This window comes from Anguilla anguilla, chromosome 17, assembly GCF_013347855.1.
Source record: "Anguilla anguilla isolate fAngAng1 chromosome 17, fAngAng1.pri, whole genome shotgun sequence".
NCBI lineage: Eukaryota > Metazoa > Chordata > Actinopteri > Anguilliformes > Anguillidae > Anguilla > Anguilla anguilla.
The window spans coordinates 10381148-10666973 of NC_049217.1; the positions used below are offsets into that span (position 1 = coordinate 10381148).

Consider the following 285826-nt stretch of genomic DNA (forward strand, 5'->3'; position numbering starts at 1 on the left):
AAATTGAGTTTGAGTGAAGGGGTCGTTGACTTTGGCTCAATGGAATGAATCATTAATGGAATTACGCCGTGTTATTGAGATATTTAATGTGCATGGGCTGTTGATCTGAAGTGCATTAGTGTGACTTTTGTGTGGCTCATCCTGTTAAACTGTTGTAATATGTGGATGGACCCCAAGGGCTCATGCTACAGTATATGTAGACCAGGATAGCACCCACCCCCCCACCCCCGTGTTTGCAGTGTTTGTTCAGCTGCTGGACTTCAGCATGAAAAGGAGTGGAAGCAGATAGGAAATGGACTGATTTTTGTTAGCTCCCAGTTTTTATCATAGAGAGATCATTGCCCTTAATCACTATCTCCAGCCAAGCCAAGTAATGCTCTTCCTCACCAACCTTTGAGGGTCCTTTGACCACTTCAGAGTAATCTCTTCCACTTCCAGCTGCCCTGCATTGGCCAGTCGGGTCCCAGAAACTCAGTCCCAAATCAGCGATTTGGTGTGCTGGATTCTTTTGATTTTTGATTGGTTTAGGCTTCTGAAATGCATCTCAATCTGCCGTCTTTGTGGGGTGTCTTCAACAACAAAACGGGACGTTATTCTAAGAGCATAGCACACTGACCAGCTTGTGTTAAGAAATGGATCAGTTTAGCCTCTTGCGTGAAGCCAAGGAGAGCCATGAGCATAGTGAATGGCTCTGCCCTGGGGTTGTGTTACTCTCTGTTTAACGACCAAACCTCCACCACCCGCTAATGACTGTTTTAGGTTTTATCGTGCTTGGTAAGTGATCTCTGGCTGTGTCATATGACCAGAGGAGAGCATAAACAATGATGAGTCATCATTAATATTAATGTTTTACTTCTTGTGTTTGCCTTCTGGTACAGCTTTGCAAGCTGTTACTTACTGGCAGCCTTGTACATTTTCCAAAAACGAAAAATAATAAACTATGCATGTAAACATATCAATCAGTAAGCCAAATAGCGTTTTATATTGTCAAGTTAACAAAGGAATGGCCGCAGAGCACAGTTTCACTTTAATGAATGTAGTGAACTAAAATCTTTATGAAGCATATACAACACCTTTATTAACGTGTCATAACATATTAATAATCATTCATAAACAAATGCATGTTTCATGAAGGCCCATGTAACGTGTTATGTGAAAATATGTAGTGGCCATTTAATTATACTTTATTTTGTTTTCCTGAATATAGGGCCTACGTTTTTTGTAAAATATAATTGTGAACCTCTAAAAGTGTACTACATTCCGGAGGCAGTATTCATAAAGCATTTCATAGCAGAAATTGTGATTTTGAACCGGGTTTCATCTGTGACACAAACATCCGAGCAAAACTGATCCTATTTCAGCACCCCGAGTTTGATTTATCAATATGGCACTGTAGGTTTATTTGGTAAACAACTCAAAATACACAGTAGGAGATGCATACCCCAAAGAGAAGATATTTCACAGTTTTGATAGAAACAGAATCATTGAGATGTGGTGAATCAACTTTTTTTGATCTTTGATTCAGAACAAATTACAGTCATGTGAAATAAGATTTCATCATGTTAATGATTTTGTCTCGGGAGTACGCAGAAACACACACCCACACGCACATAACACACGCAAAACAATCTCTCTAACTTTCTTTAAGGTAAAAAAGTTTTTGAATAAATCCCCTCCCCCCCCAGCCCCTTGTGACCCCTAAAGGTAAAACTTTAAAAGTAAGTCTACTTTGTCTATTTTGGTGGATAATATAATTGAACTAACTTGACAGGAAAACTAAGATGCAACTGACACGGCTAATTCCCAGCTTTACCTGGAGCCAGTGTTGAACAGGGCCTGTGTGCTGATCAGAAGCAGTTTTCCTTACGGAGTACTGGGTAGCTGTTGAAGTAGACGCTGAATGAAATATGAAATGGAACAGTTGGCAGCCTTTAACTGACTATAGTTTATTTAGATTTTTAATTTTTGTTGTTAGTCAAAATATGTCATTGACCGTGCGACAAACAAATATCTATTTATTGGGCATTGTGTGCGAGTACTCAATGATTTTTCAGAAGGAATACAATTATATACATATACAGTATATATATATATATATATATATATATATATATATATATATGTGTGTGTGTGTGTGTGTGTGTGTGTGTGTGTGTGTGTGTGTGCATATAGCTTGTATACAAATGGTTTGGAATCAACTCAAGTTATCTAAGAAAATATAAATCGAATCCAGATGTGGTCGGAAACCTGACAAATAAAATTCAATATAATTCAATATATCCTAATGTAAAGTCCTGCATGTGAGAACTAAAAACATTAGGCAGGATTACTTTATGGGAGGAACAAAATTGGAATGTGCTGTATTTTAAAAAGGCCTTTCAGGTTTGTTAGCCAAACGTTATATATAGCCATTGTGTTGTGTGCTATGTTATGTAACATCTCATATACCGCACATGCACAACAGGCTTCTATTTGTGCATTCTCTGACCTCGGTTGTATTCACGAATGCGTGCATTCAAAAGAATCGTAGCTTTGTTTGTTTGTCTGTCTTTTGCTTGGTGTCATTTCTCGTTTGGCAGAATTATATTGTCCTGTGAAAATCCTCTTGAGTTCTGGGTGTCACAAGGTTGCGTTAAGGGCAGGCTGCAGCAACCCCCCCCACCCCCCCAGGCCCCGTGGGCGGAAGCTCGAAAACACTGTAATCTGGGGAGGCGAAAGGCCATCTTGTGGTGGAATTGACACGTTGTCAGGGGGTGAGGGGGGTCAGTAGATGTGTTTACCACTCCTTCCTCTTCTGACACAGAGAGTCTCCTCTTTGAGGGATTTGAGGGTTCTGCCTCTTGTATCCAAGAGGGATTGCTTGAGTGTGGGCCATCATCGCTGTCACGGAAACGGGGAGATCTTATTCAGCCAGAACTTAAATGCACTCTTCCGTTTCGTATTTTTCTTGTGTTTATACCACGGCTAATGCCCTGGGCTCAATTAAATGGTGAATTAAAATAGATTTTTTAATATTATTCATGGAAAAGTCACTCACTAGAATACTTCTAAGTTTCTGCTCTTGTTAGTGCATGGGCACGGTGCGCGCATTTTGGCGATTGCCTTCATCGGTGCGCTCAGCCGTGTCCGAGAAGACGCAGATAAATGGATAAATGACAAATGGAAACGGTCTTTCACACTGCCTCGGACATTCCACTGAGTGCGGTCCCATTTTTCCATTTGTCATTTATCCATTTATCTATTTTTTTTCGGGGGGGGGGGGGTTTGTCACCCTATTTTTCTTGTTTCAGATGTTGAGCACATCGCTACATTATTTTTATTATTGTTAATAACATTCTTGAAATCAACAGGGAAAAGTTGGCAAAAATTAGCTTTCCCATCTTCCCAAATTGGTGCAGCCAGCACTTCTGACTCACTTCTGTGCTGTGTTTCTGTGCTTCTGACTCTGCTGTGCAGTCAATGCATCAGAGGACTGCAGAGCAGACGCAGCCGGTGCAGGCGGACCGGTGGCTCCTGACCAATCAGAGCAGTCGCAGCAGCACAGTCCCCCTGCTGACTGCAAACCATCCCTGCTGGATGGCATTATGGACAAAAAGAGATTGAAGGTCAATGAATTTAGTTGAACTTCAGTTTAATAGCGAATAAAGTAAATGCTAAAACACAGTTAGTCGAGTAAAAGTAAAGCTGAGCCTTATTTGAATTTCTGTGATATGTACTGCTCTGTTGGCAATTGGTCAAGTTTGACATGTTCGATACATTGAAAACGTAACTCTGTTCTCTGAAAATGTAACTCAATCTCAAACAAGAGTGGCCTCTGTGGGGCAAAATTCCCATGTTCCTCTCCTCTCCCCATCGCACGTCCGCTGTAAATAAGGGGCCGGACACTTTCACCCTTCCACTGTGCTGAATCTCGGTCTGTACTGATGGGCGTGGGGAGACGGGGGCAGGCTCCAAACAGTCCGGTGTGTTACAGGAGGGAGTGGCCAGTGGGGTGCCGTGTGTGTGGCACATGCAGCGGGGTACCGGGTTCAGGTCACGCTTTAGCGGGTTCGGCTGCAGAGGCGCCGCGGTTCCCTTCCTTGAGTGCGCCGAAAGCCCAGGGAGGTGGCGGTTTAGCGGCACCAGCACCAGCGGCCTGAAACGCGCCACAGGAGGTTCATTTGGAAAAGCTCTCATTTCACCCCCTCATGCAAGTGTGTGATAACAGCCACACAGAGTCTGGCTGTTCAGTTCCCACGGTTTGGGATCTCACATCTTCTACATTTTACGAACTAGCGTAGGGCCTATGTACAGCTGAAAAGCTTTCACTGGGTGTGTATGCCCAAATATGCATCAAACTGTACCAGGAAATTCAGTTTTCATTTACAGTAAGATACAATAAATGTAATGTAATTCATGTTGAATGGCATGCAGCTGTAAGGTAGGCTGCCGGTTTGCATATCTTCCCAGTCAATCCTTTCTTTACCAAACCCATACGAGTGTGGACCCAGAGCAGGTTCTGATGATACTCGATCTAAGGTAGAAGGTGTATCCTAGCCTACTTTCCAAATTTCTCTACAGCCTCTGGCATTCCAATCCAAATATTTCTGTTTATGATTCCATTTCCCGGGCAATTTTTACAACATATGCTCCCGTTTATAAGTTGTACTACTGGTCAACACAAGTTCCGAACCACTGTGTCTTATGGGAAAATAATAATAATTTTGTAAGGATGTTTATAATCTAAACCGCTGGCGACGTTCAGTGGGAAAAGAGTTCAATTCGTGCGCGGGGTCGAATATTGTGATTCCCTTTCTGGAACGAACGAGTTGTACCTTAACCCTTAGGCGACGGAAAGGAAGCCGTGGATAATGAATCGAAGTGTTGTCCGTTCAAAAATAAATAAGTAAGGGAAATATAAAAGATGGGGTTATTTCCGTGGAATAAACAGAAAAGTGGCTGACGGCAAAATATTTCCTGACCCTCAATGCGAACTGTAACACCACTGTCCATTTAGCGCTCTTCTGCAAAGTTCTGCACGCCGAGGCCAGTGTCTGAATAGGGACGTGGGGCGCAGGTACATTTTTATTATGACAGTTGTTTGAAATAAGTGTGCAGTCTTCCCCCGCTATTTTGTATTCAAACCCAATTACCCAGGCGATTAAACTGCACGGAAGTTCGCGTTTGGAGCCCACTTAATAAGCATAACATCATTAAAAGAGACAAGCGTCCGATGGAACCCTAGCGTGGAGAATTATACCGAGGCATACAATAAGTACAAAGAAAAAAACATCAAATAATGCCTGCAGGGCCATATTAGGTCGGTATCCACTGATGGTAAATAGGCTGACGATTTGCACGCGCATTTCCAGTTTGGTGTCATTCTTTTACATCTAATGCGGTTCCAACTGTGTTACATTTTGTCACTCAGTGTGGAACTGTTCCTGAAAAAAGCAATTATTTTGTCGGCACGTAAGAATAATAATGCTACTTCGTATGTTCAATTTACGACCTTGATTAAACAATGTCCTTTTTAAAAAATTACCACTGCAGACATTTTTCTTAATATAGTCTGAATTCAATATTTTGCCATGGTGACTGGGTTAACAATTATTTCTCAGCTAAAGAAAAAAAAAAAACTGTTCCAAGGCAGTCTGCTCTCAGAATAATTTGTGTAAGAAGCCAAAAAATAAATGTCACAGAAATGGCTTTGTATATTTTATGGTTGGAAACACTTGCATACTTGTCAGGTGTTTTCAGTCAAGCACCTTTTGGTAATTAATGACTGAAACTATGAAAACTGCAATTCTGCTATTGAAAAAAATAGAATTAAAATGATCATGCATTATGTCATTAGAACATGAAATTTAAAATATATATTTTGAGGATACTGTATGCTCTCACTCGGCCACTCTCTCTGTCTCTCTCTTTCTCATGTCAAGTCAGCTTGAACAGATTAATTAGCTGCTTTACACACAAAAAAGAGTACTGGAGACCTCTGTCTGTGCTTGTTTTCTGTCTATTACCCCTTTCACACAGAAGAAAAAAAGGAGTTTTCGAGACGGCTCAAATACCGCATTACAAATTCTGTGGGAAATGCAGTATTAGATGCAGTATTAGCTGTGTGAAAGGGGCATAACTATAACAACTTCTGAATTGTAACACGCTGTAATTGTACTTATAAAGTATATACAGTACCTTTATTGTCTGTTTCAGGATTTACCTTTTTACTGCCACATTGTGCACAAAATAGTTATAAATGCATGAGGAATAAATATCACATCATGCCCAAAGACTTCTGATCAGTCAGTTCAACTAATACTTCTGTTTTCTGTAATGTACCATGAGGTAAATAAGGTTTAAAAAAAAAAGTAATTAATTCAATTCTAGACTGACAAGTCAGTGGGGTCCTAATTGTTGAAAGTGTTTATACTTGGTCCCTGAGAGTGAACCACTTTTGGAACATAAAGTTAAAATAAGTTTAAGGGGAAATAAATGATGAAATTGCTTCTGATGTGTTGGCAACAGGCCATTGACTTTTACAGTCACACGTAGGAACAGCTAGTGGGTGTATATTTTTGCTTTCAATAAAATATTTTTGATTGCACTTTGGAAAGGTTTGCTTGGATACGAAAGACACAAATGTAACTCCATACCGGTTGTGCCAGTTGTGTGATGATTCAGTGGTTTTCAGTGCAATGTTGCCTATTTTCACAGTGCCTCTTGGCGAACATAGAGTAGTTAACAGACAAATAGCACCCCCTTGTGGTTAAAAATATTGCGCATGGAAATTATCTTGTGGATGGTATGGTATTTGTGCATGTGACTTCGATCATCTCAGAATCCTTAGTTCTGCTAGAGAGGGAGACATGACTGTGCTTCTCAAGAGAGAAAAACAGTAATTATGAGAGCACATTGGATATGTGAACAGAAAATAGGAGGAAATGAATGCTATTGTGTAAGCTGGTACACACAAACATACACCAAAAGGCGCTGGTCTGTTTGAGCTCGTCCTGCCCCTCTGTATTTGTGTTTCAGACTGAAGGAAGTTATGGCCGCAGGCCAGAGGAAAGATCAGGGAGGAACACAAACGGAGCAGAACACAAACAGGGACCTCCTGCAGAGTAACAAGTGGCAGCACTGGAACATCTGCCTGGGGCCTGTGGTGTGTGTGTGTCTGCATGTGTGTGTGCGTGTGTGTGTGCGCGCGTGTGTGTGTTCAGAGGGAGAGCCAGTAATGGCAGTAGTGCTGGCCTCCATATGTTGCCTTGGCTCCTGGTCCAGTCTCGTCTTTGGTGACCTCATTATTGCCACAATGACCGCGGCCCTCCGGTAATGTGCCTGCTGAGGCACGTCTATGGATGTCTATAGCCTCCCAGCACTGCCACGGTAACAGCTTCCTATCAGCCATAACCAGGCAGTGAGATCAATTAGTTTCAATTTATTCTGAATTCCACTCCTCAAACCAGTACAGGTCACCAGGGCCAGCAGTGTGCCCAGTGTTAGCCTTGACTGTCATTTTATATTTGTCCCATTCCTTTCCATAACCAAATTATTGCATTTACATATCATTGTTGCTGTATTTCACAGATAGGACCACCTACTTGTTTCTACCATGTGACCTGCAGGGATTTAAACTTGTATTTCAATGGTTATCCTCAAGGGGTCCCCATAGACACTCCAACGGCACAGTTAAGTGACTATTCATACAATTCAGTTTCTAATTGAGACATTCATAAACAATTAGTTGAGCTAATAGGGGAGAGTCAGGAACTGTCAGGTGACTGCAACATGTAACATGGTTTCCAGCATCGGCTAGAGTCACGATGTGTAATCATAGAAAGGGTCAATTTTTCCCGGTAAGATCTCGCTTTCAGGAGATTTACTCAGCCCTGGAAGATCTGATTGAGATCATTTTTCCGTTTTTGTAAGGTAAGAAGTTGCTTATTTAAGAAGATGCAACTTTTCACATTTGAAGTTGTATTTACATTTGCAGAAATGCTCATTTTCAGGTGCTCCTGAAAAGGCATTCAGCTCAAAGGAAAATAATGCATAGAATTTTCTTAGCCTACGTACAAACTGTGAATTCATTTGTTTTGGCTCGGGGTAGTTTGTTTACGTAAATCCCAGCAGAGAAGGATTAGCAGCCGTTTGTCTTGTTGGACATTTTTTGGATTATAAATTATCATAATCATCAACCGGAGGAGTCTATTTCAGCCCTCCTTTGGGAGGGAAGACTGCTTTGTAATGTCTAGTGTTTTTTACAAATCAAGACAGGGTTTTTTGCATCAAAGTGCAAAGTCTTACTGTATAGCGCTGCACCTTGATTCAATGACTGATCAATGCAATAATTTAAGACCAAGTTATTGTTAGACACTGCTGTCTAATTGTGCTGTTTCATGGTCAATGGGATTTAAGGATTTGGCTAATAACTAGATTTATCAGTCATTGGGTTAATGCAGGATTTTCTATGCTGAAAAAGCCAAAATGTGGAAAAAAAATACTGTGTTCTATGAGCATATATATTATAAGATCCTTTTTTAAGATTACAATGAGCAATGACCCAGACTTGAACCACAACAAAATTATCCTCCTTTTTCTCCGAGCCAGTCATCTTTTGGTGTCTGACGTGTGTTGTTTATTGATGATAATATTTATACAGCCATTGTAGCATTGCTAGATTCAAAGAGAAAATAATTCATTTGAATGAAAAGGCAAAAACTAGATGTCACGCCCGCGAGACAGTGTAGGTGGGGGAAAAAAAATCTCAATGTGGACATCCATACTTTTGGGTTTGAGTGAGATCGTTTGGGTTTGCAAAGTTAAATCCATTTGTAAATAAAGCGTTCAGTGCAGGAAAGTCAGACACTGAAGCATCATAGCTACAATTCACTTATTCACTTCCAAACTTTATTTGTAGCTTATTTCATCTTGCTAATCCCACTTCTGTTTCAAGTGTCAATAAAATTATGAACAACATTTATTGTGTTATTATTGTGAGTTGGCATATTGTGACAAAAATAGTCATGTTTATCAGAATACATGTGAATTAATGTAAAAAGCTGTTTTTGAAATGTCCTGCGTTCGAATTAAGCAACAGTTCATGTGCTGGCACGACCACTGTTTATGGATAAACTACTGATAGATCATCAGGGTCACAACTCCTATCTTCAGCTCTCATTGTCTAAAGTTATATGTTTGCATATATGCAAGTTACTCTGTATATGAGCCTCTGTGAAGTACCTAAACAAAAAAGTTATGCACTGCTAATGATTGCTACTGTGAATTTCACTGTGTTAATACTTATATATTTTTTTATCTATTTGGTTTATTTCAGCTATGTGTAGCTTCTACATCACACTAGTGTCAGTTATAGAGCTCATTTCCATCTAAACAAGAAACACACCACAGGCATACAGTATATGCACATAGCAGCTAGAAGAATAATTATGAATTCAGAGTTCAAACAACAATTACTCAGATAATTAAAGATGTTTAATAATGGCAAACACTCTGCGGTACCTGCTGCCTGATGGCATGGATAGAAAAAGCCTATGTGCTGGTTGGGAATAATGACTGAATGGGTCGTGCTCTGTTTAGACAATCTCAATTCATCTGCAAATGGGTGGTGAAATCTTGTGAGCTCTTGAGCAGACAGTCTTTTGTATGGCTTTACGCTCTTGTACAGTGGCCATAACAGACTTAACAGTCTGTTAAAATGCTCTCAATAACACAGTGATAAAACAAGAGTGTTGGTGCTTACTCTAAATTTCCTCAGAATTTTCCTCAGAAAATAGACGCAGTTGTATTTCATTTGTAATAATGCTGTTGTCAGAGGCCCACATTAGATAGCTGGAGATTTGCAAGCCAGGGAATTTTCAGATATTTACAATCTCAACAGCTTCCCCATTTACAGTTATGGGAGTGTGTCTCATGGTAATTCACCTGAAATTCACAACAAGTCCTTTAGTTTTGTGGCCATCTAACTCCATAGTCAAATTGTTAGTCTCATACACATTGTGTCCCAACCTTATTTTTGGTTCAGAACTTGCATTGTGGGCTGTTTGAGGCATTGTGATAACGTCAGTGGCTGGGTGAGGGATATCCCCTTGAGTGGACGGAAAAACTGTGTTGTAATTTTTGAGGACAACAGCACCCTCTAGTAGCTGTTCTGGAGAAGAGTCCTTTCTTGTAGATGGTTGCAATTATGTGAGGCAACATTAGATGGCAGTACAACAGAATTAATACAGTGTAATCATAGACGTAGTTAAAGACTGAATTTATTTTTATTTGTTTGTTTGTTTGTGATGCATACAGAATGACATGTACAGCTTTCTTATTTCCTGTAGCTTTGCTGACATAGAGGGGGAAAGGCCCTTAAAAGGTGAAGTGATTGTAAAGGCGATATTTCCCCGTTAAAGGGAAATTAATTCCTCTCTAATGAGCTCTGATTGGCAGCTTCTGTCCAATGAACTTGTATACTGGAGGTGAACTCATTTTTTCTAGTTGCTATTTAACACATTTCATTATGGCACTGAGGGATCTGTCTCTCTCCGTCTCTCTCTCTCTCGGACAGCATTGTGCAGCAAGTTTCTTTGAATTTTTAACTTTAACTGTTTACTGTCTGGCAGAGTTCTGTATCTTGCACTGTTTCTCACTAACACACTCACACAGACTTTGACTTTTTGGAGCCAAAATGAAGGATCTTAAGTAAGAAATTGTCTACAGCTACCTTTTGGGGACTCTTCATTACCCAAATTTAAAGTTCCCTTCAACCGCTTTAAAAATACATTAACCATCAGCCTAAATTATTTTTTAGTGAGAGCTGAAATTCACATAATGACCACACAGTGGCGGTCTTGTCCTTTAGAGGAAATCCAGTTTTGTGTATTTTCTCATTCTCAAGTAAGAATGTTTTTGCACCTGTTTCTGTGTAAACGGGTTCTAACCCAGTATTTGTAACTAGTGAATGGCAAGATCTGTTTTAAGTAGGTCCAATTTTTACATTTTTTTTTTTTTTTTTTTTTTTTTTTACATCTTTTTACATCTACATTTATACATTTTCCCTACTTTTTTTCTTTGTCTTCTGGGAAATGTTATACACAGTGATTATGTGTTTTTGACCATTTGTTCATTTAAACATTTTTGAACAAAGAAGTGGAGTTATATCCATGTCATATTATGGTGATTATGCATTTTACTTTTTATCAACCTGCATCAAATGAGTGTCTTTCCTTTATATCTTTCAAATGGTAAATTTGAACATTTTTCAGCCATGGGTGACTGTCAGTCACTCTACCCTCGATTGGAATGTGATCTCCCCTACCCTCTGTAAATGGAATGCATTTCTAAGAAGAAAAACAATTTGGATTGCATGTCAGAGAGAGTGATGGACTTTATTTTTCTCATTGCGTACAGATCTGGCAGCTGTGCTGCTCTGGCAACTGCGCTGTTCCTCTTTGAGGACACAAAGGTCGCATTAGGTCCCTCCTCTAAGGGTTGTGCTGAATGAACAATGCAGCCATACAAATCCAGCAGCTATTCACACAGTGTGGTGTTCAGTGAATAAAAATAAAAATAATAATAATAATAATGAATTGCATTTATAAACCTCCTCAACCTCAACCATCATCAGTGTTTTGTTTCATTTCGAGACCTTGAGGTACTCCCTGTTCAAAAGGCACGATATTTAATTTCTTGCGGTTTTATCAAGAGCAATTTTATATGAGAGCTGGATTATGCACTGTGATCACTACATGATAGCACTGATGTAAAAATAAAAAAAACTTACAAAAGATTTATATGCTGAGCTGTGTATATATTCTGATAGGAATCAACGTTGGATTTTGGTCCGATGCATGGTAGGGTTAGGGTTAGGGTTAGGGTTGGATTTTGGTCCGATGCATGGTAGGGTTAGGGTTAGGGTTAAGGTTAGGGTTGGATTTTGGTCCGATGCATGGTAGGGTTAGGGTTAGGGTTGGATTTTGGTCCGATGCATGATCTTCCCTTGCGAAATCGTGACACGAGGAAATCGTATAAAAGTAGAAAAAACGGCCTCGTGCGCGGCCACGTTTCCTCGGCGCAGAAGTGCTGGTCGCGGCAAGAGTGTAATCAAAAAAGAATCCGCTGATCTTGTCCGGCACTTGAATAAAATATGTAAATGGCTCAGTGTGAGCAGACCAGACACTCAATGCGATCACACCCATGCCCTTACATTACATTGCATTACAAGCATTTAGCAGACGCTCTTATCCAGAGCGACTTACACAACTCTTTACATACGCTGCATCCGTTTATACTGCTGGATATATATACTGAAGCAATGCAGGTTAAGTACCTTGCTCAAGGGTACAACGGCAGTGTAATACCCAGGAATCGAACCTGTGACCTTTAGGTTACAAGACCAGTTCCTTATCATTCCTTATCACATGACCTGCTGATGCAAGAATGATTTGACATATGCCCCCATCGCCACCCCCCCACCAAGTGTTGAAAACAATGACAATTGTTGGTGGAGTTTACATATGCTGCCTCCTATTAAAATATGGAATATCCCTGATGCATCTGGCCGATTCTCAGACTGGACCCCGTAGCTCCTGCCCTTCAGTAGAGGGACATCATGGCTACGCTGATCGATCGGCTTGTAATCTCTCTCTCTCTCTGGAGCGCACAGTCCTGCGTGGCTCAGATACAGAAGACTGACCGTGCCTGTCAGTATGTGTCAGTGATCAATCGGGTATCCGGGCAGCAAACGGGGTGAGACCTTTGCGGATTAACGTGTCTGTCAAAAATAAATAAGAGTTCCCTTCGAACCCCGAGCAAGTGTAAGAAATTGCCCTTTGTACGTCATGGCTGGCGAGAGAGCTTACGGTCAGGGTGGAGAGAAGGTCACGGGTCTTGACAAAGCGCTTGTTCTCCGTGTGGCGGCACGCCCCCGTGGGCAGGCAGGCATCGAACCCTGAGCCGTGTCTATCGCGTTATCCGGGGAGGGGAGAGAGAACCGGCGCTGGGGGCCGTCCTCGCCCCCTCATTGGGGTCCAGTGGGCGAGCGAGCGCTCTCGTGTGCTGTGGGCCACGTGTGAAGTGTGTGCTCGTCTGAAGCGGTGGCTGAGCAGCTCGGCCGGCGGACCGCCACGGCTGGAAACGCGCGCCGCGAAAAGTACGCGCTGGAAGGACCACTCTGTAAGAGGCTCTGAATTAGAGCGGCTGGTCTGCACTGCGTTTGTGAATCTTCCATATGAAAGAGAGGGACTGGATGTTTGATACAGGTTATATCAAACCTGTATGATACAATAGGTTAATTATTGTCATTGTCTTACGATGTTACTGTATTACAAACTGGAACGCTCTGTTTGGCCAGATCATAAACTTATGCCTGGTTTTTTCTCTTACCTCCCCCCCCCCCCCCCCCCCCCCCCCCCCCCGCCCCCTAAAAGCATCCAGGGGACTTCTTTAACCCTCCTGTTATGTTGCGGGTCAAATTGACCCTTTTTAAAGTTTGAAAATCTAGGAAAAATACTTAAAATTATTTTTTCAGTATGAAACTTCTTCTACTGGCCTTAATTAGTGTAATCAACATTCTAAATGAAAAAGGTTAATTTCATGTATTTGCAAACCCCCCCTGTATGTTTATATCACCCGGGAACATTTTTGCTGTACCTAAACAATGAACAGAACAGGAGGGTTAAGCCGTTGAAAGCCTCAAAGGCCCTTATCTGCAGCATTCACCCAAACCTGGGGCTTCATTGTGACCGCTCTCCTGGAAAGGTTTATTATCTCTTTGAAGAAACAACAGAAAGCTGTTTAGAGCGCCAGGGCCCAGCATGGCAGCACCATGCCACACGGTCAGCATTGCCATTTGGATTTCAGGTTGGAATGCCCCGAGCTCTTTATAAAAATAGGAAGCTGTGGTGTTCAATTTAAAATAGTACGTCGCAAGTCCTCATTCTGTTCAGGCGAGGCAGCCTCCCAGTTTGAAATTTTCATTTCCAGGCTACAGAAAATTACAGCAGGAATTCAGCTTTTGAGTTCGCTTATGATTGTCTTTGACGCATCGTACTTTAATAATGTAATTAATGTAATGTTGACTTCATTTTTTAAAAGAAAAAAATATATGTATATTTGTTCTTTTGTTGGAGGTATTCAGTACCAAAGCAGAATTGCCTCTTAAATGATTTCAAGTTTGGTCTCCTTTAAAAAAGGCCAATACAACATATCCTTTAATTATATTATTGTGGTGATTAGCTCTGCTTTCTGAGAGCATTTTTTCAGTTCTTAGATAAGCCAGTTCTTGCCATAAAGACATCCTACCCCCTGTTAGTGCTTCTTTATATTGCCCAATCAGGATCAGCGCCCTTTAATACCTGCAATGTGGAGCATTTATGAATGCTGAGGGGGAGGTCAGTTTCGCTAATTATTGCTTTCTACCGCTTTTCTTCTGCTCCTGTGAGTGGGCGGGGAATACTCCAGCAAAGGTCTCTCTCTCTCTCTGGTAACACCAGCTGGAGGTCTCTTTTCCTTGACTTATTTTTAGTTAATTATACGTTGTGATCCTGCATTTGTAAGTGAGTGTATGACTTCTTTTTTGTTTTAATTGTATTACGTCATTTTATATATTCAATAAACACATATAATCCTCCATCTGAAAATGGGCAACGCCTGTGATTGGCTTCTCATTTACACCAGTGAAGACCAGAAACAGCTCTGATTGGCTTCTCATTTACACCAGTGAAGACCAGAAACAGCTCTGATTGGCTTCTCATTTACACCAGTGAAGACCAGAAACAGCTCTGATTGGCTTCTCATTTACACCAGTGAAGACCAGAAACAGCTCTGATTGGCTTCTCATTTACACCAGTGAAGACCAGAAACAATGGCAATGCCTCTGGGCTAGCAGGCTGTACCGATGCCCTCGCTATTGTTTCCGCGGCAGCCAATGATAGTGCGTCCTGCCTTAAGCATGACTCTCCCCCAGTGTAAAACCATGATGGGTGACATGGCTAATAAAGAAACAGATGCCTCAAATGAAGACTCGAAATGAAAACCATCAATCTCCTCCTGCTCCTCGGCCGCTGGCTGTGTCTGTGCGAGACTGCGCTGCGGTGGGGGACGGTGGGGGATGATGTAATGTCATCTGTTCGCCCGGAACCTCGTATACCGTGCACTCCCTTTCATAACAGACCAATCATGGCTCAGACGGTCAATCATAAACCCCTGGTCCGAGTGATTAGTAAAGAATGAAAGATAAGTGGTCCAATCTGGTATGTGTGCAGAACTGTGAGATCAATAAGGCCTCTGGGAGAATTCACACAAATCGCGGTTTTTGATTCTATAAAGAAGCTCCAAAACTGCAGTGCACAAAAAATTTTTTAAAAAGAAAGAAGTACTGCACAGGGGGCAGATGAATTCCAGAAATGCTGACTTAGTTCAGAAAAGGGGCTGGTGGGAGGTTCCTTTTTTGTAAACCCTGGTGCACTGTGCGCTCAGTGTTCTGGTTTGTAATCCTGATCCCGCGAGTGCCCTGGCTGGGGGTGGGGCTGAGGGGCTCAGATTTAGCGAGAACACCTCCCTCTGATCAGCGGGGTTTCCGCGGCCTGCCTGCAGGGGCTCTGTGGGTGGAGTCGGTGTGAACGCGGCGCGGCTCGGCTGGTGGATCCGTGAATGAAAAGCGGCGTGATGAATTCCTGGGGTGCGTTTAGGAGGAGGGGCGTGTCCTCGCCTCTGCTCTCATGCCCATAGAACGGCAGCCCGGCTCATTCTGCATTGAGAGCTGGTTGGCCTTTAGTTATGACTTTGCTATTAAGAAGTGTTCAGAGCCGCCTCAGCCCTTCTGGGGGGGGCAGACGCTTTTATCCAAAGCGACGTACAAGAAGTGCATTTCATGGTCATGGACAACTGCTAAACACAGGTTCAGTAAGGTACAATACTTATTTTGTACAGCTATTTCTAGCCAAGAACACAGTTTAGTTCACACAGTGAACACTATTCAGACCTAACCTCTGCAAAGTCAACTAGGCAGAAGAATAAGCTACAGTATTAGGACAAATACAAATTACCAAAAAGTGCTGGGATGGGGCAACATGTAACAAGTGTCATGAAAAAAAAGGGGGGGGGGGAGATTTAGAGTGAAATATACAGCGTGGTGGTGGTTAGTCTAGGTATAGTCTGAAGAGATGAGTCTTCAGGCTACGGCGGAAGATGGGTAGTGAGGGGGAGGTTCGGAGAGGGACGGGGAGTTTGTTCCACCACTGGGGAGCTAGGGTGGAGAAGCTCTGTGATCCCTTAGGGCGGGTGGCAACCCGACCAACGCAAGCTTAAGCCCACTGTCTTTTTAAGATTTCTATGCACACATACATTATAAACATGCAAAAAGGTGCCTGTCAACAGCAAAGGTACCTTTTAGTAAGACGGTGAAAACAAAGTCTGTTTTCCAGAACAAAATATGTAGGCCTATATTGGCTGTGCAAAATGATGAAAAGAGCAACATTAAAAGTAAACTCTAATATTTCAAGAATAACACTGAAACAGCCCTTTAATCATGAAAAGTTTAGTAAGACAGACTTTCCCGTCGAAGGCTTGGTAGCTGAAACATTGGCATGTTTACTGCCGAGAAAATAAATGTGCTATTTCTGAAGCATTTATGTAAATGTGCGAATTCCATTCTTCACAGCCGATTTATGCCTTTCAGTTGTAACAGTTTTTTTTTTTTTTGTTGATAAGCGTGCCTTTCTGGACTTGATTCACTTAACTCTGCGCCACTTCGCTAAGCTTCCCACGCCTCCGCCGCGCCATAACAGAAGCTGTGATTTATCGTAAATATCTCAACACCATCCCAAAGTGCACTGCACGCCAAATGCTTCTTTTAATGCGCCAATGACACAATGTTTATCTGTATCGCAAATTAATTCATTCTGCATATCATAATGTTTATGAGACATTTCCAAAGTTGACGTGGTTGTAATTAAGAAGCCAAACCAAGGCATCACTCTGAATGATATGTCTAATGCCAATGAATGCAGTGCTAATGAATAGTTTTGGAGTGGACTCATAATTAATAAACATAAATGCGCACATATTTCAACCACACTTTATTCAGGAATGATGAAGAAGCTTGCAATTAATTGGTTTAGGACATTTTTGAGTTACATGCATTCAAGACTTTAGTTTTCATATGTATCCATGGAGATTTAAAAAAAAACTTTCTGTGATGGTCTTGTTGTACTGTATATCACCAGTTTTTTTTCTAAACGTACTGCCATTTCTCCTGACTTGTTTCTTGCATAACCTTCATATCTTCAGAATATCACAAGCATCATCAATGTGAATCAAAATGATCAGCCAAGCCACAAGCTTTGGCAGCTATATTGTGTATGGCCAGCGCACATCAAGTTGAAAATATATCTCCTGGTTTTCAGACTATTTTCATCATTTTCAAACTCTACGTACTTACAATTTAGCACATTTTTTTGAGAGCATTCCAGCTCCAATATATTACTTCAAATGTGACATGGCATTTCATGCAGTGGCTGCTAGGCTATAATGCACAATATTGCACATACAGAACGCATGTAACAGGGTTTGGAAACAGTTTCCTCTGTAAATTTACTCACATGTCCTCTGAATTTTATATGACTTAATGTCTTCTGGGGAAGTAGGACAGGAGGTTGGATTCCAGGGAGTTTTTTTTTTTTTTCCTGGCCTCTGTTCTTCATGGTTATTGTGTAGTGTTCTTTCAAATGACCCATCACACTGCCTCACCAGTCACCCGTGAGTCATATTTAGCTGCACCAGGTAACCAAATCCTCGCTCACTGCACGACATGGTCCATTCTTCAGTGGTTTGACACTAGGAATGGCGAAAGGCTTTCTCGCTAATACTGCGGTAGCCAGAACACAATCAGGTTTTGGACATGTACAGCGTGAGCGTCGTGTGTGTGCACCCGTTCGGCCTGATCTCTTTAGTCCCCGTAAAGAGGCCCAGGGGAACTCTGATTAGCCTGATTAATTCTGGAAGTCTTTGCGTTTCCTGTTGAAGCAGATTTTTTGCGGAGCGGCTCCTCCTGCCGTTTTTGAGCGCGGCTGTGGCACGCGCTACGGAACTGTGCTGGAGCCGGCAGACCCTCGCTGTGGGGCGGGGGGGGGGGGGGGGGGCAGGATTGTCGCAGGATTGTCGCTGGCTCATAGCGTACCTCCATAGGTCTATTTCCCAAACTGACAGAGGAGGTTGCGAGGATGAGGCGAGCAGTGTCAAATCTGCTCTCAGCGCATCAACTGGACTGAAAGGTGGTGCTGTAAGTGGTCTGACTATATTATGGTCCAAATGTTTTGGTGATTTGTCATTTAGTTTGCTGGCATTGGAGTCAGAGACACACAGCATCCAAATCCAAGACCAGGGGTGGAGTCATAATCATGACTGAATCATAATGAAAACAATGGTTTGTTGAATGAACCAGAGAACACCAGAAAAACAACAGGAACAATACCAAATTTTTTTCTTTTTTGGTGTAACACACCTGTCAATCAAAACCTATATTTTACTATTTTACTAGTTTTTAAAACCAGCTAAAAATGATCCAAATCAATTGGTTCCCCTGGGCGACTGTTTTTATCCTGCCCTCCCTGTGTGTTGTTTACACATTTGCGGCTACACGAATACTGCACAGGAATGAGGCAAAGGGCAAGACCAAAAACGAAGCTTTAAAGACATGTAGTCACTAGCCACAAATTACCGGAATGGGAACGGGCTGCCAGGGTCCATAGCCTGGTTTCGAGGGCCCTGCTACCGCGGCAACATACACACTCCTTCCTGTGGGCCGTCTGCATCCCACAACGCCCTGAAGGGGGGCGGAGCCCGTGGCCTGCCGGAGTCCGGTCCCCGCCCTCATATCCCCTCATCCTGCCTCCTCAGGAGCACCACCAACCGGGAGGCCAGGAGGAAGGCCACGCCCGTCAGGACCTCGGCGATGAAGGACATCCAGGCCAGGGCCAGGGACCACCCGAAGCGGATGTCCACGTCCTCCAGCGTGTTCCCGCCCGAGATGCACAGGGCCTCCCTGAAGGCGGCGGCCGAGTAGGAGAGGTACACACTGATCCCAGCCAGGGTGATCAGAGCTGCGCGGGAGGAGAGCGATACGGACGGGTCAATTACACACACACATACACTGCGTATTTTACTTGCACTACAGGCTAAAGGTATTAGCTAACTGTGGTTTTAAAAAAATTAAGGCAGGTAAGATTTCGCTTAATTTTGTAACCTCTCCACCTCCCATTTGATTGGATAGACTTCCAAAATTGTGTCTAATTATAATTAAAGCCAAAGGAGGCTATTTCAAGCAAAGTCATGTACGATTAATTTTATGTTTAAAACTCAATTTAAAACTAATCTTTCTGTTTTAATGTAGGTAGAAAAAGTTTCTTTGGTTTCTTATTCAATAAATGTGCATATATATTAGCTGAATTATGCTCTACCTAAAGTTTTTTTTAAAACCACAGGTGGCTTGATACCTCTGATCTGTACTGTAAATACACACACACACACACACACAGTTATACACACATACATACATACATATACACAAACACACACACTGTATATGTTTATATACTGTTTATGTATCCATGAAAGGCTTTCCACATCTGACCACCTAATCACCCCTTACCTCTGATTGGCTGCACGTTGCACGGGCTACATTTTGCATTGCCAACTTGCAACTCTGATTCTACAGAATCATCACTGCAGCTGGCCTACCTGGTCCGCTAAAGAAAACCTATTTTAAAGTAGATCACTGCTGTTACTAGCACTGATTCTTCACTTAGTAAACTGGGGTGCTGGTCGGAGCGTAAATTCATATGAAGGTTCTGAGTTGGTCCGCAACGCCCAAAGAAGGTTATTTTTTGTATGGTTTATTCATTTTAAGGTTTATTTATAGTTATTCGTTGAGCAGAGCAATGTTTACGCACTTCAGCAAAGTGTCTTCCCCAGAGCACCGTGACTGAGCCAGAGTTCTCCCAGCCTGCTTAATATCCAAAGAACTCCGAGGCACAGAACAGGGCACTTTTGTGCCCTGTGAGTAAATTTATCTTGATTGCTTTTCTGACGGATGAGCCCGAAGGTAAGTCGGCAAATGTCTGACATCTGAAAAAATTTCACAATTTGCGGGCACCCACTGGTAAGGGTGTACAGATTAGACCCCTGGAGCTCAAAAATAATTTTCCAGGCGCTTTCACAAGCTCTGAGGCACTCCCTGTCTTTGAATTATTATCCATACTGGACAACCTGTGTCCAATTATCAACCACGGCGTTGGCTGGTTTGGAATATGCCCTTATGCAGAGCAATAAGACCTGGCATGTGGTTATCCACTTATCCAGCTGCTACACATGTATTGAATTCTGACATAAGGTTGATCACCTAGCTCGAAGGCACAATACCAGTCCAACTCAATTTCATGAATCTATTATAATCAGTTGAAGACCTTTAAGTGCTCATAGAAAAAACTAAAAGGAAAAGAAAAGGATACATAACATTAACATTCAGATAAAAGGGGATAGTAGCTTTGGGTTGTAGCCAGTTACCAGGCAGGTATTTTATATGTATCCTTGACAACAGGTGTAGGAATACATTCATAAGCACTGGTGCTATGGGTTTTTCCAAGCGTCTGTGGATTTTATTTTTTTGTGCAGTTAAATGCTAAAAGTGGAGGCAATGGGTTTCAATCTCTCTCAGCTGGCTCAGCTAACATTGCTACACTGATATATATAAATAGAGCTCTGTAAATCAACGTAAGCACTGGTAACGGTGGAGATTTGGCAGACCTCCGAGCAGGAAGAGGGCGCCGGTGAACAGCAGCAGCAGGTAGGCTCTGGCCAGGAGGCTGAAGAAGCCGGACACTCCCCCGATGACCATCACGATGATGCTGAGGGGCAGCAGGATGACGAATGTCCCGTGCATATCTGGGTGGGGGGGGTACACAACAGTTACAGGCCTAGCATCACAACCTGATAGAACAGCCGTCTCAGGATTTCTGGTACTACTGGTAGTACTAAAATACTGACTTCATCCTTCTGTTCATCCTTCTATAAAAGCATTCAATTAAGTAAAAGCAGTGCTTTATATATACGTAGCGCTCTCCCTATCTTCTGAAATACCTTATCGTCCACTTCTGGCGATTTCGTGAAACGCCAGACTTCCAAAGGTTACAAAGTAGAGCACAGTTTACAGACACAGTTCAGTTCACCGAAGCATACTATTATTGTAGTGCTATCATTCAGCTGGCAAGTTTAACATGACTGAATGTGAAACTGCTCTGTCCTTGTCCCTAGGTATTCAAATGATAAAACTCATGCAAATGATGTTCCACATGGGAATGGAAGGGGGCTTGCGTAGCATTCCCTGCTCTGCATGTCCTTTAGCTGAGCGGCAAAGTGTTTATTGCAATAGCGAAGCAATTAGCAGTCTGAGCTTTCTGAGGCTGTTGCGCTCTGTCACCATCATTACATTTCATTTGTCAAAATCAGCCATTAATTCATCCAACTGACAGATGAAGCGCTGTGCCGCACAACCGGGGAAACAGGAATATTAAAATAGACAAAGGTAAAGCTTGTGAATGAAGCTGTGTAGAATGTGCTTGTGTGATGGAGAGTGTGTGTGTGTGAGAGAGAGATATGAGTATATAATGAGTTTGTTAGGCTCATTTTTAGACGTTCAATAAAATTGAATGCCCTTTTGAATGAGAATTGTAAATCTGCCTAATTCAGCCCTGCATGCATTGTTATGGGCATTTCTATGTACTTGTATATTCCTTATGGAATTCTGCATGCAGGTTTTCAGCTGGATGCTTCTCCCATTTAGTGTAGTCTTGCTGACTAAGTGGACTCCATATAGCCTAATGGGCTGAATGACACAGTCAAAGATTTTTGTCCAGATTTTAATGGGAATGTTTGTCTTCTGGAATCTGCTTTTGATTGCATAGAAAGCCCTGCGGGCCATTTTTTTAATGCATTCCCTGTTAGACCAAAGCTCCCTGACACACTGATTTTTAGTCCTAGGTAATTGTAGTTTGTAGGTTGGTGTTTCCTAGAGAAAATAAGCAGTGCTGCCTCACCCCATGCCACTGTGTGAAGAAATCCATTCTTTTTTTTTGCCAAGTTTTTATTCTGAAAACCTTCCCCAGATTACATAGATGCTCACATAGATGCCTCGGTAGTTATTGGGGTCAAATTGATCTCCACTCTTGTAGATTGGGGACATATAAGCCCTTGGCTCCAGACCTCAGGGAAGCAGCCTGGCTGTAGTACCAGGTTGAACAACGTAGGCCTTCTGCAGCTTAGGGGTGCTGAATATAAACATTTCTGTTCTGATACTGTCAGGGCCACAAGCTTTTCTGGGTTTGAGTTTTTGGATTTTTTCAGTTAATTCTTTTAGAGTAATTTGGTTGTCCAGTCAATTCTGGTTGTCCTTGATTGTTGATTCAAGTATCTTTACTTGGAAGTAGTTTTTATTCCAAATTGAGATCATCCTGAGAGTTCTGTAAATAGGTTTTTTAAATGAGTCCTACAAATTTCTCCATTTTGGATGTCTAATTCTTTGGGTGTTTTGTCCCTTAACTTATTCAAGGGACAAAACAGAGTTTAATGTTCCAGGGAGCCTACCTGAACAACACGACTTGGCAAGCTTGTAAAAATGCCTTCCTGAAATTTACCTTTAACTAATTTCCACCTGTGGCCATTTGTCTCACTTAGTAAGTCTTGTAGTTCACTTTTTCACTGCTCTTAAGCCTCCAATCTCCTGTCGTAGATTTTTTTTTGGGCCTTGAGCCTGAAAAGACTGTTTTCCTTAGACTTTCATTGTATAATACATTTAATTACTGGAACCATATGTTTAAAAATTATAATGCATTTTTCAGACCACATTGAGAAAATTCCATGGTGAGCATAATTGCGGACTGCAAAGTGAAAAGAAGCCGTGGCTTGGTATGACATGTTTTGGGGGAGAGCTTGCGCTTGCTTGCCCTCTCCCAAAATTGACAGCATTGAGCTTGCAGGGATTAAGCTGCAGCAGTGAGCATGAACACACACAAATTGGATATTCCAAATTGGGAGAAAAGAGGTTTTAAAAATAAAAAACAATACATGGGTGAATACTCTGAGAAATAGTCCTCAGCTTCCCAAGCACCGAAGAGCACTTCAGTCACATCTAATTTCAAAGCGAAGGTAGGGTACTTTGATCAATAAAACCATGGCATTGATCAAATCAGGTTGGCTAGACAAACAAATTCATTGGTCAGTTGAAGTGAGAAAAGGCATTCCCTCGTTTTTCATGTTCAGCAAGCACGTCAACTTTGAGAGGTGTCGCTTCTAGCTAGCTAATTACTTTCAATGTGTGATCAGCTCATTTACCTCACGTGTTGCTTTACTGACTGTGTTCATCCAATTCATCCGATTCAAATATGACCAAAACCAATAGTGCTTGGACCCCTAGTAATAGATTAAAGAAAATGCCTCAGTGTAGTGATGGGGACTATAATTTAGGAGATATCATCTTTCAGATAAGATGTTAAGAACATGTAGCCTACTGACTGATTATTGTCATCAAAGATCCAGTGGAGCTTATCCAAGTACCAAAACAGGCTCTTTCAACCAGGCCACCTAATCATCAGCCAGTGTAGCTGAGTAAAGAACTCCCTTCCTCTCAAGCTCAGCTGATGTGTGGTGTGGGGTCTGGCACCAAATGCCTGCTATGTGTCACCCGGTCGTTCAGGCTGATGTAAATTTCTTTGAGCTTGACTGAACATTTTAATGAGAAATGAAATCCATTTTCATTACCATTGCAAAGTACAAAACTTCAGATGGTCAGAACAGTCAGATGGTGTACAGAGACACACCATTTTAGGCCAGTTCTGCTTGCCAGCAGAGAGAGAGCGACTGACTCAAAAGATGTTCATCGCACAAACAGCAAGCAACATTGACAGTTTGTCTAAATGTTTCCCAGCCACATGGTGACATCACGGTTGGGGTTGGTCATGCTTATCGCCATTTGGAAAGGGCTGCAGAGAAAGAGAGCAGCTGCTCCTGGCACCGAAAGGGTCGCTCAGCTCCAACGGGGGGGCACACAATGTGTCTTCCGCAGGGAAATGGTAGGCGAGTAGAGGCTGGTAAACTGCTGCCAACAAAGAAAAGAACCATTTGTCAGACCTGACCTCTATTTCGCTGAGGAAACAGCAGAAGGAAATTTGACCCCAGATTTGGAGATCATGGAAAGGCTGGAACTGCAGCGATAGGAGCAGGAGGATGGCCGCAGTTCAGCTGAGCCTCTATTTCTAAGAATGTTTCGAATGACTCACGATTCTGGTCGTCCTGCCTGGTAATTGGCCGATAAACAGTCCAGCCAATGGCTACGATAACTGCGCTGGTTGGGACTAAATCCGCTGTAATCAAACTCAGAAGATTTGCACACCTGCTCAAGTCGAAGCAATGCCTATTAAGGCCTCACACACCTGCTTATCTATAATATTCGGAGATATTGGGAGGCGCTTCCTTGCACGCATTTATAAAATGATCATTTCCCATGTTAAGCGCACGAGCACAGGTGGACAGCAATAATGGTGCAGGAATTCCACTTACACTGCATTCCTGGTATCGCAGGCTCAGATTAGATTCACTGAAAATCAATTAAAACACTTGTGAAATCAGGAGGTTACTGTGTATTCGTGGAAAGACAATGGCAGTACGTCATCACTGCAGCGGCCCCTTCATGCATTGAGTTACAGCCCTTGTTTTGTTTCTATCTGACCAATGTGATGAGTGCGTTCTTCTGGCTCTCCACATCAAAGGCTTCAAACCGTGTTCAAACAGAGGGTAACGCTGATCATTTAAATGACGACACTGCAAGCCAAATCAGGAAATGTGTTCATCTCCCTCCATTTTTTAATACACAAATGGATGAAATAGCAGTTACATTTTTACCAGGTGAGCTTTATTTATTATTATTATTATTATTATTATTATTATTATTATTATTATTATTAATAATAATAATAATAATAAAATTGCTCAGGGAGTATTGGAGTTTTCTGGTAAACCTGCAGGAAATGCTACAAATTTAATTTGAAAATATACAAACTGAAAGAGACTATTTATTAAAGTTTGCATTATGCCCTTCTGTTGAAATGTTCCCCAACCACCTCCCCCTCTCCCCTCTCCCCTCCTCGCGTACTTTGAGAAATGTAATTATTTACTCACTCTGGCTTCTGTGGGTGTAATCTGGGGCAAATCTCTGACTCACACCAATCTGTTTTGCAGCGCTGGAGCCAATCGTCCTGTTTCCCCCCTAGCAATCAGCCGGCCGAGGCCGTGACCGTGCACCGAGCAGGGGAAAGAGTACCGACCTACACACGGAGGCCGCTTGGCCGTCCTGTAATTATGAACAAGTTGAAGACGCCAGTGGTGATGAAGACAAAGAATGGTAATGACGATAACAACCACAGAAGCAAATTAAAACGCTGCTTAATGAGAAGTCGGCTTTGCTCAGAAAGGTCACTGTATTCCCTTGCAGTCGGCAGACGTGAACCTGCCATTGCTCTGTTGCTACAGCGATGTGCAGGCCCACGTCCTGCCTGTCCGTAACCTCAGCATGCTGGAGCATTTTCCTACTGAAATCGGACACCGTGTGCTTCATGGTCACTTATGAGCGCAGGCCTTGTATATCAGATTGGTGTGTTGCTGCTACCTGCTTCAACAACAGGGAGGCAGAATGAGTTGAGTATGTGGGAAGGTTGCATGTTCTGTGACTTCCAGAACGTTTCATCATGCAGAAGAAACAGCTGAAGAGTTTATGCACAATGGAAGCTTCAGTTTCCAGAACAAACTGGATTGGTTATCGCCAGATGTCTCACCCGCTTGAAACGGTGTAGGGACTGTGTGCGGATGCAGCCTACTGTCTCGTATGAAATTCTGACAGAGCCAGTGTTGACTGTAGCCAGCAGTACCACAGGATGGGGCATTATTGGGCAATCTGAGAGAGGGATCCTGTAGGCTGGATTGTCCTTGTGCCATCGGACAGCACAAACACCGCAGCAGAGGTGGAAAATCCAGGTTCAGAAAGTAAAAATCCTCCCCAGTATTTTGTTCAAGTCACTTGGAATTGCTAATTAGCACAATTCTTCAGCCAACTAATTAGTGAAATCAGCTGGCTGAGTTAATGGGTGGTAGAAACACATGGCAGGACTTTTTCATTCTGGCGCCTGGACTTTCCACCTCTGCACTGCAGACTGATGAGGAAACAGAGTCCAAATCCCACAGCCTCCTCAGCATCAGGCACATGGCAATGGCACATCAGGGGTGCGTTTGCAGGAACCTGACCGGTATGCTGATGTTTTTCAGAGTCCCAAATCTTTGTGTTTGTCTGCACTTTTAATAAAAAAGTACCACTTCATTATCAACACTTGGATTCTCAGCGGGGCAGTGGAAATGAGTAGAAACTGGCAGGCTTGCCGCGTGAGGCTGAAAAATTTTCTTTAAACCCCTTTTAATTACAGCAGTCTTTATGAAATTAATTATACCATCTCGCATGTGTCACCACAGCCATCTTTATGAAATTATTTATAATGTCTCACGTGTCACCACAGCCATTTTTATGAAATGAATTACAACGTCTCGCATGTGTCACCACAGAGTGATCTGTATCCCCCCACTGTTTGTCTAAATGGCGGGGTAACTATTAAAAATAAAAGAAAATTCATAACAGTTATGGGAAACATTGTAATTAACGTCAAATGGAAGTAATGTGTTTTTGTTACTGCCAGCATTTGCAAAGAATCCGTTCTCACTTTTTGCAGGAAAGAAGAGGCAAAAAGATTTTAAAGGTGCTTTCGACAGGATGAGAAATAAGTTATTATGAGAGAGACAGAGAGAGAGAGAGAGAGGCATGCGTTTTTTAAATGAGATAACTGTTGATCTTATTTACTCTGTCTGTAGTTTATACAAGCACAGCTGCTGTTCTGTAGCCTCGGGTTTATTTATCATCATAGAAAACATTAATTACCTGTAAATACAACAGCCACAAATGATCTTTTTACTTTACTTTCTAATGAATCCATTTTAAAAAGTAACTTTTTCTAAAGCAGGGCTGCCCAACCCTGCTACTGGAGATCTACTGTCCTGTAGGTTTTCCCTCCAACCTTAATTTGGCACAACCTGATTCTACTAATGAGCAGCCCAACCAGATCTCAGCTGTTGAATGAGATGTGCTTTGCTAGGGTTGGAATGAAAACCTACAGGACAGTAGATCTCCAGGAGCAGGATTGGGCAGCCCTGTTCTAAGGGGACTGTTTGCTATATGCGAGTGGGAGAGGAACGGATTAAAAAGGCGAGAGTTAAGGCTGTGTAACATCAGATATTTTGTCAGGGGGAAGGAACCGCCATCTCCCTGCACACCAGACCGCACTCCTGAATAGTGCATCAGCCCATTTGGTTTGGCTTATTTCCTCCTTATGGCACAGTGACCGCTTTTCAAGCCTCAGAGAAAGACATCGCTCACAATAGCCGGTACCGGTGGTACCAGTGGTACCAGTGGTACCGGTGAACTAACTGTGCTGTATCCCCATTGCACTGAATATTTGCATGTGTTTAACTGTAAAGCCTAGTGTTTCGCATTATTTCCCCTGGTCTGATCTGTCCTCCAGAGTGAATGCACAGTCTGAAGTGTGACTAGCACATGCACCAAATAATGATAATAACATGAACGGCCAACTGCTTTGTCCTATTTTTGAGTGAGGGGGATGAAATGAGGCATTAACCATCGGGAAAAAAATGGGCTACGCTGAGACAAGCTGATATTTTTCATTCTGCACGATGATGTTTTCTCCAGATACAGTGGTCAGACATCTCTCCTCGGAAACAGGAGCACACTTTGTTTCTCCTACGTCTGGTTAGATAATCTGTTTTGCCTCTGATAAGGAGTGCATGCAGCCTGGTATCCCAGTCACAGCACAATGAAATTTATCTGTCGAAAAAACTGAGCCAATTATAAAACAGAAAGCTCTGTTATTTTATCCTGAGAAGGGTGTAATTATATTGTAATTATAATCCCTCACTGCCTGTCATTTAAAAAAATAAAACTCTTCGTTCTCACTGCTCTCAAGTGGCTCATTCGGTAAAGGCACACACTCACCAATCTGCGTTTGTGAAATATGTAATACTCCTGTTAATTTACTTGCATATCACGGGTTGGTGCTTCAAAAGTGGCAACCTCAGTGAGGTCAGTATCGAGGGCCATTTCCTAGGAGTAAGCTGAGACCAGCAACAGGAAACACCGGCAGCCTGATTCATCAAACGTTAGCTAGGGCTGGTTTGGAGACTGATGTCTCAAAGAGGTTTTATTCTTGTCTCTGCAGGGCATTTGTGTTGCAGGCAGCCGTGCGGTCTGTTCGCTAGCGTAGCAGTGGCCCGCGCGTGTTTCTGAGACTGGGTCAGTAATGACTTTGTGCGCCCCAACTGTGTGAGTGGACCATCATGGACGGTCCCGCAAAGTGGGACGGGGGAAGAAACACCTGCATACATGGTGAGAGTGCGCAGTATTTTCGCGGCCTAGCCGCGTCAGTGAGGACATCGCGATCACAAGACGGTCGAATTGAACTCGGTTGAACTCTTGTAATATCTCTCAGCTAGGGAGTCCTGAAATGGTTGTGTTTTGATTGGAGCCTGTCCCTCGGGTTTGATGTATGAGATCTGGCTGGATTATATTCGGAGGGGGGAGTTACAGCCAAGAAAAAACCCTGTCCGTTTTGGTCCTCCTCCTGCATCTAAGTTCCACGTCTGTCTTTTATCTCCGTCTCTCCTGCTCTCCCGTTCTCTCGCTCGCCCGCTCGCTGGAGAGAGGGGAGCCGCTGAGACAGATATTAGTCATCAGATGAAGTGGAGAAACTGCTCCCGTCTCCTCTGGGGACGGCGACACCGAGAGCATGCCTCGCTCAGCTCAGCTCCAGCTGTTCGGCACAAAGTGCAGACCGCTTCGCCATGGAGACCTCATCTGCGGCCAGTATGAATGAGGTATTCAGAGAATACCTCTGATCTGTAATCCTCAAATGATAATGAAACTCACAAATTAAATCTGGTTTGCCCCGTCTGTTTGAGTGTATGTGTGTGTGTGGGGGGGGGGGGGGGGGGGGTGGGGGGTGTGATGATTGTTCCCTAGCCTTGAATTATGTCTCATGGGTTAGTTCACTTTCATATTTCACTGACATTTCTGGAGGGCTCCACCTGCTATTTTTTTTTTCTGTTGAGAGGGTCGTGTGTTAAAGAGAAAAGGAAGGATGAGTCTGTCTGCAGGCTTTGCTGTTCCCATTCTATTTGCAACAGAAACGTATTGTACTTAAATGATCATTTTTAAAGGTGTGGAATATATTATGTTATTATCATAATGTATATTGATGAGTGCATTATTTCATAATAAGCCTCCACAGGCTATGCTATACATTATCCCACTTCTACCATAGCTATTAGCCAAAGAAATGAATTATCTACCAAAAAAATCATTTAAAATAAATTTTGTTATGCATATTTATACATTTAAAAATAAGGGAAGATGGTCCAGGCTACCAAAAAGCTTCTGTTCTACACATAATTTGGCTGGAAAATGGTCCTTCAAACAAGTTCAAAATAATGTTTTGTAACACATGACAACGGAAATGTTGCAATACTGCATAGCCTATCTGTCATTTACCATAAACAAATAATAGTGCCAGACCACACTAAATACTGCAAGAGTCTACAAAGTGCTCTATGGTGTTTACATAGTGAAATGCAATTTATATTTTGTGTAACATTTCTTTTTTTTATCTTGAAGTCTGGATAGATAAAGTTAGAAGAAACCCACTGCAAATGTTTTTCGCCTTGTTTAATGTGTGAGACACTTTTCAGTATACTCTTTGATACCATGCAGGGATTGACTTTGTTTATATACTTTGTTTCCTCCTGTTGTTCTGATTAAATCTTGTACCTCGTGTTTTGACTCTTGTAAATATTCCCAGGGCTGGGCTCTGTGGAAGGCTCCCTGTGCAGTGCACACATCGCAATGAGGCGCCTGCTGTGCGAGGGAGGCTCTGGATGGGGCTGAACCTCCGATTGGCACAGCTTGCTTTCGTCTGACACCCGGCCACGAAATGGCTTCTGCCTGACCACGCATTTCAATTTCCTCTTTTCAGGCATCGTATTCGTCAGAAACTGCACGTTTGCTCGCAGCCGATGAGGGACTTAGCCGTACAACTGACTCTCACCTGCGTTGAAGAACTAAAGAGGTATTGTAACCAGCTCAAACCTTACGGTCCTAATCACATTGCCCAGGCCAATGCAAATGGCTGTTTCCCTAAGCTAACCACTAACTGTTTCCCTAAGCTGCTGAACATAATTCTAAATTTGCCTCAACCCTAACACTTAGCGTTTTCCAAACCCTGACCCCAATTCTTACCCTAACCCTAATTACATGCCTGGGAGTCATATCAAATGTGGGATGTTTATATTAACTTGTATGAAATACATGCATTGCTATGTTGTCACCCCTGCTGGTCAAATGGGCACCAGTAGATTTCAGTCAAAGCTGCATATGAAAGATCTTCCTCCAACTACACACTATGCAAGCTTAGTCTGCAGTGTGAAAAGAAGCAGCTGGTGACACCAAATGTTTCGGAGGAGAACCACGGAAGTCTCAACTCTCCTGAATCGGCATTGGGGTTCGTACAAATATGTAGCTGCAGTTTTAAACGTTTGGCCATTCCAAATTAGGATGGTAACTGGATATGCTCAGTCCTGTGCTGGGCATCAAATTTATGAAAAAAAAAAATTTAATGGATGAGAAACAACCTAAATAGTGTGTGATCGATACAAGGAAATAATCCATCATCACTTGAAGTCATTTATTTTAAAAATACTGAACAACTTGTAGTCATTCAATCAAGGATTAAGCCTTGTCCTAACTTTCCCCCTCATTCCAGAAAATAACCCCAAACTTACAGTACCTCAACCCTAATGCTTACCATTTTCCTAACCCTAATGCTTATTTCCACCCTAACCCTACCCTAATTCTAGCCCTAAAGCCTATGTCTAGCCCTTGGAGTAATCTTCAAAATGTAATTTTTCAATTAATATAAATGAAAAAGACTTTAAATAGCATTCATCATATTAAAAACAAACAAGGCAATGTGTTTGACGTCTTTTATTATGAGAAATTTGTTTCACTGGAAATAATATTAAAATAGATAAGGCTATAGTCTTTTGACCAAAAAGTGAAAAAATGGATCAGTCAAAATATGGATGAAAAAGACTTTAAATGCCATTAATTTTATAAAAGCAAGGCATGCCAAATTAAAAGGCAACTGAACCTTTGTGTTCAAACTAAAGGGGACTGATTAATAATAGTGTGAAGAACAGTTTTTTTTTCTCTTTCTTTGCTGTAGATGTGACGTTCAGGGTCGACTGATCACAATGACTGCTTCTTGTGAGTGACAGCCATCTTGTCATTGATTGAAATGTTCAGCTTTCAACTTCATGTCTGAATGATCGGTTGTAGCAAAAGGAAGACCGTTTAGTGTCACCTTTTTAATGTAATGGATTTTTTTAAATCAGGCATTAGTCCCCATTGTTAATATTTATATTGAGATGCATCAATGACTTGAGATTTCTGATTGTGTTTGCAATGGGCAACTTGCCAATAAAACTGTCTCCATGACTGTTCATGTTTATGTTATGTTGCCAAGGTGCTGATGTGCTTACTTTCCCTGCGTGTGCGCAATGACTAAAGAAGTACATAAGAGTGCCTAAGAATACAGCTCTACGTCAGCACCCACATGACATTTAATCACAACTGAACCAGACAACATTCTCCGCACCGGCTTCTCAAAATTCAGTCATAATGGAGTAATAATTAGACAATAGTGGACAGAACAGTCGGCCCCCAACAGCACTTTCACTGCTTGAATTTACCTTCAAATGCGTGCTTGAAAAATATGAGCTTGACTTTTTCCAGGAATATGCGAATATATCTTAGACATCATATTCCTAGCTGCATGTTTTAATTGAGACAATGCTAACTTTTTTATCAACTGTATACATTTTTGGTAGGGTGCAATAACCGTTCTTTTTCTGAAAAAAATTTTGAGGGAGTATATTTTTGTTTAATAATATCTGGTTTGAGTCATATTTTTTGTGTCTGTTACATTACACTCACAGCACCACGAGTTAAGATTGGTTGGGTTTATTTTCTGTTTCAAGTCACAGTTTTTCAGATATTAAACAGTTGGCTTAACCAGTAGGTGAAAAATATCTAGACAATATCATTTCCATCAGTGGCTTTTGGCTATACAGAATATTTAATTGTGTTGTTAAAACTGATTAGCATATATTTTGCATATATTTTTGGAAAGTGCTGTCATCTATTGCCAAATAATCAACTGTAATCAAGACAAAAATCAAGAAAATTGAGAATAGTTGGAATATGCACAGGTATTATCAAGATTGGAGCTCAATATCTGTACCATTTTGCAAGAACTAGCTGGCTACCTAAAATGGATTCCTTAAACCTATCCAGGACTGCAAGCAAAAAAACTGACTGTTGAAAATTGCACATACAGAAATGTGGTAATGTGGCATAATGGACTTGCAATAACTCAGAAAGAAGTACTGCATTGTTCAAGGATAAAATAGGATTGTGTCATAAAGGAGGCTATAACAATAATAACAGTATTTATAATAAATACTGCTTATGTTTCTTAATATTTATTTCCCTGACACATTCTTGATAGCTCTCCGTCTACCCATCTGCACTAACAACTCTGATTCCAGAAGTCTATTTCAGAAAGGCACAGGATAGAGTAACTATGGATAGAGTTATATCCAAATGCATTTGTGTATTTGGACCAGAGAGGCTATTTCCAATGACTTTTATGTAGAAAAAAAGATAAAGGAAATCCCCAGTTTTATTGCTGCTTCCTCATTAAGAAAAAATATATTAAATGCATGAATCAAATCTTTCCGTCCTCTTCCAATTCTAAATGGATTAATCACAGCAGCACCCCTGTCAGTCTGGGCTCCAAGGTAGCCCAACTCAGTCATAAAAAAACTTTCCAAAGCCTTAGCCTCTGATTTATATCTGAAAAATGATTCTTAAAATATATACAGTAACGTACATACATATACATACACACATACACATGTACATACATACATACATTCTGTGAGAAAGTATTTGCCCCCTTCCTGATTTCCTCTATCATTGCATTTGTCACACTAAATGGTTTTCCTTAAAATGTAATATTAGACAAAGTTGATGATGTGATAATGATGATAAGATGTTGATGAGGTAACATTGGCGATGTAATAACGATGTTATCACGATGACGCTTCTGACAGGATGAACGCAGTGATGTAGAAGCTGTGATTTAAAATCTATAACTGACAAGCTAACAACATACATAGATATGACTCTGTATAGCAGATTGGGCTCAGTAGCTACAACAATAGCAATACAAACTACAAACTGTAATGGGAAAATAGCCTACGCTGCAGGATTAGCTACTATGGTACCGTACCTCACAATCCAGAAGTATTGAGATATCCAGGTAACTTCCAGAAGTATGCATTTCTGACCACAGTTACCCTTGATAACATATTCCCCTCAAAGTTCCACACTCACATGCCCTTAAACACTGGTCCTCAGCATTGGTACTGTAAGGTGAACTGTCCATCACTGAACAAGCCCCCATAATCATCCCTCTTTAAAAGTCACTGAGGTCTTGCTCTTTAGCGACTTTAGGCGTACTTATAGGCAGCCAAGCCTGTCCAGTACTCTTATACTGTACATGACTCTCAGCATGCCAGGTAGTTAATTGTATAATTAATTCAAGAATCACGCCTGGGTGGAAGCACATGCTTTCAATACACGTTACATCCCTCATTTAACCGAATATTTCCACCTTTTTGGCCACTGCCTGTACATGCATATACGTACTTACAGACAGTAGTGGAGCACTGGATGATAAATTAGAGGCAGAGAGGAACGAGATGCGCATCACATCACGGCATTCTGGTACACATTTAGTTTCATCTTTAGTTTTCGATTCCCTGCGGATTTAAAATCCAGAGAGTTGTTGAGTTGTTGAGTGAGGTCTTGACAACATATAATTGGGTTCCATCTTTCCTGCCATTCTGTGGTACTTTCCCAGAGAAAGAACGGACTGTAATTTTCCAAACCCAAAACCCATTGAGTTTTTACCTGCAAGACAAAATGACTGTCAAAAGAAAGCATTTTGCCTGTGTACAATTCTACTGCAACTGCCCCAGAAATGGCCATTAAGACAGGCAAAGGAGCAGAGTAAGTACAGTTGCAGAAGACATGCGCGCCACTCTTTTTGGTCTCCACGACAAGACTATTCTGTTCCAAAAAATGAAAAGTATACATTTTTTTACTTACTGCCTGCCAAGTGATATTTCTGTCACTTTCAAATCAATGTTTAATCATTGCAGATTATACACTGGGCCACTTACTGTAACAACTGTGGGTGGTTACTTGTTTGCGGATCTTGTTTAAGCAATGATCAGATTGTGAGCACATGTTGAACAGAAGGAAGATTAAGTTTTATTTCTGTACTGGTGGTGTAAGGAAAACCCACTGAAAAACAAATGTTACAAATGTTGTTAGAGCAGCTAATAGGATCTGTAGGATGTATTTTCCATGAGCACCTGAAAATGTTATATGAAACATAATGTAATTAATTCATTAAACCGCGTAATTAAACCTAATTAAATCCTCCGTGAGAAACGGGCCAAATGAGCTGCTCTCCCCTGAGGAGGATGAGGGTGATTTGCTGCAAAGCAGCACAATGATTTTCCAGGCCCCAGCACTGCTGCCTGATGAGGTTCAATCCATTAAAGCTAGACCTATATTCCGCTCCTGATTCCCCGCAGAAATCTGTGTGGATTGACTACTTTTTTAAACTTTCCTAGGTTGAACTTGCAACTGATTTTTGCAACGATTTCCTTGGCTACCATTTCAGTTTGAAAGGCAATTATATTTGATGTTCTGGTATCAAATATGTTTTGACTAACTAGTAAAAATCTGATTTCCTCCCTGAAATGTCAGTATTGCTTTACTTGAGTTAGATTTTTCTATTGTATGTGGCTAGTATGCTTCTTAATGTGGATAATAGCCTTCTATGTGGTTTCCTCTTTTTGTTATTGTTAAAATGTCATTCTGCAGGCTTAGAAGTAGAAGTTTATTTCTTTGGCACCTTTCAAGAACAAATTCACAAAGGGCCTCACAGAGGTATAAAATAATACAGACATAAAAATAGAAATGGAAATAAAAAGACCAAGCAGAGACTTTAATGGTAAAAGTTAGTTTTTAGGTGCCACTTAAAGGTGTCCATGGTGACCAAAGATCTTAAGTCTAAAGGCAAACTGTTCCAAATATCGGGAGCCACTGTGGCTACAGACCTGATCACCCTGTTTTTTTTAAATCTAGACCTCAGGATGCCCAGCAGCCCTTGGTCTGAGGACCTGAGGGACCCACTGGCGGTGTAAGCACAAAGTAGCTCACTAATGTGGGCAGGCACCTGACCATGCAATGCCCAATATGTGATAAGGGTTTTAAAAGCGATCCTGATTTGACGAGGCTAATGTAGCGAGGCTAATGTCGCCATCTATTCTTAGCCACTTGTAGATTGTCCATAAAGGATTTACTGAGGCATGTCCAAAGGGCACTGCAGTGGCCCAGGTGCAAGGGGTGTACACATAAAAGGCCTAAGTCAAGCAATGTTCCTCAGCTGGAAAAAATAAGAACGAGGCAGAATCCTAATCTAAGCCTAATCCCAATCGGCAGGTGCATCTACTGGATGTGCTTTTCTTCTTTTGGAAACATATTTGGAAATGAAAAAAGGGACAAAATGAGTTTACTTGGAATGTCAAGTGAGTCAACAGTTCTGTGAAGTTAGGGAGTGTGCTGCTGCATCTTCAAACCCTGGCAGTGAAAATAAACACTCTTGCTTCAAAAAAAAAAAAAAAAAAACCACTTTAAGCAATGCGACCATTTCATGATTCAGAGATTTGATTCTCTAGCTGTCATTTTAATTTCCATAGAACTATATATTCATTTCTCCTGATATATGTCCCATCTCAGTCCTTCTGGAGGGATTATGAGTATACAATTCCACAGTCCCTTCACTGATAATCACAAAGAGCTCTTGGCCCTTCTAATGCATTACATATGTTGTCATTCATTTTTTTAAATATGTGTTATGGGGCGTATGCCAATTTGTAAACCCATAGGGTAATACTCATTTTTCTCATATATACACAAACATAGAAATGTATTATTTATTTCTGGACAGAAACCTTCTTCCCTATGGCCATGGTTATACATAACCTGTAAAGGAAGGTTATTTCAGGTTACTCTCTGTTACTTCTGCAACAACCAGTGCCAACTTTTGAATGGCCAGATGTGTTTCAACACGTTTTTTTCTTTTTTTTTTTTTGCTTCACCCCCTCTTTATCCTCCTTAATTTGGAATATCCAATTATATTCTGCACTCATTGCAACAACCTCCGCTCTTGATGTTGGAGAGTGCAGACGGGCATCTCTCCACCAAAGCACGTGATGTCACCGCCACTTCTTACCACAGCACAGTCTGGCTTGCTCAGACATGAGTCGCCCCCTACAGGGGGACTTGCGGGTGCCCGGCTGACCATCAGAGGTCACTAGACCTGAGCGATGAGATGTGAACTGGCTGAAACAAAACCAGTGCCAACTGTGTGCTGTCCAGTGGGACCGCCAAGCACAATCAGCACTGGCACGGTGCGAATTTGATACCAGATCATGGATGAGTACCTGTTTAAACAGGATGTACCACCTAGGTGTAATTCGATTGTCACTTCAGAACCATTTGTCATTTTTTTTTTTGCTATTTTCAAGTTGTTTTTATATTTTTACACTCAGCGAGGGAGACACTCAGTGCCTGAAACTCCGCCTCCCTCTCTGAGCGATGCTTCAGCCTATTGTCTGCAGCCCTGCAGTGCACCTGGCAACCACTGGCACGCGCACAGGCAGGATTCACTTCCAAAGCTGTATCACTGCACTAACCAATTGTGTTTTTGTATAGCGTACCACCCAGAAGGCCCACTGCCCTTTTTAACAGATGCGCTAAAATGATTGCGAGGAATGCTCCCAGAATTGATCCTGTTCCTTCTGACATTTACGCCCAGTTGGCCTACGGGGTGTTATGATTTGTTTCGTACATCTCTGAATTATGGCATCTGTGGTATTTGGACCCGCACAAATGAGCAGAGTACACGAGAGCAAAGGATTTATGTCTTATGTTTATCCTAGCTCTCCTGCTCTACAACCCAGCAGAGACAGCATGCCCCCTGGGTACTGCCAATTAATACTGGACAGGGGAAAACACGCCCTCTAGAGGCAATGCTCGAGAGGTGCAGGCAGGCAAAGCCGAGTGTGAAAGAGGCTCTTCTGTCACAGAGGTAGTACATCACAAGTAGTGAGAGGACTCTAAACATGCAGCACGTCCAGCTGATTCTCTGTCATATCCATGGTCAGACTGGCCGCCTGGCGATTATGGCACTTTTGGGCCGTGATTGCAACCAGTCTGCTACCAGGGGGCGGTCAAGGTGAAAAATGCCAGAATTTAATTTTGCTCCCAGTCCGACCCTGGTAATATACTAACTCTTCTTGATTGGGCTGTAGGAGTAACTAAATTACAGCATAAAGTTTATCTTGAATTTTTATGAATACGCAGTTTGTGAACAAAGACAATTCACTTGTTCATTTAGAGAGGATCGATCTCTGTATATAAAAACAGCCATAAGAACGGCATTTGGTGACCCCTAAGAGTTGCATGCCACTGAGACATTTATGCCTGGTGCGGTAAAGTTCCCAACAACCCGTATCAAAGAGACTAATTGATCAGTCACCTGCATTCTGACTGCACCAGCTACATCAGCTGCGCAGTCCTCCAGTGCAGTTACTCCAACCGTGTAGCTACTAGCTAGCAGAATTAAGAGTGGCAAATAGGCAAATAATAAAATATAAATAAAAATAAAATAAAAATCTAATGAACAGCTTGATTTACGAATTGTAATTTCCATCAGCTCCTTGGCAGTTACTGTACCATAAGAATTGGCACTGGCTTTACAGTATGTTAACATAATGAAATGCTGCAGTTATTGGTCACGGTCAGGTATTTCAGCTCAGAAAAAAAGTTATTTTATTTATTTATTTTAGCACCAAGAATGTCCCTACATTGGTGAAATGTACCTATTTATAACAGACCAACTATAGACTTGTTTTTGTTGCTTTTTTCGATACTGGCAGAAAAGCTAAGCTCATCTATACTATTTATATTGTAATTATACAGGCTATCCACATCCATTAAACTGAGAAGCCTTCATTCCTAGGTGTCTTTTGTTGAATTCATTGGAGGTTCTAACTTCAGCACAAAACAACACCCAAAATGAAGGTCAGTGGTCCACTGTAAACTTTTTGTTAATGAATACCACAGCATACGTTCCATCACAAGTTCCAACTCACCCCTACAACCACTAATAGAGTGACTATATATATATATATATATATATATATATATATATAGTATAATAACCCACTTGTTAGTTCAGCTGTTGTGATTAAGGTCATTGATGCACACAATCTTCAACCCAGCATACAACCAAGATGTAATTTTCTCAGTTGATGTTCTCATTTAATGTCAGTTAAATGCCCGCCCACCATCTCCATCCTAAATACAGCTCAAATGACTTACACCACGTCTTTTGTACAGCAGGGAAAATGTTTTAGCCTTGAATTTTCCACAGAAAGTTGGCAATTGATTGTCACTTAATTTCAAAGTAATCCTTTAAAATAAATAAGTCAGTTATATGAATGTGTGCGCTTGTATGTTATAATACTCCGAAAACTACTTATATTGTTATTTTCTTCATAATAATCACAATCATAATTCCCAACATCATTGTTATCATAACAGAAACGTCCGGATCTTACTTAAAAGTTGTCTCTGAGAATCTGTGAAGTTCCTCCCACCCCCAAATGGGTTTACGAATGGCCAGCACTGGTTTTGGACTGCAAAAGAATAACATTTGGAAGTAACTCACTAATACCCTTGACAATTGAAGACATATTTATCTATCTATATATATATATATATATATATATATATATATATATATATATATATATCAGAAACTTATTAAAATACAAATAAAGTAACTCACAGTTGCAGGTCCTCCACAGTCCTGAATGAGAGCTTAGGTGGATAGAAGAGTTGTGCTCCCATTTGGACGCGTCAATAATGTACCAGAAATCGGTCCCGATAGCCATAACAAGAAATGCAAAGCTCAAGACCCCGACGACTGACACAAAAACAGCTAAAGCACTCAGAGTAGGTTTCATATTTGTAGCGAAGACAGAAATGAATTCTGTTATTATTGTTGCAATATAAAATGCTCCTCTGGTCACTGAGAGAATTAGATTGATGCGTTCATTCGAATTCTACTGCAAACACTGTGGAGCGCGCAAATGATAAACCGGGAGGTGGTAGATACAGCCTACAGTACAACTGATTTGCCTCCGCCCCCCGTCTCGCTCCAAAGGGTGCGCAAAAGTAGGGGCATGCGTAAACCGTCGCGACAGACCGTTCTTTAAACAGTTGAGAGCTGAACGATTTACGCGAAATTTCACTTCTTGAAATTGGCAAGTCTGTAAAACAGGGAACTATACCGCGGTCCGGGTCGACTACTTGAATTCAGTGTGAAATGATAATATCTTTATTTGTATAGGTTGTAAAAGATTGACGATCAAAACACCAAAATGAAACAGTAACCTGTTATGGATTTTTTCATTATTATCATGATCATCCTCATTGCGCATAAAAAAACTGTTACTCATATGGGTGAACACATAACATACAGTAAATTGAAGATACATTCAACTCCAAATAACATATTAAATGATTATTCATGTGGCAATTTCACAGACGTAGCCTCCAAAGTAACGTTTGAAAACCAATCAAAACGACAACTTTTAATGCAGAATAACGATTTAAAGAAGAAACATAACGCTATGCTTAGTTAAAATTAAAGATTTGTTGACTTTAAACTATCACCTATGAATTCATTTAATCAAGTAATACGTATGTTGTTTACTGGAATAATTGGATTTGAAGATTCATTTAAGTCAATGCTATGGCCTCCAAGCTACGTGATTAAACAGGTAAAATATAACTTAATTCCTCTCAGGCCACATCCCGCCTTCAAATGGGCTACATTGTCTGTTATAGCTGTACATCCTTGTTTTAACATAGCTGTAACACAATTCCGCGACAGTTCCATGAATTAGTATTTCATTTAATTGATTTATAGTTGTACTGTTGTGGTTGTGGTGGTGGTAGTAGTATTCCCATGGCATTAGTGGTCTGGTCTAAGTAGCCAACCTGTGTTCAAAACCCAAATCAGTTGGAAACGTTTTACCTGCGCTAAAAGAGTTAGCAATGTAAATGTGACCGTTTGATTGACAGGTAAAACCAGCACAGTTGTTCATTTGCAGCTGTTAATGTTTCAGATGAACCCCTGCTCATCTCTGAAGGACATAATGCTTCCTTGATTGTAATTACCGGTGAGACTGATTTGTGTGGTCTTGATGGCTGTAGGCTGTTCCGTGTGGTCTCAAGTTAACAGGCGATCCTTGAAGATACTGCAGGGGCCCTGGCCAGCTGGCATGGGCGCAGAGAGAATCAGCCCCCCTGCCCCCCTGTCACCAATTCCAATGTAGCCCACTCCCTGGTCTGCGATCACACTTTAACTTTTTTTCAATATAACCACGGAAAGTAACAATGCTTTTGTTGATCCTGGACCTGCTGTAAATATCTTGGCACAATTAAGTGAGGATACTTTTGAAAAATTTGACAATCGCCCCCAATATTAAGTAAACTAAACTATATAGAATTTTAACAGCTGTTAGCTAACTAACTAGCCTCTGGATCTTGTGCGTAGTCAAATGGTGAACTTCCTGGTTTTGGGGTAGCTGGTCCAGGATTGAACTGGGAAATAGCCAGTTTGGCTCTGTATTCTTTTGTATGGCAAATTTGCATAAGGGCTGCAATTTCTGCATAAAAAGAGCATGCAGCCAGTTGTACAGTTCTGTGCTTGTGTTTGAGGCTGCATTTAATTTGCCTGTTCATACATGAGCAAAAAGGCTCAAAGCAGTGATCTGCCATGTATGTCCGTTGCTGAAATGGCAACATTGGTGTCAGAGTGGGTCTTAAGATTGAAGAAGAACTTTCACACGTGTTCCCGAGAGACAACCAGAGGGGACGAATGATCAGAAGAAGACAGCAGCAAAGATAGCCACCCCCGGCGAGGAACAGGGCGAGCGGGGGCTGGGAATGATGGGTTTTGCAGCCGGAGAATATAAAGCAACATCTCCATGAGCAAAAAATTCAATTTCCGTCGGCTGTAGGTGCAACCCACCACCCACTGGAGATGGCGGGTTTGCTGTCTCATGTGGTGCTAGTGTAGCCTGTTGGGAACCCTCCACTTAGATCGGGCACCGTCAGTCTGTGGGCAGGAGCGCCCCAAGAAGAAAAGGGTGAGCCACTAGGGCTACAACGAAAATAGCATTCATGTATGTTGTCAGGTAGCCGGCATGCCAGTAACTGCACTGATTGACACAGGCTCTACTGTCATTGTAATACAACAGGGACTGTTAGCACGTAGCACACCATGGGTAGCGATAGAAATTAAGTTAAGTTAAGGACAGTAACTGGTCAAAGAGTGAACATGCTGAGCCGCGGTAAGCTAGCCTGGCGACTGGGCTTAATCGCTATTGAGCTAGAGTTCTTTCAAGCTGAAATTACTGGCTCGTGTATTTTAGGTTTGGACACCCTGGCCAGCGGTTTGCCCTTCTCAATGGCCAGTCTCTGCCCCAACCCTCAGCTCAAATGCTCTGCATATGAAGGCAGAAGACCTGTAGCAGAGCAGTAGGGAGGGGCTTAGCCCGGGGGAGCACAGCTCTCCTAACTGAATTCCAGCATTTGTTTTGCAGCCAAGGACAGCGAGTGCACACAGGCTAATGTCAGGTACGACGTGCACACAGGTGCAGCCCCGCCTATCTACCAGCGGTCGCGGTGCAGACAGTGGAAGTAGAGGCATAAATCATGGAAATGGCCGCCGACAGTGTAATTCGCCCCTCTGAGAGCCTGTGGGCTTCCCCGAGGAGTTCTGGTATTAAAAAAGGCAGCTCTCTCCGGTTCTGTGTAGACTTACACCACCCCGATACGAGCTATGGTGAACCCTGATAAAATGTTCAATTTAGACACTGATACTAGCGATGTAGGTATCGGGGTGGGTGCTGTCAGAGCTCATGGAGGACGAGGAGAAAGTGGTGGCAGGCTTCAGTCGTGTGCTCAGGAAAGAGAAGCGTAATTATTGTGTCACCAGGCAGGAGATGTTAGCAGTGGTTGCAGCAGTGCAGCATTGTATGTACAGGGCCACACGTTCAAAGTCTGCACGGAACATACTGCACTGCAATGGCTGTTGAAGTTCAAGGAGCCGAAGGGGCAGATAGCTTACTGGATTGCAAAGCTACCACCTTACCCTTGAGCACCGCCCAGGTAAGAAACACAGCAATGCTGATAGCCTGTTGTGCTACCCCTGTGTCAGTAACCTGTGCCAGCACTGCAAGTGTGCTGAGCGGAGGGAGGACCGGAGCAGAGAACAGGAGACTGCCCCTGAGCCTGAGACCGCCTCCAAACCTGAACCAGCCCCAAATGAGTAACTGCGGGCAGCGCCATCTTCACCCTGGAAGAGATGCAGCCTGCTTAGCCCTTGCAGTCTCAGAGAGAGAACTCTGAAGTGGGTCTGGTACTGCAGTGGGTGTGGGAGGGGAGGGCAGGGGAGGGGAGGCGGCCATTTGTGTCGTCTGTCTGTTTTCCAACAGTAGTAAAGACATTGATGTCAGTGTGACCAGTTGAACAGTTCTGTGCTTGTGTTAGAAGCTGCATTTAATTTATTAGTTTGGTACATTCAGTAATATACGTTCAAATAAATCAAGAAACCTAACACATTTTAAGTTTATGGTTTTGGAATATCGTTCTATACCATGCCATAGAAATCTTATAGTCTGGGAACATGATCCACAAAATTCAGCACATGCATAGTTCAGCGTTTAATTGCGGAACGGACTGTGAGCGGGGGCTTGTTTCCCTACGTGCGGTGGGTACGGTTTGGCTGTTGCACTCATTCGTGCGATGTGGAAGTGGAGGTTAGTAGAATGTTAGCGGCAGCTGTTGGTTTTGTATGCGTGGAAGCTTAACACAAAGTCACAGTTTTCTTACGAACTACGCAGATTTATACCGATCACGAATGCCTCATGTTTCAAAACGTAGCACATAGCTTGCTTTTTATACAGTATTGCTAGCGTAAAATAGCCAGCCAGCGTTAGCTACTAAAGTCATGTCTTGTGTCAGCGTGGTTCACAAACTGGGGAGTAGGGGCTGAAAAAAAACAATGATTTACACGTACCTTCAGTCAGATTAAACTGGAGTCGTGCATCGCATTCTACTCATTGTTGGTGGTTCAACACTGCAAACATGAATCAAACTGTACAAGAAAACCGACGCATTTTTTGACTGTTTTAATTCGATGCCTAATGAGATTGCTCATGTTCATATACTGTGTCGGCTATTAGTCTGCCAGACAGTCGTTTAGGTAGGATAGGGATAAGGAACTCCACACGAACCGATTCACCTTATTTTAGCTGGTCCTTAATGCCGTTTAATCTTTCATTGTAGAAGTACTGTGGATGAGCGGCCGTAAAGGTTTTATTTTATGACTTGACTTTATTGAACACATTCCTCAAGATGTCATTGGATCTTTTATTTATTTATTTTTTCTACATTGCAGTCCGTATGTCTTTGGACAGTGACAATTTTTTATTGTTTTGTCTCTACTCTGAATATGATGGGTTTATTTAAGATTATTTTTATTTTTCTGAAATTAGCAAATCGCTATGCACTGGGCTGTGACTTGCACCATAGACCTGGAGCTCTTTTTGATTTTACCTCCTTCCATCCTTTCCTTGTGTCTTTTTCTGGCTTCCTTGGCTTCACCCAACAGAAGATGCAAGGAAAGGATGCAAGGATGGAGGAATCGAGAAAATGTATTAGGCAAATGGAACGTCTTTATGCATTGTAGAATCAGTCTGAAGCCATGTCGATTACAGACATGGCAAGTGGGAAGAGGTGGATTCACAGATAGATCATTTATACATTGTGCTTTCCTGAAACAATGCTTCCACGAAAGATGCACTCCTGTTTCCTTGCTCATGCATCCTTCGGGAGCCTTCTAGGTCCTCGCTCCTAGCTCCTTCAAGGAGCATTTAATAGTTTGGAATGTCCTTAAAGATCAATTTATCGAGGTTGGTTGAGTATCGAGGTCGGATAAAATAAGCAATTGAAATGACCCCTTGACCCCTTGAGCAGGCAGGCAGCGCAGGCGCGAATCGCAGACTACGCTGACACTAACTTTGCAGTGCGCTTCGCCAAAATTTCTGTGCGCTGCTCCATCTTCACTGCCGCACCCTCAACATCACCTCTCCTCCCACTGTGGCACACGGGAAGTCACCAAATTACCAAACGGGTTCAGGCGCGTCAAAATCCATGACAGAAATGCCAGGTTGCCAGTCGACCACTTCTCCAATGCCAAGCAGCGGCTTTGTGTGTTTAGCAGCTATTGAGGCATTTATCAAGAGCAGGATGCATTCTTATTTTCTCAACTTTAGGCTTTTGTTTTATTTCTTTTATTTTGTTGTTTTATCTTTAGTTTTTGAATAATACACAATTTAGATGGCTTGTCTTGTTTTCTGCATGATTTTCCCTAGAAAGGGAAAAAAAACATTTTGTTCCACATGTTTACATATTAGGTTTTTTCCATGGCTGGTTTTCCGTATGGTCGGTATGCAGATTAGCTTTAAGAATCTGATGTACTTTGAGCAGTTTTGCATTTTATAGATTATATTACAGTTGATGGGCAAACCCAGAAATCAAACCGCTTTGAAGACGTTATATTGTAATTTCAAAGTTAGGTTTGAATACCAGAGAATAAAAGCTGCCTTGGTGGGAGGATCAAATCTCACCCCATAATTATAGTTATGTAACATTTTTAAAATCTCTTCTTTTTTTTTTTTTTAAATGTCTCTTGGTTTCGGCAGGCATCCCCCCGCTGCTTGACATGTGAGGCTGGACATGGACCAGGTGACCTTCTGCAGTGACACGGTGCTCTCGGACGTCCACCTGCTGCACCCGAACGCCCGTCACCTCATGACCCGCCTCAATGCCGTGGGCCAGCCAGGTATGGGCTGCGACAGTCTCTCTCTTTCCTTCCCCGTGTCCCACTGTCTGAAAATGATCAGTGGACACGAGGTATTGTTCTCTTCTATGGATTTGTATTAATTCTCCCTGGGGGATGAGATGGCCATCATTGGATAATTGGTTTTGGATGTTCTCTCTCTCTCTAATACACAAAAGCATAGTATGCACATTCTCAGACCAAATGTAATGTTCTCTCATGCTGACGAAAAATGTTATTTTTGCACATCTTTCCAGTAGTTCCCCTTCGTCAGGTTATGAGGTACTTGGTAGTCCTTCGGGCGGAGAGCTGCTTCACTTCTGTTTCAGAAAGTAACGTTCTGTTGGTGGAAAATTACAAGCTGTGGCTCAATTCAAAGGCTCTCTGTTTGTGTAATTTCTGTCTCTACTGATTGCCCATTGAGGCTGCGCTGTTTAGCGGTCGACCCCTCTGTTGTTTTATTGTTTGTGCAGAGCAGATACAGTGAATAGGAAATCCAGGGAACGCATCTAGTTGGACGTGCTAATTACGGCTATAAGAAATACACGCTTGGTTAGCAGTGGGCGATATGACAATTTTATGTCTCCACTGGTACAGTATCTGCCATTATATGTCTTTTCATGGAAATTTTTCTGGAACGCTACTCTGGGAATGACTGCCAACCAGAAAACATACTGACCAATGTTACTTGCTTTGAAAAGCTTTGATTGATTGTAATGATATTCAAATAAGTGGTGATGGATTTTGTCACTATATTGCTTTTTGTCACCTATGGTTGTTTGCTGCTCCAGGCATGGCGTGCCATGGGTTTGTGATCCTGTGATAGCTGTTCTGAAAAATGAACCATGGTAGTGCAGAACTGTATCAGTGAGGAACGTAAATTCACTGCTGGAAATGTAATCCATCCTTATTTGTTCCTTTTCATATTTTCAAATTATTAAAAAAAATACTTTGTCAGTTATTTAAGCTACAGCATTTGCTTAAAATAGTTTTTATCATGTTGTTATAATTATTTTGTTTATTAACCATTTTAAACACAAAATATTGTGACATGGATTGTGCATCCCCAAAACATCAGAAATAAATCTTTTTTTCTTTTCTTTTTTTTTAATCACCCCTCTGCTTTGGGATTGACGGACACATCCAAAAAACTAGACGCCTGACCACCTTGTGCTGTTATAAAATTATTATTTTAAGGTGCAGTATTGTGCAATTGTGGCCTTGTATGTCAATATATTAGTCAGAACCATATTGTCCCAGAGGGGAAGTTTGGTCTGCAAACAGGATTGCACACAAAATTGCTAAAACACAGTAACCCCGAATCATGAATCCCATTATTTAAACTTGTAAGCAGTGGTCATTCATTAAAGCATCACTTGTTGATATTTTTTATAATTAGGTCTGCATGCAGAACATGTAGAGTACATCTGAGAGCAAGAAACACATTTTTTTATTTTATTTTTTATCGCTGAATGTGCTCGGTTGGAAATGCCTTGGTTCTCTGTCTTCCAGAGCTGTCTTGATTTGTGATGACCTTTCATTTCTGGACCCGGAGCGGCTGGCACTAATCAAGCCGCTCTGCGTGAGACCCCCCCCCACCCCCCACCCCCCCACCCCCCCATCAGAACCGTCACAAAACTTCTTAAAGAAAGATTGCGTCTTTCACAGAACGGAAAACGGGGAAAACGAAATTTAAAAGTAGTACTGACCGTGCTTTCCACAACCCAAAGACAGAATGTTAAAGAAAAGAAAATCGGGAATGAAGAAATATAGAAATATTGATTTGAGTGACCCTGTGGCAGGATTCAGCTGATAATGGTTCCAAATATTGATATTGGTGCAAACATGGCCATGCATTTATATCCTAAGGGTGAATTAAAGCTAAGAATAGCCAGATGCCTTGAATTTGCAATGATACACATCTCTGGGGTGCTGACAGGCGTGGCATCACCCCAAAGCAATATTATTAACAGCTCTGTGTGAGTTCCTGGTTAAAATCCTTCCCAAAATGTTTTTGTCTTTTGTTCAGTCAGCCAGCAGGCAGTATCAGACAACCTGATTTTCGTAAATCATTGAAAAGGGGGATATCAAATATGGACTGTGAGGGGAACATACCGTTAAACCTACCATTTGCTGATTTGTTGGGCCAAACGCAGCAAAGCGTCTCCCACGACAACGTCATCTTGTGGTTGATCAGCCTATCCTGCATACATGGCCTCACCATAGAAATATTACCAGCACCGCTTTCCGCCATGATGACTCGCTACGCTGGCTGCAGAGACGTGCACTGCGCAGTGCGTGTGTGTCTGTGTATCGGTGTTGTCTTTGGCTCATTTGCATGTCAATGGAATGCACTCACCACCCTGAATACAGGCTCAGAATAAAACAGTCCTTTCTTGTTGAGGCCCTTTTAACATTAACGAGTACTTTCTTCCTTTAATATTGAAGTGGGTTGGAATTGTTTTTATCCTGGAAGAAATAAGCCGTAGGTGATCAGTAGGCACGCATCATTCAGTTATATTTCAATATAACTGAATAATCCATATGTAAGGGTTAAGGGAAAATAATGAGACCGGTTATTTATTTATTTTTTCTTAATCATCTTTTCAGTCATTTCTTAGACAGAAATGGTTCACTGCTTTATTTGTTGGACCATAAATGAAGTTCTATTGCAATCTGAGACAAGGTGTGAAAATTATGCCTTATTGGGATGGAAGGTCCTGTTATAGATCACATTCAATGGAGTGACTCAGTTGACGTAAGCACCATGTTATGCTGCAAGCTGTCACTGGACACTGGCAGAACCTGGTGATTTAGTGAAGTTACTTACTGAAGTGGTATTGCTTTTTCTTCCAGACCTCTTTCTGTAGTTTTCCCATCAAACCTGGCATCATATATCTCTTTAACTTGAATCAACTGACACATCACTTTGGTTTCTTGATTTTTAACTTATCCTACCTGGGTTTTCTCGTTTATTCAAGTCTTGTACTGAATGGGAAATAGTATATGGCATAGTGTGTGTTTTTTCATCAGAATGAACATGGTCTTGGTAAGGGCTACTGAACTCCAGGTCCTGCAGGCTGCAGTTTCTGCAGGTATTTGCTCCAACCATGCAATCATCCTTTATTTATGGCACTCTGCCATCTAATTTCACTAATGAGCTTGCTTGCTGGACCAACGGGGTAAAGCAATTAGTGAAATCAGGTGGTGTAGTGCATGTTGAGTAGCCCTGAAATAGGTAGTCGCAATAAATATGTATCAGTAGTAAATGCTGGAATATGATTGATTTGATGAAAGAATTTCAGCCCTGGATTTCACTAGATGTTCTTCTGGGATCTTTTCTGACTTCCTGGACAGGTTGTCGCTGAGCCCTTGGAGACATTTTGGCAGGTTGACCTGTCCCAAGTGTTCTCCATTTGTAGATAATGGCTCTCACTGTTGTTCTGTGGAGTCCCTAAGCCTTAGAAATGGCTTTTAACACTTTCCAGACTGATATATTTCAACAGCTTTCCTCTCATCTCTTCTGGAATTTCCTTTGATTGTAGCATAGTGTTCTTGTAGAAGCTTGGTGGTAACTACTGCACTTCTACAGCAAGGTTGAACATGAGTGAGGTATAGATTCAGTAGGGCTGGCTACAATCAAGCCTGGCTGTGTTCATTGGGCTGAATCTAATTATCAATTCAATTTGGTTAATTGGTTGATTGAGTTACTACAAGGGCAATTACTTTTTCACAAGTGACATGGTTGTTTAACTTTTCGTTAAATAATTGAAATAATCATTTTCAAAAATGTGTTTTCTGTTTATTCAGGTTCCCTAATATCTCATTTTGTCTAAAAATCTGAAACAGTTCAGTGTGAGAGATATGCAGTAATAGAAGAAATCTGTAAAGGGTGCAAATACTTTTTCATAACCAACACAGATATGCCATATTGCCCTTTACCAAATGTAAATGTGTGATCAGTGTTTGTCCTTTCCAACCATTGTGAGCCTATGGAACAGCTTGCCACTTGAAATTAAGACATTTTATCATAAAAACACTTTTTAAAATGAGAATGGTGTGTCAAATGTGATCTGCTATTTTTTTATGTATATGTTGATTTTTAATCAATTAGCCATCCACACAATCAACTAATTAACCTCTCAAAAAATCCTGTGTATAAATGAAACCAATAATAATGTGAGAATATTTTGTATTCCATTAAGTGGGAAGTAAGCAATTGATTGAGTATTTATGATTCAATTTATAGCAAGTGTTCACAGGATCTTTGCAACAGAATTGTAATGTTTTTTTTTTTTTTTGTTTGTTGTAATTTTGTCGTAGTTTTCATTTCACGGTTTAAGATCCTGTGGGACTGTGAGAAAGAAGACGACGCCGGTGACGGTGGCTCTGTGGTGGACGCCTCTGAGGACACTGGTGGTGTGAGAGGAGGAGGAGAGGATGAGGAGCGAGTGATGAGGGAGGAGTGCGGGGGTGGGGCCAGCGCTTTCTTGGATGAGGACGGAGATCTGGACGTGGCGCGGAGACCCCAAGACCCCGCCTCCGTGGAACAGGGCGTGGCCAGGCGCGATGCCATCTGTCCCATCATCCTGACCCAGGGAGGGGGGGCACCCGCTGACGCCAAGGAGGAGGAGGAGAGGCCCGGGGAGGAAGAGGAGCTCAGCAGAGATGTGCTTACGATTGGTGAGACGATCATCCTTGTTTGGGAAGGGATTGTTTGTATTGGGAAGCACCAACCAGAAAGGAAAACCAGTCCAGGAAAGACGGTCTCATAAAAAAGCTCTCTGTTCCCCATGAAACATTCTGACCCCCCAGCTTCCCAAAACCCCACCCCAACCGTGACCCCTGAACCCAAAGTCATACACTGTGAGAAAAATACCTTCATACATCCAGTGATGTGAAAAGGAATTCTTTCAGTTCTATGGTTTTACATATTGGTACATAACTAACCCTCATCTACTCCTCACCAATCCTAACACTACAGTTTTTCCACAGAAAGCATCTGCATTTTGGCTTATTTTTGGTTGAATAAATAGTATCAATGTAATATCTGTTTCTTTACCTCAGGAGGTTGGATTTATTTACTTTTAGGACTTGGTGAGGACCTGTCCTTCACTAACTTTAATGTGCAAATGTTAGTCCCCCCTCTCCCCCCAGGCTTGAATAAATGTGGTAAATTCAGTCACCAGGATTGATGGGGGAAATGGGATTGTTTTTCCTGGGGGGGTGGGGCTAGCAATGATCAAACTGAATTTAGGAGGTTACCACAAATCCTGTGTCGAACTGAGCCACCTCACCCAGCCTCAGAAACATACCCATTTGGCTTCTGCTCAGTTGGAATTGACTGATCTTGCGGCTGATTGTTTGCGAACGGCCTGGAAAGACATGCTTTGAAGGCAGACGAATGAAAATAACTTGACCAGTATGTTTCACAGGCTCACGGCAAATTGATCAAATGATCGAACTGTGAAAATGAAAATTGGGTCCAAGTTTCTGTATTTTACCATCAGTGGAATAATGTGGGTGAGGGAAAAGCTTGAACCTGCGATAGTTTGTGGTGCATGCAGACGTTGTGGTGCATGCTACCGGCTTGTCCTTGTGTTTTCGGTTGTATGAGATGTTCTAACCTCACAATCCTGTTTTCTACAGAACATACAATGGCTACACCCTTAGAAGATGTTGGGAAACAGGTATGTGTTATGTATTTTACTATTTGTGTGTTTGGTGTGTTGTGTGTGCTTGTACATCTTGGTGTCTATATTTTCCTGTGCCATAAAACCACACAGACAAGATCAGCTGAAAATGTCATCTTGTCTAGGTCTGGCGTGGTGCTTTCCTGCTGGCTGATTTCATTCTCTCTCAGCCAATGCTGTTCCAGGGAGCCACTGTGCTCGAACTTGGGGCTGGGACCGGAATTACCAGCATCGTTGCTGCAACACTGGCCAAAAGGGTTTATTGCACAGGTATGCTACACCTTTGCACACACTAGTTCCTTGGAGGAATTAGAAAGAGAGTCAACACACAGGCTGTGTAGAGGCTTATTAGCAGAGAGTAGTGTTTTTTCCATACTTGATTACATTGGTTCATGCTAATGCTTTGTCATACTTTATCAGCTGTTGATGTATTTATTATGCTATGAACAACACGCATGCACGTGCACATACACGCATTTTAAAATCCAACATTTCACAGAGCATGTATTGCTTAAGCAAAAAAAAAAAACGTACCTGCTTCCAATTTAGCAGATGGCATCCCTGCCAGGCCAATTTTCACTTCCCTGTGGCGCCATCTTTTGTTCCTGGTATAAACGCAGCGGCTCTATTGCTAAAGCCGAGTTCGCTGTCCAGGGTAGCACATCGCGCACAGTGGTTTCCCACACGTTGTGAGGAAATTGGTAACAATATGTAGACAGCATCACGGGCTAGATTACTTTCGGTTTGGCTGTGTATACAGGAAAGCCCAAAGAGGGAAACATAATATTTGAAAAGCTGGCAGATTTATGAAGATCATTTTGTCCATCCCGATGATCTCAAGAATTTGCATCTGAATTTCGTGTGCTTCGGGGCAATGTTTATGAGGACCTAAAAGTGTTCATTGTGTGGCCAGAATGCACTCGCACTGCCAGCCCAATATCATGTGTAATCCTGAGAATTTGTTGGGAAGTCTTACAACTACGCCAGCAGTCACCTTGAGCGCAGCGTAACGCAGTGGGTGGTACATCTGAACCTTTCCTAAACTAAACTAAACTAAAACTTCCCCCTCATATGTGTTACGTGTGTGGCATGTGCACTCCAGTGGCACTGCTGGTGCTTGTAGGTGCCAGACGGAGCTCAAACTTGTAATTGATTTGTCAGGGCTGTGTGGGGGTTGGGTGGGTTGGTGGCGGGGGGGGGGGGGGGGGGGGGGGGGGGCGAGTAATCGAGTCTAACCTTTGACCCGTTCTCTGTTGTTTAAAACGTGAGACTGGGTTCATTTTCCACCGGTCATGAAAGAAACAATGGTCCGATTAATTTTATTTTTTTACAGTTTACAGTAAGACAGCAAGAGCTCACCTGTGTGATTAAATATTCACTAGTATCCAATCAGTTAAGAAGCCTTTAATCAGTATGGCAGGTAATGTGTGTGCAATGCAGTGAACGTAAAAGTCACTTCAGTCAGTTTGTTGATTGTATATTTTGTCACATATGCTTATTGTGGTAATAGATACATTAATATGCCTTGATTAATTGAATCATTGATTCTAATGTTTTGCTGGGCAATATTGGCCTTCTGAGCTGGAATTGTATTGCAATTCCCAAAAGTTATTTCAGCAACATTTATTTGACACGATAGACAAAATCTTTGCCGTGAACCATGGGAGCTTGAAGCGACGAAACATGGAAATTGGTGTGTTCAAGGGAAAGTTTGAGAAGCCTTGTATTAGCATACTGATGTGTGCAACTGCGGACCTGTGCATGTACAGATGATTGATCCTGAAACTGTAAAGATAATGGCTTGCTAAGCGAGGGGAGGTCTTCCCACCTACATAATCGGGAGCGATTTCATCTGACATTCAGGAGTGCTATCTTGGACTACATTCAGAAATTTCCAAATCCTACGAACACCGCACATTCGCGCGTCAGCCGAACGGGCCCCGTAGTTCAAGCTGTGGTTTTTTAGTCAGAGCGGCACGCCCGATGTGGTTCTGCAGGAGAAATGAAAATCCCGTTGCAAGATGTCCCCTTTGTTGATTGGTGGAAATGGCGGCCATGCGTCAGCTTCCAAGGCAAATGTACTTCATGTTCTTCTGAATGTTCTTGCTGCTTGTTGTTTGGATGCGTTTCTATTTCTGGACTTACGGGGTGGCGGACGTTGGTGTAAAACACGCTTTTACTGACTAGCGTGTCATTAGCTCATTTAAGGATGCCTGCAGGGTTGTCACTCAGGCACGACAGGCGCAGGGACGAAATGAAGGAGGCAAACCCCCCGCTGTGATAATGTTGCAGAGGAAAACGCAGTGTCTTTAAAACGGGGTGGGGGGTGGGGCGGGGGTGGGGGGGAGGGGGAAGGATATTCAAATGCCTGAGGCAGCCCCTGCAGGGTAAGCACAATGTCATGCAACTTGAAAAATGCAAGGAAAAATGGCATCGCCAAGCAGCCCACAATCTCAAAAACATCAGCGCTAGTGGAACACAGTAGCTACTTTCCCTGATAATATTTCAGCCCTGCATTTGTTACCACGGCAAAGGTCTGTGAGAGGGCACCGTGGTAGTCCTTCACCAGAAATTCTGGTGTCTCTGGAAAGTTCTTCCACACGGCAATGCAATATTTTTGCCAGCCACCAATTAGTGCGGATGGCAGTTGCTGCTAGACCGCCAACCTTTTCATAGATGTTCACACCCTCTGTGCTCAGTACAGGCTATTCACTCTGAGTTCATTTAGTCGCAACAAGCAAAATAACATGTTGCTGATCAGTTTTAAATTGGTCTCCAAACCACCAAGTTGCTTATGCAATACCAAATCATCCGCTGTTGCATAAGAGTACTTAATTGTACTCTTTACAAATGTAAAATTTGCAGTGAATACCTTTGGAATCATTTCATAGCGTATCTTTTCTTCGGTTCTTTATGTATTGTATAACCGTTAAAAATGGTCAGGGATTCTGACATTTAGCGCTTGCAGCTAACAGAGTGGACAAGCAGGCGTGGGCTCCTCTGCTGTTCCCCCAGGGAAAGCAAAAGCCAACCTTAGGATGTTCCAGAAACCATCAGGATGTGTCCTGTGTATGCCCTAAAAGACCAGTTGCCCACAAAACCTTCACACAAAAAGCTCAAACTCCCTCATATATGGTTTACATATTTAGCACTCCAGGAAACATGATGTCAGTGTTAGTCGCCCATTGAATTCCCTAACCCCCACCCCTGGTGAGGGGCGGTGGGGGGGGGGGGGGCAGGTTAGGCCAGTAGTGCCCTGTTATTGCTGTCAGTCTTAAGCTAATGACATAACCCAGGCTCAAATCTGTGTCCTCTCAGCTACAAGCCCTAACCTGAACTCACTGGTTTTCTTTGACCCACCAACTAAAAACTGAAATTTATTTGAGCCATATTTGTGAAAGTTCTTTCAGTGACTTTTGTTTATTTGATTCACTCTTAAAAGTACTGGTGGGTATTTCAATTGACTTGAGGAATTATTTAATCATTAAGATCCGTAGGGAACGATAGACAGAACCATTAATTACCTTAATTGCGACTGTGCTCAATATTTCTGGCGGCTAGTTACAAAAATAGTGCGCATAAAGACGTGAATCATCTGTATTTATTATAAAAAGTCTCCCAAGTGCACATTTTTTCCCACAAAGAATTTCTAGCAGATTGTGGACACATCAAATATCAGATGTAATAGCTCAGTCAAACCAAAATAACACGACCGTTGTTGTTAAAATGATGTTCACCAAGTTAAAGTGTGTGTGTGGGTGTATGTGCATATGTGCAGGTGTGTGCGCGAGTGTGTGTTTGTGTCGTGTTTTAGAATTTAATATTGGAAAATTTTATTTTAGGTTTTGAGTTTAACTTTAGTGAATAGAATGAGAAGAATGATGTTAGGACCGAAGCCATCTGCGTTAGATGAGTCATAGACCACCCTGCTGAGTGACAGCTGACTAACTGGTTCTGAGGACACCTTTGCCGCCAATCTTTCGCCGAGCGTTTCGTGACAGTTTCAGTACAGAGTAGCTGAGATTTAAGTGGTGACGTGGACCAGAGAGAATTAATCTGGGAAGCCCTCGGCCCTGATTGGCTGCCCCAGCAGGGGGCGGGAATGACGTGCGTTCCCACGCTCCCATCTGCCTGCACCCAGGACATAAACCTGGAATTTCCAACGGTGGAAATTCAATCAAAGAGCGCTGGAGTACCTCCTTCGCTTTGATTAGCAAGCAGCAGCCCGGTGTCATTCGCTCTCTTTCTGATGACGTAAAATACAGTGCATGTGATTGAAGAGCTATTTGGAATTTACCACAATTTACTTTAATAATGATGATTTTCATTCTTATTTAAAAAAAATATATATATATATTTTCATCAGATCCTTCTGCCAGGGTATTGTCTCGCTGAAACTCTGCTCAGTTGTGCCGTCGGTTTGGGAGAGTGCTGGCCGTCCGGAGCTCACGCAGTCAGTCTCTCTTCGGGCCACTTCGCGTAGTTACGCGGTCCAGTATTGGAGCCTTGCACTTATCGCCTGGGAGGCGCACGCGTCGCGCACAGCTGGCTCAGACCGACTGTAAGGCGCGTGAGCAACCTGGGTGTCCGCTAGCCTGAAAACGAGCACGGTTCTGCCGACCGTGACCTCCCTTCCAGCCGGGAGGGGCAACAGCCTCGCGCAGTCCGAGTTCTGTGCTAAAAGCTTTACCCAACGCCTTCTAACCCGGACGAATCCCGTCAGGTCGTCTTCTAGAACAGCTGCCGGCCGCTCTCCAGGTGCCTGAGAACTGCCCCGCAGATGTTTCTGATGCTTAATTGCGCAGCCGGGGCGATTATTGAGCGGAGGTATTGAGTGCGACTGTGCGCGGGTTTTTGTTAGCTGCCGGGTTGCAGTGATGTGTAATTATGAGAAGGGCACAGAACAGGCCTCGCGGCGCTCCCCGTCTCCAGGCAGTGATTGCGCTAGCCGGTAAAATGCTGCGTCCTTGGAATGCAGGACATTTCTAAATCTGTGTTTTTCAGGAATTCCCTTGCGTTCTGATAAAATAACTATTAATATTTTGGGCATATTATTCCAAGTCACAATAACACGATACATGCGTGTCGTTCATAATTTTATGACACTTGCAACAGAAGCAGGATGAAACGGCGGGATAAGCTAGAAACATGTTTCGGTGTTCTGATCAAAACCAGTTTTACCACACAGTCTAATCATTTTTGTTAAAGAAACTACATCTCGTTTTTGACTTCGCATTCTAATAAATCACTTTCTTTTTGAATCTCGTAATGCATCTGACGGCTCTGCAAATATCATGATCAATAAACTACATAAATGTCAGGCACCGACAGATGATTAGTTCAAAAGGAACAGGAGAAATTATTTTGGTGTGGTTCAAGTCTGGGTCATCGACCATTGCAACCTTTATTTAAAAAAAATAAAATAAAGAATATATTCCAGATATTCCAGATGTTTTTTTCCTGCTTTGACTGCCTGGTGGCCCTGTTGCATAGCAGGGGTCCCCAAAATAGCCACTCTGCCTGAGGACCTCCACCAATATACAATGATTATTAACCACGTTTATATGAGTCCCACTGCAGGCTGCAGTACAGTGGCTGTTTAACACACTAGTGCAGTATGAAGGTAACCAATTCCAAAAACCATAATACTGCCAAGAAAATGTAAAAAGAAGGTTCATTTTGTCTGAAGGTCTAAAATATGTCATTTATGAAACATGGAACTATGAATGAAATTTTACTGAAAGGAGAAAATACTTGCTGCCATTTTGCGGAGAACATTGTGGGCCTGCTTAACCGAATCCAGGGCATACCCAGGCCCCAGTTTGGTTTGGGAACCCCTCTAGAGTGCGATGTCCCTGCAGTGAACTCCACTGTTTGTTCTTTATGAAGGAGTGCACAGTAGATAAAAATGGCCAGACTTCTTCCAAGCTTATTTTGAAATCTGTGCTCACTGTTATTGTTAATCATTTCTCAGTATTGTTTTCAAGATTTTGGGGGAAAACGAATTAATGCTGAAGGTTGTGTGTCACAAGCTTTACCAGGTATGAATATAACCTGAACTTATAACCAGAATGTTATAAATTTTTACTCTTTTTCCTTTCTTTCCGTATGTGTTTCAGATGTGGGGCAGGATCTCCTGAGCATGTGTCAACACAATGTGACATTGAACAGACACCTGCTGGGTCCTGCAGGTAAGCAGTGCATTTGCGTCCATTCAGTCTAACTGCAGAGATCTCTGTCCTTAACTGTAAAGCAGCAGCCTTAAAGTGCTAGTGCACTTATATTTGTATGTTATTAACTGACCCAGGCAGTTTTTATTTGCCTCAAATGATATTTAGTTATTTAAAGTTTTTGATGACCTTCTGGCTTTTACAATGCCTTGTATCACGATATTTGGGGTTTGGGGTCTAAACCAAGAAAATATGTTTCAAGTAAATGTAAGAAAAGAAAAAAAATCCAAACTCTCCTCTCTGGTGTTTTGACAGATTGTATGTTTCAAAACGTAAGACTGCTAAACAATTAGCACCACTCTGGATGACTGACATGCTCAGCCAATGGTGTTATGTCCTCATCTCGTTCTCCTCATTACACAGGGAACCAACGGCACCTTTAATTGGCCACAGAGTCCATTCTAAAGTCTCACCTTTACCAAATCTGTGCTTGCTTTGTACTGAGGTTTGACAGAACTCGCCGTCATGGTGTTACATTATATTTGGTGCGTTTAGCTCTCTGTCATGCAGCGATGAATACTGCGGTTAATTTTGTGTATTTTATGAGTGGAAAGCCATCTGCATGGTTGATCTGTCCACCTCTGCTATAAAGGTCATATAGGTCTGTTCCCTGAAAATAAGTGCCTACCTGCCTGATAAGTGTGTGCAGTATCTACACATATCTGCCTGGCCAGAACATATTTATATAATTGGAATGGATTTTTACTTTCCTAGAGAAAAGCTGTAATTCCAGCTTCTTTCCAGGCGGATATGTGAATATTCAACAGACAACCAATTGGCATGTACTGCCAGTGTGGTAGGGGCTGGATTCTTCTAGGTGGGAGGGGTTACCCCCTCCTGTGTGGGGTGGTGAAAGTCTTCCCAGTGAGAGCGGCTGGTGGATCTAAGGTGGAACAGTTTTGCTGTGGCATTTCATGGCATTTCAGTGACCAAATGACCAACAGAGAATTTTCAGTTTGTGAGTGCTTTCAGACATCTCAGTGGATTTTCAGGGTGCTATTACTTAAAAGCGTTCTGCGATGCACTTTTCTATTTCAATTTCAAAAATTCTAATGAAAGCTTTATTCTCTGTGTTAGGTCGGTTGGTATGTCATTTGAGTTATAAGCAATTAAAGCTGTCTTTCATTCTGTTGTGTGCTTTAGCAGTGTCAAAGGAAGCTGTATATTTTTAAAGGTGCGTTATGTACTCCTTTGCATTCTGTTCTTACCTGAATGTTGATAAGGGGTTCTGCAGTGGGAAATAGGCTGTGATCTTTTTAATGCTCAATCCTCAAGCTTTTTAATGCTCAGACTCCTCATCCCAACATTCTTTTCATTCATCAAGTTTAAGTTAATCCCACCTGAGTAAATGGGTATGATATGTAAAGAACACAAGGACCATTTGATGTTTAAAATCTTCTGCTTATTCTGCTTATCTCTGTTTGTTCTGCATTTCATTTCTTGTTTATCAGTGAAACCTTGCAGAGCTAAAATGATCATTGCCATTATACTGGTGCCAGAAGTAGATATTGATGAATTTTTAAGTGGAAGAGCAATCAATCAAATGAAAGTGAGATGTTATTTCCTGTTTTAAATAATTGAATGCCATTGTTGAAAATGCTCAATTTTATCTGATGTCCTTGATGAACTCGGTGTATTATTTATTAAATATACGTTAAGACACTACTGGTTCCACTTATGCAGAACAAATTATTTCACAGACTAAAAAACACATTCAATACTATTTCACCAGGTTTACATCACTTGCTGAATCACTTGTGGCTGCTTCATATTCAAGTCTTCATTATATAAACGGCCTGTATCAAAATTGCTAAAGGAAAACTGCCTTTCAGCATGTGGGTAATCGAATGTCCATTGCCCTCTGGTGGTTGATGTGGGAAGTGGTCATCAGAGGAAAAGATGTATACTTCATTAGTTTCCTGTGAACTTGTAAACAGTCTTTTCATCGGCGGTGCTCTCTGCTATGAGCCCTGATATTTGTGGGTGAGTTCTGGAAATTGCTTTGGCACTTCCTGTCAGTAACAGATGGGTAAATTGGAGGACATCTTTCAAAGATAGTTGATATTTGATCTTTGACAATAGCACAGGTGTCGTTTATCATAGTAATAAAGGGATGGGGCTCTGAGGCACCAAAGACAGATTGTGCTGAAGGTTTGGCGAGCGGGACGGCAGATTACGGCGCCTGAACATAAACTCGGACTGTAATGACCCCACAGCGTCGCCCCCGAGGCCCGGTTCTTCCTCCCAGTTGCTTACCGCTTGCGTTTTGATACATTTGATCCATTAAAAAGAAAGAAAGAAATAAAGAGTTTCCTGCTACATCCTTTATCCGCCCTCTTCTCTCTGGCTTTCGCAGGTGATGGAGTACGAGTGCGTGAACTTGACTGGCTGGGAGACGAGCTCGGCACAGGTGGGAGTGAACGATCGTCTCCGAAACGCGTACACAGCTGGTAATTATTACTAATTGCGACTGCTCTTATTGTAATTTCCTGATGGAGCCAGAGAGAGCAGTTCAGCTTTCCTAATTCAAATGCAGGCGAGATTAGATTTTGGCCTCCGATGAAGACACAAAAATGAACTTTGATAACCTGCTTTTTGGTCTTTTTGTCAACGTTTTTCACTTCCTTTGTATTATTTGTGTAAATTATGTATCCAGGGGGCAAACGTACACAGCTTATGACATTTATTCACCAGATTAATTACTAACGCATAAAGAAATAAGAAAGAAATGCATTTTTTCTAGATTGTGACTCATTTTGGTTCAAATAAAGAAAAGTGGAGAGCTGCCACAGAATATTTTAAGTAGATAAACTCCAGGTAGCGTGGGCCGAGGTGCTCATGAAGGTAGGGTACGTACAGAGTCGCAGGAGGAATAGCCAAAAAGACATAAAGAATCTGACTTAGTAAAAACTTCAGCCACACATATTTTAAAAGCCTTTATTGTAGCGGCATATCTGCTGATATTAAGTTAAAAAACCAACCGTTTTCGAACCTTGCAGGGTCTACATCAGGGAGTAAACAAAGAATGACTCATGAGGAAGTATTTGTTGGTTCAGGATAGGGATGAGCAAACCATCAATCACATGTGACAGGTAGACATGGATTGTCTATCAATACCATGTGACATTCATTTTTCTCAAAGTTTGGCACTGGTTTTAGTTAAATATCTTACTGAAGACCACAGAGTTACCCCACATCATTATACATTATGAGCCTGATTCACTAAGAACTTTAGCACATGCAAAGCTAATAAAACAACCTATGATTGGTGCAAAACAAATACCACAACCAGTCATAGGTCAAGTTAACTGTTTTGCCTGTGATAAAAAGTTTTGCGCACAAATCGGACACATCAGCTCATCGAATCGTAAATCAGCCAATACGTACCTGTTTTATTTAAATAAATTATTTAAAATAAAGTAATGGTGTGATTTGCATGCATTCTGCCTTCAGAGGCTGAAACGGAGTTCAGTTGGACAGAGGAAGATGTGGCTGACCTGCATGACCATGCAACCCTGGTGATGGCAGCAGATGGTGAGTACACTTAGGGGGGGGATAGGGTACACAGAGAGAGTATTAGTCTGGCATTTTATAACCGAACAGTGAATTATTTTATCGCGTTGTTTGCGCGATAAAAAGTTACATTCTGAGAACATGTGTTTTCAGATTTTAAAAAAGACAATTAGAACGTTTCATTCATTCATATGAATTTGGGAACTATATCTTATTTTTATGTTTTTTTAATTTTGTTGATCTAATAACATCTAATTAAGAGGTTATTAAATTTTATTGGACTTTCCTCAGTTGGAAGGCTTAAAATTATATTTTTAAAATTAATGTTGTCTAGATAACTTGTAACGAAGCACACCTGTCTGGAAAAGCTGTCACTTGGGCTGATTTGCTATGGACATGAGATGTTTAGAAGATTGGTATATTGTAGTTGTTTTAAAAAATAATAATAATAAGCCCCTTTCACACATGGAACCTAGTCAGTTAGCTACTTTGGTTAAAGAAGCAACTTAAAACAGCAGGCTTAATTTCATGCAATCTTTACACATTGCTCATTTTAAATCCATTTTGGATGACATTTGAAGCTGCATTGTGTGATTTGATAAGCAAAAATGGCTCTGAACAATCATTTGAAAATTGGTAGTGTCTTATGTCATCACATAGCCATGTTCAGCAAGGACAGCGACACAGTTTATTCCATTCCTAAAATAAATGTTCACACACTGCTCCAATATCTTCAGTGTGCAAAGTTTCGGATTTGTGCAAGAATTTGAGAGATTCATTAAAATATTTATTAAAGAAATTGTCCCAAAATGAAAGGTCTAGGTAAGAACATTGTAGCCTTCTGCGCGCTTGACCAGGGAATGCTGCAGCCTTTGTTCACACTAGAGCCATGACTGAAGATTTCTGTAAACCTTACAAGGTCCTGACTTGGCAAATTGGAGGAACGTCTTTCACGTAAAATCAAATTGTGTTCCTCTACGCACGTGACACTGTCACAGACAATTCGCCGGAAGATTTACGGGTTAAGATTCATGTGTGAACGAGGCTGTATTATGGATGGGCCGAAAAATCTACCATCAAAAATTAATTCACGGAGGAAGTTTCCCATCTATCTTTGGAGGAAGTACTTGAATGGGCTGTTTGTACTACATATATATACATACTGCAGGGATGTACTGAAGATATGTGGGTATAGTGAGGTTTAAAATAAGAAATGTGATTGACCTTGATGTACATCTTTGTTATATATATTGTGTGCAATTTTTCCTTCTTTAATTTTAAGTGTTTTTCTGCTGTGCATAAGCTGAAAATTAACAAATGAAAACTAAATGACAGATGAAGTCTCTGAGGGTCCAGGAAATCTCAGAACTGTTTTGTTTCTCTCCTCCATCGCTATCAAACAGTGTGCTATGATGATGAGCTTACCAACGCCCTCTTCCGAACGATATACAGGCTCACCAGCCACTTCCGCAACCCGAGCACCGTTTACCTGTCCGTTGAAAAAAGGTATGAACAGAACAGACTTTCTCTTATCTCTGTTATACAAACCTTAACCTTCCACTGTAAAACAGAGAGCTAGCACATTTAGCAGTTTACGATTTGTCTGTCCCTTCACTAAAATAACTGCTGTTTTCCTTTCTTAATTACAATGTTATGTTTTATTTCTGAACACCATGGCAGAAGGAATTTTGACTTTTGTCAGCAATTGCACACTTCGGACACTTTTGAAAGTAGGCTGGTTGATTTTGGAGGGCGCAGGTCCTCTTTGGAGCCAGGCGAAAGCGGCATTGCTTTTCTATCTGAAGTGGTTGCAAGAGCCAAAAACAAGGTGGAACGGTGTGCTTACATTTCTTTGTATTCTTTGTTGGTAAATCCAGTCAAGGGTGAAGTAAAGTCATCTATGTATTGATTATGAACCAGGAGGTGGGTTTATGCAAATCAATCCAAGGGTGGGATACAGTTTCCCCTGCTCTGATTGGCTGAGAATGGCTGCAGTGCTGTTGTTACTGTGCTCCTCCATGCTCAGTCATTGAAGTCCTGCCCCCATAAGCAGTACCACTCTCATTGCAGAATACACACACACACACACACACACTCACACACTCACAGACACACACACACACACACAGGAAATTCCATACTCACAGGAATTACACACTCGCAGGCCTGTTCTTATGTATCGATCACAAGTGGCTCTATCTTTTGCAGCTCCTTCCTTTTTTAATTTGTTTTTGTAACCAGAGTATCATATACAGCCTACGTTGTACAGCTGGATATTTACTGAGGCAATTCAGGTTAAGCACTTTGCTTGGCAGTGCCCCTCCAGGGAATCAAGCCTGCAAACCTACAACCCCATTTTCATAACATTTGCATTACACTGTAATCCAGTCAAGTACGGTACTCAGTGTATACTGTCATTTGTTTAAACAGTCCTTCAAGCCCCCTATCCTTCCCCCCACCCCCCACCACCATCATTCCCAGGCTGAATTTCACACTTCGGCGCTTGGACGTGTCCTGCGAGGCGTATGACCACTTCCGCCGTTGCCTGGACGACCTGCAGGACATCGCCGATGGCAAAACCAGGTTCACGGTGGAGCGGGTTGCCCCTCAGTTCCCCCAGTTCTTCTACTATGAGCGCATAGAGCAGCTGGTGAGCATCACCCCTCTGATGACACAAAAGTGCTGCTCATTTACTGTACTAATGTCTTTACTGTGCAGTGTTTCAGTAGTTATTATCGACATTTTGGTGGCAGTGTGCGGCCCACTTTGTGAAAGCCATTTTCAACTTTCCCTTCCCAAATTCGACCCAAAAAGATTTATTCGCATGGCAGATGTTGACAGTTTCTTCCAAAACTCATTACATTACAGGCATTTGGCAGACGCTCTTATCCAGAGCGACGTACAACAAAGTGTATAACCATAACCAGGAACAAGTATGACGAAACCCCTAGAGAGAAGTACCGGTCCAAGTACAGGGAACAACCGCATAGTTCAACTTGGACCCTGATGGTTAAACTGATTAACACTAACAACGAGAACGGCAACAACGCAATCTATGGAAAAATAAAAATAAATAAAAATACAATTAGTCGTTAAGACAGGCGCATCAACTAAGTCACCTATGAAACAGCTGCCTAGTTACAACCCTAAGTTTAGTCATTTACAGGGGGGAAGGGAGGGATGGGGAGAGGTGCAGCCTGAAGAGGTGGGTCTTCAGTCGTCGTTTGATACCCAATTTCAAACCTAACTGCTCAAACCATACCCATTTGTCCCGCACATACCTAATACGTATATCGGTCTAATGAGAGAGTAACCCCCCTCCCCCCCCAGTTTCAGGGAAACATGAAATCAAGAGTGCATACCCCTGATAATCCAGTTGTGGCTCATGCTTTATGACATTTGTAACCTTTATTACATTTGTGGCTCAACTGATTTCATACTTGTTATTTTTGCCAGTGGACCCTTACGGTGTATGAACTTACCACTCACTACAGTTGTGACTCATTCTTTATTACATTGGTGAACTCCGTGTCACATATGTGCACTTTGTTACAACTGTGGTCAACTGTGTATTGTGTTTTTCGTTTTGCGACTCTTTAGCGCATGGGCATTTATTACATTCGTGACCTCTACATCACTCTCCCGCATGTCCATTACACTTCAGGTCATATAAAGTAACAAACTAAAATCATTTTTATTCATTGATTCTCAGGAGCTGTGGAAGGTCATGGCATCTCCCCTTTAAGGCAGTACCTTTGGGACGGCTGCAGATAGATGCTTGTATTGCCCATACAAGCTCGGAGATGGAAAGTTCTGGAACTTTTCTACACTAGTGAATACCAATTCTAAACCACCAGGAAGGTCAATGCTTTATAAGTTGTGTGTGTTTTGTTTACAGGGGGTTTCTTTTAAAATATGTTTTTTTCTATTACAAGATGTTTTCTAAGCAAATATATACAGTAACTTCATTCATAAAAGCAGAGGTAAAAAGTCCAGGGGTCAGAAAGTAAACGGCCTGTCATGAGTTTCTTCCACCCATGAACTCAGCCACCTGATTTCACTAATTAGTTCTACCTATTGGCTGAAGAATTATTCTAATTAGCAAATCCAGGTGACTTGAACTAAATACTGGGGAGGACTTTCCAAACCTGGATTTTCCACCTCTGCATAAAAGACCCACGCTCATTGTCCAGTTAAGATGACACTATCATTTAAAATGAAGATTTCAGCCAGTGTGCCGCCTTCATATGCCGTTAGCTGCCTGCAGTCCTGTGGCAGTATTCTAACAGCGAGTGTGTATACGGTCATCAGCATACAAGCACCGTTTTTCTGTCGAAGAAATTGAATCGGCATTGAAGCTTTAGCCTCAAAATATCTGAAATGGGCTGAGTGTGGATTTTTTTATTATTATTTTATTACAGTCGCAGAATGTCCTCACACCCTCCCCTCTGGTATAATGTGATTAAGGGATGCTTTCTTCAGCAGGATTCACAATAGATGCTGAAACCAGACAATTCAGGAAACAAATATATAGTTTTAGCAGGCACCTGAAGTTTTCCTTTCTCCTGTAAAAGAAGTGTGAATTTGTCTAACAGAGTGTGGCTTTATTTTATTTGTATAAAATTTTTTCCAAAAAAAAAAAATATATATATAGGAATTGCAACAAGGTTTGGTATTACAGTGAATGTGACATTTTAAATATTTTTAAATTTACATGGTTAAGCCATATATTAATAAATAAAGAGTTAATACATTAACTTTGTTTATGCATTTGTCACAACTGGGTTTTTAAGAGGGTTACTAGTAGGACGCACACATTTGGAGACACACACATACTCACACTTATGCAGGCATTCGCTTGCGCACCTCAACTCAGGGTTTAAGATGGACCCCTGGTCAGATTACATGTCTCCTAATTAACTGACAATCTACATAGTTTTTCAAATCCCCATTTCCTCTCCATTTCTTATGTGTATTATTAGGGGGTTGTGCTATAGATGGGGTTATTTAACACAGAAATTTATACTGCATTTCAGAATGTCAAAGGGGTAGTTAAAATGAGGCAATATTAAAAGTTTTCTGCTGTAGCCATAACATAAAGGATAGTTTAGACCAGCGCTGTCCAATTTTTTCTGAAAAGGACCGATGTGGCTGAAGTTTCTTGTTTTAGCCCTGAAGTACGGCCCTGTAGTACGGCGCTGTAGTACGGCGCCTGACTCTGCTTGCTGAAGTGTAACTGAAGGCCATGATTGACCATGATGAGTCAGGTGTCGTAGTGCTGAGGTAAAACAAACCTGCACCCACCTCATCGCGTCAGCCGCTTTCCGGATAGGCAGCTGTGTAGTATAACGGTTAAGGAACTGTGCTTGTCGCTGAAGGGTTGTAGTTTCGATCTTGAGCGTACTTAACTGCATACTCCTCCTGAATCAATTCAGTATATATCCAGCTGGATATACAGGTACTGTGTAAGCGATGTTTAAGTTTCCTAAAAGTCGCTCTAGAACGACTGCTAAATGCCTGCAACGCAAATAAGGATTGGAGACCCCTGGTCTGACTGACTTTAGGAACAGGCCGTTCGGACGAACTGCTACATTCTACTTCGACAGAAGATGGCAGTATTTTACCTCTAATGGATGGCCCATCTCTAACCATATGCGGTGTTGGATGTGTTCATTCTTGGAAACTACAAGAATGGTTTCTTGATTTTCCTATTATTTGCTGTATTTCGCCGCTTAAAAATGGCTACAATTACGTGACGCTTTACCAAAAATAAATAAAAATAAACACACACAAAAGAGCAGGCAATTGGTAAAATTAAAGAAATACGGTTGATTTGGCCTCAGCTGGAATGCCCTCCTGGCGGACTGCCTGGCCCTGCAACAGCCGATATAATGCCCATCTTTGTTTTCCCTCTTTTTTTCCCCGCAACATCTTCTGTACATTTTAATGGCGAAATAACAAACGCTTTATAATGCCGTGTGTTCACAAATAGGCTGTTGTTGTCAACCCTTAATTACAAATGTCATAATGGAATGTTGCATGTGTGGGGAAACCATGAACAAAGAGTGGCGATGGTTCAGTTTGCATGTGTCCTTTACACAAAATTTTCATGCTGAATTTGTTTTGAGCCCTTTGGTGGTAAAATGTTCTTGCATATCTGGCAACAGTTGTAACCACTTGCCCAACCAGATCATTGCTTAATATCAACTGGTACCTCCAGAGAGCTGTAGTTTATCTTAATGGGATTTAATTGAAATGCAATTCATGCCACTCGCTAGTTAAGCCCTCTATGCCATTGCAAGGGATCACCATACACTGTGGAGTCCAAGTCCACGGCTGTTAACTTTTCTAACTGACTGAGCAATGGTGCTTAAAAAATAAAATAAAATATGTACCCTTTGATGCCTCTCATTCACCTGTTCACACACACTCACACACCAACGGTGAAAGGCTGCCATGCAAGGTTCCAATCAGCCAGTTGGGAGCAATTAGGGGTTAGGTGTCTTGCTCAGGGACACTTCGACACGCCCAGGGCAGGGGATCGAACCGGCAACCCTCCGACTGCCAGACAACCGCTCTTACCTCCTGAGCTCTGTCGCCCCATGATGCACTCACTACCCACACACAAAGCTGGTGGTGACCTACTGGACCTAGTCATGAGGAACTGACCCTCTGGTGATCTTGGTGACCCATCCCCATCAATCTGGCCTCCACTTTGTATGTTTCTACTCTACTGTCATCCAAACTATCCCCACCCAGCTGTTCCTACTGCCTCAGCCCACTGTAACCTCTAAAACATCTCACCCTTCACCCTTTCCTCCAAAGTCACTGCCTACCGCTCACCTCTTGCTTCTTTCTCTCATCTCTCTTCCGATGCTGCAACACACTTGTGTTCTTCTCCCTGTTCAGCCCTTGACTCTACAGGTGTCCCCCGGAGCTCTATTTCATGCTCCTTCCTCTTTTCCCTCAACACCAAATCTCTTTCCTGTCATCACTGTTCACAGCTTATATCATTGCTATGCTGATGACACTGAATTCTCAACACCCAGGCAGATGCCCTACATGTCTCTGCACACAACCCAGCTTGTACCCAATGGCATCTTGAGCTGGATGTAAAATAATAAGTTGACTTATTGACTTCTTTTTTAATTTTACATGAATGTAACAGGGTGAGACATGACCGGGAAGTGCAGGCTTGGAGAGAGGGAGAAGACGGATGTCTCTGCCTTGCAAGATGAGGCGTCTGGCTGGTGTGTATGGACTAATGATCTGATGGTACACTTACATGGCCAAAAGTGTGTGAACACCTGACACCCACTATCTCATACAAAATGACGGGCATTAATATGGAGTTGGTCCACCCTTTGCAGCTATAACAACCTCCAACCTTCTGGGAAGGCTGTATACTAGATGTTGGACCATTGCTGCAAGGATTTGCTTCCATTCTGCTGGAAGAGCATTAGTGAGGTCAGTCACTGATTGGATGATTAGGCCTGGCTTGCAGTTGGCTTTCCAATGTATCCCAAAGGTGTTGGATGGGGTTGAGGTCAGGGCTCTGTGCAGGTCAGTCAAGTTCTTCCACAACATTCACGTCAAAACTGTTTCTATATGGACCTCACTGTGAGCCCGGGGCATTGTCGTGCTGAAACGGAAAAGGGCCTTCCCCAAACTGGTGGGGAAGCAAAGAATCGTCTAGAATGTGATTGTATGCTGTAGAATTAAGGTTTGCCTTCACCAGAACTAAGGGGCCTTGCCCAAAACATGGAAAACAGCCCCAGACTAAGGGGTGATCTGACACTTTTGGTCATGTAGTTCATGATGGTGTAGTCCCCTTGGTTGCCCATTTTGATGTGAGAGATAATAGCATTTTATATGAGCTATTACGGAACTGAAAGGGGGCAAAAAGGCAGGTGATCTGTGCCTAGCCTAAGAGCCTAAGTTACACAACTGACTTGCACGTCCCAAGAATTATTTTTGCGTCTCAAATAGCCTCAATAAATAAATAGAATTACAAAGCGGCTATTCATAATTATTACCTAAATGTCCGGTAGCTTAAAATGCGTAATTAGATAGTTTACAAATCGTTTATTATCTGCATAAATCTTTTGAACCTTGTCCTTTATGTTTAATGTATATTCTTTTAAATTTTCACGTGGAACATGTAGGAATCGTGCGCATTTTGGGGTCAATTCAGGACAAACAGCCAAATTGACTTAGTGGTGTTACAAAAATCTGTCCTATTTTTTAAGAAGCTGGCATCTGTAGTCTACATCGCGATGTTATTCGTTAACCTAAATGAGCTGCAATTACTATTTCGCTAGGATCTTTGGAAATGTTATATCATTCCGACCGACCGCTGTCTTCATTGTGGGAGTGAGCTTTCCCGATCAATTTTTTATGTCGCCTCCTTATTGGTCGGAAAGCCAGAGCTCATCCTTAGACCCCTCCTTTTCAGGAAAGAGCATATTCTGATCGATGCCTTAAAGTCTGTCTTGCGCTCTAGCAAATGTGCCGGATTGAGTGAGTTTGAACATTTCCCATCTCGTGAACAAGCCAACCAAGAGAGCGGTTCCTTACCCGTGGTACTAAAGAAGCTTCGGCTCAAAGTGGTGAGTATTTATTTTGTGTATAGCTCACTTCCGAGGCTGGCGGCTTGCAGGTGCTAACGCCTGACAGACGTCGCTTAACCTACTTGTGGCCAGTGTATGGATGCTTTGCAGCTGGCGCTGACAGCTGTATTCATTAGGTTCAGTCTAAGCGATGTTTATCTGTTTCAGTTAAATAGCCTGCTGTAGTATTTTGTGCTGCGTACAGCATTAGCTAATTTGTATCGCGGCAAAATGCAACCTGGCTACATTTTGCATACGAAGCATACGTCAGTTGCCAAGCTAAGAGTATTACATAGCTGCACAACCTGTATAATGTAACGTGTAATATCTGGTCAACAGCAACTTCCAAAAGCAATGTCTGCTAACTGGCAAGCTTCAGATGTCTAGACGTTCCAGGAGATACGTCCAAGCGTTGCTGTAGGCTCCACATAGACTAGCTAGATCCAGTCGGAACCGGTTCCTTTTTGCTGCTATATGTCGCAACAGTAGTTTACAGTGTAACGCATTTAGACGACCAGCTTGGTAGCGGAGACCCTTGACGTAAGGGGAGTTGTAGATTTCACTCCCGTAGTGACTTAAAGGTAACGTAATATAACGGCAAGCAATGCGCATATTTATTCGGTGTCAGTGTAACGTATCGTCTAAGATGATTCTTAATTCCACGTTGGTTTCATTCCGTGTAACGTTACACTAGATTGATTACGGAATTGTAATGTTTCTTTCTCAGATGAAATGAATTTATTTGCGATTTGTCCCCATCACAAACTGCAAATATTTTTGAAAGGCAGAATGCGACTAATTTTGTGTTGCTTAGTTACATCGGTTGTAGCTTGACTGGATGGCTGCGTCAGACTGGGGAAGCTCATACTTGATCTTGAAAGTCTGCTGCACCGGTGTGGACCATTGCTAAACTTTCTTGGTCGTATTATAAGAGCACACAGCGATTAGCTTCCGACTTGCTCGCTTTTATGTCGAAATTAAAGTTTAAATTCGTGATGGGTTGACAGATTTTAAATATCCCCGCGACTAGACACATATGACTATAACATAACGGGATTGTGCAGCCTCTTTAGCGAAAGCTGCAAGTTCAGCGAGCTTGTGACATTAGGCGTAGGCGTACACTCCACTTCCGTTTGTAATGTGTGTGTGATTGACTTGAGATGACGGAGTTTTAATCATTTCGCCATTTAGGTCTATGAGGGGAGCATTACACACCTTTAAGGACATCTATCCATATACCCGCTTATCCTGGGCAGGGTCGCGGGGGGTGCTGGAGCCTATCCCAGCGTACATTGGGCGAGAGGTGGGAATACACCCTGCCCACGCTGCCAATCTATCCACCAATCTACAGCACATACACCATTATGTCACCATTCACTCACACACTCCTATGTACCCATGGCCAATTTAGAGTCTCCAATTAGCCTAGCCTAGGAGGAAACCCACGCAGTCACAGGTTGAACATGCAAGCTCCACACAGAAAGGCCCAGGCTGGACTTGAACACATTTGTGGAGCAGACTACCAGTAGTTTAAATTTTTTTTAGCATGTTTGAGCACCTTACATCAGCATACATTGTTTAAGTTGTGTACTTTAACTCAGTTGTGAACTCATCTCTGGGTTGAACTAATCTCAACTGCTGATATAAGGGCATTTTTCTTGCTAGGCATTTCTGGACATGGCTGAGGCTCTGTTGTCAGTAGCCAGACACAGGCAGGTGGGAATCGGTTCTTAAGCCTTCCAGATTCACAAACTCAGTGATATATAGACAGAATATTTCTGTCATACTTATTTTTCCCTTGAGGGTGCTTGTGAACAGGCCAGTAGCATGACAGAGTAAAGATTTTGCAGGAAGCGTAATTCACTGTAGTCACAGTGAATCACTTTCACGGCCCAGCATTGTGTCACACCAATTATCTCCATAGCGACTGCATCTGTTATTGCCATTAAAGCCTCGAAGGCAGGAGAGATGGAATGCCACAGCCAGGGGGGATGTTTGATCTTGTGTTTTTGGAAGGTGAACGGACTCAGAGACTGCTTACATAATTCTGATTTCCATTTACCGTTCAACAAATGCTTGCATCTTTCTTCTGTAAGGTGTCTTAACACAAATGCGGACTGGTTACTGTAGTTTTTGTCATTGGCTAATATTCACATTTCTCAGTATCGTTTTTTTTTTTTCCTTTGGCTATTCCAGATGTAGGGCATGTTGTGTGAAAGTTTACTGACGATGTATGTAGTGGGTATGTAGGGCATTTCTGTACACTGATTTAAATGGGAGGACCCTCCTTTTGCCATTTAATCTTCTGCATCGGCTTGTGTTAGTCATGGCTGTTCCATTTATGACATATGAATGACACCGTACAGCTTACAGGAGTCTGGGTTCATTGACTCAGGGTTCTACAATGTTTTTGTTTAGCTGTTATAGGTTCCAACAGAGGGACCTGTTTCTTTCTAAAGGTATGGGCTAACAGTTTGTAAAACACTGTAAAACAGTGTAACACACACAGACAATAAACGTCTTTCCTGATGGAGCCAGGTCTGCTAATTGGGTATACTTGTTCTTCTGTCTGCCATGTTGTAATTCCAAGCTTGGCCAAATACATTTGCAGTTGACTGAATACATTTTCAGCTCTCTGCCTGCACTGATAATGTGCTGATGTGCAATGACCTTTTACTGGTCTTGGGGTGAGCTTGCTGTGATTTGCACCTGCCAATTAACTTTGTTTTTTTAGTTTTTTTTTTTAACATGATCACCTTTAAAAACGGTACTCGATCATCAGACTCCAAGAGCCTTTTTGCAAGGTGGACACAAACACCTTTATGTGATCGTCTCCCGTGCAGAGAGCAGTCGTTTCAGTTACTGTGTGAAATTACCTTTTATGGGTGTCTTGACGAAAAAAATAATAAATGTAAAAGCTGGACTAAAAGTGATGTTGCATTACTACTTGACTGATCCTCTTATCTAGGGAGTGTTGACATTAAAGTTAATAAATTAATATTATGCAACGATAAATCTAGCAAAAAATAGACCAATTCATTGAACTCTAACAGTGAATATTTCAGAACTATTCTTCTTGAAACGGAGGTTGTAGGTTGTCCGTCAGTGCAGCTAACATAACGGTCCATTTTGCTGTCCCATTGGTTAGCACCAAGTACGATGTGAGCCGATATCGGTATCCAGTGGACGGAGAAATTAAGCTGATTTACGATGAACATGTTATGTACTTCACTGGAATATGCAGATAACAGGAGTGGGTAGATCCGATTTAAACTTTGACTACTAAACTACTGAGATGTAGATTATTTGTTAATACAGAAGCTCAGTTTCTCAGAATATGTCAATGATCCCTTTAAGTAAATGTTTTCACTTAAATATCAAGTGAAACATTTACCAAATGTTTTGTTGAAAATGAATTGTGTTGGCATGTTAAGTACCTTGTATCGATGCCTTAGTTTGGCCCTTACCTGTTAAATCTTACACTTTAGGTTAGTGTGTCACAGACGTCACTTCGAGCATATTTGTTGTTAAATGTTCAAAGAAATGTGCAGCCTTACTGCGTCGATGTGTTCGACATAGTTTGATGCGTTTGTTTTAGAGCAGTCACAGTAATGGTTGTATCCGGACAGTGAGCATGTCGGAATTCTGGTCTGGTAACTGGTCCCACTAGTTCGTGGAAAGTATGAAATACCTCGGTTAATATAAATCATTTTCCAAAGCGTCTAATTTGTTGATTCGTTCCGGTAAATGTATGTGGCGAGTTTTGTGAACCAGTCCTTCAAAATGGACCTTTGATTGCGATTGCTGCCGAAGCACGTTGCATAACGCGGAAGTGATTAGCATTTTAATAGCCTTCAAAAAAGGTTGTGTGTGTGTGAGAGAGAGAGAGAGAGATTATTTTATCTGCATAAAAAACTAAACCAGTAACATTTAAACCTGTAAATATGACCTCTAGAACCATTAATGTCATCCTTAACGAGGCAACAACCGAACTGTCTGCCTCTTGTTCTTTGATCTTCAAAAACGCGATCAGAGTAATGTTTCCTGGCTCCTTGGAGATGTACTCCCATCGAATACTGAGCAGCTTTATTTTGTAACTGCCAGAGGAGCCGTTTTGTAACAGAAAAAGGCAGCTAGGAAACGGATATGTGATGAATGGTGCAGCCCAGTTGCTATTGTGTTGTATTGGCTACTTGTTTATCAAACGGATGCAGTATATAAAATAAAATAAAAATCAGTGTTATTGTTCGTCAGTTTTAATACCAACAACAAGTCCTTTTGACATTTTACAACCTTCTCCAGGGAAATCTGCTGTCCGTAGGCTAGAACTAATAGGCAACCGAAAGGTTGTAAAAGACATCTTTGCTAATTTAGAACTCATATATATACTACATTACATTGTGGAATTAGCGCGCTGACTGTAAACGTTTTTAGCTTGCAAGTACATAAACTCTTTTAGCCTAGGCTACTTAATCAACATTATCAGTCCAGGTGGGTAAACATGGGGCTACGTAGCATCAGTAAAAAGTCGCTTTTAGCAGCACATAAATAGGGCTATATTTTTGATACACCGTGTCGATTGTGCCTGGATACATCCCTAAAGTGTGTTTAAAGTGGAGCAGCCGTAGTAGCTAATGCTAAAATCTATATCAAGCGATTCATTTTCCATACGTAGATTTCCATAATATAAGTCATTTGTAAATATCATTAGAAGTTATTAGAAATCATTTGTAAAAATTATTTAATAACACACGTTAATAATAAAAACACACGTAAAATTAGGTCATGGTATGTTCTTAAAAAAATCGGTTGCTTTTCTGCTTGATTATCCTACAGTAGTGTTTCATTGTTTTAATCCATTGATGAATGTGCAGCTATTTTTGCGCTCATTGAAAATCAGACCCATCGATGTACGTGGGGTTCTATAGTAATTTACCCCCCTCGACGGATTGGCCAATTTACCCTACTTTGTTGGTGTATTCCCAGAGGCATATGCGAGTCAGGCTTGCGTAACGCTCTTTCGGAGAGAACCAGTTTTAGCCAGTCGGGTTGATGTCTGCATGGGGGTTCAGAGTTTTCTGAAGACGTCGTCTGGAATATTCCTGCTGCAGCCGCCTGGATTATGTAAGAGGCCCTTAGAAGCGGAGCAGAAGGGCAGCGGCAGTGACATTTCCGCTTCGCGCACACGGAAAGCGGTCGCGACCGTCGTATGTCTTCGGACAGCCAGATCTAGCGCATTCAAACGAAGCCTGCCGTGCAGCAATGACACGACTCTCCCTTCCCCCCTGCGTTGTAGTGCCGGTCCTCGGGACAATTAAGTGCTTTCTTAGTCCTGCCTTGTAGCATTGTCCAAAGACTGCGCAAAAATACAGTATATATAGTTCATGTCAACTATATAGCCTTTTGTGCAAACTGAGGCTTTGATGTAATACTGTTGTTAAATGTGAACGTAATATTGCTGTTATTGGGGGTGGAGGCTTAGCGATTGCTTTTGGTTCAATGGAGTTTGATAGATTGTTTTGTTGTTTAATGTTTTATAAATCATTACTACTACTCACCCTCCCCCCCCCCCCCCCCCCCCCAATCGGTTTCTGATAACTGTCTCTCAGGAAGAAAAGGGGTGGCACATGCGCACAAATCCACAGAGGGGTCTACAGGTGATTTGCACATTGCCAGTAAACCCCCCCCCCGTTCCAAACCAACAGGTTTTCCCGGGTGCTCTCTTGAAGTTTATCGGCCCGCTCCGCCAGCTCTGGGGGCTGTCCATGGTGCTGGCCTGTCCCTCCGGAGGCACCTGCCTTTTACACACCCCCCAGCTGATTGGCTGAAACGGCACTCGCATTCCTTACGGCACGTCACTCGCCCGGGTCTCTCGCCCTGGATTGACCTTTTGGTCGATGTATTGCCCTGAGCAAATGCCAACGTACTGCGCCTGCGCGCACAAGCTTCTCAATAACACCTCTCTCTCTCTCTCTCTCTCTCTCTCTCTCTCTCTCTCTCTCTCTCTCTCTCTCTCTCTCTCTCTCTCTCTCTCTCTCTCTCTCTCTCTCTCTCTCTCTCTCTCTCTCTCTCTCTCTCTCTCTCTCTCTCTCTCTCTCTCTCTCTCTCTCTCTCTCTCTCTCTCTCTCTCTCTCTCTCTCTCTCTCTCTCTCTCTCTCTCTCTCTCTCTCTCTCTTCCAGTGTCTTGGAAAACTGTTTTGTGATCAGTGTTAGCCTTGTGAAGAGTATGTTGGTTTTTATTTTAAATGTTTGTCAATTTTAAGCCAGTGTTCTAGAACTTAAAGCTACCACTTACCAGTAGTAATTGTTGCATCAGCATTGGAATGTTCAGTTAAGAACAGGCTAATCACGCATTTTTGACCTTACACCTTTGCGTGTTTGTTAATCTGACCCCGTCAGACGTTGCTGGGGCTTTGGGTGTGGCTCATCCCTAAATCAGATTCCCACAAGTTCCCACAACAAGATTTTCAAGCTTCACAACTGCAACACACGCAACCAGAATTATGAAAACTCCCCATTCGAAATTTTGGATCTTCTAGGAAGTAGGCAAGGCATGGGTTTGAGCTCAGGTGGTACCATGGCATGTGTTTAGAGGAACAAGTTGTAACCCCCTTTAAAAAAAACTTTATTTGTCCCCTAAATCTGCCATTTAGTGTCTTTGCTGCAGCTTATCTGTTGATTTTAGAGAGTGAAGGTGAGCAGACTCTTTTTTTCCCTCTGCAGCTGCGCTGTACAGGCGGTGTGTTGGAGAACTAGCTTAGTGTACATGTGGTGCACCACCAAGCAGAGGAGTCAGTCTTGTGTGAAAGGAAGCAGGAATCTGCCAACTGAGCTCTCCCTCAGCGACCAGCTTTTGGCTAGCTTCCTTTAACAGTTTTTTTTATATTCTTTTTGGAAAAAATGTAAAATTTGCCTGTTTAAAATATGTGCCGTTTATTATTGACGGTTGACTTGTCAAGCACACGTGCGTGGGTTAATTAGATTCCTCTGGGCGAGTGCTGTGCCAGGGTCAGTTGTGATCCTGGCAGTAAATGATGGCTTATTTTCGCATTATTTTGTTTGAAATCTTTTTTTCTAATGATTTGTATTGTTGATGGTTGTTTTTCAGCACTTTCTGCTTTAGTCTTTCGCATACAGATCCAGTCATTTCAAGCATGGGGGGCTGGGATGGGGTTCATGCTGTCTTTGCCTGTACTGTCATTTTTACAAACAAGCAGAGAAACATCTGGGTGCTTACTGCAGTCCCCCCCCCCCCCCCCCCAGTAAGCGACCACTCTCTCCGTTCCCTAACCCGTCTGCTACACTGCAGCCCTTCAACAGACTGCTTTAATCTTGCTTTGAATTCTGTAGTATGGGGCCCATGTTCTCATTGTGTGTCTGGCATTCATTATCATTACGATCTGTAGTGGTCATGAGCTCAGAGCCCCCCCCTCCTTTCCTGAGGCCCTGGATTACTCAATCTTTCTTTAAATCAGTCACAACAGTGCAGGTCCCAAAGGAAGGTCTTTCAGTAGTTTTGTCAGTGCTAACTTTCAGAGAAAGACCCGGAAACACGTTTAGACCCTAACTTCGGCCAGAGGTCGACTCTGGTCTAGAGGTCGTATCTTCGGGTTAATGTTTGACCGGGTTGTTTTTCGTCTCCGCTCCAAAGGGTGGAGAGGAGTCTTTAAGATCGTCCTTCTCTCGCTCTCTGTCCTCACAGGTGAAGCGCGGACAGGTGGTGAGGACCGTCTCTCTCCCTCGCTGTCTCTCTCTGTGGCTCTCTCTCTCTGAAGCGCGAGCATGGCCTCCACGTTGCTGAGCCGGCAGCTGTCTCTCTCCCTGCAGCAGAGCCTGCGCATCGCAGCCCCAGGTGAGTTCAGCGCAGTTTTAATGCAGAAATGAAACCTCTGAGTGAGGATAGTAGATGTGCCCCGTTCTCTGGTTGCAGCTAGTTTTGAAATTGTAGCTGATTGATTGGCTGGCTGGCTGGCTGCCTGACCATTTATTTATACTACAGCTGTGCACATGTGCAGATAGCTACTTGAGATTTACCCTCTGGACTCTCTGGAGTAATAGTATTACGATTCATATTTCCAAAGCCTTGTACAAAGAGCTATAGAGTTAACATGGACTATATATATATTTATATATATATATATACTATGCTTTGCACAGTCTCTGGACAATGCTACAAGGCAGGCCTAAAAACTAAGCACTTAATTGTCCTGAAGACTAAAACGCAGGAGGGAAGAGAGAGTCGTGTCATTGCTGCACGCCGGGCTTCGTTTGAATGCGTTAGATCTGGCTGTCCGAACACATCACGCAAAACCCGGGAGCGCCTCACGCGGTGCATGCTGGGATACGACGGCCGCGTGCGTCCGCTTTCCGTGCGCGCGAAGCGGAAACGCCACTGCCGCTGCCCTTCTGCTCCGCTTCTGAGGAGCCCTTGCATAACGCGCTCCAGGCCCGGCCTCGTTCGTGTGTGGAGTGGTGGACGTATCCCTCCAGCTAGGAGGCAGAGAAAGTTGCATTCTTTCCCTCCTTTCGATCATTAACCCGGAGATCTTGCCTCACACAGCAGGTTTCATTTACAACATGCGGCACTCTGGAGCATTTATGTAAGATTGCGTATGGAGATTAGATGTACGATCCAAACTCAAAGTTCCAGGCTTTGAGTCAGAGAGTATGAATGGACAGTAGCTTATCCATACTGCCCAAGAAAATAAAGTCCCCCCCCCCCCTTTTGATTTAATTTGTTGTGTTCTTACTTTATTGTCAGCGTACTTTAAGTAGGTCCATTAAGCCAAAAAGAGTACTATGCTGCCAATAGGAGAAAATGCAGTGTGAGGGCTGTGCCTCACTCTGTATGACCTCTCTCCCTCGCTGTGATTGACAGACGGGGACAGGCGCTGTCTCTTCGCCACAGGGCGTGGTGTGATTTCGACACAGTCGCTCTCATGCCGGCTCCCGGTAATTGGGTTTGAAAGCGCCCCAAATTTGGGTTTATAGAATTTATGAGACTGCAGCGCAGTTTAATGTGCAATCCATGCGTTTGGGGTGCACACAGTTCCGTCTCCATCTTCTCAAAAGCCCTCTTCAGGACAGTGCCGTCTATATTGTGCCTCTCCTACAAGCAGCTTCATGTACATGTGGAAGTGTATGTTGTAAGTAGACCTAGTTGACACAATAGCTGATACTGTGAATTCATATGATAAACGGACCTTTACGATGTGAAGCATGTATGACACATTGTAGGTTTACATGACCCTGGTTAACATTTAGCATCTCATATCTGCCTATATAGTGACTTGTCACGCCTTGCAAAATGGGTAGTGTATGGGTATGGGTATGGGTGACTGTTGCAAAAAGGTCATTTCTACATTTTTTTCTGTAAATATATTTTTTTCAATCACTTGGAGAATCAACACGTGCCTCGAGACCGTTGTGTAGTTATGCCACTTTCATTATTGTACATTCCGAATCCAAATCGATTTAACCATCTTTGAGTGTGCCTTGCTATCAATATCGCTGTTACCGATAGCTGAATAGTCGCAATACAGCTTTCAGTTTTATTTTGCCGGAGAGAATTTCAGCATGGTGCTGCCTTTGCTCTTTCACAGGGTACCGATATGTCAGCAAAACCGCCACCAAGACGCTGGAGGAGTTTGAGTACGACGGCCCGTCGATGAAGACCGAGGTCCCGGGCCCCCGCTCCAGGGTAAGGGACAGAGGCCGGGCGGCGCGCGTCATCTCACAATGAGGCCGTTTAGTGATGATAAACCCGAAAGGATTAGCCACGCCCATCGCTCGCTCAGCACTGCTAAGGCAGGATAAGTGCGCAGGAATGAGGGCATGTCAACTTACATTTTTTACACATGAGACAGTGTATTTGTTTTCATTTTGTGTGTGATAGTGAAAACATGTTGACTGCTCTGAGGGAAACTCGTTCCTGGTGTGAAAAGGTTTATTGAACGACCTCCCGTTTTTGCGAAGAGTTTGTCACCTCCATATAAAACGGTAAACTGCTGGCAGCTTGGCCTTGGCCTGGGGCCCTCTTCGTAAATGAGGAAGAGAGGAGTCCTTGAGTTTCAGTAGATGCATGAGCAGCATAACTGGCTGCAAAATGCGTGTAATTACCAAGCATGTGAGACGTGGCGTGATTGGATGGTATAATTACCTCCTCTCTTTCTCTCCCCCCCCTCGCTATAGGAGCTGACGAAGCAGCTGGGTGAAATCCAGGTGAGGGAAGGCGCCGGCGGCCATTTTGGGGAAGGGGATTCTGTGTGAATGCGTTTCTCTCTTCGTGTCACAATAACGCACTGCACTGCAGACGTACATCTGATTGTGCGACTTGTCCTTTCTTTGTATATTTCTGTGGGTAGGTGGGTGAAGGAACAGGGACAATTTTCACCTGTGAAAGTATTAGAATAATTATTATTATGCATCTCAAAATCTGAGAAATGTACTAATAGTTGCAACTTCATCGGCCAGTCAAAAGACCAATTTAAAAAAAATATATATTTTTATATGAGTGATGAAGACGCACTGGCGTCGAAATGCGTCAGTTTTATTTTGCACCATTAAAGGGCTTATTTTGCCTCCGTGTGCTCCAGACTTTCTCCTTTTGCAGTCTTATAGTTGCAACTGTTACTACTTCTGTAAGATCCGCCAGGCGACTGCTGTCTGCCTCTCCTGATCCCGGGCGGTGGTCTCATAATTACTTTCTTATCACCAGCGGCACCGTGTTTATCTGAAGGCTGTTCACGTCAATGACTCCGGGGGAAAAGGGGGGGTGGGGGATTGGACGCACTTACCCGTGCACACTGCTACGCTGTCCACCTCGCATCACTGAAGGCCCCCCCCCCACATGCATACAAACACGCTCACGCTCACATACAAGCTCATTTATACACACACATGCACTCATGCACAGGCACGCTCATACACACAGATGCACACATGCACTGATACACGCACACTCATACACAGACACGCACATACACACATACACTGATACACGCACACTCATACACAGACACGCACATACATACATGCACTGATACACGCACACTCATACACAGACACGCACATACATACATGCACTGATACACGCACACTCATACATACATGCACTGATACACGCACACTCATACATACATGCACTGATACACGCACACTCATACATACATGCACTGATACACGCACACTCATCTGCGGTGCTTTCCTCAGCTGGCCTCCGCAGGCCTCTCACTTGTACAGGAGCCGCGAGGCGGACATAAACACTCACCGGTCGCGATGACTCGCGCTCATCTGAAAAGCCGGCTTGGAGGACAGCCCGTGATGTCTCACACTCGTCTGAAAAGCCGGCTTGGAGGACAGCCCGTGATGTCTCACACTCGTCTGAAAAGCCGGCTTGGAGGACAGCCCGTGATGTCTCGCACTCGTCTGAAAAACCAGCTGTGAGGACAGGCCGCGATGACACGCACTCGTCTTAAAAACCGGCTGTGAGGACAGCCCGCAATGTCCTTCCTGTTTGAGAGGGGACATCGCAGGCTGCACGTAGCCGACGGCCTGGTCTTGTCAGACGGCACATTTGTCACTGCGTTCCGGACGAGGACACTGATTGGATGAGACGGCCACAGCAGCAGAACCCTGCTGTGGAGAGACGGGGGACATTAATTCTCCAAATGATTTTGCAGCCGCTCCTCTTCGCTCACTGACGCGGTTGCGTAAGCTTCTCTGCCGGACTTACTCTGTGCCTCGGTTACCATCAGTAATAAGACTGTCTAAATAAACTGCATACCCTCCTGCTCCTCAGTCTGCCTTTCATTAAAATACATGAGGGGAAAATTTACAGTATATTGATTTATGCAATGTACACTGGCGGTGTTTTGCTTTTTAATGTTACGTTTTAGAAGAGGTATGACGTTGACCTGAGGAAAGTTCAGTTAGATCGGGGTCACTCCACTGAAGCAAATGCACAGCCGTTGTGCTGCGTAGCTTCACTGTGGAGTACCGCCATCAGGAATGTCACATTTGATTAGTGTATTTTTAAAGGACACTTCTTGGCTGTTCCCTGAGTCATGAAGGCAGCAGTTTACTGTTACCGGCTGACATGACTGAGCTGCATTTCTTTCTCAGGCCCTCTGTTAGCGCAAGGCTTGCAAAAACGATTTGAGCAGAGGTCCAGGGTCATCTGAATGATCCAGGGAGCCTTTTGAAGGCTAAATTCGGTCTCTCCAACCACATTCGTTAGCATTCAAGTGTGTTATGTCAGCCGCAAATTCTTATCACGCCACAGCTTGCTAGTCAAGCTCACGCACACACGCACGCGGAGGAAGATGCTTTGAGTGCAGCTCGACAGGCTGGTCGAGGACACCCTGGCACGGCAGCTGATCTGCTGGCCTACTGAAGCCTCTCCCTCCCTGGGTGACGCTGGCACCGCTTACGCGCTGGTTGGGGCTGGCGCCGTCCAGGTTGGGTACGAGACCGGGGCCCACTCACGCCACGCTAGAGCAGCGCCTGAACGCTGTCCACTGCTTTCCCCTCAGAACGTCGGTGCCGTGCACTTCTTCTGCAACTACGAGGAGAGCCGCGGGAACTACCTGGTGGACGTGGACGGCAACCGCATGCTGGACCTGTACACCCAGATCTCGTCCATCCCCATCGGTGAGACTCCTCAGGCCTCCAGACCCGAAACAGGGCAGGACTACTTCAGCAGAGAGAGAGCGGAGGGGCTTTGGGCTGTTCGCTGAACACTAATGACAGAGAGACGGAGAGAGAGAGACAGAGACAGAGAGATGGACGGACAGAATGAGAGGGAGAGACAGAGAGACAGACAGACAGACTGAGACAGAGACAGACAGATGGACAGAATTAATCAGTGAACAGTTTTCCGTGTGAGAATTTAACAAGCTGACATGCTAGAAGCTCTCCCGCGAGAGCAAAACTGATCTGTCCAACCGGTATCACCGGAGTAATTGTCAAATTCCATTTTGTAGCATTTGCCCGGTCATGTTGGTTGAATTGTTGTTTTTCTAAGGCTGTACTGTGCACATAATGTTCGTTAGAATTTGATTATGGGACAAAGGAAGCATAAACTGTGCATATTATTTAAATAGTTGCCTTGAAAGAGGGTTTCGTGGATTGGAAAGTGGAAATGTGGGTTGAATTTTTAGCTTTAACTGGCATGAACGAGAAGTGCCTCTATTTTGTCTTTGGCACACTGAGCTTGATTGCAAATCTCATCAATGAATGTAAAAAGCTTGGCTTCCGGGCAACGGACCTTCGTCAGAGCATTAAGGTGAGTCCACAGGTATGCTCTGATCGTTTCGTGCGCTTCCCCAGAGCGTAGCTCAGTCTGCCGCCCTAGGGCGGAGCCGGGCTCAGCCTGAGGCTGTTTAACGGGTCCAGCTCGTCCAGGCGTTTCGCGGTAATGTGGCGGTGGGGAGTCTCAGACGGGTTGTTAAAGGTTTAATTACGCCGGCGGGCTCCAGCAGACTGCCCTTTTCTCTTCGTCTGACTCCTCGGCGAACGCGCCGGCCGAGACGCCGCAGCAGCCGCGCCTCATCGCCAGAACTCACGCGAGCGGGCCCGTTTGGTTTTGGCGGTTCTGAAACTGCTGGCCGGGGGGCCGTTTGCGGGTCCCGGAGGGGCTGAAGCAGGCCGTGAGATGACGTGAACAAAAAGGGGGGTTAAAAAAAAACAGTACTATTTTTCATACACTGAATATTTACACCAGTGACGTCAGACTGCAGAAGAGCCTAATGTGTGCTGTTTTATGGCAGTGAGTCCAAGCTGTGGGCCAGGTTTTAGGTTTGTCACGGGATGACTGATTCACTGCAGGCCAATGGGTAAACACAGCACTTTGTGCACTGCAGCGGAGCACTGAGGTCTTCCCTCTCTGTGACACCCTACAGGCCCGCCTGTAAGAGCACAGTGTGTGCAGGCTGGTTTAAGTACCAGGCCCGGGGGCCCATCCCTAACCCTAATCCAAACCATAACCCTAACCCAGCAGCCCTCATTTAAAACCCCTCTACTCGCTCGGGCTATTTCATGTGGGCAAGACTGGGATGTATGGGAGATGCGGTGTAGATTTCTCCACAGCCATTCACGTTTGTTTGGTTTCCAAAGCGCCCGAGTTAGCGTTAGCATTGCCATTACTGCTTCAAAACACGATTGAGTTGCAGTGTCTGGTTTCAAGGGTTATTTTGAAACCGTCACTGTACAGCCTGTGATTCACTTTCCACCATGAAGAAATCGTGTCTAAATGCAGCTTTTGGGTGGCTGTTTATTTCACTCAAGGAAAAATACCAGAAACCCACAATCGCTGTTGAAATTCTATCCTGTTTTTAAGCACTGTTTTGTTTAACGGCGGTTTCCACAGCTTTATTCTCGCCATGGTTATCGCTGTGCCTCTATGGCCGATAAGCCCAGCTAATCTCGAGCTTGATCCCTGTGCTGAAGCTAGCGCAGTCTTTAAAAGCATTATTGAATTACAGTTCTCCATTTGAGGTGATTACATGTAGCTGGTAATTCCAGGCAGCATCTCTTAATGAAAATATAGTGGTATTGCAAACATCATCAGCAAAAAAGAAGATACATTTCATTAAATGTTAAATATCTACTGTGTATTTTGCAATATATATTTTTCATGAGCACTGTGATATATTTGTGGTTTGTTTACCTGAAATAAGAGGTACAGTATATATTTTGAATGATTTGTTAGTTCGGTGTGGGGAAGGCGGGGGGAGGGTAGATCTGAAGCTTTCCCATGCCCTGTAGCCTTGGTTACGTAACACTTGGAGATGAGGGGAGACAGGGCCTCAAAAAAAAAAAAAACCTTTTTCAGGACCAATGAGAAAATCACAGATTAACTCCAGATGGGACAGCCCAGGAGCCAGAGAGAAGCTGAAAACCCTTCAGTACGACAGGGAGCCTGGAAGCAAGCGGTCACTCATCTGAAAGTAGCGACTGCCCGATTTTAACACGTGTCCCTGACATGACAGGAGCCCAGCGGCCCTGCGTACTGGCAGGCTGTTTCGGGTTGCTTTCAGGCCACGTTTCCGGAACAGCGCGACTCCTGGCGGTTTTGCGTTCCTTGGGAACAGGTGTTGAACGAGGGGCTCAAAAACTTGAGTCGACTCGAGGACCAAAACAGTTTGTGTTACCGAGTGACCTTTGGTGGAGAGGGGGGTGAACGTGAGGTTGCAGTGATGGGAGAGTGAGTTAGCTTGCCAAAAACAGGTAGTGCTACAATCGGCCATCTTCAAAGCAAAGCGCAATGATTGGCTCAAATCCCTGAGCTGCTGGTAGCGCGTTGTACAACCTGAGGATGAAAATTAGCGGAGGTGCTGCCCAGATAATAGATCTTTTACAATGCTTCTTCAAAGCTCTGTTAGTTATACTGCAGAATATAATTCCTGTTAAGCCACCCAAGACATTTTATGTTTTGTAAATAGAAGACGCTAGTCTCTAAGCTGCATCACAGGAGGAAGCCATATTTTATCTTTATGTAGTGAATGGCGTGGGCCTGCTGCCGCTTAGTGATGTAAATAAATGTGTATCTGAACGGGATTGAAACAGACAGGGGTTAAATGGTTGCTTGTGTGTGCCGGTGGTGTGCGGGCTGTCAGGCCTGTGGCAGTAATGGAGCATGAGCGTCACGTTTGTTCTCCGGGTGTCTCACTCAAACACACGCGCGCACACACAAACGCACACACACACACCACTGACTTTCTTTCTGTGGAGTGGTGGGGGAGGGGTGTGTGCATTTCCAGTAAAATCCACCTCGTTCCGGTTCAGAGTCAAAATGTAAAAGCGCCCAAAGGCCGCGGGCAAAGCCACTGAACTGCATCTGGCCTCGTGAAGGAACAGGGCCCGTGGCAACCCCCACTGAGTCACTCACTAAAAATATGACAGGCGCACCTAGCAGCAGCTTCCTGACTCTTCCTGTTGGAGTATCACACCTTGTTGTTACTAAACCAGAGAAACCTGCGTGTGTGTGTGTGAGCGTGCGTGCGTGCGTGCGTCCGTGCGTGCGTGTGTGTGTGTGTGCGCGTGGTCAGTAGTGATGCGAACCGCAGGACGTCTGCAGCTACACGGCACGTGTTACATCACTCCCCCATTGCACAGAATGTTGTCTCGTATTTCTGAAGTGCTATCTGCACCAGACAGCTTAGCGCTTGTGTTAGCGCACCAACTGCAAAGGGTGGCAATGAGGCAGGCTGCTGCAGCGTCCAGACCCGTCACCGGCAGAATCAGGGTTCGAATCCGGGGTGTGGCACAGCTGTAGCACCCTTATTCACCAGTCCATTTATTTAAAGCATCGGCTGTTTCTGTTTATCTACGTTTTATTGAAGCAGGTCTACAGAGTTGACCCAGGGTATGAAGGTTTCCCAGGAAAGGCAGGGGGTTGCTTAGCCAATCAGCTCTCAGGGGAGGGGCGACCGCACAAGGGGGCCAGATTGGGACACGATGACCTTATCGTCTCCTTTTGGTCAGCAGCCCAGGGTGTTTTATAATGACCGTGAGCCAGGACTTTGGCCTGCGGACTCTCCCTCCGGAGCTGCTTCAGTCCAGCTGAATAGGTGGGCTCTTCTGAGCAAATGAATCAGTGATTGAAAACCCCAGCCCTGGTACGGTATTGTATGTTTGTTTATTTCAGTGTAGCCACTGAATGAAACGTAGTTCAACGCGACCGCACTGCGGATGATAGTGACCGCTGGTGGTCGCGTGTGACGTCCCGGTTGGCGGAGGCCTTCGGAGCACCGCGCGTCGCTGATTGCCGGGTTTTAGTCGATCTGCTCGTAACCACTACTTGAATGAGTTAGTGGAATTGCATTTAACATGACAATGCCTGGCTTGTGTCGGGAACTGTTATGTAAGACAGAGATTTTATTTCCTTCTTAAATCCCATGTTGAAGCAGACATGGACAATTCTCTGACCTCTGTGTGTGTGTGTGTGTGTGTGTGAGAATGTTTGTGTGTATGCATGCGTATATATGTGTGTGTGAATGCATGTATGCTTGCATGGTTGTCTATTTGTGTTTTTGCCTGCATATATATATATATATATATATGTATGTGTGTATATGCGTGCACGCGTAGGAGAGGGGAGTGGTGACCCACAGCTGTGTGTATGCGTGCGTACATATTTGTGTGTGTGTGTGTGTGTCTGTGAGAAGGTCAACAGCTGTATTCAGTATTGTTTTTCAGTGTTTTGCCAATATGTAGGGAACTTGGAATACACTACATTAACGTCAATTGCCAGGCATTCTTATCCAGGAGAACATCGGTGTTACTCTCAGGAATACAAAAATGAGCCCCACATCTCACACAATTGATTTCCATTTTTAGTGCATTCCTTCTTAAGTTTGCTCTGTATGATGTGGACACAAGACACAAGTTGAAAGATTTACTGATTAACTGTCTGTGTGTCTGTGACTGTGTGTGATATTTATTATTTCTAACTGAATATAAAATGCATACACAATTTCTAAACTTGAAGTCTTCAAATCTTTTCTTGGTATTGTTGGTATTGTTCAAACCTGTTCTTGGTATCTGGTGTTGTTGGTCAGTATTCAGCTATGACAGTGCAGTAATGTGACCTTGTGCATGTAGTAACCCAATCTGGCATACGATGTCAACAAGTACTAATGTACTTTGTAAGCATTCATGGGAAATTAACTTATTAAAATGGCTAACAGAAATGGAACCTTTGGAACCGCGGATGGTCATGATGACAGATTTTTTGTTGTTATTTTTGGTATAAAATTACGAAACCCAAAATAGTGCCAGCTAACCTTTTTCAACAGCAAACAGTTTAATTTCATTTAAAAGTTCCGTAATATATAATTTAGGTTCTGCTTTGTCTTTAAAAAGACTCATTTGCCCTCTGCTGGCTGGGATAAGGATTGCTAGTGCTTATATATGAGGGATTTTTCCTGGTCCTGGTGGAAGAATCCATTCAGAGCAGTCCATATCTAGTCTCTGGTGCCATGTTACGAGCCTTGAGCATATAGACAGTTTTTTCCTCTTTGTGCAAGATGCATGTGTGTCTTATCTGTTCTTGTGAAAGCCGTCGTGTATCTGAGCTGTGCTGAACTGAACAAGGTTCATGGCGGAAGATAAAGATCTGTCACAGCTGCACTCGCGCTCCCTTGTCAAAAGTCCTCTTGTTCATCATTGCGGTTATTGTTCCTGGCGTAAATGTAAAGGTGCCGATACCTACTGCAGTCTCGCGGTGGGATCCAGGTCAAGTAGGAACTACTCGCCGATTCATTTGAACCAATCAGAAGGTTTTGATCTCTACAGCAGAACACGATGATTGGTTAAAATCAGTGTGTCACTCCTAGCATATGGTAGCTCCACCATCTTGGTACGATGACTATCCCATGACTACTGCAGTCATTACAAAGCACTAAATGTTATTGGATAAAATATTCAGCATCAGAACTGGAACTGGCAGACATCAACTGCCTCATTGCCATGACTGTTCATCCTCTTCCTGTGATGGGTGGACAGTTTTTGTTTAAACTATTTTTTAATGGTCAGAAGAGTATGCATAAATGGGTTGATTTTTTTCATGTACTTTTTTGTAAGGAAGCCTATTTTTCCCAGCATCAATTTAGGCTATATGTTTCATATCTGTATTTATTAATTTATTTTTCCTTTTTAGGTTACAACCACCCAGCCCTCATGAAAGTAATGTCAAACCCAAACAACATGGTGAGTCCTTGGACAGGCCAATTGATTGATAAGGGATTTGTCCTGGGGGGAAAAGCATGTAATTGTGTCTAGTGTGTCCTCAGCCAACCTGGTCACAAAAAGTTTTTGATTATTTCTTCTTCTTCTTCTTTTTTTTTTTTAAAGCAAAAAGTATATTAATATTATTAGGCTAGTATTGATCTGCAATTATTTGTATCCCCTCTTTATCACTCATATATACGCATGCCAAATCAAGTGTATATATGGACACTCATTGCCGCATTCCCCGCTGTTTATTCAGGATAGTGCAGGCAAGGGTGTACCTTCTCCAGATCCTGTGGCGTCAGCTGTTGCTTATCACAAAGCCCGTCTGTAAATCTGGCTCATACAGTCGTGTATCAGAGGGGGGAACTTAATGTGCCGCTCAAAGTGTGTACCCAGGCGACAGTTGGCACGGACACTGGCACTCGCGCTGGCGCAGACCGGATTTGATTCCAGACCGCGGGGCCTGTCCATGCGCTGGAACAGTGCCTTAACAAGATGAGCCACTCAGCAGCCCTTCTGAGTCATTTATTGACCAGGAGTTAGATTTGCCCTAATTAAAGGGTGCTGAAGGTTGTTGTCTGGTGAAAGGAAAAACTAAAAAATCAGTATTTTCCCGTGCTTAATTAACAGTTCTAACTGGATTTTTTTTCTCCGTCTCTCTCTCTAAAAAGCTGTTTATAATGTGTTGAAAACTAGACTCGTCTTCATTATGAAGCAGAATTCACAAAAAAAAAAAAAAATCTGCGTTTTCAACCCAACCTCTTCTTGGCTTTTTGTGGTCTTTCAAACTCGAGGCTCCTGTTCAAGTGCAGTGGTGTATAGGGGGTCTCTGGTGTAATCATTTTGGCTAATCGCTGCATGTCTTTGTTTCCGTCCCTCCAGAGTGCGTTTGTTAACCGGCCCGCCCTTGGGATCCTGCCCCCAGAGAACTTTCCGGACAAGCTGGGAGAGAGCCTCCTTTCAGTGGGTTTCCTGTTCACATTCTCACTTAACCCTCTAGTGCATACTAGCTAGTATCTACATATCAACATTCTTTTTGGGGATGAAGCTCGAGGCCATGGCCCGGAGCTGTTTTATTAGGTTAGAACATGTCCCCTGTCAAACAAGCACATCAGCTTGCGAAATGTAAATGGCATTCCTGCGATGTAATGCGCTTGATAATGGGAATGTTCATTGTGACATTGTGCACAGTCAGCAAGCGTGCTCCAACACTGAAGGCGTTTGGCTTTTTTGACGTCCTGGGTTTCAGCCTTGCCCCTGTGTGCTTGTTACCGGGGGAAACGCTCTCCCTCCACCCAGTTATCTCATCACACCCTCACATCCCCCGCATCCAGACGTTAGCCACCTCCGCTCTTCTCCGGGAAGGCCTCCAGGCCGTTGAGAAATCTGGTGTAGCGTGTGTTGCGCAATGTGGAAGTGCAGGTGCTTAATCGGCGCGAGTGCTGAGCCGTGCTCTCTGGCTGCCGGCGTGCGGGGCTGTATTTCGGAGCTTTGCACAGCGGGGGCGGGGTGGGCGGGGTCACGTCGCCCTGCCACTCCGGTCCCAGCCGGTCAAACCGGCGGAGACGAGCGAGCGCTTCAGCCTCTCGACCCCGCGCTGCTTTCTCAGCCAAAGCTCGAAGGTCAATGAATGACAAAGTGGGATATAAACTTACGCAATTTATGATAGGAAACACGCACACACACACACACACACACACACACACACAGAGTCTGCTTGAGACGGGAACAGGCCTATCATGCTGTGATGGTAAATATTTGCATGCCTTCATGTTTATGGCAGAGGACTTATGCAAACCATTTCCGCCCCCCCCCCCCCCCCCCCCCCACACACTCACCTTTGCAGGTGGCCCCGAGCGGAATGAGTCGAGTCCAGACCATGGCCTGCGGATCCTGCTCCAACGAGAACGCCTACAAAGCCATGTTCATCTGGTACAGGGTGAGTGCACCGGAGGAGCACATCTGCTCCCATCACTCCTCCTGCTTACCCGTTAGCATGTCAGCTCTTCCTGGGACTGCAACATGACTACTGGTCCTTCAAAAATACTTGGATATAGTCCTCTGGGGCCATTTTGAAAATGACCCTAGAGAAGGAATATAGCTGGCTGCATGCGAAGGCTCCACAGTGGGCAGATCCATAAACGTGTGGCGTGACCTGCTAAAGAAACGCTTTCCCCGTTAGTTTTTATTTATTCTGTTTATTTATTTATTTATTTATTTTCCTGATGGGGAAAGCCCTAGATGGCTGCCTATTTTGTGAACTTCAGCAGGTTCTAGAATGGCTCCTGCTTGTTCCACCATGATGTTTTACACGTGTTATCAGGACAGGCGCAGCACACAACCGCATCGACCGTGTTCTTCATTTTCCCCCCACAGAACAAGGAGAGGGGTCACAACGTACCCAGCCAGGAGGAGGTCAGCTCCTGTATGATCAACCAGGTACGTGGGTGCGTACAACCGACCAAAATTTGAAGGAAAGGACATATGGATTTCAGCAGTTGTGATGCTGGAGAAAGACAAGGGCCTTGTCATATTCAGGCCTAAGGAGGGGGATTTTGGGTAATCGTAGTACATGTGTAATTGTACTCCATGTGTAGGGTGCTTTTAAGCTGGTTATACTCTTCTGTTGTACATCAGCTTCTCTGTGTAATGGCTTGTCTCATTATTTTTCTCTGGAGCGGATGTATAGTTTTCTACCATCATTGAAATTTGGTGTGCATGATGTGGAGTGTTTCTCAGTAAAAATGTTAAGAGATGTTTTTTTGGGGGGTAGGGGGCTAACAAAGCCAGATCCAGTACGTGTGCATTGATTGTAATGAAGGTGAGAGTTTGGGGGACTTCTGACAGGGCCACTGTTCCTCCCACAGTTACCTGGCTGCCCTGACCTCAGCATCCTGTCCTTCATGGGAGGGTTCCATGGGAGAACTATGGGTGAGTAACCACAGTCTCTGTTTCCTGTGTGTAAATACCCAGTCTCTGTGTTTGATCATCTGTGTAAATACCCAGTCTCTGTGTTTGATCATCTGTGTAAATACCCAGTCTCTGTGTTTGCTCCTCTGTGTAATACCCAGTCTCTGTGTTTGCTCCTCTGTGTAATACCCAGTCTCTGTGTTTGCTCTGTGTAAATACCCAGTCTCTGTGTTTGCTCTGTGTAATACCCAGTCTCTGTGTTTGATCATCTGTGTAAATACCCAGTCTCTGTGTTTGCTCTGTGTAAATACCCAGTCTCTGTGTTTGCTCCTCTGTGTAATACCCAGTCTCTGTGTTTGCTCTGTGTAAATACTCAGCCTCTGTGTTTGCTCTGTGTAAATACCCAGTCTCTGTGTTTGCTCTGTGTAAATACCCAGTCTCTGTGTTTGCTCCTCTGTGTAATACCCAGTCTCTGTGTTTGCTCTGTGTAAATACTCAGTCTCTGTGTTTGCTCTGTGTAAATACCCAGTCTCTGTTTGCTCTGTGTAATACCCAGTCTCTGTGTTTGCTCTGTGTAATACCCAGTCTCTGTGTTTGCTCTGTGTAAATACCCAGTCTCTGTGTTTGCTCCTCTGTGTAATACCCAGTCTCTGTGTTTGCTCTGTGTAAATACCCAGTCTCTGTGTTTGCTCCTCTGTGTAATACCCAGTCTCTGTGTTTGCTCCTCTGTGTAATACCCAGTCTCTGTGTTTGCTCCTCTGTGTAATACCCAGTCTCTGTGTTTGCTCTGTGTAAATACCCAGTCTCTGTGTTTGCTCTGTGTAAATACCCAGTCTCTGTGTTTGCTGTGTGTAAATACCCAGTCTCTGTGTTTGCTCCTCTGTGTAATACTCAGTCTCTGTGTTTGCTCCTCTGTGTAAATACTCAGCCTCAGTTTCCTCCTCTGTTTAAATACTTTTTTAGGCTGCCTGGCAACCACACACTCCAAGGCCATTCACAAGCTGGATGTGCCGTCCTTCGACTGGCCCATCGCCCCCTTCCCCAAACTGCGCTACCCACTTGAGGAGTTCACCCGGGAGAACGCCCAGGAGGAGTCTCGCTGCCTGGAGGAGGTGAATGACACACTGCCTCAAACCACACTCCCTGCATGAACACTGCGAAATCTGGGCACTTTGATCTTATACAATGGCAAAAGCTGAACTGCCAGTGTTACGAATATTGAGCTAATGATCTTGTCAGTGTATAGATGATGTGTGGTTGTAATACAAAACAGTACATTGGCACAGTGTCCAAAGCAGTACATTGGCACAGTGCCCAAAACAGTACATTGGTACAGTGCCCAAAGCAGTACATTGGTACAGTGCCCAAAGCAGTACATTGGTGCAGTGCCCAAGACTGTACGTTGGTCCCATGCCCAAAGTAGTACATTGGCACAGTGCTCAAAGCAGTACATTGGTCCTGTGCCAAAAAACAGGTGCAAAAACAGCTTCCTGTCTGTAGTTTTGGGTGGCGTTAGATTACATTACAGGCATTTAGCAGACGCTCTTATCCAGAGCGACTTACACAACTTTTTTACATAGCACTTTACATTGTATCCATTTATACAGCTGGATATATACTGAAGCAATGCAGGTTAAGTACCTTGCTCAAGGGTACAACGGCAGTGTCCTTACCCGGGAATCGAACCTGCGACCTTTCGGTTACAAGCGCAGTTCCTTACCCGCTGTGCCACACTCCGTAGATGGGGAAGACCGTCCTCTGCTGGCGGCAGGCCATGCTCAATGGGCTGTGTGTTGCAGGTGGAGGACCTCATCGTCAAGTGGAGGCAGAAGGGCAAACCCGTGGCTGGCGTCGTGATCGAGCCCATCCAGGCCGAGGGAGGGGACAACCACGCCTCGGCGGATTTCTTCCACAGGCTGAGGAACATCGCCAGGAAGGTGCGGACTCTCCTCGGCGCAGCGATGGCGTTTCTCCCGATGCGTCCTGACTAATGAAGGACTGTGGTTTTTCAGACCTGTTTGCGCTCCGTTTAGGGCCCCAAGGCAGGGGGCTTGGGTGCGTCTTAAATACACTAACATTAAGAGCCTTTCGCTCTTTGACACCTGTTAGCGAGAATATTTAGAAATACAACCAAACCCTAGAGATCCCAGAATTTGTGAGGTGTAAGAAAAAGATCTGTATTTCCTGATTAATCAGTAGCAGGGCACATCCCTGATTTAACCCTATTGGTTGTTTGGGATACCAGCAGAGATGGTCTCACAAGGTCAGGAGCCAGATATTGGTGCCTGTAAGATGGTGGCTGCCACACAGGTGTACACATTTGGTAATGTTGCTAAGCATCTTTCCACATGCACATGTAACTGCAGAGCAGTAATTATCACGCATTCCAGAGCTGGTACTTGCGTGTCATTCACAATTTTCCATTTGAACATCTGCTTTGTGAGTAAGCACCTGTCACTCACAAAAAACTTGCAATTGTTTTTTATATAAGTGCACCTACATACTGAAATCTGATACAGTTCACTGTGGGTGGAATAAAAGTGTCAACAAAGTTTTTGAAAATGAACGGAAACAACTTAGTTTAAGGTGTAAAGCACACTATTGGTTAGCCACCCAGATAAATGTTTGCTATATCCAACCACACACTCCCTGGTTTTTTTTTTCTTTTGTTTTTGGTCTTACCCCAAATGCATTTGAAGATAACTAGTTTTGTGTGAAGCTGTAAGTTACTGAAAGGCAGCGACACGATCTTACCTTTAAAGATAACACAAATGTTTCTGTTCAGCCTCACCATTGATCTCTCTGAAGTTAAAATGCTAAGGGGGAAAAAGCCATTAAACTGATTTGACAACTTTAGAGACTGTAAAATAATAACAGGCTCTACCCAGCCCTTCAGGATTTTTTAGAATGTCAGGCTGCCCTTGAAATATGTTTGAATTTCATGTAAAAGACACAATTTTAATGTAAAATGACTGACAAGTTTTGTGCAAATTTAATGGGTCTTGGGTTTGTTCCAGAACAGTGCAGGTATGGGCACATCCTCACACAGTAACCAGGGGCCTTTACGTTTTCTGTCCTAACCTCACATTTAATGCACAGAATGTTGAAACTCCATTGTCTGTTTTATCCTTTAAACCAGGCCAGGTTTGCTGTAGGTATTTAAAGAAGAGTACTAACTGTTGCCCTGTATTGTTCCTGGTCCCACTGTAATCCGACCAAAATGACATGTGGTATAACATGCTTAAGTGCAGTAACACTGGAGGAAGCCCGGGGGTGTGCGGTTATCAGCAGCGGACTGTATCTCAGGCTTGCTCATGCCCCGCCTCTCTCTCCCATCAGCACGGCTGCGCGTTCCACGTGGACGAGGTCCAGACGGGGGGCGGGTCCACGGGGAAGTTCTGGGCGCACGAGCACTGGGGATTGGACGACCCGGCCGACATCGTCTCCTTCAGCAAGAAGCTCCTGACCGGCGGCTACTTCCACAAAGACGAGTTGACGGCTGACAAGGTGGGTCCCCCCCCCCCCCCCCCAAACATCTGGGCGCGCATTTTACCGATAAACGAAAGTCGCTAGTAGCTATTTCCGATTAATTATGAGCTTGTGTCGGTGGGGCTTGGATCGGAGATGGCGATTCTAGCCAACTGAACTGACCTACTGCTCATAGGTAGCTCAAACTAAATAAAACCTGTCAAACTGCAGGATTTTTACTGGAAACCGCTCTAAAGAGAATCAAGGATATTTCATTCAGCAGGTGCGACAGAGTGGAAGATAAACAGCAAAAACAAATGACGTCATATTTGTAATCTGTGTCTGTGTACATAGTCCTGCTCATCACTGGGCTTTTCCCTCCATGTGTAATGCAGGAATTCCCAAACTCAGTCTTGTGGTCCACTGTGTATGTAGGGTTAGGTCAGGTTTTTGTTAGGTTATAAATGAAGGTTGCTGAAGATGTTAAGTTTGGCTTTTTTGCCATTTGCTCAGTTGCTGACAGTTCCAGCAGTTAGGTCCCTACTGCGTTCACCTACCAGTCTATGACTGAATAAATATTAAAAACCGCAGCCTCTTGTAGCACATTACTCAGTATGGATCCATGCATATGTTTGAGTGCTACAAAGCCCTGTGGTGTTAATATGACACATTCATTCTTCACGGCATGCAGAGCTGTTTCTGACATAATGCGGCCTTAAAGGAGTTAATCATCCTTCATTAGAGATTGTCTAATTAAGAACAATTAACAGGTCATTACAGTTGATATACAGAGGGCCCCCCAGGTCTGGGAACCCCTGCAGTGATAAACGCATTGACTTTGGTGGGAGAGATTGGGCCAGTTCCTAACCTTAGACTGGCCTCTGATCTCGGGTAGAGCTGTGTGAATGGAAGGAAGGAACTGCGGTGCTTCTGACTCGTAAGCTGAGCTTATAAAGGGCTTACATTTACAGCCGAGACACTATTACCCAGAATTGATGCCTTCATGATGGTAAACACTGCCCCCTGCTGAATAACCACAGACAACACATTTTATATCTTCCTTTATTTTTAGACCTAAATCCTAAGTTCTTGTGTTCCTTTATCCACCTTTTATTAAAAAATTAAAGCTAAAAATGTTTCCTCTGTATTTATTGTAGTGAAAGATCAAACCCCAGCATCTGAAGCAATAGTGTGCTGTGTTTGGTGGGAAAGAATAATAATACTGTATCCAGGAAGGAAAGCCTAAAAATACTCCTGTTTAAATGGGGTTCTTGAAATCTACGAATGCAATCGTGTGATCTGTCCAGGTTCACTGAAGTATAGTTACAGACAAAAATTTACATCCAAACAGACATGCACATAGCGTGTGTGGTTGTACTGTCAATATAGCGCAGGACAATAGCCGTGTCTGCTGATCACCAAAAACCTGCAGACTTCAGTACCCGGGTACAGCTGTCAAACTTTTATAGATGGATAGTGATGCATATGTGAGGACAAGCGCTGTGTTCAGGTTGCTGGAAGTGTGCCTGTGTGTATAGGCCAGTATTTTACACTCTGTTTTGTCCTGAACAGCCGTACAGGATCTTTAACACGTGGATGGGAGACCCCTCTAAGAACCTCTTCCTGGCCGAGGTGCTGAACGTGATTAAGAGGGAGAGGCTGCTGGAGGAGGTGACTCGCTCTGGGAAAGCTCTGCTGCAAGGCCTGCATGAGCTCCAGGTACAGTACCGCCCTTAACCTGTAGGGGGCGCCACAGGTCTGTCACAGGTGTGTGTGTAATGTCATGTAATGTATTTGAAGTGTGTCTGTAAGGGGACGTGACTGTTTGAGGTGCTTGTGTAATGTCATGTAATGTATTTGGAGCATGTCTGTAAGGGGACGTGACTATGGGAGATGACCAGTCCCTCTCTCCTCCAGGCTCAGTACCCTCACCTCCTGAGTGCCGCCAGAGGCACGGGCACCTTCTGCGCCGTCGACATCTGTGACGACCCCACACGCAACGACCTCATCTCCAAGGCCCGAAACAAGGGTAAGGACACAGTGTGTGTGTGTGTGTGTGTGTGTGTGTGTGTGTGTGTGCGCGCGCACACGTTTGCATGTACGTGTACTTGTATGTGTGCTGCTCACTCCTGTACTTGAGCAGAGTGAAATCTTTAGGACGCACTTGCAGTCTGTGGCTGTAGCTGGTGCTTATACAAATGTCAGATCAAGATATGATTGAGCTAATAAAATTATTAGGGGCTAAAGGTTGTGAAACGGATTGGCCCTTGTCTGAACTTAACCAGTACTGTGGAGCAGGAGTTACACTGTGGACCCAGAGGGCTGCAGTATCTGCAGGATTCTGTGGCTTCCTTTCAATCACCTGCCAATCTAGCCCTTGGAAACAAAGTGTGTGGACTCCAACCAATCAGTGACTGGAACACTAAAAAGCAGCAGCCACTGTAGCCATCAAGGGCGAGGGACTGATACCCCTGGATTTGCGAGAATCCCACACTGCTAGATCATGAGGTCAGCTTCACCCTAGAGTGCCCTTGGCCACCAGGGCTAGCAGGAGATGTCAGAGGTCAATGGTCTTCCAGGAACGGGGGGTCAGTCCTACTTAATTTAAATTTGTCAGTTGAGAAATCCTCTGATGACATCACGGCAAATGTTCTATTCATTTCCTGATTGGATCAATTTGAAATGGAGTCTGCTCCAAACCCTGGTGTCTTCCCCAAACCAACCCAGGCTGTGTTTCCACGCAGGGATGATCCTGGGGGGATGCGGGGATCGCTCGATCCGGTTCCGACCCGCGCTGGTCTTCAAGGAGTACCACGTCCACCTCTTCCTCAACATGTTCAACGACATCCTGGCCGAGTACAAGTAGGGGAAGAGGAGCGAAGCCACACCCTCTGAAGCACAAGGGTCCAATCCAAGGAGAGATTCACAAACGGCGCATCGCAAAATAATAGAGTAATACCAGAGCCAGTCAGATCCCCTTTTTCCTCCCTCACAACAGGTGAGGGGGGGTCAGACACACCTGGTTTTAGAAATTCTGCGTAATGCATCTCCATGGCAACCAGGGTCGTGACAGTACCTTGCTAACCCCTCCCCCCTTTCTGCCAGAAGCACAATAATGCCTTTTTTTTTCTTTTTCTTTTTTAGGATTTTTTTGTTTTCATTTATCTTTTTGTGTGCACAATTTTAAATGAAACATAACGCATTTCATAAATGAATCAATCCGAATCTGATGCATGAAGACACTGGAAAAGCAGTTGTATGTGTGTTACAGGTGCTAAGATGAAGTAATACATTCTGAGGACAAGCATGTGGAGCGGGAGAATGTTATGTTTTGGAGGTGTGAGATACAGAGGGGAGTGCAGGTTTCCAAAAAAATCCCCACGTAACGGTCCGGTATCATGTTTGAGTATGGCAGGGTCTGCGAGGAAGCTTGCCCTCGCTGCTGAAGGTCACGGATGAAGAGAGGCGGTCTTTGTTTCAGTCGAATTCTGTGCTCCCCCCGCCCTTAGGGTGACCGCATTTCGGCTGAAATGGAGCACAAGGTCATTTTCGTTGGCATAGGGTCAACCCGATCAGCTGTAACCCCCTGACCGCAAGCCTAGATGGCAGCAGGGAGCTTTGCGTGTGCAGTCCGTCCATTTTGAGCCACAAAAATACTCAATGAGCAAAAAAAAACAGAATGACTAATGCGTTAGTGAGATTCCCACCGCTGTCTGTTTTCTGACCTCTCTTTTCTGGGCCAGGCCAGAGTGGTGGACAAACCCTCCTGTTTTTATCAATTACAGGAGCTGTAAGGGTTCACCCAGGACATTGGTTTTTCATTAGACGGAGAGATACTATGATGTCTATTGGCAAACGCTAGAGTATAATGCTGTTAGTCAAACAAATTTTATCCACTAATGAAGATGAAAAAATTGATTTTCACCTGCCCTGCTTATTTAGCAAAGTTGGCTTCAAGAAGTTTTGTGTATAAAATTAAATTATTGTAAATAGTCACTTTCAGGATAATTATAATTTTTTTAGTGTATCTACTATTATGACTGTCCCCTCCAGTCAGAGAGATGAGGGAGAAAAATTAATTTTATTTCATTTTTTTCCAATAAGAGCTGTGGACTTTCACACATCCTAACAGAAGCTGCTATCCATTTTCCCCAAGAAGAGATTTTATTTTATTTTTTAACGAGCTATTTTTGTCACAGAGCCAACATCTAGGCAATACAAAGTCGCTGTATCGCACCGATTTTCAGAGCGAGGGCTTTTATTGTGCTGGCCCATTTTATTGTAATATGACCTGGCTCCCAGAAAAGAAAAAAAATGTTTTGCTAATTTTTTGTTTTGCATTGGGTTGTTTTTGTCCCTTCCTGGAACATGTCACCATTTTCTCTGTGCTCAGGGGAATGCCCCATTTTACATCTTTAAGGTGTGTGTATGCGTGTGTGTGTGTGTGTGTGTGTGTGCGTGTGTAAAATCCAGTAAAGTGTTGCTTGCTTAGAAAACTTGGTATGAATGGTATTGGGCAAATATTTTCTTAAATCTTAAATCTAAAGCACCAATCATGACTTGTTTTGCTTCTTACCATGGTAGTTTTGGATCATTTAAACAAAGCTTTGACTGAAGTGCGTTAGCCTAGTTACAGAAAATGTCTTGATTTTATGGCAATAAACGCAACAGAGCAGATATCGACACCCCTGTTGTCGGGTCTTAACCCTAGCAACATTACAGTACAGCCAAAAAAACCAACCTTACACATGCTCTGTACATACGTAAAAAAATATACATTTGCTTCTATATAGCTGTGTTAATTTAGCTTGCAGTAAAAGGTGCCAGGTGTATTCATTAACCTGTCGATCCCATGTAATGCACACGTGCTGTTGTATAACGGTACTTTTTCCATGAAGCTGCCAGATACATTGTAAACATTGCTTGTTTTTCAATGCCTCTCTAAATGTTTTAAATGTTGTGGACAGGAAGTACACGCCACAGAATTTTTGTTAGCCTATCTCAGATCTAGGGTGATAGAGTCTGACAATGTCTCAGACATAATGAAGTTAAAATTAAAATGTATGTTAAGAACGTGCAAGTCATTGCTGTATAGAGACATGTCTTATCTGCAGCCTTGTTAATGAGTTTAAATAGGGAAGGAAAAACATTGCTGTTTGTTGTTCTGTGAAGGATTGCCAGTTATTGATGTAATTAATTCAGCTTGGTCTAACTTTGTTGTAATTTTAAAACTCCGTATTGAAAATAAACCTTAAAAAACATTTTGATTAATCCAATTGGGCTTTGTGTGGTGTAGTTTGCATCTGGTTCCAGGGGGGGGGAAACAGATTTTTAATGAAATTGGTACATTTTTCTGTTTTCAAGAGCACACTTCTTGGTATTCCACCCATTTTTCCAATAGAATTTTTTTTTATGCGAAAACATTATTATGTGAACGTTATCAAACCATTTGACTTTTCCCCAAACAACCAGAATGAAAAGTTTCATTTGAATGCAGATGTTTCTATTTGTCCGAACCCGTTGTGTGTATCGCAGATTCAGAACTAACAACTTTCGCTTGTCCCCTGGGCCAGGACAGAATCGTGACTGTGTGACAGCCAATGCAGTGTACCACACCCTTGGTGACAAAACCGATAGAACACTGAAGGTTGCTGCATCTCACAAAACTTTTATTTTATTCAGTAATTCAACATCAAATTATAACTCCAGGTAGAGAATGAACTGAAGGCAGGCAGACAGGCACATAAGTGTGTAAAATTAGTTTTTGAAAGATCACTGAGAACCACTGAAAAAGAAATGAGTCGCTCTGCCCAGATGCATCCAGTGTGGAATAGAGAAACTAGACACAAGTCTGGACTCCGCTTATTTTTGCTGAATTTGAATTCTGTCTGACAGCAGAAAATCAGATGGAAACAAAGAATTTCTGATATTCTTTATAGTATAGTACATCCAGAATAATTTGAAATTGATCAATATGAATAGTTGCTGTTTTCAGAATGCTTTAAATCGTGTATTGAATATGTATTCAAACTGACATATGAGAACTGCAATAATAATGGACAATAATGTGTGAATAATATGTGCAGCATATTTTGACAAATTACATTTTTCAAGTTTCCGTCTCAGCACATTATAAAGAATGGCAAATCAGAGGTCTACCATTGAAAGGAATAATGATGAATGGTCAAAATGAACCAAAAACTTGTGCGCTCTTAAATTGTACAAGCATTAAACAAATGTCCATTATGTGGAGTTTAAATATAAAGGGGGTGAGGATGGTTGTTACTTACTTATTTCAGAAGCTAAGAAACAACTCTAATTTTTTCCCAGTCCCAGATATGGAGAAAAAAATGTAGTTTACTTTAACCGCCTGTCATGGGTAAAATCAGGCTTTGTCAAAGCTAAAATAGGCAGAGCTATTGGTCATACTCTGGTTTGAACCAATCGTCGCGTTGGGGATTGAACCTTATGATTGGTCGTGAAAAATGACTGACAGCCTCCTTTCCCCCACGTAACCTCACTCTCCCGTTACTAACCGTCACCAACCCCACCCCGCCACGACCCCAAAAAAATGGAAGAAAAAATCTGTGTGGTTGCCTGTGTGCTCTAACATCTGTTTCTGTGCAGGGTCTCCCCTCTCCCTCTCCTTCTCCCTCACCCTCTCCCTCTCTTTCTCTCTCTCCCTCCCTCCCCCCAGCATGATCCATAAGTTCAGTGTGCCTTGCTGTAGCCCTGTGTTTTACAGCCTTTTGCAGCCCCCCCCCCCTCCGTCTCCCCGGTTACGAGCTGATCACGCTCCCTGACCAGGTCTCGTGCTTGCTCCCGGGGGCCAGGTGGGTGATGGCCACGTCCACGGCCTGCACCTTCTCGTGTTTGGGTGGGATGGAGCAGATCTTGTAGCTGACCTCGTCGCCTTCCACCGGCACGTACTCCCCCTCGATGCTGCGGGGGGAAGGATCGCCAGGTTAACGGCGGCCATCTGCAGTAATCGTCCACGCCGGTCAGTTAATAAGCCTTTATACTACCCTTGGCCTTAGGAATAGAACTACAAACGCAAACAACTGGGGTCAGCGCCCCCCAACACTCAAATGCTCGCACACGCTCACGTTTGAGTACTCTCACACACTCTGCATCACGTGTTCACTCAAGGTCTCTCACACACACACACACACACTCTATTTTATACCCTCTCTATCCTCTATTTCTGCACCCCCCCCCCCTCTCTACAGCAGATAAAATGAAGCACACCAGTGAGCTCGTCAGCCTCTTAGTGCTCCTGGCAGCTGAAGCGTGAGCCAGGTGGGCAAGCCAGCAGCCGCTGCACTGTTATCACAAAGGGGGACAGAGGGCAAACCCTAAGAGGAAAATGGAAAGTAACGCTTCGACAGAATGAGAGGGGGATTCTAAATGCAGGACACCAGCAGGTCAGTGTTGTTTTCTTTTTTTTATTCAGACGGGGAGAAAACAGAGAGGGTGGCGAGGCAATCACAGCTCAGAAGGTGCCATGGAGGGGGATCGAACCCCCACCCGCGTGGGTGGGACTCGTACGGCCCACGGACCCTGCCGCACCTCTCCCCCAGGTCAATTATTTGGTGCAGTTATGCAACTGAGCAGCACAAAATGGCTGTTTTTAACATGGGGTTCCCCGGGTGGACGAGATGTTTGCGGGTCTGTCTACATCGTGGAACACACAGGCTGAGCCCCGCAATGGCTGCATGGGGGAGGATTTTCTCACCAAAAACACAAACGTACGAACAGACAGTATGTAGATAAGCCACAGTAGTTACAAAAAGACTGCACTTACAGGAACACATGGGTGACTCATATCTTTAGCACCTTTTTTTAAAAACCACAAATGAACTAAGAAAGAGGTCATCGGTTGGAAGAATCTAAGCTGAATTGACTGATACTTGACTGAAATGGCTTTGGCTGTCACCTGAAAAATGTTTCCATATATTGCTCTAGTAAGTGACTGGAGGTGAGAAATTGGGCCTGTAAAGGGCATGTGCTTTATGAGTGACGGGGCGCGGCTAAAGCAGAAGTTCCTGATGTTTAAGCAGATGTTGAGCTGATATTTGTGTGTACACAGAAAGGTTAAATCTTCAATAGGCCAAACTCTGTATGCCTCTCCTGGCTGATAACTCCATACTGATAAAACGGCAACAGAAGGAAACCTGGCTTTGCTTTTTAAAAAACAGCATAAACCAACAGTTAATAATCGTGACAAATGCTTTCCACAAATGGAATTTCATTAAATTAAATGTTAATCTGATTCTAATTCGCAATCAAATACTCTTTTGATGTAAATCATTTTAATGGAAAATTGTGGGTGTTGTGTATTGTCGGTAGCACTCCAATTGAATGAAGGGGTGTATTTGTGAAGGGGTGTGACCAAATTTCAATACAGAGGCATAAACTCCAGTTATTAAGTAGCAAGTGCAAGGAAGTCAGGAGGTAGCCATCTGTCTTCGTGATAAAACGTTAAGAAGGAAAACCCCCCCCCCCCAGAGGATTGTGGGAAATGAAGTCCACACTCCATCATGGCCCCTCTCACTCACTCTGAGATGTGCACGAAGATGTCGTTGCCGCCGTCAGCAGGTGTGATGAAGCCGTGTCCTTTGGAGCGTGAGAAGCACTTGCAGACGCCGGTGAAGCTGGGCCCCTCTGACGCACGGGCAGATCTGGAAAGGGAAGAAGAAAGGCCGTTTTTACCAGCTCCACATTTCACTCCAGGCTTCCATGGCACCTTCAGTGGTAAGCTGTGAAAATGCAGCACCTCGACTGGCGTTTGGTTGAACGCAGACTTGCAGGAGGCCTTGGTGTGCGTGCTCAGTGTGATCTAATCAACACAATTAGTGTTGGGGTTAATGAAGCTTTAGGGTTATGTTTAACATTTTTCATTCAGGGTTTGGGTTAAGGCTCAGGTTAGGTTCAGGGGTTAGGATTAGTATTTTGACTATTTTCAGTGAAATATATTTTCAATAAAATTAATAATGAAAAATTAAGTCAAACACTTCATATTTTGTCACCATGACCTGGCCAGACCTGACAAAATGTAAATGATTTATTACAAGAATAAACATATTCTGCCTCAAATAGCTAATTAACTATGCACACTAACAAGCTGTGCAGACAAATGCCAATTAACTCACAGCCACTCACTACAAATCACAGTAATGTTTAGGGGACAAAAGATCAGTCTTCAGCTGCCATTCTTTGGTTTATCAAAAGATGGAGTCAAAATTATAGATCTGAAAATTGGAAGATGTTTGCGCTAATTAAATCATTAAGATCTCTGCCTCTGTTACTGGACCTGACAGGCTGTCCCATGCATGAGTAACTCTGTGTAAAGAAACTACTTCCTGATATGAGAGTGAAAATGACTCAGTGTTCCCGGTGGCTTAAATGCGTGAAACGCAGAAACACTGGCTCGGCTCTAGATCGAGTCTGCTCCCTGTGCGTTGACCTGGTTTGTCTCTTATGGCTTTGAATTTGCATGCCTGTTTGTTTCAGTTAATGTTTCTCACAGAGAGAATGGGGCAAGACCAGCTTCATTCCTAGTGCATTCTGGAACCCAGCCAGACAGGAAGTGAGACTGAGAGCAAGAAGTAACAGTGCACTTATGGGAACCGCCAACAATAAAATTAAAAGGCTTTTTGCTTCCGCGTTCATATAATTTGAATGCAAATAAAATTTGAAGGAAATTAAAAACTGTGGCCTGTTGCAATTAAAAATTAAATAACTTTCCACAAATTAGTTTAGGTATATGAGCTATGGAAATTGATAAAAGGAAATGTAAATGTATCTGCACTGAAACCAGCAGTTAAATAAAAGAACTCAAATGCATACTTACAGATCTGCAAAACTAATTTATTAGGCCACTAGCCTGAAAAAACTATAATGATCCTGAGCATGTGCTCAGTGATTAACTGGCAATGCTCTGTAGTTTCTGGAATAATCGCATGAGAAACCAATCCATTTTTCTTAATTTTGTCTAAAATAATAATTTTGTTCACTTGAAATTAAAAAATCCGAACCATTTTGAGCATAACGTCAATTCAGGTCAGATCCCAAAGTTAATTACATAAAATGTTGGACATTTTATGTTTGCTTTTACAAAACATTAGAGGTTTTTCAGTGATAGTATTCAAAAATCGTGCGTGGGGCCCTGCAATGGATTGGCCATGGATTGGCTCTAGCACCCGTGACCATGATCAGGAATAAGCAGCTTAGATGATGGATGGATGAAGTTTGCTGACTTGAAAGAACTGCCAATGAGTGTGGGTAGGGATGGGCAGTATTTCAATTACAAGCTTACTTTTTGGAATTTGCATATATGTAAGCTATTTTATATATAATGCAGGATACTTTTTTTTGCTTTGTTTACAACTCTGTGCCAGCTGAAAAGCATACCACACCTCCAGCATTGATCGTAGCGTACAGATACATCTGAGAGTTAACTGTTATGTAATGAGTATTGTACCTTTACAGCGGACCTGTATTTTGTCCAGTGACCTTTGCTATGCACTTGTAACGAGCGGTGTTTTAATACATTTCCAGCAGAAGAGAAAGACGCCACTCACGCAGAGCAGGTTCGGGTTCGGCGAGTAGGCAGGGGGCTGGGGATCAGGTAGCCCCTCATGGGGGACGGGGAGCGGTCCCGGGCGCGGTACTTGGGCAGACTGAGGGAGCTGGGTGAGACGGGGGAGCCTGGGGACACCAGGGTCTGGGGCGCCCCCTGCTGGATGGGAGGAGTGGCTTCTGAGGACATGATGGGGGGGGGAAAGACTCTTGTCTCTTACGCTCTGATAAACTCCTCCTCTGACCAGCTACCTGGAGCTGGAGAGAGAGAGAGAGAGGGGGGGGGGGGGGGGAGACAGAGGGGAGATGGAGAGGGGGGGGAAGACAGAGGGAGAGAGAGGGGGAAAAAAGGAGAGAGGGGAGATGGAGAGGGAGCAGAGGAGAGGGTTAGAACACACACGGACTGCCTGGTCATGGGTTAACAGTCTTATATGGATGTCTGTCCGTCTTATATGGATGCGCTCATCCAGATTACGTGAGAATCGGTCTATCTGCAGCTGATGTGCAGTACAAAAATCTATGAACATCATCTTCATGTTCAGTTTCTGATTAGAACAACGTTTTGTGTTTTTCAAAGCAGGTAAACCACAGAGAAGTGAGAGGTGAGATGGGAGCATAAAACAGGTGGCAATGAAGCACAGTGGTTAGGGAACTGGGCTTTTAATCAATATCATCTCACCAGTCAGAGAGAATTGGGTGAGGCATATACACCTATATACACACATACATGCACGAGTGCATGATACATTTTCATGAATACACCAATACATAAGGTTACATATGGACATTTTTTACATTTTACAATAAAAATAAATAAAAATGAGAAAATACAAGCATTAGGATCCTGACAAATTTGCATGACTGGCTCCTGTCATGTTAGGTGTGCTTTCACACAGATGGCTCCACCCATTGCCCAGCCTCAGCAGCCAGCCAGCCCAGAAGAGGGCCAGGATGTTTTTTGTTCGACCAAACAGCCACTCCCAGCTCTCACTGAGAACATTCCAGTCTCCAAAACAGGCCTACCCAAAAACCGAGTGGAATGCCAATGAGTTTCCTGTTCCCATCCATGATGCGAAGTAGGAAATCTTTCAAAAGGTACACTTCCTCCTAGGCAAATGTCCAGCACCTGACTTGGGGGCTATGAGGACATTTTTATAATAAAAATCTTTTAGAGAGAAAATGAAGGCAAACGTTTTTCAGTCTGAGGAGTTGGCAGCACTAACTGCAACTTGTACTGCTGTCGCTGTAGCCCTCACAAAGTTTGCCATCCAAAGGCCAAGGTAAAGCATTTATTCAGCGAGACACGTGATTTTCTGTACCTCGCACTCAATGATAAACAAGGGCTCGTCGTCATTGATACGAAGCACCGCTCTTACGCAGCACCCCCAAAATTCTGCCCCTTGAGTGCTAATGGCTCCCCTTGTGGAGAATCCTCAGCCTGCTAAATGTGAGTGAGTGAGTGAGTGAGTGATCCAGGTCCAAGCCAAGTCCATGAGGTGCTTCTCATCTAATAGAAAGGGCACTTGCTCACAGGGGTGGAGTTCAACGAGAAAGAAAGGCACACAATGCCTAAAATGGTACAGCCATTTTTTTGTTCAATGATAGCAGGCCAATGGTCCCTAGTGTGCATCGCAGCATCAGACTGGGACTTCATTTTACAGTCAAGCTGAAGAGCAAGACTTACTATCCATCAATGAGTGTGCCTCAGAAATGGAAGGTTGAACATTCCGTGATCCCGAATGATGCAATAATCTGGGAATTTAAAACTAAATAAATATTTTGCTGCCAATGACCACAGTTGGCATTTCTTAGATGCTTTCTTTTTCACTTATAAATTATTAAGGTAGATGTTGAGATACGTTCAGTAGAGCATAGAAGGCAGCTGAACTATTGTACAAAACATGTTTTGGAATCAATCTCACATTTACACTGCTTCCTCTTTTGACAGACGGTGGCACTGTTGGCCCTTATTTTCATACGCAGTCAAGCAGTGTGCAAAAACAGCCTCAACCACTGGTCTAAACACCAAACAGAGGGGACTAGCGCTGGAGGTACGAGCAAAAAAATACGGCCCACTAGTTTATTATTAACCCTTTAAGGTGAAAAATTACAAATAGGTTATTAGAATGTTCTTAACTGAACATTCTAATGCTGATGTAACATTTGCTACTGGTAATTGAAAGCAACTGAGTTCTAGAACACTGGAATAAAATAATTTCAATTTTCAAAAAAAATCTATCAGATGCATAAAAACTTGTGACTATGTTCCCTGTCATCTCCTAAGACACAGTTTTATAAACAGTTTCATAAACATTCACAGCAAATGCAATATTTAAAAAAACCTCTTCCCAAGGAAGTAGTGTTTAAAAAGTGGCATGGCATATGCGTTGTAGGAAACATTTCCTGTAATAAATCTAATTGAAAGTGACAGAATTAAATTAAATGGTCCTCCCTTATTGTAAGAATGTAAAATTGCAATGTCAAAATATAATTGATTGATATATATATATAAATATGCTAAATTCAGAGTAGGCCTGCAAAATGTCACAATAAAAGACTGTGGGACAAGCAAGGATTCATTAAAAATGTTTATTTGTGGTAGATCCTTCTGGGTTGGACTTTCTACTGCCTAATTAAAGGAAAGGGGGATGGTTGTCACTGTGTTGTCTCAGCTGTGCGTTTGCAGTGGCAAAGTGTGTCCTTTTTCTTTATTTTCTTTTCTTTATTTTTTATTGTTATTATTACTATTATTATTATTTATTTATGTATTCATTTTTTGGGGGGGATGCATTTGTCTTCGTTTTTGTCAATTGTGCTTATAAGTTTGTAAATTGAGTCCTGCTGTTGTTAATTTTATGTTGAGAATGGAAAAAATGTGGTTCTATATTATGTACTTCAGAACTTGAAATAACCTTTGTGAATTGAACCTCAAATAAAAAGATTTATTGAAAAAAAATTTTTAGTTTAGTTTATTTATATTGTGTGCTAGAACCCCTCACTTAACCAACAAGTAAAATATATTTTATGTGATTTATGTGATAGTTGAGAACTATCAATTAAATCCCCAAATTATTGATAGGTCAGTCTACAGTAATCTGGTGGAATCAACAAACAAGTCAAAACAATTTCTATCAGGTTTTAAGATTAAATAATTGGATTCAATACAAAGCAGTCAATTAGATGAATGCATTGAAATCATACATTCTTTATTGAATGCAGGCCCACTACTTTTAGAAATTCCAGAAGAGAGAGAGAGAGATGGATAAGCCGGACTTCTGGTTTAAGCGCCACAGGATGAAAGGAAACCCGCTAAAAACACACAACCAAGAAACCACCACCAAAATAAAAACTCTTCTTCTCCCAGGCTCCGAAACCAACTGCAACACAACACAACTTTTTCCTGGTGCCATCTTAAATACCTTCACCCAGCATGGCTTAAGGAGGTTTGCCCTGATTGGGTGATGGGTGTCAGACTCATTCATGACAAGGTCTGGCCTACCTAAAGATTGCATTCAAACTTAAAGAGGAAATGGGAAAGGGAAATGTTATGCTATGCAGGGTCTCCGACCCCCTGTGTCTTCTGGTTTGTCTCTTCTGACCCATATGTGCCTAGGTTAGGGTATCAGTGGATTTTAAATTGCACCAATCACATTAGCTTTGATGCTTGTGCTGGGGAGGCCAGGCCACATTCATATAAACAATATAATATTGTATCAAATTCACTGTTTCTCTCTCTAAGGCCACAATCTAAGCTCTACATATCTGACAAGACCAATAAATGAAAGCTACAAGAATTAATAATACTCATCTTGATCAATATGAGGTGATGCATTTGTATATTTTAAAATATATCACTGACCATTAGGTAACATATTAGGCTACCCAAGGGTTCCTTTACGCAATACATTTGACACCCAATGCTTCAAAATATATCTCCTGATCAAAGTACTTCTGGAATGCAAAGAAGAGATTACAGGACTCCACAAAAATGTGAACTTTAACCTCTGTTGCATGTGTAAGCATGCCCTCAATTGCTCAGAAACACTTGAACATAAACATAGTGTAGGTGTGTGCAAGGTCCTATAGTCACAGCATACACTACAGTCATGTGACTCTCACAGTAGCGCTGGGCTAAGGTTTGTCTCAGGAACACACACTCTGGGGCTGGTGGGCGGCTCAACCAGTTCCAGTGTAGGGTTGCAACCCTCCAGTCCAGTATCGAAACCCTGACTGCGCTGGTCAGGCATGCCACAGGGGATTTTGGACCCTATGGAATTATCTCACATTGGGCCCCACCAACCCAGAATATCCTATGTTGTCATATTTTTTAGGTCCCCTTGTTCTAACACCACCCTCACTCCCCTGCCCCCATACTGCACCCCTGGCACCAGCGCCAAGTTGGGCCGACTGCATCATTGGAGCTCAACTGACCATAGTGCGGCTGCAGCAGTTTGAGAACCCTGCTGAGGTCACCTGTCTAAAAGGGCTGAGCTGCAGGGAGTGGCCCAGTCACACAGGAAAGCAGAGCGAAGCAGACAATAACTGAATAACACAACTGTAATGCTGTACAGTTAAGGCAATCGGCTAACTTACCAAGAGAGGGGTTTGCAGAAAATAGAAATAAATCAAAATCAACTTGAAAGCCTGATTCGTTTTTTTAAAATGGTGCTCCATTCCAAACATATCAGGATGCTGCCAATGTTCTCCAGGGCAACTAGGTTAAAATGACTTGTCAGGTTGTATCCCTGGAGACACTTAGAAAAATGGTCCATTTTTATGGTTCTGTGCCAAGAACCTTTACCTTTATCCTTGGGCTTGTGCCATCCTTTGTCTTGTCTAATCTAGGCCGTCTCCAAAAGGTGCCATGAAAGGCAAGGCTGACCCAGTTAAACATTTCCTGAGGACCAAATAAGGCATTTTCTGTAGGATGCTACATAAGCCATTTCCTGTTGATCAAACAAGGCCTTTACTGTGGACCAAATAAGGCATTTCCTTTTGTTACAGCTGTCATTTAGAAATATTTTGCCATCTATCAAACACACTTCTTGTCATGTACAAATCTAAGTTGGGCCATGAAAACTAAGCATCCCACTGAATATATTTTTAAAAAAATGATATTACTATATTTCCTTGGGATACCATTCTTCTGGCTTTAATGGCTTTTTATGAAAATGATTTAATCCCTCATTTGACATGAATCCCAGACTTATTAACTTAAGGATTAAAATTATGGTCAGGGTTAGTGTAAACTGTAAACATTTGGGTAGAGAGTCTTCATCATAAATCATAAATTAATCAAAAAATGCCATGTAAATTTTTTTTTTTTTGCCTTGGTTTCACTTTTTGGACATAAGATTATAGTCGGATGTGTATCAGGGGAACAAAAACAAAACACATTTTTCATCATAAATTTCTAAAGACATTTATTTATTTCACCACAGTTGTTAAGTTCACATTATTTGCTGTCCATCTGAATCAAAAAAATATTTATTTTTTTAAATTTTCATTTGCATTTGGCAATTTATTTCATTGCAGTCCATCTTATCCATCTTAATCAATAAGTGACATTTGTAAAAAATTGCCAAACACAATTTTTTCCATTTATTTCACTGCAGTTGTTATATGTACACATTTTCTTATCCATCTGAATAAAAAAAATTTTTAAAGACATTTTTTGGACATAAGACTATAGTCTTATGTATTTGGATGTTTTTCCACAAAAACACAAGTTTCATCAAAAATTGTGCTCAATCATAGATTTTGTGAAGCACATGTCTATTCATTTACTTCACCATGGCTGTTAAACATTATTTGTTGTGCATATCCATCAAACAATTGAATTTATTTTTTTGCATTTTCAATTGACAAATGCACGCATCTCCATGTGGCAAAATATAACAAAATGGTGAAGATGAATAGGGAAGCTCTTATTAATGCAAACTCCTTGCTGAAGGAAAACAAAATGGCTTTTCAAGGGCACAACAAAAGAAAAGATTCTGACATTAATGGCCAATTATAATAGATTAATTATACATTTTTACTAAACCACTAGCTATACCCCTTCTGAGTAGAGGCTGACCATCTGAACTCTCCAGGCTTGCAGTTCTTCCCCTCATGGATGGTAATTAAATAAGCTTCTCTTCTTTTCTTTTTTTTAAAAAAAGGTACAAAGATCGATTCAATCAGAACTCCATTTTGAATGCATGCACTGAGGGACCCAGAGACAGAAAATAAGAAATAAAGCTTTCATTCCCTACCAGCTACTTAGACCTGGGCCAAATACATACCAGAAACACATCAACTCTAGTAAAATATCTTATACTTCCCCCAACAACAAGTTCTTTGCAAATTTTTCACATAGCAGGTAAAAAGCCTGAATGAGCCATTCAGGTGGTGAACGCAAAAGAAGATTGTGGAAGGCTCACTAAAATATGCTGCTGCAGTACATTCTGGGAAATGTTGGCTTACATCCAGCATACAATTTCACTATTTGAGGATAAAACAATATGTGAAACAAAATGTGGAGAGGAAGTCACAGCTCCATCCCTGCCTTTGCTGGAAGTTATTTTTTTTTATGACATTAACCCAATGGCTATATAGTAAATGCACAGGTATAAGATCAACAATAGATAATGAGAACCTGCGCTCCACAATACACAGAAGGAAGAAAAACAGTTCTACTGTATATTGTATAGGTTTTATTGTTCAACAGTTCATAGATGGCACTGAAAACACAATAAATGCTCTGAAATCTTGAATAACTGAATGAACCCATTTTAAGCCACATGGTTGTCCTGTGAACCGACTGAGGAAATGACATCACAATTGTCCCCAGGAGAATTATGTTTCCCAAGTACCAAGAAGGCAGTTTCACTTCCTTAACTTCCTGTATGAAGCAAGCACTCAAACAACACAGAGGGAATTCAAACATTCAAACGGCTCTACTGGACAAATTCAAACTAACAAATAAACAAATAAATAAAATGACCTCATTTCCTCCTCTGCCAATGTGTTTACTCATTCAACCAGAGTAAGGAACATGCTCAAAATGCAGAAGACTTTGCATAAGCAGCCCGAAAAACAACAGGAAGCCAGGCCCAAATAAAAGTCATGAGATGCAAATAATATAAATGTGGGCCAAAGTTCCAAGGTAAGGTGCTGTGGAGGACCGCTTTCAAACGAAGTACGGCAATGTCACCGGAACACAGTGCCCAGGAACAAGTGCGCAACGCACACAGCCATACTCATACAGAGAGCAGAGCAGCAGATTATGAAAGTTTCATAATCAATGTTCTCTACGGAATACGCTGCATAGAGAGAAAGGTTAATGTGAAAAACGGAAAGTGAGACCACCCAGCTGAAACACTTCAATGAACGGTTATCATCACCCTGACAGGCACCAACATTGGGGTAGGATACAGGCAGCAAACGGTAACATCCTGATGCCAAACTCAAAGACAAATACAAAACTGCTGAAGCTCACCCAGTGGTTAAAACAAGGACTCACATTTTTTACTTTTCTATACAAATATAATGAATCTCTATACAAATATTATGAATCGACACACATGCATATCAAACAATTTATAAATCACGCATGCTCACTGTCTCTCGCACACCTACACATACACACACACACACACACCTTTAGAGCCCACTTATAATAAAAGGGTCATTTACAACCTTTTCTCCAAAAAGTCAGGTATGTAAAAATGACTCACATGGAGATAACCCTGGCTTGGAACTGGGACATTATGCAATGACATAAATGTCAGCAGAAGAGAGCCTGCTGACCCGATCACCCTCATTCCACCCCCCTGTCCCACCAATGAAAAACAAGGGCGGCGATGGGCAGAGGTCCAGGGACAGGCACATTCCTGAGGGGGAGGGGGGCGGTGGTTTTGGGCAGCCCATTGTTCCATTTAGGACCAGGGGCACCACACTCAACAGCGAGGTCACTCGCATTTGCATCCAGGCCTTCAGCAGATGCTCTTATTACACACACAAACCGACAAACAAGATGAATGAAAACAATGAAGAAAAAAAGCAATGAAGAAGTGTCTTACAATCCGCTACTGCAAGCAACATTAACCACCATAAAAGCAGGCTGTCAAGAAAGCAGAAGTGCAGACCTGCTGGGGTGACCTTCAGCCATGTCCGACCTTGAGCTCCAGAGCAAATAAGGGGACCACATAACTAAATAAAAAGATTTATGCAAAGTTACCCTTTTCCAAGGGTGACATCTTTCATTAACGCCAATCATTCTCCAGCTATAAACTCTGCAAGAAATGAGATGCAGAGTACAGTCTTACAGTAGATTTTTTATGGAAGGTAAAATGGCTGCATGGTTAAAATCCAGACCTCCCCTTCCACTGGAAGGGGAAACCATGATTGAAAACTGCGAGGCTCTGACCACTGCTCTCTGACCTCTGACCACTGTTCACTGCTCTTTCACTACAGCTCTCCATTGAAAACAAGCCAACGTGGGCAAAATTATTTCCCGGATGACTGAGCCCTGCTTCTGCACAATGGAGGAGCCATCGTACACTGTTCTGACAAAAAGGGGGTTGACACCCTGCAAAAACCTCCATCGCAATAGAGAAAAGGCACATGACTCAACGTGGGGGGATGTGTGGCTCAAACATTCCATCTGCTGACATTCAGGCGCTGCACTTCTGCCTGAAAGCCGCTGCATGGAGAAAAATGAGAACAACCCCAGATGTTCACACTTGGCTACGGCTGTACACGCCAGAGACGGAAACGGCACTCCCGGGCCACAGCAGTCTCAGCCGTTCCAGGTCTTACCGGAAGCAGAAGGAGATCCTGAGTGGAAGCCAATTGCTGGTGGATTCAGGTTACTACAGCAACTAGCTGTACTAAACACATAGGACAGCTCAAAGTGCACCACTCAATTCACTACGACAAATGAAAACACCCGAGTAAATTAGGAAACACTAGTAGGCCTATATGCAAAGCAGAGGCTATACATATAAAACTGTACTACATATAAAACTGGCGAACAGGACAGGGTGCCTATAATTATGGCTCGCCTGACTTCAAGAGGAGACAAAGGTGACTTTTTGCTGACAGGTGTGGTTGCTGCGACATGTTTGGCAGCAGCTTCGGTGAACAAGGCATGTTTCCTAAGCAACAGTGTCCAAGGCATCGTCATCACGGAGCTGAGGGAAAGATGTCATACCCCAGGATGGTAACATCTTAATTTAAAGCGCAAGGAGAAACGGGGGGGGCACGCTCCGGGGGAGGAGCAACAACTTTCATCCAAAATGGCGCAGACATATAAAGAAATAAGTTGCTATAAATCCACTTTTCTTCACTCCTGTTACATCTAGTTGAAAACTTAAGAGCGACCAGCAAATAAGTATATTCATTTGGGAGGAGCTCAACAGGAAACACACTCCGTTCCATCAACCCCGCCATTCAATGGTACCACAGACTGCACAGACCAGCCAGATAGGCAGCTCCTGCATTCCTTCTGCACGCCCTACCACCTAATGACAGGAGGTTTCAGTGCCATTGTTTCAGTACAGAACATCTATTCTTTCATAATTATACTTGACCACACCCCTTCATGAACATTTCATTCAAATTAATCAAATTGGAATGTTCCGACTTCAGTGGACAGGAGACAGAATGCTCAGTTTTAAGAATATGGAGCGGAGTATATGGTGGGTACATAGAATTTGTGATCGTACTCAACAAACACATCCCCTGAAGAAAAAAGGAACTGAAATTTTCCCCAACTGCAAGCCACAAAAGGTCCCTCCCCCACCAGCTGTCACTGATGCGTCGCTCCTGGAAAGGGAGGGGCTTTGCTGGAGCTGGATTACTGCTGTAATTAAAAGGTTGCGCAATGTTACCGTGGGCGATGTGCAGCAGGTACTTAATCACCTCTTCAGCAAAGCGCTTTGTCTCTGTTCAAAAGGATCGAAGTCCCGCTGCTTCTCCCACACAAGGCCATCCATCCCCGCCCCCCATACATCCCTCTGTTCCACAGTCACTCTGTAAAAAAACGCACGCGAGCAGCCAACCTCTCGAACAGCCACGTAAAATACAAGCACCCCTATTCAGAAAGAAATACCGCATAAAAATTCCCTGACGCAACTTTTAGTGGGCGGTCTTTGGCTTGGAAAGGTAGAAAACCTCTTGACCCTATGAGTTTGTTTTCTAGCACACTTTTTCAAAAGGGAAATGCTACTGGATTTACGAGAGAGTTACAGAAAGTGAGTATGAGAGAGAGTGAGGGGGGGTGGAGTTAAAAAAATAGAGCCTCTAAACTGTAGAGACAAGCACAAGCCAAGCATACACAGCGACATAAGGCTTCACTCACTAAGAACAGACACAATTCACTTCCACACCCACACAAATTCACTTTGGGGAGGGGATAAACATTTTACTATGAACACAAAGGCCTCTGAGCCCTGGCTTCAGCGACGCCCCGAGCCTTCTCCGAGGCCCTTTTACTGGAGGAGCAGCCCATCTCCAGGGGATCTACTGCTGTCTCACCTCCCCACTTTCTGTGTGTGTGAGGCCCACCATTTTCCCTCCACCACAACCTGTCTCCTGTAGCCCCACACCCACCAGCTCTGTTACAAGGTATGCTAGGCAGTACGGTCAGAAAAAAAACCCAGGTACAGTCTAGTCAGACATACCTCCCATTTTAATTATATTTCAAAAAGAGCAAAAGTCATTGCCAAAGGGCAAAAAGCCAACAAGAGCCATTGATTCCTACATGCTGGTTAACTGAACACATTCCCTGGCTTACATTTCCACATAACCGCTGACCTTTCTTCTCCAGCTTTAATTTGATCCAGCTTTAATTTGATAAATGTGCTAAATGGTAATTGAATGAGAAAGTTTTTCCAGCATCAGGAAGGCAGTGCTTGTGTTTTCCAGGGTAGTTACGCACATTTTTTTATACAGGCCATGGGAACCGTTGGCTTTGCTTGACTGTTTCCTCAAGGTGGGCCTGCTTTCCTTTGCCAGCGATGACTTATGAGTTTTTCTCCTCCTCCCTTTCCATTTACGTTCTCTGTTTATCGGAAGCCGTTCGACAATCCTGACCTACCCGTTATAGTTTTAAGACTTAAAAAGCGCAACCTGGCTTGACCCATATGGCCCGTCTAAGCTTTTTCACCCAAAACACACTCGTCCTTAACCGAACCTGGCACCAGCTCGAAAGATCATTTATCTGATGATAGCACTCTGGACTCTATGGTGGTTTCACAAGCGAGTTATTAACCTACTGAAAGCCTTTCTGGCTCCATGCCCCAAAGTCTCTGGTGACCACAGAGCGCAATTAGTATGTCCAACTAAGTGCTTTCACTTACATTTTAAATTGTAAAAACAAAAATCATTTTCAAGCTTTAATTACAAACAGTATATGAAACATTAACTACAAATCATTTTAATGCAACCACAACAAAATGTAGCCAAACCCGCTGGGTTGTTTCCAGGCCTGCTCCCATGTAACTCATGACTGCTGAGCACACTCCCCACTGTACACTGGACCGCAGGTAGCCAAACGGTTAGCCTTCTATTCAAATCTACGGATCGCGCATTCCGTAAACCGCGAACGTGTTGCAAGCGGAACTTCCTTTTCCTCACACACAGGGTTGGGCGATCCCGTTTCCCCCAAAATGAAGGGGTTTTGAAGGATTCCTGGGGTAAATTTCAGTGTAAATATGTATGGCAGTCGATGGTAGCAGAGTATTAATGAAGAGAGGGTGGCATAGTAACTGAAAATCTGCATGGTAGTCAGATGAAGCAGGGGGGTTTTTCAACAATCTTTTCTGGGATGAATACTACAGACATCTAGCAGCACCGTTCACAAATGTCCCACCCCCGCATTCAGGAAGCACGTCAACACTCGTACTGAAATGAGTGTTTGTTTTTGCGCGGGGTTAAGCTGCATGCTGCCATTTTCATATAAGCAGAGTAAAAAGTAGTTTTTGTAGTTAATTTCAATACGAGTGAAACTACAATTTTTTTGTGAATGCTAACTTTTGAGTGCTCACTGCTGCCTCTGAAAACCTTTAAATAAAGCCACAAACGTGAAGCGGGACATCTTCTGAGCAGCTCAGGCCTGTTGCTAAACTTCGTTGAGGCAAACGTGATGCACACACGCACACCGCTATTGAGAAGCAAATGTCAAAAATGTGTACTGTAATCTTTTAATCTGCACGGTCATGTGATCGGAGCTCATGATGTAGTTTACTGTACACAGAACTCCAGACTAACAGTTTGTACATGATACGCAAAGCAAATGCCCACAAAGAGAAAAACCTTCTGTCACGGGCAGGCAAACGCAAAGGCTGTAGCAAATAGTTGTTTCTCATCACATCAAGGGATCCTTCGGCAGGCAAAAACACACAAACGATGGTTCACCACAGGAGGAAATTGGCTGTCTATGAGAGATATCTTAATCTCTGAGACTTTGCGAGGAACAGATTTACAGTGCAAATCACACTTGTGGGTTCCAGCACTAATGGACGGCCTCCAGCTTTCAAGCAACAGTTCATTTTCTGGTGATTTAAAAAAAATGTTATTTCAGTTTTAGCGTTATTTACATCGATTCTGTCCTGGCTACACAAAGCAAAGATCACAGCCATTATTGTACTTAAACTGGTTTTTAGGCTAAAAATTGATCCCCACCTATTGATAAAAATGAACAAATAATGTCACAATATAAGGCAACCAAGAGATCGCTCCAACCTGAGGATCAAAATCAGGTCAAAATTTACTCAAACCCAAGAAAAAGCAGGTTCCTGATATCAGTCATTATTTTACTTAAATAAATAAATAAATAAATATAAAATCCTAACTATGTTAACTGCTCCGGGAAATAAGGTTTACGATAGCAATCATAATTTTACACAAAAAACCAAATAAAGAAATATAAAATCCAAACAATGTCAACCGCTCTTGGAAATAAGATTCATGACATCAATCATTATTTTACTCAAAAAAACAAATTACAAATATATAAAATCCAAACCACATCAGCTGCTCTTGGTAATAAGGCCTATGACATCAGCCATTATGTTACCAGCCACATCACCTGAGCCCTGAGACCTGAGAGCGAGGGCGGGCACAGGAGCACAGCTGCTCCACTGAGGAGACAGGTCTCCCTGGAGGAGAGCTACACAAAGGCTGCTTAACAAACCGCCAAAAAAAGGCAGAGCTGCACTGTGCTGTCAATCACCACATCATCTGAACAGAAAAAAGATTATGCTCTTCTCACCACTCAACAACCCTGATTGTGATTGGTCCAGGTCATGGAGCGATTGTTCATCCAGTGATAGCTCCATACATTAAGTGGATAATGAAGCATCACAAGGGTCACCACAGCAACCTGTAACAAGTGCACAGGAGGTGGGAGAACTGAATCCTAGTTGGGGTCTGCTGTTCTACACTTAAGCAAAACAACCTGAAATTTTTTCAGGAAACGTCCAATTATTTAGACAAAAAGATATACAACAAACATATTACACAATGAACAATGTACATGATTATGTAATGGTCTCTGCCTAGAACTTGAAGCACACATTTAACTCATGCAGGATGTACTGTATAGGAAATTAATACCCATCACTTCAGCAAGCAGCATTTAGCCTAACTGGGTTTTTGCAGTAGCCTAGGCCAGCCAAAGTAGTCATTACAAATAATGCGTGTGCGAGTACTCCCTGCTTTACGGTAACCGCGGTGTTATTTATCGCCCGCTGGGCTCGGAAAGACACCGGGGTGATAAAACGAGGTAATGGAAGCGATCCATCAACCTGCACTGTGTGGCTGTCTCATCCTGAGGATTCCTGACACCCGCGCAATAAATACCCCCACCGCCCCCCACCCCTCGCCCCCGCCCCATGTGCCTCCCAAAACCCACAGTGCAGTGTCACCCGCTCGTCACACGCGTGAGCCGCGTTCGTTTCCTCGGAGACGCAACACGCCCCAGATGAGCAGCGCGCGCTGAAGGTCTGCTCAGGTTTCGGGCCCGCCTCCCGCCGCCTCGGGCCTTCATTACGTTAGCCGGAGACGGTGGAAAGATGTTCCTCTTTGAATAGGCTGCTGCTCCTCAGCTGACTGAGCTCTGTCTGAAGCCTGAAGAACCTCGGCTCTCCAACTCCGCTGCCTACAGGTCATGGCAAAAGATGAAGTGCTCCACAACTCAGGAAACGTGCTTTGAAAACAATTGAGTTTAGGAGTGGATGTATACTCACATCAACGAATCGCCACATTCCCCCAGTACATCAGCAATACTCACACAGCTGAAAATGTTTTGAAGTAAGTAACAAGTCACACCGCCATTGATTTTAGGATTTAGGTGGACATCTCTGAGGGCTTCAAGCCCTTTGAAAAAAAAAAATAGTCAATACAATTTGACACTTCATATTACATTATCTATTTTCTTTGAGGACACCAATACCTCAGGGAGATTTTCACAACTTCTATTATTCCACCTGATGGATGATCATTCATTGTTCATACAGCCGGATATTTCATGGTGTGATTCAGAGCAAAGCGTCCTGATCACAGTGTCTCAGGACGTAAGCCTGCAACCTTCTGCTTTAAAGCATTGTTCTGGGTCACCGTGGTTGCAGACGCCAGCATAAATGGAAGCCAGTTGCTGTTTTTGAAGAAGCAATCTGCCCTTGTTCAATGGGTGCATCTAATTGCACCTTGAAATCAACCAGGATTTTGAGGAAATCTAGGATACCAATTTGACAGTCTTTAGTAGGAGTCTACAGTATAGTGCTATAGCATGTAAACATTGAATCTATTAAGCTAGAAGGCTGGCTAATTTATGAGTGCCTAACATAAGACTTTTCCCGGGTTTTAGTGTCTCTCAGGAATAACTCTAGGAATAGGAGACAGACAAATGGAGGGCGGGATATGGTGGAGGCGGTACGCATCACCCATTATTTGGTAAATAAACAAAGAAGATGCCACGCCACCTTCAGTGCAAACTAATACAATTCACAATGTAGCACATGGTGTAGCACGATAGTTTTGTAAGATATCCCACAGGTTTGGAAAACCTGGCACAGCTGGCAGAGCTGAGTCATCTTAAACACTCATGTTTTTCAAAGGCTACAGTCCCTCCAGCTTATTTTAATGAGTGCCTCGACTCTCCAGGTTACGACTGCCTTTAGATTGTCTTTAATCTTCCACTACAGGCAGGCTAGCGCTATCTACTACAGGCCCTCTGATGTTTGCAAAAGTGCATTTCAAACACTGGCAAGCCTCGCTGTTATTTGTCTTTGTATAGCAAGCAATCAACCGCATTCAAATGAACTAGCGACAGAAGAGCTCAGAGCCCAAGGGCAGGCACCCGTATATGAGCAGTAACCAGGCTGCAAGAACACTGCCACGGCTGCTACACACTTTCGTTTAGAGTACACACACTTCTAAGACTTGTCACTGACCCACATTCACCGTACCAGTCTTTTTCGGGTGGGGGGTGGGGGCACCATTATAATTCTGTTTCATTAGAGTCCTACTGGATAGACTGGGGTGTCAAACTAAATTCTCAGGGGGGCGCAGTGTCTATGGGTTTTCGTGGTTTCCTTTCGAACACCTACCAACTACGGCCTTGAAAACAAGCCGTGTGGATTATTTTGTCAATCTATGAGTGCTGAGGACACCCAAAAAAGCAGCAGCCACCGCAGGCCTCCAGGACTGGAGTTTGACACCTGGCTGACAGAGAGCGCCTAACACGAGAGATTGCCTTGGCTGGGTGGGGTTTGCTGAAACTCAACACCTTATGCTTGAAGGACCAGGGACCACGGATTTCCTGCAATTTTTCAGCAGACCTTATATTTAATGAATGAGCTATGGGGGAGGAATCGATATCCAACAACCCTGCCCCAGCACAGGAACTACCAGGTCAAATTCAGGAACACAGCCACAGAACACTCCAAATTAACCCACAGTCCACATAAAAACGAATACAAAACTGAAGGAGTACTGTAAGTACGCTGCATACATTATTAATACTTCACTTGTCGGTTTCATATGCTGATCAGTTAAATTATAGCACAATATAGCACAATACAATACTGCACAATAAGCACAATGTGAACAAGGGACTTTAATTCTCCATGGCATGCACAGCTATTTCTGACATGATGTGACATAAGAGGATAAATAAACATATCCCTCTGAACATAAAAAAGCACCAAATAAGGAGAGATTAAGCTTGTTAAAATTCTGGGATTGCAATTATGGTCAGAAAACGAAAACAAGCATGCACAGAGTACCCCCAGAATAGAGTAAGAGAACCACTGGGAAATACACCACTGCACAACACAAGCACAGAACTGAACACCTGTTCCTATCTGTTCTTGATATTTTATATTTTACATTCATATTAAGATATACACTACATGGCCAAAAGCATGTGGACATCCAAACACCTCATTCTAAAACCATGGGCATTAATATGGAGTTGGACCCCAGTTTTGATGCTGGAACAGCCTTCACTCTTCTGAGGGGGTTTTCCCAGTAGATTTTGGAACATGGCTGCAGAGACTCGCTGTTTAGTGAGGTCGGGCACTGATGTTGGACGTAAGGCCTGGTTCGCAGTCGAAATTCCAATTAATCCCAAAGGGATCAACAAAGCATTTCTTTATGGACCTTGCTTTGTGCATGGGGGCATTTTCATGCTGAAACAAGAGACAGCCCAAACTGATGCCACAATGTTGGAAGCGCACAATTCTCTAGAATGTCACTGTATGCAGTAGAATTTAACTGGGGCTGAAATAGCCAAACCAACTAATTAGAAGGGGTGTCCACATACTTTTTGCCATGCAGTGTATTCTTTTTTCCATAGTAGGACAATAGTGCATTACTTATCTTGACTTAAAGCCATATGAAATTATAAGGTTTAGAGGAACAGAAAAGTGCATTAACATATAGACAACATTTTCATCAAGCTCCACTGCCCATTACTGTGCCTGCCTCTCTGTAGGCAGTGATGCACAATAAACCACAGCTGTGTTTCCATTAAGGGAACACATCAGAACTCTGCTTTAAAGCACAACTACCATTAACACTGCTGTATTAGTGAAAGGTGCTGCATGACTTGTCCTGTTGAGGTACAATTCTAGTTTGAATGGGCTCCCTCATCCTATATTACTAATCCCATTGGGGAGCCCACCTGCACAAGTTGCACATCGACGTCCTATAGGTCAATGTACAGAGTTAGGTCTATGGAGGGCTATTTTGTCGTGGACATTCACTCTGAACTCTGTTACATTAAAGCATTTCAAGCTCGGGGCAGGTTAATTTATGAAGAGAACATTTTCCTTAATTTGTGGGAGATGTCCACCATATTGAAAGATTAATTAAAGAGACTGCCCTGTTCTCCCTGATTGCATACACAATCACTTCTCTTCACACACACAAAAATGTGTCAGTGATAGGTGTGAGCCCACCAAGTGATTGGCACATCTACACCAATCACAGAAAACTAGAGAAAAAAAAAAAACTGTCCTCTGTTAGTGAACTACACTCCCCAGTGTGCACGGCAAAATCCCTTTCAGCATTCATAACAGAATTTGACTAAGGGGGTTGACTGGAATCAGTCCATAACATCAGGGAACATACAGCCTTTATGAGTAATAATTTACATGAATCACCACAGGTTGTATTTGGCAGAATGTTCCTTTTAGAGGGAGCCCCCTTTAATGCCCAATGCCTTCTCCGACCTGAGAGCATTCAGTCGAACACACCTGAGTGAAACTTCTAGCCCACATCCCAGTGATTTTCCCCCATCTACTAATGTTCATGCTGACAGCACTCAGAGGGACCGGCCCGGGACACCTGCAGATTACCTGTCCTGCTCTCACCCTCTTGAAAAACAAATGTAAATTACAGGTCTCTCAAAGTACCACTCAAAACTGGGGCTTGAACATATTTTACCCTCTACTCGCCCAATGAAATCACATGCACACCCTGTGGAAGTAACTCTCAGCTATTCTGAGGCTCCTGCCACGCAGTAGGGTAATGTGGGTGATTTTTTGGTTTTTCCCTTCATTGAAAATGTCCATGCAACCATTTTAAATGGTTTTGGTCATGTTTCCTTGGAGATCTGACTGGATCTTATGATCCGAAAACTCAATTTCAGACATGGACCACAGAAGGAGAAATAACCCAAGCACACACAAACAACATTACAGCCAGCACACAAACAAGCATCCTGATGACGTCTTAGCAGGGTTTTCCTGGCATGATCACAGGCAGGCCATCTCCCATAATAGACAGGTAATTACATTTGATTGCTTTTCTTGTGGTGAGCAGAGCACAGAAAGCCCCATGTGACAGACCAGGGCCGGATGCTCCAGAGACAGCAGGGAAGGAAGGATGCATCAGCTCCCATTTGAAATCTGAACCTGATTATTGCTTCCCCAGACCTGACAGAAGCATTATGGTGAAGTGGCTGAGGAACGGTGTGGGGAGCTGGTGCATTGATGCAGAGACACAGGAGTCAACTGACTCCTGAGGTTCTCCACCAAACCACATAAGGCAGCAAACACGATCTGAACTGGAAGCACAGCTTAGTGTTTTGAACCTATGTGGCCTGTACAGTCTAAGGATGACTGTGCAGTGTTGCAGTGTAGTTTGTGGGGACACTGCTGTGATTTCTACAGAATCATACTTGGTTTAATAATGCTTTTAAGCAAAAAATAGCAGACTGAAGGCCGATTTTTACCCCCAAATTGAGTGTATGGATATGACGTTACTCGTTTATTCACATGTTGCGCAAAAAAGTAAATCACGTATCAAATGGTCATCACAAGGCATGCGGCTTGAAATTTGAGACTGCCTGTTTAAAACATTTTTATATATTAAATTTCACACAATGCCCTCAATTATTTTCACACTGTTTTTGTCAGTTGAGGTGGAGTACTTCAATTCAAGAGGGCGTGAGTTGTACGTCCTGTCCATTCGTTTACACGTTTTACAGTTATCCTTTCATAAACAAACACATTTTCCTTTCATTTACGCAAACATGCATTTATACCGTGTGTCAGTACAAATAATGCTTGAAATATATCTTCCCTCCCTGTTCACGAGCCTACTCTGCAAGAATGACTTCTGCTTATCGATATGACGCAAACTAGTCTGGGACTGGGAGGCAACTTCACAGACCTCATAAATTATTAGGCTCATTAATTACAGCTTTTAAACACCTCGCATTTTAAAAGTTGATAACTTCTATTGTAGCCAACTGAAAGCTTTTAAAATCACAAACAAGTAAGAATACTCCAATTACAATCAACTCTCAGAGAGAAAATGCTTGCTTCCTCGCTAGCCATACAGCAGGCTACCGAAAGCTCCAATAAACTCCAATGGTAGACTATAGAAGCTTAGCAAGTAACCTAATAGGCTACTAAAATCTAAAACTCCAATAGTAGGCTATAGCAAGTTATCACATCACTTCCTTTTCGTTGGCTATTTTCGTGCACATACCCAATTAGGTTCCATATGCCTTTGTAAACTTTCTTACTATTGTCTAACCTGCGAAACATTTTAAGGGGCGTTTGAAAATACTTTTCAATTACTAGAATAAAACATATCAAGTAGTAGGCAAGTTCTTTTCTTAAAAAAAAAAAAAAAAAGAATCGACTATTTCGACCGAACATGAAACGCGCAATTACAACCAACAAATTTCAACGTAAAGACCTTTAAAAATCATGTGAAATGTTATTTAAAATGTACGCGTTTGAAAAATAAACAAAACACTGCTTGTTCCATTTAAGAAGCAGAGTCAGAAACAACTCGATCACTATTGTGCCTGAGAGCATCGAAAGCAACAAGGTGTTGGAGCTCACTTACCTTTTTATAACTTTGAAGGCGAGCTGACGAAGAGTAGCCTAGTGGCAGCCTATTCTCTGGTTTAATACAGGTTAATTTACGGTAACGTAGTCTAATATCCACGCATTAATATTTCATCCCCCAAGTAGGCTCATTAGAATGTCCGTTTTCACAACAAATGGTAACAAAGCTTTACCAATGTGACAATAACAGTTAAATTGCACCGAAGACCCTGACATAGACGGTTTCAGCTAGCAATGACATCATGAGGAGTACGTTACCGTAATCTCTCTAGTTGTTAAATGCAAGTAAAAAATGCGAATCCGGAGAACAAGGTGTCAGAACTAAAACACTACCATTATTTTTGCATACGTTATAGTGAAGATACCGCCTACAAATACAGGACAGGCATAAACTAATGAATCTCTAAACCTACATAGAGGCAATTTTTTTAATTACTGATGAATGTGCCCAGCCCACCACCCGCAAACTACCACTGTGTGAAACATCTTGAACAGCCAACAATCCTAGGAAATCCATCATTGTAGTACGGAACAATACCAGTCCACGTGGCATTCATTTTTAGGAGATAAGCTGTTAAACAGTAGACGTTGTGGTTTGTGCACACTCATTCGTATAGGTACAGGTCACGTCCATGTACAGATTGTGCACGCTTGCTATAGGCACCATTATAAAGATACAGATGAAGTTTTTAATAAAAAGGTGTTTTTAGCACTTTCTGGACGCGGACAACCAACACCACACAAATAAATCCAGCAATGATGTGTGCATTGGCAGTGGTTATATCAAATCATACACCCAGGGCTATAGTTTGCTGCATTTCACCTTCAGGTTGAACCAACCAAGGTAAATACATTGCTGTGTCGGTCACAATGTGACCAACCATGCTTCAAACTTACCACACTGAGACTCAGTGACCCGGGGGTTTCCAGCAAAATGAAAAGAAAAAAAACAATTACATTTTTCCTTTGAAGAATAGTTAGCTTATTGTTATGTATTTTCATAAATTACACTTCAGACCTTCAAACAAAAGGCAAACCATTACAAAAAACCTGTTTTATACCAATATTTTGATTTTTATAAGGTATTTATAGATTACTAAATATGTCTGATAGAGATCTGTCGTACATTACGTCTTATTTCAGATGCTCTCATTTACAGTGCTAGTGTGTTAAAGATTCTGCACTGCTGCCTTACAGAGGGTCCTGAATGAAGATTACAACGTAACAATTTCATTGAGGAGGGGGGAATTAGCCAGAGGGAAGTCAGTTGAGGGGAGTGGTGAGGTGGAAAAAAAATAGTCAAGCTTCCAAAACTGATGGAAGGTGCAGCCTTGCAGAAATAAACATTTTGAGAAAGCATACATACTTCTGCAGCTGGGGCAGTTAAAACAAAACACCCACACGTTCACCACAATATAACAAATCCGTGCCAACGTGCATTTAATATGCAAACTAATCTTATTCACCAACCAGTCGACCAGCTTGGAAGGTTGATACTCACCATGAGCGTGCCAAGAATGCAGACCAGATGAGTCACTGTGGCATAAGAACAACCTGTTGACCACATTTTAGGTAACTGCTGGCCTACAGGAACAGATAATGCAATACAAAATCCATCCCATTCATCAAAGCATAACATCCCCAATACACTTAAGGAAAACATGACTTTTACTAGAACTTTGGAAGATCCAATGATATTTCTAAGCCTGCACCACTGCTGCTACACCCTCTGTGAGGGCTGGGGAATCCTGTTTATTTTGGCCTATATTTTGTGTAGGTTTTTGTTCCCCCAATAACCACTAGCGAATTAGCAACTAGCTAATTCGCGATACAAACCAGTGCCTGGTTCTGACCACGGTGAAACATTTCAAACAGGGACACAATAACATGGTTCAATGGTCACTCATGAGCGTATTAACCAATGAAGATCCACGATGCCTCATAACATTAAAATAAAGGACAATAAAGGTAAGAAGCAGAGCCAAATATTTATGAGAGCTTATTTGCACTGTAGATTTTAATTTATTTTCATTATGTTGTAGGACCGGATTTGCAGCGGGGACACCGATGAGTCATTTTTTTGACTGCACCACCCCCTCACAAACGAACAAACTAAAAAAAACAATAGCTGCATGATGACAATAGAGATGGGACAGCAAGGCGTCAACCTCAAAGTGAACCCACAAAATGGGTGACGTCATCACGCGTCATCGGTTAGTCACTGACCTGAACCAATCACAGCGGTCTGCTACGGAGCGCAGCGTCAGTGCTCTGCAGACGCACTATGGAGCTCCGTTCAGCGCACACCAGCTAGGCCGCTGCTTCGCCTGGGGGGGGGGGCAAGCGTTTCTGCCCCAAAGCTCCTAGGAGACCACTGCATGCTGGTTCTCCTGTCAGCCACTCCATTCATTTCATTAACTGGGTTTGTTGCTACTGGCGACTGAAAACTGACCGAGTCTGATGAGTTTGACATCAACTGATGGCCAACCATTTTAATCCTGGAGCAGAGACACACACTTACAGTGCTTGTGCTAACGGAACAACACAATTAAAGGTTCTTATTCCATACAATGATAAATCACAATAATAATACTTTATTATTATCATTATTGTTACTTCAACCAAGCAATCATAATTATATTAACATTTGGCCCTGAAAGTCAGGGATATTGCTTCAATCAATCTTGGTACAGTTAACTGTCCTAGGTCCCAAAACAGCTCATTTACCAACTGAATACTAATTGAGCATAAATAATTTAATTAAGATGCAAATATACTGAAAGGCTATGTTACTTCATAAGTGTTCATAAACACAAACACCTCAACACAATGTGCATTTTTAGCAAAAGAACAGTACCAAGTACAGTATATACCAGTCAAGTGATGTGGAATCAAGTGAAGTCAGATTAATGTTAATTAACAGGTCAATAAAATTTAATTAAGAACACAGCAGATAAAAGAAAAAAAACTGCTGATAGAGTGCGTTTCCAGGACAGGGATTGGGATACAGTGGTAAGAGACCAATCAACTGATAATGAACACGCATCATCGGGTTTTAATACTTCTCAGAAGCAGTGGTTTAACAAGAAACTTCCACTGGTGAACAGAAGAGGGCACCACATATCAACATCTCAAAATCCTCCATTCTAGATGCACTTCCAAAAGCATTCCATTTTCCTCTCCAAATCCACTAAGAAAAAGATAAAGAAACATCTCAGTAGTTTAGTTTTATCTCTTCAATAGGGCTATTAATTAATGTGAGGTGATGCTTTAGCCATTTTTAGGGGGAAAAATAATAAATTAGCTAACTGTCATTGAGTTCTGTCCTTTCCTTTTTTTGAGAATTACAGGCAGCTCCCAAACTCAAAAACAAAATGGAACAAATGAATGATTTTAGAATAAAATTCTCTGAGGATCTTTACTCCTGTCCTGAACATTGCTTCCCCCCCTCCTTCCACCCTTCCCCCAGAGGCATGGCAGGTTCTTCAAAAAAAAAAAAAAAAAAAAAAAAAGTTCAACATATAAAGTGTATTTTAAAGAACATTCCTCACGCAAATAAATGGCATCATGTCTCTGGGTTACAATCATAAATATCAGATAAAAATAAGCCTAAATTATTTCTTAAGCTATTGGAAAAAAAACTGTTATATTTGTATTTACATTTACTACATTGAAATATCAGGTAGTCAAAAAGTTCCTTGATACACAAACATTTAAAAAAACTGGCCCCTTATTTCATCTCTTTAGATGTTGTCTAACACAGCAATCCAAAAATGCAGCCACAAATTTCCCTGAAATCCAAGTCCCTGGTCTCCAAGTGGTATCACTTTTTAGATTCCCAAAACAGTAGTTTTGTGGTCTCCTTAAACATGTGTATTTTAATATCTGGATACTACTTATAATACAAGAGGGTGTACAGTAATGTGGATATTTAAACTGATATAATGAAAGTGTTGACCAGTGCATTTTCATGTACCTGGGATCTTGCTGAAATTGTTGATGGGTGATTTTTGGATTGCCACTATTCCTCTATTGACACAAGTACATTCAGACTTCCTAAATAAGTTGTTTTTGAACATTTCGACAACATACAAGCGTGTTAAAATGCGAACAAAAACAAAAGAATTTTAGGGGTGCAAAAGGAAGGGGAAAAAAAGAATAAATAGGAAAAACACATGCTTAATCTTAAAAAGTTCTGGCTAAAAATAGCCCAACAGGATCATCTGAAAGCTTCCGGCGATGCACTGAAATGCATTGTAAGTGATTCCATTCTAGCTGGTCACTCGAATTGTGTTCACATAGAACTGTAGAATGTATTAAGGTTATGTATCTTGAGGAAGGAAATGGTGAGACCACTTAAATGTCAAAACTAATATAAACAGGCACATGTAAAAATCTACTGTTAAAGAGTTTTAAAAAATTTGTATGAGACTGTAGGTGGTACAACTTTTCTAAACGGCAGCAGACTACAGGCATGGGGTCGACAGGATAGGCTGCGTTAATCTAGCACCCCACATACTGACAATGACGCTGCTCATATATATTAGTATATATACTGTACACATATAATACACTATCGGACACTGTATCGCAGAGGAGAGAGAGAGTGCCTTTGTTCATAGCCTCTGTCACTGTAAGGTTCCTTGCACTGGGTCCCGGTAACAGGAAATGACATAGGAGACAAACAGTACTCCGTTCCTGAAATCAGACAGAAGAGAAGAATAAGTGGAGAAAAGAAAAGAGAAGTTTTAAAAAGGGGGGCAAATAAAGGACACTGGCTTCCATTGTACATTGTGGTGTTTGCGCGTGTCAGAGGGTTCTTTGTTTCTCTTTTTTCCCCCAGGAGAGAGAAAGCCTTCGTTCATACTCATTCTTATACGAGTTTAGATCACTGTGCCAAAGCAATTGCAGATTCCTGCAAACCACTACTACTGCCAAATATTTGCAGGCCAGACCTCATTAGAATGAATTTAACTGGGTGCCAACAAGCGGCACATTACACTATGATGTCACCCAACACCAGAGACATAGTGATGTAATTATGTGTCTGCCGGTGACTTGCTGGCGCACCTGTCAATCTTCTGTATATTGTAGTTTGTGACAGTGAGCAGTGAACAGGGACCAGAAAAGCAAATGAGATAATAACTGGTTTTGTAGGGATGGAAATATCACCCCCCCCCAAAAAAGAAACAGCTGAGCCAGTCCAGGTTTTTTACCTGAAGCAGATTAGTGCTCTGAATTGACATTGGCCATTGTAGTGGGAGTTAAACATACCTACAGTAAGACCTGAGCTGGTTCAAACTGCAACACCCAGTCATTTGCGTCTCTGGTTTTGCAAAGCAAAGCAGATCGTAGTGCGTGTGTGAGCGGGGAGATATCGACCCGAGCGTGTGAAAATCCCTAATTTAACTTGAAAAATGAACACTAGGGTTCAGTACGCTAGCTGCATATCCAGGGCAAAAATAAATAAATAAATAAATAAAATAAAACACGAACCGGGTGATAAAATCTCATCCCTGACAGAGGCGCGAGTTCCGAGCGGAATTTTCCGCTGCGCTCACCAGGTGCCGCGCGCCTCCCTTCCCCCGTTTTCCCTCCGCTTCCGGTCACATGGTCCGGCTGTACTCGATGCCGCTCTTGGACGAGATGCCCGACCAGGGCAGCAGGCTGCGCAGGAGGCTCTGGGCCTGGCGGTAGATGCGCTGGGGGATGGAGCACGGGCTCAGGCTGGCCAGGGTGGAGCCGATGTGCTGGATGTAGTCAGTGGGGAAACGGAGTCAAGGGCCGTGCGCAGGGTAACTCAGAAGCTACGGGTTCAAATCCCAAAGGGGGTAGTGCCGTTGTATTTAACCTGAACTGCTTCTGTAAATATACAGTTATATTAATGGATAGAATGTAAAAAAATAAGTCGCCCCAGATAAGAGTATCTGGCTTAATGCTTAACAAGAACCTGTTAGGAACAAAACAGGCCTGCTGTAAGAACATAAATCCCATTTTCTAAATAAATCACAAAGTAGGAAGACATACACCCTCACACCCACCCAGAGGTGCTTGAAGAGGATGATATCTCAACGACAACACATTAAACTCACACGCACATTATCTACAAACTTCTACTTCTTCATTGCCGCATTGAAAACTAATGTTTTTGGATGACAGACCTTCGTCAGAGCCTTGAATGAACTGACAAACTCCCATTAGCAAAGAGATTTTTCACTCAATCACTGTAAATTCCCACTCATTTAAACGAGAATGGCCCGTTACAGCAAAGGAGCGCCACGGCGGGAATGGAAAGGCCAAAGGATATAAGATGGTCCAGGGCGGGTGGCCGCCATTGATGTAGAGGACGTAGGTGAAGCCGTCCTTGAGCACGCCCCGGATGGAGTAGTAGTAGGGCAGGTAATGGTGCTGCTTAAAGTCTCTGTTCTCGTAAAAGTGGATGGCCGTGTTGTTGGTGGTCAGCACGTGCAGGTAGATGGCCTTGCAGTGGTCCTGCGCGGTGGTGGATATGTGCTCCTTCAGGCTGTCCAGCAAAAGGGAACCTACAAACAGGGGGGGTGGGGGGGCGGGGGGAAAGAGGTGGGGGGTCACCAGTTTGTCCAGCCCCCTCTGTCTCTACGGTGTGTGCACTCTTTAGCCCAGGGATACTCAAATGTGGCCGTCCAGGCCAGTAGTAGCACTGGTTTTCTTTTCCACACGACAGTTAATTGATCGATTGATGCCGCTGACTGGCCAGAGATTTAACTCATCTGGTGTCCTCGGTTCGAGGAACTCTTGCCTTGAGGGGCATGATGTGGCAGGCTGGCCTGGATCAAGTACACATTTGAAACACTTGAACTCTTCAGATGCTGGCAAAATTTTCAAACTTCCTGTAGATCCCTGAGAATTGTCAACAATCCCTGACTTAATAGCACTAGTACAATCGCATGACAGAACAATTTTGTTCTGTTGATATTTTTGAACGCAGCAATGTCTTTTAAAAACAATCTGGCGTCTAAAGGGTTACAGTATCTCCAATGCAGAGGTTCCCCAACACTGTTCCTGGAGATCTACCATCCTATAGGCTTTCATTTCAACCCTAAATTGGCACACCTGATTTTACTAATCAGCAGTTCAATGAAATCTCTAGCTGTTGAATGAGGTGTGCTTTGTTAGGGTTGGAGTGAAAACCTACAGGACGGTACATCTCCAGGATCAGGGTTGGGTACCGCAGTTCTAATGCTTATCTGACCCAGGCCCGCCGGGGGGTGAGCATGTGCGGAGCGGGATCCGGCCCCCGAGCGCACGGTACCTATTCCATGTTTTCGGAACTCCTTCACCACTCCCAGGCTTAGGATGTATGCGACCTGCGTGTCAACAGGAAAGCTGGAGGCCAGGATGTCCCCATCCTGCAGGGAGAAGAACGGCAAACAGCGGCAACTTTACCGCACTGGAGCAGTGCCACCCCACACAGAAACAAGGATAATTAACGCACCGCATCACCAAGCCCACCACCAATCAGAGCCCATCATTAATCAGAGCCCGTCACCAATCAGAGCCCATCGTTAACCAGAGCCAATCACCAATCAGAGCCCTTGCATTTACATTTGACAAATTCTTTTTACATTTGTTCATTTCAGGCATTTGGCATGCACTCTTATCCTAAGAGACTTACAAAGCTTATACTTATTTTTACATTCCATCCATTGATACACATGAATATTCACTTCAGCCTTTCAGGTTAAGTACCTTTCTCAAGGATACAACAGCAGTGCCACACCTGGGATTTAAGCCTGCAACCTCTATTTCGAGTTACAAGCCCAGCTCGCTGAACATTATGCTGCCCGCGCACGTAACCAAAGCACACAGAAAGCTCATGTGTTTGAGCACAAAATTATGAATCCCCCCCGATATCGATTTGCAAATTAATTTTGCAGCAAACACATTCTGGTCTGGTAGTAGGGAATTCCACGTTTCCCCTTACAACTGGAGAGTCGCATCTGTGAATCCACAGAATGAAAAAGCAGCTGATTCTGGAGCACAGCCCCATGGCTCCACTTGGTCTCCCGGTTTCCCCCCGACCCCCGCACGCTGCCGTTAAACTCCGCACCGCTGCGCAGTAATTAAACAGGCCGTGGCCAGACTGTTAAATGCTCTGTTACAGGTGGGGATTAACAGGGCGAAATTCACAAAATGCTATTTTCTCTGTCACAAAACCTACTCTCCGTTTCTGTCAGGAACAGCCGTGCGTAAAATGGACAGAGGAAGCGGGTGTCAGGGGACCGAGTCCTTTCCAGAATGCACCTGGAACGGAATCTGTGCGCAGGTCCAACTCTACGGTAGAGCGCCCCGGCTTCAAATCGGCCCCCCGATGTACCCGCGCTATTCGAGCTAACGGACGAGCGCTCCGCTGCCGCAGCCGCGCGCGCGCACGCGCTCCGAACCGCGGCAGAACCCCAGGGCTCCGCCCCCGGCAGCCGGCTCGGCTCCGAACCGCGCGGTAACGAGCACAGCGGCTCCCCCAGCTGGGGGGGTAATAAATAAATAAATAAATCCATCAAGTCGGGGCTGCGCGGTCCCCAATTAGCCTCCTTCCGAAAGCAGAGCCGAGCGGGGCATCCCTCACCCGCCCCCCCGGGCCCTCCACTTAAGACCTTTCAAGCGGCGGGAAATATTCCCCGACCCACACGCCTCGCTCGCGGGCGCGATTTAACGCTCGCGCGCCTCCCAGAAGAAGGGGAATTTAAAACGGGAAAGGATGCTGTTCCAAGCGCAGTTTCCCCTTTGAGGTCTCTGGGCTGGGAGACAGTCTACACGATATAAACCCCGGGGAAAGTGTTCGGTTGGACAGCTCAAATCGGCTCAGCGCGCCTCGCCAGGCCGTACTACATCCAAACCTTTCCTGGACGTTATCTTTTTTTTTTTTTTATGGTCGCGTTATTATCGCGTTTTTATCTCCGAAACTTCGAGCACTGAATCACGGGCGAGGGCCGGTGCCGTCGCTGCAACGTTCTCCGTTGTTTTGAGAGGTCGCGCGCGCGAGCGGAAACGGGCCGCGATCGGTCGCTGCTGCTTCCCGTTCCGCGACCGGCCAGCCGAGCGCAGAGGACAGCGATGCAGGGAGATCGCCCGCGCCCGTTCGACCACAGGGGTCGCTGTTGAGCAACGAAGCAGCGTCTAAAGCCCGGTTTTACAGCAGCAGACCCGCGTAAAGACGCCACAGAGCCTCCCAGCTGCTGCAGCCTATTACTCAACCACAGCCTGTACATCTAGGCCACAGGCCATAGCTACACATGCTTTGAGAAACTGCAGAGTCATGGTGACTTCAGGCATAGATCGTGGTTTCAAACGTTAGCCTGACTGCAGTGGGGGGCTCCGATTCCGTCACCAACTGAAGCAGAAAATGGCTGGACATATACTTTGCTAAATTCACAGCAAGCAATGTCCTTTGCTTCTCACGGCTGAGAAATCACACAGAAAATCTGCCGGTGAACCTGGGTGGGAAGTAATATTGCTCAGTTTGTTTGTGTACATGAAATTAACATAAGGATCAAGCCAATTTAGCCAGCCCGCTTCAACCCTAACAGGCACCATTACAACTGCACAAATGAGCAGTGCCAACATTGCAGTCACACCTCGAAAGGTCCAATCAAATCAGACGGAACCCAAGCAAGGGTCCAATAAAAACAGCTGCTGGTTCATGAACTGGCACGACTCCACTCGGGGTGGGACACGTTACGATTTTTCTCAAAACAATAATGAGCTGATCTGTCCTGGCACTTACTCAAGTACTCCTTAAAATTTTTGTGCCTCAAGCCCAATTTACCACAGTAGACCCGCTTAAAGACGCCAGAGAGCATTTTATCTGACGCAGGCTAGCCGACGTAAGCTTTCTCCAGCGTACGCTAGCCCACATGACAGCGCTCTTTGAAGAGATAAAAGCTTTCTTTGACCCGTTTACAGGCACGGCTCTACCGGCCTTGCCGATTTTCCGATCGCTTTCTTTCCGAACGTTTAAGAATTCAGCCGACAAGTGCTTGTTTACTCAAGCAAACTGTCCCACCCCAAGTCCCTACCATTCGTTATCAGTTACAGCTTGTGTGCATGATACTGAAATGAAAAACCATAAGCTAACTGTTCCAGAGGGCAGTAAAAGCACAGCTGCTCCGGTTAACCCACTGTGCGCCGGCTCTTCAGCATGGACCTGTAACAGAGCGTGGGACAGGCGCAGGAGGTGGCAGTGTAGCACAGTGGGTAAGCAACTGGGCTTGTAACCGAAAGGTCACAGGTTCGATTCCAGGGTAGGACACTGCCGTTGTGCCCTTGAGCAAGGTACTTAACCTGCGTTGTTTCAGTACATATCCTGCTGCATAAATGGATGTAAATGCCATGTAAAAGTTGTGCAAGCCGCTCTGGATAAGCGCGGCTGCTAAATGCCTGTATTGTAATGTAAAGGAAGTGCAGCCGGCTCACCCACCTCTTTGTGTACTTTGGTTCGGCTCTTTATTTCAGCCACTATCATTCCCACGATGCCCTCTTTGAAGGTGGCCGCGAGGGAGAAGAACTTCCTGTTTGAGGTGATGTCGTGATACCATGAGTCTGGGTACCTGCGAGAGGGAAAGAGCACATTATTAAAGTTTTTTTTTTTTATACATCTTTTAATACAACCTTTTCATTTTTTTATCACAGATTTGGAATGGCCAATTGAGCCATCTGGGCAAGGAGGACTGCAGCTGCACTCCTCTGGTGTCTGTAAGCCAGTGACTGTTTTCCACACCACAGGCCACACAGTGCTACAGGAGAGGTGCATAACTCACCAAATACGATCGGTTGCTATTGGGTGCCTATCACAAGCGTGGGTAGAGCCAATGGAAACTTGATTAAGTAAAACCAAAAAGCCAATTCAGTCCCAGCACTGTGGACAACCAGTCAGAGTTGGAGAATAACAGAGCTGTCTGTTCTTATTTAGAGCGGAGCCATCCAGAAACATAGTACATATTTGTTTGTTTGCTTGTGATTTGCATTCTATTTATCCAAAAAAAGTCTAAAAAGTCCAGTATGGCACAATGTGTTTAACAGCCTACATGACACAGGTGTAAAAACAAATTAATAATAAGCACAGAATGGCCATAAGTACAAAGGACTGAAACAGCACTCCAACTTACAGCAGTTCGAGCAGCACTAGGTTTTACTAGAAGCAGAAGAGCAAGCTGAGCAGATGCCCCCTGCTGGTGGATTCAGCTCACTGCGCTATTCTGCCTGCTGTAAGATCTGGAATGGCTCAAACTCATATCTGCTCTTTCCTATCCCTGTGCAAATGAAATGCACTGAGCTGGAAAAAGCACAAACAATAAAATGGGCAAAAAGCAAAACCCTGCAGTGATGCAGAGGAACTGCCACACCATCAAAAGGACCCCTGATCTTTTCATAACAGTCCAAGAGTGCGGTTTGATTGGTCAGCACAACTGCTATTAAAATGTCAATTTAAAATGACATCACTGTTATTGAAAACCACAATGACTGAGCACTTACAAGTCACACAGTGCAGCATCCACTGATCCAATTAAGATAATACACACACATAAAGGAGCTCTTCTGGATGCGAGAGTTAAAAAGACTGACTGCAATGACAAAGGAGTCTCAAAATTTGCCGCAGTGAGGACTAACGATCCTTATTTTAAGCAGGGCTACCGTATCTCTGGGAGAGCAGCAGTACTCACTCGATGGGGAACCAGTCACCGCAGAGCAACTTGACGCGATCTATGTCATCGTGACAGAGTAGGCGGAGCTTAATCTCGCTGAGCGCAGTGGGGGGCACCACGTCGGTCATTCACACCTGTTCAAGGGGTGGGACAGGAGAATTCAGGTGGAAGGTTCACATGCGACACAAAATATAGAGTATATATAGTACTGCTTAACAGCAGTGTACATTTTTGCAGTACATCACTGTAAAATGACTTTACAGTAAGAGCCGTGTACATTTTCAGGCCTGTAATTAATAGAAAATGTATCTGCTGTGCCAGAACAACACATTAATGGTCCAAGTTTCCTGTTTTTCTTTTTTTTTTATTCAATGTACTACGACACACTTTAGAGTCACTGCATTCTTGATGGTGCCAAAACCACCATTCCTGCCTCAGTCCTGCATACAACATTACTGCTGTTTTCAGGTGAAGAAAAATGGGAAAGGGCAAGTGTGTTGGTTTGGTGGGACACAAATATAATATATAAAACTGAAATAAACTAGTGTCACACACAGGTAGATCTAACATAATGGCATCACCAGTAAAGCTTTTACTTGATACCCTCTCCAACCAGATATAATAGTAAGATTCATGTTGAACGATAACTGTAGGTTATCGGATCATGTTTGACTAAACAACATGGGATGCCATTTAAAACAGAGTAACGTTAACATAGCAACTATTGGATAATGGGAGGTGACATTTGAAGGAGATGGATAATTAACTTGTGTTCAGTCGTAGCTTTTCATAACTAAGCCGTAAACACGTTATCGTAGTCGTTTGCTGATGCATACACAGATGTGTGTTCATTCGCACACAGTAGGCTAACGCTAGAGGACTGGCTAGCCAGCCTGAGGAATAATGTTAGGATGGCAGTCAAAGTAGTCTAACAACAAAGCCAGAAGTTATATATATATATATATATATATTAAAAAGGCGCTATTGACAGTTAACGATGACTATTTAAGATCATAGCTAGCTAATATAATAATGGTAACTATCTAACTACAAGACTTCACATCTCAACATACAGAACTAAGTTAACTTCTATCGGTAGCTAGGTATCAAGAAATTTAAATAGCTTAGCGTAAGTCAGATCGAACACCAAAATAAGCATCCTTAGGAAGACATTTAGTTTACAAGAGACAACATATAGTATGCAATTAAATGAAGGACAGGCGTGACAGTTAAAACAATCCATTCATAACCCTTCAGGTCCAACTAACTAGGCAGTGCAGGGTACATTAGCTGAGAATTTAGCTGACTTAGCTGAATAGGTTTGAAAGCATCCCCATTTGCATGACGAGCTAGCTAGATAGCTGGGTTAGCCATCTCTACACCAACGTTAGCTAGCTAGCTAGCTACCAGGTTAACAAATAACACATTTCCAACGACTTAAATGTTTTAGGTAGGGGTTAACAATGACGGCTTATCGACACAGTACAACATATAAACATTATCCACTTATATTATCAACAAATCTTCTGCTATCTAATTATTAAAAAAACGTTACAATGACTGCAGCCAGATAGCTAGCTTGCCAGCAAAACGATGAGTAGCTAGCGAACTGGCTGGCTCCTTGTTGGCTAGTTTTGTAACCTGCCTTGTTTCTGCGCTTAAAGCGAGAGGAATGTTGACGACTGATTTCCTTGGGTGTTCCGAATGGTGTTCAATGTAGCGGCAGTACCATGATAAATTGGTTTCAGAAGCAAAATAAGCATTCAGCCACGAACGCCGCCAGCTAGCCACGGTAACATTAGCTTCGCTAACTAGTTACTGATACTTGGCTCGTTTTCTTCCGGTGTCCTTACAGTTCGGAATCCAGCCTCGTTCTGAGGTGTTGTGCGCTCATGTTCAGTGCGCATAGCATAGCGTACCCAAATATTGTACCGAGACTACACTTGCCCGTACATTATTTACATTCACATACACTGATATATTCATAATTGTGATCCTGCTGTACCTCGTCTGCATCACAACTGATGACTGTAATAATTTACTCATTTAAAAGAATTACCTGGGAAATTCAGACGTTCTACAGCTAACCTTGCCAAAAATATACAATGCATACAATTATACACCATGCTAATAGATCTGGTATGTAATTTTATTATAACTTGTAAGAAAAACAGGCGTTATCTTCACTATTAAAAAGACACATTAACATTAATTTTCAACATACCAAACGATGTTTATTGTCTGGTTTCCAAGCTGAACATATTTTGAACCAGTGTGTTTCCCAGTAGCCCAAGAAGTGAGACATTATCCAAATAATTACTAAGGTAGAATATATCAGTAAAAAAAAAAAAAAGTCACATTCACTTAAAATTATGTCCTTGGCTTCAAAGGAGTGCTAAAACCTTGCTCATGAAAACAATAAACTAATGAAACTATGTACGTACATAAACATTTTTCCCTTCAAAATGTCACACGGCTCTCCTTAATTTAAACATGGTGTAATAATGCTTGACTGTCTTCTCCTGAATTATCAAATGCTTTTTCCCTGCCAAAAACCATACATGGAAAGCACCATTTAAAAGGTAAAACAAGGCAAATAAAAAAATTGTGTGTACTGTACATTCAGAGATCAGTGGCTGTTTTGACCCATATATATATTTAAATTATTCAAACTGATGCCTGTTAAATACAATTTAACACACTGAAGAGACAGAACTGGGCGAATCACAAACTTTAAACTCTTGGTATCATGTATATTCAAGATGAAGAAGTTGTGCTTTCATTCAATTTCTGATATTTAATTTCCGTTCATACAAACCAGTACAACATTCTGCTTTTTAAAAAAGGTTAAAATGAAATAAATAAAAACATTAAAACAAAAATATTGTCAGGTAATTTCAACAGTCCTAAAAAATTTTTTGTTTTACTACTCTTTCAAACAGGTGAGGACTTTGAACTAAGATTTCCAAATAATACCACTGCAATAGGAATGCTGTGGTTTTCACTACAAGTACAGTAGCATGTGTCTGTCAACCAGTTTTCCTTCAAAGTGCTGTAAGTACTTTACAGCACAGACTTTGGGATACAGGTCCATGTTTGCATACTAGGCAGTAAGGATAGGCAAGGCCACCACTGGCACTAAAGAAGACAGAGATGCAGGTTGTGAGCAAAATGTGGTGTGTAATGTGTGGCAGGAGTGTGTGCTATGAGCAGAACATACTGTGAGGGGGCGGGAAGAGGAGTGTGTATTATGAGCAGAACTCTCTATGGGGGGGCGGGGGATGGGCGAGGGGACAGTTAGGTGTGTGTTATGAGCAGAGCACTGTGAACGAGGCAGAACAGGAGTGTGTGTTATGAGCAGAACATACTGTGAGGGGGGGGTATGTGTGTGTTATGAGCAGAGCACAGTGAACGAGGCAGGACAGGAGTGTGTGTTATGAGCGTGCAGTCGATACGTGGATAGGGGGGTACGACTCCTGCTGGAATTCAGGGTGTGGCGGCTGCAAGAAGGGGCCCGATTTCACCAGCTGAAGCAGGCTGTTGGGGAAAAAGGGAAACATAAACCTGAGACAGTGACACAGTATTTCGTCTGTTTACACTGTATTGTCCCCATTGGCTCTGACCATGCATGCTTCATGCACACATGATTCATGTAGCTACAAAAAAAAAAAACTATATCTATGCCCAGATTAGTCCGATTGCCACAGGTTATCTTTTTGTCCACATTGAAAATATAACAATAAAAACTGTAACACTTTTCAGTTCTTAACCATTTCATTTTTTTTTTTTTTACAAGAAAGTGTCCCTTACCTATTATATGGCAGTCTGGAGCAAAGGCACCTCAGGTCCTCTGTTTGAACAAAAGAGAACATTGGACCAAAAAACACTGGAGCATCGGGTAAGAAGGATTTCATTGGACAGGACGTGGTCACATGATAAAGAGCTGCTCCACCCACCTCTGGAGCAGAGTAGCGCCCCCGCTGCCATGGCGACCTGCAGGGCTTGTGCCAGCCGGTTCAAGGAGAGCTCGGATTCAGCAGCAGCGTCGCCAGGGTTGAGCTGGTCCACCAGGACGGCCAGCTCCCCGACGAGCTTGGCCACGTGCTCCAGCGGCAGCACCCCCACGCGCCCGTACAGGTGGTGCTCTGTGAGGTCAGCCCGCAGGGACACCAGGATCTGCAGGACGCTGAGGTGGAGCATGGAGTACAGGGACCCCGGGGCCCGGCCTCCCTCTGCAGGACCCAAGGCAAGAGCGGCCCCTGGGCAGGGGGCCAGCAAGGGCTTCCTGTGTCTCTTGTAGGCCAGGGGGGACTTGACGCACCAGCGTACGAGCCCCAGCAGAGGGGTGGATTCCAGGGCGCCAGGGGGTCGGCTGGACGGCATTGGTGCGCTCAGGAAAGTCAGCAGGGTCAGGCGGGGGTTATCGTGGACCCATGTGACCACCATCTCCAGCAGGTCAGAGGAAGGGATCAGATCATCTGCATACAGGAAGGGGCATAAGACCATTTGATTATTCCAACAACTACACTCAAAAACTGATTTAATATTGAGTTAGTGCAACAAAAATGAAATGGTACATAAAAGGTCAGGTGAAAGTGAACTAAAACTGAAACTGCGGGTTGGCTGACCACAAACCTTTTTGTTTTATTCATTTGTGCACTTGGTTGCTTTTCCTATGGATTCATCTTGACTTACACACCTGAGTTCACAAAGTAGGCCTCAGTGTAGCTCCCACCTCTTGCTCTTTGGCAAATTGCAATACTCAGTCAGCAGACTGCTAGATCCCAGTGCACAGTGGTCTGAGCCATTCTATGTTTTCACTAACAGATGGTGCAGTGAGCCAAACCCTTCAGCAGGTGGCTTTCCTCTGCTTTATTATCCCCTGCTTTTGAATTTCAGGCTGGAAATGTTCTGTTTCCACCCCTGGATTTGAATTGTTTATATCCTGTCTCGTCTATTTTTATGAAAATGAAACACGGAATCCCCAAGTTAAAATATATCGCAAAAGATAGTACTTTCTGGAATACAGTCATATCCTTACGTGAAGTCAAGCAGAGGATTTCAGGCTCAATACTGGAGACCCACTATGTGTGCTGGTTTTAATTAAACTATAATTGCAACCCTTGAACTGTTGAGCTGTTAGTTGTCCTTAATTTAACAGTTTTAATATTACCAATATACCAAGAAAAGCACAAAATATCATTGATATTTGCTGTCCCAAGCTACTTTCTTTATTATTTTTATGAGTTTTAAGCTGCAGGTAGATATACACATTATGTACAATTAACTTCTAAGCAAACTGTAAGTCGATTTGGTCGATCAATTTGCTAATGACTTACCAATAAATTCTACATGACTCTTCTACATAAAAAAATTGAAATGAAATGAACAAGAAACAAGTTCTAGATACCTGAGGAGAGGTCATACACGGCAGTAACCGCAGTGATAAACTGACAACAGAACCGGGGGCTGACAGTAACAATGTCCCTGAGTGCACAGGCTGGACTGGGTGCCGAGTTGCAGTAGTCATCCACCAGGACCTTGGCAAGCCGCATGCAGTGGGAGGCGGGGCTTCTCTGTGACGGAAAGGAGATTGTAACATACAAGGAGCACACAGCAGAGAGAGAGAAGGCCATAAAAAGCAAACCTTCAGAAAAGCACCTGCTTTCTCGGCGTCACATAAATACCTGACCTTAACCTATCTGAGGTATATCACCTGTTACACTCTCACAGCCCACGGTACACATGACACACACCTGAGAAAACACCTGTGTTCTGGGCTCTCTACTGCTACTCTACTGCTGTAGAGTTAAACCAAGTGAACCTACAGGAGCTAATAAGAAGTGAACAGATAGAGGGAATGTTGGAACGGTGCAACAGGGCTTTCCAAACTGGGGTCCATAAATCTTTGGAGCCATCCTAAGGGTTCCTCAGAAAAATGGGGGAAAAAATGCATCCTTTTCAGAGTACATCCTTTAACTATCCATAATTCATAACTGACATGATTTACACATTCAGATAAAAAAAAAACATTGTTTGGGCTCAACACCTCTAGTTAAAATGAGATCTGAGGAATTATTAAATATTTGAATTCATGAATATTTAATAATACTTATAATAATAACTTTCGGGATAGAGCAGTGATATGACAACACCATGCTTCAGACCTGTTACATGCGTTAGCAAGTTAAATAGACGCTGCATTGCGATAAAGGGCACAAAAGTTAACAATGTTCCTGAGGCGAGTGTGTTCAGGGCCCTCGCTTATAATGGCAGGGTGTGACATCCTCAGAATCACTGTGATGTCCGAATAATTTTCCCGCCAACCTGTAGCCAGGACGCGGCGCACTCCAGCACAGGCACTCTGCACACGGCAACGGCCATGGACACCAGTTTGCCCAGCATGGCCATCCTGCGATCGTCGGCCATGTTGCTCTGGGGGCTGAAGAGGGCAGCAAAGATGATCTGGCGGAGCGAGTCTTTGCCCTGCTCCTGGAAGTAGCTGCATGTGATCTCCAGCAACTGAAGCTCCTGCAGTGATGTCATCTTCTGTAGTGTGCAGGGCAAAAGGCAACACAACACAGACGCAACTGAAGCCAAATACAGAGTACGTTAGCTCACGTAGGTTAAGGGTGTCTGAATGCCCTCAGAATCTCATTGATTTTGGATCACCTATGAGTGAATAAGAATTTTAAAATGAACTATTTAATTCTGCAATCTATTTAGTAATAGAATTTTTAAATATTAGTATTGTTTACCAATAAAGGACATTATTATTATTAATAATAATAATAATAATGATAATAATGTTATCACAATTATTAGTAATACTATCTCTGTTGTTATTTTTTCTATTATAGCATTTAACTAAATATTTAATTGCTATGAATAAATGAAGACTTCTGCCTACTGTTTTGGTACAGCCTTATTATCAAGGTCTTCAGTCTGCCAAAATGTAGACATATTACTGTATGCCAACAGGCAGTTAATTCTGCACATTATTTGTTTTAGTTTGGTCTCTGTTTACTGTGTTTCTAATTTTGCTCTCTTCTGATGTACTGCCAAAGCCGCAGAACATTAATATTTAGCAATTTACTTAAACTTTGACTGTTTCTCAACCTTGTTTTAGAAACCACTTTAAAATACAGAGGCGGGTCAAAATAGTCCAAATTCCAAATACCGTACAACTTAACTGCCCACACAATTTAGCTGTCTATCCAGAAGTTCATCTGCAGGCACAATCAGTCAATGCCCGTACACATTAACCTAACTTACTTTTCGCTGCATGCTCCGGTCTTTAGGAAGGTTGAACACAAACTCCTCCACCAACTCGACGCTTCCATTGTCTACCACTGGGGCGGCAGTGTTCTGGAGCTGGTTACTGAAATGGATGTCCAGGTGGTAGAGCACTTCTTTGGCAGCGCTCAGGGCATCCCGACGCAGCAGTGACCGGCGAATGTCAGTCATGGTTGTCTGGAGCAGAATCACAATTGCCCACATGGGCACCGTAAGGAGGGGTGGATTTAGGACGATTCCAATGGCCCTGATTGTCAGGGACCCTGAAAAAATATTAGAACATAAAATTTTCTGGGTGGTGGGGCCCAACGTGAGATCTTTTCATGGTTCCCAGGTTCCCTGGTGGTGCCCATCATTGCCAATAACAACAAAAAATCAATAAAAATGCACTTTCGTTACTCACAGCTACGTGTATCGAGGTTGCACTGAATAAATTGTCTTATAAACTGTTCGATTCGCTAAAGCTAAATCTTATATGTGTATTTATAAACATTGCATTATGGGAATTTTTGTCAGGAGCAAATAGGCAATGTCAATAGTAGTGCTTTACATGAAATTGTATAGCTTCAGTGTTTCTCAATTATGAGTTCTGCATAGTTTCCTAATTTATAGGCTATTTAGTCGATTGCAGCGTTGTGATCACTGTCGTTATCACTGCAGAAAATCTGGCAACGTTATCTAAATGTTCGATATTGTAGCAACGCTGTAACGTAATCCTGCACAGAACTCCACCCGTTTAACGGTATAGTCTAACGTTAATTTGCCAGATTACTACCATTTAACCAATTAAAACGTCCTATATTTCTCTTTTATATCGTTGACGCAAGCAAAAAGAACGAATTGATTATTAACGTTATAAGCAATAACGTTAAATAAAAATCATCTATTATTCATCACATGCATCGCTTACTGGCTCAATTCCCACATCGATGTGACAGCCTAGATGTGCAAGGAATCTATGATGTTACCTAACTAGACTAGCCGGCAACGCTGGTTAGGTTAACTTGCCAAAATCCAATAAATTAGCGCTAACAAGCTAACGTTAGCTAGTTAGTTAGCCTAGCTGCACACTCCTGGCAAAGTCTCGAATGAAATTCAAACTCATCCAGAGTCGACCATGACAAGCGGCCCAAATTGTCTTCACTAACGTAACGTTTCCTCAATTTATTGTGGCTAGCTACATTCGTTGCACCCATAACTACATTACCTTTGCTTTTTATACCTCGTTGATAACCGACATTTTTCTGCAGTGCACTACAAATATTAACATTATTTTTTAGTGAAAGAAGTAGTTAACGAAGTGTATACAGTCCCTCTAGCAACAACTTCGCTTAAATTTAAAGTATGGTGGCCCTTTTGGGACAAGCAATTCGTTGTTGTCGTTGAGAACACTAATGCATATTTAACATCACATACGTATATTATAGGAAATAGGAGGCAACTGCAAATAAAATCACTTGCTAATTTTGAATCCACAAGGTCAGTTAAATTGCCTGTAATCTAAGGCATTAAACTGGGTATACACGTGTCCAAGAAAACACAGTTTATTAAATGTATATATTCATTATGAATATGCAGTCTGATTCCAAAGATTCATACATTATCCCAAACACTGTTTAATATATAAACCTGTCATTTTGAAAATTCCTTCATTCTGAAGCTTATGTTGAATTAGGAGAGTAGCCTACTGAAAAACTTTGATGAATGATGCATTTTTACTGGAAAACAGTCATATTATGTATTTCTTTTTCTGCATGTTGTGTTTGAACAGGCTTATCGTCAAGGTCCTCAGTTTTATTCTAAATGAGTGCTTCATGCACATAGACGTATTCAGCTATCACCCTCACTGTCCAGTGAAACCCCCCTCCCTCCACTAGTCTTCAGCCACCAACAATAAAATCTGTTTCACATGAAAGGGTTTCACACGTTTTCTTTTTTTTTTTTTTCAACCTGTCCTGGAACAGGTTACACATTATATGGCAAGCCATATAAAAGACAGCCACAAGGATCCTTCTCATCTCTTCACACAGCCAGGAACCAGACACAGCTTCAGGTAAAGAGTCCTTTATTTGCCATATGGTTTACGCTTGTAACACCTTGCCAAGTATAAAACTGTAAAAAGAACATAAGGCAATTATGAGGGCAGTATGCTCCAGGTGGCGGTCTCCCGTGCTTTTAAAATGACATTCATGAAATTGCATTTTGGCTTTAATACCTGAAAACTTCATCCTTAAAGGAGCAATGAGGGTGCATTCTAAAGCTTTGTCGCAACATAAATGTATATCATGAGGACTGTTATTGCAATCTAAGAATTAGTTGGTTATTGAAGCTGCATTGTTTGAATATACATCACATTTCTGTCCTTGACAGAGTGTGGAGAAACACCTTATTGCCGTTTCCTCAGTAGATTTGGTCGGGTGTAGTGAATTCCATATATGTTGAATTAAAACACACTCAACACTGAAAGCAAGGATCAATTTAAATCACAGGTGCTTTAATACAGAGACTGTAGGAGCACAATGACAGTATGTGCGGATGGACAGGGGATCCCCGGCATACCGCAATGAACTCAACCTAACAAAGAAACTGCACACTTTTTATCGGGAATATATCTTTTAGGTTCTGTGCTTGGATGCCTCAAGTACACTTACCCTGCAAAAAAACATTTCCCAACAATTACGTCTTCGTCATAATTAACACACGCACTTTTCTCTCAGCAACGTTGACGTTTCAGTTTGCTAGCAAAACTAAGATAAGACACAGGGCCCAATTATTTTTTAACATGAGAGAGAGAAAGTAGGAGAAAGGGGGCACCTCCTGTACATGGAACCGGTCTGAATGGTAACAGAAATGCATGGAGTATCTCAAAGCACATGTAATTATCTCACGCTTGAGATTTAAGCATTTTAATAAAGAGCATGTTCTCTTCTCACACAAAGGTAAGAATTTGGGAGTTAGTCATTACACATGAAAACTGTTAAAAGAATACATATTAATCAGATTAACCTACAGGGTCCAAGTTAAACTACGCGGTCGTTCCCTGCACTTGGAACGGTACTTCCCTCTAGGGTTTTCAACACACTTGTTCCTTGTTATGGTTATACATTTTGTTGTACGTCGCTCTGGATAAGAGCGTCTGCCAGATGCCTGTAATGTAATGTAATGTAATGTAACATATCTAATCACTTATATGTTATATGAATATATAATGTAGAACTATAATTAAACAGCATATTCTTCCACAAGAGTCAACGACTTTCCTGAAACTTTGAGGATGGATGTTTTGACTATAATTTTATGTATTTGGATTCTACTTGTTTTCTGTTACCTGCTTCTGTTTCTTTCTTTGCTCCCAAATTAAGAATGAAGATAATCGGTGCTTTCCTGCTGATCCTGGCATTTGTGGAGCTGTCCACAGGATCCCTGTTTATTGGCGCCTTCAACATCAGATCATTTGGTGATAAAAAAGCATCAAATGCCACCTTGGTTGATATTATAGTCAAAGTGAGCGAGCCAAATCTTGAGTGCTAAAATCACATTTTAAAGGACTTTAAAGGCCAAATCCAGGGCTTTTGCAGTTCAGGAAATGATGGACACTTGTGCATGGACAATATATTTCATTTGCACTCTCCTTAAACTTCACATTTTAAGCATTTACCATTACCAATATTTCAGCATTACATACCTTCAACAGGTTAACTGTAATTATTTAATAGACTGTACAGTTTAACTTGAGTGCCCAACATCCTTTTCTTTTTCAATTTGGGTAAGCAGCATTAGACAGCTTTAAACTTGGGCATGCATTCCTTCCCACACTGCCCACACTCCTTTACATAAAATGTTAAGGTTTTCTGGGTCCTACATCTACTACACTGCCTGGCCAAAAAAAAAGTCGCCATTTGGATTTTTTTGGACAGTGCCCACTGTACAAGCCTCTGGAGGCAGTGTTATGATCTGGGGTTGCTTCAATTGGTCAGGTCCAGGCTCAGCAACGTTATGCGGCAATAAAATGAAGTCAGCTGAGTACCTGAATGTACTGAATGACCAGGTTATCCCATCAATTGATTTTTTCTTCCCTGACGGCACGGGCATATTACAGGACGACAATGCCAAGATTCATCGGGCTCAAATTGTGAAAGAGTGGTTCTGGGAGCATGAGGAATAATTTTCACACATGTATTGGCCACCACAGAGTCCTGACCTTAACCCCATTGAAAGTCTTTGGGATGTGCTGGAGAAGACTTTACGGAGTGGTTCGACTCTCCTGTCGTCAATACAAGATAATGCAATTCTGGACGGAAATAAATGTTGTAATGTTGCATAAGGTTGTCGTAACAATGCCATGGCGAATGCGCCCTGTAATCGAAGCTAAAGGCGGTCCAACAAAATAATAGAGTGCGCGACTTTTTTTTTGGCCAGGCAGCGTATTTTTCCAATGGTGTATCTGCAACAGAATGGCACACAAAACCTGCTCTTTTTAATCTTACTGTGCAGCATGGCTGTACGTACCCGTCCCAGAGGGTAGCTGTTTTAGAAGAGAAATGTTATACCAAAACTGAAATGCAACCTTAATTTTATTTATCATTATTTTTATTTTATTCTTATGACCACTTCTGTTACCACTGCACCACCAGTTCAGTCAAATGTCTGCACTATGCCACTCTTGTTTTTGATCCACGTTTTTCTATACTGTAGGTTTCTATAGTCTAATATCAATAGGAAAGCAATAAGTACATTGTGAGGGTCACTGAAGCTCTACTGAATTTGAGTGCAGTTTTTTTCCTCCAACAGATAGTCCACATGTATGATATTTTATTGATTCAGGAGGTCAGAGACAGTGATCTGTCTGCCACTAAGAAACTGATGCAGAACGTCAATGGGTAAGAACCAATTTCACCATGGAAACAAATCACAGCAATTATCTGTCACTTTATATACGGTCTATCAACAAATTATTCAATTACATGATTTACTAGACAAGAGACAAATGAGAGAAGAGGCAAGTGAACATGTAAGAGACAACTCATGACAACTAATGGCATTGTGAGGCACGCAGCTCAGCTTGAATTGCAATTTATTTTAATGTCCATGTTCTATCCATGTGGCTTTAGATTTTAAAAATAAAATAAATGTAAACCCTTTTTTATCCAGGGGATCATCACCTCACAAATACAAGTATATAGTCAGTGAACCACTTGGGAGAAATACCTACCAGGAGAGGTACCTTTATCTCTACAGGTAAAATTATATGTAAATTCCTTCTCCAAATATATGAAAAGCTACTTTCAATGTTTTATGTGTACACTCTCAAAAGAGAGTTTCAAAAGGCTCCTCTTTGAGGAACCCTATTCAAGATTATTGGTTGCAAAATGGTTCAATCTAGGGGCTTTCACACTTTCCATACTTGTAACAATTCCCATGATTCCCCAAAATAGAGAGGATTCGGTGTCTGTGGTCAAGAACTTCACATATGATGATGGAGCCGAGGCCTCTGGGACCGATACCTTCAACAGGGAGCCCTTTGTGGTGATGTTTTCATCTCCCCATACACGTGCGTGAAGTTTCTCGGTAGTGACATCATCTCCTGCTACTAGTCGACGTGAAAGTAGCAACATTTATGCCTTTATGCGTCAGTAGAAATGACCATTTCCGTTACGCTCATAACAATTATAATTGCAAATTGGTCTGTGAAATCAGTTTTTTTAAAATAAACTTGCATTTTTGTGTGATCACCTTTTCAGGTGTCCCCGAATTCGCCCTGGTCCCTCAGCACACTTCTCCAGATGATGCGGTGAAGGAAATCGATGCCCTATACGATGTCATTGTTGACATCAGAGCTCGATGGAATACCGACGTGAGTACACAAGATACAAAAAACAAAATGCGAGAAACAAGTATAGCTATTCAACCCACCGCTGTTCACCGTTTGGAAGACAGCCCAATAAACACTGTAAGAAAGGGCCTTTCAGGGCGCTATTGGGTGACTCTTACAGCTGTTGGCCTGAATTCGGACAGTGCCAGTGCCCATCTCCGGAAGCCTAACAGGACACAAGGGATTTATGAAAATGGGACGAACATGTCTCTTCCACAAAACTTTAGGCTACAAATTCTTATTTAGTTCTGTTGTCTCGTCCATCACAGCAACCCCTACTGGTCAACTGGGTGCCCCGGGGCCTCAAATTGTGGACAGCGGTGTGAAAAGACCATAGGCCGTATGGAAAAGACGCAGGCGCTTATCTTGACATCAGTTGGAAAGAGAGCCCGTGCTTGTGTGCACTCTACTGAGCAGGACTGGTGAACATGACTGGGCCTTAAAAGAAACCTTTAAGACAACATGAAATATGCTATAACTACAGAAATATCAGAGTGCTTTCTGAGCACAGCAAGTAGCACCTCTCATTTAACAAAGCGCAATGGCAGTTGTATGCGCATCCCATCACTGCTTAGCCTTGTAGAGGAACAGGGTGCAGTGTGGAGAAGCAGGGGCTATAGTTCGACGTAAACTGAATTCATGTTGTCACATTCTTTCAGTTGATACAAATATTCATAAATTCATGGGACTAGAAAAAATTTCATTTAAAAATTGTTTCTCAAAGTAAAGGGCAATGAGCTATATTTAATGTTTCTACATATTACAGTTCCCAGCCTGTCATCATGGGTGATTCATACCTACTTTACGCCAGAGATAAATGTTATTCAAAGCTCAGAATCTCTTCCATGTCCTTTTCACAGAGCACTTATGAAATATACCGATTAAAATGTTTCTCCTCCATTTTCCCTTTCCCAGAACATCATTCTTTTGGGAGATTTTAATGCCGGATGCAACTACGTGGCTGGCTCTGACTGGCAGCAGATCCGGTTGTACACGGATAAGAGCTTTCACTGGCTGATCCCAGACAGTGCGGACACCACCGTTTCACACACAAACTGCCCTTACGATCGGTGAGAAAAACAACGATAGATCCATTATTCCCACCAATGCCTTCCCGGCGTTTGTTGCTCTCGTGCTCACCCGTCTGGCGTTTTCTCCAAAACAGGATCGTGGCCACCCCGACCATGATGGAAGCGGTGGTTCCTCATTCTGCCTCGGTCTACGACTACATGACCTCGCTAAAGCTTAAACTCGACATGGTGAGTCCACATACCATGCAGCCATTTCATTAGAGTATCAATATGGGATCAGTAATCACAATGACCACAACACCAAGGACATGTAAATCAGTCATGTATGCACAGGCTATTTATGTAAATCTGTGTTGGGTCACATCACCTGTACCAGCTGAGGAAGTAATGTAGAACTGTAGTCCTTTAAGGACTATGTTAAAATCCTGCTCGCAGGCCGCTGGTACAAAAGTATTGGCAGGGCTGGACTTCCACTTGCTTTACCCTTACTGGTCTCTTCTCCACCCAGGCTCTAGCAGTCAGTGATCATTTCGCTGTTGAGGTCCAGCTCTTCGGCCCTTAGGTGCGCCCTGCTTCCCGAGACAACCTCCTGCCATTTATCTGCACAGGCAATGACCAGATCAACGGAAAAGAGCACATCCAATTACATTCAGAAACATGTGGTTTTTGCAGATATCAAATAAAGTTTGAAAAAGACCATGCCAATCATTTTTGTGTAATACTAGAAAAGTGGTTTCTCTAAAAGAAAAGCCAAAACACTTTTTCCAAGTTCCCATTTCATTGTTTACACTATTTCAGCAGTGTTTTCCCACTGCTTTCCCCTTTTGAAAGCGTGCTAGTTTCCCGGATACCACATAAGAGGCTACATACATTATCTGAGTAATAACCCAGGAGGTAGTGTGTCAGTGGGAGAAAATAATTCACTGTCCATGTCAAAATGTTTTTGTTTTTTTTACTTGCAAACAGTGAGAATCCAAACAAAACATCTCTATAATGTGACCTTCAGAGAGAACGAAGGCGTTTCGGTTCATTAGTACAAAAGTGAGTGAGAGCTTTTCCTTCCTAAAAGGAAACGGCCATTTTCACAGTAAAAGCAGATACCAGAATGAAAGTTTAACAGACAGGCCAGGAGCCGCTCGCACTGCACCGGTGGCAGCAGCAACCATATCATCATCATCACCACAATCTCCATTGCCTCTTCACACCCTAGTCTCACGCCTTCCTCTTCCTCAGACTCTCCATGTACATTCGGAGAGACTTCTGGATGGAGTCCCTGGTGATGAAGCTGACAAAGTTGTTGATATCAGACTCCCTGTTGGAGACCATCTTGTCGATGGTCGGCTTCCTCATCATGGACTTGGTGATCTGACGGGCATGGTCTAGGGGGAAAAAAAAAAATACAGACCGGGAGACTACGTTGAGAAAAGTCAAAATCGGAGTCTCACAATGGCTTTTATTTATTTGAGTACATAATTTATCTGGAAAAGCCTTTTATAGATTAAAGACAAGTTAGTCCATTCACAAATATGCTCTTCTATTTGATATGCAAATGTACAGTCAAACTGCAGTCCTGACAATTTTCTGCAAAAAATGAAATGGTGCTTTCCCAATTTTTCCACCACTTTCGCTTTATCCCAACAAATTTACCCCATTCTTCTTTTCTCCCTTAATTTAGAACTTCCAACCATAACTGAGGCCCATCCCATCCCATGACTTCTCTAAACAGTAGTATGCATGTCCTCCCTATAGGTCCCAAACCACACTTTAAGAGCCACTGAACCATGTCATAAAAATTGAGAGTCTCAACCTGGGATAGCAAACCACTTGGCCATGGTCTCCATGGCAGTGCTCACGACCTGGTCCTCCGGCACCAGCTGGTCCACCAGGCCGATTCGCAAAGCATCCGGGGCGCTATACAGGAGTCCCAGCTGCAGTGCCAGCTCCGTGGTCCGGTGTCCCACTGTGTTCGCCATTGTGTCCTTAAACCTGCAAAGACACGCAGAAAAAGGTCCAAAAGTCCTCATATTTGTGTGTGCTGCAGTTTATTCCATTTTGGTAAGGTGAGAAACCGATTGCTTTTCGTTACACACTGACAAGCCATGGTTTTCCAACAGAGGTTCCCAAACCTTTTCTTCTTGAGGCCTCCTAAAATAGAGGGGTCAGACCCCAGGCCTGGGCTGCAGGGTTTACTTTTTGGTGCGTTTCAGCACTTCAGTGAGCAATTTAAGTCAATGATTGGTTCAAAAGTCAATTGGATCAAAAGTCCACATACCTGGTTTCCAAGGCATAAGATGACTGCCAGTTTGACAGGAAACCACAAAAACCTGCAGACACTGTAGCCCTCCAGGACTGGAATTTGACACCTTTATCCAATCACCCACATCAAGCTGCAATGCAGTGGCAACTTAACACACGAGTACATTGATGTTTATCTAAAAAGAAACATATCTATGGATCTGACACATAAATTAAGAAAAACATACTGTATGTAAGAAATTCCAATGAGTTAGCAAGAACATGTTCACTAGTAAAATTTCATGTGACGATAATATACAATTTATGAATTTGGAATGTCTGTGTCCATTTTCTCCACCCCTATCATGCCGCATTTACACAGGTGTTTGTATCGGTGTGTGCGTCAAAAGGAATTAAGATGCTTGAGGCTGGCGGTGCTTCATCAGAACACTGCAGCCTTCTCACCAGAAGGGCGCCACAATTCCCAGCTGGGTTTCGTTGAGGCCGATGCCGTAGCGGGGGTTTTCAGCCATTATCCTGTAGTCACATGCTAAAGCCATCAGGCAGCCCCCCGCCGGACTGGAGCCCTGAATGGATGGAGGGATTAAAGAAAAAACATTTTTAATCAAGAGAGTAGGCAAACTCATTCATTGCCTTTGCATATGTTTTTTTGAAAGCCTGATCATAATTATTCGGTGCTCAATGGCACAGTGTCATCTACTCAGGAGAGCACAGACAAGCATGCGCTCTCCTTGAAGGCACGTGATGCCAGCAGCTGTTTGTTATCGCAAAGTTTGTGAGCCGGGCTTATGCAGATGTGAGTCCGAGGAAGACCTTTGGGTGCAGCTGAACAGTTGCACTCGTTAGAACCGGAGTTGGGTGAGGGGGGGGGGGGTGGGTTCTGGTGCACAACGCAACACTGTAATCCTGGCTGACTGAAACCCGCCCGTGTTTGGTTTACTTGACACTTAAGCAAACTGCACTACTGGCCACAGTCATCACGAGCACGGTTTGTATTTGACACCAGACAATGAGGCCTAGAACAGTTTAACAGGATCATAAGGACTCGGACTCGCACTTACGTTTACAGCAGCTATTGTCACCATGTTGGAGCCGTACAGCTTCAGCCACATCTCCTGAACAGCCTTCCAGAACTCTCCGCAGTGTTCCGGACTCTTGCCGTACATCTCCAGGATGTCCAGGCCCGCGGAGAAGATCTTTGGCAGGGCCTGCAGCACATCACATGAAAGTGACAGAACTTCAACGTAAAAAGGAGGACATTTCCACATGCAAAATGCAACATTTGAGGAGGGAAGAGGATGGAACATGCTCAGGTGAGCCCAGGTGAACCCAGGTGACTCACAGAGGTGATGACCAAGCCCCTGCAGCTCTTGTCCAGCTCCAGTTTCTCCATGTTGATGGCAAACTCAGTCAAGAAGTCTAGACTGAGACTGTTCACCGGGGGACTCTGTAACCTCATCACTGCGATCCCTGCATCACAAAAACGCTCCGGTCACAACACACATTAGTGAACTCCAACAACTAATTAAAATTTATAGCAAGTAGTGTTCTATTGTTGTATGATGTGCTGTCCTGGAGTCAACATACATTTCAGAATACCTTAGACTAGCTTTAGATAGTAGCCATGACCTTTAACTTAGTTACTATTATCAGATATGGCCCATTGCCTGCATGTTAGATTCCCACTGACATGACTGTCCCAAGGTCATGTCACACTACAGACGGGCGGTGACTTTTACCAGTGCTGCCGTCTAGGTCCACTTTAATTTTTGTGCCAGACGACGAATGCCTCTGATTTGACATGAGGTAGGGCAAGGCGGTGCGACTGATCCCATTTCGACCGTGGACAGACGTCGGGACAACAAACGGCGCCAGTCTCCCTGTGAAAGCATTAAGGTGGCATTAACATCAGCGGTTTCCCCTGGGTAGTTATGTGCTATAGCTGCCTAGCCAATGCTGCAGAACAATTTGTTTGCTAGCTGTATCATCCACGTCCTTGTGTACTGTTTTAGTACAAACTATTAATTACAGCTTGTTTGATAGCAATCTAAAAGTTAGCTAGTATCACAAGCCGCTGATGTGTTCATGTGGTTAGAGCGAAACTTTCCCCAATTGTTAGCCAGCTCGCAACCTTGAATTTGCACGACGTTTTAACACGTATTAGCAGAATTGCAAGGTCTAGCTAGTACAGGCTAACGTTATTATTCCTGCCACGCTATTAAGATGGCCAAATGGATAAAGTTAGCTGGAGTTACCGTAGTTATACAACTTAGCTAGCCAGCTACTTTACCTACCAACACGATTTTAATGCACTTTCTCCGCTAACTTGTCCGGTTTTCCGGAAATAGCATTTTGCTAGAAACAAGCAAGTTAGCTCATCTCTAGCTCGATACCAACTTATTTCTATCGTCCTACACCTAGGCCCACGTTTTTAGATTATAACTAGCTAGCTCAACAGCAAGCCTACAAGCCAAGTGTGACTCTACAGTATGGAGCTACAGTCTATTAGTCAAACATTACATAGCGTTGGATAGCAAGCTAGCAGTTCGAACTAATGCAAATGTTAACTAATGTAATGAACGGTCAGATAGCCACCGATTTCAACTAGCTATGACCTTTGTCCCAGTTTCCATTCAGGTAAAGCAATTCGCGAATAAAGATCGAAATTCAATAGCAAGACAATATATAGGCAGCGCATACTATAGCTAAGTGCCCACAGCGTATTTATTGTCTTACTGTTAGGACAGTGGTAATTGCAATAATGCATTTTACGAACCCAAGAGACCGTACTTTGCAGACTGTCTTAGTGCAGTTGCCATTTCCCTCGGACGAAGCTGACCCTGTCAACTGGGCGTGCGCTTACGTGCTCCTACCACAAGCAAAGAGGCGTGATGTTTATCATGATGTTTTCACACCTGATTGGTTCGCTTAACCTTATTCTTGCTGTGGGATGAATGGGAAACAAAACCTACAAAGTTATGGGACAGAGTTTTGAAGTGCGAGTGTCCTACATATGATAAATATCCCATTCGTCTCAAGATTTGGAAAAATATTGCCCCATGGGGTAGTTCAGAAAGTAGTGTTACTGGATTTAAAACAAAACACAACTAATGGCTTGATTTCTTGAATTTCTGTTTTACACGACCTTATAGAGTATAACCACGTATGTTTTTACAGCTATTGGCCATAGCTGATGCCATAGCTTCTTCATTCACCATGCAAAAGCATAAAATCATATTTTGTCCCCACTGAAAAAAGTGTAGGCCAGAATAGGTTCCAAGCTGGTTAATGATGATAGATTACTGGTCCAAGCTGGGAAATGCTGGTTTTATGCTGGTCAAGCTGGTAGATGAGCTTGATCATGCTGGTAATGAGAATAGATATGCAGGTAAACTGATGGTCATGCTGGTTGAACAGCTGGTTCCAGCATAACTGGCCTATTCTTTTTTTCAGCAGGGATGTGTATGTTAGGAGCAACTGTTCTGTGCTGGGGAATAAAATACTGACAACTCCAAAAACATACCCCAACTCGCTCTTGCATTGTATCATAAGAGGAAGGTGGGTTAAAGTCAGCCAGGGTTAATCAACTTACTGCTGTTTAGGCACCCCCTGACTCCAAACCAGCAGCTCACAGATTACATCATCCTATGAGAGAAATACACCGATCCTCTATATAACCCTAGCTTTCCCAAGTAGCACGAGTGGACTGTAGTGGTGAAAACAGTTACTGGCTGATGGGTGAGTGTATGAGAGAGCATTGCTTGCTTCAGCTGCAAGTTCTCTCTGCACTGCAAGTTGCCCAGCATTGGAGTAAAACCGTAGTGCAGTGGTCTCCAACCCTCGTCCCGGAGAGCTACAGAGTCTGCTGGTTTTTGTTTTCACCTGAAAATCAGCACCCGTTTGTGTGTAATCAACTGCTCTAATTGATTCATGAAGTGTAGAGTCACTACGAAAACCAGCAGACCCTGTAGCTCTCCAGGACCACTGCCGGAGACCACTGCCATAGTGCAATCACCAAATCCAGATGGAAAGAAAAAGGGCGAACCATCCCCAATCCAAAATAAAATTGGTGGAGCAAATTATGGCCTCCAGACCAAAAATAAAACAAAAATGAACCCAAAATAAACTATGCCATTGTTTCCAGTCATTGCTTCCATCACTTTGAATGTTAACTGGTTCTGCAGGCAATTGGTGAGGTTTCCAGTCTTCCCTCAATGCATAAAGCTGCATTAATGACAATCTTTTGCCAATGGTTTTTGGTATCACTCAATAAGAAAGTATCTTGGTTTTTAAAAAAAGTTATTAAAAATTGGCTCAGATAGCTGAACCTAACAACACACAGAAACTACTCCAAATAAATGGGACTTGAAACTGAGAAGTTGGTTTTGTGTGGCTCATGTCAAAGGCGAAGTTCAAGTGGATTCTGCTTCAGAGCTCTAATCTGCAACGGTTGCCAGGTATGCTGATGGTGAAGTGAGACACCGGAGGGGGGAGGGGGGTTTGGCAGTAAGACTTCAAAGAAACAGAGACTGATCAAATCCCGACTTTATTAAAAGATACACATAAATGTCAATAATAATATTGAAAGGAGCGATAATCATTCAATGGTTTTTGTGCAAATCCAAGTCTAACACAGAATATTGACCACTTTATCATACTTTCGACTTTAAAAACAGAGGGGAAAAAACACTTGAAGTGATTCATCTTCAGACAAACGTTTAATTTGCGCAGTTTATCAGGGTTTTTGAAAAAACATTACATTTATAGTAAACTTCTTAAAAAAAGGAATTCCTCATATTCATGCAGGACACAAGACAATATCACCAACATTCTAATTTTCTGACTTATTCTGAATGACATTTAGATGTATATCAACACTGACAATATTTATCCTTTTAAAAAATAAAAATGTAGTTTGAACATCAGAACAGACTGAATGCAAACTTCTATTTTTCTATTTTTTGTACATCTAATTCTACGGTAATCAAAATGAAAATTGCAACAAAAAGGAATCAACATTTTATTTGCACAACACTGCAAAAATCTTCACCTGCTGTTTTGTTTAAATCATTTCAGCTTTTCCACATCCATTGTTAAAATGAAGATGCCACAGGAATTTACTATTGAGCATACTAAAGAGACTCCCATACACTTCCTTTAGTAGCCTCAAATATCTGCAAAATATATTGCTTATGCATGCATATCTTACATTTCTCAAAGGCATTCTTCCATATTTTGTAAGCGTCAACAAAACAAATATCATAGAGCATTCTGACTATTATTTGGTATATTACACATTCAGTGTTAAACAAAAAATGCATTTCAGTGCAGATTATACCTGGAATATGATGTGTCTGTTAATCAAAATAGTGAGATTTAAAATACTTTCTTGAGTAAATGACTACCATAGCATAGCCTTGGCAAATGAAAACAAAACCCTGGATAATGTGTCAAGTGGATAAATCACCACGAATAAGTACAACGACCATTTAAACTGTTTGTGGTGCATCTCTATTCTGTACAATTCCTCTTTATTTCAAGACTTGTTTTTATTTATTTTTTTCTTGCTTCTTTCCCTTTTTCTTCATCTATAAATGTTTTTATTTTTGGGGAACTTAAAAAAAAAAAAGGTAACTTGAGCGCAGGACATTGGAATCTGGAGATGCAGAAAACCAGAGGAGGATGAGGATGGTAACACCATGAAGCAAGCCATCAGCAAAGCTTTTTTCCTCACTGGGGGGAGCATCTACACTGAGAGAGCTTTACAATATTAAATTATTTTCACAATTCTACACTAAGGACCTGGGAGCGACTCCTGCACTAACCTAGTTTCATCCGTTTTTATTACGATTTCTCATCCGGTGCCCGGTAGGCTGGGCTTATCTTCGCTTCCTTTGACGTGGGCTTCATTAGATTATGTTCATACTGTAGGTCACATGCCAGAAGGCTTTCTAACTCATTTCTTCTCTGTATTCAAAGCATGCAGTAAGCGGGACACAGACAGTGCTTCAAGTAAAGGAGTCTAAATCAGTGCTGGGAACATGTACGGTATGGAATGTTTTGGTCACAGATTATGGGTTTGAAAGGGCCACCTTGATTTTTCTCTTTGTGCAACTCCCACAATCGTCTCTGATTGGCCTAGACACGTCAAAAAGGGTCTACTACATACAAGTGCAAGGATTTCAACTATTTAAGAAAACATTTTACACAATTTCACTGGCTTTTGAACTGATTCTCCTCTCTGTCACTACTCTGCATGTCCATCCAAACTACACTCACTGTCCCAACCCCACCCGCTGCCCCACCCACTTCCCCAACTTAGGCCCAGATTAATACACTTATCACCTGCGTGTGCTTTTTTTTTTTTTTTCTTTTTTCTGCACGGCTCTAGACACAACCCAACCTCCTCCTTGAACATTTGTTTTTATTTTTTGGATATGCGTGTCACATTCACGCACGGTGGTGGGGGCTGGGGGGTGGGTGTGCCTGCCTGAAGGGGGCGGAGCCTGCCCTACTCATCCCAGTCCTTCTTGATCTGCAGGTTCCACTCCCAGGACAGGTGGTCGGTCTTGTCATCATCGGTGAAGTGGGACTTGATGTGGTACCCGCCCCGCACCAGCATGCCCTTAGGGGCCTCCTCCAAGGGGGTCATGAACTCGTGCTCTTCCACCCGTGGCCCGTAGCTGCCCACCATGTACACTGCCTTATCCACTGTGGGGGAACCAATGGGGGGGTGGTCAGTGTCTGTGCACACTTAGCATGGCCAAAATGTTTGCTCAGTACAAAAACTGGAAATGGCTTTATAAAAAAATTAAAAAAAAAATTTTCTCCCTTATATTCCAAAACATACCATCATTTCATATATTAATCATTTACAACCAATTTTACCCACAATATTTTAATCTTTCACTCCTAGTTTGGAATGCCCAATGATATGTTAAAGCCAAGCCTAATGACTGAATCCTGCATACTCAGAACTCAGACAATCAGGGTGTCCTCAGATTACAGCTGTGAACAATCTAGGATAAAACCCTCAGTTTGGGGCCGAATACAAAGCGAATATTGACAAGACAACAGCAGCATCAATAAGAGAAAATGAAAAAGGAGAAAGGTAGAAAAATCTAACTGTTCAATACTGACAGGTAATAACTATCTGCCATAACCCTGTACCTATCAAGGAGTGAGTCAATTAATTACTTGACTTGCAACAAAATAAAACACATAAATGATACATGAGTGTTTAGGTTGAAACAACGTTAATTCTGCGGTTTGGTACAATGGCTGAATTATCGCAGTAATATTACATGTCATTAATATAGTATCAACTGACCACCAATTCTTGACATTGGGGACTTTTTATTTACAAATGTCCTATATTTCCTGTATTTTCTCATCTATATTTAATAAGCTAGGCTCCCTAGTGATAAAGTAGTGGCCATGTAACATCACATGCATTGCCCATGCATGCATAAATATGCACTGTGTAGCAGTGCAGCAAATTGGTTAGGGAACTGGGCTTGCAAATTCAAGGTTGTGGGTTCAATTCCCAGGCGTACCCCTGAGCAAGGTGCTCAACCTGAATTGCTTCCGTACAAATGTGCAGCAGTATAAATGGATCGCATGTGTAAGGAACATAAGCTATGAAAGCCACTGTGAATGAGATCTGCTATGTCTGAAATGTAGATTGCGCACACAACACAAGGTGAACTCACCTCTCAAGCCTTTCCTATAGGTCAGGTGCACATACTTCAGTCCAGACACAATGTCCCTGTTGACCTGTTGGAAGCAGATGGGACAGAGAAACAAGCCAAGGTTAATTTCCAATCACTGCGACCATCGTGAGGCTTCCGGTGCCTGGACACTCACCGTTACCATGGCAAGACACGCCTGCGGGGAAAAACTGCCTTAGCAACAAGCCACCGCTAGGTGGTGCCTTGTCAGTCTGGATCACACAGGCCACGTCTGAAACTGCTTGCTTGCCTACTATTGAGTATAAAAATTGTTTACTCAATAGTAAGCAAGTAAGCCGTTTTGGGCACAGCCAGAGTGTTGTTATTTTGGTCTAGAATGAGAAACGAAACTGCTTCTCCTAAACCATATAAAGCGCACTGAAATGTAAGCTTCCAGATAGCATGCCCTTTTATGATGATTTTTCAGGCTCCATTTCAGCTTCCACAGCCAGACAGTTAACCGAGAGAAGCATTTGTTTTTATTTGTATTTTTGCCCACTTACATGTTTGGAAACTTCTAGAGCAGAATGTTCTTGGTGTTATATGACCTTCTGGGCGTACGTGAGATGTGAGAAAATCTGCCGTGACATCAGTCAAGAGACTCTGTCAGCATCAATTGTTTTCTCACCTCCCACCCTCTCCTTCCACCCCTTCAGTGCTAATTAAATTACAGTTCTCGTTCAGTACATCCAAAAATACGTATCTCCAAAAAAACACACTGTGACCCGCGCTTTTTGGTTTGTTTATTTTTTCCCTCAGAAAACTATTTTTTAAATCTAACTTGTTTTTGGTTATTTTTAGGGACAGTTGGCCGGTGGCTTGGGAAACTGCGCTTTGTGCATACACAGGCCATTAATGTGCCCCGGGGATACGACACTTTGGGACAGGAAGTACGGTACGATGGGCGGGGCTCGTTTCGACCACCCGGGTCCCTCCACCGTGGGGTGCTCCCAGTTTGGAGAGGCGAGAGGCTACCCCTCTGGTGACCGCTGGACAGGGGCTAGAGCTGACTGGCGGATGGAGGGGGCGTTGAAAACAACAGTGGAAGGGGCTGCAGGGCAGGGTCATGGGAGGACTTTGGAAGGTGGGATTTCCTGCATCAGAAAAGTTAATGCAGTTCCATCTTATTAGTTTTTACTTCGGTACCATTTCAGAATTTAATTTTGTCAAATGAATAACATTTTTGAAATGAACAGAATGTTTCCCAGATTAAACTGAACGACAGCCTCAACCTAAGACATGTGATCAGGTAAGGTAGACCTTTCAGTCACAAAAGGCAAGGTTGACAGCTCACAATCTTTGTTCACCATTTTGAAATGGTCAGAGTGATAAAGCACAAGAGGGCGTATCACTGTCTAGCAGAAACTACAGGACAAATGCCACTTGCAGGTTATCATCTTTTATATGCATATTCTTAGAATATATATTTTATATCTGCCCTTCCATTCTAGTAGAAGTTCACTGTGTATGCAACAGATCGGAGAGGCACTGCAAACCCACAGTCCCACAGTAGAGGGCGCACTGTAAAACATATTATTGATGGATTTGATGTGCATTCCTAGCAAAAATAGCTGCTCTGGGATTTTAAATGGCTTCAACATGTCACCCCAAAGACAGCTGGGTACATTCTGTATTGCCAGCTAACCTGCATTACTTATCAGCTTAACAGACAAGCACATATGTGTACAGCCAAATTCCTTCTTGACATTGTACATATAAAACTGGACACTTATTGCAGAAATTCAGGTGAAGAACATTATTAAAGGCACAATGCCAGTCTGGAAACGGAGCCTGCAATCCCTGTGTCACAGCCACAAGTCCAGAACAGCTACACCAAGCTACACCCCCACCCATTAGGAGCGATAGAGATTTTGGACTGGGACTTTTCACAAAAAGTTCCTGTCCCCCTTTGCATTACTGAACTTAAAGTTCTCCAATTCCGTTCAGTTGTTTAAAATGGGGACTGCAGGTCGCCCTCAGCCAAGTGAGGAAGGAAATGCTGCAGTGTGTACAGCCTCACTGTAAACTGGCTCTAACCCTAACCTTCCAGAACCCTGCCCCATTGTTTCCGGAACATTCTAAATATTCCACTACACTGGGCAGTGGCCCAAACTGGCGATGGTCTTTTATAAAACCATTGGGGTGCATTCAAACACATTTCCAGCACAGGGCCAAACTGATCCCAAGAGGTCGGACGGCAGCTTGTGATAAGGGGCTATGATTGTGTAAAGGCATTCCATGTACCTACTATGTATGGGTATCCTCATGGGCCTGTGTGCAACAATTAAGTAACAGGGAGAGAGTGAGTGAGTGAGTGAGTGAGAGAGGGATGAAGAGAGACAGAAAGAGAGAACAGGGGAGAGGGACAGAAAGGCAAAAGGACAGGAGAGAGAAAGCAAGAGAAAATGCTTTTCACATTTTTATTTATTTACTTCATTGTAGTTTTCCCTTATTAGTCCCGTTTGTCTTGAGTCTTGCTTCTTCGTGAATTCCTCTAGCTATTGTTATGTACAGTTATGCCGATAAAGCAAAACTGGACTGAACTGAGAGTCGGGGGAGGAGAGCAGCCAACGGCCTCCAGTCAGCTGAGAACTAACACTTACTTTGAAATGGATCTTCACCTTGTAGTCCACACCCTCCTTCAGGGTGAAGTTCTGCTTCTTCAGGGCTTCCAGGTCACCTGCAGTAAGACAGTGGCACACATCAGCTCTGCTCAGTCTCTCCTTCACATCCCTGTCCTCCGTCTGGAACTCAGCATCTCTGCTGTATTGAAGTGAGGATCTGCTTTTATAAAAACATGCAGTTTTCAAAACACTGACAAGACAACCCTTTATATGCGTCTGTTATTTAGGCATAATGTCATTTTAAATGGTTTTAACCAATGATACACTACAATTATACACATACAATTAAAATGGATAAAAAAAACGTCAGAAAACAAATACAGGAAAGACACCAAACGGACTACATAGCCTAAATTATAGCCCTTATTGTCCTAATATTGACTATAGTCAATATTCAACAAGTGCCTTATAGAAGATTGAATCTGGACAGTTCTGACTGGTCAGCAGCCCCACAGGGTGGCACACGATTGGCTCGAGGGTCACCCAGAGGCGTTTAATCAGCCAGGATGATCGCATCTCATGACGCAGCAGTGATCGTCGCGGTCAATCAAGTGCACACGTTCAACCTCTTATGCCGCGCATGAAGGGTCTTCCTCTGACTCATATCTGTGCGAGCCTGACTCTGGTGGGATAACAAGAGGCGGCTGACGTCATGTGCTTTAGAGGAGAGCTTATGCCTCTCTGCACTCTGAAATCAATAGCAAAGGCTGCATGTTCCAAATTGGGGAGAAAAAGCATTAGATTTATTAATTAATAATATCAAGGAACATACCATGCCTGGGGGCGATGGGGTAAGTTTGGAAGAGATTTCCTGTCAGGGAATCTTTATTTAACCTAATTGCTCAGAAAAATCACCCAATTATGGACCAGCTCCTTTGTGCAATGGTTCCTATGCCCGACCAAGATTCTTTCACAGGGTTTAAAAAAAAAAAATAAAAAACCCCATTCACCCCTTCCATTGAACACAAGCTACACTGTCCAAACGGTTATTGTGAAGCGAGCCACTGGTAAGTTTCCTTAGCATGGCCGTGAGTACCCTCCCTTACACACTGTGTCACGTTTTAACATGCAACTCCCATGGTGAAGACACACTCCCTCCCCTCACCAACCCCACTCCCCCCCCCCCAACTCCACCTCTGCAAACCAGCAAGCCCTTGATCCTGTGCTGGGGAAGGGAATATATACAGAGCCCCCCCATTCTTTTTTCAACCAGCGATGGGAGCTAACTTCAAAGTGAGATCAGAGCAAACATACCCGGGCTATTTGCATAAACCCAAAGGCAGCTCATTTGAGAAGTGCCAACTCTTCTCTTTTTTATTTTCCCCTATGCATGTTACTAGAAACAAGTAACCCCCCCCCCCTTTCCCTTGGGGTGAGGGGGGGGGGGGAGCGGTGATGAAACCTTCATTAATGCAATGCATTCCAGTGGCAGGGAAATATAGGTTAGTGCCAAAGATTAAATGCACTACCTGCTCATTAAACACACAAACGCTGTCCAAGAACAGCAAGATAAGGACAACAGAGATACTCACAGGGATACACATTAACCCTTAACTTTCAAAATTATGCAAAGAGGTACGCAGAGGTTTTTATTGTTCTTTTATTCCTTTATTTATTTTTTCCTCTGCTTAAATTCTAACCACAAACGAGACCCGTGTGGAATTTCGTTTGAACAAGGATCTGTAGTTTGGAAAGCTGCGGCTAGCAACAGGAGAGTGAGGTTTTGGCTACAATGAGCTGTCAATCTAGACCTTGCCCTCCAAAGCACAACACAATGATTGGTTCAAATCATGCAGTCACTGACAGCATGTGGTAAGCTTCAGCCATTTTGGGCTTCAAGTCTCACTCTAAAAGCCAATGCAATAAGCTAGGGGAAAGCCCACTGACAGCCTTCCTCAAGCTGAAATATTATATTTTCATTTATTTGGAAACACCCCTCCTAATTATTTGTCCAACTCCTACCAAATTCGGTGCAATATCAATATGACTATTCAAAGATTTTTCTCCTTATTGTTCCTTTTAAATACGCCTTCTGCTTTGATTTCCTTGCTGATTTCATTGCCCGGTGCATTTTTCCAAAATCTCCTTCTCTATATATGGGGGTTGAGTCAGCAATCTGGCAACTCCGCTTGCACCTCATGGGACTGGAGTTTGCAAATTTGCTTCAGCTCAAGACAGAATCACAGCCACTGCCAGAGGCATTAACCCAACTAACACAAAATGTTCTCACAATGTTACTGGAATGTTTTTAAATAACATTGCTATTACATGGCAGCAGCACTGAGAGAATGTTTTGTGTTAGCTGGGAAGGTACCATTCAACGACTTCAGGAGGGTACCCTCACACGTATCCAAATTAATTGAACAATATGTGGATGAACACAGTCCTAGTCCAGCCTTCCCTGCAGCAGAAATGGATTAACAGTCATGCTGATGACAGGTCGCAAAAGAAACAGGAGGCCTTCCTTAGCGGATTGAGAAGGGATTACCCTGATTTCTGGAGTTTCTGAGAGAACGAAAGCATTATTTGGCATATTTTTGTTTTAAAACGGGACGTAAAGCAGAAAACACAGAAAGTGAGAAATCCAGAAAGCCCAGTTAAAGAAATACACTTTTGGTACAAAGAATAAAATCCTGCAGCTAGTTTGATTTGTATTGAGTCTGAAATAAAGTGCATGGCGGAGGGGCCCAGCTGGCACTGAACTGGGCAGCATTAGATTAGGGAACATGGAGAGTGGCACTGCATTAAGGACTACCCTTTCACATTAAGCCTGTTGCTTTAGGGTCCATTACCCTCAATGGGAGAAGCTACACTGTCTCACTGCTGGGGCTTGCTCCTCTTTGGGGGGGGGGGGGGGGGGCATGTGACATTTTGCAGTTCTTAAGGCCACAATAATAATCTGGCCTTTAGATCTGCATTAGCAAATGAAATAATAATAATAATAATAATAATAATAATAATTAGATACTTCGTAAATGCATAATAAATAGGAAACCTTTTGCTTTTCTGATGACACAACAAAGAACCCTTTTAAAAACAGTGAGTCAACATTTTCACTGTTCCTGCAAGGCCAGATAAGATCTGATCCAAGACAGAGAAACTTAATTTGATCACACTGTTCCAACTCAGAAATAGCCAATCAGATTGCACTGATCCAAGGCAGAGATACCCAATCAGATTGCACTAAGTGCTCCCACATGCACCGAGGAGGATTCAGCTCTATTAAGTATCCATTTTATGTCTGGCTGTACTGTACCTTTGCTGTACTTGTTGTTGGCCCTGTGATGCCTATTTAATATATACAGTATACTGACAAATGAGTCTGAATTGCACAACTACTAATACTCAAATTACTATTACCACTACTACAACAACTAATTATCACTACCATTGTAATTATAGTAAATCAAGGCCTTGGTGACAGACTCAGTAGCACCACCTGCAGGCTAAATCATGTGCAGTGCGGAAATGTGAATAGTAGCGGGGCTCATGAGGAAGTCATGCAAGACTTCCTCATGAGGAAGATGCAAGAAAAAAAAAAAGAGAAGCTGACAGCAGCACTGCAGCTCTTTCCTGTACACGCGCCACCTTCCTGAGCTTGTGGCCAGAGACACACAACGGTTTTCTGCATGTGGGGAGGGGGCGGGGGCGAGGGAGCGACTCTCCACTCTGCACCTCGCGGTTCAGGTCTGCTTCTCCACCGTCAAGACCGCCGGCAACGCTCGAGACAGGCCAAGTGTTTTTAGAGAGAAAGGGACAGACAGGGCACAAGGGTCTCTCCATCGCCTAGCAACAAGCTGACCTCTGGTGACAGTGCAGTTTGTGTTGCAATGGCTGCCTTTACGTTAGATGAAGGGAAAAAAAATGTTTTTGTGTGTGTGTGTGTGTAACTAGATTTGTTAACAGATCTGAACTCCTTTTCAAGGGCACTTTTCACCAAAACACAATGATTTGACAGCTGATCCTTTAACTCAGAAATAGCATTTGCATACTACTAGTTGTGTGTCCTTTTGTGTCTGAAACCAAAACCTGCATTCTGGAACCAGTGCATGTCCCCAACGTTCTGCTGTTGCCTGGAGACAAAAACACAAACGCTAAATCATCTGGATGGATCAGTCTCCGGCTCTGCGCCTGCCCCCTGCCCATCCGGATACGGATAAGAATCGGCTCATCTGAACGGCTCCTGCGCTGGCTTTGGGTTTGTTCTAGTTTAGTTTTTCCTCCCCAGTGATCAATGCCGCTCAAATGATGAGCGAACTCACTGATCTCTGCCGTATCTGAACCGCTTGATGTAGTGGCCTCGGGGAACAGCAGGATCCATACGGATGATTTAAGGACCACTACATCCATACAGCGTCAATAAAGCAACAACAACAAGACATTGGACTCCAGGGGTTCAGGACCTGAAATAAAGCAGGGGTATCGGTTTTAAAAGGTAAAGGAGGGACCAGTGTATCAGCCAAGGATCTTTCACTAGATTCCCCGCTTTAATGATCTGCCATCATCGTTATTCCCCACCATTGCCCGGCTGGGGATGACATCACCGGTCTTTAGACAGAAGTGTTGAGTCACTGCGATGCAGCATGTAATGTTAATGTCAATACCAGGCCCCACTGATCCAAGGCTCTCTTTGCCCAGCCCTTATTCACCACAGCCAGGCAGGGGTTTTGTTTTTATCGTCACGGCGATAAGGGGGAACGTTTTCTGTGTCAGACACACGGTCAGTACTGTTCCCAACGCGGAGCATGTTAGCTGTTTGTTAGCGTCAGCTTGGTACAATGACTAACAGAAGCTGCTAGAAAATGGTGGCTAGAAAATCACAAATCAGATCTGTGGTTGGCAACGCCTATGATGGCGCTGATTTGATGAAGGAGCTTCAATCAAATCAGTGCCATCATAGAGATGGTCATTAAATCAAACTTTCACAGCATTTAGTTCAATCTGGATGTTGTTACTTACGTTTGTCATGCATGGCACGAATCTATACGAAATATGGCTTGGTTCATTTTCCAAAATTACGAAACATACCTTTTTAAAATTCTGTCATGTACTGTAAAACCAGTCTTCCAATTTTGCATCATAGTGCAATGCATTTTGCACTATGCCAACATCTTACTGACATTATAGCATGTTGAAGCAAGGGAAAGAAGTAAATGGATGCATACATTGTCTTACGATATAAAGTTGAACAGTTAGGAATATTATATTGATGTGGCAAATTGTGGGATTGAAAGAAGGTTGTTACTTGCAGCCCATGGATTTAAAAACTAAAGAGATAACAGCAAGACCTGAGAGCAGGAATGCAGATGGACACGTACTTTTTGTATTAAACAGGACTGGCGTTCTTCACACTCATGGCCAAGCGTAAATCGTCTAAATCTTAGTGGCGCTATTCTGTCAAGCCGAGTATTACACGTGCTCCATTCAGTGTTTTCCTTTAAAGATCCTGTGTAATCACTTTTTACTTGCATTTAAAGCACTCATTAAGCCACAAGATTAAGATAGTTAACTTCATAACTTGTCTTATTAACATAACAGGAAAACAATGACATTTCCTTTCCATATAGAATATGCTTATTATAAACATGACGGCCAGAGGCCTGACATGGCCGGTCTGTTCTGGCCCTGCAAGTTCACTCCTGATTGGCAGCCCACTGATTGAACACACAGCTGATTGGTTAGAATGCTATTGCTTTGTTACTTACATAAGCACCATGGTTTCCAGAAGACCAATACAAAACCCTCCTGAAGCGGGCAGTAAGTATCTTGTTGCTTTAAGGGTTAAAAAAACTCATTTAAAATCTGAATAACAAAGGCCTATTATCACATCATTTGTTTTCTTTGGTATGATAGTACTAACTATTAAACATGATGAAGTTTGATTGCACTGGGCACATCAAAAGTCTCTGACCCGCAATCACAGTTACAGCTCCCCCCCTCCAGCCACCCCCATCGTTGCTCTGGGAGACACATTAGCCTTTCTTGCCCTTTTAGCGATGAGTGATTTGACCCTTACAAATGACTGCTCCTGGGGCCTCATGGTACTGACTGCACTCACACAAGGGAGAAAAATGGCCCGTGACATTTTCAGATGTGACTTCCCTGCTCCAAACAAGGGCATTATGGCCAGTCGGAAATGTGGTCATTTTGCAAGCGTTAAGTTGCAGGCTTTAAAAAAAATAAAAATAATAATAAAAACCTTGTCCTGCAATAGACGTCAGTGACATTCAAGGAACATTCGATTCAAAACTGGTAAGTCGCATAAAAGAGTTATTAAAAATAAAGAAGATGCGGCAATATTGCAATGCTGCATTGAAATGAGCAAAACGCTTCCCTAGACAGTGTGGCTAATATCACAGAAACAACAGAAGAGAACATAGAACAAGCTGCAATGAAATCTAGGCGCTTGGGCGCTGTTAAATTTGAGTCCGATTAAAAAAAAAAAAGTAAAATTTCATTTGAGCGCCGCTGTTGTCATGGTGCAAGCGGAGACTGGAAAGAGGAGGGAAGTCAGGGGTGGGGTTACCTGTGAGGTCCATGGTGATTGGCCCAGGGGCCGCATCGCATATGAGCGTCAGCCTGGTCACCTGAACATTAGGGATGGTGGGATCTGTAAAAACAAAACAAAAAAAAAAAACACAGAAGACACTTGTCAGATGGAGCATGGGCTCTTCATATGCCACGCCCGACGCTCCTCACAGGAAGCTGATCTGTGGGCAGGGGCAGGGGCTGCGGCTGGGCAACGGGACCTGAAACCCGTGGGTCCGAGGCTCGGATCGCTCGCCAGATAGCGGCTCCAGCGCTTTTAAGCAAGACATTTGATCTGCATCGACACACGCAGATCCCCCATCTGCTCGAGCTCACAACAACATGAGTATTTAAACGCAAGCGAAGTGAGTTTCTGTGCGTGAGACCATCTGCACGTCAAACAAATACCACCTCCAGAAAGTCAGGAATCCCCTTCTGGCTGCTAATCTCGAGAAACGCTTCACAAACACACTGGCTGAGGGGGAACTGCGAGATAATTTGCAGTTTAATATTCCGTGCATGCGGCCTGGCTGCAGCTCTTGTTTAAGAGACAAACTGTGGTAATCGCAGCAGGGATAACAGAACTGCAATGAAATTAATTCCTCACTGCTGTGAAATTGCATCTGAGCCGTTGTGCGGATGCAAATAAATGAATAAAAAAACCCTGGAAAATGTCTGGTTAGACAAAAAAAAAGATTAAATCTTTGCCTTGAGGTTTTAATTTAATTTTTCGAAAAATTAAAACCAGTCAAATTTCAAATAACAATCAGGTATCTTTTTTGGTGAACAGCTTTAGATAGTGTTTGAAGATCTTGTACATATTACTGTAATGGCTGCCGTACAGGAAAATATGTTTCCACTGTTCAAGGAACCATGAATGTAAAGCATTTAGTAGAGTGAACACACTGGAGGGCCAGGTGACCATGCTCTGCAATATTTGCCATTGAAACGGTCTAATGATGTGATATGCCATATATATATTTTGAAATATGAATCCCAATATTATTAGGAAATTCATTTTTTCACATCAAAAACATTTACAGGTCTGACATGGAGGCAACCTGCAGGGGCACTTTAAGGGGGAGGGTTAGGCAGCTCAAAGGGCCCAGAATGACAGGAGCTCTCAGAAACTATTAGAACTGGATTCTCTGGGGTGTTGGGGGCCAATGTGAGATCAGTACTACATGTTAAAATGCAGTAATTATTTTCTGTATTTGTTAGAGAAAAGTACAATTAAAAATGATACAATGTCAAAGCAATGCAATGCACCATAAATGCATTTATATATATATATATATATATATATATATATATATAGTCAGAGCTCATTTAAAATACCAGTCACTTAAATGCACTCTGATTTGCAGTACAGACTGCAGAACATCATTCACAATGCATTCTACAACAAAAGAATAAAAAAAGAACTTAGAACTGACAGTAACAGATGATGCTTTCCAGTGCATGAATTATTTCCTGTCTTCATTATACATTAAATAAACTGCACTTAAAAACACTCATGTGGACGTAGGATACTGCATCTAAAGTTGTGTTGCATTCACATAAGGGCTTTCGGTTCAAACCAATCCTCAAAAACCTGCATGTCCTTCTGCTGAGCTCTGGCATGCCACACGACATCACACAAACAGGGCCGCACAGAGACGTTCTGAGGGGCAGGTGCTCAGTGAGAAAAGAGAATATCCCGGAAAGGCTTTTACAACACAAAGTTATGGAACAAAATGTATTTTACAAAATTAAATGAACGAAGATTTCTAACAGCAATAATAATACAAATATAATTTTTTACATCAAGTCAAAGGGGCACATCAGGCACTTGGGGCAAAAGGGGCAGGTGCTTTGGCACCCAGAGCCCCCCCCCCCCCCCTGCACGCGCTGGCAGGCAAACCTCACCCACCAAGCACCTCGACAGAAGCTTCCTTTCCTCCTGCGAAACGGAGCGGTTTTTCAGAAGGATGGAAAATAAAAACATGCTCCGCCTTCTGAAGACGAGCACTGAAAATACACCCTCCCTGCAGCCCCCCCCAAACAAAGAAAATCTGGATGTGAATAAATCTGAAATCTAACAATTGTTTGCTACAGTGCATAAAGTTCACAGAATACAGCTTCTCTACGGGAAAGTTACATTTACCACCTTTCTTTAAAATATGGCAGGCAAATTTAAGGTCTGCATCTTAATACTATAATATATGAAGGAACCATAATTACATATATTTCTAGTCTCTCACATAAAGTGTATTGTATACATATTGTAAAACATAAAATACAAGTATGTCATTTCACGACACATTCCAAAATATACGTATATGAAAACACCCCCTGCACCGTCATTGGGCCAGTACACAATCCTCTGCTTTCCATTGCCCAGCCTGTGCGCATACATTATCTCAGTTTAATGCACGGTTGTGACAATGCAAGTCATCAGGCCAGAGACGGCTGGCAAAGGGAGGTTATGATAACACGGAAGTGCATTTTCCAAAATCCATCCAGTGAAAAGGGCAAAGACCACCGCTCCCTCCAGCCACGTTCATGTGGATGGGTCAGGCCAAAGGGGCTCCACCGAATCTTCGACATCGCTTTTCCAACGAAGCAAGAAGTTACAGGGAAACTCTGACTCAGCGTCTCACAATCTCAGCCCTCCACTGTTATTACTATCGTTATGAGGATTCTGCTAATACTCACACAATCCCTACTACAGCACGTGCTGTATGAGTGAATCCCTGATGCAGTGCCATCCATGCATAGAGCACCTGATTATAGTGCGAGCGTAGTCACTCACCACAACCGCAAGTTAAATGTACATCTGTGGAATACGGAGCATTTCCCAAAGGATTAAATACATGAAAATATAACACAAAAATATGTATATTGTTTTTTTTTTCCCCACATATGTATGAATTCAAAAACATAAATCCTCAAACCAGAATTGGAAAACGTGTCATAGAATTCGACAAGCACACTTTGTACGTTCAAGAGAGGATGGACACATGAAAAAAGTCCTGGGAGGACTCATCTATTAAGAAGAAGAGAAACAGACTCGTTAACGGATGCCTAATAAAAGCCTGGATGCGCCTCTGCATCGTCACCCCCCACGGAATTCCTGGGGCGTAATTTCCCCGCTGACCGCGCGTTCGGATGAGCTCGTAACGGCGTCCCGCTTCGCTGCGATCGCGCCGGCCCATTTCCAGCGAACAGGTTTCCGCCGCCGTCAGTTACGCCGAGACGGGGGCGAGCCACGCCCCGAATAACGAGTGAATGATGCTCTCCCCCCTGACAGCTTAATAGCGTGCGACAGTCGGCCGGGGGGGGGGGCAGCGAGATCTCAGCCGATAATGACGGAATCTCGGTAAGGCAGAATCTCCTCCCCCCGCGTAATTAGCAAAGGCAAAAAAAAAAAAACCGGTAACTCATCAAGCGCTGACAACTCTTGCCTTACGGGCCATTAAATTAAACGAGCGGCTATTACTAACGCGGCAATAAGCGGAAAAAGATATGGATGAGTCATTACTGCACAGGAGAAGGGCCGTGAGGGGGGGCGGGGTGCGGGTCATCGAGCTCAATACGAAAGACTAGCGAGGCAGGCTCGTTCACCTTGAGCTCAAGGGAAGTGCGAGCAGGTCTCGGTTATGAGTAATAGTTACTCTCTAAGCATTTCCACATGTCCTTGTTTGAGCAGAACATTGTTCATTTAGATACAGCATGTCACCTTAACGGTTTTTTCTCTTTACCACCCCCCGCCCCCGACCCCCTTCCCTTCCTGTTTTTATTACTCTCTGCACCCTGCACACAGACCTTGTTGCACAGCAGGTGTCCAACCCACCAGAGGAGGCGCTATTTGTTCAATGACGCGTGGACGACCCTGCAGACTGAAACCACGCAATGCAACAAGCTATGCACCCGTCCCCTGTTAACACAAAGGCTTCCCTTGGCACCTGCAGAGAATTTTGTTTTATTATAAACTTGTTTCGCTACTGCCTCCATGTCACTGCCACCGGCTTCCAGCTCCACCCAAAGCCATGCTCTCACTGCCCACTGCAGCGCTGCACTGAAATGACTGCCTCCCAAGCACCACGCGAGGCCAACATCCATTAAAACACAACAACCCGAGCAGCTTGTGGAAAGTGCCTCCGCTCAGTTCAAATCTCCATTTATTATTATTATTATTACTGCAATACTGTGGCACACAGCACATTTCATACTGTCCCAAGGTGATGCAAGAAGATGATTGGTTTTATCTGCAAGTATGTGTCTGTGTGGAGGGGGGCATATGAAACAATGTGTATTTTGTATTACCCTTAGGAACTGAAAATTGCATTTTTTCCCCTCCATCTGTTTTATGTTTCGCTCGATCCGCACTTCAAGGCAATTCCGGGATCAAACGGGCAGGATTCCCACGGCTCGGAGCGGCACAGAGGTCCCAGAGTCCCCAGGCCTCTGGCCCCACACCCTTGTGTCTTGCTTTTCTCTCTTGGTTTGGCAGTGCACGACTGGATCAAACCAGGAACCCCCCCCCCTTCCCCACCACCAAAAGGCACAAACCAGGCTCTTCATGAGAGAGGAAATGACAGCCCTGGCGCAGCACAGGGGGCGGGGACTTTCAATACGGAAATTTTTTTTCTGTCAAGGCAGCGCATCCATCGTCAGTAACGGATCACGTAAATGTCCTTTTTCCCCCTCTCTCAAGTCTTCAGAGGTCACCGAGGGTCACTCCACAGGAAAGCCAAACCCAGGGAAAAATTTGGTAGAACTCGAGGAGCGTTTACATACAGGCCCCAAGAGGGCTGTCCACTTGTGGTTGCCATGTCAACTGATCAAACTCCCAAGAAGTGTTGACTTCCCCGCATATTTATTGTTCTATTCTTTACATAACCCTATTATGCTTCTTTCCCAATTCGAAATCCATCCCATATAGCCCATCCCATCATGACAATGACCTCGGTGTTTTCGAGAGGGTGTAAACTAGGACACCCGTCAACTGAAGTATGTGCTGATCGGAAGGACTGACCAAAAAGAGTTGTGATGAGACAGCTCTAAAGTAGGTTGAGTTGCATGCCAGTCAGTGATTTGCAAATTTCAGCCAATCAAGGTCAGTGCAGTGCAGTGCAAAGACTTTTGATTGGTGCATAACAGCAGCAACTGATTGCATGCACATCATATTTGGAAGCATGAATGTGGAACCCTAAATAGAATCCCATTTCAGGTTTCAGATGTCCTACATTCCAATCAAAGAATGTAGCTTCTAAATGCCTTGTTCATCAATACTTCATTTTTTGTTTCATTGTAAATCAAATTATTGTCAGTCATGGATATTATTTTAGTTAAAGGTATGAGAGCAGCATATTGTGGCACAAATGTTCCCATCGCTAGAAACTGGATTGGCCTCCAAATTTATCCTGAAATGCTGAAATGCTATTTTCACATAAAGTGGAAACCTTTACAACCTAAAGAACACAAACATTTACAGCCACTTCAAAGTTAAAACTTTTTTAGAAAGATATTGGGGAACGGCCATGGTTAATTGGTAGCAATCACATAAAGTGCTGCTGTGAGAGAAATCCAGGACCATAAACTCCGTGTTCATACCCTCAAATTATTCATTAAAACCAGGCCCAAATTCTTGCTTTCAAAACAAAGTGGCTTACAACGTGAACCAATCTAAGTGTGTCTCTTCCTGTGGGCATGGCCAATGGGTATTAGGATTTTCAAAATGTTTTCACAACATTGAGAAAGTTGCCACCTGCAGCTTTAAGTTTATACAGGGTGGACTGTTTCGGACTGGGGACCTGCAGAATGTGAATATCAGGTTAGCAGAATATAGAATATATATATATATATATATGCTACCGACAAGATATTCACAGAAGACAATCCTTTCGAGGGCCAACCTCCATTAAGCCTCACTGGACATTCCCAGTGGCCACAGTTTGATTGACAGGACTCACCAGCCACTACAGGGCCAGCTCCCAGCAGGGCCTGCTTGTACTTGTTGAGGCTCTCGTCATCCTTGTCCAGCTCCTGGATCTCCTGCAGGGACTTCTGGGCCGGGGGCTGGTAGTTCAGGTCGGTCTCGTCGTCCTCAGCCGGCACGGTCGGTTCGGTCTCCTTGTCAGCCATGATGTCTACAGGAAGAGACACGGCGCGAGACATCAGCGAAGCGCCTCAAACTGGAACCTTTCAGATTCAATGGTAGACAGAATATCATTTTCAATGTTAAGAATAAGAGAGCTGACCATCTTGTTAGCTGACAGAATCTGCGATTACAAGGAATGATTTTGACTGAATGCTCACTGGCCAACTGTGGGCTGTCAGTCACCTGCAGCCAGGCAACTGGCATGCCATTTTTACATCATACAATGTATGACATTTCTTTAAATATTTCTGAACACCTCTTTACAATGCAATGGTGCTGGTGCAAGTTTACCATGGCAGACTTACTGAAAACTGCCATCTCTCGCAACAGGTGGTAAATGCAAGAGTCTACCAGAACAGGAACTAACCAGAAACAGGAAGAACCACCACATGACCTTCAACTACTTTAATTCGCAGAAACCTCTAGAAACTCCACCCCTCTCCAGGCCTGTTCAGTGTTTCTTCATCAAGGATTATGAAACGTCAGAATGCGAGATCAGGAGCGAGGCCACTTCCTGTAGACGTGGCAGCCTGTGGCTCAAAGAGTTTCAGCATAGAGACAGGGCACCTCAATGTAAAGGGCCCGGAAACTTCACAGCCATTTCAATTCCGGTAACCCATATAGGGCCCCTCATCCATAGTACATGTATGCTTTATCATTTCTCTTTTTAAAGGAACCAATAAAGCCGTTTGTACTAATCTGTGCATTTGCCACAGATCACACGCTCAAGTCACTGCCTTTAGAATAACAATCCCCACTTTACAGAAGCTGGACAGTTTGAACAGCACCAAGGCATTTTTTTTTGTTCCCTGATGTTCATTTCATTTTTAAAAAGTAACATTGCTCTCTGCCTCTTGATATTCATACATTTGAATTAATACTCAAAAACTGTAGCATTTCTGACTACATCTGGTCGAGGAAAACAAGTCCCGAGTTTGCTAATCAATTCGGGATGACTTGTGGACTGGGCACAAGTAGACTGATGCAATCTCACCCAAATGCACAGTATAGTCATGTACTGTTCCTCCTCACCGTGAAAACCTCCCACTCCATTACAGCAGGAGAGCGCTCGGCTCTCAGGGGCCCAGATCAGCCGCTGGGCTCAGGGGCCCAGATCAGCCACTCGGCTCAGGGGCCCAGATCAGCCGCTGGGCTCTCAGGGGCCCAGATCAGCCGCTGGGCTCTCAGGGGCCCAGATCAGCCGCTGGGCACTCAGGGGCCCAGATCAGCCGCTGGGCACTCAGGGGCCCAGATCAGCCGCTCGGCTCTCAGGGGCCCAGATCAGCCGCTGGGCTCTCAGGGGCCCAGATCAGCCGCCGGGCTCTCAGGGGCCCAGATCAGCCGCCCGGCTCTCAGGGGCCCAGATCAGCCGCCCGGCTCTCAGGGGCCCAGATCAGCCGCTGGGCTCCCAGGGGCCCAGATCAGCCGCTGGGCTCTCAGGGGCCCAGATCAGCCGCCCGGCTCTCAGGGGCCCAGATCAGCCGCTGGGCTCCCAGGGGCCCAGATCAGCCGCTCGGCTAGCTTTATTTCCAATAACGCCGGGAAGAGACGACGGACGGCCCCATCCGTCTACTTAATTAACCAAACGAGAGTCTTCCCCGAAAAAGGGGGCCATTTGTTCTTACCGTGCCCCAGGAGTCGTTGGAGGGGAAGTAACGAACGGGGCTGCGAGACTCCTGCTCTCCATAAACAATGGCATCATGCCCTGTGCCCCGTCTAGACAGGGACAATTTAATGCCCTGTAGAGAACCGATATCCATGGTTACGGGGACGGGGCGCAGCCAGCGAGGGTGGCTCTAGAGCGATCTGTACCCCGAGCACATCCTCATTTTTACACAGGGTTGCCTTTATTTACAAGGGGTGGTGTGGGGTCAGGGCCGCCCGCCCCATACCGCACGGGGCCCGCGCTCGCGTGCCGTTCCTGTTTTCAACGACCTCACCACGACAGTTAAATTCCCACCCCCCCGCCCCCGGTCTGACAAAGCCAGGCCACGCAAAGCAAACTGCAATGCCCCCCCCATAACGCCACGTCGAGCCTCTTGTAAAAGCCTATTTAACTTGATCAATACACTCTTTTCTCTGACAAGACTTTCTTTACCCTTCTCCAAAAAGCCCATTAGCCGGGGTGATAGAGCACGCGCGGGGGAGAATGCGCGTCGGCCATTTTAAATTCGATCCGAAGCCGAAACGGGTCTTTCTCTCTGCCAGTTAGAGCGCTGATAACGGGACCCGCAAAAGGCCAGTTCAGATAACGAATTCATCCATCTCTCCTCCGACCCCCCTCCACCTCGCATTCCCCCCCCCCCCCCCCAACCTCTCCCTTCAGTGCACTTCCAGGTCACCGAATTCGACGTGACGGGCCGGCCGGGCTTTCGTTGCTGCGCGGCGAGCGGCGAAAGGCGCGTACGGATTGGCTCCGAGCCGATGAATATGGAAGGGGAGAGCCGCGGCGCCTCGTCAGACGATCCATCAGCCATCCATCAGAAACCGCCCGGCGGCCAGATTCGCGGAGGGCGATTTCAACAGCGGAAACAAAGCGGTCAGACCTCAGCAAACGCACCACGACTCTGCCCCCCCCCCCCTCTTATTCTTACAGAAAGTGTCAGATGATAAACTGTAGGAACTGGAGGGTGGTTCCCCGGCGGTGCATCACACTACAGACCTTGTTGAACATGCAGCAGTGAGAAGCGCGGAGCCACACCGCCGGCTCCATGTGACTTAGCCAAGCCTGAGAGCCACACCATAAAAGGACCTTCTCATATATGAATTATATATTAAGAGCTCCCAACCCACTACAAATCTTTTCCGCACAGTTTTGCCTGTCAAAACATGAATCACTGTAAATTAACGCTGGGTCATGCTGTATGAATCATGAATTGCATCTCAGTTGAGTGTGTGGTGTACTCTCTTGACCCGTACACCCCCCCCCCCCCCCTTTCATAAATGATTCACTTAAATACAGTCCTCTAAACATCAAATGGGATTACAGACAAGCTCTCTGTGGACAGGAAGGATGGTCAGCTCTGGGCTCGTTTAAAGGTACTCGGGTATTCAGATAAAGGCGTTTATGCGGCAGGGCTTAGAGCAAAGGCTGTGTTGTCCATGAACCATCCGTTGGGTTTCTGGTTCATTCAAATTCCATGCTTTGTTACTTAAATGGAGCGTATAATTGGTCAAGAGCTTGAGTGCCATTTCCCAATGGCCAATCAGCAGCTGCCGTGAAATTATAATTTTGTTAAGTGGGGTGGAGAATCTTTGTCTGAAAAACGTAAACAGAATATCAATGAAGACCACCTGATTTCAAGTTGACTATAGCAGCTTCGATGCAACACAGCCCCAGATAAGGTGCAACTTGAAAAAGAATGGGGTCACAGGTTTAACAAAACATTCACAATTATTTTACTATTTAAATTGTTCAGCATGCAGAAATAAGTAAAGCATTACTGATATTAATAACTCAATATGGACCAATTTTAGGTGGAGTTTCGGCCTCCAGGTGGTTCACTTCATAAAGGTGCTAACCACATATGTAGACTATTGGGTGTAAAATAGTCCCTGGCTCTCCTGTAGTATTGTTTGGACTATAGGGTGTAAAAAAGAGTCCCTGGCTCTCCTGTAGTACTGTGTGGACTATAGGGTCTAAATAAGCCCCTGGCTCTCCTGTAGTACTGTGTGGCCTGCAGGGTGTAAAATAGTCCCTGGCTCTCCTGTAGTACTGCGTGGACTATAGGGTGTAAAATAGTCACTGGCTCTCCTTCCGTACTATGTGGACTATATGGTGTGACATTGTCCCTATCTCTCCTGTAGTACTGTGTGGACTATAGGGTGTAAAATAGTCCCTGGCTCTCCTGTAGTATTTGTATGGACTATAGGGTGTAAAATAGTCCCTTGTTTTCCTGTAGTAATGCACAGACTAGCCTATATGCTGTGAAATAGTCACTGGCTCATTGAATGAGTGCATTGGTATGCACACACTTCAGTTCCAATGCTCTTTGTGCTTTGTTGGCACAGATACAAAGTCTGATACCAAATTTAGGGGCAAAAAAACAGCAGTTCATCCTTGAACAATAAAGAACACTGAAACTGTTCCACAATGACTGTTAAGCCTCATCATCATCACCTCCACCGTAATATTAATCAGCGTTCAATTCGCTCTCTGGAGGCTGCGCTTACAAACTGCCCTGGCAGAGCCCAGCCCTGCCGAACCTTATGAGTCCTGCAGCCCGCTCAGACAGGGGGGGGGGGGGGGACACAGACAGCGCTCCGCTCGCCCAAATTCATGTGGGAGCCGGCGCAGCATTTCCAGGGAAGAAATGGCCAATTACAGCAAAATAAGCACGGCACATAATAGTACGGGACGGCCGGGGGGGCGGTCCGATATGGGCCCGTATGGATTTTTCCATTCCGCTCTTCTGTCCACCGTCTGTACCGAACGGCGCATTAAAAATGCAAACGATCGCCCCCCCCCCCCCTGGGGGCACGTCCAGCCGAAGGGCCGGTTCTCTGGGCACTGACCCCCCCCCACAGTAGGGAATTTAATCTGGACCGCGCCGGTAGCAGCGGTGGCCGGCGGCAGCTCCAGAGGAGGGCACGCCATTGGCCGAAGCTTCCACGGGAGAGAACGGGCGCTCGTCTGCGCTCCCCCAAATCAGCGGAGGATGCAGCGGTAATGAGACCAGATCAGCCGGCTGTTCCAAATAGGGAGAACAAACGAACAAAGGAAAATCGGGAATAAAAAAAATAGGCGACAGCCACAACTGTGGTTACTCAATGAGTGGCTTCCAACACGGTCTGACTTCACAGTGCTCTTCCCTTGGAGTTATGGAATTATGTCTGAGGGCAAAAAGATGCTTAGTAACAGAAAGAGGAACTGAAAGCATGAAACATAATCGCTGCCTTATGTGGAACCCGCACCACGCTTTGTGTGTGTGGGGAGATTACGGAACCTGTCTGGCAGCAGTACAGCATGCACAGGCTCTCTCAAACCCATCAGCTTAAGGGCCATCATTACTACTGAAGCAGCATTAAGCAATGTTAATTACAGGAAGGTTAGCAGCAATAAATTAAATGCAAATCACGGAAAACCTCTGTCAACAGGCTCAGCGCATCCAGGTCCTCGAAGACGCTGCATTGAATTCATTTCGGTTTTGACTCCCATACGCAACCGTAGATAAAGGTTTCCAACCGTTAAAAGCTCTAAACATTACATGCATTCATCGGATGTTGACCAAAGTCATTAGCGATCACTCTAAAATGAGCTATACCGCACAAATAAATACATCAACAACAAATTTCCACCCACAACACGCTGGATTTTCTATGATCAAGGGGACCATGGGGTGGTGTGGGGGGTGCGGGGGCGGTGACGGTGTGGAAGCCAGCCCTCTGGCACACTGCAGAGCACCAACTGACCCCCCCCCCCCCCCCCCAAACTGAGAGCAACCCTTACGAGCTTCATTTGCAAGGGGCGGGGGAGTTTATTGTACATGCTTTAAGAGCAATAAAAACCGCTGGAGGTGGTTATATTAGCGTATTAAACCCAGCGAGAGCGTTTGGTTGGACGTTGGGCTCTGGGGGCTCGTAGCCAATGCTGTGCACTGTGCCGTCGATGCCCCAAAACCTTCCCAGGGGCCCTTTCACACAGAAACCACCCTCCTTCAAAATTATGCCCAATTAGAGGGCGGTCATCAATAACGATGACAAAGTAAACATTAATCATTCTATATAGTGTCCCACAGTGCTCTTGAAGGATGGCATACATCACTGCCAATACTCTAAGCACATTATTATATTCATTTTTTTTTTCATTTATATTTTATATTTCGGTGTCATTTACAGTAAATGCTGTTCCCACTGTTCAACTCAAATCCAAATGGGAGGACCTTTCATTCAACTCATGCTTTCCTACAGCACGCGGTGTGAAGAAAAAGACCCAAAATGGCAGGGAGAGCACTGATGGTGAAATGAGCGGCAGTGAGTGATGGGCCTGGTGGCTCACGGCAGTCCCGCGGGGATCGGGCTTTGAGGAGGGAGGTGGCGGCTCCGGCGCGTTGACTGCCCCACTGCTCATAAACGAGCGCAGCCAAAGAGGGGTCCAGGCTGCTACCTGCTCATTACAGAGCAGAAACACACCCCTCACACCCTTTCTGAGCTTAGCCAATCAGCCTGGCAGAACCCGGCCACGCCCCACCCTGACAGGCAGGCAATTAACGCCTGTGCTGCCATTCATTCAACCGCTCTCCACTAAAACTCAAAGAATTTTCTATGGCCTCGATTTGCAAACGATAAATATTATTACTACTACAACTGATTTTTATGATGATGGTGATGATTATTATTGTTCATTATTGTAATTATAATTATGAATCAATAATAATAATAATAATAATAGTTTTTTCATGATTGTAGTTGCTGTTAATAATAATAGTACACTGAAACAGGCGCTGGTATTCCTTCATCTTTAATCTCTTTATTGCATGTGTCACGGTGATCTTTATGCAGCTTAAGAGCAGGAAATGAGTTCCTGTGTGCGCGAGCCGCAGTGGCGGCGAGGCCCGTCTCCGTCAGCGCTTCTGTGACAGCGAGGTGGAGAGAGAACGCTCGCCCGAGCGCCGCGCGCTTCTCAGACATTCCAACGCGGCTGACGTTTTATCGCAAATTCGTCTCGAGAACACGGGTGACGATTCGACGCTCGGTGATAGATTCGCCTCGCCTCGGTCCAGCTTAACTGTGTGTGCGCCGCACGCAGCAGAAGCAAGCTTCCGACCATCAGGGCTAGGAAGGCGGGGCTACTGAGACGAGCGTGCGTGTGTGTGCGTGTGTGTGTGTGTGTGTGTGAGTGTGAGTGTGAGAGTGTGTGTGTGTGTGTGTGTGTGTGCGCGTGTGTGTGTGAACAATGCATTGTGCACAGCTCGGAATTTCATTTGCATACATGACTGGTTTGCCCCTGGTTCGGTAGGAAGCCGCAATCGGACTGAACCTGGACCGAATGACCCTGTATACACAGAGCAACAGGAGAGCTAACGTTAGCATAAATCCAAGGGAGGGCTTTTCAAAGTGTAACTAGCCATTTGGCATGTCTAAACGCAAATAAATTGTTTTGTTTCACTGCAAAGAATGCCCTCTCTCAGTTTATTTCATATCCGAACAAGCCCCACTCAGCACCTGTATACTGATTTCATACTTCTAAATGAATAGCTCCATACCCATTATGTTTATATGACAGCCACTATAGGTATAGTAGGTAGGAAAGAGAACTTCACAGACCAAAATAGGAGGAGCCATCAGGTGTTGTTACCACCTACTCACCAAATTTGAGCCAATCGTGGTGTCATACTGCTGACGGAAGGGCACTTTGATTGGTGCATATGAATCGGTCATTGTCAAGACATCTTTAGCTCCACCCATTATGGCAATTAACCCTAACTCAGGGAAACCCCTGAATCGCCTGCGTGTCTACAGGTGGATTGGCATTCCATTCAAGTTCATACCCATTCCTCAGGGGTACAGCTGCAGGGGGTTTCAACCTCAAAAGCCTTCAAAAAGGGGAGTGGAAGATCATAAAAGCAAACTACACTACATGACCAAAAGTATCTGGACACCCCTTGGTCTGGGGCTGTTTTTCATGGTTCGGCATTAGGCCCCTTAGTTCCAGCAAAGGCAAATGTTAATGCTACAGCATACAATCACATTCTAGATGATTCTGTACTTCCCCAAACTGTTGGGGAAGGCCCCTTCCTGTTTCAGCAAGACAATGCCCCTGGGCACACAGGGAGGTCCATATAGAAATGGTTTTGTTGAGAACGGTGTGGAAGGACTTGACTGGCCTGCACAGAGCTCTGACAATTTGAAAGCCAACAGCGAGGCCTAATCGCCCAATCAGTGCCCAGCCTCACCAATGCTCTTCTGGCTGAATTTAAGCAAATCCCGGCAGCAACGTTCCAACATCTGGTATAAAGCCTTCCCACAAGAGTGGAGGTTGTTATAGCTGCAAAGGCTGGGCCAACTCCATATTAATTCCCATAAATTTGATATTGGGTATGTATTGAGTTGGATGGCAGGTGTCCACATGCTTTTGGCCATGTAGTGTACCTTTCTGCTCCACTATCACCTGGAAAAGAAACTGACCGGAGTCATATCTGAGAGGCAGGAGGCCTTACCTGCATGTGCAGAACTGCACAGCCTTCCCGGATTTTACCCACAAGATCACACCTGCGCATTTTAATGGCGCCAACTTCAAAAACAGCACTTTGAAAAAGAGAGGAGCACCCGCTTTAGTTCACTCAAAATCAAAAGGAGCCTATCGGCCTTAACAGGGTGTGCTGTTCTCCTGGGGTTACGATTCCGGCATTCTGTAGATAGTAGCCATAGCTACGGATGGACCACTGATGGATGGAGCGGATTCAGGCCCTATCCCCAGCAGGCACCAGAGGAGAGGCGGAGTTTGGGTGAATCTCTTTCAGTGTTCATGGTTCACCCTCACGTCCACTGACCTTTCATAGCATGCAACAGGTGAAGACAGCCTCAGACAATACAATACACATACACACACACACACACACACACACACACACACCAGGCATGGACATGGTCACACATACACACACACACACACACACACACAGTTGATATCGCCTCAGAAGCTGCCTTCAAACACACCACGGTGAAGCCTGACTTCACACTACACCATTTGGGATCTGCACAGCACAGCTTCATGAAAAAGTAATGAGACTGTGCGTAAGTCATGTATACTACACGTGTCAAAAACATATTGCACCCATATATTACAAAACATGTCAAAATATACTTCCCACAAATAGACTTCATATTAAAACACACACCACAACAAGAATACACCTGCACTGTATATTTCCTCTCCCATCTAATTTCACTTTAGTCTTAAAGGGCTGCCAGTGTAGAGATGAGCTATTAGCATCTTGCAGAGCACAGCACCCTGACCCCCCCCCCCAGCTGCCCCCCAGCCCCCCCCCCTCGATCCACGGCGAGATAAGACAACACGCAATTACAGCGCACAGGAGCGGGGACGTGGCTCAATGCCGCAACGGGGAAAAAGAAATGGCTGATCAATAGCCATCGATCGCCGTGGCAACAGTCGTCCCAGCTCCACATTATGTCAGACATAAAAAGCCTCCCCCCCCACCCCCGACCCCCACCCCCACCCCCCCCCCCACTCCTTCCTTTCAGATCAGTGCTGCAAATTAAACGCTCCCCTGGTGACTCTCCCCAGCGGAAGCCGTGGAAACGGGGCGCGGGGAGGACCGGCGGAGGACCGGCGGACGGCGGCGGCTCCGTAACGAGCGGCCACCGCGTGGCGGCGGGCGCGAGACACCGGGGCGGGCCGCCGCGTGCCAGACCGCCACGCGCGTCGGCGCACATGCACGCGGCTGCCAGCGCAGCGCCTGGTGAGAACGCCGCCGCGGAACCTCAGCGTAGCGCCCGGACTCGCGATTAGCCGGGGGGGGGGGAGGGAGGGAGGGGGGAGTAACACCAGTGTAACACCAGTGTAACAGTTGTGAGATGCACGGGAGAGCATCTAAAACAGTAATCACCCTCACTAACCAGTAACGGCAACTTCACTTGTCACAGCTGATGAAACTAAGAGCAGGTAGATGAACGGTGCCTTGAATTCACCACCAGCTCCTTCCTTTCTCTCTGTCACGACTCGGGGGCACCACGCAAAATAATTCAGAAAATTAAATAAATAAAATGACAAAATGATTTAGAGGGTGGGGAAAAATCAGACAGCTTCTCACCTCTGTAGCAAACTGTCAGCCAGAGCAGCTGGATAAACTGCCCGCCCAGCTCGCACACGTCCCAACCCAACATCGCGCCCCCTTGTCCGCTTCCAGATCCGCTCGAGAGAATCCGCAGGGGGAAGAAGAAAAAAAAAAACACGCGAAACAAAAACAAACAAACAAAACAAAAAAACCAAACTACCGGAACGCCGGGGAAAGCTTTGGGAGCGTGAACATTAAGAGAGGGATCGGTCACGCTTTCCTTTCTCCTGCCGACACACAGACAGAGAGCTGGAGAGACTGAGAGAAAGAGAGAGAATCCGTGGGTGGGGGTGGCAGCGGTGGGGTGGGTGGGAATCGGGGGGGGGGGGGGGGGGGGGGTGGAGAAGAGAAGGGATGGTGAGGGGGTGAGTGAGAGAGAGACAGAGAGAGAGAGAGAGTGAGTGAGAGAGTGAGAGACAGAGAGAGAGAGACTGTGAGAGACAGAGAGAGAGAGAGAGAGAGAGAGTGAGTGAGAGAGTGAGAGACAGAGAGAGAGAGAGAGACAGAGAGAGAAAGAGAGAGGGAGGGAGAGAGAGAGACGTTAACCGAACTGATGATCTGTGGGTAATCCACGCAGAGGCGAGAGCCGCGTGTGGAGAGCCAGTCGCCGCAATGAAGGGTGGTAATGTGGAAATCACATTCCTGTTCACAGACACTATCGATTCACCAGCAGGAGAGAGGGAGGGAGGGAGGGAGAGACAGAGAGAGAGAGAGAGAGAGAGAGAGAAACGAGCCCCTCTGCCTCAGCCCAGCCCCACTACCACCTCCATCACTCATTAGCTGGGCGGCTGCGATGATCTCATCCCTCCCCCCTCCCCTCTCTCCTCTCTCTCCCTCATGCTCCCTCTCCCCCTTCTCTTTATCTCCCCCTCTCTCTCTCTTAGCAGAGCACGCTGTGGAATATAAAAGGGAGCTCCCCTCGGTACTGCAGAGAACTCTCTCGCTCTCTCTCTCTCTCTCCCTCTCCCTCTCTCCCGCTCATCCCTACTCCTCCCTGTCAGTCAAACACCCCTGCCCCCTCAGTCAGATACCCAGCCTGCTCATCAGTCAAACCGCGTGCCTCTCCCCACCCCGCCCCAAAACAGGCCCCAACATCGCCATCCACACAAGGGGGCACACCCCTTTGATCTCTCAGCCAGGCAAGGTCCTCCCCGTCTCTCTCTCTCTCTCTCTCTCCCCCCGCCTCCCTCCTTATCTCTCTCTCTCTCTCTCTCCCCCCGCCTCCCTCCTTATCTCTCTCTCTCTCTCTTTCCCTCTCCCATCTCTCCGTCTCGCTTGCTCACTGTGATCCGAGCAGAGACCCCACGATGCACTGCGTTATAACGCTGTACGGAGCAGGATGCTGGAGAGCAGCGAGACAGTGACTGGTCTGGGGCTGGTCTTCCTCTGCTCCTCTCTTCATTCGCTCCCTCGTTCCTTTACATTCATTAACCGCTCCCACCCTACTCTCAGACAGCAGAGGAGCACAGAGCTCAGAGAACGGAACACACCAACTATGGCATAGTCTAGAGGGGTTGCGGGTTCAAATACTGAGAGGAATCACTGTAGCTGTACATGCGAGCAAAGGCAGTGAACTAAAAAAATCTTTCAGTGAACATCCACGTCTTAAAACAAACTATTTCAAATGCCAGTTTCTCAGGAGCTGGATCTAAGTGCAAAGCGCTCTGTCCATAACGGTCAGCACTTAAATATTTAGTCAAGTGTCCCCCTTTTTTTGGTTTTCTTTTGACTGCCAAAATGTTTTGTCATTTTCATCAATTCAAGTCAACATGAACAGAGATAAAACAACTGAAGACCAGTGAACATTCAGGCCAGAGCATGGGGCAGTTAGACTGAATTTAGCCCACGGTTCGCATTTAGCTCCTCACTGTTAACAAGGATACATCTAAATCTGACCACTGATCACAGGAATGCCAATATGGCTCTTTGAAGGAGAGCATGAATCTTACTTCTACACATCCAAAAACAAGAAGACAGTAATTCGCTCGCTGTCTACTTCAAATGGTACCACAAAAAAAAAAAAAAAAAAAAAAGGTCTCAAAGCCGCTTTGCTTTTTTACAGGCTGGTTAGCGTCTGTAACAGGAAGTGTTTGGCAGCCGAAGAGCTCTAAGAGACAGCACGTCTTCCTGTGTGAGTCACACTGCATCGTTCAGTGCAGATCTCCTCCTGTCTGCGCACCATAAAAGAGGCCTCGATTGGGCTTTAACATGGCTGAACACCTTGGTCCAAATTAAACCGAACTCCAGCAGTCCATAGCATCGCAGCGATAAATGAAAACTGGTGAGCGGCTCATTAAATTGGCTGTTCACCATAAATCATTTTAATCAAATACCTACATTACCCATGTCATGATGTCATGAACCATACATTGTGCCTGACTGCACCTGTGGTGAATTTTAAAAGTTGCCCAAGAAACCACTGCCATTGGCTCTGATTGAGTGAGAAAACTGCAGACAAGGCAGAGGGCGACATAACTTTTCACAGAAGGGCTGATGGTAAGTGGAGTCCAAAGCCAATTACTATTGTTCAGACAGGGAAAAATTAAGACCCCTAGTGCATACACAAGAAAAACAAATCAGACAATTAAATCTGAAATATTGAAAACTCAATATATTTAATATTGCAATTCAGAATACAAACAATATATGGGAAATATACAACAGAAGCAACATTAATGTCAATTCATAGGATTAATAATTCAATATTCTGCATTCCAATATATAGCCTATTTCAAAGGCACTTAAACACGAGAACAGATTTTTTTTGGGTCAGTTTAAAATAGTTCAATATATTTAATATGAAAAGGTGCAACATTATAACTCTCACCACAACTGAAATAGTAAACAGCAGCATTTTCTTTAGTAAGATGTGTGACACAGTGTGTAGGGCAGCCTGCTCTCCAGCCAAACTGTCCCCCACAAGCGGGCGGGGGGGGTTAGATCCCCGCCATGTGACCCCCCTCCCTCTCTATCCGTTACCCACTCTGCTTTCTCCCTTTTTATAGCAAAACATATTTTATTCACTTTCAATAATACAGCTATTTTTACACAGACACTGTCACAAAGAGGCTTTACAGTCATAATACAAAACCTGGCCCGAACCCCCTAAACTAAGCAATTGAGGTAAAGAAAAAAAAAATACTCCCCACTGGACAGAAAACCACTGAAATAAAAAAGGAGGAGGACTGTCCACATTCAGTGCATGCTGATCAGTCTCCATCTCTTACTGATGTCTGATAAACTAGCCTATAGCATGAAGTCCGCTGGTCATTTTCTAAACTAATAGGCCTGTTTGCACTTTAAAACAACAACAATTTGAATTTATCTCTCTAAAGAAATTGCAATAATTTGTTTATTTATTTTTTTAAAGCCAGGTATAAAATTGCCCATAGAATCAGCTGTGGATACAAATGTCAAATAAACAACAGGCAGGCTTAGAGCTTCAAAAAAAATAAATCCATTTCATTTTAAAAGAATGGCACACTGTTGTTATGAATACTATTCATCACTCCCCAAACAACATACTGCACAATCCATCACACAATTCCTGTCGAACGTGTTCAAGCGTTCTATGTTTTTTTTTTTTCCCCAAGCGTTCCTAAACATACATCTACTTTCTGAAGGCGGCTCTTCGTGGCACAGATACTGGAATGAATGCCAAGCTCAATTCTCCTCAGAGAAAAGATCTGCGCTTTGCCAAATGAAACCTACAATACATGAAATGTAGTCAAAGCAGTATTATATGGCAGCCAATCGGATAACTCGTTTCGAGCACCGGCTCCCTCCGGCCATGTGTCATAAATATCTCGACGCCGGTTGAAGGCACAGTTTAAGGTTTTCGTGCAACAGCAGTGGCGATAAATCAGACTACGGCTTTCACTGAATACCTGTGCATGTCTTTATCTGTGCCCATAACTGTGAGTGGGTTGCTGAAATTGACAAAAAATATTTGTATTTTTTTTAAATAATTCTACAGCTAGACTGAAAAAATGCCCGGGGGGGAAGATGCACTGCAGTTTGCCGCCTTCTCGTGAATGCCGCGTTTCCTTCGCCGCTTGCTCGACGCGGTGAGCTCAGCGGCTGCTTAACGCAGAGAGAAAATGTAACGGAAGTGAGCGGCTCCTCACTAAACCGCCCATCGGCACAGACGGGGGCAGCAGAGCGTGGCAGGAACCGGCTTACAACTCAGAGATCACCGGTTACCAGCCTAATGAGGTGCTACTGAGAAAGATAGCTACCTGGAATTCCTCTAGTAAAAATACCCAGCTGCATAAATAAATAAAGAATGTACAGTAAGATGCTGTAGATAAGAGAATCCGCTGACTAAACAACAAATTGAATATTCAAAGAACGGACCAGCTAAATGACTGGCTAAAACGCAGTACAGTGAACATTAAACGCAGGTCTTTAAAATGCAGAGGCGTCACAGAACTTACACTGTGTGAGCAAAGGGAAGTGAGAGGGATAACCGACAACAGGAAGTTAAGCCTGTACGCTCTGCCACTCGGCCGCATTGCTTCAGAGCAGGGCATGCCGCACAAGCTCAAACCACTTTTCATAAGTGACTTATGAAATGACTCGAGTATCAACACCAAATGAACAGCAGGATGCAATGTAGGAGTTCATATCTATCGAGCGGGCGACAGTCTCCACTGATGACCAGCTAGCTGAAAAACTCAGTTCAGCACTGAACTGCTGTATCGTGTAATTAAACCAAGTTGGAAGAATCACGTTATTCATGGTGGTGCAAAATCAACCCCGGTCACAGACCACCACTTAAGAGAAGGACCAGCCGGCAGCGGCAGGCTCAGCAAGGCCACAGATGCACAGGAACGGAAAATCCTCTTTTTCACAGAGCGCTGAAAGGCGTGAGGACAGCTTTCCCGAGGGAGGCGGGAAGTGTGGAAGAGGGGACAGCGTTTTAGAAGAGCCCAGCTGAGGCCCAGAACTCATTTCGCCTGCCTGCTGCTGACTGGGTGTGAACCAGCGGCAGGCTCCTCTCAGAGGGCACGCCCAATGGCTTCCTCTTACCGCCAAACAGGCGGCATGCCGCTGCTGAGCGTCTCACCCGAGAGCATTTCCCCAAAAAACGCAGCCCCGTTTCACAGAATTATGCAAACGCATAAGCATGTTATATGTAGGGACATGCAATAGGGAAATTCTGGGGTCGATGTTAATGAGCCGTATTTGACAGCCAATTACAGAACCTTGTTCTACATTATAGCACAGTAGGAAACTGCAGTTAAGCTTCCACATTCGTGGAAGACGTAGATGAGCACAGACATCAACTTATGAAGGAAAATGTAACAAATTAAATTTGCGCAGCACACACTCTGTTACTCACGACAGGAAACAAGCGAGGCGATGAACTCTGGTTTCCCTGGGGGGTGGGGGTGCGCTAGCTACTGCACTAAAGATGAATTCATTGTTAGCGGAGCGGTTAGGCAGCCTCAGGAGCAATATTTGTAGTTCTCTACAATATTCAAACACGCTTACTTCCTGATTAAGCAGAGACAAAAAGCCTACAGAACTAGAGTCCCTGTGTAGGTTTGCCTGTGTGTTTGGCTTTCAAAAATGATCAATTAAAAATAAACAATAAATAAGAGAGGCTCAGATGACTATGATTAGACTGACTTTATGAGCATGACATTCTCCCTTAATTTACACCATCAGTGGAGCATCAAACCTCTGTGACTTGTGTGTGTCTCATCATCAAATTGGCCATAATCTTATCTCATCAGCAGATACGACATAGATACGATTACCATGCATCCCTTGTTATGTATGATTCTATGCAGACACAATTAAACCCAGGGTTTTAGTTGGATAACCAAGTCCAGCCCCCAAAGCAACAGGTGGCCTTTTTCAAGGACCACTCATGTAAATGCTTAATATAGTCTACCCAAGAAAACTCTACAGCTGGCTTTACAGTCTGTTTTATTTTCGCAGAGAAACTCAAGGTGACCTTTTAAAATGTCACTGCGGAACCGTGCCGGGGGAAGTGCGGCGGATGGACTGACACAGCATCGGCACGAGGCTGCGTTCTGGCTTCTGATTTTACTTCCTGGTTCGCGCTACGGGGAAGTAGGCTAAGCGCCCGAAACCATTTTCCGAAAAGGGCTTGTAGTACGAGCGCAAAAAGGAACAAAAAATATTAACATAGCTAACAAGCAGAGCTTTGTTAATGCCCCCGCGACTACCTGACCCCGCCCTTTCCCCTCAGGAGAGAAGAGCTACTGTCAGTGACGGAGCTTTTTGGTTACAAGCACTGGAATAAAAATTAAGAAATAAATAAAAAACCAAAAGGGACACGTCTGTTCCTGCAGCTAAACGCCCCGCCCCAAATCTGCTTAAGCAGGTACCCCTGCTTTCTGACACTGCAGAAGTGGCCCTGTTGAGACAGGCATCTTGCAGCATCCTAATTCTTTTCATAGAATCCCAGAGCTGGGAGCTGAAATGGCTTTTATACACCTCTCATAAGCAGGAGTGATGCTCCAATGTGCTGACATCTGTCACTGTTAGTGTCTGTCAATCAATCAATGGCAGCGACACTGAAACAGGTTATTTATAGGTTTTCCTAGCAGTGAGAGACAAGAGAAGAGAGTGTGTGTGTGTGTACGCATATACATGTATGTGTGTGAGTGTGTGTGGGTGCGTGCGCGACGAAAAAAATCACGCATTGTTTAAAAAACGGCTAGCGAAACCAATGCTGAACCTCTGGCATATATACTGATGAAGGCTAATGATATTTTAACAGCGTTACTCTGTGTACAGTCTTTTATGCGCAGTGGTCATGTGGGAGGGGCGGGTTCCCCTTTCTTTCCATTTTTTATAGTCAATCGCCTGTAAAACCAATTTGCCCCCCTTCCCTGCCTGCTGCCTCCGAACGCGGCACGCTTGCCCAAGCCGAGGCATTTACACGCGCGCTTTATGTTATTGTGGACGATTGCGTTTGTTTCATTTCTGGCTCGGGTAATCGGTTTTTCACAGAAGGAGAGCCGCATAAATCTCTCCCAACAGCTTGAGGTGGGAAAAGGCAGATTCTAATGTTCTTCAGGCAAAAAAATATATTTTTGTAGTCCCCCCACCTCCCCTTGTATTTAATGCATCTCTGAACACAAACTCCACTTCACCACAACCTCTTTTGATAAAGGGACAATCGCACTGGGAGGTACGGCAGTGGACTGAAAAGCATGCTGGGCCTGCTGCAGCGAGGAAGTATTCGGCTGGACCCTCAGGGGCCCCGAGTTTTTAAACCAGTCAGCTGGAGGGCCAGTCAATGGGGCGCACTCGTGACATCCCTCTCAACGCTCTTTCCGGGGCGCGCTTCCGGACAACGACCGACGGTTTGTCACAGAATCTGACATTTGCTAGATTTTTTACCCGCCCAGAGGTTACAGGGCTGATTAATGGTGGCCTGTGAAGGGGAGCCAAAATCCTGTGGCACTAGAGAAGAAGGCTGCGAGTCTCAGGCCTACTGCGATGCATTAGCGCCACAACACATTAGCGCTGCCTGCGATATGTTAGCACTGTAATAAATTAGCGTTGCCGGCAAAATGTTAGCGCTGCTCAGGCGCGAAAGCTCCAGCTCAACCTGAGAGGAAACGAAAGTCAGAAATGATGCTGGGTTGCTGAGAAGCAGGCCGTTCCCCCACCCTTTTTTTTTTTTTTAACTGTATTTTTATTTCCCAGCGGGAAGTTTATAAGTGTGCCAGCAACATCCTGAAATGCAAAAAACAAAAAGCAACTAAGAAATAAACAAAGCAATGTAGAGCACTTATCATGCATTTGTGGTTACCGAGCAAATATGTTGCTGTACAGCTTTGTGCGATTGTTCTTCCCTCGTATTTTTAGGCTGGCAGGAAGCAGGCAGAGCAGCTCATTAATGAGCCGCATTGAGAGGTACAGCCAATGCTTTCCTGACAAGAGTTTGGCTTTGGCCGATTGATCTCGCTGGGTAACTACCTGTATCTGAGACCACTCGTGCCTTATCGCCATTTATGCGGAATGCCAAGGAGCAGGCATTACGGTACATTTACACATTTCTCAAAGTCACATTTCACTTCCTCTTCCTTCCAGTAGACGAAGACAGAAAATGAGGGCTGCTCACTGTACTGATGTTAAATACTTATCCACGAACTGCCGTGAATATGGACGCGTGAATCTGTGTGCATGCGAACACCACATACACTCACCAAAACCCAGGCAGGTAAAGTAATACAGACACACACATACATACATGACAGACACACAAAAATACATATGCCCATGCATGCGTGCAAACACACACACACACACACGCATATATAAGCATACTTGCACAGACACACACACATGAGAAACAGGCAGAAATACACACAGATACAAAACCAACTACCCACGCATTTGCAAATTGCAGCCTTTGCAGAGGATGTTAAAGCTGCAAAACTACTGCTTTTGTGGTTAAGCAGTAGGATTTGGCCATACTTAAGCTTCTCCACTGAGGCTTACAGTTATTCTAACAGGTGACATCAAGGGTTAACTTTCTGTACCTTTTCTACAACGAGAAACACGGAGCACAGAACTTATTTCATTGTGCATGCAGAGGGTCTGGCGTGCCCTTGACCTTCTTGTGACATAAACAGTTCCAGAGTCTGATTAATAATGGATTGAAATCAATATTTCATTACAAGAAATCTGCGTCCCTTCTGTGTTCCTCTTTCTAATCGTTCCTTTTTTTATTTCAGAATTTATAGGAGGAAAGGCTTATTAATTATGATGCGGTAAACGCCTCGTGTCTAAGAGACAGAGTGCAAGAGACTGTCGAAAGGCCTAAGGAAAGATGCAAAAGAATTTGGACAGCCTGCGTGCCAAGGTGTCAGTCTTCAGCATTTAATTTACAAGACTCATATTGGTAACGAGTCAAAATCCCCATGAATTGACAACAAATCAACCAAGACTCTCAGCACACCACAGCAAGCTTACGTATTTCACGACAGGATTAGATTTCCAATTGACCTTTTGTGTTGCGAATTAAACCTCTAATTTCTTAAATCCCACAAGTGTTTCCTGTATAAGACCAAAAAAGGTAGGCCTATAACCAACTAGTTTGAAAAAGACACTCCGCAGCTGTAAATGGTTGCAAGGAACGCATGCACATTCCTTGCATGAGAAGTTTGAATTCATTAGAAAAAATTCACTTTTAATCGAAGTGAAATTCCTGTTCGTACTTGTTCGTGCATGTGGGCTTTGCCCAGAACCAATCTGGTATATTGGCTACGGTCGTTTCGTGTTTTTTAACTACTTTAGGGAATGGTTACACTGACAACTTCGAGCTTGATAAAAAGTTGTGTAGCCTGGTATCCTACCTTCTTTTAAATTACCGTCCCGCGCAATAAAGTTCAACACGGATTAGTCATTTAGATGAATGGAACTGTTTGAGTTTTCATAATCACATCAAGTAGCCTACTTACCTCCATTTTGTTCTGAAAACAAGTGTAAACAGAAAATCAGTGTTTAGTGAACCGCACTTTGCATAGCTAATTACTGTAGCCATCACACTTCTGCATCACCTCTTGCCGACTATCAACATGGAGAATCTTACAAACGCGGATACCTTTTAAAATGCCAATATATTATAACGCTGGAAATATTATTAATTGCCTTAATTTGCATTAATTGCCAGCAACGGAAAGCTAGTGTCTCACTTGCAGATAATTCGGCGGTTACCTTTCGACGCAGTTCTCCTACCCAGCCCCAGGGACAGCAAATTAGAAAATGACTTGAATCTGTCCTAATTCTGATGCCAATTTTCTCCGATTTCACTCATCGACTGAACTTTCACTTTGCGCCACTTAAACCACCTCGCGTTTCTTATAACATTACAATCAAACAAACAAACAAAAAAGAATAATAATTAAATAACCTTACCTCTAAGTTCCGACGGAGCGACTTGATCAGAAAGTTTTGAGATGCTGTGCGCGAACTCCGGTCGATAGATTCAGGAACAAGAGGGAACCAATGAGAGGGGTGGGTGATAAGGCCAAGTTTCTTTAACTACACAAAGCACTTTTTAGTTCCTATCCAATTTCCCAGACGTATAATAATTAAGGGGGAAACATCCCATTTTAATTACTATTGCAAATGATTGCGTTCTCAAGTAAACGCAATCTATTTAAATGTTATGGGCCATTTTCCGGCAATTCTTTAGCCTATTATAGTTTTAAGTCGGTTATTTTAAATTACTTGATCTCGCGCGTTATTCCCCTTGCACACACAGTAAAATACCCATACTACGCCGTATTTTCGCAGTTCTGCATTATCATTATATTCGAAGGATGAATATTATCACAAGGGAAATTACCTGTGAAGTCAGCTGTGAGTTCCGGACAGTAAATAAAGTAGGTAAGATAATGGCAAATTGCGTAATGAAAAACAACACGTCTTCTTTTAGAAGTGAAAGTTAAGCATAGAGCTTCTTTAGGGACTCGCAAAGAGTAGCCCAGCTTACCTGTAAAATAATAGCCTACCAGGTATTGTGCGAGGTCGTTCTTGTGTTTTCGATCTTGAGGAGTAATTGTGCCATCTAGGGGTGTACGTAAAAAGCAGCCGAAGATAAGAAAGACTGAAGTGAATTCGAAAATTCTACTTCTGAAAACTGGATCTGAATCGAGTTACTGCAAACATGGCAGCTCAGCACTTGTCGGTGATGGCTGCAGTGTCTGCAAGCTTTTATTTCAGGTGGGCTGTTAATCAGCTGATTAACCATATTGTGTTTATTCAAACATCTTACAGCAGTATCCCTCTACAGAAGAGCAGCTCCTATTGAAGGAGAACCTGCCGAACCATTGCCCAGCAAGACCCATACATAAATGAACCCATTTTACTTATTTACAGTTCCTCAGCTATAAAGCGGTCAATTCAGGGGGCCCTTAACAAATAGTAGTTTGAGAACCTCCACAATATGTTATTTGAGGAAGCTGTCACAAAGATAGAAAGCCGAAGCTGAGCCATATTTGTATTTGTTGCTGAAAACCACAACCCATGTTCATATAAATGATGACACGACACAGGCACAGGAACTTCCACCAAGAACAAGAGCTGGGAAACACAATATTTAAAAATAAGCAGTGGTGTGTGATCACTGAAGTGTTAATGCGCATTGAGCGGGACTACAGACAGCTCATCCTGGGGCCTCAAAGTTACTAAGCACACCCCTGGAGCCACCATTTCAGTCTGCACCGTGCTTCTCTTCCCTTTCCCACTGCCTGGAACCTCTGAAAGTGAACTATCCACTTAACAGGAACAGTGTCTCAACGAAGAAAGCAGCAGCTCCAAAAACGACCTTGTTCAAAAGTTCTCTCATCCTCCCAAGACCCAGCAATTCATTTCTGCTCCCTGTAGGGAACCTGTGTCTCTGGGCTTAATCTCAAGAGCCACATTATATGCTGAAAGCTACACTGCAAGGGACATTCAATAAAAATACTTATTGAGAATACTTTCACTGCAACACCTTGTTGTATCGTCAAAAATTTTCTTCCAAGTCTCAGTAAATTGTGGGGAAATTATCTTCAATCCAGATTTATAATACGCAAATCTGGTATTTGATAACACAGTGAATCAAAGTATTCATAAAATAATAAAACGTGGGTCAATTTTAATCAGTTCTTATTTATGAAAAACCATCCATTAAACAAAGATTCACTTATTGGTCAGTGAATCTAAGAGCCACCCCCCCACCCCCCCCCCCCCCACCAAAAAAAATACAATACAATCTGTATTTATGAATGGTTTTATTGGTGAACAAAACAAATTTCAAAAACAAAGTGGAGTTTAAAAAATTCGATAATTTTGAAAGGCTATGGTTAAAAAGTCAAGTGTCTAAAGCAAGAGTGATGCAACTGACACACTCAAGTGTAAAAACATTAGCACTTTTCTACTGATCTGCACCCATGGCTTGCTGGCACATTTCACTGTTCTTACATGGAAACACAGGCCCCAAATTGAATCTAATCACTGTCCTTCGATATATGTATTCATTTTCACTTTTGTACTCGTGTTTCCATCAATGCCAGCAACTGCTGACTTCATAACAATGTGCAAGATGCATAAATAAAGTAGCGTTAAATCTGTTAAATCCGTTAACTAAAGCAGAGGACAAAGTGCATAGCATTTTGACCGAATCCAGTCCACAGGTAGGGGGCAGACTGTAGATCTGAATGAGTTCACCTGAAAGCAAATTTAAACCACACGTACCACTGAAAACACAGTTAAACATGGCCCATGATCTGTTGGTAAGCATGAAAATGGCTCAGAATTACCCTACGAACACATATGTACCGAAGGTCACTATTAGAATTTTCAGAAAGTACTTTTTAAGGGGTTCTTTAGTGCACTGTTGCTTAAATGCGTACCGATGTGATCCAGAATCCCTTCACTGTCAATCAGTGTCACATTAATATACATCCCCCCCCCTAAAATTAGGGAAAACTTGTATCTTCACATAGCGTGACTTTTCATTCATACTGCTGGTCATGAATACTCAAAAGAGAGAAAATTATTCTAAGAAAAAATGACACCGAAAATAAATCGGGGAGGAAGTCCTCGAGAAAAAAAAAACAAAAAAACAACAACAAAAAGCACACAGATAATGGTAAAAACACAACAGAGAAAAGCATCCTGGCTTTCAGCGAGAACAGACTCACCCCCTAGAGATTATAAAACATCACCTCTCAGGTAAGAATCTGATTCGTCAAGTGAAGCGTGAAGATCAACGGCACAATATGAAGTCACTTGAGCGCTCGCTCCTCCCAACACACACAAGTGGGGTGGGTGGGGTTCCGGAAGAGCTGGAGACTTGGTTTCAGAGACTCCCTTGAATAACCAACTTGTGCCCAGTCTTACGATGGATGGACTGATCCCCATTCTGTCACTCTATCCCGCACTAAATGTGAATATGGTACACTTAATGCATGAATGAACAGTCCATGAGCACGAGTATGAAGACAACGGAGACGTCCGAGTGCTGTGGCAAAGGAGCGAGTTCTGTAAAGGCTGGTACAAATCACCACAGACATGTGAATCAGCCAGGAGTATACATCACGCTCACACACAATCTTCCCTACCCTGACCCACAGTTCAAAAGCATGCATTTATGAATACATACACAAATACACACACACAATAGATACTTATGCATGCATTCACACATGCACGCATGCACACACACACACGCACACCAATGCATGCACACAAATGTGTGCACACAAAAAAAAAAAATACACAAGATCCTTCCACCAGAGGAGTCTGTACAACACACTTCCAGACAGTACAGCAGAGCTTAAAACTTCAACGAGCAGGCCCAATTCTTCTGAGCAAAACCAGACAGACAAAGAACAAGCCAAAAAAACTGCAGCTACTATTCTCAAACGGAAGAACACGGGACAAACACCCCCAACCTCTGCAACAAGTGAATCCGGGAGCGGCGCTCGAACGCGGGCGGCGCCGCAGGTTTCCGTGTCCGTGCCCGTCGATGCCACGCGGGCACCGTGGCGTCCCCCCCCCCCCCGCGCGCGCTGCAGCTGGTGGTGTGTGGTGGAGGCGGGGAGCAAAGGGGCGGACCGGCGCAGGGTTCGCAGCCCCCGCGCGGTGCGGACGGCCGTCTGCGCGTCACGTCTGCGCCAGCTGCATCTCCTCCAGCCCGTGCTTCCCCAGGTGGTAGCGGGCCAGGTCCTTCCGGGTCACCAGCCCCACGACCTGGAGGAGAACCGCACGCCCCGTTTAAAAAGAGAGAGAGAGCAACGGATAAAGTGGAGGAATGAGCGCTTCAATAGGGAGGAAGGACCAGCCTGTGTTCGCTATGGGTCACCAAGGCTAACAGTTGTGCTAACAAGTAAACACAACACAAAGGTTAACGAGGAGGAATTACCAGTTTAATAGGAAGTACCATCTTAAATATAATAATTCATATCTTATGATGGGAGTAATATTCAATATGAGGAGTTCAATATGATGAAGAAAAATCTAGCTTGACTTATTTTTGCATGTTATAATCTGTACCTTCTTCAGATTCTACTGTGTTAGGAGAAACTAGCCTTATGATATGGTAGCAAGTAAAAATGACTCTTGCCACAAATCTCCTTTGCTCAGTAACTGCTTTCAGAAACAGGTAAGGAGTGCCCAAGAAAAACACCAGCTGTGGTCACAGAGACACAGAGAGTCCTGCGCGTGGACACAGAGACACAGAGAGTCCTGCGCGTGGACACAGAGACACAGAGAGTCCTGCGCGTGGACACAGAGACACAGAGAGTCCTGCGCGTGGACACAGAGACGGGCACACACTGGGGAGCTCACCCTGTTTTCGTGATCGATCACCACCAGGTGCCTCAGGCCGAGCGCTCGGAAGAGCTTGAACACACGAGGGAGAGAGGTCTCCTGCAACGGAAGCAAGGGAAGGAGGGAGAAAGAAAGAAAAATATAGATAAATTGATAAATGGTATATCAAACATTCCCCATTGATAATTACACCATTCAAATCTAACACGTGTCACATGTATTCCACTAGTTACGATGTACACGCAACTGCTTTGACTTATGCTTAAAGAACATTTCAAATGAAAGTCAAAAAAGTTTCAGGCAAAGTTTTAATGAGGGGTGTATCACAGAAACAGTTTTTGGGGATGAAGTGGGCTGTGGGGTGTGGAGTGTTTGACCCCTGGTTTTGTGGCATTTCTGGTGTTGTGGCTGCAGTATGCTGGTGGAAAGGTCATCAGGGGCGACAGCAGCCCGCAGGACAGTGTAGGGGGTGGAGCTTATGAGTTCTGGTCATGGTTGTCTGGGGGATGGTGTAGTGGGTGCGGTCGATATGTTCTGGTCATGCTTACCTGGGGGACGGTGTAGGGGGTGGGGTTCATGAACTGGGTGAGGTCCATCATGCACTCTCGCTCATCCTGGGACACGTGAATGGACTGGATGGGGGGGAAGCGGGGGTAGGCGTCCCGAAAATCCTTCAGCTGGAGCCGGCGCTGCTGTAGGCGGGACCGCGCCCTCTCCACAAACACCTGCAGAGTGGATGCGTGCACACACGCACACACACACACACACACAGACGGACAATATGAGCCAACCTTTCTTCTCAAACACACGCTCCCCCTAACCGGCACCCTGCCACACAAATATCCAAGCGAGCATAGGGATGCAAACGCGGTCTAAGAGCCTGGGACTCCACTAGCCCTGCACTCCTCCAACTGTCAATCAGCAGCCAATTCATTGCCCTGGAAACAAGGTGTGCAGGAATACATCAAAAAGCAGAAGACACAGCGGCCCTCCCAGGATCTGAGTCTGAGATCCCTGATGCGACACGTAAGATCACGAAAGGCTGTAGAGACCTCGCAGTGAGCGAGCGAGTGACTGAGGGGGAGAAACCGGGGACCCCGTCGGGTCCCAGAGGCCACGCCTCTCTCACCTTGTGCTTCAGAAGGACGATCAGCTGGGACCGCAGGATCAGGCCGCAGATTCTCCCCGGCTGCAAAGACCAGAGACACATTGCCGCTGCTGCTGCTGCAATATGCAACACATGCAGCTATACACAACACATGCAGCTATACACAACACATGCAGCTATACACAACACATGCAGCTATACATAACACATGCAGCTATACACAACACATGCAGCTATACACAACACATGCAGCTATACACAACACATGCAGCTATACACAACACATGCAGCTATACACAACACATGCAGCTATACACAACACATGCAGCTATACACAACACATGCAGCTATACACAACACATGCAGCTATACACAACACATGCAGCTATACACAACACATGCAGCTATACACAACACATGCAGCTATACACAACACATGCAGCTATACATAACACATGCAGCTATACATAACACAAGCAGCTATTCGCAACACTATTACTAACTGGCACTGCTAACATACATGTTTCCCTTTTCTCGTTGGTTTACAATCTACATTCAACTGAAAACTGTGGTTGGGGCAGGGGGGAATTTACAAACACCACCTCTGAAAAATGTTTAAAGCTTAAAAGAGGTGGATGTGTTGAATGTTAAACTAGAACACCATAAGGAATAATGGTAGATGATTTGCAGAGCAGCCTGCAGTTTTCTTGTGTGCTGACAGGGTTTACAGACAGTGGATGGTCTGAAAGAAAGTGTTTCATCATCTCTCTGTGGGATATTCATTGGAAGAGACAGTCATTTCTTTCTTTGTGGCACTGAAAGGGGGTGTGGGGTGTGGGGTGGGGGCGTTTTGCAAACCTCATTGTCATCGCCGACCCCGGGCACCACAGGGAAGCCGTTGTGATTGGTGGACGTGTTGCTAAGGATGTCCACGATGGTGCCCACCTTCTCGATCCGGCTGAAGCAGGTGACTGGAGAGCTCATCACCTCTCTGAGAGAGACAAGGGGGGAGAAAGTCATTCTCAGTCTTTCACAGCCACCCGATAGCACCTGGTACCAAGGTCAAAAAAGCTAAGCCATTTTAGCACCAAATAGGGCAATGAGTGCGCTCTTGTACACCATTTAATCTACTTTATGGTTATGCTTGTAGTGCTCAGAATGGGAGGGGGGGGGGGCGTCGGTTTCTACCTCACACGGCTCAGAGACGGGAGAGGACGAGGATGGTGATGAAGGCATTACCTGGCCGTGAGCGAGTGCGAGGTGGCTGGGGCCTCCCAGTGCAGGAAGGGCACGCTGTGCAGTTTGATGTGGATGTCGTACAGACCCTGCAGAGAGCAAACTGGCCTCAGCACCACCACTCCCACAATGCTTTGCAGTGCTTCACCCGTCTCTGTCAGTACAAAAGACCCAGAAGTGCTCCTACGCAGCGCAGCAAACAAGACACACAAGTTACTCCAATGGAATTAACCTGGTGCATTCTGGGTTAACTACTGTACTTAAATGACAGCTATAGCTGTGCTGTGGATAACAAAACAGACCACAAAAGAAGTGAGGGAGGGAGAGAGAGAGTGTGTAATTTCTGGTTCCCGGAAAAAGAACTCACACAGCTGCCTCTATCCCATAAGGCTCTGCTGCACTAACCTCCACAAAGTAATCTCCCACAATCTTGGCCGTCATGAGCACGAGCATTATGGGAAGGCCGTAGGTGACGTTCCCCGTGGCCTCCACCATGATGACCGTCAGGCTGAGCGTCATGCGTACGATTCCGCCTGGGCCGGGACAAAAGGCGTGACATCAGCCCGGCCGCTCCACCACAGAGAGGGCTTATCTGCGCGCTTTCAGACAGAACGGCCAGCCGGCCGTTTCCACAGCTACAGCGACGGGGAGCACGGCGACGGCGAGCCACTCACCAAGCTGGGCTGCAGCTCCAATCAAAGCGTACTTCCCCGGGTCCGCCCAGATCTGTCACACAAGACAGGTCTCACAATACATTACATGTATACGGCAGACGCTTTTATCCAAAGTGGCACACAAAAGTCTTACTCCACTCTTTAATATTACTCCTACCAAGCTCTCTTTACACACCGTTTGACTTGCACAATATGTAAAGCACGTTTCGGATTAAAGAATAGAAAGCAAAAATGGGACAGACGAGAAATTAAAGATCAAATACGCGGCACAAACACGTCACAAGGTAGGAAAATTCTTACAGTCACACAGTTTAGAAGATTTGGTATTAGTATATAGGCTCATATATTTACCTCAACATAGCAGACTGAGCATGGCTGCAAAAACTGTCTGGATGTGTTCTGAATGAATGTTTAGATGAAAACTACTGCCTGATGTATTTAAGTCATTGGAGATTAACATTTTATCACAAGACCAAATGCAGGATTTCTCATGATGGATGAAAGTAGACTTAGAAAGCAAGTGGTGGTACAGAGAGATGGAAAGTGGGTCAGATTGGTATAACAGCCACAAGTTGACATTGTATTATGCAGTTTTTCATGCTGTAGGTTGTGATCGGGGACTAAAAAGCGGAAAGTGCACGCATTTCTCTCTAAAAAGCATGTGTTCTCTTCAAAGGGATATTCTCCATGGGAAATTAAAATCAGGCTGAACAGGCTGAACAGAGAAGCTTGGCATGCTTCTGAAAAGTAAAACCCCAGACACTTTCCAGCAATGAATTCTCCACATTGCAAAATAAAAATTCAGCGAAGTAAAAGGTGTGAACCCTGGAGTTTCCCGTCTGTGCTCCCTACCCAGCTTCTGATTGGCCGTTCCCTACCCAGTGCCTGATTGGCCGAACCCCCCCCCCCCCCTTCCACTCACAGAGCCGCTGGAGGTGATGGCAGCCAGCAGGATGCCGAATAGCCGCCCCCAGGCCGCCCCGATCAGCAGGGAGGGGATGAACACGCCCGCAGACACCGTCAGGCCGTACGTCCAGCAGGCCAGGAAGAAGTAGCTTAGCGTGAACATGCCCAGGGTCAGAGGATTATAGGACCCTGCAGGAAACAGCAAGGGGAGGGGCTCACTGCTCTGAACCTATTACAGTGCTGTGCTGTGGCGTGAGGAGTCTTCCGATTGGTTTCCATAAGTCTGATTGACAGTACCCACTAGCTCCACCCATTCTGAGAATCAAGGGACCTCACTCTCCGGTCATTACAAGTGAGGGAGACCAGAAAGGACTAGGAAGTTGCAGCTGGAAGAAGTGTCAATTGGCCAGTAGGGGGCAACCTTCCCTCTGGAGAAAATGAAACCCAATGTCCCAGTGCAGTCTAGGGCCACAATGTTGTAGAATACACAGTACATAAAATGAGATGTTAAACCAATTTCCAGACTCTCTGAGGTCAATCATGTTAAGCCTGGTGTCCTGAACAAACTCCAAAAGCCACCACATCTGTCCATTTAAAGATACCACATACAGCCGTTTTCCTCTGCCATCAAAAAAACCACGGCTTTTCTCCAGACCCACACACTTAAAAAATTAAAAATGACAATAAGAACAATTAATTTGACTTTACTAAGCGCGGAATAAACTAAGTTCATTGCAAAGTGAATATTATTTCTGGCTCGACAAAAAAGGTTTGGTCAGAACTCCCTAGATGGTAAAACTGCAGCGTCGCATACCGAACCACCATTAAACTGGAACAGCAGAATGGAAAAACAGACTGAATTGGACCGGAATGCTATTGAGTGGATTTACTGCTGTTGTGGAAAAGAAAAAGCAAGCCCTCAATGCAGGGCCAAAAGAAGAAAACTAAAAACTAGAAGTTACAGATAATGTGCAATAATTCAGTCTTCTGACTCGGTGTGCAAGTAGGTCAGGTCAGTGAGCCAGGTACACAGAAAAGCAACACAGCAAAAGAGATGCAGGTTACAGCTTAATTAACCTCATTTACCAAGCCCAAAATCTGATAGGAATATGGAGCTCACTAACCAAAATACATTGTATAACGTCATTGGAAATCAGTATTGATATGTTCATACTGGTCACTGAAATGCTGGTTCATACTGATCACTGGTGCTTTGGTGAGGTGCAGCCGAGGCCATGTTAGAATCCCGAATTTATAACTGTAGCCCCACTCTCCTCCAGCAGAGGGGAGAAGGCCATCTAAAGGTAGGGTCAACTCACTCGTATATATCCAAGTGTGTGCGTGTGTGTGTGTGTGTGTGTGTGTGCGTACATGTGTATATATCTGTGAGTCTGTGCGTGTGTGTGTGTGTGTATATATATATCTGGGAGTGTGTGCGTGTTGTGTACATATATATTTATGAGTGTGTGTGGGTTTGTGTGTGCGTGTGTGTGTGTGTGTGCGTGTGTGTGTGTGTGTGTGTGAGAGAGACAGGCGCTGGCGGCGGCTGGGCCTCTGCAGCAGGGGTGCTGCTGGGTAGGCTCCAGGTTTCGGGGTACGGTGGGAGTGAGGGGTTCTGGGAAAGCCATCAGCCAGAGCCCCGTGTAAGACGAGGCAGATGCGTGGGCCTGCTGAGCGCTTCAGCAGCTGCCGCACATCCGGCCCTCTCCCCCTCTCTTTCTCTTCCTCTCCCCCTCTCTTTCTCTTCCTCTCCCTCTCTCGCTCTATCCATGCCTCCCATTCCATTCCCTCTCTCAGGTCCAGGCTGCATCTGGAACCCAGACAAGGCCCTCCACAGTCAGGGAGCCACACTGGACAGCCTTTGAACAGCCTCTTCCCCTGGCTTACACCCCCATCCGTCCCTCAGGGAGCACCAAAGAGGAAATGCCCTCCCTCCACCCCCCCGCCATTTTCATTTTCCATGCTGGCCATTGGCCGGTGCTGGAAGGAAAGGCCTCGTTGATGTGGAAACCAGCAGCGCGCTGTAGCGCGTTGTGGCGGTAGTTACCTGGCGGGTTGTGAAACAGGCTCCGTACGCTCCTCTCGGGCGTATTGAAGAAGGCTGTTGCCATGGAGTTGTACTCGCCGTCGTCGCAGAAGAGCTATGAAACGGAGCAGGAGGGCAAAGTCGTTTCGGTTAGCAACACGTTTCACTGCAAATTCTCAAGAACCTGCAGGAGCGTTCTCAAATTTCACTGGCATCTACGAAAATAAAAGTATTTACAATTACAATTGACCAAGGGCACACATTATGATGGCAGGCAACTATAATGTATTACATACTAGTATATACTGTACTAATATATGTCAATAGTAGACGTTCATCCATGTACAGTTATTGTGTTAATTAGCCACGACCCTCGTTAACTTGTGTTAAATCCCCATTAGCCAGTAGTTAGCGCAGGTAAATGGGGTCAACCACAGGCCGAGGCAGGTGATTTTAGGAGGCCCCTTTGAAGCCCCTGCTTTAACAGCCCTGACCTGCAGGGGGTATTCCTCACTCTGGTCCGGGCCCAGGGGCTGGCAGTCATTGGAGAAGTAGATCATGGTGAAGGAGACTGTAGCCGTCACAGCTGCCACCAGCATGGCCTCCATCACCTGCAGGCAGGGTCGGTGGATATACCTGAGAGTGACAGCATCGGCCAATCAGAGGACAGTTTATTCATGTGTCACATTTCCTACATCCCAGCGACCCAGCTTTATTACTGGAGGGCTTCAGTACTAACAGGGTGATTCTGCTCTGGCCCTGGAGGGCTAGGCTATTCGAGCCGCAAGGCTATTTAATCCTAGCGTCTCCGCGGATTTTCTTTTCTTTTTAAAAAAGTTAAATTTCCATACTTCTGATGTTGTGCAAGTAGACAAAAGATTTTTTGAGCACTCGCTTAAATTTAGTCCACAACTTCGCCCAACTGAAAAAACAGTGAGAGCTGAAGAGAACACCTGTAGTGGCTCTTGCAGCTATAAGTCTTACCGTATTTAAGGAAGTGACAATAGTGGCACAACTGATAGAGAGAAGTGCAAAAGTCTGCTGGATGAATTGATGCTGTTTTTTCAGTACAGCAAATCAGGAACCCAAAACAATCCAGCTTCTATCTGAGCAATTCTGCCATTACTCTCTTGAAAGGTAGTTATTTGAGAGCGCCTATGCTGGTGGCAAAGTGCCAACCTGACATGGTGTGTGTGCTATATTTTTTGTATTTCTTCCTCCTTCCATGATTAGACCACATTGTTTAGGTTGTACTCATGAGTGCCAGAGCACCATGTATACAGATATGCCTCTGTTCCTCAGTCACCATGATAAATACACACCTTCTGCTTTAAAAAATTTTATTTCCTTTTTTAACAAACATGTCAAACCTTATGCAATATTCATACATTGCATTACCGTATATACAGAGGGTGGAAATGGGGGAATGGGTTGGAACACCTGACCTTACCTTATTCTGAAAATGGTGAGCCAGTAGTTTAAGACATTGAACAGCGCTCCAAGCAGTCCACCTGCAGAGAGAGATTATAAGCAAAACCTGACTGCGAGTTCAAAGGTCATAACCATATCACAAGAGCAATGGCATCAGAGAGCGAACACTGACAGAGGAACTGCAGTCTTCCAACACCCAGGTACCTCCTGACTACCCAACTCAACTTCAAGTGTTTCTCCTTAGTTCTCTATTAAATCTGTCAGTGTCACCCAAAGCATTCAAATCTGCCTGTTATTTTACATGAGAAGGTACCGTGAACACAGTATGTACACACAGCACAACACACAAGTTTTTTCTTACTATTACTGTGGAAGATGAAATTGAAAAAACTTGTTTTTCCCCTTTTGAGGTCAGTATTCTAGAATTTTCCACCGCTAAGAATCTTCCCCCTTAGGAGGGCTATATAACGGCTATAATCATCTGTGTTCAATGAACTTGACAAAGGAATAGCTCCCTGACAGCGGTTGGAACAAATCATTGCTTTTCCACAATAACTTTCTCATCTAGTTCTAATGTACCATACACATCTCATAACTTTAAAGTTGACTAACCATAATGCTGTGTTCATAAATGAAATAGTTATTTGTTCCAGAGAATTTCACTTTTTGTATATACAAGGTATATTCAAGCTTTTTGCATGACACCAGCAACACACTAAATAGCAGTGCAGATGCTTCTCCAGGGAAGCTGAAAGGAAACTGATTCTTCTTCATCATGACAGAAACACAGCAAGTCTCCTTCATAGCAACAAAAATTAAATGGGTCTCCCCTCATAGCGACAAAAATGAAACAGGTCTGCCCTCACCTATGGCTCCCATACAGATGAAGAGGGGAATCTCATAAAGGTTGTACTCCACACTCTGGGGAGGGGGAGAAAAAAAAACTTATCCCACTTAACCAAATCAGAGATCATTCAACACTGGATTTCTACACTGTGACAGGGAGGCGCGCTCACGTCACTGTCAAAGCGGCCGAAGTTGATGAGACCCGGGTTCGAGAGGTCGCCCGGCTTCTCATTATAGATGCTGAGGAAGAAATTCAGGGTGAAGGTAGACATCATGGATGCAAAGAACTGGGGGAAAAAAAAACAGAAAAAAGGAAAGGAGGCATTAGGAGGACGGACCCTCTCAGCTGGTCAGGAAAGGTAGCGGCGGTGCGCCACAAAAACGTGTCCGTCTTCCAGACACTCACGATTCTCCAGGTCAACATTTGGTTCCAGAAGGACGCCCCCTCTTCCAAGCTGAAGAGGACCCCGCCTGAGACAAGAGGGAGGGAAAGAGAGAGGAATGGGAGAGTCCTCTGGGGATTTAACCCCCTGCTACATCGGCACATCTACAAAACAGCATCCTTTTGTCGGGTTAGAAGGGTCATACGGATGCCACAGATGGGATCTTAGCAGTCAATGTTAACAGCTAGTGTGCATCCATCAAACAGCGACAGTTTTATGGTTCAGTGGTCGTATCATGGTTCTGTAGGCCAAATACTCCTGCTGAACTTTCTCCCCAAGTGGTGTCATGCCACTTCTATTAGAAAAATTCACCTGAATGAAGGAAGAGTTCAAAACTGTCGTTCAAATTTCTTTCTAAGTCGTCACAGTATGACCCATATGTAACTGGAGCTTCAAATGAAAGGATTCAGAATGAAAATGAACCCAAGCACATGCCAAGCAAAGGCCCAAATAAAAACTGCTTAGCATGTCCAACCAAACACTTTCCCAGGGGTTTTAATTGTGTACGGCTGCTCGGCAGTGGAAACCCATTTCATGAAGCTCTTGACGAACAGTTCTTGTGTTACGTTGTTTCCAGAGGTAGTTTGTAACTCTGTAATGAGCGTTTCTTCAGCACTAGGTGGTCTCGTTCTGTGAGCTTGTGTGGTCTACCGCTTCGCGGCTGAGCCGTTGTTGCTCCTTTACGGTTCTACTTCACAATAACAGCACTTAGCTGACTGGAGCAGCTCTAGCAGGGCAGAAATGTGACAAACTGACTTGCAGGAAAGGTGGCATCCTATGACAGTGCCTGAGCTCTTCAGTATGACCCATTCTACTGCCAATGTTTGTCAATGGAGAATGCATGGCTGTATGCTAGATTTTATGAACCTGTTAAGACACAGGTGTGTCCACATAATTTCCGAAATGAAGTGTATACCGTTGCTAGGCAACAGCTGAGATGTCTCACCAACAGGAGCGCCAAACGCCGCAGACACCCCTGCAGCCGCGCCCGCTGAAACAAAGTCCCTCTTCTCCGTGTCCCTCCGGAAGTATTCAAAGATCTGCAAGGACAGCCACGACATTAAAAACACACCGGGACATGCCCTTTTCAATCAACCAACTAATTAAAATGATGTCTGGCCTGGCAATTGATACAACAGTCATAGACCACCAGGATACTCTAGAGTAACCAGATGGCCAGCTCCTTGGTTCTTGCTAATCTGCCACTGGTATTGCCCTTGACTTAAAAGGTAAACGCATAGATACTGCTGCTATTTGATATGTAAAGATGCATTTAAACATAATAATAGTAGTATATAAATGTCCTCAAATAAGTGCATGAGAGATGAAGGGGTTTAATGACCTTGAAGTCCTTCTTCAGTGAGGTGCTTCGTCCCTGGGAGACTCCAGCCGCCACCACGGCCCCGGAGTGGATCATTGGCCCTTCCTGATGGTGGGACGGGGGGAGCATGTTAACAGGACGCCGCGGATAGCTGTGTTCCTACCAGCAGCACACCTTAGTGCTCCCATTCTAAGGGTATGTGTCTGAAGCTTCACATTTCAAGCATGTGACAATTCACATGTTCCTACAGCGCATGGACAGACATTACAGACAAAACTATTTTCCCCAGTACGCCTTCATGAAACCCCATTTAAAGGTCAGTAAATTAGGCTAATGATGTACAATTTTACATATAGACAGACCAATCAAAGCAATTTCTGCATCCAGACGTTCCTTGCAAAAGCAGGCCGTGTTTGTCTGATGCTAAAGTACTCTCTTATATGAGTCTACTGGGCTTCCTCTGTGCCCTTGTCTGTCTGTATAATGTGGGTGAGAGAATGCTGGGTGGGGGAGGGCCTGTGGTCTCTGACCTCTCATTGGTCAGCTTTACCTTTCCTACTGCCAGGCCACCAGCCACAGAGCAAATGACTCCTCCCACTTTCACCATAAGAGTCTGGAAAGGACAAAACAAAAGAGATCCATAGGGCATTGTTGCTGTACAGATGCTACCAGCGAGTCAGTGAGCCAATACTACAGAAGCCTGTGGATTTCATTCTTGGACAGACTGTAAGGATGTAGGATTTCATTTTTTTTTTTTTATTACCCACATCAATCAGACAAAAACTGGCTTATTAGCTTTATGCATCCACACTGATTTATTTCCAGAAGTATTTTGTAAAAATATTCCTGAGAATACAATGAGCATTCTTCAGCCATAACTAACCAATCTGCTACAAATGGGAATGCCCACGTGAAGAGAATTGCATTGGCATGCACCCAAAACCAAAATATGCAACAGTCCATTGAGCTACCTGGTTAAGTAGAGGATCAAATAATAAAAGGAATTAGAAAGTAAATAAGTACATAAAAATAAAATAAAGCAACTAATTTACCTTCAACCGCACGACACGAGGGACCTTAACTCCATTCAGGTAGCACTTTATCTGTGGGATCCCGCTACCCGCGGCAATGGGCTAAAGACAGAACAGAAACAAACGAGCGGAAAGAGCTCCTACAGCGGTTATATTCATACCAGATTTCACCACAACCACAATTCAACCAATATAACCAGAGACAGCGTCAGCACCTCCTAGAGGGTGGCAGTTCCTGCAGGACTACTCAATCCTGATAACCTGAAATTCAGATATTCTGGTAAAGTTGGATTCAAATTAGTTTGTTCGTCTGTTTGTTTTGGCAGGCAGGCAGGCGAAAGTGACTCATAAGATAAGTGTTCATGTTGACATACCGATCAGGGCACATATCAAATGAGCGTAATCAACCATGATTCATAAATCAAACCAATCACATTCCCTGCGTTTCTTTTTAATCCAGGTTCAACTAAGACTTCTATACATGTTGGGAAAGGTTAGTCTGGAAGACATCTACTTGCCCAAACTAAATTTAATTTATGCAATTTAATTAACAGAGACAAGGAACACTGATCAACACTTCAGTTTTTTTTTTTACATTCACATAAATTTTGACCGCTTTAGCTATTGGGCCAATTTTCAATCGGGGTGAAATGAAAAACAGGCACGTGAATCTTCTACTCACCTCAAAAAAGGCCACGAGGACAGAGCCCACCAATACAAATGCGGAATTCAACACAGCCCACAGGATGAGAGTGATGGAGAGGCCGCCAACCTCAGTGAACTTCTCTATGTCTGAGGACAGGGTTAAGGAAACTAAATGACCTAAAAAAAAAGTTCTGTCTTGTTCAGTGCCTGTCAGGAACCTCTTCTAGTTACATAGTAAAAATTCTGCATATTGTGTGGAGTCTTATGTTAACTAGGTGCATTTATGCAGCCCAAGAAGGGGACGTTTAAGATTTATAGATTGACCTTGGCTGTTCTGCATCAGATGGTCTTGAGTGGTTCTTTACGCAATGATATGGTCCCAGTGCTGTATCTAATCCCACACAGAAGGACAGCTGAGTGGCTCATCCTGTTAAAACACTGTTACGCCATTTGTATGGCCTGCTACCGATTCCAGGGTATTTCAACTCAAACAGCAGCCAGCAGCCCTACAGGTCTGCACATAAATGCCCATTTAGCAAATCTGGATTATGCATTGCGTTCTGTATCCAACAGGGCTAGGGTTCACTACTTTTCAATTCAACCAATTCTGGAAATCAATTGAAACTGAATACACTAATTATGGGAAGCATCTGACATATAACATTACAGTTAATTGTGTTTCAGGTTATTTTCTTGAACAAACTAAAAAAGAATCAATTGCCAAACCTGTTACCGACATTTTTTTAAAATGGCAATCATAACTGTGTTTTCCGCTGGGGAAGGATGCTCTGCTTGACCACATGGTACTTGAACCCGGCAAGGTTCTCCACGACGATGTCGATGACGCAGGCGATGAGGCCCGTCAGGAGCCCGATGAGCCCACACACCACCCAGCGGCTGATCTCCAGACACTTAAAGCCCTGAGCAGGAACAGAGACGCACCCATTTCAGCACGCAGAGAGCCAGGTCCACACCATCACCATTAAGAACAGCATCTCTGGGAAGCTGGGTGGCTCATCCTGTTAAGGCACCGTTCTAGTGCACGGATGAGAACCCGGACTGTGGGGCTCTTCACTCGTCGATACAACTTTGACTGGTGGGTTGTGGTGTGAAAAGAAGCAGCTGGCGACATCACAAGGGTGTCTACACTCACCCACATCAAGTGCAGAGACTTAAGCATAAGCACAGCCGTATACGATTGGCCATTCCAAATCAGAAATAAAATGATGGGGAGAGCATAAAAAACAGTACCTGCGTAGGTTTCCATGCTTGCCAATTTAAGTTTCCATTTATCTAGTTATCTCGTTCCCATTATTAATTCTGCAATAGATCGAAGGACAAGGGAAGAATCGAGAGAACCTTTTGAATCATATTTGTCAGGAGTCAATTATTTTTCCAATTCAGCCAAAGAAGCGAAAGGCTATTCATCAACTTAAATGCCCAGAATGCTGCATGAGGATTTCTCAGTTAATTAATTGAAATTCAGTTCACTTCCGGAAATGAAACAGAATTGATCGGGACCCTGCAGCGGATAGCCTAAAAACAGCTCTGGGACGGTGTGTGCAAACACACCCCCAAAGGCACGGAGTACCAGACTGACCATCTGGCTCATCCGCCTTTCTTCCTCCAGGAACAGCTGGTTCTCGCTGTTGTCATAATCAAGGCTCTGAAACAGACAGACGCAATGGGTATGTACATAGATGAAGTGCAGATTTGATATCAATACCATGTGCATTTTACGCAATAAGTTATTTCTTTCATGTACCACAAACCCTGGGGACCCACCATTTGGGATCCACCTGGGTCAGTCTGTTCCCTAAAAGGTCCCTTTTTAAGGGAAGACTGCGTTTGGTTCACAGCACTGATCAAACACAGTTCCACTATACATAGCAAATGTTATTTCTAAAGTGCATGAATCATCTTTTTATTATGTCCCAAGACCAAACCTTAGGGGTCCTTTAAAAAGGGCTACAAAGCTGCATGTTGGGAGGTTAAGAGGAATAAAAACCAACAAAAATAAACTATTATTGTGCCAGTCCAAGCTCTCTCAGTACACCTAAGTTATTGAATGGATCATTATTATTATTTTTTGTAATTCACAGGACCTGTAGTTTGCAGTTACCTCATATTTCAGCGACAGCAGCTTCTCGTTGTGAGGAATCTCTTTGGGCCGGCTTAAGACCGCTCCCTGAACGGTGATACCAGGGGTGGGGGGCAGGGGGTGTGGGTGGGGGGGTGGGAGAAAGGAGCAGAAAGGTCAGATGCTTTATTCCAACCTGACAGGAAACGGGTGAGAATACAGCTGCAGAATGGAGCTGAGAGGAACTGCTCAGCGATGATGGGAGAGTGAGGCGTCAGGAGCCCTGTAAGGGGAGAAGCTGCAACATGCTGCCAATCACAGACTAGTCTGAAACAAGCAAAAGGTTTTTAAACCAATCAAATTTGCCACTGAAAACACATACTGTACAATAGGTTCAAATCAGTAAATCACTCACTGGCAGACGATAGCCCCTCCCATTTCCGGTTCCATGAAACCTCATATTCCCATTGCTATCACTCAGCACCACAATACAGAGGAGGAGGCAGAGTCCCAAAGGTTAAAGTGAGGCACTGGCAGTGAAACTAACCATGAGGTGATGTAATGGAGCGTACAGTGCTGGCTAGAACCCCTGAAACCATTAAAATGACTCTTTCATGACTCTTTGTGGGGACAGGTGGGCGGCTCATCCTGCTAATACGCTAGGATAAAACGTCTGGGCGCACTCGCATTATAGAATCCTGTACGCGTCTGTGTATCAGTGCCCATGTCTGACATCACTAGCCACAGCATTGCACAGGTAGGCAGGGTTCTGGTTGGTGGGATTGTCTTTCACTCATCACATGAGGTGTGCCAGCCATACATGAAGTGCAGGCCTCAGCTGTAAGGACCGTACGGCTCAGCTGGCAACAGCAGGCAGGTTGGGGGAAGGCCGTGTCTGTGCACTTCTCAACTAATGGAGGTAGCAGCAACGAAGGAAGCGAGGAGAAAATAAACCTTTTTGGTGAATAATTGGTTGAATTAAAGGAAAAAGGTTCAGGGCTCCTTGCTACCCGTAGCTCACAGTGAGCATCCAATGAACATGGCGGTGACTTGAGAAAAGATGAAATGGTGAATAGGAGGGTTTTTGTCAAACAGGATGGAGCTTGGGAGCTGGGTTCTGAAATATTACCTCCTCTTCTGAATTTTCTTCTTCCAGATCGACTGTACTCAGCCTCCCTATGTGAAATATGCTGCTCCCGGAAAACTATGGAGCAAACATACGGAATCATATTCTGCAGTAAAACCTAGAGCTGGATCAAGCCGGCTGTTTGCATGCAAAAGTTTAAGCTAGATCCTAAACAGCAGCCCCTTGTGATGCTCTGCTTCTGGAATTACTTGTAAAACATTGTTAAACAGAACATCATGATTACAAGGAAGATGAAACGCGAGTTTATTTTAGTTTTTATTTTTTGAAAACGTGGGTTGCGATCATCCAGGTCCTTCGGAAAAATAGCAATATTTAGAAGGGTTTCATGGGGACTGCACCTGCACTGGCAGGACTCAGCAGTTACAAAATAACTGCCTGCTAATCGGGCATCGCCCACAAGCCGCATTGATTTTTGATTAGCCCAGCACTGTCACATGGGACGTCTTAACCAATGTCAGAACAGTGCGCGTTGTGAACACAAAAACAATCGGAGCAGTAGACTAACTAGACAGCTAATGTTAGCCAAACAAGTCGAAAGTCACTTATCAAGCTGGCTAGCTAAGTAACGCCTATGGAAACGCAATTCTACAGCACCGTAATTGTGTCACTGTCCAAAAACTAATGCAAATAATAAACAGTTCTTGACTTGGCTAGCGAACACCATTACATAATTTTGTTGGCAACGCTGGCTGCTACAGCATCAAGTTAGCTAGCTACAACATCAAGTTAACCCGTTCGCATGGACCAATGATACCCAGCAAACTAAGTTTAGGCAGCCACGCAATGAACTCACTAGCTAGACAGCTCGATAAATAATATTTGCCCTATTAATTGATGTTGCTGCCAAACTCGACAAATTAGACGGCTAGTAGCGCTCTTCCAACAGTCCCAACGCAACAGTCAACGACGTTTCACTAGCTTGTAGTAGCTAACTACTTTTCAAAGCTAACGTTTATTAAGTGTGTTCTTATTCATACACTATACTGAACGCATCAAAAGAGGTTATCACAATCGTAGCTTGCTGGTCAACTGGTGCTAGCAAATTCTATAATGTGTATGCAAAACCAATAATGTGTATATATTTTAAAAATTCCAGCTTCAAGCTCTTTGTTTCTGGTTTATGTAGACAGGTTGCAAGGTGACAGAAAGATATCTTGCTAATTTAGATGCCTAGATTATCCTATTAGATAACCAGCTACAGCTACCGCTACCTGTCTGGTGTATCGCACGGCACTGGCTCCGTTCAGAAGTGGAGTGTCTTCTCCTTGAGCCGTATCTTCGTCCCGACTGGACCACGACACTTTCTTCGAGACATTTGCCATGCTTGCCAGGGTTTCTCAGGGCGTCACCTGTCGCCGTTCCTTCCTATTTTTATTGTCTATCTGTAAAACAGACAACAGGGTCTTCCCTAAAACTCCCACCCACTTATCTCACATACATTTTTTCCCACGTGAGATGTCTACATAGGCATAGAGCGTGAGATCAATAGCAATCACGTGACAAAGCGCTTCAATCTACGGAGAGCTCAAAGGGGCATTACTCCTAGCGCAACATTGACCCTAGGATTTAATTATAAACGCGCGGAAAGAGAATTACGAAATCGTGCGTTTTAAGTTTCCTAATCTGGTTCATATAGCTTCTAAAATTCGAAATAACCAATCTGTTGCATAATGATCACGTCAGAATCAAGTCATAAACAAGTTCATTCAAATCCGTCTATAACATTTCCAATTTGGTTACCCTTCTCAACAACAGACCAAATACACGGTGTGCCAATTTCAATTACTTGAGACGTGTGCTTTATATTAACTAAGCCATTGTATTTACGTGAATGACGATACTAATATATTTATGATTCTTAATTTTGTTAAAGCATTCGATATGCTAATTGTTAATGCATGCTGATTGCAAAACAGATACATACGGAAGACGATTAGGGCCACTTTTCCTTTTATTTATTTATTTTATTAATATTTTTGTTGATACAAACACACTTAATATTTGGTAGCATATCTCTTGCTTGCAATAACTGCATCAAACCTGCGACCCATTGACATCACCAAACTGTTGCATTCTTCTTTTGTGATGCTTTTCCAGGCTTTTACTGCAGCCTCTTTCAGTTGTTGTTTGTTTCGGGGGGTTTTCCCTTCAATCTCCTCTTCAGGAGGTGAAATGCATGCTCAATTGGGTTAAGGTCTGGTGATTGACTTGGCCCTAATGAAATCCTTTGTTGTGTTGGCAGTGTGTTTTGGGTCATTGTCTTGCTGCATGTTCCTCCCAATTAGTTTGGACGCATTTCTCCGTAAGGTGGCAGACAGAATGTTTTTGTAGACTTCTGAATTCATCCTGCTGCTACCATCATGAGTTACATCATCAATAAAGATTAGTGAGCCCACTCCAGAAGCAGCCATGCAAGCCCAAGCCATTACACGTCCTCCACCGTGCTTCTCAGATGAGCTTATATGTTTTGGATCATGAGCAGATCCCTTCTTTCTCCACACTTTGGCCTTTCCATCACTTTGATAGAGGTTAATCTTGGTCTCATCAGTCCATAAAACTTTGTTCCAGAACTTTTGTGGCTCATCTCTGTCCTTCTTTGCAAATTGTAATCTCGTCTTCCGATTATTACTACTGATGAGTGGTTTGCATCTTGTGGTATAGCCTCTATATTGCTGCTCTCTAAGTCTTCTTCGAACAGTTGATTGAGATACCTTCACCGCTGTCCTGTGGAGATTGTTTGTGATGTCACTGACTGATGTTTTGAGGTTTTTCTTCACAGTTTTCACAATGTTTCTGTCATCAACTGCTGTTGTTTTCCTTGGTCGACCTGTTCGATATCTGTTGCTCAGTACGCCAGCAGTTTCTTTCTTTTTCAGGACATTCCAAGTTGTCGTACAAGCTATCCCCAATGCTTGTGCAATGGCTCTGATCGATTTCCCCTCTTTTCTAAGCTTGCTTTTCTCCCAAAGACAGCGCTCTGGTCTTCATGTTAGTTTATCTTTTATAACACAAATGCAGTTTTCACAGGCAAAACCCAAGGCTAAAACCAAGAGTAGACATTCAGAACTATTTATTGTTTAATCAATCAATCTAACAGGACACATCTGGGCAACAAGAAACACCTGTCAGTCACATGTTCCAATACTTTTGCTCACCTAAAAATTGGGTTGTCTGATACAAAAGGTGATATGTTCTAAGCTGTTTAACGAATCTAGATAAAAATACCAGGAAATAAAAGCTGAAATTCGGATGTGTCATCTCATGTACATCTTTTGACCTCAAACTCAATTGTCTTCAGTGTATAGCAAAAACAAAGGAATTGACCTTGCTGTTCCAATACTTCTGGAGGGGACTGTATTATGCCTGCCACTGCACACAGCATGTCCAGGTTTGAGAGCTGTTTTTATAACAATATCATCAAGATCATTTATTTACTTTATTGAAGTTACATAATGAAACATAACACCACATAGTGACTGTGAAAAAATATGTTTATTTTTCATTTCAACATCACTACCCATATGAATGAATGAAAATCTGCATCCCTCACAAAAGCTTTTCCTATAGTTAATCGTACATGTAAGCTGTATTTTTCATGAAAAAGGTTTTTTTTTATACAGTAACAGCAAACTAGGAAATAAAATGTTATCAATATATAAGTCTTTCTTTCAAACATGGGGATTTCATGTTCTTTAAAGGAACATGATATTAAGTAGCAGCATTGTATTGCTTTAAAAAATACTTTGTTAATGGGTGAAGATCTTTTTGACAGAGTAACAGAAGAAGAAATCGAGGGAATATGCATTTTTGATACAAGACCAGTAATCTTAATACAAGTAAGTTTAATATAAAGACATGTTTAAGGACTCCTTTTACAAATATTTTCAGTGAGAAAAAGCAACTCAACATCATCATCCACAGACATTCACACGTGGGACATTTTCAGCACACAAAAAACTGTATCACAAATAAAAGGTCTTTCCTGGATTCAGTAGTTTTTGTTAACCTGCTAGCTCTTCTTTGGCATGTTGGTCATATGAGAATGGGAAATTTGAACTGACAATGACTGGAGCAAGGCAAAATTCTCCCAGTTCCCTGTGGTCCAAATTTTAGTAAGGTTAAGACCACACACATGCAAGCAAACACACACATACTCACACACACACATACGCACAGACACACACACAGACACACACACACACACACACATACGCACAGGCACAAGCACACACACAGACACACACACACACACATACACACAGCATGCACTGGCATCACCCAACTAGGCCTTTTCAGCTGTGTACAGATTGTTCAGAGTCAGGGGCATTGCTCCAAGCAGTCGCAGCGTACGAGCCGCACGTCGCCATTGGGCTGGCGGATGTCGTCCAGCGTGAGGACGGCCCCCCTGGGCAGGCCCCTCCCTGTGGCCACCTCCGAAACCTCGCCGGGACTCAGCGCCCTGTCCCACGCAGCAAAGCCGGCGAGCGAGCCCACGAAAGCCTCCGCCTCGTCGAACCCCCCGCCCACCGCGTCCTGCTCCTGCCCCAGCACCACGGCGCCTCCTGCTGGGATCTCGTAGCCCTTCCTGAACCGGGAGCCCGTCGACGTCAGCCGCCGGTCGGTGTAGTGCCAGAACCGGCCCTCGATGGACGACCACACCACGCACAGGTGATGCCAGTTCCCGTCCAGCATGCCCTCTACGGGAAGCTCGCGGTACACCGGGTCGCCGATCACGAAATCCAGGCTCCCCCGGCGGGTGGAGTTGCGTCCGTAGAGCACCAGCTTGTTGTCGTTGTCCTCGGTAGCGTAGGACAGGAGCGTGCCGATGTACCCCGCCCCCGCTCCCACCCTCAGCCAGGTGCAGACGGACAACTCGTGAACGCCGGTGGCAAACCCCTTCTTGAAGGTGACGTAGTTGTGGGTGGAGGCGGAGGGGAAGGTCAGGGAAGATTTCACGTTGCAGGCTGTCAAGATGACAAAATGGCAAAACAACAATAAGACACATACACCAATGAACTCCCAGTGATATGACAGACATCTAACAGGGAAATGCAGAATTCTAGAAGACTCATGAAATGAAATACTGTAATTAAATTAAATAGTATTAAATTCTATCAGGACAGGAAGAGTCTGTTAGGACTTCCGTGGTTCTGTTGGTACTCAACTCAAAGCTGCAGTTTTGTTGTCCTTTTTTAATACTAGGTAATTATTCACAAAAGAATATATAAAAATTGTGGTGCAACCTGACAAGATTTGAAACATTTTTCACCATAACAGACAGAATCATTCCTTCCACAATTTACAGAGTCTCTTCCAGCTTCTGTAGGAATACAATGTGTCTGGTTCCACCACCCACCCTTCTCTCCCCAACGTTGGCGTGTAAATCAAACCAAAGGACCTGGCCATGAAACTCAACCCCCAAGAGCCACCGGTGGAGGCTAATTCTGGCCTGAATCAGTGTCCCTCTGTCGTCAGCGGCCTTGTCATTATGTATGCCACACATACACATCCTGGGTCTACTGAGCTGTTAATGGAAATATAGTTCAGCAGCACCTTAGTGGGTGGCATGTGTAAAACAGCTGGTGATTTTACTGAAGCTGTAGTATGGGCGTAGCAAGCTGAAACATCAGTACTTTACAAGGGTGCCAAAAAAAGACCTGAAGCTGCCTGCCTTTCAACACACCAAGTCGGTCTCACATTCTTTAAAAAGTGATCAAAGGTGAATTTGCATCTTTGAGTATCATTAAACAGGTAAACACTAGTACACTAGTACTTTAATATACACTTTTCTCCTTTGTACACCATTGTCCCCTTACACCTTTGTACACAAGACAATGCACTCATACAGTCTTTAGTGATTAATTTCTGTTTATATTTTAAATATGCGCAGATAGAAGGGGAGGGTAGTTGATTCCATAACTTCTCTGTATCCGACTGAGCTCCTAACTTTTCCTCTTTTCACTGAAACATATAAACTGTACAGTTTTTTAAAGAATTCCAAGGAAAATGTTCCGCTGGCTGAGCACTTGCTTTGGCCAAACAAAAACTTTCCAAGGGGTTTTATTTTCTATTTCAAAAGCAAAAACCCACAGGATTTTTTCAGTACAGGATAACTGGGGGTGATTTAAAAATTTGATATAAAGGGACTCCTCCAAACATGTTTCTCAGATGTGACCATAATTGCCAAGTGTACCATTGAGACCACTGTATGCCCTTTCACCAAGTACAGCTCTCGCCTTCTCGCCTGCTTTGGTGAATGGAGACTGTGTGTCGTGTGGTATTTCAATTATGCAAGTCCAAGACATTGTGGAAATCTTCTGTCTGCTTTTGCATTTGTTTAGTGTAGCTTTAGCTGGTATTTCAGCCGGTTCCTTGGTCTTATGTAACCCTTCTATTTCGCTAATGCAATTCCAGGGGCCCTCAATCATCTCCAGTTTTTGAAAAGCAAGAATGAGGATATGTCTGTCAAATGAGAAATGTTTTTTTTCTATAGCTAATCGACAAGCTCATATATTAACTTTGCTGATTAGTAGCTCTGTTTTAACTGAAACTAGAACCTCCCTCCTCCTACAAGGGACTAGAATTTATTTTAAAAAAACCTGATGAGAAAAAGACAAATGCATTTTGCAGTCTTTTTCAGTTCCACACACTGAATGTGACAAAGCCAAAATGTTTCTGCAAGATGTGTATTTGAAAACCCATCTTTGAGTCTCATCTCAAGACTCAAAAGATGGTTGAGTCTCAACCATCTCATTTTTTTCTATTGAAAATGTTTAACTGGTTTTGATGTACTAAACAAAGAAAGGGTGAGGGTGTTGACTCCTGCTACAGATTTTTTTTAAGGACACAATCCCTTGCATGATTTCTCAGTTCACAGTAACAATCTAACTTATGGTTTTTGCCAATAATATTTGACTCCCATATTATCCCAAGTAATATATCACAAAGTGTGAAATACACCTGAGAATATATTTGAAATAAATGTTTGTGTGTCAGTGTGTATGTATGCTGGAGGGGTAACTGAGGGGTAACATACTCGTGCCTGTGTTCTTGGTCACATGTGGATGTTGAGGGATCTTGTGTCTCAGCGGAAGCTGAGGTAAATCCAGCACGTCTCTCAGCTCCTCCTGCTGGTGGGGCATTTCCCACTCCGTTGGTTCCTCTTGTGGGCGGGGCTGTGACTGCTCCCAAATTTCCATTGGTTCCTCTTGTGGGCGGGGCTGTGACTGCTCCCAAACGTTCATTGGTTCCTCTTGTTGGCGGGGCTGTGACTGCTCCCAAATTTCTACTGATTCCTCGTGTGGGCGGAGCTGTGACTCCTCCCAGATTTCCTTTGGTTCCGATTGGGGGTGGGGCAGTGACTGTTCCCAAATTTCTATTGGTTGCTCTTGTGGGCGGGGCTGGGGTGAGTCCCATATGTCTGTTGGTTCTTTTTGGGAATCGGGCTGCGGCTGATCCCACAGCTCTAATGGTTCCTCCTGGGGGTAGGGGAGGGGCTGGGGCTCGGTCTCCTTTTGGGGGGGCTCATGGTGCACCCTCAGGCCCTCTTTTGCCTTCATCCCCTTGGAGTGTTTCAGTTGGAGCTTGGCACTGAACTTGGGGCTCCCGTGCCCCCGCCCTGTCGCCATGGCCCTGGGGCCCAGGTCCTGGGGGGTCAAGTTGGACTCGATTTCGTCCTCACGAGGCCCGGGGAGAGAGGCGCGGCCCTGCTGCAGAGTGCTCCTCACCTGCTCCTCCAGCTGCACCATCCTGGACTCCTGCCTCCCTAAAGACTCCCTCAGCTCCCGCAGACCCCCTCGAACCTCGTCCCGGTCGGCTGTGATGACATCGAGGCGGGCCCTGTGCTCCTGGAGCTCCTGCGTGACGTTGGAGATCCTCGCCCCCTGCTCCTCGGGACTCTCCCCCGGACTGGGCGCGCGTCTGGAGCTCTCCTCCAGGGTCTGCTCCAGCTCGCTCACCTTCAGGTCCAGCCTCTCGGTTTTCTTCTGCAGCTTCTTGGTCCACAGCTTCAGGCTGCCCAGGTCGCTGGCGGCGGAGGCCTGGAAGGCCGCCAGGGAGTCGGAGAGGTTCTGCTGCTGCTCGGCCAGCTGCTGGAAGCGGGCGTCGATGTTGTAGGAGATGTTGTAGTTCTCCGCGATGCCCTGGAGCTGAGTGAGGGTCATCTCCTGGAACCTTCTGAACTGTGGAGCAGACGACAAAATGAAAAACACACGCAGGTGGACGGCAGATCCACACACCTGAGATGTCCCTTCTGCACTGGCCAGGAGGCCATTACTAGTAATGGGACGTCAAGACTTCCTGAAGTCTGCAATGGATGGAGCTACAGTACAGTGAGCTGTCAATCATGGACTTGTTTGTGCGAAAGGGCTGGTTCACAAGAGCAGCACACAATTATGCCTTCAAACCCGTGAGTCGCCAAAAATGTTTTGTAGCCCTGCCCTTTTTTTGGTTGCATGAAACCTCACTTTGCCATCGCTAGTTTTCAGTGCATGAAATCAGCAGTCACAACTAACTTTTTTAAAAATGAAATTAATTTCAGCCGCAGCCTTGGGTCTAGATCTTTCGTTTCAGTGCAAAATATGAAATGTTGTTTTTTATTGCGCTGGCGCCGAAACTGCTACACCCTCCTGACCTTTTCTTAGAAAAGAAAAATACATCCTCAGAAGAATGAAAGGCTGTCAAACCACTTCACATTACAATAGTTTCAGAAAGCAGTGGAAACTTTCTGAGCTTGCACTGTGTTATTTATTATATTAGGTCATATGATATGGGCATTCAATCCATTAGCTGAAGTAGCTTCATAGAAATTTATGGACTTTTTTTCAATTCCTTCATTAAATTACAGCTCATTTCCATTATTGACTGAAATTGGAACTGAAGCCAACCCATTACTATTCCACATTATATTAGTTTATTTTACATAACATAAATATGGTAAAGCCCCCACTTGCAAACATAACCTAAGACATTTTTACGCCTCTGTATTCTCATGGTATTCTGTATTCTCTCTGCATTCCCACAGTATTCTCACTGTATTCTCTGTGTTCTCTCTGCATTCTTTGTGTAATCTCACTGTATTCTCTCTGTGTTCTCTCTGAATGTTCACTGTATTCTCTGTGTAATCTCACTGTATTCTCTCTGTGCTCTCTGCATAATCTCAGTGTTTCTTTATGATCCAGGGCAGGACTCACCTGTTCATCTAGGCGTCTGAGCCTCTCAAAGAAAGGCTTCCTGAGTGCCAGGGGTGGGGCTGCTTGGCCATCGGTGGTCTGGGCACAGAGACTCGCAGTGAGGAAGAGGAGGAGGCCGGTCCATGCTTGGGGTACGTTCATGTTGGAGGACCTCTGTCCTGTCCGGGGGTGCAGCAGACGTTGACAGGAAGCCGGTGGGGCAGGCCTTTTATATTTAGCCCCACTCTAGTGCAGAGAGGGGTGGTGCTCCCCACTTCACCAGTCTCCAAAAAGGGGTGTGTTCAGGTCACCCCAGAGGTGGGAGCTGAGGGGGGCTGAGGGGGGCTGAGGGGGGGGAGGGGTCAGGTTGGGGGAAGGTAGCAGTCCCTCTGCCTGATGTTTTTAGCAGACACCCCACATCTCCACAAATATACTCGCAATAACAGATGTTCATTCAGATGACAGCCTTCCTTTCTTTCAAACGTGGAGTGTGTTAAAGGCTCAAAAATGAAATACATATGATATTTGCATAGGCACATAAACGACATAATATATAGATATTATAAATACAGAGATCTGTGTCTTCTTTTTAGCAGAATGGAACAGAGCTTTGAAACATGATAGTACCCAGGACTATCACAGATAATAGATGCCCTAGATAATTCAAAAGCCCTCTTTGTCAAAGGAATTGTGCACCAATTGGTTGTTCAAATAACGAAATCATTCACACGCGCGCACGCCAACAGAAAGAGCAGGCTTAGCCTACGCACATAGGAATCATTCACATGACAGAGCATTATACTTTGAACACTGGGTAAGTACTGACTCTAGCCTGGCCTGGCCACCCCTGTCAGTCAAAGCTGTGATTACAGAGATATTTTTGGGGGTGATGGGGGCTTGGGGGCAGGGGAGTGTGGGGTGAGGGTGCAAAGGTGGTATTTTTATTTGACCAGCAGGACCCTCACAGTGAAAATTGCCTCCTAGGTTCAGGGGTGGGGGACAGACAGCTACCCATTCCAACATCAGCATGCCTCAAGGAAGCCACACTCTAATCTTAAACATACAAATTGTACCCTAAACATATAGTTATTAAAAATATTGACTCTTTACATTAAATTAGCAACTGAAGAAAATACAAATTGTGAAATTGCGTCACTCTCTCTCAGATTTTACCATGTCTACAATCAGAAGTAAGAACATAAACAAAAGCCTAACAAAAACCAACCTGTGTTGTAGAAATACACCCTCAAAACAGATGTGTTAAAAAAACACATGACGTACAATATTTAAAACACACATTGTGCCCCACATTGTGTGTTACTTTCAACAGTCTGTGTTAAAAAGGCTCCCTTTGTGACACAAAAAATGTGTATTTATAATACAAACGTAGTAACTTTGACACAAAATGTATTAAAAGTAACACAAAATTAGTAACACAGAAAGGGTGTTGAATATTATTAACTTAATATCCTATTTGAGAGTGTCCATAAATTTATTTCAGGAACACTTGTGTGTTAAAGGAACTATGCTTGTAACCAGAACATTGTAAGGTCCAGTTTCGAGGGTCCTGATCTTGTAAGTTACCCTTGAGTATTAGCAGGTATTAACATAAATTACACAGGGGCACAGAAATCGCTAAAGTTTAGAGCAACTGACTAAAAACAATTAGCACGATGAGAACCAAAAGCTACCTGTGCTACCTGTGCACTGCAGTAGAGATTTTAACTCTACAGATAATATGAATGGTGTACTACGGACACCAACCAATTACAGTGCGCGCACGTGACTGACTCATGCCAATATTTTGAGCCATATGTAGAGATTTACCCCTATTGTTCCACTGCAACTTTACGATCAGTCAACACGTTATCACATTTCCTGATTTACTCAGCACATCACTAAACCAAAGCCAGTTTTATCTTTTGTTTCGCACCGAATGAATTGCAGAATTTGATCTCATGATCACGCATATAATGCCCCCTGGTGTCAATAAATGGCAACGCAAGGATACCACCAGCCATTTAAGCACACTGAAAGAAGAAATTGTGCGAAAAAATAACAGTGTTAACCTCTGACCAAAGGACTTTTCAGGTCTATATAGAGCTATGTCGATATGACCCTTATTCATCTTGGTTAAACCATTTGAGACTAAAGCCTTTTTCTCAATATTGTAGGAAAGAAACTGTGTATGTCTGTGTGCGTGTTCAGGTTTATACATGCACAGACACAGCGCTAGCCTTTCTGCTGCCATGGGGTTGGGGGGGGGGGATTTCCCTTCATCCAGACAGCTGGTACCCCAGGCCCTTACCACCTATACCTAGAACCAGCCATGTAAGTCTGTACAGGTGTAAGAATACTGAACAATTGCCTGACGAGTAGTTTGAGCCTTAGTTCCGTATTTCACAAACAATCTTTTTTTTTTGTTACTAGACTTGCAATGAAAGAAGTTTGAGAACCTCCTGTCTTTTGTGACATGGTGTTAAAATGCTAATCAGGTTTTACATGGTATAATTGGTTTTTGCATAATCTATAATGCCATGCAACTCATTAAACTTCACAATGGCATAATTAAGCTATTGTACATTAGCCAAGTATTGGACTGAATTTCCAGTCACAGTTTGCTGCCAGGGTCAGGTTCAGAGTCCAGTCCTGACTCTGGCCTACACATCAGCCAACCAGATAGCCCCCCGTTCCCTACCTACAGGACATAATACAGCCCTACACACCAGCTCCACCACTCCGCACTGCTGCAGAAGGGTGACCTGCTTCGCTTATATTACGCATCACTTCGTATAAAAAGCGTCTGCCAAATAAAATATTTTGTAATGTAATGTTGGCAGCAACTCTATTTTCTAATGCTGATAGGTCACCCTTAGCCTAGCACCAAACTGTGGGTGTGACCCTGTCACCGGGAATTTTGCGGTGCCACTTCTGGAATTCTGCCGTCTCAGGTTCAGTGGTCTGGTAGGAATGGAGCTGTACTTGTTTGCTAGTTAAAAACACACTGAAATTTCAGAACCTGTAGCTTTGTTTATGGCTCTTTGGCTGGTTAATGACGATCCTTCATTGATGGGTGCGCTTTTATAGAGGTACAGTCCACAGCACACCTGCTGGGATTTGCAGCCATCAACCTGGGAAAAGTGTACTTCACGTGCAGTAGGGGCAGGTACACTGCACGTTAGTATTCAGCAGTGAGGTCACCGTTGAGAGTTCTACCAGAGAAGAGGTTACTAATAGAATGGCAGTCATATCCAGTACTCAGAATGTCTTAGCAGATATTGAGATAGAGGATAAAGAAGTACTGGATACATTACATAAACTAAAGACAAATAAGGCAGGAGGCCCTAACGACATATATCCAAGCATACTCAAAAAGTTAGGTGAGATCATCTTGAAAAAACTGGCAGGTATTTTTAGACAGTCTTTAGAAACTGGTGAAATACCTGAGGACTGGAAGCCAGGTAATATAATACCAATATATAAGAAAGGAGACCATACTGATCCAGGAAACTACAGGCCTGTCAGTTTAACTTGCACATCATGTAAAATACTGTAATTTATCATTAAAGAGAAGTTAGGAGTGTTTCTTGAAAATAATAACATCCTAAGGGATAACCATAATGGTTTTCGCAAGGGAAAGTCATGCTTGACAAACCTTCTGGTATTCTTTGAAGAAGCTACCAAGTGTTTTGACAATAACAAGACTTAAGATATTATATATTTAGATTTCCAAAAAGCTTTTGATTAAGTACCACATGAGAGACCTGTTAGCAAAATGAAGACAGTAGGAATTAGAGGATGTATTTCAGAGTGGATTTGGGGAGAGAACAAAGAGGAGTAGTAGGAGGTATATTATCTGAGCAGGGAACAGTGTGGGTGGAAACATGGCAAATTAAATTCAATATAGATAAATGTAAAGTTCAGCATGTGGGAAATAAAGACATTAGGCAGGATTATTTTATGGGAGGAACAAAATTTGAATGTACTCAGTTTTTAAAATACTTGGGAGTAATGGTTGATCAAAGCCTTTCAGATTCTAGGCACTCTGCTGTAGCAGTAAAAAAAGGCCAACAGAATGCTGGGATATATAGCCTAAAGTATTGAGTGTAAATCCAAGGAAGTTATACTTATCGTATACTTATTGTATATCTTATACAATACATTAGTTAGACCACACTTGGAGTATTGTGTGCAGTTCTGGGGACTGTACTACAAGGAAGATACAGAGGCTCTGGAAAATGTTCAAAGAAGAGAAACCTAATTGATTCCTGGTATGAAAGATAAGAGCTATGAGGAAAGACTTAAGATTGCTTAATCACTTCCAAGTCAGGAAAAGGAGACTTAGGGGTAATTTTACTGAGGCTTTTAAATTAATAAAGGGTATTAATAAAGTAAACAACAAGAGATTCTTCAGGTTGAGTTCTGTTAGTAGAACGAGGGGACATAAATGGAAATTATCAAAAGGTAAATTCCATGCAGACATTAGACAGAATTTTTTCATGCAGAGAGTTGTCAATGTGTGGAACAGCCTGCCAGGTCACTTAGCACAGGCAGAAACTCTGCCTTGATATGGTGTTAGATACTATCTAGTCTGTAGGTAATCAGAGCACTAGGTACAATTTAGTCACGAAAATGGCGGGCACTGTTGGGGTGAATGGCCTGTTCTCATCAATTTTTTATGTTATGTTATGTTATGTTATGTTATGGATGTATACTGCGGACTGAAATCCTTCCTCCTCCATGACACCGTAGCAACTACAGCCCTACTACCCAAGCTGCTGGTCACAGTCGCATAAAATCATGGAATATCCTTGGCTTATCCTGTTATGGCACTGTTCAAGTGCAAAAAAGGGCCCCTATGTTTAGTTTTAACCGTGCCAGTGCAGACTGTGGACGGTAACCCCACAGGGTGATGCACAATTAGCTCTCGCCTTACCCAGAAAGGGAGGGTTTCATCCAGCCAGGACGATGATGTCTCATTGGGCACCAGCGACCCCTGCTGGCTGAAATGGCACTCGCTGTCCACCTGTTAGGGTGCGCACAGAGCGTCTTCATCCAGCTCACATCTGTGCCAGCCTGACTTGTTGACAGCGGTGGGGCAAAATAAAATGGCGGTGACATCACATCCTTTGGTGGAGAGCACAGGCTTATCTTCGGTTCTCCCGAATCAACAACAGAGGCCACAATGAGCATTAGAGTGTGAGCATAAGTGGCCCATACAGTTTGGGAGAAAAGGCATAATAAAAAATGATGTCAATGTCACACAACAAAATGTACATGTAATTCAGTGGAGAGGGTACACTGCGTATGGGTTCTCACATTTAGTGGTCATGTAGACCAACAGCGATTCCCTCAGCATGTTCTTTCAGACGAGGTAAAAGACGAGGTGCTAAACTCAACACTGTCAAAGAAAAGAAGAAAGAGGAGGCGGAGCACCCCTTTATTGTGTGAAATAGAAACTCTGGGGCTCCTGGGTGGCGCATACCATTAAGGCGCTCTTCTCTTCCACTGTATGGATGGGCCCCATACAGGATGATGCTTCTGCCAATTATGTGATATATATATATATATATATATATATATATATATATATATATGTATATATATATATATATGACAATGTGTTCAGCAGTGACCCACCTGCAGTCTGCTTGCCAAAGCTGCACGTGCACGCTCAAAACAGACGCGTTACAAACAACACATAACGTGTCAGTTCTTAAGACACCTCCAACACACCTCCATAACACACATGCTGCAACTGTGTGTGAGCATGTGTTTATTTTAGCACTGTAATAATAAGGAAATGAGGCCTCATGAGACCAAAATTGGGCGTAGCTCCCAGGATGCTACCAGTAAGTCACTGATTTCAGCAAATCATCATACTTGTCTTGACGAGAAAACCTGTTTGATTAGTTCAAGCAAGCCCGTAAAGGATATCTAATTGTAGCACCACTATTTTTGTGTCATGACGCATCATTCTCCTATCACTGTGGCATTGTTTTACAGTTCATGGTCATTTTACCATTTACCATTTTAGTCTCAACAGATTTAGTATTGTTACGAACAACTGTATCAATAAATTCCCAAGCTCAGGTGCCATCATTGTGTTCTCTATTCTATAAACTGTATTCTATGGTGTTCTATAAACGGTTCTGTTCTATAAACTGCATTGTATGCTCTATTCTGTAAACTGATGGCTGAACAGATAAATATAAGTGTCTGTGTTTAAGACTTAATAATGAGTGAAAGATTCAGCGAGAACTCTGCAAATCCACATCCACTGAATGAAGAACACAGAAAAGAGACTGGAAGATTGCTGGAAGAAGTTTTGGAGGAAAAGGAAGAAGAAGAAGAAGAACGTGGAAACAAAGTGTTGGGGTCAACAACAAAAAAGGAGCAGGGGGGAATCTTAGTTCCGCTTCACTGACTGTCCCTATCCCGAGTGGAGACCGGAAACTACGCTCTCATTATTGGAATGCCAGGGAAAAAAAACAAAACAACATGGAGGCTTGGGGAATGCGGCCGTACAGGCCTGACGGCAGTCTTTGTGAATCCCCGGGCAAACACGCAAGTCAGTCATCCCAGACTGCCCACACCCTTAATGAAAGCAGCTCCATCTGTGTTCTCGGACACACCCTCCCTCTCGCACCCTCTCCCCACCCACACTCTCTCTCTCTCTCTCTCTGTCTCTCCCTCTCTCTCTTTCTCCCTCTCTCCCTCTCTCTCTCTCTCTCCCTCTCTCTCTCATCTCCTCTTAGCTCGGCCAATGTTAAGGGCGGAAGTGCCCATTCAATGCCACGGTGGCTGCATCAGAGCCCCTCTGGTGACATTGATATAATTGTCCAATTACAAGCAAATTCTACAGAAATAACCCTCTCTGATTCTAAATGAATTCGTTTCTGAGTACTCTGATGTAGTAAACATATTAAATACAAAACACATCAACATATAACATATAAATACGCATATAAATAATCTGACAGAACCATGCTTACAGCAAACACTTATCCCTTTTTAAGGTCAGCTGGGGTTTGTTTAATAGTAATGTGTCAAATAACTGCCAAAAGCCAACAATTTGCTTATTCGTCTAAGCTTTATAAAAGGGGACTATGAATAATGTTTAGACAGCTGAGTGTGTAGCCAAAGGTTTGCAAGTTCAAATCCTGGGTGAGACACACCTCAGGTGCTGCTGCCATATTTCATGCAGTGCTCCTCTACTCAACATAAATACAACATTTCATGGTGTTGAGAACGCAAAGAGACCCTTGATCAAGTTTTTATCTGAAAAGTAGTCTATTACTTAAAATATTACTTTATTTAACAAAATACAAAAATGTATCGGTAAAATTTCATTTTTTGGAAAATTCATGTTTGGAAATCTCAAATTTGCTCTTTTCTACTGACACACTAATGCAGAAAACAAAAAATAAACATTTAAGACCAAATATATACTATATATTATATTTAAAAATCTAGGGTGCCTAAGACTTTTGCACAGTACTGTATATATATATATATATATATATATATATATATATTACATTACATTTATTTGGCAGACACTTTTATCCAAAGCGATGTACAAAAGTGCATTTCATGGTTATGGACAACTACAAAACACAGGTTCAATAAGATACGATAGTCAATTCGTACAGCTATTTCTCGCCAAGAACACAGTTTAGTTCACACAGTGAACACTATTCTGAGATAACTTATGTCAAGCCAAACTAGGGAGAAGAACAAGCTACAATATTAGGACAAATACAAATTTACGAAAATTACCAAAATGTGCTGGAATGGGGTACATGTATCATGAGTGTTATGAAAGGGGGGGAAGTGAAATGATATACAGAGTGGTGGCAGTTAGTCCAGGTATAGTCAGAAGAGATGTGTCTTCAGACCACGGTGGAAGATGGGTAGTGAGGGAGAGGTTCGAAGAGGGACAGGGAGTTTGTTCCACCACTGGGGAGCTAGGGTGGATAAGCTCTGTGATCCCTTTACTCTGGTGGGAGGGGGTACAAGGCGCCCTGCTGCTGCAGAGCGGAGTGGTCGAGCAGGCGTGTATATATATATATATATACATACATACATACACACATACATGCATACACTATATACATGTAGACTGCACTATATACATATGTAGGCATTTTTAATCCAATGACATATGCAGAAAATATTCCAAGAAAGGCTAATGCAATCGAAAAGCTGCTGCTTTCTTTCACACGTGAAAGAGAGCACTGTGATTTTAGAAACAGGTTCTTCAGAAACGCTAAAGTCCTGCAAAGCATGTAAGGTGAAGACGATCAAGGAACAAAGAGCAAAACGAGACATTTGCTGTCATGTAACGCCCAGTCGTTGACACACCTGAATGCATATCCCATTATAACCTGAATAAACATGTTGCGACGACATTTATGATAATGAAAAGGGCGGGGTTTTGAATGTCTTTTGGCAGAAAAGAACCAACTTTTCCAGACTCATTTAGTGCGAATTGGAGCTGTGACGCTGTGACTACTGGTAAGAATTATCATTTATTTTCATATTATTAAGGGATTGGATCACCATTAACACAGTTATTTTCACGTTTATGTTGTAGGATACTAAACCGTTTTATCCACATGTAGCCTACTGCCGTTTAACAAAAGTTTTGCAGTATTAAAAAAAGTCAATAGGCTATTTTTAATAGCCTAATGGTTTATAAACACCAAAATAGACATATAAAGTATAAAAGCTAAAATCAGAAAATAAATGTTTTTAATACTGATAATACTTTAATAGTCAGCTGCTGTGATTGGTGAAATTTTAAGTGGGTAATAATAGTTTTTCTGGAGTTTGGGACAGATGCCTGGGTAAAAAATTTGGACTACCGTCGGTAATCCAGAATAGGAAGCAGTCACTAAGAAAGTTTAAACGGATATCTGATCACCTGTACCATTATATCATTTAAGTTTGCGTTGCTGTTAGATTGAACGTGATTTAATCCCACAAACGCGCCGTGTCCTTTTCCTCATACACCTATCCAAGGTGAGCGACAGGTGAATCTCCGCAAGGTACCACACCTTGCTCCGGTGACAGCACCCTGGGAAGCGCCCGCCCTATGGAGCTTACAGACGGCTGAAAAGGCCAATTTTTCGGGCTCGGCTCCATCGAACACGTAATTGACACAAACCTGCTTGGAAACGTTTTAAAGTGATGGCTCATAAGGGCAGGTACTAACCGGTAAAGTAGGACTGACAAGGTGGACCGGAGAAAAAATTATTATTAATTGACCATTGTATTTTTCATATCCCATTTTGAGATATGCTTGGCTAACAATATTTTGTACTTACATGTCTCAAGTCTGTTGTAAAGATTAAATTCTCGCGGTACTCATACTCGTTGATCAGAGGCATTTTAAATTAAAAAATGATGTATGATCTTGCGCAATCAAACTCGGCTGGTGGGAAGTTGAGAATTTTCGAAGGATTTTAAAACCAATGTTATACAATCTCCACAATCTCTTAATAAATTTAAGGCGTACTGTGGGCAATTCTCATAACTATCCGATCTTTACGTTATTTTTAACATACATCTCTTGATGTAAAAGTTATTTTGAGATAGCATTCTGTTAATTGAAAACTGAAATGACACCCCTGGAAAAGTCTTCAGAAGACAAGGCCGTACGTGCTTGTTTGATGAATACAAGGTCCGTCCAACCTAACATATTTCACGAGTTTATTGTTTTCATAGAACCATTGTTGGTATCATTAAACAAATATTGCGAGGGCACAAAATGCCATCCTCCGGTTGAATACGTCACACCTATACAGCACTGAGATTAAGCAATAATTGTGACTATGCAGAAAAGCCGTTCTGTGAGTTAAAATAACTTTTTGCGTCTTTATAACGATAGCACCTATGTTTATACTGAGAACGGAGAAGAGTGAGAACAGGGCATAAAAATATGTGACGGAGCAGCATTCCTGTATATCACATGGGAGTGTTCAACACTATGAGTTAGACTGGTCAACCTATGCGCCTCAAAAAGAAAAAAAAGAAAAAAGAAAAAAACACAGACACAAAATAGAAGACAACACGAGAATAGCCACACGCCATATCCAAAATTATTCAGTAAAATACAATTATTTTATTATCTTTTGTTCTTATTTTGTGGGATAAAGGCATAAAAGTTAAAAAGTTAAAAAGGGTTATATTTCAAAAAAGGTCCCAAAATATCTAATTTTATACAAGTCTGGCCAGGGATGCCCTACAGTACCTTTAAAGACCCCCCAGGGCTCTGGGAACCCTCTGCTGTAATCCCACGGTCTAGTTTTTGTAGGTGCAGAACTAGAAATGGGTCACACTTATGCTTGGCCATATGACTTGGCTGGGCCAATCACATTTAAGCTTAAACTGCTGAAAAACGGGTAGTTAGTCGGTAGAGTGCTTGCAGAAACTTGTCCAGGGAGCCCATTGATTATTGTCAAGGCAAAGGATGTCATATCTGATGAACCGATAAGAGCTAAATTCCCTCAGAGCAGGCAGATTCTTATATAAAGAGGTTTGTCAGTTCCATACAGGTGATGGAAAAACTTGAACCAGAGAAAGACAAAAAGGAAATAACTAGGTTGGATGATTAGGACTTGGAGGAATGATTATTATTTTTATTATTTTGGTGTGGGCCTTACTTTGTGGATGTTGGCATGATTTAAGAGTCTGGCATGAAAGTCGTCAGCTGACTGGAAATTCCATGCATTTCATGCATCTTTTCCCATCATTAATTTGTGTGGCATGTAGCATATGCCACATATATGTAATAAATGTCAATAATCCGAACATTACCAAGAATGAGGAAATCAGACAAGGTGTATTTTATCTGAAAGTCCAAAATACACCTTCAGAGGCCACTGGGGTTCTGGCTTTAACTCCTACCTTATACTTCTCTTCCTTTCTCAATTTGTCAGAGAGCTTTGAATCCCATTTGTACCTTGAAACAAGTTGATCAGTGGCCTGGAGATTGCAATTTTTAACTACTGATTATTCATTTTCAGAGAATCATCAGAGGAAGACAATGGCCACTGAAAGCTCAGGCGACAAAGCTCCCCCTCCATACCTTATACAAAGTAAGACATGCTACTGTACCCCCTTACCTTAAATCAGGTAAATGTGCTACTGTACTTACCTTAAACCAAGTAAACACATTACTCTACTTACCTTAACCTGTAACAGGTAAAATACTATTATACGCCATCTCTATACTTTATACCAGGTGAAATGACAAGTCTAGACAGGCTTGTTACTTGTCATCAGAACATTCTTATTGTTCATGTCGCACAAAACCTTTCATCTTAACTATGGAATGCTCAGGAACAGCAAAAACAGCTTCTTCCACTTACCAAGATAGCATTATGGTAAAGTAACGTGGTTTTTAACCAACTGTTTTAGCTGTTATGAAACAAAAGACAGCTAGATCTGACCTTTGAATGTGTATTAAAACCAGGTTAACTGTAATCTAATCATGTGAACCAGCCTCACACACATGCGTGACCCCCTCCCCCCCCTTCCGTGAGCAACCAGGCTCTCTGTGCTTCTCACTTTCTGATGCTTCACTCACATTTGCTACTTCCACAGCCGAGGGCCAAGGCAGCGGTGTCAAGGTCTACCATGTGCACACCCCTTTCAACCCACCGGAATCCACCATTTCGGATGGTTACCAAGTGCAGACAAGCGGCAACAGTGAGCACCAAACCTCTACACCGACTATTGACACCTACATGAAGTACAACAAATAACACAGTGAATTAAAGCAAGCTTTGGCCCAAGCTATGTTTCCTATCAGCAAAGTGGGGGGTTTAAAATGATGTTGAAGCAGAGAGTGAAATGTCTACTTACCGGTGCCAAACTGGACACATAGTATGGAGCATTTGGAGGTCAGCTCCATTGAGGAGTCATTTCCGGAAATGAACGGCAATTTCAATTCAAATTCAGTATTCGAAAAATCCCCACAGAACAATACTTTTTTTTTTTTTACAGTTCATAAAAATTTGAATGAGAAAAACAGACAGTACCTCCGAACCCTGTATGCAGCACTGTTTTTATATGGAGTACTTTGCCGTGGCTTGGCACCAGTCAGGGGAGCCATCTTTCCCTGATGGCATAATCCATTCTTAATTTTTCTGGAAAAAACATACTCGCATATTAACCTGCTGTACTCAAGCGGCACGAGATGTTCAGGACAAGCTCCATACTGCCTCATGATGACAAATCAGAAGTTTTGCACTTCCTAGTCCTGTTACTGAACATTCCCCTGGAGCACCTTAAAGCAGTGGGCCCCAACCCTGGTCCTGGAGAGCTGCAGGGAATGCTATTTAGTACTTAATTGACCAAGTAAAACTAATTGTATTAGATAATACTTTGAGTATTGACTCATCTCACCTTGTTTCTTGAGTCTGAATTGGTTGAGGACGAAAAATATTAATCAGTCGATTGGTCTCTATAACCAGGGTTCAGAGCCACTCGCATAATTCCTCACCAAATTCAGAGCCACTGTCTTAATTCCTCACCAAATTCAGAGCCACTGTCTTAATTCCTCACCAAATTCTGTAGATCAGGGATTTCAAACTCCATTCTGGAGGGCCGTGGTGCCAGCTGGCTTCTGTTGTGTTCCAGCTCTTAAATGCTCAATTTGTGCTGTTCTCTGGATAAACAGAGTGTGCAGGGTGGAGTAATCTCAGCAGATGACGGGATCGTAACCCAGGAAATCTCTCCCTCTCCTCCTCCTTTTCAGCCTACGCTGAACCCAAGCAGAAGTTTGTCAGCTATGACATGGAGCTGGGCCGCTCGCCAGGCATGACCACCTGCACGTCCTGCCAGACGCAGGTCATGACCAACGTGACCTACAAAGTGGGGACCTACGCCTGGCTGATGTGCATCCTCTTCATTCTCTGCGGGTGAGAAGGGTCACTGGCTGCCGTCCGGGGATTACAAGTGCCGTCTGAGGAACAGGGCATCCCAGGAGTGAGAAAGGAAGACCATAATTGTTTCTGGATATCATATCAACTCCTGAACTGAATATTTTCGCTAGCTTAATCATACCTATATATTCAAGCTAAATATACGGATGAGATCACAAATCGCAGCTGATGGCTGTTTTTGTTTCCCTGTATGAAGCGTTTTATTGTGGCCCAGCTTACAAATGAGCCAGCATTGATGTACACAGCCAATTAGCTTAGTGAGCCATAGGGGCGACATAGCTCAGGAGGTAAGAGCGGTTGTCTGGCAGTCGGAGGGTTGTCTGTTCAATCCCCCGCCCTGAGCATGTCGAAGTGTCCCTGAGCAAAACACCTAACCCCTAATTGCTCTGGTGAATGCGAGGCATCAATTGTAAAGCGCTTTGGATAAAAGCGCTATATAAATGCAGTCCATTTACCATTTAGTAAGTGGTGGAAACAAAAACCCACACATAAACACTAGCCATTCAGGAATGGAATTACGCACATCTTGCTATAGGGACATTTGGTTATGGCCTGCATGCAAACCAACCAGGCATTAAGACAGTAATTCAAACAAATAGCACTGTACATATGACAACAGTATATCACATCAAAACACAGCATCACCATAATACACTTAAAGATTGGCCCACGTTTTGAGAATTGGTTTGAACTTAACTAAATATCTTATATGGTAGTAAATGCTCCATGTTTTAAAAAAAAGTTTGGTCAATTAAAAAAATATTTGTTTTTACTCATTGTAAATACTTACTGATTCTGGACTGAAAGAGTCATAAGTCCTTATGTGTTTTTTGTTTCAAGAGTCTGCCATGCCCCTAACATTTACTCACTGGTCTGACATGGAATGGCAAGCATCCAGTGATTTGTGGCACAACTGCACAATGTATGTTGTTATAGTGCAGTCAGTGTGACTTGGTCTGTGCAAATGATCTAGCTTGCTATGATTTGAATCAGTCAGTAAATCAATTTTTCTGCCAGTTAACTAGCCAGTGTAGTCAGTCAGTCAATCAAATTTGACTATTGTCTTCCCAAAAGTATTGCTCTTTAAATAAGTTACAATTAGCACATATGGCTAGCACAGATCACCAATAAAAGTTTCTGTAGCGAAACAACAGAACAATCCACCAATCTAAAAACCTTTTTTTTTTTTGTCGTTTCAGGTTGGTGATTGGCTGCTGCCTGATCCCGTTCTTCGTAAAATTCTTCAAAGACGCCTACCACACCTGCCCCAGGTGCAACAGAGTACTGCACGTGGATAAGAAGAAATGCTGCTGACTGGCTCAGGGCAGCCATTTTAAACACCTCTATAGCCTGCTTTGTACTGGGAAGGTAACAGCTCCCACTGCTATGATCACACACCTCACTCGGCTGCTTTTGTAGACTTGCTTTTGATTGGCTGTCACACAAGGAACAACGGGAAAAGGGGGAGAGAGGGGTGGATGTGGACTGCCTCCTTTGTTAAACTTTATTTTTTAAACATGAAGAGAATCCATCTGAAATAGTTTTTTTTAATTAAAAAAGCAAATGAAACAAACAGCCTGTCATCAAATAAGGTCAAACTGGCCTGAAGTATTCTAGTTATTTCTATTAAAAAAACTAATAATGATTTTGAAGTATACTGCTGAATGACTTCATTCAAATGTCTATGCATTCCCTTTGGTTGCTACTAGCTCCACTTAAGGCTTTTTTCCCCTGCTATAAATGTTCAGATTTATACGTTGTACATAAGCTAAATTAGATTCTATGCCTTTTATTGTGGTTGAAATTACTTAAACTTCTGTATTCAACTACAAAAACATGTATTGCATATGTATTCCAGTACACATCTGAAAGTGTAATAAAATATGAAAGTTCAGAGAAGGCTGAATTGTGCAGTGTCGTGTTCCAAGTGCGTTTCTTGTTTATTTCCCAATTTCCTTGAGTCTCCAAGTTTTTTTTAATGCCCAGTCATATCATTACCATCATTTGGCACACTCATACCCAAGAGCGACAAATAGAAGAGGAGAACATCAACATTACTCTCAGGGATACAAGCAGTATCAGCAAGAAGGCTCAGTGGCTCGTTATAAATCGCTAATAAATGTAATATTTACCCAACAAACAATTTGTATTGTAACAAAGGAATCACTGCAGGAGCTCTGGGGTGTTTGGGAGATCTGCTCCACGTACTGCCGGCAGCCCGTTCTCTTCACTACAGACACGCGATGGTCGCATTTCGCCCGTTCATTCCGAGTACACGTCACGCGTAGCCAAAGCCGCCAGACCGCCGGTGCCGGGTGCACCAGACCCGCCAGTTCTGCACGGAACGGGCTGACGCGCTCCGCGAGTGACATCATTTAGCCCCGCCCTGCAGGGCCCGAGGCCAGCTGGAACAGGGAGGACCCCAGATTAAGGCGGCGCGGCATGGGGCACGCCGGCACACTCACCGCCGCTGCATTCGGACAGGGCGTGCCCGCGGACCGAGAGCCGCCCGTTCGGACGGGTCGAGCGAGTTGCTCTCCGCCTGCCTCGGAGGAAGAAGGGTGGGCACGCGCATTCTACCGCACATTACAGAGCCGCACCGTCTCCACAGCCGCACGCTCAAATATCAACACCGTATCCGTCAAAGAAAATGGACACTCCTAATTTTAGATCACATGACCACTTTTGCTAATTAGCAAGGGCTAGAAATATTACCTTATTCAACATTTATAAGCCCTGCGTAACATTCTTGCTCTTTAAAAAAAAAAAAAAGTCTTTAGATTTCCAAGTTCTGCTGGCTTGATTATTTCAACAACTCACATTTTAAGAATTATTTTTAAAACTACATGCCAACTCAGGAGTTTTCTCCCCATCAACTACTGCACAAGATTTTATAGAAAATTTTTATTCAACATACATTTCCCAGCAAAAAGGCAATATACAGGAATAGTAACACACAGCTGCTACACGGAGGAGTTAGACGGGAGAGAGAGAAAAGAAAATAAACGTGATCTGCAGGCCATCTTTGTACTGCACTTAAACTAGACAGACCATTGCAATTAGTTAAAAGAAAACAGTATATGACGGAAAAAAGTCAGAAACCAAAATTAAAAACTACACACAATGAATATGCACATCTGAATGGTTTTGTACCCAACAAAATTTGTGTTTAATTTTACATGTTCATTCTTTAAATATACAATTTTTCAATTTTTTTTTCTTTACAAAGCCAACTCTACGCTAGGGAGCATTCCTTCTGTGCTTAAAAAAAAACGAAAGGGGGGGAGGAGGTGGTCTGTATTTGTTTATTAATGCTGGTTTCTATAACCTCAACCAGTCAGCTAAGTGTCCGTAGCTTCTTGCAAATGCACAGTACAGTAAAAATCACTTAACCCCATCAGACGTCTGATGGCATCGCCACTGGAAATCCACAGCAAGTGACTACAAAGCGCAAGGAGATGGGAACCAATTCCAACCAAAGATAAAGGAACCAAAAGGGTGTACGCAAGAATCAAACTAAACCCAAAGATCGCATTTAACAAGTGCTGATAAATGTTCTAATCTTTGATATTAAGTGCCGACGTGCAAGATGAAGTACAGACGCTTGGTTTTTTTTTTTGTTTTTTTTTTTTTAATTACTTTTTTTTTAACGGATGCTGTGGATTTTAATTGTTATTATACAATCTATAGGGAAAAACAAAAAAGAAAACCCAAAACAAAAACAAAAAAAGAAGCGGAATTCCTCCAGCCAAACTAAGAGAGAAAGATTTGTGTAAACATGAAATAATCGACTAGTTGCACTAAGGGAAAGGGAAATATGCGACGACCAGGTTAGGCAGCTAGCTTAGACCCTCTGGCCTGATGTCACAAGTTGAACACCTTTTTCTGCAAATGGTAGCCCCCGTCTGACTTTTCCTCCGCCTCCCCGCCCGGTAACCCCTCCCCCATCCACTCTCCTCCCCTCCCTCCAAAATGCAGCAGCTCTCTCGCCATAACAATTCTTTAAAAAAAAAAAACTAATAAAAATAAAAATGTGGGGGGAACAACAAAAAAAAAAAAAATCAATCCAAACACCTGTTAGGTCCATCATGCCATCCTCCCGCCCAGTGTTTTTAAAATCCCATTTCATTCTTCGGACCCGAAGTAGGCAGTCTATAGTTAAGCCAAACTGAACAGCCCCCGAAACTTAAAGGAGAAAAACAAACAAAAAAAAAACAAAACAAAAGGAAACCCTAAAGAAAGAAGGATGAGCAGCAAACCCTTTTGCTCTTCATTCGCAGTGCGCCTCTGGGCTCAGCGGAGTTAGAAGCGGGGCACACGGGGGGTTTGGTTAAAGTCTTTAGTGATGGGTCGCTTAGGGTTCTCCGGAGAGCGTCAGTTGTGGATCTTGATGGCTTTCTCCAGGTACGTGTAGCGCCCTCTCTTGGGGGCCTTGTTGAAATGATCCAGCCCCAACCAAGGCCTAGGGTGGGACATGTTACCTGGGGGGGGGGGCGGACAAAAAAGGAAACAAACACGTTATCAATGACAAAAAAAAAAGTAAAACCTTCAAAAGTAACATGAAGTGGGGTGGCTATGATTTTGATTTAAATTCTCTTCGGAGATAAAAACCCGAAAAATGGCAGCTTACCTGGCTGTGGCTCGAAGTCTTTCAGATTCACTTCATATTCTTCTTCGTTGATGTACTGATGCCGACCCATCATCACGATGGCAAACTTGAACTACAGCGGGTTAAAGATAACCAAAACGATCAAATGAAGGAGCGAGTAAACACAAACAAAGCAGAGGTTCCTGCTCGACCAGTCGGGGCTGGCGCAGGAAGAGTGGTTTTGGTATGCGGTCGCTGCCGACTCCGGGAAACAAAGGAGAGTTTTCGCTCTACGCTGCCGATCGGAATTCTGTACATGCATGCACGTATGCGCCTCCCCAGATGCATGACCTACATGGAGTTAAATTATGTTTGCACAATAGATTTTGGTCATTGCAAGCACTACAGCCAAATAATGCAAATCATTCCTCACAGAGAGTTAAATGGGCTCAACTCCCATTTAAACTGCCATAAAATCACGGACAGGTATCAAAAAACGCATTTTACTGCAAACCAGGTCATTAGTACTGTTGTACAGACATGTGTGAACACATCTATCGTAGTTCTAAAAGGAACTTTAAACCTAAACAGGGTTCCCCACTCATTTTAGAAAATCATTTTCCAGGACTTTTCAAGGACAATTTCCATGACTTAGACTTACAGACATGAAACATGGACAATGGTAGCCCAAAGCCGGTGCTGGACCGAGAAGGGGGGGGGGTAATGTGCAAGTACCATAACCATTCAAAACTTTGTGCTGCCGTGTAATCTCAAGCAGCTAATAAAAATGAGAAAAGCGGAGAGGAAGACAGAAAAAATACAGAAAAATGTGCAATCTCAGCCCTAAATATACTGTTTAATAGCTTGACTTATAGCCTAGCCTACAATTTTCCAGGACCTCACAAATATTTCCAGGACATTTTGTAAATTTTCTCATTTTCCAGGTGTTTTCCATGACTAAAAAACTAGTCGATAAATTTACAGGTTTTCATGGTTTTCCAGGACAAGTGGGAACCCTGCTAAAGAAAGTGCCTTGCTATACACACCTTGCCTTTACCACCAGCCACTTAAAGAACATTTCATATACGGCTGGAGTTCATGATCAAAAACACTGAAAGCTCTACATTGCGCTTCAAGCAGCTACTTATATCAGACGTTAACCGTGAAGGTAAAGCAAGTCAGCTGGCTCAGGCAAGTTCAGCAAAGGAAGAAGGTAATCGGGTCTTAACCTTTTCAAACTCCTTCTCCTGGATGTCAAGCATCGTCTGGATTCTTCTCATGACCTCCCTGAAGGGTTCGCCCTACAGGAGGAAACAGGAAGTTGCAGAAAGTCTACAAACTGCTGTGGAGCCTGCTTTAAAGTGGTGAACAGGGACACCTTCTGGAATTTAGGCACACGACTCTGACTTTAAAGAGATTTGACTTCATTACCCAGAACATACTCGACATTTCAGATATTATCATGAATGAGAGCTGAAGACGGTGTTCGTATTCTGATCAAAAGTTCTCTCGTGGCCGAACAAATGAAGGACCCGGTGAATTTACACACAAGAACTTAAGGACACATAGCGAGGATAGCGGGCTGCTCAGCCCTGTTCACCTCGTCATTCACCAACAAACCAGAGTCTCCAGCACAGGACCACCAGGATCTCTGGGGCGGGCACGCACCTGTCGGATCTTCAGCAGGAAGGGGATCCCGAAAGTTCCGAAGACTTCCTTGTGGAAGTGCGCGACGGGGATCAGCATCTCGCTGTCCTTGTCCAGGTCCACCTGGTCCAGAGGGATTTCCTACAGCGCAGGGAGAAGGCACAGGTAAAACACAATAACACAGACCCAATACCGAACAGGTTAAAACCCTCTGGTTTCACCATCCGCTTGGTAGCCGAGCAGCGCGGTGTTCACAGTGCAGCGGGAAGAGCTATCCTGGTTTTTCCATTCTAACCTTAAACTCAAAATACAGCTCAGACCCATGTAACCAGGTGAGATCACCGCTTTAACTGATGGATTAACATTTACATGGCTTTACATACAGGCTGTAACACACAGGGCAAACGCATAGAGGCTTAAATACCAGAGGATGCTAGCTTAAGTTGGGAGAGGAACGTGACCCCCAGGTGTCCTGATTGCAGCGGGGTGCTCGTTCCAAAACCCACCAGACCCTGCACGCCTCCCAGCAGGACAGGCACTTTTTGGGGGGGTGGGGTGGGGTTATCCGCCCCTGGCTGGAATGGCTCACCTCTATCCTGAAGGTGCGACTTGCAGCAGGCGACAGGCACTCCAACAGCTCGTCCTCTTGGTGAACCCCGATTATTTTATAGCTAACGATTTCTAACAGCCTGGGGGGAGAGAGAGCGAGAGAGCTTACTTTTCTGATTTCACAGACAAAAAAACAAACAAAAAAAAAACATCTAAAGACATCTGCCCAAGTCCTAGCATCACGTGTCCAATTCAGCTGAATCAAGCTGCTTGCTGGTGAGGACAGATCTGCTATTCTTTTGTACTTGCAGCTCGAGGGGGTGGCAATTTGGCGCCCCCCTCCCCTACGCACCCTCAACAGAGGGTTATAGTAGTTTACAGACACGCACAAATGCAAAAGCAACTACGGATACCTACAGACTGTACAAAATGGAAACACTAAAATTATATATGACAACTGACACCACAGAGAAGCGTCTGAGCCATTAAAAGAAAATCCCAGCATGCATTGGGTCACGTGTAAAAATACTGATCTTTCTCTTATGGAAGAGTGGCGTCGTATTTCCTCCAGCAGAATTCCAGCTCCTGGTGGGAGGTCTACCGTAGGGAATAAAGGCCCAACACCCCCACCCCCCTCACCTGAGCTTCTCTGAGCCCAACACCCCCACCCCCCTTACCTGAGCTTCTCTGAGCCTTTGTCAGACAGCTCCACGGCCTTTTTACATTCCTCCAGCAGGTCTCCCACGCAGCCGTGCTTGTCGGGGTATAGTGTTATCTCCTGTGGACAACAGCGCGCTACGTTTACCTTCAGGCGTTTGGTAATCAGAATGACCGCAACACAGACACGTTCACACGGCTCGGTATTCACCCAGCCAGTTCAGTTACAGCATTACAGAGCCTGCAACACTGCTAATGTACAACACGGCTGTCTAACACCAGATATTCCCCCTGCGTCAGTCTCCCTGCCGTAACAGCCCTCCATATCCATTTGCTCAGCTACAGCTGAACAGACCCAATGATCCCAGTACAATGCCTCCCAACAGCCCATCCACCTGAACACGCGATCTGTGCGTAAGTCACTCAAAGATGAAAGGTTCCCCAAAATCAAATATCTAACCGCATATTCCTTTATCATGATTTCAGCAAAGGACAAGCAATAGTTCTGAACGTGTACACACACACACACACAGACACAGACACACACACAAAGAGCTCTGTGTGTTCAAACCCACAATATTGGGAATGATTCAGAGTAAAAAAAATGTCAGTAAACACCAAGAATAAATTTAAGATTATTCTCATAACTACACTGAGCAGAGAGTTCATTTTTATCCCTTTATTATTCATTTAGATTTTTACCTCTTCCCGAAACTGGCTGTTGAGCCATATGGATTTGAAACTCCTCCTGTTCTCAAAGTCGGTGATCTTCATCTTCAGCTGCAGGAGGAGAAGGTCCAGAATAAATCAGTTCACGAGTCCGCTCCTGCTACCATCAGTTCACACAAACTAATGGAGGAGAAGCCTAAAACTCCTGCTGCTTAGTGAGCATTAAATGCATTAAGTTCTTTACTGTACACTGGCATGCTGGTACACATGTAAGACTTTATGAGGGACTGAATGATCTAAATGTGGAGATGCGAGAGGCCTCTCTTACCTGCTGGTAGTAGAGCTTCTTTGGCTGCCGGGGCTTGAAGAACTGCAGCAGGTCTCTGAGAGTGCCTTCATAGTTGTGCCTGAGGGGGTTGCCTGGTCCGTCTCTGTACCTAGGCATGACAAAGCCTTATTACACATGCACACACACACAGACACTCGCACACTCACGAGCCCACACGCACGCACACGCACACACACACGCACACACACACTCACGAGCCCACACGCACGCTCACACACACACACGCACGCTCACACACACACACACACACACGCACGCTCACGCAAGCTAGCGCAACGCTATTCTATCTGAACGTACCCTTGTGATTTGAAGAACTGCAGGAGCATGGGGTCGGTGTTTAGCCGCTGTGCCACAGTCTTCGCCACCTGCGTGACAGCACACAACACGACCAAAGCTTACACACGGCCAGGGCTCAGAGACGGGGCGTACACCCGCACCTACGATGCCTCTACACCTACGATCCCAAATCTGGCCCTGGAGACTCTTTCAAACGGACAGCTAATGGACTGATGAATGCCAATCCAAAGACATGCAGGTTAGGGTAACTGTGGGGGGTGGGGCGTTAACACAGTGTTGCTGTAAAAGAGCATGTGTGCGCAGTCAACCAACCCTGTATAAATAAAGGTTCATTTATGAAAAAAAAAAAAAAAATGTCACTGAATGAGACATGTCCCACTAACTGGCATCTCAGGTCTAAATCGGCCCTTGGTTAGAGAACAGTGAACACTGGCAATACTACTTGGGGTCTTAGGTCAGATCGTAGGGTATCCCAGCCCTACAAACATGCCAGCTGCAAAACAGTCAACTGCTCAAAGGAAGTGGCCGTGGCCTCTCACCTGGAAGTAGTTCATTCTGTTGGAGAGGGTGACTACGAAGCCGGGGTCGTTGTGGATGGTTTTGTCGCAGAAGATGACGTCCACGCGATGGTACAGGTCTCTGAAGTAGTCCTTGGCGGTCGGCAGCTCGCTGGTGTCGTTCTCGGGGTCGTCCCTGAAACAGAGCACACGGTGATGTCACGGTGATGTCACGGTGATGTCACGGCGCCCTCGCTCGCCGCGGCGACCCGGCGCACGGAGGCGCGCTTACTTCTGGAAGACGATTATGTCTCCGTCCATCAGCTCGTCCAGAGCCTTGTCCAGGGAGACGTCGTAGTCTTGAATCCGCTCCGTTAAATTCGGCTTAACTTCCTGAAGTCGAGGAAACACACAAAATAAGAGATCAACCAAATTAAGACAGCTGACTTAATTTTGTTGTTCGTTATTTACGACTTAGTTACTTAAGTCGTAAATAACTTTAACATATGCACAGTTGTATTAAATACAAAACTAGATAGCCTGGGGTAGCCTGTTTAAAAGGACTTGCTTTTTTAGCACGGCTATAATGCAGCAGTAATTTTTAGCATTTATTCAGTCAAATTTTCTACATTAGACGAATATACAGTGCTCAATTAAGATCAGTTTTGTACAGAAGCTTGAGGATTTCCCTTCAGTATCAAGGACCATGAAGAATCGTTTCACAGAATTCAGTAAACACCATTTCACTGCTTTACTCACTTCTACTGTGAGCCATATTTAACAGCGAAAGACTATCATTTGGTGCTCCGCAACAATTTTTGGAAAGACTATGCAAAGTCCAAAAAGTGTGAAAAATCTGAAAAAATCAAGCAGAGGCAGTATTTATTCAAAGAACCAGCCTGCTGTGCCGTCTGCCAGCTACAACACTGCCAAGGCAGCAGCTGATTGGCTGAGGGAGAATGTATTCTGAAAGGGTCTGAGTCAGACTGCACACTCAGCTGATCGGCATGGCAACGGACGAGAAAAGGCCCAACACGCACCTCATAGAGGATAAGGCTAGTTCCTTGCTGAAACCCTGCTCTTTCACACATGACCGGCAGCAAGTCTCCTGTTACAAAGGAAAACGCAACGTCACAAAAGTCCATCGCCAGAACGAGCCAGTAAATGAGCAAACTGAGACGGAAAAATAGAGCTGGCAATTACTCACGTATTTTACAGGATATAGGCGTATAGATATGTCCGCAATAATTTAAGCTTCTTGTTTTGGGATCGTACATCTTCAAGAACAGCATCACATCATCTGAAACGACAGGAAATGAGATTTCTGCAGTTAGGGACCCTGTGGGCCAAAATTCTATTATTTTTCAGGGCTGGCATGATTGGTAATACAAACACACATTTACATAAATGCATAAAGATGTGATACAGCCTAACGGGATTGTACTGCATTATCAGAGACCCATACTGGAAATACTACAGAAAACTGCTGATGGATACAGGATGACATCGACAGAGACGCTGAATCATCTCCTCTACAACAGCAAAAAGAGTCGAAGGGTCGCCCATGAACTTAAACTAAACTTCCTGGGAAATCCCAGCGTTCACTTACAAAAACAGTACACAGTGACTTCAAACTGTACTTCCGGTGCTTTTCAAAATCAAGCAGGGAAAGCCATGACAGTCTGGGTCTTTAAGTGGTTAGTGAAAAAATCACACACAGTAGACAGAATTTGACAGTTTAAAAGAGGAATGCTGTTAAATTTTTTAAATATAAAAACACAAAGGGCAGCTTATCGCGCAGAGGGAACGCGGGACACTAACGGTCTTTGTCGAACTTGGGCAACGTTGCCCCGCTGGCCGCCATCTCCGGATCCACCGTTTCCAGAAATATTGTCCACGGGTTTTCGTTGTCACTCAAGTCGATCATCTGTTGGCGGGGGGGGGGGAAACGGTGACAATCAAACAGTGGCCACGCCCCTCAGACTCACGCTCGTCCAATTGCAAACTGCCACAGACAATGCTAGACGGAGACCAGCGCATAGTGGCCCAAGCGTGCCAAACAATTCAAACAAAAAGTCTTTTCTTTGCACATTCCATAAAAGTAAAGTGCGGGAACAGGATTAACCTACACAGCGCGGTGGCTAATCTACTGTTTATGGGGAGAAGAGGATTATGGGCGGCATGCGGAGACACGTGCTTGCTGTACTGCATGCAGCCGCTAGAGGGCGCCAGACCAAGCGGAGCTTCGCGCCCCGTACTTACAGACTTGCTGCAGTCAGCCTCATAGTCCATCATGGCTGGTCTCTTTGTACCATTACTCCTGGCCTGCATGGGCCACAGCCGGATCTGATCCTGTGGGAAACCCTGCAGCAAATCAATACAACAACTAGATAAAACTCATTCACAAACACACTATTCAAATCAGGCTTTACAGTACACTGTGCACTCTCATGCGCGCGCGCACGCACGCACGCACGCACGCACGCACGCACGCACACACACACACACACACACACACAGACAAACTCTCTCGCACACACAGACAAACACACACACGCACACGCACACACTCTCACACACACACACTCTCTCGCACACTCAGATATACACACACTCACACCACAGACAAACACACACACACAGGGGCGCATATGTGCACACGCATGAAACCCATCTTGTACACACATTGCAGAGGACCCAAGGAAATATAATCCAAGTAGGCCAATCAGCTTATGAATAACAGCAGCAACTGAAACGGCTCCTCGGCGTTGGGCAGGGACTGCAGTGTCTGCAGTCTCTCGTTCCCCCTCTCCCCCTCACCCTCTCCCCACCCTCCCTCCTTCCCTCCCTCCCTCCCTCCCTCCCTCTGTATGCGGTCAGGCACTTCATTAACCCACACGGCTAACCCACTGACTTCACTCTACTGATTTAGCTTGGCTCCCCTGAGACCTGGGCTCTTTAAACAGAACAGAACGTGCCCAGTGACGGCTCCGCAGGCCCAGGGGCCTTTAAGTACCCCCCCCAACCCCCCTCCACCACCACCACCACCCCCACCCCTTTCCAAATGGAGGCTGCGCCCGCAACAATGCGTTTTCCGCCGCGCCTCGTTCGCGGGTTCGGCACGGCAACGCACACGACAGTCAGACACCTCTAAAGCGGAGGGGAGGCAGCCCCCGGGCCTGAAGCACCAGAGAAGTTTCCGGGCTTTTCTTCCATTCAGGCACTCCATTACACATTACACACATTACAGTCACTTATTATGAGCCAGAACATGCAGAGTCCGAATGGGGAAATGCTGAGTGTCTCCAGCGCTTGGCTGCACCGTGTCCACTAGGCAGAATAATTAACCCCGTTGTGTAAAGAAGGGGTCTGGGCGGAGTACACCAGGGCCGCCGGTCTAAACCCCTCTGAAACGGGCAGGCCAGCACGGCTGCTCTGGAGAGGGAGAGAGCCGGGACTCACCATGGTCTGGGACAGGTTCTGGACGAACTCGGCCAGCGTGGAGCTCTTCAGCACCTTGAACACCGTGTACTTCACCTTCTCCTCGTCATACATGTCGTTGCCCTGGTGACCGCAGAACTGGTCTTCTGTCACAATCTGGAAATGCAGCGAAGGTTCAGAATTCTTAGAATTTAGTGCCTGGTTCTTCACCAAGGCACTGTAAGCACTGAGCTAGATGGGAGGGTCTATTACAGTATTGGTACGATAACAGATTTTTGACTTCAATACAGATACCAGGTTTAGTATCACAATACTCAATACCAAAACGAGTTCACCTGTACCTGTAACTTTGCTCACCTGCACTTGCATGTAGAGGTGCGCCTCCTGGCGCTCCTTCCTCTTCTGCGCCTCCACCCGCTTCTCCTCCTGCAGCCGCTCCACCAGCTGCTGCGGGATGTCCAGGTCTGTGACGGGCTGCAGCACCTCACCTGCACAAGAAACACCATGAAAACCCGCACTGAAAACAGACTTACCGAAAACAGCCACCCTGAAAGCACCTAACACCATAGAACCCCCGCACTGAAAACAGACTTACCGAAAACAGCCACCCTGAAAGCACCGAACACCATAGAACGCCCGCAATTAAAACATGCTACCACAAACAGCCACATTAAAACACGCCACAGTATACACCCACTACAAATGCCCCATAATGGACACCTGCAGTAAAAAAAAGTCAAATCATTATAACCCACAGTAAAACACTACCACAAAGCTTGGGACGAAGGTGGCTGACAACAGATTTGATGGTCAAATCCATAAATGTGGTATACCATTTATTTGTTGTGAAGCACTTACGCACACCTTAGTAAGCTAGCTAGTTAAAAAACAGGGTCAGGCTAAGTATATTATCAAATTACCCGGCTAGCTAGCCAGTTCCACAACACAGCTACTTAGCCAGCTAACGTGAGCTGATTGCCTTCCACTGGCAAAGTTACAATGACTGCGCTTTCAAGCTGCAATATATACTTGTATTGACATGAGTATATTACAACACAAAAACTAAAACAAAAAAAAACCAACTTTGTCATGTATGCTGATAGCATTTAAGTTTTTAACCTTACTAGCCAAAGGGACAAAGGCGAGTAAGACCAGTATACTCTTCAAGACCAGATGCCAGCTTAGTTTCCCAGCTTAACATCCCATTAGCTACTTGGCTGGCTATCGGGGATTTCTCATGTCATCTGGCTTGAATACACTGAGAAACAAAAGGTAGCCAATAAGAATAGGTTGGATGGCTAGGTAGCCACCAATAAAATAATGAATCATACCCTGCATCCTGGTATCACTTTTGATTCATACATAAAAGTTCCTGTTTGTTCTTCATGTAAGAAATGATATCTGATGCTATGGAAGCAAATATGCCATTGTTTGAGTAGCAGTTCACCTTTAAACATGCAGTAAACTGAAACTCATGGTGACATAAGTTATATTATGCGTTTTCTATGTTTTGCCATTGCCACTGCTTTCGTCATTTCCATTCATCCTCCTTCACTCCCATTCATGGGGGACCTGGTTTCCATTCTGTGGGGTCAAAGTTTTTTTGAACAGTTCTCAATGGAAGATGGCTGATCTTGACATAGAATTATTTGGTTTTATAAAAATATTAAGCGGTTGCCAACACTGGGTCACTGAATTCTGAATTTCTCACCAATACCGTGAAAACAGATTACTGTGGCATTTTTTAGGCCAGTTATTAAAGTCACAACCTGAAACATCCCTACCAAAGACACCTGTGCTAAAAACAGCATACTATAGACACCTGCAGAATGAAAATACCATAGCATAAACTAGCACAGGCACTGAAAACAGGCTACCATAACTGCAGTGAAAACTGCCTTCCATATACAACTGCAGTGAAAACTGCCTTCCATATACAACTGCACTGAAAACAGCCGAGCCCACCATATACAACCTCATGTCCCGTTCCCCCCCTCCCCCCCCTTTTCACCATGATCCCCACTGTGTAGGTCCGCCGCGCGAGGGATGCTTACTTAGCTTGGACTCCCGGATGTACACCAGCATGTACGCGTTTGTGCAGTGACGCACGGACAGGTCGTCGTCGTGGCCACCGTAGTTGTGTTCTATCGCTTCCTCTTTCGTACACCTGGACACAACGTCGTCATCAAACTTGCACCACTGAAACAGAAAGGGGGGGAAGAGAAGAGGGAGAGAGGGACAGAGTTACACAAAACCCAATAACCTTTTCACTGGCCATTCCTTTCATTAAGACCTAGTTCTAAGACAGCAGAAGCATTTCCGAAATCAATACTGAAATGTATGTGGTGTTAATCTACAATTACATCATCATTACTACATCACATTATTACTATGATCATCATTCTTGGCACGGTCACATCACAGACAGCAATAGCAATCATTCTACGTGCCATGCAATACAATGGCAAGCATGCAAAATCAATAAGACAATGTACAAATAAATGACATTTGAATAAGCCTTTTTACAGTAAGAAGCATACATTCACTCATTTTAAATCACAGCCACAATGCCAATTACACATCATGGAAAAAAGAAGAACGTAACGCAGAAACTAGAATACAGGCAAAGGGTAAAAATTTTAGGAGTCGAGCAAATCTGTCCATTTCACATTTCTGGGTATGTAAACCAGACGTAGGGATAACTTTCTTCCGCTAGCTTAGCTCCGCTTAGCTCTTCACGCAAAATGGCCAAATTCAGAAGCAAAAGACACTTGGAGTGTTTCTCGCTGCTACATCTCAAGAGGAAACAACCCTATATGTCCTTTCATTTGTTCCCTGAGGACGAACACCAAAGAGGTTGTGGATAAGGGCTATTAGGAGAGATGAAGGGGAGGGGTTTGTAGGGAAAAAGGAGCAGCATTTTTGTCCAATAGCAGCTCGCTGCAGGCACGCAGCCCCACAAAACAAGCACCACCAAGAGTCTATGTATATATACATTTTTAAAAGGCAAATAATTGCTTTCAAAGGAAATCTATTTATTCACATGGAAAACGCAGAGAGAGCTTTAAAATAGCCTAATACTCATGACAGTATTAAATGCAACAAAAAAAAAATCATTTTAGGCCAAGAAAGTAACATAACCATGCATAATGGATGATCGTAGGTTTTATCTTGTTCTTTTCTTACAACAATCATACTCAAAACTAATTTTGTTTTAGTGAGGTTGAGTGAACAACCTGACACCAGCTTTCTTTAAATTAGCCAGACTGAAACAAGTACAAAATATAAAACCATTGTTCTTCTATACTTACAAATAAACATATGCCCAAGTACCAGCGAAGCAAAGCTAACTTTTGACTCCAAATAATTAGTACACATATTATGAAACAAAAGCTTAAAACCATAACAGGATTCACTCACAAGAAAACATGATCATTATTAATGCTACCGCTAGGATGGATTTTTAGAGGCGAAGAAAGAGGACGAAATGATATTGGACAGAGCCTGAGTTAAAACTTCTGCCCACCTCCTGGTATGCGAATATAACATTAGCTAGCATTTTGCTTTGTCACCAAGATAGTTTGGTAATACGTTTGTTAAACAACAGAATTAGAAGCACTGTGAAATGTCGAGATTGTGTCGTTAGCTATACAGTAGTTAGCAACTTTCCCCCGTTAGCCAGCTAGGCTACAAATGCTATCCTTTCCTCTGCTTGCCTATCTTCAAAAATGAAAAATGAATAGCTCAAAAAATATGTAGCCCTTGTCGACACCCTGAAACTCATCAGCTTCCAGCACTGGAAGAAAGTTAACCCAACACCTGGTCTAGGTCGCCATCTTATGAAATAGGTCCATCACACAACTGCAGATTGGTCATCTTCTTTCACTACCGTTGTGCCAATCAAACACAAGATGCTAGAGGAACAGAAAAGTTTGCCCAAGGTATAGGGGAATAAGGGTGAAAACTATGCTAAACAGCGTAGATTCCACAATGAACAGCGAAGCAAAGCTAAAACAGGGACAGGAAATAAATAAGCAAGACAGGAGAAGGACAGGAGCGAACAGAAGAGCTGCAGGGGACCCTGGGCTTGTGGAGATGAGACGACATCCAAAGATACCATGAGTCACAATCCTCAGGACCTAAAATTGTCTGCATCGCAATTTGAGAATCACTGGGTCAGGCTGGAAAAAAATAATGATCTTCACTCTTTAAAATGTATGACATTTCAGTTTCATGCATACAGAGCATCATATTTCCATCTGGAAATTGAAATTTCATCTCTCTTTCATGTATCATATCATCTGAAATCTTCAGTAAAGAAAAAAGCTCTCTCTGCAGTTGCAGTGGCTGTACAGTGGGGTGAAAAACAGTGACAACTTAGACAGTTGCACTTTTTTATTTTTATTTTTTTTAAAGTTGTATTCTAATTGGACATGGAAGTCAGAAATACATTTCCCTTGAAACTGCTCTGATAAGTGTCCAATCAAGACAAGCATGAATGTACATTTTAAGTGCAAACCATGAGCAGCACTGCATCTATAAGCAACGCTGATTTAGAGTAAATTCCAAATGGAAATTTTCCATGAAGACAGCAGTAATTTCGCTGTTGTTGTATGAATGCGTTTACATTTACACGTGCATTTGTACAGCATGCTTTTAGTTGCAACTGCGAGCAAATCAGTTCCACTGCACAGTCCTGGTTCCATAATTTACCCCAAATCATTTCCAGTGGTCTGATTTAGGCATTTGACATCTCTTCTAACTGGCCTTTCCATTTTTTGTTTTTGCACAGCCAAGACCATCCCAATTTTCACACATTAAATAAATCCAGTTCAATTTCAGTCTACAAATACATTTTATTCACCTGGCATGGAGTATTAACTCAAACTGCTTTTTTTTTTTTTTAGAGGGGTCCCACAAAACAAACACACACTGCGATCCATTCCCTGGAAAGCTTGGTACAGACTGCATTGCGAAAGTATCGTGCTATTGCATGTCTCCTTGGATCGTCTCATCTCCATGGGCCAGTGGACAAGGACAGGGCGATGAAGAAACGAGCAAGACGCAAGCAAGCCCCAATTCAGCACCCACCCACCCACCCCCCTCCCCCCCTCCCCCCTCCCCCCTCCCCCCTCCACCCCAAAAAGTAGTAAAGGTTTTCTCACTATTGGCTCCTTGACACTCACTTTGCCGTCTCCTTTGGGGTTGAGATAGACGACGTAGTGACCGCCGTGGTTGTCGCCGCTGTGCACCAGCACGGCGTGCAGGATGTAGTTCGCCGGGTCCTTTATGTCCGGCTTCTGCAGAAACTCGTCCAGAGGCAACTGCTCGGGAAACTCAAATCTGGGGGGGGGGGGGGTGAAAAAGGCTCTCTCTCACACACGGTGCCGTTTGGACTGACCTGCTGGCAAAGGGCCGCTAGCTGATGCTATACCAAACCTACTGAGGGCTGCTAGCGATCGCGTTGGGTCAGGCGTACCCAACCCTGGGCCAGGGAAGTAAGAGAACCGGCTTGTTTTCATATTTACTCTGCAATTGATTGGTCAGCTACAGCAGCTGATTACACAGTTCACTCCCCTCAGCAGGTTTAAAACCCCCCCCCCCCAAAAAACAAACAACAGATCTCATGGCTCTCCCAACACCAGGATGACAAAAAGTACAGTTTGTCGATGACAACAAACTGATATTTATGGGTTATGAGACAGCCAGTGACTGTCTGTCTGACTGCTGCTGGATTCTTCAGCATTACAACATAACGCAGTACTACTGTTCTATCTGCTCCTGAAGGACTGCAGACTGATAGGTCTCTCATGGGTCAGGGTTGGGCTCCATCCAAACGAGCCCCTATTTCTCACTAACTGATGTAATTGCTTAATTAAGAGTTATGAAGAGGATGGAGGAAAGGAAATACACCCTCCACAGGACCGGAAGTGCGCACCATTTTTACAGACAAACTTCATCGAATCAACCTTCACGCGAAACACATCATAACAAGGCAAATCTGTGAACTGTAACCACGCAGACGTAGGCAGAAACTTAACCCGTCGACCATCTACGCTTTCTCGACATGGAGCTGACCCTGGTGCAAAATGGGCTCACCTGTCGTTGATCTTGATGTTTTGGTCTGTCTGGGGGTCGTACATGAACCTCATCAGCTGCAGGTGCAGGATGGGGGGGAACGTCAGGAACTTCACGCCCTTCTCCGCTTCCTGCCCGAAAAGGAGACCGCGATACACAAACCCTTTAAGAAACGTTCTAATAAAGATTTTTTTTAAATAAGGAGTGCCTCCATCGTTCCGATGCAAAACTGTCAGAAGTGATGCCGCCCCGTGGGGCTCCATCTACAGGCGTTCTGTGGAACTGCGGGTGGCGCAGCTCGGGGGGAGCCCTCACCTGCAGGCCGTGCTCTCCGGCGTCGTACTTGTTGTCTCCGTCGAGCTGCTCCACCGCCACGTAGTCTTTGAAAGACTCAAAAACTGCAGAGAGGACACAGCCGTTAACTCACGAGAAGGAGGCGGGTCACAGAGCCGCAGCACAGCCTATACACTCCCTAGATAATCAACCCCTACGCTCATTAAACACCTTAAACTACAGAAGTTAAAATCTAAAGTTCCCAGAAATATAGCACAGAATGGACAAACAATTACAGCACTGAGCTTCGCCAAAATTGTAACATTGGGGGTATAGCTTTTCAAGAATACAGGGCTCTGCATCAGATGGCTCTAAAAAACCTATGAATTTGCTGCTTTTTCGTAAATCGAAAGGCAGAAGTGTATTAAAATAAAAATTGTGCTTTCACTGCCAAAAACCAGGGATGAATTTGAATGGGAGATGTTTGTGGAAGAGCTGTTGAGGGCTGTACTTAAATGTCGACAAGAAATGAGGAGGACAGGCAAACTGGTTTAACCACACATGCTTCGAAACTGTTTCTCAAAATGAGAACAGAACTCTGAGGCGCTCGCAGTCATAATCAAATTAGAATCGTTGCAATCTGACGCTTTGCATTCAGAAGGATGATTCGTGCTGGTGTCGGAATTTAAGAAATACAAAAGAAAAAAAAAAGCTGTAGGTAAATCAGACGGTGCCGTGGAAACCCGTCGGTCGGGAAGCACCACGGGACCGGCCTGTGGCCTCGAGCAGGCGAGGCTGGGAACGCGGGAACCAGGGAGAGGGGGAAGGAGAGGAAAGGTACTTACTGTTTTTCTTTCCTTTAATGCTGAGCTGGATGTCGTAGTAATCTTCTATTCGCTCAGATCTATAGTCGACATGTTTACACTGGATGTAGGACTGCACGGAAATAAAAAAAATGATCACAACTTAATAGAAACAACTCGGGAGGAAACAGAACCAAAACACACACACACACACACACACACACACACACACAAACCACACAAAAAAGAACAAAAGCCAACAATGAAAACAGGACACTGAATCCAAAGTCTGGGACTTACCACCATCTTCCCCCGGAAGAGTTTTGGGATGGTGCCCTCCACACACGTCCCTTTCATCTTGTTTTCCACGTTGTCGAGAAGCTACGAGAGAAAGATCATAAAATATACAAGCAGAAATACAGACTATTATCTATTGGCAGATATGCATTTATGGATGTATGTTCGTAATATGTGTATGTGTAAAATACACGTCCACACAAACACAACGTGAATACTCACCACCCTGCAGAGTTCTTGCACATCATGCTGCATGAAGCTGTCTAGTGTTTCCCACCTTTAAAAAGAAGAGTGTTTGAACATAAAACACAGTTTCACAGGGGTCACAGCAGAAACCCAATTGAATCATTTTGTTTTGGGGTAAAGTACCCAGTCAGACTGGCTGTCTGTCGACCTATCGATCCATGTATCGATTTAATAATTTGGTGCCCGACGCGTGTTTGAACATGTCCAATTCCCACCCGAATTTGGAATGACCAGTGAACTATTTGCAGCCGTGTGCGTGTGTGAGCCCCACTGCCGATTTTGGGAGAGAGACCCCTAACGGACCAGACGCTCCCGTACCCCGGGCGAAGCCAACGGCCGTGTGGCCCTACGGAGCACTCGATCTGAGACCCCGCGCGGGGCCCGTCCTGGGACCGCAGAACGCTGACTCAGCCAAATGAGCGAGCGAGCGGCCTGAGGAAAACACTCGGTTCCGTTCAGGAAGAGTCCGAATGGAATGAGCCCTCTCGGTCTTTCGCCGGCCGCACGCAGCCAGGAGCAGAGTGAAAATGCCCCTGGAAGTGCGGCGATGGGGAGGCACGTTTTTTTTTTTTTCTTTTGGCAGTGAAGAAGAAGCGTACCCGAAGGACTTTGTGAGCTTCTTGGTCCCCACGGGCTTGTCGCTGTGCTGGAGCTCGTAGAACACCCTCTGCAGGGCCAGGGGCACGCTTTTAGAGGAGTCATCCCCCTCTGTGGGCATCATATACACCGCCTGTGAGAGAGAGACAGACACAGCATTCATACTGGGCACGGCTGTATTCTGTAGCCTCTGCTTCGGCAACACAAGTGCCTATATTTGCCATGCCAATAAAGAACTTTGAAATTTGAATTCGAGAGAGAGAGATAGACAAACAAGAAGCCAGGAAGAGCGAAAAAGAGAGAAAGAAAAAGACAGAGGGGGAGAAAGACAGAGGGGGGGGGGGGGAGCGAGAGAGAAATACTACAAGAGAGCAGTGTCGTTTCATAATCACGTGGTGCTCGGCCTGCCCTGGGACTCGCCACCTAATTTCACAAACACAAAGATGGCCGAACTGCGGCTAATGGCCCGCGTGCTCGCGCACTCACCCGACGAAGCTGGTTTGTGAAGAACAGGGTCTGTAACAAGCTGTTCATGTAGCACGTGGCCCCTTGGTTTTTCAAACCAACATAGCCAGTGTGTTTCTTCGAGTCCCACCTGTAAACCACAACAGGGTCACACTGGAATCCATCCCGCAAGCATTAGCAACGATCACACGGCACCGCAGCGGGACAACATATCCAACAGTAAGACTGACGGCTTTAAAAACACCGCCTGACCTGAGACACAGATTACAAACAAGACTGCCAAGGACAGCAAGCGGCTGGATCCGCACAAACACATTACATTATAAGACAAATAATGTTACATCAGAAAAATCTGGTGCACATTAGATTTAAAAAAATTTTTTTTTTATTTTTTTTAAGTGTACCCAAATCTGGAAGTCCCAATTGTGTTTGTGCTCTACAGTCTCCAAAGACCGTGGGGCCCATCCACACGCTGAAAAAGTGCCTGAACAGGACGAGCAACCCAGCAGCCCGAGCGACGTCTTCAGGAAGCAGCATGCGACGGGAATGAAAACCCGCGCCAGTCCTGAATCCCAAAACGGAAGAGCGAAAACAGCACTTACGCTACGCCGTGTGGGGCGTCGGCCTGGACGTACACCTCGAAGGACACCTTATCGTCTTCGATAAACCCCCTTTCTGGGTCGGTCACGTCCTGAAAAACACCGCCAAAGCAAAAGCCAGGTCAGCCGACGGCACCGATTCAAGGTCACTTCAAGTACTTTCAAGATCCCGTTTTCCAAAATTCTACGACCCATAAAAACTGTACAGAAGACCATTTCCTGAGCGTTGAAGACCATCGATAAAGCCATTTAAAAATAAATACAGACATATAAACAAATACTGCCTCAAGACTCTCCAACAGCAAAAAAAAAAACAAAAATGATTGATGTAGCTGTCCTAAATCTGAGGACCTGAGAAGTGTGGAAGCTTGGAAAGCCAGTGTGCAGAGCAGTACCGTAGACCTGTTTTTTAATAGATCTCTGATTGGCTCAGACACAGATTTACAGCAGCCAATCCTGAACCGTTAAAATGAAATCATTACAATTAAAAATGCTTGCACTGCACAGGGGCCCATCAAACAGTGTGGCCAAGTGTAACCACGATGACTTACAAAGCTTTGCATTTTCTACAATTTACAGATGTGTGCAGCTCCACGTAAACCTGAGCTTTTCAGGTCGAACGCCGCGGGGCGCCGTTTCAGTGTGGCCGCTGAGATTTGAATCTGTAACCTTCTTTCCGGTTGGCCGAGCTCGTCTCCCTATCCTGAGCTAACCCAAACGGCCATCGTGAAACCCGGCGCTAAATCGGCTCGTTAAGAGTGAGGAGCTGGCGACTCACGCTCCAGGACATGAAGTTGGAGAAGCCCCAGTCGTTCTCCTTGTGGAAGAAAAGGTGGCTTATCCTGCGACTGAAAGACTTCTCGTCGTCTTTGTAGTTGATGATTTTCAGCATCGCCTGGGCGTGGCAAGACCATGACCTGTGGAGACCAGAGGAGGCGTTGCCAACTGGGAACCTTAAAAGGCTCAGCTACACAGAAGGCCATTTACAGCACTATAAAGTCACAAACATAACATTATTTATTTGCTTGGCAGACACCCTTATCTAGAGTGCTATACTTATTAGTTACACCTGGGTAGCAGTTCATATTGAGTACTAATGCATCATTTACAAACAATTCCACAAGCCCCACCCCTTAACTGCATTTACAAACATATGAAGACAGAATCCAGATGGGAGACTCAAGCAAAAGTATTCCATTTCACTTTAATGCATATGTTACTACTGATTTTATCCGTTTAAAAGAAGCCCTCATCCAGACTATCTAAAATATCTAAAGGTTTTTGATATAACCACTTCATGTCCACTACCAGCCCCTCTGTATGGGGGCGACCCGGGTTTGGGGGAGGTTGGCACGGCAGGGCGTGGCGCTCACGTGGAGTCGGACTCGGCGTTGCACTGCAGGAAGAAGCCCACGCTCTTCTGGTGGGGCCGGTCGGGGTAGAAGCGCGGCATCACCATGATCTTCCAGGGCAGGTTGCGCACGAAGCAGGAGGGGCTGAGCACCGACTCGCCCAGCCGGCTGAAGCGCTCCACCACGAAGCGGAACGTGGCCTCCGACCGCCAGCTGGTGTCTGCAAAGCGTAAAGAACCCACCGTCAGACCGGACCGGAGGGCCTTTGAACCTCCTACACCCACTGGCATCACTGCACGGCAATTACTGCCACTGTGGCCACTGTCAGCAGGGTACAGTGAACAGTGGGACAATAATTGTAATACATGTTATTTATAGAACACTTCGTACTAGGAAATTTATTTTTTAAAAATTTTTTTACACAATGGAGTAAAGACACAATACCTACTACAAAAACAAGTGTTAAACACATATCAAATCAAATATGCTAAAAGTTAATTTGACATGAACACAAGTATTTTGAAGTAGTCTCTGCCATCAACAGAACCGTGTTGCACAGGGTTCAAGCTGTGGTCAACCTGGAGGTGAGACGGTCACAGAGATGACCCCCCCCCCCGGCGTAACGCCGACCCAGGGGGCGTGACGTCACTCAGCCCCACAGCGGCCCCCCTTCCCGCACGTTAATTATGAGGCTCTTTATTTTAAATGCAGAGAGAGGAAAGAGCCCCACCGTCCTCCATGTCCTCCTCTGTGTTGCTGTGCCCGTCGGCCATGGCCAGGTTCCCGTTGATGACCGGATTTGGAGTGATTCTCGGGGGATCATCTGTGTCACCCGCTGGAGAAACAAAAGGCATTAATTAAAAAAAAAAAACTGACATTTACAGTAACAGTGCCGCTTCTTCGAAGAACAAAACTCTGGGAAAGTGTCTGGGTGGACACGGCCAACTTTCACAGATCCTGATTCTTTGGGGCAATTTGTATCGTTTCCTCACGGTTCGTTTTTGAACATTACCAGTCTTCGCCAGTTACATTTCAAATCGGACTTTTGTTTAGATACGAGGTAAAAAAAATAAAAATAATAATAATTGGTATTTTGGCCAGAGACCCATTCTTGCCCAGTGACTTTGAATTTTAGCCCTAGATTAACAGAAAAGTGTCTCTACGAGCACCACTGATGTCCGGTGGTGGCAGTAACAATGCCGCCAATGTGATTTTAAGGAACGGCTCACCGAAATGGGAACGCACAATTTCACAGCTGTCAAAATCCGTCCCGGATTGGCCTGCTCATCCGCAGCCATTCCAAACGAAGCCAGCGTCCACCCAATTGTCATCTGATGCAAAAACTAATCTGGATAGAATCTGCCGTTTTACCGCACAACTGCTGGACGGGACAGGACTGATAATTCGGGAGAACGTGCTGCATATCGAATGCTTTAAGACACTCTCTTCCCTTGGGGAGCACGTTCTAAGGCACGGGCCCAGATAAACAAACTGTTGCAAAATCTCCCGCGCCCCTCTGGTCTATTGCGAAACTCTTCAGGTGTCATCACAGTCATTCTAATGGCTAAAATAGTCACGGGCAGCAGCTCTACAGGCCTGACCTGCGGGAAGCCCTATGGAGAAGACTGACCTATATTTACCAAGAGGATTACACGGCGAGGAGAGTGTATCAAGCTAACCGGGCCTCTACACAGCACTCCCACAAAGATGTTTTGGGATTTGATTAGGTGACATCTTTGTTCTAACTTCCTGACTTCTTGACAATCCTAATCGCGTGGAGTGCCAAAAATGATGCAGTTCCCTGCATCTGCTCGATGTCCCATAACTTCACAAAAACATCTGCATGGTTCCTGGATGACTGCACAGGGCTTCTCAGCACTAAAGTGTCACATTTATTTACTGTATTTTCAGTGGTCAAGTTGACTGGATGTAAATAGGATGCATTAAAGTCCTGATTCCTTTTGGTGCTTTTCCCCGCACAGAAAACTGTGGGATCACTGTAGTATGCTGGATCAATTTCTTGTTTGATATTAGCGTGTAAATTTAATGAAAATGCGTCCACGCAATCTGGATGAAAATATATTTTTATATCACTTTTGAATTTCCTGGTTATGTAAAAATTAAATTATTTCCAAATTTCCAAAAGGATACAAGCTCATCTGTTCAAAATTTCAGGATAATTAAAGCAGCCATTGTCCAGCACCACTATTTTTTCTGAAGCCCCTTGTTATCGCTTTTCCAACATGCAGCGGCAAAAGCATAACACTGCTTTGAGCCCCTCACTCCACTGAACCAATTCTGCTTATCCACGGGCAAAAAACCATCAAGGTATTTTGCAAAAGTAGGTCAAAATACCCAAGTCCTGATGCTCAGATGTGAAATGTTGAGTGGCAGGTGGATGCCATGTTATGAGATGTCATCTGACAGGACAGTCCAGGAGGAGGCGGTAATGAGAGGGGCCGGGCCCTGGACAACCATTTTGTCTTGTCTGGACCCATTTATTTACTTCTGCAGAGGTTTCAGGACACTGGTCATACAGATTCCATTTTTAACCAGGTCATAAGGACTATTGGTGAATGTCAAATGCATTTATAAATGTTAACTCCACCTACATTCAGTGCAACTTTGTGAGAAGCTCCTGAAATTCACTATACCTCACATTATCAGTTAATTTTTCTGTTTTGTTAAAGTCTTTTTTTTTGTTCCAGGTGTGTTCCATTTAACTGTCAGCTCAGACGTAGCTGGAAACACTAAATTATTAAACAGACCCACTGAAATGAACTGATATTCCGTTTAGTCGATGTTATGGTGAAATATCTGACAAAATTACATAAACTTTAAGACTGTGAAATTAGATTTAAATACTTTGTGATTGTGGGATAAATCGATAAACATAGAACTAGAGTCAAGTGTGACTTAAATTCAACTAATTAATAAAATGTATATTTATTTCACAAAGGCTTTACAGCTTTTAGCTTAAAGTTACCAGTCAATCCAATACAGTGGGCCTGAAAACTGACCCGTCTCAATAAATAAATTAGCTAGCAAGCAAGCTGCGTTTGCATTTAAAAGCCTTGGATGACTTGCACGAAATGGACAATGCCTCCTCTCTAGTCTAATCACAAGTCAAAAACACTCGTTGATTTTTAAAAAAAACTTTACGTCAGGATTTGAGCTATATCAAAATCTTTTCCCAGCCTCTCTCTTTTGGCGAACACGCATATCACAAAAATAAAAAATTGGATAATTAAAAATGGCGAGCTCCACGCGTTGTTTCTTTATACAATGAAGCAGCAAATCCCCGCGCAGTGTCCGTGCGAGCTCCACATGCGGGCCTTGCCGCAGCCTCATCATAAGCCTGACTTGGCTAGCCACATAACTGTGCTAACCATCTAGCTAGCCAATTCCACACTGTCCAAAAAAATCAATCGGCACCGTCACTTAACGATACACTACACCTACACGCTAGATCGCTTTACGTTAAACTTAACAATAACATACATTTAATTTCTCTCTTGCTTACATTATTCCGAATATTGTGCAGGCGGTTAGCCCGCTAGTTAAACTGACGCAACGACCTGAGGGAATAAAATGTTCATCTTTTGGATTTGCGTACCAAGTTATCTGACAAGCAATATCCATTTGATCTGGTGTGGCTACTGTCAGAAAAACCTTTGTTGAAAACCGGACGTTGGCTATCGGAACAATATAACAGAGAGGCCTTAAAAATTGATTGTTGCAAAATATAGTCCACCATCTTGGAGCGGAATGGCTGTACACTCCCCCCTGTGTGGCTAGCTCACGTAGCTTTGGTAATCCACTGGGCCTGTAAATAACAGCTAGCTAGTCACCCAGTCTCACTTGATAACTTCGCATTTTAGCCTTACTTATCAAATATTGTCCATTGAGTTATAACTAGTATTAAACAGTATATAAAGTTTACCGTTGTCTGCACATAGCTGGGCGTTTAGAACCATAACTAACCGTTGTTTACAAACAAACAAGTAACGTTAGCTACATCGCAGATCTATTATCGTTGGCTAGCTAGCTGACAACCGCAGTTTCACCTTTGAACAGCTAACTAGTACAACCGCGAGCCACATAATATATGCATCAAATAATATTCTCCGTTTCACTCAGTACAGATAACCTAGTTTAACAAGTATGCACCGCCATCTATAACGTTAGCTACTGGCAATTGACTCACAGAACCAAAATATCCAAATTACCTTCGGGTTGCAGAATTAACTGTCACAGAAATAGAACGATTATCTGCGTTACTCGATCAGTATGCTGAGCAACGATTAGTTAGCCTAGACTACGTATGCCTCGTTTCGTAAACGTTATCATTTCAACTGGTAATGGTTTTGTAAGATGTTCGCAACGGTTTAGCAATGGAGTTGTATCTACTTATGCACACAAATGTACAAAATCTAGCTGAATCCGCTTGGGCTGAATAAGTTAGATAGCTTGCTAACCAATAGCTGTTAGCAAGCTACTCTAAATAAGAATATCTGTACTTCTAGATAGCCAATTAGCGAATTGTTTAATATACGGATCTAGCCATATTCCTAGCTACATATTTGTACAAATACTTGCTTAGCTAGTTAACAAACTTACCACCAAATTGAGGGAAAATCGCAATGTCGGCATCAATGAACGCGTGCGACCTGACCCATGATGGCTATATTAGCACAGGCTAATTTTACATTGATAACCATTCACCGCAACTCGCTAACATCAGTTAGCTAGCTAACGCTAACTAGCCACGTCTGGTAGCAAGAAATAAACATGCGACTGCAAGGTCAGTTGTAAATTGATTTAGCTACAGAACGTCAACATTTCGGACCTGGGTTCTGTGTTAGCCAACTACCCACCATCATGCAAGCGGCCTTTGCTTACCTTCCATCTCCATATCCTCGGGCTCGCTAAGTTGCTGCTCGCCGGCTTTCTGCTGCTGTTGCTGGGTGTGATGGTGATTGTTCATGTTGGCAGCTAACGGGTTGTGTTGATGCCTGTAGTCTTGGGTCCCCTCGACCTTTTCCGACGTGGGTTCCGTGGGGAGCCGAGGCCGGGGAGGCTGATGTGGGGATTGGGAATGCGGAGGTGGAGAACACAGGTCGAGCCTTAGCGGCTGGGCCTGCTCTAAAACGACCTCGGCTTTTTCAGCTGTCAGCGCCGGGGATTGAGGGAGGAAAGTCGGAGGGGGAGCAGGCAGAGAAACGCGCACGTATTTGCTCGCTATTCGCCCAATCTCGGCGCCTTGAGGGGGCTACAACTCGCTAACGATAGTGGATGACTACGGCTCCAAAACCGGGATGCCAATTGTGAAAAATCAATCCGTACTTTACCCCAGGAAATATGGGGCAGCAGGCGAGGTAAGAGAAATACCAGTCAGTCACACCACGACCTGCAGCCGGAGAAAAACAGTGTACAGCCAGCTAACGCTAGCTCTATCATTAACTAAAACTGTATTTTTTAATTCAGCAAATCACAAGATACAATACCAAACTTAAATACAACCCCCCCTGCAATATTCCCAGTCCGTATGCTCCTCTGATTGTCCCTCTTCTGGGGGAAAACGAAGAAAAAGGCTATCCATTCAAACCCGCTTCTAATTTGGAATCGCAGTAATTTAGAAGTTTAAGGTGATTGAGATGCCCGAGTCTTTCCCCGTTATCTTTAAACACGAAACCGCCGCATTCGTTCATGCAAACAGCTAATGTTGCTGGTCGTATTTAAAAAAGCTTAGTCGATGCGCAAATTCTTTTTTTTTTTTAACCCGGTCTCAGCCAGCCTCTCACCCTCTCCCTCGGTTTGTGATGTTCTGTTTGAGGTAAAACTCAAAATGGCGGTCGCGCTCTTCTCTGAAATGTCACATCCGCATGAAGATCTAAACACTGGCGCACACACAGCAGAGTCAGTCAGGAATTGGCACGCGTTTTTTTGACCCCTCGGTTTCAATGTGTCATTATATGTTGCTAACTGCATTTTGTATTTATTTATACGCGCTGTTTTTGTAGTATTTCCAGGTATTAATTTATAATGAGACAGAAATGGAAACATTAGGTAGGCCTGATGTTTTATTAAGCTTCCCCCCTAAAATTACTCTTTAAAACGCTAAAAGGCACAGACATATATTCATTTACTGTCGAGCATTGAGCTACAAGTGTAAATCAATCAGACAGGTTCTAACGGTGGGCCGTGTGAAAATCATGTCATAATGATTCTCGTTCCTTATAATAAAAACAACATCCCTAAAAACTTTAAAACATTAAAAGCACGCTAAAGCATGAAAATGTTAGTGTTCACATGTTCTTAACCACATTGTAAACTCATCTAATATTATCCCTGTGTTTCGTCTTCATGTTTTTTATGGTTTCCTGTTCTTCTGTCCTGATGTAATGCAACACATAACTAATCAAAAACATAAATCAAACAGAGGTCATAATGCATGAATTTACCATGAGGTTAAGAACATATCTAGAATGTGTGAAAGCTAAAGCTGCCAGTATCTGACATGCCTTACCTGAAAATTTCACACAATATTCCCCATACATTTTATATCTCATAAGATTTAAACTTATGTATTGGGTATGATTGTTATATAGCTCAGTAGGCAATGAGGACTGTTCACTGCCCCCTGGGATCCAAGAAGGTGGATCTGTCTTCTTACTCCTGTCAGCCAGTGTCCCTATTACCTGCCTCTCCAGGACAGCGGGGACAGCACATAATGGCCAAATGAGCAGAATTCGCTGATGCTGGAGCATTTGACACAAAAAAAGGTTTTTTGGAGAAAAAAAAGAAAAGAAAAAAGAAGCCTGGAACATCTCGCTAAGATTGCTAAGGTTTATATAGTACCAAAACACACACTCAAGAAATGTCATGCACAATTTATGAATTGACAGTATATCAGGCTCATCCCACCGCCAGATAGGACAATCCTTGGTCCTATTTAACACATATCAAGCATGTGAAAAATGACATGTAACAATCCGCACCTAAGCCTTACTCTTACTTTTGATATTTTATTTTTGAATATGGCTCTATTGAGCTGCATGAAAATCTGGGCTTGTTCAACAAAAACAAAAACATCATTTTTGTGGGCATAGAGTATGGTTAATTGATCATTGTCACTGGAGGTCATTTTTACACAGGTTTTTTGTCAGTATACACTGCTGTTCCCTGAATTGAAAGATACTGACTGTTCAGCTGGTCTAATATATTTTTCATACATTGAAGCATTAGGCAAATTTTTTTCTGGGGAAAAAGGGAACATGTTCCTTATATCTCTGAAAAATCAAATAAAAAATGATACTCTGTCAGTCTTCTTTGAGCTGAGGTGCATAAAGGTAAAATGATACAGACCATTTTTGAAAAGGGGTTGATTGAAGATGAAGTCCTCAGCTTGACAAGTGTGCCAAGCACTGAACTCCATTTCTTGTTACCTCTGATATAGTCTGTGATGCTCTCTTTTTAACGTACTCATGGTATCTTTATGAGTTACTTTTTAATTGCTAATAATGAAAACTCTGGGACTGTCAATGGAGGTTGACGATCCCATGACTGACATGATTGACAGCTTCTAGCCCAATAAGCGAACCAGAAATTCTTAATGGGTAGAATACCAGTTCACTTATAGAGTATTACGCTAACACTCAGAGATACCTTATGAAACTGATGTCCGTGGGATTGGATATTTGGCCTTTAATCATACAGGTGGTGAAGCTGTTAGTTCATTAGTGTAGTTTCCATGTTTAATTTGAAAGTATTAATTATCTGGTGCTCACAAGAGCTTCCAAGATGAGAAAGAAAACTGTTTTCTGGGTATGTTCACACATCTTTTAAATCCATTATTAGCCATGTCCTCCTGATGAAGCGAACAGACAAGACCTTAGCTACCCTAAATTTGCTAGCACCTTCTCTAGTGGCTAATTTCCAGGGAAATGTGTTTAAAAAACTCATATTACGTTTTTAAAGAGGAAATTATTTTGTGCCCACATCAGTGATGAATGGAATCTCTGCTTCTACTTCTACTTAAGCAGGGTTTCTGGATTGATCTATTATGAAGTGTCAATCTAATCATAATGGCAGGTTTAATGGATGGGAATGGAACGGCTCATGTTCTGATGGATTAGAACATAACTTCCTCACACCAGAAACCAGTTATTTTTTATATTTTCTTTCTCATTATATCTGTTGGTACAATTGTACTGGGGTCAAACTAAGGTTAAATTTGTAGCATGAGATGATCAATAAACTACAGTTCAGAATCTTTCAAAATCTTTCAGATTTGTATTTTACATAGCGACTAATTCACTCTAAATTGCCTGCACTTCTTGTGAATATAATTTATTTTCCTAATGTGGGGTGTTTTCAATTCTAATATATTTCCAAACCTAAAAAGATGAAATATAAATTGAAAAATATTTTTATCTTTCCTCCCCATTCCTCTCCTATTCAGAATGACTATTCTGGAATTTTTAGGAATGTTTTCCTCTTCAGGTTGTCTTCCAGGATTCATTGCTCTCTATGATTATGGATGGCAGTAAGGCATTTTTTTAATGATATAATTATGACAGTATTATTCTTCTTTGGAAGTAAAAGTCCCATCACTTCAAAGCAATATTTCAAATTAATATTCTATTCCTTTTTATTATTCGAAGCCACTGGCTTGTATTCTCAGGTTAATGTCAAGAGTTAACATCAGTGGGTGATAAAAAATAATACAAACTTTCCCTCCAACATATTAGCGCACATTTTTTCAGTTTTATTTACTTAATTTAACATTGGTAAATTCAACACAAAAGCATATGATCTATACTGTCATTTGACTATATATTCAGTGAAATAGCACCATCTATCTAACAGCTTTAAATCCCCTATTAAGTTGAAGTCAGCCTGTGGATGCAGGTTTTCCTTGGAAATCTTAAAGCAAACTTCATTTTAATTGAATCAATAAGATACTTTTTTTTTGTGGCTCTGTAAGGATGATAAAAATTTAGCCCAACCCAACTTCACATCTGCTTGTTCTGAGATTGCCCTGTGAGAGTGCAAACACAAACCACTGAATCATAATCCAGTTCATTATTATTAACAGACTACCAATAGTACACAACCAAACATTCATTTTCATATCTATTATCCCCATAACGTAACTGTGTAAGCATGTGCATGTAAAATAGTAAAGTGCCAAAATTTCCTGAAATGTGTTTGAGAGTAATTTGCCATCTGAAAGTGAAAATGGTCACCCATCAGCTCCTACTGGTTTACTGGTTTTCCCCAGTTTATTAAATTTAGGGATTTAGCAGACACTTTATGGAGCAACCTACCCAGCTTCCTTCTTTAAAACACGTAGCTGAATATTTCCTGAAGCAATTCAGGTTAAGTAGTGTACTCATAGATACAGTAGCAGCAGTCCACCTTAGAACTGAACCAACAGAGGTATAATCCTAAACATTAAACTATACTGTCACCCTGTTCCCTTATGTTGAACCTATAATTAAATTGTCTTATTCGTGTCTTGAACACCTTATTTAGGACAACATGCTACATTCTACCTGGACACTTGGATATTAATTCAGGTGAGATTATGTGTTGAGAGTTGAGTTGAGAGTGTTGCACAAACCCATGGTTCAAACTTTCAGCCTTATAGAGTCAAGCACATACTTGTAACCACTACAGTATTCAATATGCTGCACTATACTATGTTCTAAAATTTTGCAGCGGCTGCCCCTCATTCTACCAATTTCTATATATAAGATTTTTCAAAATATTTCCATTTAGATTGGTGAATAATGTTTGTAATCTCTCCTCAACCGTTATAATCTTTGCCTTGGACATTTCCTCTATTTTATTCCTTGTTAAATTTTGTTCTGTTTTTTTATATGCCTTTGCCCCTACAATACAATCCTTCATTTCCCTCATTCCATCTCTGATCTCCTATTTTGTTATATGGCCTGTGCTGCAGCCCATTGTAATTGGATCAAATCCTGCTTATGTGCCAGGGCCCTGAGATATGGGTATATTCAGGGATGTCTCCTGATTGCAGCTTTTCAGCTTCCTATTCTGTCCTCCATTATTAACTTTTCAGAATTTATCACCTGGTGCATGTGCAGTTTTATTCCACATTGATTTTAGTTTCCATGATTTTGTGTCATTTCACTCACTGTTTTGTTGTCCCATGCCATTAGAATGAAATATGATTATATAAATGGATGTTTGGATGGTATTTCAAATTCATACCTTTTAGGTACAACCTAGATAATGATAATATAAAGAGCTTATTTAATGATTGCTACAGAGCGCAACAAAATAGGACGTGCTGGCTTACCTTGTTTTTTAAACAAGGTTCAGCTAATATTGCATGTCAGTTTCAGCTCATACAATGGTGCAGTTCCAGGGCATTCTATCAGTATTAGTTGGGGATTCTTCCCCTTTGCCAAAACATTGGCTAAATGTATTTCTGTCAGCTAAACCCCCAAGTGTATTATTTATTACTTGGGGTCTATGCCATGTTCATGCTTTTCTCAGTGTTTCAATAATACATGAAGTTAAATAGTAATAGTAAATACAGTGAGCTGAGCTCCATAAAGTTGGGACAAAGATGGCTTTTTTCTCGATTTGAGTCTGTACTCCACAATTTTTTATTTGTAATTACACAATTCACATGTGGTTAAAGTGCAGATTCAGTCCGGGGGAATGCACACACATCCGGAATATTCCAACAGGTGCAGGATTTTAAAAAATAGTAAGAAGAGAGAGTATATCCGCACACTGTTTTTTCTGCTCCCAAAGTGATTTAATGGTACAACATTTCGACCTCAAAGGTCTTCCTCAGGTACATCAACCAGAACATGTGACTGGGTGGAGCTATATATAGACCAGGATGTGGGCAGGTCCATAATAGGGCCACAGTCAAAAGAGAATAAATGTCAGCTGAACCATTAAAAAGTGATGTTGACATTCTAATTAGAAATCATAACATTCATAATACTGCAATAGGAACACCATCTGAAACCATAATACATAAGTACATACTACAGAGATGAATATTCATTCATCCTATATAAATTTTATCAAAAAGTATGTAATCGATAGGTGCATGTAGAGTGGATTGCACATCAAATATTGTCACTAAGTGCTGCTGAAAGAATATATTGTAAGTTTTGGACTACCCTCTTCAATTCCAACCACAAATATTCAGTCATGTTCAAGTCTGGCGACTGAGATGGCCATTGTAATAAAATAATTATGTGGTCAATTAGCCATTTCTTGGTTGATTTTGCAGTATGCTTGATCATTGTCTTGATTCGTTTTGGCCAAATTTGGCCTTCCTGAGCAGAATGAACAATGTTTTAGGCCAAAATGTCTTGGTACCTTATACAGTTCATGATCCATGGGCTTTAACAAGAACTTCAGAACCAGTAGATGTGAAACAGCATCATTACATCAAAGATCCATCACTGTATTTCATCACACGTATGGCGTTCTGTTCAACATGAGCTTCCTTATTCTGATGCTAAACCCACCACAGGGAATTTTTGTCCCGTTTATTCTGAAAGATGCCTTTCCCCATGGTGATGATGAATGACACAGATTTTACATGGGTGTTACCTCATTTTTATATCAGAGTGAAAGTGGAAGCCATGGGAGACCAAAATACAGTCCCCTATGTTTGAGGTGGACTGGCATGTTAATGCAAGGTTATTTTTGTTGGATTTTATTTCAAAGAACAAGTAGGGATTTGAATAATGGTGACAGATATATTTTTGGAAAAATGATTACATGTATATAAAAGAATGTAATTTTCACACTTTTTTGAGAATATGTTATAGGTTGTTAACTGTATATTTTATTTTATCCAGCATTTTTTTACTCATCTATATCAAGGGTATGACTAATTTACCAGCTGACTGAAGTACACTGCTTGAGTAAAGGATACCAGTGGCCGGGTTTTGAACAAGACAAAAATAAAAGGCTTCCAGTCTGAGGACCAAAACATGCACATGGACGTTCAGGAAAAGCTGTGCATTTCAGCTGCAATGCATGCTTTCAAATCAGAGCTGCAAGAGAGGGAAGGGGCCTTAAGCTTTCCAACATTTCAAACAGCTAGATGAATTAAATTGTTTGTGCAAGCCATAGTGCTCAACCTGTCTTGGCTTGGAAACACCAAACACCTGTCCAGGCTACCCACCCAGGGGTGCCATTTGTAACTTTAATGTTATGGGGCAGGAGTGCTCTGACTGGCATTTGTAACTATGAACTGCTTTATGATTAAGGCCACAGTCTTAATGAACGAAGAATTATAGCTATGTTTACATTTTGGATGGTCTGGCTATATTGCTGGAAATTATAAATTGCCGGTTGATCTATCTACAAACAATGCCAATAAATACGACAACAAAGTAATTAAAAACCCCTTGTTATATGTCGTCAAATCGCAACAGGAAGGCCAGTGTGAGACAAAACGCGACAATCATCACTTGCACCATCCGCATCTTGTCCAACGCCATTTGACCTAGTCTATTCTGAATGTGCTTATAAACTCGTTTCGGGGCATGTAGACGGCAACGTCAGTACTTCACAGCTGTCAGCCAAACAAAAGTTAAGACAGTGGGGAGCCTGCGCTGTGGTGACTGTCCCATCAAGCATCTCTGTCTAACTTGCTACATGGGGTTCCTTTGTGGTGGTTGTTGACGGATGTTTATTTTGACCAATGACATGTCGACATGAAATTCAAAACCCGCACCCGACGAGTGGATCTAGCCAATCACTAATCGACTGGAATACCAGCACGGTAATCTGCCTTCAATATATTTTCAGGTCAGTGGCGTAATAGGTTCAGTTTGTTTGGGAACAGAGAGAAGACTTAACTGTTCGTTTTCTTTACGTGAAAATAACAGCTATACCATTGATGAATACGTGACGAAAATTCCTACCACCTACCGAGGTTATATTCCCCTCTACAATAAATAGCACTTTGTCATAAACCAAAAGACACTAGTGTCATGGAGGATAAGAAGGAGGAGGGGGAAGCGGAGATCCAGGAACACGGCCCCGAACATTGGTTCTCGAAATGGGAGCGGCAGTGTTTAGCCGAGGCCGAGCAGGAGGAACCCAGCGAAGAAGAGGCCGACCAGAGCCAACAGAAACTGTGGCATCTATTCCAGAATTCTGCCACCGCTGTCGCACAGCTCTACAAAGGTCCGAGTAACTTCTCTAGACCGCTAGCTGGTAGCCTAGACGTCAGAGTCGATATATACTTAACATTAGTTATCTAACCAACTGGCTAGCTAATTGACCAATATCGCCGTCACTATGTAGCTGTGTTGGCTAACATATTTAGCGCTGTCTAGTTTTCCTAATCATATGTACATTCGAACCTAGGCTATCTAGCTGTAAAACACCAGCCGTCACCAACTGGTCAGTCGAGTGAAACACAACTAGCCAACAGTGTAGCTAGATCTAGTCTAACAAAACGACCGTCGTTGGTTACAAAGCTAACATTTGTTATCTAGCTTCATGATTTGGGTAACGTTAGCTAGTGATCTAGCTAGCTAGTTAGCTAAACAAAATGGCGATTGATATAGGAATTATACCACATTGTCTCAAGCATTTAATGAGATTTAACAAATATTGTTTAGTGTAGCCACGTAGATAGACGTCTGGCCCGCTGAAACCGTTCCCGGTGCTGACTGTTTGTCTAATGGTTGGCCATGCTAAATCTGATAGCTAGCTAGCTACCTGAGCACGCCAAGTAGCACTAGCTAGCTAATGTCAGCTAGCGCTAGCTAGATATGAAAATGACAGTTTCCAAGATGCCTAGCGGTGTAGCTTGCTAACTCGCTAAGCTATGCAAACTGGAACAAAATGGCGAAGTGCAGGGAGGAGGTCCCTGGGTAAAAACAACTGACAATTTGCTGGAAACTACTGATTTGAAAACAATTCGACTCCATACCATTCTTTGACAGTTTCTTCGCCTTATGACATTTTAATGTGGTAATGCGAAGGTATTACAAATCATACAATTCATTAAAACATATTTTAATTCCTTTGCAAAACAAAATGGCGAGGGGAATTTATCGGAATACTGTTATATTGTAGCTATTACTTGGCTAAATAGGATTTAAGTATTGCCTATTATTCTGACTAGGTACACACCACAAGTTATTGTGCTTAAATTGATAAAATGTACCTGTCTCCCGAACAGTTATCACTTATAACGTAGTAAATACACAATGATTTGGCGTCAGTTGGGTAACGTTAGCTATATAGCTGTTACGCTAACTTAATGCAGCTAGCAAGCAAGCCATCAGTTTAATGTTGCAGTGTTTTGTTTTAGCTTGATAGCCAGCTAGTGCTAACGTAGCTAGCCCTACTGTAAACAAAATGGCGTGTGGTTGTTTTGCTAACTAGATTTCAGTAGCTACCTAGCTAAGGTACGCGAGTTGTACAAGGGGACACTAAGTTGCCCGTTTAGTGGCAAAGTTTTTAGAAGGGCTACAGCACAATAACACTAGTGTTAAGTATTATATAACTGAATAACTCTGCACTGCTCTGCCTAGTGTAAGCTTTGGCATTGTGCTAATGTTGGGTAGGTAACTGGTATTGTAAGGCTATTTGACGTTAGTCATGTAAAATGGCGAAGTCATATGACTGTTTCTATAGCTAACTGTTTTTCGAATTTTTTTCAACTTTGCTCTAACTTCGATAACTTTTACCATCCACCCATTCTCTTTAGACCGAGTTTGCCAGCAGCAGGGACTGTCACTTTGGGTACCTTTTCAAAATGCTGCAACAGCTGTCACCAATCTCTATAAAGGTAAAAAAGACTCATCTCTCTGGGGTCGTTGTTCTTGCTTTGTTGGTCGAAATGTAAGCTATTACATAATTTCTAACGTAAATAGTATAATTGTGTGAGATTGTATTTGTAGCTTTGAACATTAGATGACGCTATTTTTGGCCTGTTTGCATCAGATTTCAAGACCAAGTTGAAAGCATTTTGTTTCAGAGGCTGTTGCCCCCCCCTGTCATGCCTGTCATTTTAGCTGTCCAAGGAGTTGAGTAATACCACAGATATGAGGTGTAAACTTAGAATTGCATACGTTTCAGCCCGGATTCAAATAGAGCCTTTCTTTTGGGTCCACTTGATTTGCTGTTGCAAACCATGTGCAGTGTTGAGTGTTCAGGAAATTGGTAGAATTCCACATAAGCAGGAAGGCAGTCTCGTAAAACAGCTTTGTGAAGCGTACTAGCTGCAATAATTCTGAACACAGAAATAAATTTTTAAGAGCTTTGCTGAGAATGGGGAATGTGCTGGGATTCTTTTTGCAGCCCGTATCTCTCATTGCTTGGTATGAAGGCTTTAAGTTCTCTAACCATAGTGCAACAACTGCTCAGCAGTCTCTGCTGTGGCATATAATCTTTCTTGGTAATCGTGTCTGGCTTGTTTTGACATCTTCCACAAAAGTATCTGAAATATTTTCAAGCCTGTACAGGGGAGCAGCAGCACAGTGGCTCCTGTTTAAACCAAGGGCCAGTGCGCAGTACATAAACACCCTTTGCGTGAGTAACGACTCCTGTGAAAGTTATCGCACATGCTGTCGGAAAGCAGGGATTGCCTCGTCTGTGGAGATTAAATTGTGCTCATTTGCTGTACATTTACAGCACCACTGTGAATGAGTTTGCCCTGCCTTTGAAATGGCTCACCTCAATCTGACGCCCCTTGAACTGAATTATGAATAGACATTGCAGAGATTTTTGGAATGCTGCGCTGTTATTTTGGGACACAAAAAAAGAATTGCTCTGCTTGTGCACTGTTCTGTCATATGACATGTGTTCGTGGTGTACAAAGTGTACAGCATGAATGCACAATGAGCAATTGGGGCTTGCTACCTGGGAGTCCAGTGACTTCTGCTGAATTTTGTGGCACAGTCTCTGCATGAGGACAGCTCCTTTTTGGGGAGATTGCAGACTCGGACTGCTGGATTACCACGTGGCTTTGGGTGTACCTGAAACGCAAATTCTGCTTGCTAGTTTGCTTTCTGTTAAAACCATGTATATTAACTATATTCACATTTCCAGGTTTGCCAGGAGCACGTGTGAATGTTCGATTGGGAGATGATTAATTGCAGACCTGGCTAGCTTGATTTGACTGTTGTAGTATGCATATGCACATGTTTAAATGGCCACCTTGCGTAGAGGGTCTGTTTTCAAGGACTGGTTTGTTTTTTTTTGGGGTTGGGGGTGTGGCAGGAATGTCTTGGGTTACCTAGGCTCTGCTGGCTGATTTTAGTTTCTCTCCCTGCTCAACAGAAAGTGTGGAAGCCCACCAGAGGAGCTACGACCTAGGAATTCAGATCGGCTACCAGCGCCGCAACAAGGACGTTCTGGCGTGGGTTAAAAAGCGCAGGAGAACCATCCGCAGGGAGGACTTGATCAGTTTCCTTTGCGGGAAGGCCCCCCCGCCACGGACTTCTAAAGCCCCGCCCAAACTGACTGTCATGTCTCCCAACCGGGCGCCTTCCACAGAAAGCAGCTCCTCCGTGGAGACAGACCTGCAGCCCTTCAGAGAAGCCATAGCGCTGCACGGTACGGGCCTTTCCCCTGTGTAAATATCAGATGCCGGTGGGGAACGTGGGATCCTGTGGGGTTTTGCAATTAGGGTCAACAGTATTGGACCTTTAGGATCAACATGGAGGTGTAGAACTGTAGGGCTGATTCCTGCGTGTTTGATTCTGTCTGTGTATGTAGGTGTGGGTGTTGTCAATGGAAATGCGCCGACACGGCTTGGTAAGCTTTAACATGAAATAAGAGTTTTCTTTATGTACAGCGGCTAATGTTCATAAAGGGCAGGTTTGGAATGCATCTTGAAAAGGGAAATGCTAGTGGTTCATACCGGCTGAAAGGAGGCCATGGTTCAGCCACTAAGGCTGTGAATAGTGCAGTCCTTTGGGCTGTTGAAACGGAGTGAAGAGTAGTTTCTTCTGCAAATACTTTATTTGAGGATTCAGTGTGAAAACTGGAAGGGTTTTGTTTCAGCGGGTTGTGTTGTCAGGCTGAGTGAGGAGGCATGATTCTCTTTGTGTCTTCTGCTGTTTATATTGCATTGCATTGTGTCTTCTGCTGTTTTATATTGCATATTGGCATTAAGATGAATGTCAGAATGAAACTTGCAAAACAACAAAGGGGAAATTGGGTTTCATTGCTGTGGGTCTTCCTAATGTGCAGCTGAAGCTGAGAGGGACATTCAGATGTTTCGGAGAAGGATCTTTAACGGGACCTCTGGTACTTCCTGGAATGGGTGGAGCTGTCAGTGATGGTGGGCCAGAGATGTTGGTTTCAGAAGGGAACATCAGGGTTTCAGGGTTCAGTTCTCTCCTACAGTGGTTTCAAACACCTGTTTTATTTTTTAAAAAGGATGCAAGTTCTCCCATTCAGTTCTTCTCTAAAAAATGGGTTGTGTCATCAGTACAAAGGCCTCCATTAATGTTGGTTTTGAGCATAGAAGTCTGACTAGAATGCAGTTGAATGCCTATGAAGCAAAATGGTAAAAACTCACATTGAAATGCAACATTAAAAAAAATTAAAATATATATATATGTTGTGCAAATGCAATGCATTTAATATTTATCACACAAATTTCAATTAAATGTGAACATGAAATGCTTCACTGAAACGGTTATGGGAAAAAGTGGTAAAGTATTTAATTGTGATGCTGATGAAGAGCCCTGCACACGTTCCTGATATTGCACATTTGACTGATGGGAGATTTTGGGCCCTAATGCAGTCTGCCTGGCTCCTTATACAATTTGATCACGTGTCAAACCTGGACTGTGCTGGAGTTTGTGATCGCAAAAGAAAGCAAGAAAACAAAGGGATGTACTGCAATGTGTTGAAATACAACACATTAAGTTGTAATGCTTAACAGTGTGGATCATATGCAAATCATTGCAGCTTTCAGAAATGGCTCTATTTTTTAACGCTGTGATTGCTGTGAAATATTGCTACAAAATTGCTCTTTTCCCAAAATTCCTCATTTACAGCACGTGGCAGTGCAGTCTGTTCCTGTGAGGCTGAGCCTCCCTCCGGTCGGTGACATCACCGAAGAGTAACCGTGCGCCCTGTTGCGTTTTTCAGGCCTGAGCGGAGCGATGGCGAGCATCAGCGTGCGGTCGGGCGCCCCCGGCTCCCCCACCCACGTGAGCGGCAGCTCCAACCCGGGCCGGCGGAGAAACGGCCTGCACGACGTGGACTTGAACACTTTCATCTCGGAGGAGATGGCCCTGCACCTGGACAACGGCAGCACGCGCAAGCGGGCGTCGGTCCAGTGCGACGTCATCACGGACTCGCCCACCCATAAACGCAACCGAATGATCTGAACCGGAGAGACGACTCCCCCCCACTGCGCCTGGCACCGCCCCCGACCCCCCCGCCACCCCCCCCCCCGTCAACGCAATGTGCTGCTTAAAATAGAAACGCCACGTGTTCCTCAGCCCTTCCTTCTGCGCCCCACCGCCCCTGAAAACCAAACGGGGAAGGGGTGTCGCAAAGCGGAGGGAGAAGTTGAGTTCCATCGATTCGCCCACGATATTAGATGCCTCTGGCTAATAATGGCTGTCACCTGTCCATCTCGGAGGATGTCCGTTAGTACAGAGTGAGATCATCACAGGTGAACATTTCCCAGTCCTGAGGCTGACGTTGCCACCATCCAGTGTAATGGATGGGTACAGTATCTGACAGGACTTCTTTTTTGGTTTCTGTGTCCTGATCCTTGGTTTCTGCTCAGAGTGTATGCTTCACCAGTGTTCATCACAACGTGCTCCTCTCTGCAGTCTCACCTTCAGGCCACGTTTTTCTTTTGCAGCACATTTACTTATTAAAAGTATAGGTCCACCTCCATCCAAATGGTAGTGTGCAAAAAATAAATAAATTTAAATAATTGTGAATTAATATTGGAGTTTTCCCAAATTTAATATTTTGTCTCGTTTGATGCAGCTGGTAATCGTGTGACATAGCGAGCGAGACTCTGATGGTCATGCACTTAATACCTAGTACATCCAGTACAATTATTATTTTTTGGATTCACTTTATAGTGTTCCAGAATAACACAAATTTCTCCTCCATGCAATTTCATAGAATTCCTTTTTTTTGTCAGTAGTTAAGAATATCTAATGTATATACTTAACATTTAGGTGCTGGTATGATACATGTGGTACATATTGTAAAAAAAAAAAAAAAGAAGAAAAAAAAACAAAAACAAGGAAAAAAAAAAAAGTACAAACAAACCATTGAATGGTTATTAATGTGTAATAATGATTCTTGCATTAAAGAAACCAAGCTTTTAACATTGGTTGTCTTCCGGTCTCCTTTTAAACTCTGGCATCGGTGTTCTCTGGGGTTGCAGTAGTAGCACTGGAGTGGTCCTGACTCACCACACGGTATTTAATACAAGGTTATGGCTGACTGTGACGCGACCACCTGCTGGTGCCAAACTGGATCAAGGCAGCTCTTTCTTTAACGGAGAGTTCAGTTCTGACGTGGCACCGGTTCCTGAGCACGTCCGTGTCTTAACCTTGTTTTAGTGGCACTCTCCGTAAACTAATTGTAAAGCAAGTTTCACTAAATTATTTATGAAGAATTGATCTAAACCGCTTTGTGCTGATCGAAGTTAAAATGCACAATTGGAGAGCCTCCCAAAACTTCTCCCTCCCTCACTGTCTGGAGGTAGGATTCCAGCAGTAGTTGCATCCCAGCACACGTGTGAACCTGCTGAAACTGGATCATTTTCAGGAATCGCTCTAAATGCAACGTAATGATTTTGGTGCAGTCTTGTTCTGATGGGCCCAAAGATCTCGTCCGAGCACGCCCCTTCTCCATTTGCCCATTTCCAATGAGAACTTGGAATTCTTTAAGTTGAATTGACTGAATTTCTATAATGAAAGCATTCACTGACCTAATGGCTTTCGCAGCTGTTAGTTATATGTCACCAACACCATTGACTATGCACAGCGCTCAGGTTGTGTAGGTGTTAAAAAGTCGGAGTATTGGTATATAAAAGGACAATAGCATCTCATCAGTGGAGAAAACCCATGTTCATGTTCTTGGGTTCACTGGCTACTGATGACCTTTTCAATGTCAGATGAACTTGGGTTATTGTAAGGCAGCTTATGCAGATATGTGGGCTTAATTTTAGAGCCAAGGAAATGAGTCATGCTGTCATTAAATGCATTTCACAGCCACTGCGAATTCAGAAAATTATTGGAGTGAAAAATCTGGCACAAAGTTGCAATGCTAAAATCTCCCCACTGGAGCCTCAATTTACCGCGTGGAGGCTAAGTTGTCTAAGGCTTATATGTGCTGTAATTGCACAGATGTCGTGTTTTAATTGTCAAAGCTTTTCAATTCCTTTCGCCGACTCAAATGAGTAAATCAGTCAAAAAATTGGATTATAGGACTAATTTCTGCTTCACAAATCGTAAAATTTCAGTCTCGGCGCAGTTTGTTTACTTGCGGAGTTCCTGCCCCAGAACACATTTGGCACGTTTAAGATGCTCTGACAAACCAGATGCTGTTCTGGAGGATTTGCACACGCTTAGCAACGTACGCTAGCAGCGTTATCCAGAGCTTCGACTACCATTATGTTTCCGTGTGTTGGCTAGTCGCCACCTGTCGGTTCCCCAGAATGTTTCATCTTATCTTGGCTGGATGGATACAGAATAACTTCCACACTGAGGGACTTCACAGGGGGAAGTGATCCTCCTGTGTTACGCCTGTAAAGTTTATGTGCTGTGGCGGACGTTCTTCTTCTCAGTGGCTTTCTGTTGTCTGCATTTTCACATTATCACTTTGGACAGCTGGGTAATGTTTCAGCCTGCCTATCAGGATGAACTTACAGCAGCGAATGAAGTCAAAGTCAGTATGAAAGATGTCCTGGCCCCTCTCGACCCTTGCCTCACACACATGCCGTGCGCTGTAGTGGTGCTTGTATTGCTGTGCAGTAAGGCACTTACTCTGAGATGCGTAACAGTTTTGTACATAAGGAGGCGACATACCCAGAGCAACATGGCTGCCTGTTTCTGTGGAGTGTGGGCCGGGCTGAGGCCGGAACCACAAATTCTCATCACTGCAATAACAGTTTTGCTGAGGAAATATCAGGAGAGATCCCTGATGACAAACGCATGAGTATCCAAATTTAATATTGATCTGCTCAATGACCGGTCTACGTAAACAGAGGGAGGCTTGGATTCGACAGACATTTGTTAATTGTTTTCTTCTTAAACATAGTTTGGCGAGTTCAGCAATCGGTAAAACTAACCGGGGCAAAGCTCTGGAGTGGTGTTTCCCTGCAGCCCTCTGCACTGTCATTTATATTTATTCCACTGGGTGGCAGTAGAGAACCGCTAAAAAGTGATTGCTTTCAAAGGCAGACCAAAATAACAAGAAAGCAAAAAACAAAACCAAAAAAATCTAATATTCACCTTTTCATTTTAAAAGTGGCTTGGGTATTCCATGCCTGCAAGAACAGCGTGGTGCACTGCACCCAGGCAATGCAGGAACTCTGATCTAGTGCTTTCCCTTCGCAGATAAATGCACATAATGCATTCCACTCATTACCTCACACTGCAATCACTCGCATTCAATCTGTTATTCAGACTTATCTTCTGTGACTTCAGAGTGACAAAGAGCAATAAAGATACTCAGATGTTAATATTCTGCCCTTGTGAATAAAGTCAAATGAAATCTGAAATTGAAATGTTCTTTCGGGGAGCCTCAGACTGAAGCGATTTGCACCCCCTGCTCCTAGGGTAATGTGTGAGGAACTGAAAAACAAAATGTACACATCAAAACACCACCTTTACGTTCTGCATTTCCATTCAATTTAGTCATAATCGTCAATAAATGCGTGAAAAGCCCACTTCCAGGATGATTTTAGGGGCAGTAGTTTAATATCAGGCTTAGATTAGGGCCCAGAAGCAGCTACTGGAAAGGGTCATTTTTCATTTTATATTTCTCATCATGGCATTAGCAGACACTCATATCTAAAGCAGCTTACATTTCCTTTTTATTATTATTTTCCCCAAATGCATTCATATTCCAGGATGTTTTTATTGAAGCAATTCTGGTTAAATGCCTTGCTCAAGGGTACAACGGCAGTGTCCCACCCAGGAACAGAACCTCTCCCCCACCGTTACACTGCAGTCAGCCCACGTATGGCTGGGCTTGGTCTGATCATAGCTGTTAGCATAATATACTACCTGTCAGCACATAGCTCAGGGTTTAACACACTTTTCACATGGTAAGCACACTTTCAACATTAAAGCCAGTCTCATTTGCATAGGCAATCTGACTCCCCAGCCCAAAGACCCAAGTAAATATGGCTGCTGATTGGAGCTTGAGCTTCCGATCGCAATCTAATCAACCAATCACATTAATCAGAACTGAGCCCTCAAACACGGCATTGCCACTGCACAGATAGCATAGCACAGCCCAGCACAGATAGCATAGCACAGCCCAGCACAGAAACCATCCAGGGGGCGAAGGGGCGACATAGCTTAGGAGGTAAGACCGATTGTCTGGCAGTCGGAGGGTTGCCGGTTCAAACCCCGCCCTGGGCGTGTCGAAGTGTCCTTGAGCAAGACACCTAACCCCTAATCCCTAACTGCTCTGGCGAATGAGAGGCATCAATTGTAAAGCGCTTTGGATAAAAGCGCTATATAAATGCAGTCCATTTACCATTTACCATCCAGCTATGCCGTCTGTAAGATGTCTGAAGGCAGAAGCTAAGCCCTGGCCCTGGTCAGTGTTCACATGGGAAGCTGGGGAACAAAATCAGTTTGCTGCTGGAAGTAGTATTTTGGGGAGGGGGGCAGTAGGATTGAATTTAAGATTAAATAGTCATTCGATTGATTCATTGCTGGAGGACCTACTCAAATTAATTAAACTGATGACTGAATTCAGTACAGATTTGTATCAGATGCGTTTTCAACTAGGTCACATACAAACGAAAACATCTTCATAGCTTTTTTAATTATCACAAACATAACTTTGATCATACTTTTTTTGTCTTCAGGGACTTGAAGCAGAGCATCTTAAACACAGCACCCTCCCGAGATGTCAAATCCAGATGAGTGTGCACTTAACAGCACAATAAGGCCCGATTAATTAAATCCTGCCTGAATATAAAGTAGCGCGCACAGCCAGGACCGCGTTAAGAAAACAGACCTAAATTTGTCTCAGTTTCCCTTTTATCAGCAGCTGACACTGATGGAAGTGAGCCTTCGCAAAATTCTGTGACAGGCGGAGCTATCGTTTCAAAGGGGGAAGAAGGAAGCTGAAGAGGGAAACTCGTTTTGATTGGACAAAATCAGTGACTGACAGCACATGACTGGGTACGGACACCAGTGAAGCCTTTGACGGACGGGCCCCTCCCCCAGGCAGAAGGTCCCAGGTCATTGCACCTCGTCAAGCAGTGAGCTTTTAAAAAAATGGCCTCCTCCCTTTCTTCCTTCCTAACGAGGAGCTGCCCATTACGCCGCTCCAGTGCCCGCTGTGCCACCTGCGCCTGTGCGAGGAGCACTGCAGCTGGAGCACATGCGCCCCCCACAGGCCAGCGACTGTTTTGCACCCTTACAGGCCACACGCAGAAGAAAACCGGTAGCCTGGGAGCACATGGCGAGTCTTTGGGAAGCACAAATTCAGCAGTAACCAGAGGAACCTTTACCAACTGAGTCACCAAGAAGCACCGGGAGCAGTGCTCAGCTGCTGAATGGTACTAAATAGTGCTAAATTCTTTTTACTCACATGACATGTTTAATTCATTTCAGTGACTGTCATTCTTGTGTCAGTGCAAAAATATTGAGGAAACAATGCAATGCTTGGTAAATTCATTGCTCAATGCATCAGAGGTTTATCAATAATTGATCCTCTTTTTGAAAAATGGAGTCTTCCCTCTCCCTCAATAAGGAGGGTCTCCCTCCTCAGCTTCTGCTGGAGAATCTTCCCTGTGCTGCACTCTTAAAACTGTCTTAAGCTACACAGTGTGGCTCCTCACACACAGACGGGAGCTTAAAGCCTCTGCGTCATAGATCTCACAGTAAAAATGGAAGTTGAATCTTTAGTCTTTCTGAAGGCCACAGTGAACTTCTCCCAGGTGACTTTTTTAATGAGAATGTCACCATAGAAACACGTTCTTGCCCACTGTTATCTGTCCTGACCACAGCAATCCGGCTGGGGGGTGAAATAAACGACAGTGTGATGCAATGCGAGGCAAAGGGGGGGCTGGGGGACGGGACTCTAGTTTAGTATTGAGCCGCCATTTATCTCGCAATACCAAGGTCCACCATGTGGTGGCAGCAGTGCTCCAGCATAAAGAATGTCATAAAGCCCCGTTGGGACACGATTCTTGAGCATAGGCATAACCACACGGGTAAAACGGGAATAAACGTACTAACTGAACTGGAAAGAACCTTTTGAAACACGTTTTTTTAAAGGGACCCTAGGTGCTACTACTACCACAAAACAAAACCAAGCTAAAAATATGGCGGGGCATAAAATGTCTTTATAACAGCCTGTTATCTACTTCTGTGCTTGCTGCCGCAAAGAAAATATTTTTGCATTAAGTCCCTTGACATGTTCCATAAAAATTAAAGTGGTTGTATATCAGTCAGAAAACACATATTCAGGACAATTCTGATGGTAATTGTACAATAATAAAGGCAAGTTTTTTTTCTATTGCTTATGCATGCTTTATTTTTTTCAAAATTATTCAAAACTGCTAACACAACTTAAAACCACTAACTATATTTGCAAAAGCAATTAGACATGAAAAACTTAAAAACTTCAACTTAAATAAAAAAAAAAAACAGATTTGCAACGCATGAACTTTCAACAACATGACAAGATACTTTTCAGATTAAATAAAATTAAATGAAAGCACCAAATCATTCAAACAAACCCTATCTTCAGCCAAAAAAATGGATGGTACAATGGCAATGCAGTTTTTTAATAGCTGTAAATAGAACAGCAATAGAAATGAATTCAAAGTAATAAAATTATTATACTGTACAGTAATATAAACTTAACAACTAACTCAATCTTATGACAAAGCTGTGACCCCATCATTCAGGTTGGTCTTATTTTTC

General features: G+C 43.6%; 14 protein-coding genes across 30 annotated transcripts; 5 read left to right on the forward strand and 9 right to left on the reverse strand.

Moving 5' to 3' along the window:
* Window positions 1–17051: 17051 nt before the first annotated feature.
* LOC118217417 (transmembrane protein 114) lies at window positions 17052–39605 on the reverse strand. The gene is made up of 4 exons (XM_035399384.1): window positions 39258–39605; window positions 39028–39105; window positions 20791–20928; window positions 17052–19088 (listed from the first exon to the last, which is right to left on the reverse strand). The coding sequence occupies exons 1-4, from the start codon at window positions 39433–39435 to the stop codon at window positions 18859–18861; spliced, it is 624 nt and encodes a 207-aa protein (XP_035255275.1). The 5' UTR covers window positions 39436–39605; the 3' UTR covers window positions 17052–18858.
* mettl22 (methyltransferase like 22) lies at window positions 30171–65579 on the forward strand. Of its 2 annotated transcripts, XM_035399383.1 has the most exons (12): window positions 30171–30269; window positions 31425–31465; window positions 45250–45389; window positions 49710–50069; window positions 51036–51076; window positions 51205–51349; window positions 57199–57270; window positions 59666–59719; window positions 60763–60843; window positions 62226–62328; window positions 63304–63472; window positions 64535–65579. In XM_035399383.1, exons 3-12 carry the CDS (start codon window positions 45284–45286, stop codon window positions 64565–64567), a joined length of 1164 nt encoding a protein of 387 aa, XP_035255274.1. In that variant the 5' UTR covers window positions 30171–30269; window positions 31425–31465; window positions 45250–45283; the 3' UTR covers window positions 64568–65579. The 2 variants fall into 2 exon arrangements, with proteins under 2 accessions (XP_035255274.1, XP_035255273.1); XM_035399382.1 differs by lacking the exons at window positions 30171–30269; window positions 31425–31465 and adding an exon at window positions 43221–43302.
* A 3692-nt stretch (window positions 65580–69271) lies between these two features.
* abat (4-aminobutyrate aminotransferase) lies at window positions 69272–99820 on the forward strand. Of its 2 annotated transcripts, none has more exons than XM_035397526.1 (16): window positions 69272–69431; window positions 77134–77283; window positions 79034–79131; window positions 79623–79652; window positions 81965–82082; window positions 88093–88142; window positions 89049–89129; window positions 90013–90105; window positions 90543–90605; window positions 91034–91097; window positions 92040–92188; window positions 92876–93013; window positions 94416–94583; window positions 96117–96263; window positions 96462–96573; window positions 97289–99820. In XM_035397526.1, the coding sequence occupies exons 2-16, from the start codon at window positions 77214–77216 to the stop codon at window positions 97408–97410; spliced, it is 1503 nt and encodes a 500-aa protein (XP_035253417.1). In that variant the 5' UTR covers window positions 69272–69431; window positions 77134–77213; the 3' UTR covers window positions 97411–99820. The 2 variants fall into 2 exon arrangements, with proteins under 2 accessions (XP_035253417.1, XP_035253418.1); XM_035397527.1 differs by lacking the exon at window positions 69272–69431 and adding an exon at window positions 69886–70012.
* A 371-nt stretch (window positions 99821–100191) lies between these two features.
* carhsp1 (calcium regulated heat stable protein 1) lies at window positions 100192–125375 on the reverse strand. 2 transcript variants are annotated; one of them, XM_035397529.1, is made up of 5 exons: window positions 124983–125375; window positions 115035–115145; window positions 105128–105383; window positions 103103–103225; window positions 100192–101486 (listed from the first exon to the last, which is right to left on the reverse strand). In XM_035397529.1, exons 3-5 carry the CDS (start codon window positions 105313–105315, stop codon window positions 101324–101326), a joined length of 474 nt encoding a protein of 157 aa, XP_035253420.1. In that variant the 5' UTR covers window positions 105316–105383; window positions 115035–115145; window positions 124983–125375; the 3' UTR covers window positions 100192–101323. The 2 variants fall into 2 exon arrangements, with proteins under 2 accessions (XP_035253420.1, XP_035253419.1); XM_035397528.1 differs by lacking the exon at window positions 115035–115145 and having other exon boundaries at window positions 124983–125371.
* Window positions 125376–127558: 2183 nt separating this feature from the next.
* Window positions 127559–138542, reverse strand: nat15 (N-acetyltransferase 15 (GCN5-related, putative)). The gene is made up of 7 exons (XM_035398382.1): window positions 138311–138542; window positions 136684–136799; window positions 135441–135570; window positions 132276–132372; window positions 131292–131526; window positions 130546–130747; window positions 127559–129682 (listed from the first exon to the last, which is right to left on the reverse strand). The coding sequence occupies exons 2-6, from the start codon at window positions 136791–136793 to the stop codon at window positions 130591–130593; spliced, it is 729 nt and encodes a 242-aa protein (XP_035254273.1). The 5' UTR covers window positions 136794–136799; window positions 138311–138542; the 3' UTR covers window positions 127559–129682; window positions 130546–130590.
* A 258-nt stretch (window positions 138543–138800) lies between these two features.
* LOC118216831 (uncharacterized protein C7orf26-like) lies at window positions 138801–145328 on the reverse strand. Of its 2 annotated transcripts, XM_035398381.1 has the most exons (7): window positions 145169–145328; window positions 143941–144138; window positions 142993–143214; window positions 142076–142241; window positions 140622–141143; window positions 140476–140515; window positions 138801–140202 (listed from the first exon to the last, which is right to left on the reverse strand). In XM_035398381.1, exons 2-7 carry the CDS (start codon window positions 144130–144132, stop codon window positions 140100–140102), a joined length of 1245 nt encoding a protein of 414 aa, XP_035254272.1. In that variant the 5' UTR covers window positions 144133–144138; window positions 145169–145328; the 3' UTR covers window positions 138801–140099. The 2 variants fall into 2 exon arrangements, with proteins under 2 accessions (XP_035254272.1, XP_035254271.1); XM_035398380.1 differs by having other exon boundaries at window positions 143941–145326.
* Window positions 145329–145907: 579 nt separating this feature from the next.
* dnase1 (deoxyribonuclease I) lies at window positions 145908–151561 on the forward strand. The gene is made up of 9 exons (XM_035399361.1): window positions 145908–146014; window positions 147324–147465; window positions 148753–148841; window positions 149113–149199; window positions 149397–149512; window positions 149703–149815; window positions 150749–150903; window positions 150999–151092; window positions 151373–151561. The coding sequence occupies exons 1-9, from the start codon at window positions 145938–145940 to the stop codon at window positions 151424–151426; spliced, it is 927 nt and encodes a 308-aa protein (XP_035255252.1). The 5' UTR covers window positions 145908–145937; the 3' UTR covers window positions 151427–151561.
* A 241-nt stretch (window positions 151562–151802) lies between these two features.
* On the reverse strand, window positions 151803–155997 carry eci1 (enoyl-CoA delta isomerase 1). 2 transcript variants are annotated; one of them, XM_035399359.1, is made up of 7 exons: window positions 155897–155997; window positions 154860–155000; window positions 154463–154590; window positions 154182–154328; window positions 153565–153686; window positions 152672–152850; window positions 151803–152243 (listed from the first exon to the last, which is right to left on the reverse strand). In XM_035399359.1, exons 1-7 carry the CDS (start codon window positions 155937–155939, stop codon window positions 152077–152079), a joined length of 927 nt encoding a protein of 308 aa, XP_035255250.1. In that variant the 5' UTR covers window positions 155940–155997; the 3' UTR covers window positions 151803–152076. The 2 variants fall into 2 exon arrangements, with proteins under 2 accessions (XP_035255250.1, XP_035255251.1); XM_035399360.1 differs by having other exon boundaries at window positions 155911–155996.
* A 1651-nt stretch (window positions 155998–157648) lies between these two features.
* Window positions 157649–195960, reverse strand: arhgdig (Rho GDP dissociation inhibitor (GDI) gamma). 3 transcript variants are annotated; one of them, XM_035397914.1, is made up of 6 exons: window positions 195854–195960; window positions 175960–176136; window positions 170001–170084; window positions 163454–163530; window positions 160833–160896; window positions 157649–159831 (listed from the first exon to the last, which is right to left on the reverse strand). In XM_035397914.1, exons 2-6 carry the CDS (start codon window positions 176129–176131, stop codon window positions 159632–159634), a joined length of 597 nt encoding a protein of 198 aa, XP_035253805.1. In that variant the 5' UTR covers window positions 176132–176136; window positions 195854–195960; the 3' UTR covers window positions 157649–159631. The 3 variants fall into 3 exon arrangements, with proteins under 3 accessions (XP_035253805.1, XP_035253806.1, XP_035253804.1); XM_035397915.1 differs by lacking the exon at window positions 195854–195960 and adding an exon at window positions 195653–195676; XM_035397913.1 differs by lacking the exon at window positions 195854–195960 and adding an exon at window positions 185921–186082.
* Window positions 195961–197698: 1738 nt separating this feature from the next.
* On the reverse strand, window positions 197699–216657 carry clcn7 (chloride channel 7). Of its 2 annotated transcripts, XM_035398634.1 has the most exons (25): window positions 216363–216657; window positions 215134–215208; window positions 214047–214112; window positions 213525–213590; window positions 212712–212844; window positions 211962–212071; window positions 211301–211381; window positions 210799–210861; window positions 210270–210353; window positions 209874–209967; window positions 208891–208955; window positions 208655–208771; window positions 208505–208559; window positions 207658–207718; window positions 206702–206843; window positions 206229–206322; window positions 204198–204370; window positions 203276–203327; window positions 203007–203134; window positions 202605–202690; window positions 202224–202356; window positions 201387–201446; window positions 200806–200982; window positions 200276–200356; window positions 197699–199678 (listed from the first exon to the last, which is right to left on the reverse strand). In XM_035398634.1, exons 1-25 carry the CDS (start codon window positions 216471–216473, stop codon window positions 199592–199594), a joined length of 2394 nt encoding a protein of 797 aa, XP_035254525.1. In that variant the 5' UTR covers window positions 216474–216657; the 3' UTR covers window positions 197699–199591. The 2 variants fall into 2 exon arrangements, with proteins under 2 accessions (XP_035254525.1, XP_035254526.1); XM_035398635.1 differs by lacking the exon at window positions 215134–215208.
* Window positions 216658–218637: 1980 nt separating this feature from the next.
* Window positions 218638–224513, reverse strand: LOC118216376 (pentraxin-4-like). Its single transcript, XM_035397463.1, has 3 exons — window positions 224343–224513; window positions 222188–223331; window positions 218638–220115 (listed from the first exon to the last, which is right to left on the reverse strand). The coding sequence occupies exons 1-3, from the start codon at window positions 224481–224483 to the stop codon at window positions 219469–219471; spliced, it is 1932 nt and encodes a 643-aa protein (XP_035253354.1). The 5' UTR covers window positions 224484–224513; the 3' UTR covers window positions 218638–219468.
* An 8283-nt stretch (window positions 224514–232796) lies between these two features.
* Window positions 232797–239188, forward strand: si:ch211-157c3.4 (uncharacterized protein LOC561592 homolog). Its single transcript, XM_035397992.1, has 5 exons — window positions 232797–232841; window positions 235355–235426; window positions 235935–236039; window positions 237091–237253; window positions 238477–239188. The coding sequence occupies exons 2-5, from the start codon at window positions 235375–235377 to the stop codon at window positions 238589–238591; spliced, it is 435 nt and encodes a 144-aa protein (XP_035253883.1). The 5' UTR covers window positions 232797–232841; window positions 235355–235374; the 3' UTR covers window positions 238592–239188.
* A 2195-nt stretch (window positions 239189–241383) lies between these two features.
* On the reverse strand, window positions 241384–266547 carry usp7 (ubiquitin specific peptidase 7 (herpes virus-associated)). 7 transcript variants are annotated; one of them, XM_035397985.1, is made up of 31 exons: window positions 265584–266546; window positions 261412–261516; window positions 260703–260901; window positions 260108–260246; window positions 259333–259421; window positions 258752–258860; window positions 258268–258398; window positions 257645–257699; window positions 257426–257506; window positions 257168–257258; window positions 256365–256447; window positions 256071–256180; window positions 255137–255314; window positions 252026–252170; window positions 250329–250459; window positions 249993–250127; window positions 248793–248894; window positions 248352–248457; window positions 247738–247830; window positions 247571–247638; window positions 246823–246923; window positions 246573–246726; window positions 246034–246101; window positions 245716–245824; window positions 245421–245498; window positions 244739–244839; window positions 244102–244201; window positions 243534–243653; window positions 243095–243166; window positions 241908–241998; window positions 241384–241758 (listed from the first exon to the last, which is right to left on the reverse strand). In XM_035397985.1, the coding sequence occupies exons 1-31, from the start codon at window positions 265666–265668 to the stop codon at window positions 241652–241654; spliced, it is 3336 nt and encodes a 1111-aa protein (XP_035253876.1). In that variant the 5' UTR covers window positions 265669–266546; the 3' UTR covers window positions 241384–241651. The 7 variants fall into 7 exon arrangements, with proteins under 7 accessions (XP_035253876.1, XP_035253879.1, XP_035253878.1 ...); XM_035397988.1 differs by having other exon boundaries at window positions 241478–241758; window positions 255158–255314; window positions 265584–266547; XM_035397987.1 differs by having other exon boundaries at window positions 241478–241758; window positions 248793–248882; window positions 265584–266547.
* Window positions 266548–273479: 6932 nt separating this feature from the next.
* Window positions 273480–280034, forward strand: c17h16orf72 (chromosome 17 C16orf72 homolog). Of its 3 annotated transcripts, XM_035398721.1 has the most exons (6): window positions 273480–273887; window positions 275425–275505; window positions 276999–277274; window positions 277437–277475; window positions 277914–278004; window positions 278823–278886. In XM_035398721.1, the coding sequence occupies exons 1-5, from the start codon at window positions 273692–273694 to the stop codon at window positions 278000–278002; spliced, it is 681 nt and encodes a 226-aa protein (XP_035254612.1). In that variant the 5' UTR covers window positions 273480–273691; the 3' UTR covers window positions 278003–278004; window positions 278823–278886. The 3 variants fall into 3 exon arrangements, with proteins under 3 accessions (XP_035254612.1, XP_035254613.1, XP_035254611.1); XM_035398722.1 differs by lacking the exon at window positions 277437–277475 and having other exon boundaries at window positions 273481–273887; window positions 278823–278884; XM_035398720.1 differs by lacking the exons at window positions 277437–277475; window positions 277914–278004 and having other exon boundaries at window positions 273483–273887; window positions 278823–280034.
* Window positions 280035–285826: the final 5792 nt, after the last annotated feature.

What these genes read in the sequence shown, in the direction of transcription:
- LOC118217417 (XM_035399384.1), bottom strand. Translation starts at nt 39,435, where the DNA reads ATGAAACCTACTCTGAGTGCTTTAGCTGTTTTTGTGTCAGTCGTCGGG. An exon ending in ACTGTGGAGGACCTGCAACT is followed by an intron (nt 39,106 to 39,257) that starts GTGAGTTACTTT and finishes ATTCTTTTGCAG; the next exon opens with TCCAAAACCAGTGCTGGCCA. An exon ending in CGCCCTCTTCCTGCTCGGAG is followed by an intron (nt 19,089 to 20,790) that starts GTCTGCCAAATC and finishes CCTCCCGCGCAG; the next exon opens with CTCTGATCACCCTGGCTGGG.
- mettl22 (XM_035399383.1), top strand. Translation starts at nt 45,284, where the DNA reads ATGGACCAGGTGACCTTCTGCAGTGACACGGTGCTCTCGGACGTCCAC. An exon ending in TAGAAGATGTTGGGAAACAG is followed by an intron (nt 51,077 to 51,204) that starts GTATGTGTTATG and finishes CATCTTGTCTAG; the next exon opens with GTCTGGCGTGGTGCTTTCCT. An exon ending in TACCTGTCCGTTGAAAAAAG is followed by an intron (nt 62,329 to 63,303) that starts GTATGAACAGAA and finishes CATCATTCCCAG; the next exon opens with GCTGAATTTCACACTTCGGC.
- abat (XM_035397526.1), top strand. Translation starts at nt 77,214, where the DNA reads ATGGCCTCCACGTTGCTGAGCCGGCAGCTGTCTCTCTCCCTGCAGCAG. An exon ending in AGCAGCTGGGTGAAATCCAG is followed by an intron (nt 79,653 to 81,964) that starts GTGAGGGAAGGC and finishes CTTTCCCCTCAG; the next exon opens with AACGTCGGTGCCGTGCACTT. An exon ending in TGTCAAACCCAAACAACATG is followed by an intron (nt 88,143 to 89,048) that starts GTGAGTCCTTGG and finishes CCGTCCCTCCAG; the next exon opens with AGTGCGTTTGTTAACCGGCC.
- carhsp1 (XM_035397529.1), bottom strand. Translation starts at nt 105,315, where the DNA reads ATGTCCTCAGAAGCCACTCCTCCCATCCAGCAGGGGGCGCCCCAGACC. An exon ending in CGAACCCGAACCTGCTCTGC is followed by an intron (nt 103,226 to 105,127) that starts GTGAGTGGCGTC and finishes TTCCCTTTCCAG; the next exon opens with ATCTGCCCGTGCGTCAGAGG. An exon ending in ATCTTCGTGCACATCTCAGA is followed by an intron (nt 101,487 to 103,102) that starts GTGAGTGAGAGG and finishes TTCCCCCCGCAG; the next exon opens with CATCGAGGGGGAGTACGTGC.
- nat15 (XM_035398382.1), bottom strand. Translation starts at nt 136,793, where the DNA reads ATGACCGACGTGGTGCCCCCCACTGCGCTCAGCGAGATTAAGCTCCGC. An exon ending in GGTGACTGGTTCCCCATCGA is followed by an intron (nt 135,571 to 136,683) that starts GTGAGTACTGCT and finishes TCCCTCTCGCAG; the next exon opens with GTACCCAGACTCATGGTATC. An exon ending in GTTCCGAAAACATGGAATAG is followed by an intron (nt 131,527 to 132,275) that starts GTACCGTGCGCT and finishes CCCTGTTTGTAG; the next exon opens with GTTCCCTTTTGCTGGACAGC.
- LOC118216831 (XM_035398380.1), bottom strand. Translation starts at nt 144,165, where the DNA reads ATGTGGGCAATTGTGATTCTGCTCCAGACAACCATGACTGACATTCGC. An exon ending in CGTGTATGACCTCTCCTCAG is followed by an intron (nt 141,144 to 142,075) that starts GTATCTAGAACT and finishes TCCTGTATGCAG; the next exon opens with ATGATCTGATCCCTTCCTCT. An exon ending in GGCGCTACTCTGCTCCAGAG is followed by an intron (nt 140,516 to 140,621) that starts GTGGGTGGAGCA and finishes TTGTTCAAACAG; the next exon opens with AGGACCTGAGGTGCCTTTGC.
- dnase1 (XM_035399361.1), top strand. Translation starts at nt 145,938, where the DNA reads ATGGCAAGCCATATAAAAGACAGCCACAAGGATCCTTCTCATCTCTTC. An exon ending in GTTTTCATCTCCCCATACAC is followed by an intron (nt 149,513 to 149,702) that starts GTGCGTGAAGTT and finishes TCACCTTTTCAG; the next exon opens with GTGTCCCCGAATTCGCCCTG. An exon ending in ACAAACTGCCCTTACGATCG is followed by an intron (nt 150,904 to 150,998) that starts GTGAGAAAAACA and finishes TCTCCAAAACAG; the next exon opens with GATCGTGGCCACCCCGACCA.
- eci1 (XM_035399359.1), bottom strand. Translation starts at nt 155,939, where the DNA reads ATGGCAACTGCACTAAGACAGTCTGCAAAGTACGGTCTCTTGG. An exon ending in GGAATTGTGGCGCCCTTCTG is followed by an intron (nt 152,851 to 153,564) that starts GTGAGAAGGCTG and finishes GTGTCTTTGCAG; the next exon opens with GTTTAAGGACACAATGGCGA. An exon ending in CAAGTGGTTTGCTATCCCAG is followed by an intron (nt 152,244 to 152,671) that starts GTTGAGACTCTC and finishes TTTTCCCCCTAG; the next exon opens with ACCATGCCCGTCAGATCACC.
- arhgdig (XM_035397913.1), bottom strand. Translation starts at nt 185,993, where the DNA reads ATGTTGGGTTGGGACGTGTGCGAGCTGGGCGGGCAGTTTATCCAGCTG. An exon ending in GCTGACAGTTTGCTACAGAG is followed by an intron (nt 176,137 to 185,920) that starts GTGAGAAGCTGT and finishes CTCTTCCTGTAG; the next exon opens with ACATCATGGCTGACAAGGAG. An exon ending in CTATAGGAAAGGCTTGAGAG is followed by an intron (nt 159,832 to 160,832) that starts GTGAGTTCACCT and finishes GTTCCCCCACAG; the next exon opens with TGGATAAGGCAGTGTACATG.
- clcn7 (XM_035398634.1), bottom strand. Translation starts at nt 216,473, where the DNA reads ATGGCAAATGTCTCGAAGAAAGTGTCGTGGTCCAGTCGGGACGAAGAT. An exon ending in GGCGTTTGGCGCTCCTGTTG is followed by an intron (nt 208,956 to 209,873) that starts GTGAGACATCTC and finishes CTCTTGTCTCAG; the next exon opens with GCGGGGTCCTCTTCAGCTTG. An exon ending in CCCCCTACACCGTCCCCCAG is followed by an intron (nt 200,357 to 200,805) that starts GTAAGCATGACC and finishes CTTCCGTTGCAG; the next exon opens with GAGACCTCTCTCCCTCGTGT.
- LOC118216376 (XM_035397463.1), bottom strand. Translation starts at nt 224,483, where the DNA reads ATGAACGTACCCCAAGCATGGACCGGCCTCCTCCTCTTCCTCACTGCG. An exon ending in TCAGACGCCTAGATGAACAG is followed by an intron (nt 223,332 to 224,342) that starts GTGAGTCCTGCC and finishes TCTGCTCCACAG; the next exon opens with TTCAGAAGGTTCCAGGAGAT. An exon ending in GACCAAGAACACAGGCACGA is followed by an intron (nt 220,116 to 222,187) that starts GTATGTTACCCC and finishes TCATCTTGACAG; the next exon opens with CCTGCAACGTGAAATCTTCC.
- si:ch211-157c3.4 (XM_035397992.1), top strand. Translation starts at nt 235,375, where the DNA reads ATGGCCACTGAAAGCTCAGGCGACAAAGCTCCCCCTCCATACCTTATA. An exon ending in CCCTCCATACCTTATACAAA is followed by an intron (nt 235,427 to 235,934) that starts GTAAGACATGCT and finishes CTACTTCCACAG; the next exon opens with CCGAGGGCCAAGGCAGCGGT. An exon ending in ATCCTCTTCATTCTCTGCGG is followed by an intron (nt 237,254 to 238,476) that starts GTGAGAAGGGTC and finishes TTGTCGTTTCAG; the next exon opens with GTTGGTGATTGGCTGCTGCC.
- usp7 (XM_035397985.1), bottom strand. Translation starts at nt 265,668, where the DNA reads ATGAACAATCACCATCACACCCAGCAACAGCAGCAGAAAGCCGGCGAG. An exon ending in CCGGAGAGCACGGCCTGCAG is followed by an intron (nt 256,181 to 256,364) that starts GTGAGGGCTCCC and finishes CTTTTCGGGCAG; the next exon opens with GAAGCGGAGAAGGGCGTGAA. An exon ending in GACATAATCGTCTTCCAGAA is followed by an intron (nt 246,727 to 246,822) that starts GTAAGCGCGCCT and finishes GCTCTGTTTCAG; the next exon opens with GGACGACCCCGAGAACGACA.
- c17h16orf72 (XM_035398720.1), top strand. Translation starts at nt 273,692, where the DNA reads ATGGAGGATAAGAAGGAGGAGGGGGAAGCGGAGATCCAGGAACACGGC. An exon ending in TGTCACCAATCTCTATAAAG is followed by an intron (nt 275,506 to 276,998) that starts GTAAAAAAGACT and finishes CCTGCTCAACAG; the next exon opens with AAAGTGTGGAAGCCCACCAG. An exon ending in AGAAGCCATAGCGCTGCACG is followed by an intron (nt 277,275 to 278,822) that starts GTACGGGCCTTT and finishes TGCGTTTTTCAG; the next exon opens with GCCTGAGCGGAGCGATGGCG.